General features: G+C 33.5%; 5 protein-coding genes across 20 annotated transcripts; 4 read left to right on the top strand and 1 right to left on the bottom strand.

Annotated features, from left to right (window-relative positions):
- Window positions 1–16,621: 16,621 nt before the first annotated feature.
- On the top strand, window positions 16,622–18,487 carry LOC123538677 (P2X purinoceptor 7-like). Its single transcript, XM_045322965.2, has 2 exons — window positions 16,622–17,256; window positions 18,042–18,487. Exons 1-2 carry the CDS (start codon window positions 16,811–16,813, stop codon window positions 18,205–18,207), a joined length of 612 nt encoding a protein of 203 aa, XP_045178900.1. The 5' UTR covers window positions 16,622–16,810; the 3' UTR covers window positions 18,208–18,487.
- A 2,520-nt stretch (window positions 18,488–21,007) lies between these two features.
- LOC123542510 (uncharacterized) lies at window positions 21,008–24,150 on the bottom strand. Its single transcript, XM_045328408.2, has one exon. The coding sequence runs from the start codon at window positions 23,906–23,908 to the stop codon at window positions 22,928–22,930; it is 981 nt and encodes a 326-aa protein (XP_045184343.2). The 5' UTR covers window positions 23,909–24,150; the 3' UTR covers window positions 21,008–22,927.
- Window positions 24,151–47,948: 23,798 nt separating this feature from the next.
- Window positions 47,949–231,299, top strand: LOC123554864 (acetylcholinesterase-like). Of its 13 annotated transcripts, none has more exons than XM_053547634.1 (7): window positions 96,055–96,117; window positions 146,596–146,650; window positions 167,370–167,481; window positions 209,797–209,881; window positions 211,389–212,959; window positions 219,271–219,464; window positions 222,170–225,221. In XM_053547634.1, exons 5-7 carry the CDS (start codon window positions 211,428–211,430, stop codon window positions 222,310–222,312), a joined length of 1,869 nt encoding a protein of 622 aa, XP_053403609.1. In that variant the 5' UTR covers window positions 96,055–96,117; window positions 146,596–146,650; window positions 167,370–167,481; window positions 209,797–209,881; window positions 211,389–211,427; the 3' UTR covers window positions 222,313–225,221. The 13 variants fall into 13 exon arrangements, with proteins under 13 accessions (XP_053403610.1, XP_053403612.1, XP_053403609.1 ...); XM_045345237.2 differs by lacking the exons at window positions 96,055–96,117; window positions 222,170–225,221 and adding exons at window positions 134,016–134,111; window positions 228,721–231,299; XM_053547631.1 differs by lacking the exon at window positions 96,055–96,117 and adding an exon at window positions 134,016–134,111.
- On the top strand, window positions 189,889–203,573 carry LOC128558442 (uncharacterized). Of its 2 annotated transcripts, none has more exons than XM_053547644.1 (4): window positions 189,889–194,366; window positions 194,773–194,833; window positions 197,350–197,435; window positions 199,832–203,573. In XM_053547644.1, the coding sequence occupies exon 1, from the start codon at window positions 192,719–192,721 to the stop codon at window positions 194,228–194,230; it is 1,512 nt and encodes a 503-aa protein (XP_053403619.1). In that variant the 5' UTR covers window positions 189,889–192,718; the 3' UTR covers window positions 194,231–194,366; window positions 194,773–194,833; window positions 197,350–197,435; window positions 199,832–203,573. The 2 variants fall into 2 exon arrangements, with proteins under 2 accessions (XP_053403619.1, XP_053403618.1); XM_053547643.1 differs by having other exon boundaries at window positions 189,889–194,654.
- Window positions 231,300–252,107: 20,808 nt separating the features above from the next.
- Window positions 252,108–271,262, top strand: LOC128546230 (acetylcholinesterase-like). Of its 3 annotated transcripts, none has more exons than XM_053547628.1 (5): window positions 252,108–252,309; window positions 254,165–254,249; window positions 256,482–258,052; window positions 264,508–264,701; window positions 267,462–271,262. In XM_053547628.1, exons 3-5 carry the CDS (start codon window positions 256,521–256,523, stop codon window positions 267,602–267,604), a joined length of 1,869 nt encoding a protein of 622 aa, XP_053403603.1. In that variant the 5' UTR covers window positions 252,108–252,309; window positions 254,165–254,249; window positions 256,482–256,520; the 3' UTR covers window positions 267,605–271,262. The 3 variants fall into 3 exon arrangements, with proteins under 3 accessions (XP_053403603.1, XP_053403605.1, XP_053403602.1); XM_053547630.1 differs by lacking the exon at window positions 252,108–252,309 and adding an exon at window positions 252,318–252,527; XM_053547627.1 differs by lacking the exon at window positions 252,108–252,309 and adding an exon at window positions 252,318–252,615.
- The last annotated feature ends 5,205 nt before the right edge of the window (window positions 271,263–276,467 follow it).

Here is a 276,467-nt window from a genome sequence, read left to right as displayed (position 1 = left end):
TCTTTACACAACATGCAGGTGTAGAGAAGCATAGAGGTATCGACAGAACACAATTCTGCCTGGTCCATTCAGTCCCTTACGCTTTTTTAAAATGTAAACATTATCGTGTAATAGAAATCGATACGCATATTCCTCATATCCTTAAAAATGAAATCTATAGACCTATTTATTTTTTAACTCGGACAAATTTGCTTTGCACCCGCCCAGTCACGATCATAGTTTCATTTTTTTTTTCAACATCTATATAAGCAACTCAGGTTGAATATATAAACTTAAACATGGTCAGAGTGGATATATAAACTCAAACGTGGTCGGTGAGATCTAGAAATAAATTGAAAAATATGAAATCTGCTCAACAAATCTTCAGTATTAACTATGGAAAAATAGTTTCAGCTCAGACCCTTTCAGCTTTGCCATGTTTATGCTTTACATTACACATCATTCAGTAGGCTACATAGGTGAGGAACATTTTTAAAAGTTATATTGAAAGACATAAAGTAAGCATGTCAACTTTCTTGATCCAAATTAATATAAAAACGAAATTTTATTTTACTAAATGCTGTTTTTCTATCATTTACAGAGTTTAATTCGCAACTTTGAGTCAAACACGCTTAATAATAAAATAATACGGAACAGCAATGCAGTTACGTATCAAGAGAGAAAACACTTACTGCAAGCTGGAATTAAAGTAAGGTCGAAAAATGAGGTTTAATGAAACATTTCGGCTCCGACTTAAACTAATCCAATGTCTATTTTCTACGTTAGACTCTAAAACGTTCACCAACAGCGCGTTCTTACGAGAATCTCCTTGGTCGTGCACGTTGTTTCCCTGTTTGTGCATGCTCGAAATCGGCAAAAAAACAATTGTATTATGCAAGAATGCTTATTGAATTGCAAAATAAAATAAGTTACTCATCTCCTTTAAATAAAGCTGTGTAGATTGTCGTGTATGTTTCATGTCAATACACAGCCACGTCCCACGAACAGAGCCTCGCCGAAACAAAAGCCAAAAATAGCGCATGTATGTACGTGTAAATGATTAACATTTTTTTTTAAGATACCAACTATCGTCGTACATACTTTTATTTCATTTTTTTTAGTTTCATTTATATTTATGCAAACTATTTTTGACAAACATATAAAAGTTGTTGAAACTTTTCAAAATGGAATACTATTGGTAAAATTAGAAAATGACGTTTAATAAAAATGCTTATTAATGTTGTATATATAACACCAAATAGCTACACGTTTATCTAAAGACAGAATAACTGAAGTCAAGGTAGGCGCTCGATTGAATTTTTGTCTGTCAACTTCGCTTATTCTATCTATGTTTTGGGTGGCCCCACAGAGATGCCAAGAAAATGTGTTAACAACGTGAAAGCATATGCCTATCACGGTTCAAGCGTCTTGTACACATTATTAATGGTTTCAATTGTGTGTATATCTGACTTTTTGACCTTGTAGACGTTGATCAAATCAAATTTTCTGATCATAATGGATTAAGTTTTCAAACTGTATTGAAAAGTTATAGGCATGTTAGATCATACCGAGCTGTCTAAGTTACTATACTGGTACTGATGATAAACTTGGACAGAAAATGATGTTTTTTACCTGTAACTTTTTTATTTCTGCAAATTGTTATCAGTGGTTGGTATCAAAATAAAGCTTTGCTCTTACTGAATATGTGACATGATTAAAATTTATATTTAGTAAGCAAACTCACAAGAAGTGAGACCCTGAAAGGGGTATGTAAAATGTGGACTGTACGAATGTTGACTAATGATAAATTCGACAACTTTGTCATTTTAAAAAAATGCTCCATAGTATTATATTGAAACTTTCCCAAAAATGTTGCAACAGTCATTCCCGATCAAGTAATGAAATGTGACCCAATAACGCACGCACACACACATACACATGCACGCACGTAATCAGACACACAAAAAGACAAAGCAAATCAACCAGACAAATAGGACAAAACAAACTAAAAAAGGGGAGCACATTGGGACACCGCTCAGGGATTGCCGATGGAAGATCCAGCCCCCAGAGAGGGAAATTAGAAAAGTAACACACCAACTTATAAGACAATGTATATAACATATAATACGAAACAGACGAAAACATGCTAAAATATAACCGACTTAATGTAAAAGTACACCAATGTACTAAACAATTTATTTGAAGTCAGAGCACCAAGAGCTTAACTTTTAAGTGCACGACTAAGCACGTTGCCAGACAAAATTTCACCCCCTTGGAACCTCTAAACAGGCGTAGTTGTGTGTTCTGCGGTTTTGTGTAATGAGAACTGAATTGTAAACGTTGGTCATGTTTGAATTACATAGTATATTCGAATGGCGAAAAATGAAGGAGTGATACCTTCAACAGATTTAGTTGTATATCGTCTCTTTATTGCTATTGTGATAAAACTGCAAAATGTGGCCTCGTTGTTTACAATTCAAGATTTATTTCAGTTGCGAACACTGGAAACGGTCCTGAACTTTTCCATTAGAATTACAAACTGCGGACTAGTCTTTATAGCTCGCAGTATTCGTATCGACTTTAGCTTAGTACTTTTTTACATGTCATAAAACATGCTGATATCAATCGAATTCTTATCATAAAACAACAAAAATAAAACGGAACAACAACAACACCAAAAAATAATAGTCCCTGGGCACAACAGATGATCAATTTTAAACATATAATCACTTGTACTCGTCAAATTCTCGCTGTGCTTCTACTAAAAAAATCGCATCATGTATATACATTATATTCCTTATTCTTAGTTGAATTGTAAGTTGTTGTACTTGATGAAGAAGAAGAAAAAACAACCTTTATGACCTGTCAAATTAACTTATCTATATTATACATAATATATGAGAGCATTATTAAGAAAGCATGTTATTTACAATGCCGTTGTATAATCCATTCCTGGGAGTGGAAAAGGTCGTGTGGAAAATATCGGTGACCGGAACATTTGATGCCTTAGTAAAAGAAGTTTAATAGTACATGCACTTTTATATTACAGTTAATTCTTTCCTGTTATTTTACATTGGAACTATTTCAATACTTCATGCATTGCTAAAGTCGGCATGTTAAACAAGCGGATGACCGTATATTTTTCTTGACATAAATCAACAAGCGGATGACCGTATATTTTTCTTGACATAAATCAACAAACGAAGAGTCGGCTGGTGCTTTGACCTGATCCGTATGTTTAGGTTAAAATCATGTGCAGTAGTACAGCATAAATATGTCGAAAATAGATGAAAATATTCTAATATCATAATATTGATGATATTGATATGTTATCACTTTGATATTTTGATCATACAAAGACGCCGACAGATAGAAAATGGTACTTGCGATTAACACTATGATTTATATAAACAAAGAGGCGAATTAGCTTGCTGTGGAATGATCGTGAATGATATTTGTATCAATTTTCGCATTAGAAGCAAAGAATGAAATGAGGGTGTAGAAAAAGTTTTTTTTTCACCCTTTGTTAGACCAACTTCGGTCCCCAGCACTTTATGAATTCAATTCATACACATTTTCGTTTCGCTATCGGGTCGATTTCAGTTTCGGCGTATATATGCAAACTCCCGTAGCTTTGTTGTATTCTATTATTCATTATTCTACGGTTTTGTATCGGTGTAGACTCATATATGGAACTGACATTGCTCTAAAATATTTGCAGATATGTTATTTCTATATGGTCTAAAATTCAAATTATTTCAATAAAATCATCTGTAAAGTCCCTTGTAAAAATTCAAATAAATGAAACACATTAGCATTGCTATATGTTTAGTATCAATTTAGAAAACTAAAGGAATCTCTAATTAAAGATCTTTAATTGAGCCACGCCATGAGAAAACCAACATAATGGTTTTGCGACCAGCATGGATCCAGAACAGCCTGCGCATCCGCGCAGTCTGGTCAGGATCCATGCTGGTCGCTAACAGTTTCTCTAATTGCAATAGGCTTTGAAAGCAAACAGGACGGATCCTGACCAGACTGCGCGGATGCGCAGGCTGGTGTGGATCCATGCTGGTCGCAAAGCCGCTATGTTGGTTTTCCCATGGCGGGGCTCAATTTAAAAGAGACGTATCAGTATTGTGTGACTACAGGTACGTTTCAATTCATCTCAGATTTCGTTATTCGCTAGTTTAACATAACATGGTTTGTGTAAATATATAAGGCGCTCGTATTTTGGAGATACTCGTAAAAGAAAGGGAGCTCAATAAAGGATGCAAAGTATGGATTTTTTCGAAGTTAGTTCTCTTGTTGTTAGAGTGTAACTTTGTGTTAGTAGTAACGTAAATGGCTTGCATGTGAGTAATTAAAATATTTTAAGCTACCTATACTGTGTTAGACAAATTGCATTGTGACTATAATAATTAAAAAAGAAAGAACAGAATAAAACAAGGAGGGGCCTCCGTGGCCGGGTGGTTAAGGTCACTGGCTTGAAATTACTTACACTTCAGCGGTGTTGGTTCGAGCCTCACTCGGGGCGTTGAATTCAAAATGTGTGGAAGCCGTCCAGCTTGCTTACGGAAGATCGCGCTTGGGTCTTCCTCCACCAAGAAGAGTTGGAAAGTCGCGATATGACTTATAAGAGTGTAAGTGCATCTTTAAACCCAAAATGTACCCGTACTCGAAGTGGGCGATCCGAGGCGGTTAAAAAGCAGTATGTACATGGTATGCAAAACAAACGTTATATAATAAGCACGTGTTGCCTTTCATGAAATAGTGCAGTTTCAGGTAAAGGCTCTTTCCCATTTTTTTATCTCAGCTTCCCTAACATTATATACAACATTTGAACACTTGTGCTGCACAAGAAGTCTTATTAATGTTAATTTGTCTAGACCAATGTGGCTAAAGTGATATTTTATACTGCACATAATGATATAAAGAGCCCAGAGTAAGTTTATAGATTAATCGTAGAAATTTTCTCTTCCACTAAGTACCAAATAGAAAGAATTATGGTCATAGAACGCCAATTATGTGTATAATATATGTTATTAACGCCTTCTGTCTTGCGTCTAGTGTCAGTAAGAAAATGAAGTACATTTCAGTTTAACGAAAATTTATCGGTTTGGAAGATTTCGTCTTTATGCAAAATATTCAGGTCTTCTGTGTACAAGTCTTAAGGGAAGCATGTTTTAACAAAAGTCTTATTATCTTATTCCATTAAAGTCGTTTTTCTCTGAACAGGAAAGAATGTAATGAGTTCATGGAAATAGTTTTTTTCACCTTTTGTTAGACCAAATTCTGTCCCCAGCACTTTATGAATTCAATTCATGCATATTTTTGTTTCGCTTTCGGCTAATATCAGTTTCGGCGAATATGTTCAAACTCCCGTAGTTGTATTGCATTCTATTATTCATTATTCTACGGTTTGTGTCGATGTTTACTTATATGTGGAACTGGCATTGCTCTAAAATATTTGCAGATAGGTTGTTTCTATATGGTCTAAAATTCAAATTATTTTTGCAATAAAATCATCTGCAAAGTCCCTTGTAAAAATTCAAATAAATGAAATACATTAGCATTGCTATATGTTTAGTATCAATTTAGAAAACTAAAGGAATCTCTAATCAAAATTCTATGATTGAGCAGCGCCATGAGAAAACCAACATAGTGGCTTTGCGACCAGCAAGGATCCAGACCAGCCTGCGCATCCGCGCAGTCTGGTCAGGATCCATGCTGTTCGCTAACAGTTTCTCTAATTGTAATAGGCTTTGAAAGCGAACAACATGGATCCTGACCAGACTGCGCGGATGCGCAGGCTGGTGTGGATCCATGCTGGTCGCAAAGCCACTATGTTGGTTTTCTCATGGCGCGGCTCAATTAAAAAGAGACGTATCAGTATTGTGTGACTACCGTACGTTTCAATTCATCTCAGATTTCGTTAATCGCTAGTTTAACATAAAATGATTTGTGTAAATATAATTATAAGGCGCTCGTATTTTGAGGATACTCGTAGGAGGAAGGGAGCTCAATAAAGGATGCAGAGTATTGAATTTTTTCGAAGCTAGTTCTCTTGTTGTTAGAGTGTAACTTTGTGTCAGTAGTAACGTAAATGGCTTGCATGTGAGTAATTGAAATATTTTTAAGACACCTATACTGTGTTAGACAAATTGCATTGTGACTATAATAATTAAAAAAGAAAGAACAGAATAAAACAAGGAGGGGCCTCCGTGGCCGGGTGGTTAAGGTTACTGGCTTGAGATAACTTGCCCGTCAGCGATGTTGGTTTGAGCCTCACTCGGGGCGTTGAATTCCGTGACGAAATAATGCCGCTGGGGTCTTCCTCCACCAAGAAGAGTAGGAAAGTCGCGATATGACCTATAATTGTGTAAGTGCGTCTTTAAACCCACCGAAGAAATTAAGCATTGACAAGGTCAAAGCTTCAGAAGAAAAAGTCACGTGCCAACATCTTACTAAATAGCAAAACCCTCCACAGTGTTTATGTACATAATGGATATGATGTACAAAAGACAAGGAGGATAATACTGACAATTTGAAGAGCACAGGGGACATGACCTTGGGACAATCTGTGAACAGAGTAGCTGTAAACACAGCTCTTGAGAAGTATTAACCCTTGCCTAGGGATTCATCATTAATCTCGATTTACCCACATTTAAACTTAATTCATCCATGTACTGGACCCATTTGAACGAAGTCGTATAACTGTAGAAGTGAGAACAATGCCCAACCTTAAAGTGCTACCTCACTGAAATATCGCGCCGTACATACGTGACATGATACCCCACCCAGTGACAGTATACTGACACCAGACTGTTCGGTCATAGAACAATCGTGATCCGTCTGAATGCTGGGCGCCAAGCGAGGAAGCTACTTGTACCATTTTTCACATCTTTTGTATGACGCAGCCAAGGTGTACCCGTACTCGAAGTGGGCGATCCGAGGCGGTTAAAGCGCAGTATGTATATGATATGAAAACAAACGTAATATAATAAGCACGTGTTACAAAAACATGAATAAATTATGCCTTTCATGAAATAGTACATATATTGTACAATTCCCATTCCTATAGTTTTAATGGCTTTTAAAAAATGAAATATAAAACTACAAAAGGAAAGAGGATGTAAAAGTAAGAGGGAACAAAAAGTAGGTGAAATGAAAAGTCGGACTGATATTTTCATTTTTTGTTTGCCCTGTTTAAAAAGTAGAAGCAAACAAAACCCCGCTAATTTTGAACGCATTTGTGTTATGGTAAAAGAAAACAAATCAGTTGGATTTACACCATTTCTTCGAAACGGAATTTACTATTATTTCTAAAATACAAAATATTAATGCAGTTTCAGGTGTAGGCTCTTTCCCATTTTTTTTTTATCTCGGCTCCCCTAACATTGTGCTGCACAAGAAGTCTTAGTGCAGTTAATTTGTCTAGACCAATGTGGCTAAAGTGATATTTTATACCGCAGATAATGATATAAAGAACCCAGAGTAGGTTTATAGATTAATCGTAGAAATTTTCTCTTCCACTAAGTGCCAAAAAAGAAAGAATTATGGCCATAGAACGCCAATTATGTGTATAATATATATTATTAACGCCTTCTGTCTTGCGTGTAGGGTCAGTAAGAAAATGAAGTACATTTCAGTTTAACGAAAATTATCGGTTTGGAAGATTTCGTCTTTATGCAAAATATTCAGGTCTTTGTGTACAAGTCGTAAGGGAAGCATGTTTTAACAGAAAATCTTATTATCTTATTCTATTTATATATGATCAGAGTTGAAGGTTAGTGACTAATAACTAGGAACTAATAGTAATTGCCTAAATATATATTGGAATCAAGAAGAAAGTATGAATTTATGCATTGTACATTAAAAGCCCTATGGCTCGGGGCCACGAACATCTAGTACTTTCTGATGTTAGATGTCGTATGTCTTACGAAAAACCACATTTCCTGGATGTTTTAGATATCCACATTTCTTGGATGTTTTAGATATCCACATTTCCTGGATGTTTTAGATATCCACATTTCTTGGATGTTTTAGATATCCACATTTCCTAGGAACTAATAGTAATTGCTTAAATATATATTGAAATCAAGAAGAAAGTACGAATTTATGCATTTTACATTAAAAGCCCTATGGCTCGGGGCAACGAATATATAGTACTATTAGGTTATTTAACATTGTTCTGTACAATACGGAGAATATTTGGACGAGTACCTAGCTGAGAAAACCATATTGGACGAGCCGCTAATTTTATATACATGTTTATCACTGACCATTGCCGGAGCTACACCATATTTTGATATAAATGTTTATCAACCATCGTTGTCTGAGCTACATTTGGATGTAGTATTTATCAGCGGCTTTGCCGGAGCTTATCAATATTTAAGGGGACGCATATTGCTACATTCACAGTTCATACAGCAATGCGGAAGGGGTGCATATTCAAGAAATCAATGGTGGGAAAATAAAAAAACATATTCCTAAACTGATATAATACTGATGGACACCTGTAATATTCAGTATTTTGTGGATAAGGATGTGGTACTATGAATGTAATAGGAAAACAGAGGTCTTTGGGAAAGTACATTCAACACAAAATATTACGCTTTTGTATAAGGAAAAAACAGGTTTTTCACAGTAACAGTGTTCCAAATAATGTTGAAGGGGTGAGATTTTCTTTCTAACACACCAGGTTTGCTTAAACATGTAAAAATTTAACGCCACGTCAGTTCATCTCGAGATGGACGCCATATTTCTCATTGATAAAAAATGTAAACAAAAAAGTCAGAGTGGGATTAGCATTGCAAGGGCATAACATTACATTCTACACAATGAATACCTTAGAACAGATATCTAAGATGCTACACAGGTCAGGCTGGTTAAATGCATAATGTCGATCACTTGAAATTCATCTTGAAAAGGTGGTTAATTTTAGTTTGTTTACATGGTTTTTAATTTTCCCACGACTTCTCGGCGATTCACTGCAAATGTATTACTGCGCCGGACGAAAGGTAACTCTAATAAACAACGGGAGACAACTACGGTGTCAGCACGTGTACGATTTTTAAAAAAACATGTCGATGATTATAATTTCTTATCAAATAATGAATCCTATTCAGATATTCGTCTTTAATATTAGAAAATTATTAATTTCTGTGGACATTTGTCAAAAAATATTACTTACAGTGGACTACTTTGCGCATCAAACTGGTTTCCGCTTCAGTTGTGAGGCACTTCCGTTATACTTTTTGACAACAATAACAAAACACAAAATGAATCAATAACGTCACTTATAAACCGACTGCTACTTTAAATCAGTGTAAGTAAAGTTGTTGTTACAACATTATACATGTTCGTTACGTTATGAGATAAAGTTTGTCTTGAACTGCATAATCCATTAATTACTTTTAGGTGATATTGCATTTACAACTTATTTGACCCCATTTTTTTACGTGAATGACAGCATTCTCGTGCAACTCGTGCAAACAGAGTTATGAAAAGTATGGTGGAGAATTCAAGGACAAATTATAAATGACATTAAAGTGAGGATAACTGTATATTCGTCCAGTTTTGATCATTGACATTCCTGCTGTGTATTAGTAACTTTTGTGAACAAGATTAGAATGTTGCTTTTGCACATATACACATTGATTGGACCTCTCAACCAAATGTCATACCTTTTTTTAGGGATTTTTAAGAAGATACATTTTCAAAAATTTGTTGAATGTGTTTTGATATTTAAGTGCATTGTAGTTCATGAATACCAAGTTAAAAATTAATAATGTCAACATTTCTAAGCCTTTATTGTAAGCCACTAGACTTCTGTAACGATAAATGTTTAATGTATTAAGGGGAATATACTCTTTTAGTTTTGGAATGTGGCATTCCTTGACCACCGTATCTTTTCTTATGCACTACTTTGTAAACAAACTAAATATTGTGTTTTAGCTCACATATGCCAAATGAAAAGCAAGACAGTGAACTTATTTCACATTTTTTTCTTTAAATTAGAATCTGTAGGACATTGATAAATGTTTGGACAAAGCGAAGCACTATTATTTTCGCACCAAAAAGTCTTAATTGTTGACTTTGAATGTACACAAGAAGTCTTATGTAATTCAACAATAACTTTCTTGTTTCAGTTTTTCTCATTTTTATTTTAGTGAGCAATCCTTTGTGTACTTATAACAGTTGAAACAGTATTCATTTCATTTACCAAAACCTTGAACTTTTTTGCAGGTAAATTTTATAATACCCCACCCACTTTTTTCTAATTTCAAAGTATGCGTCCCCTTAAATTAAATTCATTTTCAGAAACACGTTGCTAGAGGATATAAATCTTAAATATAGTTCAGCCCCGGTAAAGATCGCTGATCAGCTCCGGCAACGGTCTGAAAGAAATCTTGTACATTAGCTCCATTATTCGGAGAATAGGGTAGCTATTCTACTCGCCCCGGCGTCGGCGTTGGCGCCGGCGTCTGCGTGACCTTTCTTGGTTAAAGTTTTTCGGCAACCTTTGCTTTTCTGTCATATTTTTGTTACTATTGCATATATCTTACTTTATCCTGTCACTTGCAGTATTTTCGACCCGATATCAGGGTGCCGTATATCTTTCTTGATATACCGTCAGTTGATCATGTGACCAGTGATATACGGTCAGATGATCATGTGACCTTATAATCGATATTGTTGTCATAAGAAATTTTGCAACAAAACCATCATCATTGTGTTGGAAATGTCCGAACTAAGAAAATGAGTGGTCAAATAATGAGTTTTTATTCAAAAACGAAGAAGTTACTGCGATTTTGCTGGTAATCACGTCATTATATAAGTGACGTCATTATGAATATGACGTCATTAAAACGGTTGTCGCACACTTATTTTTGTAAAATAAATTGCCAAATAACGGAAAATGAAGTAATGACAAGATAAATAGAATAATAGGTTAGTGCCTAAGATGGAGAAAGTTTATCTGACTCGGCTCCGGACGTTATCAGGTTCGCCTTCGGCTCACCCGATAACCTCCTCCGCCTCGCCAGATAAACTTTCTCATCTACGGCACTAACCTATTATTCTCTATGTAACTTCACATAAACATTGTCCAGCATACAAACATAGTATATGCACAGGCTGGGTCCATTTTACATAAGGTCAAGGTCACCAAGATGTTATACTTAGGTAATTTGTAAGGTTAAGTTTTTCGGCAACCTTTGTTTTTCTGTCATATCTTTGTTACTATCGCTTATATCTTACTGCAACTTCACATATACATTGTCCAGCATACACACAAAGAATGTGCAGGGGCTGGGCCCATTATACCAAAGGTCAAGGTCACCAAGATGTTATACTTGGGTTATTTTTAAGGTTAAAGTTTTTCGGCAACCTTTGTTTTTTTCTGTCATATCTTTGTTACTATTACTTATATCTTACTGTAACTTCGCATAAACATTGTCCAGCATACACACAAAGTATGTACAGGGGCTTTGCCCATTATACCCAAGGTCAAGGTCACCATGATGTTATACTTGGGTTATTTTTAAGGTTAAAGTTTTTCGGCAACCTTTGCTTTTCTGATATTTTTGTTACTATCACTTATATCTTACTGTAAGTATATATAAACATTGTCCAGCATACAAACAAAGTATGTGCAGGGGCTGGGCCCATTATACCAAAGGTCAAGGTCACCAAGATGTTATACTTGGGTTATTTTTAAGGTTAAAGTTTTTCGGCAACCTTTGATTTTTTCTGTCATATCTTTGTTACTATTGCTTATATCTTACTGCAACTTCACATATACATTCTCCAGTATACATATAAAGAATGTGCAGGGGCTGGGCACATTATACCAAAGGTCAAGGTCACCAAGATGTTATACTTGGGTTATTTTTAAGGTTAAAGTTTTTCGGCAACCTTTGTTTTTTTCTGTCATATCTTTGTTACTATTACTTATATCTTACTGTACCTTCGCATAAACATTGTCCAGCATACACACAAAGTATGTACAGGGGCTTTGCCCATTATACCCAAGGTCAAGGTCACCATGATGTTATACTTGGGTTATTTTTAAGGTTAAAGTTTTTTCGGCAACCTTTGCTTTTCTGATATTTTGTTACTATCACTTATATCTTACTGTAGGTATATATAAACATTGTCCAGCATACAAACAAAGTATGTGCAGGGGCTGGGCCCATTATACCAAAGGTCAAGGTCACCAAGATGTTATACTTGGGTTATTTTTAAGGTTAAAGTTTTTCGGCAACCTTTGTTTTTTTCTGTCATATCTTTGTTACTATTGCTTATATCTTACTGCAACTTCACATATACATTGTCCAGCATACACACAAAGAATGTGCAGGGGCTGGGCCCATTATACCAAAGGTCAAGGTCACCAAGATGTTATACTTGGGTTATTTTTAAGGTTAAAGTTTTTCGGCAACCTTTGTTTTTTTCTGTCATATCTTTGTTACTATTACTTATATCTTACTGTAACTTCGCATAAACATTGTCCAGCATACACACAAAGTATGTACAGGGGCTTTGCCCATTATACCCAAGGTCAAGGTCACCATGATGTTATACTTGGGTTATTTTTAAGGTTAAAGTTTTTCGGCAACCTTTGCTTTTCTGATATTTTTGTTACTACCACTTATATCTTACTGTAAGTATATATAAACATTGTCCAGCATACAAACAAAGTATGTGCAGGGGCTGGGCCCATTATACCCAAGGTCAAGGTCACAAAGTTGTTATACTTGGAATTATTTTCATGTTTTTTTTTCGAAAGCTTTGTTTATTGAAGATAATGACTTGAAATTGAAATTATTTCTTTAAAAACCATCATCTGCATGTGTGGTTACAATCCCCATAACTATAATTGTACTTTTGACAGAATTATGCCCCTTTCATACCTAATGTTTTTTGTTTTTTTTTGCAATCTTCGCTTTCCGGATATAACTTTAGTACAATATAAGATAAAGACTTGAAACTTAAAATGTATCTTTATCCTCATCATCTACATGTGTTGTAACAATCCCCGCAACTCTGGTTTGTATTTTTGACCAAATTATGCTCTTTTCATACTTTGACAAACTTCGTTTTCTGGACATAACTTTGGTACTATATAAGACAATGACATGAAACTCAAAATATATCTTTACCATCATCATCTGCATGTGTGGTAACAATCCCAATAACTCTAATTTATGTTCTTGACAGAATAACGCCCCTCGGTGTATCTTCCTTTTATAAGTAGAGGTCTATTATTGAGATATATATTCATTTTACTATCAAATCGCCGAATAGTGGAGCGCGCTGTCTTATGGACAGCTCTTGTTTTTTTTTTATAATTCTTACCTTGATTTTGTATAACCAAACATTTTGAAAGTGAAAGAAGAGACAACAGGAACGGAAAAGATGTTGGGAAAAAAATAGAATTTTTGTTTAAAAAGTACAATGAAAGAAATCTAAATAAATTTTAGACGTCGTCTTGCTATGGAGCGGACGAGAAACTTGTTGTAAATTTTGAATAGTTGTACATTGTGTTAAGCTTTTTGCTCAGGTGAGTTATTGTGATCGCTCAATGTCCGTCGTCAGTCGTCTGTCTGTCTTTCCGTCAACATTTAGCTTGTGTATGCAATAGAGGCTGTATTTTTTCAATTGATCATGACATTTAGTCAAAATAATTGTCTTGTTAAAATGTAGGTCAAGTAAGAAAATGTATTATCTGGGGTCAAAAACTAGGTCACTGTGTCAAATTAAAGAAATACCTTATCTATGCAATATGAACTGCATTTACACTCTATCTTTATGAAATTTGATGAGAATGTTTGTCTGGATAAAATCTAGGTTAATTTGAATATAGGTTAACTGGAATAAAAAACTAGGTCACCTGGTTAAATCAAAGGGAAGCTTTCAATATGTGATAGAGGCTGAAGTTTTTCAACTGATTTTCATGAAATTTGGTCAGAATGATTGCCTTGATGAAATCTACATGTAGGTCAACTTTTAATATGGGTTATCTTGGATTGAAAACTAGGCCACTAGACAAAATTAAAGAAACAAACTGTGTTTGCAACCGGAACTGTATTTTATACCGGATCTTCATGCATTTTGATCAGAATGTTTGTCTGGATGAAATCTAGGTAAAATTTACATATGGATCATTTTGGATAAAAAACTAGGTCACCTGGTCATTTGAAAGAAAAACCCTGTGTACGCAGTAGGGGCTGCATGTTACACTGGATATTCATAAAATTTAGATTGATGACCTCTAGACTGACCACAAGCTTATCCTTTGATTTGGCCTACTGACCTAGTTTTTGACCCCACATAATCCAGTTATGGATCAAAATTGACCTAGAGGTCATCAAGACTAACATTCTGACCAAGTTTCATAAAGATTGGGTCACAAATGTGGCTTCTACAGTGTTCACAAGGCAATGTTTACGCACGACGCACGACAGGCAATTACCGGTCACAATAGCTCACATTGAGCACTTTGTGCTCTGGTGAGCTAATAAAAAGTAACCAATCAATATGACATTATGTAAGTCAGTTACTTACCTCCTAGAACGGTGTTCATAAATTAAAAATACTCGCGGTCGTGCGCAAACACGATTCGCACGAGCGTGGGTATTTTCAATTCATGAACACCTCCTACTCGGTTAGTAACCTACACATAACTCCTCCTTCTATTGCTGTTCTATTCATACCAAGGTAAAGTGATCACAAGCGGTATCACAAACTAAACGCACGTGTCTATTGTGTAAATTAGGTCAATCGCATTTGGCAGTCCTGATTGGACAGTCTGTTTTATGTAAACATTAATGATTGACAGTTTTGGATCTGTCCATTTGTAATTATTTGCACCTGCCATTGTTTGCTTAAGAGTGGTTGGACAAGTGACTTCAAACTATTTTATACTCTTTCACACTTCACCAAACCATAGTGTCACTTAACACCAATTATCAGTTGCACTGTCATATTTTTTCACAAAGTCACTTTTATTGACATGCGGTACATAATAGAGAAAAATGCGATGCTTGCGATTTAGGAATTAAAGCCCGCGCGAAACTGCCTTTTTACCGTTTGCGCACAATTTCATGCTAGCGAATTTAAATGATTTCACAGTACATGTTTTTTTTCTCTCCTAATTTCGCAATTTAAAGATGCTAATGCTCTTACGTCATAATATGACAAAATTCAAATTCTAAAAAAAGATAATTTTACTCAAATCTGAAATCACGACCCTTTCGACAAACACGTCTGATTGGCTCAAATAAAAGATAAATTGATAGAAATGAATTAGCCGAGAATATTAGAATTTCAATTATAAAGAAAGTTCTTAAATTTAAAGTAGTTAAGACAGTAATTGTATGTTTAACTGAGGTTGTTAATCGAAAGCGTACATTGTTAAAACACTAAATGCATTATAATTAGCCTCCACGTTAAGTTGTCCTATAAAGTTTATCTAGCTCGTAAATCAGCATGACTGTTTAAAACCTTCAGATTTTAGATTCATTAGTGCATTTGAACATGCTCGTACAATGATGAAGTCACAGCTACTCTGATGTTTGTACAAAGTGTATTTTATTCACCGGCACGTACAAACAAACTGGTCGTGTCCTCAACGAAAAGCAATTATGGTATCATTATATTCAGCCTTGTAAAATCATATCTAAATATAATATAGTGTAACAGGTAATGTAAACAAGTACCAGAGCCACTTCCACTAATTTAAAAGTTACAGGCAACCCTTGCTTTTCACAAGGTAATTTCATCACGCATCAATTTTTCTCTCACTGAATTTATCTTTTTTTGTAGAAAAAGTAGCACATGCCGATTGTAAGAAAATATAGCCCGCACGCTTAGATCAATAGTGAAATTGAAGATCTGTTGATCATGGGCTTTGAGTTTGAACCCCCAGACTATTTTACAATGTGTCTGTAGGAGGACTTGATAGTTAGTTTAAACATATTTATTCCCAAATAGTAATTATATACATTGATATATAGTCATACAGTGAATATTGTAACTTAGGAAAGGATAAGAATGGAAGACAAGTCTTATAAAATTCTTCTCCTTGAGAACAAGTTAGTACTGGTGCTGAATCCAGAAGTACTTGTTAAAACGGCGCTAAATAAAAAACAAGCAAAATAAATATAAGAAAATATTCAATATGTATTATACAAATGATGTATAAATATAAAAATGAGATAAAAGAATTGTGTCTCGTAAGTGGACATAACTACTATCCGGATACATTCAACACTGCTCAAAACTGTTAATGCAACAGTGCTATCTCCTTAGCGACATGACTATCTCCTTCACGACAGAGCTTTCTCTCACAATAAAAAGTAAATAATTTTACTCCCGAACCATTTTCTGTACATATTTTATTTCGAAATGCATAGTATATTTTACAGCTATCTCACGCCTACTCGGTTTGCTTCTTGATATTAGTTAAAATGTAAATATTTGACAATGAAAGTGCTTTCATGACGAAATGGCCAAATTTACTGCTAAATCAGCTTGTTGGTAAACATCACCACGACCATAAATAAAGAATGAATTAGCAAACTTAAAGAGTTTCCATCAACTTTGTAGTTTAAATGAAAATGAAAGTATTTGACTTATTTAATTCGAAAACAGTACACGGTTTGTTTAAGAAAAAAGCCGAATAGTGTTTAAAATCAAATTTAACTACCCCTGTTTGCCTTTCTCGTAGCGTATGTATTCGGCCATGACTGGGACGATGACGTCAGTGTGCCCGGAAGTATTAACCTGCGCGCGCACTTCCACTTTATCAAAATAACAGAACATGGCTTCCAACAACAATTTCACCGAAAATATCGACAATTCTGACTCAGATTCTTCGTTTGGGGATGAATTTCCAGAAAATAATGGCATTGGGTACGTTGGCTATCGATTTGAACCGCAAGTAGGCAGTAGCGACGAGTTAAGTGAAAGTGATGAGAGTGAATCCGACGGCGAACCAGAGATCGAAATAGGAAATCTGAGAATGGACAATTTAGATTGGTGCAGTTGTAGTAACTGCATCATTATGAGAACAGAGACTGAGAACATCTGTTGCAGAGAGATCCAGAATGTGCTCACCAAGGAAGAAGATGACAATATTGTGGAGGAATGTATATGTGAGCACCCCAAGTTCAACACCCTGTGCCTGGATAGAGATGTGTTATGTGTTGCAGCCATTACTGTGTCTTCCATGTTCCGGACTAATTTGCCAAATCCTCTGACAGATAGGTAAATACTTTGCTACTGTGTGATAGAAAATAGTTTCATTTTTTAGGTTTTGCAAGTCACAAATTCGCAGAATTTACCATTTTTTTTTTTGTAAGTGGTTACTGGTCAGGTAATAGGACCTCTACCCATACAGTAGTATATAATATACGTGTAGCAATATGTTCTGTGTTATAATTTTTATCGAAGTCTTTGACTGATCATTTTTCATCTTAGCTGTCGGATAAATGGTAGCCAACCTGTCCTATAGAATAATAGATTTTCAAATAGGTTTAGGAACAATGTATATTCAATATAATAAATTTGAGCCGCTCCATGAGAAAACCAATATACTGCTTTTGCGAGCCTGTCTGCTTAGCTCAGTAGGTAGAAAGTTGGTCTATGAATCGCAGGTCATAAATTTGATCCCCGGGCAGGGTGTATGTTCTCGGTGACTACTTGATAAACGACATTGTGCCTGAAACCATTAGTTCTTTAACTCTGGTTCGTGTGCTGAAGTTGGCATTAACTTACAGATTTGTACTGGTACAGAATTCAGGAACACTGGTTGTATTGACTGGCCGGCGTTAAATGACTGAAATACTGTTGAAAACTGGCATTAGCCCAAAACCATTTATATTGCTTGCATTAGATGACCTGTATTTACATTTACCACTACCTACAAATATGTAGTAATGTATTACAAGAGTAAACATTGTAATGCTACACCTTTATTTAGTATGGGCAAATGATTCATACTTCCATTATACATGTATTTATGAGTTGTTTTTTGTTCTTTTATTTTCTAGATTCTTTCGCTTAACTGCATACAGACAATTCACTCTATGGATACATGGAAAATTAGGCAGACATAACAGGAGAACAATTCCATCTTGTGTGGTACGTCGTATCAGGGACGTCTATCCTCATTTAGAAGAGGGTCAGGAACAGTTTACTGGATTTTTATTTCCTTAACTGGATTTCAAACCAAGAAACACTAGAATTATTGTGAAGTGATGTGAAGTGATGACTGATGGCATAACTTATAAAATGGTGTTGTAATTGAGTGTTAATAATTTTCTTACATATTTCAAGCAGTATATCTAGACCAGAAGTTACATAACTACATATTTACCACATCAGAGCTATTATTTTTGTTTACTTTGTTTGTGAAATTTTGACATTTTAACTTGAACACACTGTTTCGTGTATGTTCGTGATATTTATACTTGTAACAATAAAAAAGATTTGTATATTTATTCTTTGGTTTGCATACAATCTTGGCAAGTAAAGATCTATTACCAACCCATTTGCTTAAAGCATACAAAAATTACATGGTGATAATGCTGCAGTACCCATCCATCATCCTGATCAAAGTTGTCTTATACTTGTGAAGAACAGTTCCAGAACTGGACAAAAAAGACTTCAGATTCTTTGTCTGCACTACTTAACAGTTTTTATAAATACAGACGGCTTTTACAGTGTCTTGAAACACATTTCGCAAAATAGCCTACATTTGGCTGTATTGGTTTACTCAGTTGATTTAGGCCTCAAAAAAGGATTCCACATTAGAAATGCAAATTGATCTTAGTTTTGTGTACATTGTTTGCAAATACAACACACTTAATTGTTGAGATGTGTTCTAATTAATAACTCGGGCCTGTGTTTTATTTGCCAACAAAGCATGCAAAAATGAAATCTAATGCAAAAGTTTATCACTTTTGCTGTAACAAGTCAAGTCAAGTAATATTTATTTACAAAGTCGGAGAGTAACAACAAATAACATAAGCTTTAATGAGCTTTTTACACCGACTTAACATTCCTATTACAATGCAGTGCGAATAATCTGCACCTTATAAATTAATGTGTTGATATATAATTTCCTGAAATAGCAAGTGTTATCATTTAAACAAATTAACATTAACTGAAAATTTTGAGACCCAGAGTTTCAGTCTGAAAAGCTTTGATCAGTATAATTTGGAATGGTTAACAAGAGGGTCATGATGACTCTGGAGCCCTCACCTGACTCAATATGCTAAATGTTTCAAATATCAAACTGAAGTTATAATATTAGTAGATCAGTAGGTCACCAGGCCCGGTCGAGGGGGCCCGTGCCCCTCCCCCCCCCCCCCCCCCCCCCAGTTGGCTGAGAAGTGACTTGTACTCATCAAAGATGCCCCTCAAAATTTAGACCCAGAAATGCACCAGAGGCCACCATTTCATACCAGTAGTTCAGAACTTTCCAGGGGGAGATCCCCCAATCAAGATGGGAGTATCATACTCCTCCAATACCTTAAAGTTTAGACCTAAAATGCACCAGAGGCCACCATTGTATGCATGTACTTCAAAAAATTACAGGGGGAGTCAATCTGATCCGCACCTGACCCCTGAATCCCTACCTAACATGGGCAAAGGCGCCCCCTCAAAAACCTCGCGCCTCGGCGTTGATGTCTTCGTTCAAGACTGGTGCCCCAACCCCACAGTCAGAAATTTCTGGATCTGGCCCTGGGTCACATTCATGGTCACTAAAAGATGAGTGTACAAAACTGTACCTGTTATCCAAATTTCAAAAAGCCTATGCCTTGCACTTTAAGGCAAGATTTTAGAAGTTCTTTCCTATACAAGTATATGTAAAACTAGAGTTGTCACATTCAGTGACAAATTATACCCCAAACATATGGCCTTGTCACAGAACTAAGCCAATGTCAAATGCACTTGTTTAACCTTTGACCTACAGAACTCAAAAGCAACAGAGGTCATCTGCTGGTAATGGTCAACCTCACTATGAAGTTTCATGATCATCATGAAGAGTATTCAAGTTATTGTCCGGAAAATGTTTAAATGTTTAGGGTCACTCTGAACTTTACCAATATTTTATCATGTTACATCAGTGTACAAAAATTTATGATCCTAGACCAAAGCATTCGAAAGTTATCATCTGGAAACCATGTAACTGTTACTAGTCACTGTGACCTTGACCCTTTGATCTACTGACCTCAAAGTAAAACTTGACCTGTATTTGATGTTACACCCATGTGCCAAAATATATGATCCTAGGCCCAAGCATTCTCAAGTTATCATCTGGAAACTATTTAACTGTTCAGGGTCACTGTGACCTTGACCTTTGACCCCAAATTCAAACCTGACCTGTATTTTTCTTATGTTACACCTGTGTAATAAAAATTATTTAAATCGGTCAAGCCTTTCAGGAGTTATCCTCCAGAACCCTCGAAAACCAATGGACCGACTGCCAAGCTCACTCCAATATTCTCTCCGCTCCACCCCAAAGTTTGTTTTGTGGGGGTATATAACTAGAGAACCCCGGGGCAGGGCCTCTTTTCATCTCTGGGTAACAGTTTGAACAATCTTGGAAGCGGACCACAAGGCAATGCTTCATACTACCTCCCCCTCCCGGACAGGGCCTCTTTTCACCTAAGGGGCACAATTTGATTAATTATCATGGTGGACCATAAGATGATGTCACATGCCAAATATCAAGGCTCTATGCCTTCTGGTTTTGTACAAGAACATTTTTTTAAGTTTTCTTTTGGCTGCCATGGCAACCAGAGTTCTGCATGGAATTCAACTCTTTGAACAATTCTGAAAAGGGGCCACCCAAGGATCATTCCTTTTAAGTTTGGTATAATTCTGCCTGGTGGTTTTCAAACAGACTTTATCAGAAAATGTTGACAGACACTGAGTGGTCACAAAATCAAGAAAGGAAAATCTCTGTCTCACAGAGATGTATGCACAGACAAAACAACAACAACAATAGTTCAATCTTAATTATATTTTTCTGCTTATTGATGCTGTCACAGCCAACAAACAACTTGGAAGTTATTTATATATATATACAAGTATCTACAAAATTTTATCTAATTATAGTAAAATGTATATGTATATACAAGTACAGGATATTATTTTTATTTACTGAAATACTAGTATCACAGATTAGGTACAAATGTCAGTGAAGAAGAACTGTCCATAAGACAGCCAATTATTGGTAGACTATTCAAATATCTGTCCCAGAAGCATGAATATTTATCTTTTTCTTCCTTTCAAATAGATTTGTGCTTTAAAAACTGAAAACTATGAATAAAAAATCCCACTGACTGAAAAAAAGTGGAAATTTCAAGTACATTTCCCTAGTTTTATTTCGATAAACCACTGAAAAATAGCTTCAAATAATGTAAACTGAATGATCTGTCAGACAATAGTCGGGACTATTGCCCAATGTATGAATGTCTACGGTCAAACAGTTCCATCTACAGACCGGTACACATTCAGTTATTTTCTTACATAACATTAAAAATAAAATTTCAATTTTGCTATATTTCTACTTTAGCCCACTTAAAGATGGCTATCAAATAGTCTAAACAGTGGTTTGTTGCTTCACACCAGAATACATTCTGTTTTTAACCTAAAATTTATGATAGTTCATATAACAAAGAATCTGTAAAAAATTCTCAGTAAGAAATAAAAACAACAATCTGATAATTGACACTTGAACTTATAAATGAATAAAATAAAAAGAACAGCTGGATTAAATACAACTGAACTTTTTCATGATACCAATCTAAACAAATTGATCATTTTAAAGCAACTGGTTCACAGATAAAGACTTTTTTGAATTTCAAAGTTTAATAATATATAAAAGCTAAATAATTACGACACCTTAAATATTTTGATTGCATAACATATTTATACAGATATCTTGCACTCCCATTAAATAAATGTTTTTACCCTTAGCCTGCTTAATTTCTATAATAAACTGGTCCATATCTGTCAAAAGGGGTTCATACCAAAAATATACTGACTAAATGGGGAAAAGTGCAGATCTTGATCAGACTGCACAGATGGATAGGCTGATCATCTTCTAAATTGGTCGCAAAGGCAGAACTAGTCGTGTCCAGCATTGCTAAGGTTAACACAGACACCTTTTAAGAATTACAGCATATATGCATTGCCAGTAAAACAGTTACTGTTTTAAAATATTATTTTTTTAACCAAAGTTTCTGAACATGCTGCTTTACTGTTGTAAAGATGCATCAAGTACAATTTCCAACAGATACTCATGGAATAGTATACCTTACATTCATATAGGTTACCCCACAGTGCAAAATAAAACCATAACACTTTATAGTTCATTTGTATGTACTTATAAGGCCTAAAAAAAATTAGTTTCCAGTAACATGCTTAAATAAATTAGGGAAGGTAGGAAGGAAATTTTTTTTTGGAATATTTTTTTTTATTAAGGGAGACACCTCGGAAATTATTTTTGTGTCAGAAGTATGAATACAAATAAGGGGTTATGCCTTTGGAGCATCAGGAATTTTTTTGTCAAAAAGTTGAAAAAAAGTTATTCTCAAAGGTCAAAAAACTTTCTTGGTCAGTCCAAAAATTTAGGATAGGTCAGGATACCGGAAACAAACAATTTTTCTTTTCACGCCTAATGAAACCTGTACAAATTCAGTTCCTGTACATTACGAAAAACAACTAATCATGATAACAATCTTCTTTAGAAAAAAAAACACACACACACAAGGTATCACATAAATCCAGTCCTGTCTAGGACAGTAATCTCTAATTTAATAGATTTTTTCCAATTCATAAGATAAGAAACTTTCAGCAAATCACACTGCTACACACATCAGTTGAACGTACCCATGTTTTCACCAAATAAACAGTTTTCTTTTTAAGAACTAAACCTAGATACTCGTTTTCTAATTATCTCCTCTTTGTTTGGTTTTTCTGTCCCAGAAATGTTTTTTGGAAGACTTCGTTTCACGGGACGTTCTGGTAAATGGTTATTCTGTAAACTAAATACAGCTCTGTCCATCAACTTGTGAACATGTTCATACGATTTCTCTTCATACACTTTTTTCGCTACCCACTCTTTAGACATTTTGGGACATTCAGTCCGATATCTTGCTTCCCCCTTTCGCTGTCCCTTTTTGATAGTGGCCTGTGATCTGTTTACATTAAAATTGTGATCCAGTGCTGCCAGTTGAGTCCGTGCATTCATTACTGCCATGCTGTAATGAAGTCGCTTTGGGCAGTACTTCAACATCAGTGAATGATACGACTCCAAGTTCCCTGTATGGCAAAATTTTGAACACTGTCTTATGTCTTTTAAAAGTCTAGGGTTAATCACTATCTCCTTGAGGGCGAGATGGGCTGCACTGTTGGGCTTTAACCATTTGGTTTTTCTTTGGATTTCTTCCCCTAATACGCCATGGCGGCATTCGGTGACATGATTACCTGGGAAAACATGAACGTTTGTAATGTGCTGCAAGACAGATATCCAGCATTCGATTAGAATGTCCTCATCACCATCGCATGTTGCACAGGAATACCATAAGTGGTTAACAATGGATTTACGCCAATCTTTAAGTTTTTCACAACCTTTCACTTTTGACTTTTGGCTTATTTTCTTCCCGACAGATTTACCAATGTGCCACACATCAAACTGATGTTTGATTTCTGGATACTCCTTTTTCAAGAAGGACCGTATTTGGACGTACCTGTCAGTAGTTAGAGTGTCAATTGAAACATCTGAAGCCAGTAGGTTTTCAATGCATTTTTTCAGACCATATTTTTCCATATTTACAGAGTTTCCTGCTTCAGTACACTGGGTGATATAGAAGTCTAATATCAAATTAGTGTTTAGATCCATAAGTGTGTAAGTTCCTTACTTAGCACTAAATCCAGGTGAATCACAACGACCGTCGCCTGCCACAATTACTGCCGATCCGCTGAGTTTGTGTAAATTTTCCTCCTGATGTTCTTTCCACATACTGTTAATCACACCCACAAGTACACTATCTTGGATTCTTGAAAATGATGAATCGCTAATGAAGGTCATTTTCATCAGATCAGTTAGACGTTTCACTTGGCTAAAAGCTGCCCCACTGAACAGTATCGGATGAATGTATGTTGACAGTTTCAGCACTTCCGGTAGAATGAGAAATATTCCGCGAAAGATAAAAGTTATTGCGCATGCGCGATATTTGGGCGCACTGACGTCATTCGTTCACACATGGCGGACTGCAGGTAAACAGCGGTACGAAGAAAAAATTAATTCGCATTAAGGGTACATGGACATAATAATCTCTGCATAAGCGGAAAAGTACTTCACACATGAATATAATTATGGAAAAAGCGGCTGCTCAATGTTGCTCAATCCCCTTTAAAGTTCTCTGTAAAGTTAAATCATATCTACATCGCCCACCATTCCCCGATTTCTGATATTCGATACACTACTTGTAAAAGGCAGAAAATATGATGACACTCACCTTTGTTGGTGTTCTTTTATCGCGACGTGCACTACCTCGGAAGTTGCGACAGAGCAGTTTACCGTATACCTCTTAAAGAGGTAGCTCTGTAGTTTACCAAGCGTGTGTATGGTTTAATACGTTTTTAAAATCTATTTCTGGTTGAAAGAGTCTTCAATAGGCATCACATAACATCCATCAGATATGGGCAAAATTTCAACGGACCGAAAGTGTTGCTAATGAACTACGCCGTCCTCGGGAGAGAGTAACAAAGCATCACCATGACAGGTTTATTGTATCCAACTTACATAACCGATTCACATCTGCAACCGAGTCAGCGAGGAAGACCGTAGGTACACAAATCCGTCATGTCGCCCCATAAACTATCCCTAATCGTCTCAGGACCATCGGTTTGCAATCCCGTCATCCACGGGAGGTTCCAGTTCTCATCCCTAGGCACCGACGAGTAATTTAGAATGGACAAAGCGTCACTTAAGATTTACCAGGGCTGGCTGGACAAACGTGTTGATTGTCGATGAGGTTCGGATCAAACTCCGTGGTGCCGACGACCGAACACTCTTCTTTCGCCGCCGGGGAGAGCGGGATAGCGCAAATTGTCTTATCGTTTTGGGGGAGGATCAGTTATGGTGCGGAAAGGGTTTCTTTGCACACCAATAATACCCCAATAGTCCATATTCAAGAGAAACTCAGAAGACGAAAGAACCAAGATGACATTATCTAACTCGTACTTGTTCCGCACATCCGTGCTAACCTGTGAATGGTTTAAGCTCTGCAATACTGCTCAGGGTACCCGACATATGCTCACACAAAACAACGTAAGAGTACTGCAATGGCCAGCGAAAAGCCCTGACCTTAACCCCATAGAACATGTGGACTTACCGAAAAGGGTCAGGGACTTGTCACAACGGCAAACTCTCGTCGGACTCTCGAATGACGTAAAAACTGTTTGAGCAATATTTATGCAGCGTGATATTCGTAACTACATTGTATCGTCTTACCGTGATTGCTGCAAATGGGGGGTGGGGTGGGGGTTGGAGGCACACGCAATACTGAAAACACGGACCCTTCGGTATTGCAAAGCTTGTGACTTTTTGATTTAAGAGGGAAGATGTTAACCCTAACGTTTTATTATTAAACATGTTTTATTTTGACTGAAATTTCACTGACTGGCATATTTGCAATAAAATGTACTAACTTTGTTTATAATTATCTTTGTTTTTAGTATAAACGTAGTCTTTCAATACCTGATATTATCTGGTGTCGGTTTATAAGTTTAGTTCAGTGTACATTGTTGTTGTACAATCGTATATATAAAATATCTATGATAAACCTAGATTATTGTCTTTGCAGCCCTTTTGCCAGTAGAGTCCAGAAGGTAGAACCTTCTGCCCACACATATAAATAATTTGTCACGCATAGACAATTGTCGGCACAAATAGCAGCATGTAATAAGTTCTACCGAAGTAGCCCGTGACAACGTCATGTTTTCTGAAAAACGTAGAATAAAGCCTGGACAAAGTGTAGAGATTGTATCCCGAACAAGAAACAACTTTCCCATATTTTTGATGGCACAAATCTTGTTTTATTCAGAGAAAATAAACTAAAATTTGAATTGTGTCAGATATAGACATATTACATTGCGGCTAATCCACTGACTTAGGTAAAATTTTCTGGAGTCACATCTCTCAACCTCTCCCCTCCCAACTTTTCCTTTATCTTAGCTAATGGAGAAGTCCCTAACGTCTAAGCGTAGCTTAAGACGTGGGTAAACAGTTTTCGTTTTACTAGTAACTGATTTAATTTATAGAATATGTATAACTTCACCAAACAATAAATATTGAAGACTATTGTTAATTGTTGTTTATATTTGTGATCACTGATTCACCATTTTTATATGTCAAAAGTTACAATGTTTGAATTCATAATTTCATGTTATATTGTCTTTTATTAAAAACAAATAGGTTGCTCTAAACATGTTTAAACTTTTACTGTCAAATAGACAAATAAACATCACAGAAACCATAATAGCAAGTAGTAATCATGATCTCACGTCATAAAATTAGATAATAAAATTCCATTAACAATCGATGATTGATCGTTAACCCCTTTCCGATCATTTCTGATGGTCGATTATGAAAATGGACGGATAAAGTATTCCTAGAAATTTCCCCTACTTATTGATGGCACAAAATCTGATTTTATTCAGAGAAATTAAATTAAACTTTAAAACGTCATCGGTCTGAATGAAAAGTTTGTATCAGATATAGATCTATTGCATGGTTGCTAATCCACTGACTTCGGTACCGCACCCTAGGAAAAATAATTGCTTTGGTCAGGTGGCATTTTACTTATAACTTCCTTATCAGTTGAAAAGAAAAAGAAAGGTTTTCCGCCACACAAAGTGTATGAAGGTCATTTCTAAGGCTGGCTCCAAATACTCCGCCTTAGTCTGAGATACACATTTTTTGCTGTTTGATAATAAAAACCTGTCAAGTAAGCAAATCTGTTACTTGAATCGAATGATTTTCAGCGTGAGAAGGTCACCGAAAAATCACATTGGTTGGCCACATGCATCATTACAAAACAAAGCAGTTGGCTATATAAGACACCAGAGAAAATGTATACTTTGTTAAAAAGAATGATACCGAAGACGATTTTCATTTGGTTTTGATATATATATTGTATGATATATTCCCAAATGTAACTAAATACATCTTACATTAAGGTAGTTCTGCACGTTTGTATCGAATTTTTTCTACAATGTAGAAATTAATTAAACTCTGATTTTTCAAAACTTCAAAATATACTTAGAAAAGTCAGCAAATAAAAAATATAGGGTCATGTGCTTGATTTTTTACCAGACCGATTTGAAAAATTTGACACCTTGCAATCAGTTTTCATTATGGGAGACTATGGGAAAATCATAACTTCCATAACATTTTCGCGAATAGAAAGTTTTCTACAATGTACATTTTAATGAAACTGCTAAGAGTTGTAGATAAACATATGACGTATAATATGGTGAAATAAAATATATACGTCGGTTTGCTAATTCTTGAGATATTTGACGATGTTTAAAGTGAACCGCACATTTCACGCTAATTTAACTCGGGACATTATCTTAATTCATTTAACGTGTCTTTTTTATCATATTTTAACTTTAGAAATATAGTAACAGTACCGTTGTAACACATTTACTCACAGGTTGCATTTCATAAAATAATTTTCATTTCCGTTCGCGGAATCCAGGCTTTATTCAACGTTTTCCGGATAAATGACACCATTACTTCCGGTTTATCAAACGTGCAGAACTACCTATATAACTATAGATATTTACTTCAAATGTAGAAAATTATACATAATCTTTATTCTAATATAGCTAACAATGTTTTATTTTATGCTAAGTGATGAAATACTGTGTTTTATCAGTGAGATATAATCCATATCACTCACTGATATCACGCACTGTAAATGCCGATCTACTTGTACATTGTGCATGAATTTTAAATTATTTGCTTAAATCAGGATGAAAATTGTAGTCACACTTTGTTCTTTATAGTATATTTCTCGATTCAAATTATTTTACTTAATGAGAATTTCATAACGTCATGCAGCAAAAAATAAAATAAAATGGAACTTTATGTGTTGTGCGTCTTTCTAACGTCAAAACACGACTGACGTCATGTCTGTTTACGCGCGTCTGTTTCCCGCTCCGAGATTAAAATTTATTGCTAAATGCACATCTCGACGTAATTAAGCATAAAATAAAAAGAAAATTTGTTTGTTTTTCGTGAATATGGAATATATCTCACCTCGAAGTGTGAAAATTTTCACATTTTCACTCGCGCTACGCACTCGTGAAAAGTTTTGAAATTTTCTCACTTCTCAGTGAGATATATTCCATATTAACTCAAAACAAACAAATATCCTCTATCTAATCATTACAACGATGTTATGTTGACGTCACGTCAACGTGATATTTAGCGCCATGTACGCATCAAGAAATAGCGCATTCAAATTTAATGAAATATTTTACCTAATAACATGTTTCTAACGAAATGTCACATTGCACAAATGTTTTGATTAATCTATATTTATACTGAATTAGTTATTCGCTTTGCTTAATAATTCGCAATAATTTTCGCTCGAACTGAATTCTGCCGCAAGACGTATTACCGTATCCGGTCCTGGTGTGTTTTAACAAATACGTACTATTGGCGCCATGCTTGCGCGAAGAAACAGTTCCATCATATTTGATATAAATTTTACAATAAAGAACATATTAGAATCGAAACAATTTATAGCAAAACAGTGCTTTATCACTACTTATACACTCGGGCGGTTATACGTCGTCCGAAATAATTTCACTCGGGCTGCGCCCTCGTGAAATTATTACGCCCGACGTATAACCACCCATCGTGTATAAATAGTGATAAAGCACTGTTTTGCTATAAATTGTTTCTTAAATATTGATGATTTTTTTGTAATGAAAACCGATATATTATCAAATAAGAAGTTAAGCGTGTTGTTAACTCTATATCCTTTCGACTGCTGAAACATTTCATGCAATCTCGCCAAGTATACGTATGTTTTTGAGAACAAAGAAAATGACCTCAGACGACTTTGAGCTTTTCCCGGAAGTAATTTAAAGAAAATGAAAGTGTACCGGCTAAACTTGAAAACGAAAGTTGCATTTGCAGTGGTCTATAGTCAGATTTCATGCACAGGGGTCATCCCGTCGTGGATTTCTTTTCCTTTTCTTGCTACTGGGGAGTCCATTTTCAGCACTTTCTAACGATTTATAAATACTCGGCTTTTGCACGACATGTCAGCTTTTCATCTACGAAAAAAGAAAAATGAACACAGGGGTCCGTGACGGAGCATGGGTATATTGCGATATTTGGAACCTCGTCAAATCATTTTCTTTGGAACTTCGTCAAATCGTTCAAAAGGTTCTTTTTGATGTTGCCTGAAAGTCTCATTATATATCGCAAATGTAAAGATATTTCCGTATTTGAGATCTGGAGACCTAGACATTTCAGAAATATTTTCAAAATGAATTTCATGTAATAATTAACTACATTACGGCCGCGTAAACGATATACAAATTTAGCTAGTAACTAGAATATAAATCCTCCGGCTTTGTTACGATTAAGCCCGCATGGTTAAATAGTGCCACTGTACTACGACTTGTCCCTTTTCGATGCAAATTCAAATGAAAATCAATGTTAAGTAAAAAGTATGTAAATTCATTTTTCCGGTCCTGGTTAAAAAGTAAGTATTTAAAAAGTTTCAAGCTATAGTGATCGAAAATGCTATTCATTCAGAAAAAAATGAAGACATTGACGGACGATGGGTTTTAGATTTAACTTCATTGATGCATTCTTCCGGGTTTCTCAATGATAATAAATATGCCAAAGGGCGATATAACTCTTTTTTTGTATTTTCTAATGAAACGTCTTTGCTTCTGTAAAACTCGCACATTCTACTTTCGAGGTACGGCTTTGGGTTGAAGTTTGCTTGTTTAATATCAGGTGCATCGATTTTATGAACGCAAAAGTGTACAAGAAAATCAAGCATTTTCCTGTGACGTTTAACAATCTCATCGCTTTTCTTGCAAACTAGTAGCTTCGTATTAAACACACTTTTGTAATTGCCGTACTGATACCAGTTTAAAAATATGATTAAAATTTGGTACAGACAGACGTTTAAATTGATCGAGGGTGGCAAATCGCAATAAACATAATGACATATACATGCTAATTTCAGCAAATACGAAGGTAGTTCTATTTTAGCACCTTCTCCGAATTGAGATTTGAAATTGCTTTTGAAGACATGGGTTAAATACTTGAGAAAAACATATATATTCTTATGGCCTTGTTCCATGCACTTGACATACTGAGCTTCCGTTTCTGTGAAGGTAATTCGAAATACATGTTCATGAGCAGGATCTTTGACTGATGTATCCCACGTATTATAGTTAACCAAAAGAATGGATCCTCTGTTTAATACAGCTTCAGCTAACTGTTCGTCAATACAGTCCTCGGGATCAAAACAGTCTGTAACCTTGTGATAGCGTATAGCAGGCGATATGTCTACACTTACAGTCATTTTGTCACGCTGAAAGTTTAACATCACATTTGGATTCCAAACTTCTGCATATTTGAACGTAAGAGAAACGTTTCCTGTCGGCGGAAATGAAATAGGTTTATCAGGAAGATTCATATATCCTACTTCATCCAGATCATATTCTAAAGACTGTTCTTCTGCCAGTTTTGCCAAAACAGATAAAACAACAAATCCAAATGATGACGGATTTTCATATTCTTGGAAATTGTGAAGTACACCACTTTCATGTGTATGCTTCCATCGTTGTTTTAGCGAATCATCAACTAGAAGAACTTCAGCATATCCAGGACGAATATCTTCTGTAACGACAGAAACAACACCTGGCTTAGACAACTCGTCAATTACTACAAGAAAATCAAATTCATTTGGTTCAAGAATTTTCGTTCCCTCGTAAAAGCTTCCAACTTTTATAATATCTGAACTTCGGAATCTTGGCTCCTGTTTCACAACATCACACATAATGCGCTCTACACAGGCATATACGGCCTCTGCAATTTCCTCTGCTTCGGTTGATTCTAAATTACTTCGAACAAATTCAGCCGTTTTCGAAATGAAGGCCATATTCTTGTGATCACTAGAGTTTTCCACATCTTCATCTTCAATAACATTACTTCTAATGTCATCACCTGGTTTTGAAATTTCCTTTAGTTTATCAAATCTAATTTTTGGAATTGCGCCTTTGTTCATCAGCTTACATGTTGCTTCTTGCAATTGGACTTTGTCGACAGTCTGCTTCTTTACTTCATTTTTCTTTGTAGTCACTGCGATAGCATGCTCCTCCGAGCCCGTTTTGCACTCTTCTTTACTATCCATCATTTTCAATAATGTCCTTGGTTTGTCTCGAATTTCTAAAAATGGAAAACTTTGTTTATTCCTGAAAAAAACAACCCAAAATACTTCTTTAAGGCATTAAAAATTGTTCAATGGTTTGAAAATTTAAACTAACAGGCCTGATATTTCGTTGTTCTCACGTTCAAAGTCCAACATTATCTGACATTTGTTCAGCATTCATAACCAGATAATGATAATAGGAGATATCACAAATGGTGATTTAATGTTCTAGTTTTTAACAAACTGTTTACGGAGTTATCTGTCACGACAGGTATCAATATCCCCCGATAACAGATAACAGTTCGTACTAAATTGCGTACGATAGTTTTCAAGAGAATTTTACAACGAGTAAAAATGTTCAGTACAAGTTATTTTTAGGTAATTTACATAATACAAGGGAACATTAATTTTTTTGTGATTCTTAAGTTATAAACGTGGTTAATTTTAATCAATCCAGTCACTGAGGAGTATCTGTGTGAACCTAGAGAAAATATTACTAGAGATAGGTAAAGATGCATAAAAGTCGAGGATGATAATTGTCACATCATAGAACGTCTAAAGAAAATCCAAAATGGACGCCAAATATTTAAAACTACAATTCTTAAAACTCATACGGCTATTTTCCGTGCATTTTATTACTAACCAAGCTTTTATGGTTGCTAATAAATGGAAACACATACTTTTTTGTAATAAAGTTAAGAAATTAGAAAAGTCTGCGAATTTATGGGTAAAACATGGCTAGAAAGCCAACAATTTCTCAAAATATTAAAACATACGACATCTAGAGTTTCCAAGTGAAATTTTTCAGTCCGATTAGTAAAGGAAAACTGGCATCAGTCAACAAAGTATAACTCCTACTGAGAGAAATTGGCTTTCTGTGCATATCCATCTCGTATTTTAGAACAAGCTATTAAGGCTTGTTAAATGAATGGGAAGAGAGATATATGATATATAAATTTGTAGAATTCAAATACGTCGAATCTCTCACATATATTGTTTCAGCAGATAATAGAATTCATACCTTTTCATTGTGTAATCGGATATACATTTGTTATGTGTTTATAACTCATACTGTAAAAATCGCAACCATGAACACATATTTCATTCCAGGCCAGGGTAACAGTTATTTGTTGCCGCATACGCGATAGACCCAATCTATTTACCACTTACCATAAGTTTTAATCGAAGAAAACTATTTGAAAAATGTAGATCTATGTTAAACAAGACTATTGGCAAGTAAATCCAAAGCACGTCCCTACTCTGACATCATGCAGACTAAGTGAATTATTTTGCGCATGCTTGACAGGAAGGCGACAGTACGATGGTGATGTGCAAAGATGTGATGGGGAAGCGCGACAGTACGATCGTGAAGCGCGACAGTACGATGGTAACGCTATGATGGTGAATTGCGACAATGCCACGGCGAATCGCGACACTACGATGGTGAAGCGCAAAAATGCGATGGCGAAACGTGACAGTACGATGGTGACACTTTGATGGTACAGTGCGATGGCGAATCGCGACAGTACGATGGCGAAGCGCGACACTATGATGGCGAAGCATGACAGTACGAAGGCGAAGCGCGACAGTACGACGAAATATCATCATCGTACTGTCCCGCTTCGTCATCGTACTGTCATGTTATCGTCATCATTCTGTCGCGCTTCGTACCTTCGCGCTTTGCGTTCACAAGGAGAAGGCGCTGGCCTTAACGGAACACCGTAATAAATATATTTTTTTACCGGTTTCTGTGCCAGATTGTTGTTCAGTATTGTTTTGTAGGAATTTAATACAGTTGAAACTGCTTAAGCGACGCCTGTATTAAGCAACAACTTGCTTTAAGGTAGTTCTGCACGTTTGACAAACCGGAAGTCATGGCGTCACGTCATTTATTCGGAAAACGTAGAATAATGCCTGGATTCGGCGTACGGAAACGAAAATCAGTTTTTGAATTTATGGCAACCAGTGAGTACATTTTTCAAAATTGCACTGTTACTATTTTTCTTAAGTTAAAATATGATATTAATACATCTGACACTTTAAATAATTCAAAATAATGTCTTAAAATTAGCTTGAAATAGACGGTTCACTTTAATCATAGCGATATACCTCAAAAATAAGCACACTGACCTATACATTTTATTTCACCATATTATAGGCCATATATTTATTTACGACTGTGAGAAGTTTAATTAAAATCTACATTGTAGAAAAAGTTCTATTCGTGAAAATGTTATGAGTTGCGATTTTCCCATAGACTCACATTATGAAAACTTGCGTGAGGTCGAAATTGTTTTAATCAGTCAAGCAAAAAATCAAGCACACGATCCTATCTTTTTTATTTGCTGAATTTTCTTAGTATATTCTGAAGTTTTGAAAATTTAATCAAATTCTTCATTGTAGAACAAAATTTTGATCCTAACGTGCAGAACTACCTTAAGCAGTCAGTCGCACCAAGTACACATGTATCTAAACCATCATTTTCGTTTTAATTTTACTTTTTTTAAACAACAACTCACCCTAAGCAACCTTATTATGTCGTCGTCTAGGATGACTACTTAAATACGTATTTTTGCATTTTAACAATTTTTCCATAAATAGCCATTTTCATGACTCATACTTGACAGCTTTTAATAGTATTTTAAACTACTAAGGTTGTTATTGGCCTTTACATGAATAAATGCGGGGACACTAGCAAAACCAACAACCGTTTGTTTTATCAACCATTTACTTTTTTATCCTAACCTGATAGAAATATTACTGACTCTTCAAAAACTATAGAGCGTCAGGTTATGACTGGCATTTAACCAATGATAATGCTAGAATCTTGTGTACTATTCAATTTATTTTCTAAATATAATGACAGGTTCAAGAAGTTGCATATTATTTACCTATCTGTGACTAAGCGGTGCAACATCCATTATGGTATGAGTTGGCTATTCATACAGTGAGGATCAAATGACACACATGAAGTATATCGCATTTTTGGTTGCGGGTTTATCCCGCTACCAAAGTTAAGTGTATTTCTGACAATCATGTAGCATCTTTATTTGATTCCAAATCACATCCAAAGGAATGTGTTCATGTGCTACACAAAGTAGTCCCATTCATGAACAATGCGGATGAATTATCAATGATCAAGCAGTTCTTATTCATCCTCTATCCATTCACACTGGCCATTTAGATTATATAAGATCTGTCAATGATTAGGTATTCCAGCCCATGGTTACATCACTGACTTTCAGCTGTTCATGTAAGGTCAGGCAGAGTTTATCTTAGATATGAGGCACATTAGTATTTGTTTCTTATACATGTATATTTATAGATTGACATTTAAAATGAAAATAACTCTACCAAAACCCGCAACCACCAGACATCTCAAGGCTTTGATTCTACCACGTTATACTGCCTCAGTATATTTGTTTCCTCAAGATTTAAAGACCATAAACATAAAGCGCCACATGAAAAGCGATTTTTACTCTCTTTGTCTTTTTGAACGTAACAAATTTTAGGCTCCTAACGTCTGAGCACTTCAACATAAGCGCAGCAATTCTTAATGCAGAAAATGAATTAGCAATTGAATTCTTTTTATTCCTGTAATCTTATCTGCCATTTATGTTCAGCAAAATAAAACAAGACGTCATCATGAAGCAACTGATCCAGGTGAATATGGACTTTACAATATTGAAACCAGTTCTATGGTGCGTACGTATACAGTACCGCAATCTTTTGTCTACAGGTAGAACCTTTGAGCAGACTGTATAACATCTTTAAAAATGTACAATAGACGATAAAACACACCCGCTTAGCTCAGAAGGAAGGATCACAAGATGAATGGTCACCGTGACGATTTGATAGCAGACATTACGTCTAAAGTCATTTTGTCCTCCACCTCTTTTTCATTTGGAGAATTTAGCAAAGTTTAGTACTGGTGCAGATCCAGGACCAATGGTTGAGAAATGGCGCTAAACAAACATCGATTATAAACAAATACATATAAACGGTTCTCATTGTGTTTCTTTATGTTGGTACAAAAAATATCACATTATGCATATACTTTATTTGCCTAAACTTACACTGCGGGGAATTACATGATCAAAATAATCTCTAAACAAAAATAAAAATATGAATAATATGGGATAATACTGAAAAATCTTTTGCTGTAAATTTAAAATATAGCCTGTCATATGCCAACATATATGTATCCTAAAACTATATAGATTTCAATCACAATAACATTTTGATTATTTGGAACACTTCAAGAAACTGATACTTATTATTTTCCTTCGTGTTTGTAATGACAGGATAGCTATCATTATTGTCAATTACATGATAATTTAACAATTTTCATTAGTCACATGATAGGCTATGTTTAAATTTCATATCTTATCATGACAGGAAATTTATTCATGTTCTTCAAAATATAACTTTGGTTTAGAGATTTTTTTGATCATGTGATTCCCTACAGTGACTTAGGTCAATTGTCAATTGTTGTACTTGAAAAAGAAAAAAAAGCCTTCATGGCTTGTGAAATTAACTTACATTATACATAATATATGAGAACATTATTAAAGAACTATGTCATTTACAATGCAATCTTGGGTGTGGAAAAGGTCGCTTTCTGGGAAATATCGGTGAACGAAATACTCGATTCCTTTAACAAAGTGTATTTAAATATGCATACATCTTTATATCACAATTCATTCTTTTTGGAAATATTTCAATTTGCATTGCTAAAGTTGAGCATGTTAAACAAGCCGATGATCGTATATTTTTCTGATTAACATCGTACACATAATTGTATGACCGAAGTGGAACTGAAGTTATGTACACAAACTCTCGTAGCTGTGACGCATTTTTATTTGTTTATGGATTGGTGTCGTTGTATACTAATATGTGAACTAGCTTTGCTCTCAAATATTTGCTGGCAGGTTCTTACTATAATATTGTCCAAATTTGAATTTTATTTATTTGTGTTAAAACAGCTGTAAAGGCCCTTGCAAAGTTTAAATAAATGAAACATGTCAGGTATTAATCTAGAAAATTACTACATTTCTCTTATTAAAAGAGAAGCGCAACGTATGATACTGTGCGACTATACATACTGATCTTAGAATTCATTGCTCGCATTTTTATCGTCACCTGTAACGTCTTCATCCGAGTAAACGTATTTAGCTTGGTAGTCGTGATAGAAAGGGAGCCTAATCAAGAACTCAAAGTTTTGAACTTAAAAAGAGTTAGTTCTCTTGTTGTCAGGATGAGGACTTGTTACCTAAAAAGCTTGTATGTGAGTAATTAAGATATTATTTTAAGCTACCTATGTTGTTTTAGACAATTTACATTGTGACTATAATTATTAAAAAAGAAGAAAATATATAAACGTAGACAAGGACAAGGACAAAGTTCCAGAAGAAAAAGCCGACTAAAAAGCAAAACCCTACAGCAGCGTTTATGTATATAATGGGTATGATGTACAAAAGACAACGGTAACCGGTAACGAAATGGGCATCTCAAGGAGCACAGTGGGTATGACCTTAGAACGGTCCGTGGCATTAACACTAAGGGAGCTTAAACGAACAAAACTTTACTTGAAATTCATAATACAATGTATATAAAATGTGTTGATCCATTTCTAAAAGATGATGGAGTAGGCTAGGTAAGGGCCATGTTTGAACTGATTTTTTGTCCTGGTCGTATAAATTCTGTAGCTGTAAACATAGCCTGTCTGAAGCATGAACCCTTGTCCAGGGATCTGTCACAGTAGTGTGTGTCTTTATTTTATATATAATTTCGGCTCTAGTACACACAAAAAGAATTCATTAAACTCGATCCACCAACATTTAAACACAATTCACCCATGTGTCGAATCCCTTTAAACGAAGTCGTATACTAGTAAAAGTGAGGACAATGCCCAACTTTAAAGTGCTGCCGCGCTGAAATATCGCACCGTACACATGTGACACCATACCCCGCCCAGTCGCACTATACTGACACCGGTCTGACCAGTCAAAGAACAATTGTCTGAATACTGGGCGCCAAGCGAGGAAGCTACTTGTACCATTTTTCACGTCTTTTGTATGACGCAGCTAAGGTGCACCCGCTCTCGAAGTGGGCGATCTGCCACTAAGCTATCGAGGCGGTTAAATGACAGGAATACAAACGTAATATAATAAGCACGCATTACAAAAGCATGATTAATTTATGCCTTTTATGAAATAGTGTATATATCGTACGATTCTCATTTCTATAGTTTTAACGGCTTTTAAAATATAAACCACAAAAGGATGTAAGAGGGAACAAAAAGTAGGTGAAATCAAAAGTCGGACTCATTTTGTTTGCCATGCAACAACAGTGTTTAAAAAGTAGAAGCAAACAAAGCCACTAATTTTGAACGCATTTGAATTATATTAAAAGAAAGCAGAATTACATAAATCCCCTGAAATAACGCCAGTTTTGTTTGAAATTTTGGATTTTCCCTATTTCTTCGAAATGGAATTTACTATTATTTCTAAATTGTTTAAAAAATATTAAGTGTAGTTTCATGTATAGGCTCTTTCCTATTTATTTTTTTAAAAATCTCAGCTCCCCTAAGAATATATACAACATCTGAACACTTGTGCTGCACAAGAATTCTTACTACAGTAATTTGTCTAGACCAATGTGGCTAAAGTGATATTTGATACTGCACATAATGATATAAAGAGCCCAGAGTAGGTTTATAGATTAATCGTAGAACTTTTCTCTTCCACTAAGTGCCAAATAGAAAGAATTATGGTCATAGAACGCCAATTATGTGTATAATATATATTATTAACGCCTTCTGTCTTGCGTGTAGTGTCAGTAAGAAAATGAAGTACATTTCAGTTTAACGAAAGTTATCGGTTTGGAAGATTTCGTCTTTATGCAAAATATTCAGGTCTTCTGTGTACAAGTCTTAAGGGAAGCATGTTTTAACAGAACATCTTATTGTCTTATTCCATTAAGGTCGTTTATATATGATCAGAGTTGAAGGTTAGTGACTAATAACTAGGAACTAATACTAATTGCCTAAATATATATTGGAATCAAGAAGAAAGTATGAATTTATGCATTGTACATTAAAAGCCCTATGGCTTTAGATATCCACATTTCTTGGATGTTTTAAATATCCACATTTCCTTGATGTTTTAGATATCCATATTTCCTGGATTTTTTAGATATCCACATTTCCTTGATGTTTTAGATATCCACATTTCTTTGATGTTTTAGATATCCACATTTCCTGGATTTTTTAGATATCCACATTTCCTTGATGTTTTAGATATCCACATTTCTTCGATGTTTTAGATATCCACATTTCCTGGATGTTTTAGATATCCACATTTCCTGGATGTTTTAAATATCCACATTTCCTGGATTTTTTTAGATATATTTAACCTGGAACTAAGCATGTGATATCTTTCACGCACATGCAGCTGAAATGCAACTGCTATATTCAAATTCATTAATCATAATTGCCCATGCAAAATAGACTGTGCTCAAACAGTGTAAAACTTATGCAAACAGAATTGATCATCGGTTTTAAAGAAAGAAAAATTAAAAGTGCCTGTTTGACATAAGACATATTTATGCAGTTGATAGTACATAATATCATCCATGTATACTATATAAATATCATATGGCAGCGTGTGTAACATTGATATTGTCAACCCAAGGGCAGAATGTCACCCGAGGAGAAAGCCGAGTGGTGACATTCTGTTTCGAGGGTTGAAAATATCAATGTCACACACACTTCCATATGATATTTATTTTATTATACCGAACAAAATTAAGTACATAAAAAAGTTATAAAATGTTTTTAATTCATTTAATTTAACAGTTTCATCTTTTCAACATGAACAAGTTCAACAAATACTATATAATACTATACTGTACAAGGGAGGCAATTATTTCATGATTTGGCTAAAAAATTGAAGCAGTTATTTGCCCTTATATGACATTCAAAATGTCAGTGCGATCACATGACCTGACAATCACTTTCGCTTGGTCACATGTCAAAAAAATGTTGAAAATGTTTTTCATAGTAAAAATATCTCTTTCTTGGGTAATGGGATTTGATCATTGTAGACAAAAATGAGGTATAATAAAAACGTTGTGTCATAGGAACATTATATCTGTCTTAGTTCATTATCAGAATCGGACTAGTATTGCCCGCATCAAACTCGTCAAAATGTCAGTTCTCAGTACAAATTAGACACAGCTAAGATCTGTTATTCTCTCATGATACATTGTGATCTGCTAGCTACCCAGAGACCTCGAGATCGATTAACCCTGTAATTCATCCCAAAACAAGAACCACAATTCCGATTTTGCAGTTTGAATAAAATGCAACCGGTGAAAAAGTTAATCATATAACAGTTAATAAACTAATTACAACAGAAGTTAGAGACAAGTATGTTGTCAAAAGTTAAGTCAAGTTAATTTGTCGCGGGTTTAACTTTTCTGATAGTGTTTTTATATGGTCGTATAATTATCCTAGCTAGTTGTCCAGCAGTTCTGTTTTCATTTTCGGATCCAATTGTTCAGCCACTCGTAACATTGAACGAAATGCTACGTTTCCTTCTGTATTTGCACCATAATTAGATTGATAAAATTGATGCATTGAAGTATTTCCGAAGTAAAACGTATGCACAAGAACGTTTCGTAAAAACTGACCATATGTCATTAAAGGGACCATTTCTAATTGTACCTGTCCATAGGAACGCTAATGACATTATCATTGGCATTAGAACATTTTTTTAAAAATAATCTTTACATGAAAAATAATCTTAAACATGAAGAAATAGCATAGAATGAAAAACAGAATTAATTAAAGGTTTATAAAAGGAAAGAATATGGTTGGAGTTCATGTTAAGAAAAGTTATCATAAAAATGACAGTTCTGGACTGGAATAGAAGTGGGAAAACTAATATGCTTATAAATGAGTGATCGACACCTTACACTATTGTCTAAACGACATTTTAACACTTGTTCTGTATCAAGAATGTTACGTGTAGTTCATGTTACTCTACCGGTATGTTAGACCGAAGACAAGACATAAAACAAGTGCAGGTTTATAGATTAATAGTGGAAACTTTTTCTTGCACTAAGTGCCAAATGGAGATAGTTATTGTCATAGAATGCGATTTATGTGTATCTACATGTTATTCCTTCTGTCATGCATGTTGTGTATCTCGCAATGTCAGTAAACGAAATCATCGGTCTATAAATAATATTTTTTTCAGTGTACAGTTTTTACAAGAAGCCGTTTTCTTTTGTTAAAGGCTTATTGCATTCTAATAACGGCTTTTATCTCTGAACAGAGCCGAAGAATGTAGTAACTAAAATTATATGCTTAAATGTTTATGTTGTGAGGTAAAACGTTTGACAAGTTAAATAATTTCAAAAAATGTCTTAAAATCACCTTGAAATGTGCGGATCTCTTTAATTATGGGCGAATATCTCAAAAACAACACAGGCACCTATACATTTTATTTCATCATATAATAGACCATTATGCAACGAGTGTTGGAAGTTTTATTAAACACTGCTATGTAGAAAAAATCTTTTTATGAAAATGTTATCAAAATTTTAATTTTCCCTTAGACACCCATTATGAAAGCTTGTATGTGGTCCAAATTTTTCAAATCTGTCTAGGAAAAATCGAGCTCACGATCCTATCTTTTTATTCGCCGAATTTTCTAAGAATATTCTGAAGTTCTGAAAAATCGTGATTTAATCAAATTCTAGACTGAAGAAAAAAGAATTGATCCGAACGTGCAGAACTACCTAAATGGGAAGGTTTTAACTCTGTATTATTACAAACACTAAAATCAGGACGCTTTACTTGAGCATTCTGTAATTAAAAATTTACTCGTGCCAATCACCCTTTACTTTTAATGACAATATAAAACATGACGCGATAGCACAAGCCCAACGCAGTCAAGGAAAGCAAAGAGGAATGAAAGAAAATTACCAAGCCTGCCAGATGAGACGATAATATTGACATATTTTCCTGTGAGAAACTGACTTTAATTGCAGCCATTGTAAAAGCATGATCTTTTTAAAAGCATTACTGTCACTTGGATAGAATTCTCTGCCAGTTTTCATACAGCAAAGTTTAACAAGATACTGTAATTAGTTCGAATAAAGATATAATAAGCATTATTTATGTGTACCTCTTTGATAGATAGGAACCATTTTTTGATCTGAAAAGATTGAGGAAGAAAACTAAATTTAATCATATAAATTACACCTAACATTTGCTGCAAAAGAGAGTGTTGTTGCAACTTTAAGATCTATTTTTTCCTACGTTTTGAATATTGTTTTCATCAAAAGTAGAATCCGATTTTTTTTTTCAACGAAAGCATATGTCTTAAAAAGTCCCACATGTTGTTTAAAAGTTATATTTGTACTTTATTTTATATGACCAAATTTAACTGAAAATATTTCATGTTTAGATCATGGATAGACCCTTAACGGATCGTTTCCTAACTATCGTCATTCTTGATGCATATTTGTCATTTCAGTATTTGCCCTGATATTAACCGCCTCGCTTCAGAATCCAGACAAAAGATCTCAAAATATCGTTCGTCGTGGAACTGCATGATGAACTCGACTAGGAAAACGAAAAATCATGCATACTTCCAGTTGACATTTAACACGACTTATAATATGACTCACGATTTATCTATGAGATAAACAAAAAGGAAGTTAAGCGTTGTATATTATGCCAAATTCTTTTGATCGTGACCACAGAAGCTGAAAAGTATTTAGTACAACAATAATCGCTTGATGCAATAAGAGATTAACAAAAAGATTTTATAGATCCAAAAACAAATGCAATCAAGATGAAATTCTCAGAATGGAAGTTGTTACGTAATTGTATTGTTTTTTTAGATAACCCATATTGAAAGTTTCAAATTTTCGAAGTTTTAAGCAACATTTGGTGTTCAGTGGTTTGTTAAGTAAACGTTTCGAAAAGTGGAATAATATCGCTCATATTGAAAAAGCAATTGATCTCATTTTCCAAGAAATAATTGAACAGTATCAATCGGAATACCATCATATGTAGGTTTTTAATCCTCTCTCTCAGCAAAAGGATTTTAATAAAAATAAAGGAAATAAGATTGATAATATGACCTGTTTTGATTTATTGCTTCTATCAAGTTCGTTTTTATTAATTACCTTGCCATAAAGACATCCTGTAAATGTTCTTGTAAATGTTCCCTTTTGATTGCTATATACTTAATATCCTGTTCAATAATATTCAATTAAATATGCTGCGCAATAAACTGCCAATGAGACAATACAACACGGAATGTTCCTCAGTTGCTGCTTGCATGAATATACTTTTGAAGTATATTTTGTATATATAAGTACCTGATTTTTCTAGCAAGGGGTAAGACCTCTCGTAAATACTTGTCTTTGAAATAAAGGGACACGTTCATTGCTCATACCACAGGCTCAATATATGTATTTAAATATATTTTAAAATATATCTCTTGTATGTACTCTTAGATCTAAAGTAGCATCTGAAAATTTATTGCCAAAGCAAAAAGGTCGTAAAATACAATCTTTGCTTTTTTACTTTTAAGCAAACCTCCATTTTGCACAATCACTATTGCAAAGTGTTTTCACCAGTATTCATAGAAATTACGTATAAAGAAAATAAACAAAATTTGAGTCAATTACTGGAATAGCCGAGATGGGAGGGTGTATAAAATGTTCAATAACATTATTGTACTGTCAACCTGCTTATAGGAAGTTATGTTATTGGAAGCAGCTTATTTGATATGAGTTGTAAAATATGTCTTTTTTGCAGCGAAAAAATGACTGACTAGTATCTTGCATATGTTTTCGAGTAGTACAAGGGTCGTGATCTTTACATCCCCTCTGCTAAATTTATAAATATTTATCTTTTACCCCGTAGTTATAGTTTTAAGTTTGAAAACACAGCGCACAATACAAGACAGACAGACTATTATATCTTGTATCTAGTAAATAATGGACATAGATAAGGTAACAACATAAACTTTTTGCAGGCAGCGCTTGCCGATTTGCGAAAAAAAGTAACTTAACCTGCAAACAAATCTTCAGATTTGAAAATTCAATTCTTGTCTGAATACGGCCTAAAGATTTTTTTATTTCCATTTTACAGGATTTCAACGGAAGTTTGTCCTTTCAAAGTCGCTCTTCATGCCGCCTGATTACAATTTAAAGACATCCTAGATATGTTCATACGATGGTGTACATTGTACGCTTGAGTATAATCCCATGATTAGCGGCGTACATGTGCCTAGTTTAAATATTTTGACAGACCTAAACAAAGTAGAATTTCGATATTTGTTTTAATTGAAAAACACCTAAAACAAATATATTACTTTTAAGATTTGGCGTAAATATAAAATAGATATTTTTACCATAAAGAAAAATGCTGTGAAGTATTTCAGACCCTAAGGTATGCTCAAGAGCGTCTTGTAAAACTATGAATTGTTAAAGTGACTCACGAACTCTAATTATAGACGTTCATAACGCCGTTTATAACTCTAATTAAAGCAGTTAAGCTATAGCAAAACTATAGCAAAATAATGTAATAAAAACAGAAAAGTAAAGTAAATGTAACATTTAATAATGCCGTCAAATGTATCGTTTGAGATCAAATTAAAATAAATTGTCACAAAATGGAAATCTTTACAACTTACAATGAAATAAAAGTCTTCTTACAGTATTGATTAAAAGACACTTATATCAGAATACTTGTCTACATCAATGTGACTAAAGTTGTTTTCAATACTGATGATAATAAAAAGAACCCAGAGTTGGTTTATAGACTAGTCGTAGAAATTTCCCCTGCCACTAAATGCAAGAGAGAGAGAGAGAGAGAGAGAGAGAGAGAGAGAGAGTGAGAGAGAGAGCTATGGTTACAGCACGCCAATTATGCGTATGATATATGGTATTTACTCCTTCGGTGTCCCTCACTAACACAGTAAGAAAACGACAGTAAAACGAAAATTATCGGTTTGGGAAATTTCATCTTTATGTAAAATATTTCTTGAGTTCTTGAGAAGAAGCAGTTTAAAAAAAATAACAAAAAACAAACAAAACATTTGATTCTTTTATTCCATTTAGGACGTTTTTACCCGAGCAGAGCTAAAGAGTTGTAACTAATAAGAAGTAACTTATAACCATATACCTAAATATGTCGCGAAGGGGAAATATGAATTCATTCAATGTAAATCGAAGAATCCTTTACCCACGACAACTCAAATTGCACGTTCGTATTTACATACAATGCAAAATATGTTAATGAAAATGATTACATTATATGGACCTACCATTACATTGTTTTATGTCGCATATATTCGAAAAAAAAGCTGAATCTATAATTAATAAGTAAATATCTTTTTGCATTATATCACATATTTCATTTATGTAAACACGTTCATGTTTTCATTTAGAGCGAAGGGGGTGGATTATTTTTATGTAGTACTACCTATTTGTGACTGGGTTTGATCAAATAACGATTAATCTGTATGACGTTACAACTGGCATTCAAAGAGGTATGTGACAAAGTATTTTTTCTCTCATTAACTTCTTTTTCTGTAGCACATGCATTAAAATCGTTATGCTAAGCTCGAATATTTACACCCATTACAAGATACAATTAAAAATCTTCTAACACAACACGTAATCACAACCGCAGTATTTAAGTACCTTGTTGCGGCTGGTGGCTGTGGAAAGTATCCCCATGCTTGGACGCAGTGTGGTTATATTTTTTAATCCTTTGGGATCGTGTAGTCCATTCACTTTTACCACTGAAGACATGATCACTCATGATCAGACTTCATCAAACCGAGTCTGCTATTATTTTGCTTGGTTGAATTCTATTCTTCCAAAGGATCGTCATATAGATTTTATTTATAATTCAAAAATATCATTAAAAGTAAAAACATGTTTTTAAAACTTCAAATTGTCATAAATCAAACAATGTCACCATAATACTTTTATTTATTTAACGACCTAAAACAAATTTTATAAAGTCAGACAATCTGACTAAAGTACTTGATCTTCTAAACGAAGATCTGAGAACGACTCATTCACATTCGTCTTCTGTATATTTTGGATTTCCAGTATTGCTATTTTTATTTTATCCAATCAGACGACTTGTTCGAATGTCAAAGAGTAAGAAAAATGTGCAGTCATTACAGGGCTCGAACCCGGGACCCTTCGCTTACGAAGCAAGTACATGTAGATTTGCAAGATGTTGTAAGTTAGGTTCTGATTGGCTAACGAAAGGGTCGTCAGAACGAGGCTATGAATAGGTCGTTCTCAGATCCTATGCGTAGCGTTATAGGAGATGCACTTTAGTCAGATTGAAAGTCACACAAATACACGAAAACTTCGAAAAGTCATAAACAAGCGAGTTTTATTATAAAGCAGGAAAAGCATGACAGAAGCAAAATGACTTCCTTAACCTTCCATGTCTTAGAAACAATTTGATCCTATGACAACATAAAGAATGATACGATAGCGTTAGAGTAACGTAATCAAGAGAAACTAAAGGAAACTTTAACCAGTTATTTGAGTCTACAAAAAGTTAGCATAATGCATAAAACCATCATTACCGAATTCGCTAGACAAGACAATAATATTGACGAAAGTTCTTGCGCGAAAATTACTTTAATTGCAACCATTAAAACGGGATATTTTCAAGTAGTTTAGTCACATGAACTGAATTCTCTATTTGCACTAGATGGCGTAGCTCTCTGATAACATTTTCAAATCTGGACAGAAAACTAAAAAAGACCTTATTATTGGTATATTAAGAGTGCTACAGAAAGAGTTTTCTTGTGACTTTTTGTCTGTTTTGTTGTTATGAATATCCTTTCTTCCAAAGTAAAATCACAATACATTTAACAGAAATCCATTCACCATAATATTATGATGAAAAATTTGAAGTCTAGCTTTATTAGTTTTGCAAACAGATTGAAAATTTTATTTTACATGGTCCCTTCTTACTGACAGCTTCATACCTATGTTTTAAAAAGACATTATGCAAGTCAAAATACAAACATTTGGCAAGATTTTAATGGTACAATAGTCTATATTACTTTAAATAAAATGAATGCAAGCTTATCAAGTCTTAATAACTTTCTTGATTAATAGTTTTCATATACGAATCACAAAATAGATATACGACATCATCAAATTAATTTTGTACTGTCCAAAAAAACAACATTTCATTTACAAACACGCCTATAACTGGTTGATGTGTATCTGCGTTTTAATAATGTTGTATCTATTGCAATACTGGAGCCTGAAGGATTCAGGCGAACGTATTTAACGACTGTTCGCTTTGTTTTTTGTATACTGTAAATGTCAGTAAAAAAGTCAGTTTCGAAAGTGATGTTTTCATGAAATGTGCATAAATATTAATGGGTTTTGTTGTTGTTTTCGGAGGAGATATGATGATTAAGGCATTTTTTTCAAAGAAAAACTATGGTCACTGAAGATTTAATCACTTTGTGACATCTTGGAATTTTTAATGAGTATTTGTTTTTATAAAAAAATTTGCATATATAATGTGCAATATTATTGAAGTACACGTTAATGTATTCAAATCTGATGACGAGCTAAGGAGTGCCGTACTGATGGTGCCTTTTATATACTTAACAGGTATACAACCCCTAACTATTTGTTCTTTTGTTTGGTTTGTTCACAGAAGCACATTAGGACAAAATGGCAGTAGTCCAAGGTTTAATAGTTTAGAAAAAAATATAGCTGCCACACCAAATGCAGTATTTGTTCTGGATGAAAGCATAAAAACCACAAACATTCAACAATTCATAAAAGAAATTTCAAACTACCATATGTAGGTATGATAAAACAGAGAATTTAGAAAAAAATAGACAAAGACACCTTTAAGCAAGAGTAAACCACCTATCAATTAAATCTAAATATCAATATAGGTCGAAATATAATGGTTGTGACATTTTCAAGGCATTTTCTCCAGAGTAAAATGTATATGCTGTATCGAAAGTATTTATTAGTGCAGTATGAAAACGTTTTACTGTTTATATTTCCATTCAATAAATAAATGACAATTCTCAAAAGACATATAGTATATTACGAATGAGAAAAAAGGCCTCTGACTTCTTGATCCTCGACTTAGGAAAGAATATGGCCAATCTCTTGTTTTTGGCACATTTTTAAAGAGGTATTATGGTCTTACGCTGAAATCAATTTTGGTCGTTTATTACCAATTTTCCTTGGAAGACTCCAAGCACTACTCTTTGTTCTAACCTTATGATAAATCGTCGCTTTTTCATTAGGGTAATCATAGACTAGATGAAGGCAATTAAGATACGCTTGATTCACCGTTCGATATCCGCGAGTCACTTGGAATATGTTCTCGAGATGGAAAGTTCCACGACAGTTTTACGGAAGTTAAAATATTTTTGTCTGTGGTGGAAAATAGGTGCATAAGATCTGATTTTTTGCTTTGTTGTTTTTGTAATAGATCTAGTGTTGTTACTTATATCGATTATATGCTATGACTAGTAACATGCTACATGAAATTAAAAATGCCTATGGAATTTGATTTGATTTTATTCTGACTTATTGAAATAACATATGTTTCTAATTTCAAATAAAAATGGGAAAATAAAATATTAAGAATACAGAATGAAAGAAGAAATTACAGGAGAGTATATCTAAGAGAAATCAGGGTTATTTTATATAGTTTCTAGAAAAGGGAAAATTAGAGGGAAACAATTTACCAGTGGAAACTTTTCAAGGTAAGTTTAATGTTGTGCAGGTAGTGTTAAAACAAAACACTTAATTTTCAAAACAAAGTTTCAGCTATTGCTCTTACAAATGTTTAAATAGCGACTGTTCTGAATGTTTATATTATACGTAATATTTATATGTAATGTAATATTACTTGCTCTTTTATTTTTGTTTAAATTTTTACTACTGTAATATCAATTTCGTTACAGCAAAATCCCATATCAACTATAGTTCAAAAATCCTATGGTTATATAGATTTAAATGAAACTACACCTATCTTTTCCGATGGTCATATGCAGTTCCTATCTCTATATTGATAACCAACAAAGCTGTGTAAATGAAGGCATGGCAAGCCAAGTCATTCCTAAGTGCTTGTAACTGAAATGTTTGTCATTTTGTTTCTTTGTTTTGAAAAGCAATTTTTAAGGCAATTAAGGTTACGTTCATTGCGATATGCTTAGAAAGATTTGCAAGAAGCAGAAAATTTCACCATATTTTAAGTCTTTAGATCCCCTGCCTATAAAGATATAATTAGGATGGCAAATTCAATGGGTGCGTATACATCTTAAAGTTATATTTCAGAAACGTTCCTGTTTACAGTAATGTTCGTACAACAAGCATTTAGAATGTAACTTTATGACATATTATCAGTATAAAATTTTGTTATAAAATATATTTATATTCCTTAGCAAATATGTGCTATTACATACACATTAAAGATTCAATATTATCTCTTGCTTGAACAAAAAAAAAAAAAAGAAACATAAGATGGAAACAGCACAATAAAATGGATGGCTACATTATAACTGAACAACATTAATTGGTTACGTTGCTATCTGGAAAATGTAAAACAATAATTATATTATTTTCAAATTTCAGTACACTGGTTAAATGGCATATTAGAGCTTTTTTGCAAAAATGGCATAACGTTGTCGAAATATAAAAAGCCGGAGGGCAGTTTTTCTATTAATTATTAATCGGATTTCCATTTCTTTTAATTATCATCTCTCATAAATATAATCCCATTAAAGAACTAAGGAAATAGAAAGGATGATATGACCTTTCTTGATTTATTGTTCCTATAAACTTGGCATTTTTTAATTACATTGCTATAAAGGCATCCTGTTCTTGTTATATACTTCATAACCTGTTTAATGAAATTCCTTTACAACTGAAGACCAATAAACCATAACTGTCATTACTTCTCGATTGCCGTCCACATGTATTAACAATGCAAAAATCTAGCACAAGACAGTGACCTTCTGTCCCCAGCATCAATATCATGAAAATCATTCTGATAAAAAGGTATGATAGAGATATACTACAGGTGGACAATTTAAGGCCCTTGTTGAGTTACTGTATTGTCATAGCTTTAGTTGCAAATTGTTCTTATCATGATTTTCGGTACATTTAAAAAGTTTAAATCACAACTAAATAAGCATCTTACACCGTAGAAATAAAGTGTGATCTAAACCTAATTAAATTCGTCAAGGTCTCTGCATACTGCTATAGAAAATTAGTAAAACATTGATATAGTAAGCATAAGATTCTTTGCCTTATGAAAGTCCTTCCGATAAAATTGTGCATAAGCGACCTAACGTTACTTTAAACGCAGTCTTTCTTTGTAAAAAGCATTGTATATTTTTAATCACATAGCTAAACATGATGCAATTAAAAGAATATAATATCATTCATATACCTATAAATGTACTCATATGAGACATCGAATAAGCGCCTTAGTTCATTATCGGAATCAGATGAATGTTGTCCGCAAGATACTCATTATTCAAAATGTCAATTCGTTATACAAATTAGACATAATTAATTTCTTTTGGAAAATTATATGTTATTCACTCATGATAGATCGTTATCTGCTAGCTACCTAGAGATTTTGAGATCGATTCACCCCGTAATTCAGCCCAAAATAAGACAACATCACTATAACTGTCATCCAAAGTCCTACCTAGGGATTTTCAATTGATTCATATTGTGATTTCATACATAAGAAGACAACATGCGTATAACTATCGTCCTTAATCCGATAGGTTTCTGTGGACAAGTGGTTTAGGTCGCGGACTTCAAATCTTTTGCCGCATTCCGATGCTGATTCAAACCTCGCTGGAGGCGTTGATTTCTTCATGTGAGAAAGCCATCCAACTGGCTTACGGAGGTCGGTGGTTCTTTTAACTTAAGGTGGTGCTCGCCTGTGAGGAAATAATGCCCGGAGGGGTACCTATGATCTTCCTCCTAAGAAAAGAAATGGAAAAGTCGAAATATGACCTTAACTAAAGTCGATGTTACTCTAAAGCCAACCAAAGAAAACACCCATAATCCCCAATAAATCAGTGTCGATAAAGATGGTAACCGTAATTTTAACAAATGCCAAAGGGACAAATATACCAGGTTAAACGTGTTGTAAGATTTGACTGGCAGTTTAATTACCCATTTCAAAACGGTATACATGTATAACTGAAACTTTCTAACAGTGTTTTTATCAAACACACCTTACCTTCAGAATTAGTATTATAATGATTTATTAATTGATCTTCCTCGGCATACATCATATATGTTATGAAGCATTTTTTGAAACTTAACATTTGTAAGAACTGACTTTACATGATCAAGCTAATTGTACACGTTCACAGAAATGCTGTTGACACATATCATTCACACTATAGGAACAGAAAACTAGAAAAAAGGAATGAAGTGAATTTTACATTCATCAAAGCATTAATTGGCGATGAAGTTAAAATATGTTATCATGAAAAATGACAATCCTTATAACACTGAAATAGGACGGAAACACTATTTTGCAAATAAAATGAGCGACCGACACTTAACACTATTTCTTACATTTGTGCTTTATAAAAATAATGCAGTTCATTTGTCTAGACCAATGTGGCTAAAGTGATATTTTATACTGCACATAATGATATAAAGAGCCCAGAGTAAGTTTATAGATTAATCGTAGAAATTTTCTCTTCCACTAAGTGCCAAAAAGAAAGAATTATGGTCGTAGAACGCCAATTATGTGTATAATATATGGTATTAACTCCTTCTGTCTTGCGTGTACTGTCTCTTACTAGTCAGTATAAGAAAATGAAATACATGTCAGTAAAACGAAAATTATCGGTTAAGAAGATCTGGTCGTTATACAGTTATGCAAAATTTCTCTTCAGTGTACAATTCTTGAGGAGAAACAGCTTTTAAAAGAAAACTGGTTATTTTATTCCATTAAAGACGTTTTTGTCTGAGCGGAGTTGTAGAGTAGTAACAGATGCCTTAATGTGTGACGTGAACAGGAGAGAATGGGTTCATGCAGTGACCATAGAACAATCTATGTCCTTAGCATATCAGAATAAGTCGTCATAGGCTGTCAGTGGCCATATATTTTCTTAAACGTTTTTTTATCTCATAAAAATGGAGAGTTTAAGACGCATTTAGCCTTAAAGTAAGTCTAATTCTTAAACCATAATCATTTCATGTTTATTGCAAATTGCATATGCGGTACGTGATAGGAAAAAGGTTACAATACGTTGAGTGATGTTCAGTTAAAATTTCAAAAGAATTGTCTATTTTTTGAAATAACAGTCAAATATAAATAACACTGCATTATAATATATGTTTAAGATAAGTTTAATTGCCGTAACGTCTTTTGACACCGCATATATGTGTTAATATATAAGTTATGTTGTCTATTCTAAAACATCACATATTGCACACATAGAATGAAATAATTTATAGAAACATATGGATCATTCATTAGTGTCAGGTCAATACATACGAACAATAGGTATGATCTTTATCTCATGAACTTTACTCTGCAATACGTAAATTCAAATCTGGACTATAAAATTGAACATTCCGTCATTTAACAATTAACCCTATACTTTTGATGAAAAAATAGAGCACTACACCAGTGGTGAAAAACAACATCAAATAAGTTTAGATGAAAGAAATGCATAAAGCCATTATTGCCGAGCTCGCTAGACAAGACGATAATATCGGCACACTTTCCTGTGAGAAAACTACTTTTATTGCAACCGTTGTGAAAACGGGATATTTTAATATGAACAACATTCTCTGCATGTTTTATAATGCATACACGATCAACTGCAATAAGGACATAACGCAGCTGTGTAAGGTGCCACTACGGATATTTTATTTGGCACTAATGTGGATCTGAATAAACCTCCAACCATCACAAATCAAATAGAAAAAGTGAAAACCCCACAGGTCAATCAACACGACAGAATTGAAAATGTTACAGTCCCGGTTTGATTTAGCCTGTTTTTGGACGGTAGTGGAAATGCATGCTGCCGTCCACGCCCTCTCGCCCCGATTTGAACATGGTATATGTACCAAAAACAATTTTTAGACATCCTTCTTAAACGATTGTATGGATGCAAATAATTTGAAATTAATTAATGGCTGTGAGCATTAGCAAATAAATTTGAAATATCAAATATAATGCGAATTTTGCTAATAATATTTCTTCCAGATACTCCTGTTAATAATATTTGATTGTGGATCAAATATTTCACATCGGTCTGTCAAAAATCTTTTTATTGACCGACTTTTTTTAGTATTTTCTAATGCTCTAAAAAATACGTTGCAAAAAAGATTTTCTGCACTTAACGGCAAAACTCTTAAGGAAAAGATGCTATATCAAACTTAAAAGTATTATGGTTTTATCCTGAAATCGTTTATTACCAATCTTCTATAGAAGACTCCAAGCACTACTCATTGTTCTAATCTTATGATAAATCGACGCTTTTTCATTAGGGTAATCATAGACTAGATGAGGGCAATCAAGCTATGCTTGATTCAACGTTCGATATCAAGCCAGTCACTTGGAATATGTTCTCAAACGATAATAGGGCAGATGAAAAGTTCCACGACAAGCCTACGGAAGTTAACGTAATTTTTGTCTGTGGTGGAAATCTGTACAAATGAGTTTAGTTTTGCTTGTCCGTTTTCGTGATAGTATTGGTACTTATGTTTGAAGTAAATCTCTCATCATGTACGACTTTCGGCTAATTACATGTTACATGAAATTCAAAATGCTTGCGGAATGTGTTTTATTCCGAATTTCGATGTGCAATCATAATTCATAACAGCATGTAATTAAAGTAAATTCTATTTAGAAGAAATATGGATGGAAAATAGGAAAACTACAAAAGTGAAAGAAAAAATGAAGTTTATCTGATAGAAAAAGATATCAATACCAGGGTTACTTTACATAGTTTTTAACCCGTGTGTACAAGAGTAAATCTTTTGAGGTATGTATAGTGTTGTACAGGTAGTGTCTAATTTAGTTTTATGTCCGTACCTCATAATTGGTTGTACGTATCAGTTTTACTTAGAAAAAATAGAAAGCATATATTTATTATTTTAAAACTATAAAATCCGTAAGAAATACGTATTTTCTTTGATTGAATCCATCCTTTTGTTGTGGGTTTCATTTTTTTTTGCTTATTTCATGATTCTCTTGAGTATTTATATAACTTTGAATCATGCTTTGCCAAGGGGTAACAAACTTCAAAATGTATTTTTCAAAACGTCTTTACGCACAGTTGCAAATAATTCTGCAAACTTTTTTTACCTTATTCTAAATTTAAGAGGGTTTATTTGCCAAATATAGTTCTCTACTTGGTACCGCATATTAAAGTTTTTCTGATAAAATGTGCTTTACCCTTTATTTGAATGAATAAACTTTCCCATTGCAGTTCACGCAATGAAAACAATAGTACATATTTGTGACAAAAGCTTTCGAAAATATTTCTTTTCATTCTGATTTCCTAAATTTTACATTACAATTTCATTTAAAACTGCAAAAGATACTATATATGTTTTGATGATATTGCTGCAGCATGGAAATAATTTACATTCATATTTTTGTTTCTTGGCTTCATGTCACACCAACACAATTATATGTTAAGTGGCGATTTTCTAGCTTTTGAGGGTTGAGGGAGGCAGACCCCAAATTCCCCTCCAGTTATTATTTAATCATGGGCAGGTACCTGGGAACAACCATCGACCCTTCTTAATCCAGCTGACTGGCTGCCTTATATGAATTAATTCCTCGTCGGAAGGGAGGTTTTAAACTAACAGCGGACTAAAGAATAAAACTGAATTAAAATTAAAAATATTAACAACTATCTAAGGACTAAAATGAATATGTATTTGACCTATAAAAGTTTGTAATTCATATTCCAATAATAAATCAGTGTATTATTAAGCATTTGTCACAAACACAACAAATATCACAAAGAACAGGGTATCACACTCAAAACGTATATAATATTATGTGATATTGCTTGCAGTTTTTTTTATATACTCAAATTCGTAGTAAAAGTTATTTATTTATTCCCTGTAAAATAGCAGAATTATTATAGTACGACAATCACGTTGTCTGACAGTTTCAAATATAATTACGTCATGTTTAAAGGCTTTATATTTTTCCTGTGCAAACTTTTTTCTCTCTGTCTTCGTTAACGAAACCGTGAGCAGGAAGGCATGAAATACAATTTCCAGAGTGTTTAATAATTGAAATGTTTGCCATTTAGTCTCTTCGTTTGAAAAACAATAGTTTTTTTTTTACGCCAGTAGAAGTTTCTTTACGATTGGCCTAGTAATTAACAAGAAGTACACATTGCTCCAAATCGTTTGTCGTAAATCTCTCTGTTTAAAAACAAAAGAAGACCCATTGGATAAGTGCACATATATCTGAATTTTTATTTAATGATGTGCAGATATACACTAATGTTCGAATAGTTTCATTTGGAATAAACGTTTATGTATGTAACACCGCACTAGCATGGCATTACTTTGAGACTCTCCCTACCCCTTCTCTCTCACACACTTTTGCTTTAACTTGCTGCTAATCGTATGAAAATTTCTTTTTATATAGCTTTTTAAACTTTTAAGGTTTTTTTTAACTACATATGCCGTATCAGGATATCTGTTTAAAATAACAAAAGCTTACAATATTTTCTGTTTTCGAATATACGCTCTTTTAGCACAAACCATTTGACTTGACGATTTAATAATATAATTTATTTTCGCGACAACACATATTTCTCCGATAGCGTTTCAAAAACTAAAAACAACGTCTTTCTCAGTACCAAATACATATAAGCCAGGGAGTTGTTTGTGTAAGGAATAACTGAATATCCCTGTAATTATCTATTTTCTAAAAACCGTTTTTATTTTTACTTCATTATTACCATTTACATAATATTTGGTTGCTAAAATATTATGATAGATATTTATTTTTAAAAATTGAAAACTTGCTCTTCTATTATGTCGTCAAGAGATAAAGCAATGCATTCAAGTCCATGCAAGATGTAATAAAATATGTTCATATATATTTCTTAAAGTCATCAGCAGATATATATTTTACAATGTATTTTCAGTATAATCTTTTGGTTGTAAAACATGGGGCAACAGATTAGGAAAATTATAAGTTTTATTGATACATTTGGTTGACATCTAACAATAATTATTTTAACAAATAATCAAGGCCTTCGAGTGGTTTTTCGTCTAATTTAACACGGTTCAGGGATCAGATGCGCAGGAATTGAACCACGAGGGCGTTAGCCCGAGTGGTTTAATATCTAAGCATCTGAATGATGAACCGTGATAAATTAGACGACAAACCACAAGAAGGCATTGATTATTTTTATTCTTACATGTTCAATGAAATATCTTGGTAAAATTATGCTGGACTTCATTTATTCGAGTAGTAATGAACCAGACGTCAAGCGGCAATTTGACGTCATAATTGACGTCTTAATGCTCTCTTACCGGTCCGCCCGTCAATCGTTGTTTATTGTAGAATATACAGAGGTTGGCTTTCTTCTTTGTAGACCTGGCATTCAAAACAAGACATGTTAGAATAGAAAACAAAGACATGAAATCAGTAACTTACATTCAAGGTTGAAACGTTGTATTTTTTAAAAAAAACAAGTCTTTACTTCTAGCAAGAAAATAGAACTAGGTACGTATCTGTCTGGCAAATTTGAACAATAATAATCAATGTATACAATAAGGCTTTAAGATAAACGAATACCGTATGCAAGTCTTAACATGAACATTGTTAAGATGAAATACTCAGAAAAAAAATGAATGAAAGATGTGTTTTAATACATGTACTACATTTTGTTGCATGCCATCTGATATAAATACTTTTCCCATAATTTGTGTAATTGACCTGTCTATAATTAAATAGTTAAGTTTGCTTGGCTGAAATAAAAACTTGAAGAAACAAAATATGAAAAACTGTTCCTGATGCCATCTTATAAAACACTTAGTTCCGGTCAACAGTGAAAACTATTTATCCCTATTCTTTGAATCTCGGACAACAGACTTGACAATTAACCGGTAAGCTATCAAGTGATTATATTATTTTTTTTTATCTTATATGCGATATTTTATTTAAAATGTTTACTTTCAGTTGTTTGGTAATGTAAATGGACATAATATCATTCAAAACTAGAAAATCTACAGATACAGCTGTCCGACTAAAAATAACTGAACAGCATCAGTCGGGATAGCAGTTTATGATTTTATTTATTATCTCTCTCATAAATATGATCCTGTTAAAGAACAAAGGGACTGATGATACAAGTTGTCTACATTTATTGCTCTTATCATGTTCCCTTGCATTAATACATTGCCATAAAGACTTCTTGCGGACGTTCTTTTGTTCTTTTTATATACTTAATTTCCCGTTCGGTTGAATCCATTTAAAATAACGAATATTAAGTCGTAACTAACACAAAATTCTTTAGGTGATTGTTGAGTTTTATTTTGAATATCACATGTTATTGATATTGCGGAAAGAACTTTTGCAATACTACTGATATTGCATAAACTGTTGCGATACTATCGCATAAATTGGTGGCATCTCAGAATCTGAAACTATAAATGTTCTTTTTGTATTTTGACAATCATATTTCTTACGTTTTGTTGAACATTTTATATTAAGGTAGTTCTGCACGTTTGAATCGAAATTTTTTCTGCAATGTAGAATTTGATTAAACTCTGATTTTTCAAATCCTCAGAATATACTTAGAAAATTCAGCAAATAAAAAAGATAGGGTCGTGTGCTTGATTTTTTGCTAGACTGATTTGAAAATTTTTGACCTCACGTAATTTTTCATAATGGGAGTCTATGGAAAAATCATAACTTTCATAACATTTTCGCGAATAGAATTTTTTCTACAATGTAGATTTTAATGAAACTTCTCACAGTTGTAAATAGAAATATTACCTATAATGTGGTGAAATAAAATGTATAGGTCCGTGTGCTTATTTTTGAGATATTTGACCATGATTAAAGTGAATCGCACATTTCATGCTAATTTTAAAACATTATTTTGAATTAGTTAACATGTCAGATGTTTTGATATCATATTTAACTTTCGAAAGATAGTAACAGTGCCACTGTTATAAATTTACTCACGGGTTGACATTAATTCATAAAATGATATTAATATCCGTATGCCGAATCCAGGCTTTATTCAACGTTTTGCGGATAAATGACGTTACGCCATCACTTCCGGTTTATCAAACGTGCAGAACTACCATAACTCGAACATCATTAACGGAAAGAGGTTTGCTAAGTTGCAGTTTTGTTCTTGAAGTAATTCTTAATGACAGATGGTCATGATGTCTTGAGTTGCCGCGTGTTCCTTATGAACATAAAGTCATTTGTTGTAATTTCTTATAACTAAATGTTAGTTGTAGGTGTATTTCATATATTCGTCCTATGTGTCAATATTTGACCAGCAAAGCAGAAGGTTTTACTGATGCAATTCCTTTTATAGTACCTCCCTATATGGCATTGACAGTACAAGGACATGTACAATATTGAAAATCAATCATGTAATTATGCATATTCCCTTTGCGTTATCTGTTTGCAACATAAATTTAAAATCACTATAAAACTTTAAAATACAATTGATAAAGTGAATAAAGATCTGAAAATGTTATTGAAAATCTAGTTGTTTAAGCAAAATATGCTATATTTAGACTGCGAAAACACCGATAGTTTAGTAAGTTGTTGGAAATAGCTGCTGTTTTCGATACTCAATATTGGGATTCTAAATAATCACAGTCAACAGTATGATATATCTTTAACCTCTACATGACAATTCAACATTTTTCATCCATTGCCATTTTAGGAAAACATACATACCTTGTTTCTCTTGCAAAGAATATGTCCTTTCTTAAATAAGAGGGTAACATCAGTACTCATATTACTACCTTATCCATTTGAAGGGACTTCAGTGGCCGAGTGGTCAAGGTCTCTGATTCTCAAATCACTTGCCTCTATCTGTTAGGATATAATCTTTTTCATGTAAGGAAACCATTCAGCTGGCTTACGGAAGGTCGGCGGTTTCACCCAGGTGCCCATCCCTGCCTAAAACAATACCTGGAGGGTCACCTGGGATCTTTTACCCTTAACAAAAGCTGAAAATGTCGACACAAGACCTAAACTGTGGTTTTGTGACTCTAAACACAAACATAGAACTGCACATGTCATGACTATACTACCACTTTAGATTCCCTACAGTTTGTTAACTCAGCGCCGGGTTCTTTCGTCCGTCCGACCGTAACTTTTCAAATTCTTGTCCGGGCTGTAACTCTGCCATCCGTGAAGGGATTTTAAAAAGTTTGGCATAAATATTTACCTTAATAAGACGACGTTTCATGCGTAAGACCCAGATCTTTAGCTATAAGGTCAAGGTCACACTTAGAAGTCAAACGTTAATAGGGTCTGTTTCATGTTCGGTTCTTAACTTTGCCATCCATCAAGGGATTTTGAAATTACTCAGCACAAATGTTTATCATAATAAGACGACGTGTCATGATAAGACCCAGACCCCTAGCTCATAGGTCAAGGTCACATTTAGAGTTAAATGTTAACAGGGTCAGTTTTTTTTGTGTCCGGTCCATTACAGTGCCATCCACGAAGGGATTTTGAAATATCTTCACATAAATGTTAATCATAATCAGACAATGTGTCATGCACAAGACCCAGATCCCTAGCTCAAAGATCAAGGTCATACTTAGAAGTCTAAGGTTGATAGGATCTTTTTCGTGTCCGGTGTATAACTCTGTCATCCATGAAGGGATTTTGAAACAACTTAATTAAAATATTGGCCTAAATGTTTACCACAATGAGACAATGTGTCACGAGCAAGACCCATACTCCTAGCTCAAAGATCAAGGTCACACTTAGAAGTCAAGTCAAAGGTTAATAGGGTCTGTTTCATGTCCGGTTCGTAACTCTGCCATTCATCAATGAATTTCGAAATTACTTGGCATAAATATTTCCCATGATGAGAAAACGTGCCAAGCATAATAACCAGACTCCTAACTCTAAGGTCAAGGTCACATTTAGAGGTTAAAGGTTAACGTGATCTGTTTCTTGTCCGTTCCATAACTCTTCCATCGATGAAGAAATTTTAAAATTACTGGGCATAAACGTTTCCTTTATTGAGATGACCTGTCAGACGCAAAACCAAGACCCCTAGCTTCAAGATCAAGGTCACACTTAGAAGTCAAAGGTTAACATTGTATGTTTCTTGTCCGGTCAATAACTCTGCCATTTATCAAAGGATGTTAAAATTACTTGTCACAATTCTTCCCTATAATGAGTTGGTGTGTCATGCTCAAGACCCAGACCCCTAACTCCAAGGTCAAGGTTACCTTCAGAGAACTTTTTTTTATCTGGTCACAAAATGATTTATGCCTAAACTATTCTGGCATAATTTGAGCAGACAACAGTAGGATTCTTGGGCAAACTTCGGGGGCGTTTGTCACTAATAATGACAGCCCTTGTTTTAGGTTCAATTTTAAATACTTAGTATAATTTGAGAGTTATATATACTTGTTTTTTTTCTCTATAAAATGTCAAGGTCAGTAGTGGCTGTTAGTCAAGTTAACTTAAAGACACACCACAAAATAACTGTAATCTTTTGTATTTCCGTGATGGTAATTATACATTTTTTTTGCATGGAAAAAATGAGAAATAACAAGTATCTGGTTACAAATTGACAGTGACATATATAAGGCTAAGACAATGTATTTAATGTCTAAATATATTATTATATTAATGTAGTAGAATGCACGGTACTTCATGTATTAAGGTAAGTTTAGACCACACTTTGTTTCTACAATGTAAGATAGTTATTATTCTATGTTTTTATAACTATACAGAGAAGAGAATGACTGAATATGTTTGCAGATGAAGTTGTGAGAACAGGGCCTAAATTGTCCACTTGTCATCTTGTGGAATAGCTTATTATACAAGTATTACCAGAATTATTTGCACTAAGTTCATGTGGGAGGAAAAAATAGGTCACTAGGTCGTGGTGGGTCTTTAACACTTCTAGTAATTTCTTGAATACCGATGGTTAAAAATAAATACTATAGCCTATTTATTAACGGTTAATGCGAATAAGATACTGTTACACACTGATAGCCACACGAGAACTACATGTAGATATAGACTTGTCATAGTACGCTACTGCGGGAAATATAAAGTGGTAGTATTGGACTGGGAATTGATGGCATGACAATGTCGTGAAGACATTTACGTAGAACACAGTAAGTAGCTACAAAGGAGATGATTACTTCATAACTTCGATTATATTAAAGTCTTAGTTCATTTTCGGAAACAGACGAGTTTATTCCATAACATACTCGTATATCAAAATGTCATTTCATGATACAAATTAGATATAATTAATTTCTTCTAGAAAATTATATGTTACTCGCTCTTGATACATCGTTATACGCTAGCTACCTAGAGATTTCGAGATCGATTTACGTCGTAATTCAGCCTAAAAATAAGACAAAATAACTATAACTGTCATCCTTAGTTCCAAATTAAGCGTACTTAGTGTGAAAGGTCATTATAACGTGTTATGATATTAGTAGCCATGGGCTAAAATATAAGGTAAAGTATGGCCGTGTTATACTAATTTCTTTAGGAATAAATGACCGTAATTATGTACCTGCTAGCGGCAAATGTCATATACTATCATTTCAGTAAAGACTGGACAGATTGAACATATTGATAAACAGGTAGTCTAAGAATAGACCGCTTATGATCACAGAATTAGCGGTTTTATTGATACACACTTAAAAACAGGTAGTGTAAGAGTAGACCGCTTATGATCGTAGAATTAGCGGTTTTATTGATACTTAAAAACAGGTAGTCTAATAGTAGACCGCTTATGATCGTAGAATTAGCGGTTTTATTGATACTCACTTAAAAACAGGTAGTCTAAGAATAGACCGCTTATGATCATAGAATTAGCGGTTTTATTGATACACACTTAAAAACAGGTAGTCTAAGAGTAGACCGCTTATGATCATAGAATTAGCGATTTTACTGATACACACTTAAAAACAGGTAGTCTAAGAATAGACCGCTTATGATCATAGAATTAGCGATTTTACTGATACACACTTAAAAACAGGTAGTCTAAGAATAGACCGCTTATGATCATAGAATTAGCGGTTTTACTGATACACACTTAAAAACAGGTAGTCTAAGAATAGACCGCTTATGATCATAAAATTAGCGGTTTTATTGATACACACTTAAAACAGAAACTTCATGTTATTGTTAAATGGCTATTGTTAAAAAAATGATTAGACTAAAAGAATGATGAATTCGGCAGAATGCTCCTCGCGAATACCGGTATATTAATGCTCTGCATGTTTTTGGAAGAGTTAATAAGTATAATGTAAAAGTAATCTCCCAGGAAGCACGGAACACAGTAAACACAGACATAGCCACTCATCACAAAGTAGGCAAACCACAAATAGAAACTAAAGTGGAAGGATACAGCAGATTGTCTGCTTCAGATACCTATGAACAAGTATATTAGACATGAAAGTGGGATGGCGTAGAGAAAGCGGCAAAGGGGAAAGGTGGATTGAAGGGAAGTTACATCACCAGTATGCAAATCAATACATAACACATAAAACGAAACACACTAAAAGAAAGTTGAAAAAATGAGGTATCACCTTGGAACAGTTAGTAGCCTGGTAAGGACAAATGGAGTTTAAACGAGTTTTTGGCTTGCTAAGCTCGCAAATGTTTCAAAACACATGTTGGCTTTGTTCAGGCTTTGTCCAGGAGAAAGTCGTTACATTCAGCAATTAGCAAAACAAAGAGGAGGCTTATTGATTTTATATAAACAACCTTACAAAATATCAGTGTTACGAAATCGCTTTGAATTTGGGGAATAGTTTTGTCCTCTGTACTTTTGATAATATTTAGTGCGACTCAATACATTTGATGGAAACGATTTATCTTAATATGTTTAAATAAAATGATATGGGGCTCTGTTGTGTACTATAACATCGTTTTCAAATATAAGTATTAACTTTTACAGAATATGCAGTCAAAGTGTTGTATACATGTGCAAATAGATTAAGATATACATGTGATTATTGTATCGATTGCTAGAAATATTTGTGCTTAATTGAAACCGGGGACATTGACTCAAGGAATCCATTGACACATTGGCGAGACATTTAAAGAGATCTGTAAATTAAATTGTTATAATGAAAAAAGTTATTAGTCAAACTTTGTGATCTCATCATTGGATTTCAATTCTAAGATTTGAAAGTCAGTTGTTCAAAAATATAAAAGAACCTTGGTAAAAGAAGCTCGGTCTTAATACAAACAAAAGTTGCTTACGTACAAAATTATTGAAACGTACCAGATATTCAAAACAACGTAAACTGTTCAGTGAGGTGATCATAAAAAGTAGTTTTTGTCAATATGTCATCCTCCGTCGAGTGACGGTATGACGCTGATGTATATAAACTTTATTTGCGCATTCTTTTTCGGGGACCGTGGCAGTCGCGCATTTGGTAGGGTGGCAATATGGTCAGAATTGAACATTGTTGCTAGACGCTGTTACCATGCGTATTATAGTTTGACAGCTGGTTTATACCGTTGATAAATTCCACAAAAGAAATACATATGAACAGTTTGAGGTAGAGAATAAGGTGTCATTTATCATTTTACCCATTACAAAATACACCTTCTGGATTGGAGTGTTCACTTCCAACAAAATGGAGGATTTATTGCACGTATTTTCTGATAATTGGATTTAATTATATGCGTAAAAGCCTCATTTTGATTTTTTAGAATTTTTATACCAATTTTACCATTCATTTATCATTTTTCTGAGAGCTTTTGTATAAAGTATTACGCCATGTTAATGCCAAAATTAGTACATTGCTTCATTTGGGAGCACAAATTATTTATAATATCAATTTGATATTTTACAACTGTTAAACTATACACAGTATGAGCGTACGATGTCATCTTTGTAACAGTTATAGAATTTTTAATACTTAAGTACGAATTAGGGAACGTAAATCAAATTCATAAGATGATCCTTCTAATTCGTAGAATGCAACTAAGCAGGATAATAGTAAAACCCGTCCAAAGAACCATCTTTCATGGAGGAGCCAGGTTTCATCGTGGTCTTGGTATAAGATGTTCTTGTAGTCAACATTAATATTTTCCGAAATTAATGTTGTTTACATTCATCGATAGAATGAACTATTTGTGTATTTCATTCAAGAAATCATTCGAGATGGAAAGATAAAGCATGAACACAACTTAGCTGACTTTTGTTCTGTATAAAATGAATAGATTTTCACATACAGCTGTAATTTACAAATGAACCAATGCAAAAAGATTTTTACCTTCCAGAATACTTTACAATACTAAATTAAAGTCAAAATTAAAAATTCTTATTATGTCGGATGGCAGAAACATATTCTAAAACATATAAACACCTACAAAATAAATTAAATAATATTTATATCATGATTAAAAATGCCTATGCCTGTAAAAATGTTAATGATACAATTACAGTATCATATGAATTTAGTAAAGTTAAGGCAACATACTTTTAGTGCAAACAACAGTTAACAATTAGCTTAATCTGTCATTATGCGGATTTATATGTGTCGATGCGGCATGGCACCAGAGTGTCACTTTTTACATATTTTTTATTTAACTTTTCAACTTGCTTGTTACGGAGAAAATATGAATTATCCTTCGTTTTGCTTTGATCAGTAAAGCAGTCTGGACAATGAGACACTGGAACTTGTTTTTGAGCGTAAAAACAGCCGTGTTACTGGCATTACAGGCATTCTTACTATTGTCGTCGATGTTGGGTTATGTTTATAGATCTAGGTTCCCGGTATTTTTTTTGTTACCTTACACCGACAGTGCTCCGGGCTATCATTTTACTTTGTTTCGAAATGTTAATATTTTGTCTTAGTTAAATGAAATGGTTCCATGTGAAATGAAAATATTGATAAATAGTAATGAAATCATAGACTGTTTAACTCGTTACAAGATTTTTTCGAGACGTAGAGGTATAAATCTGTCCGACAGAGTAGCATCGATAAATAATCATGGTGTGTCTAATTGGTGCATTCCCTTCTCATAAAACGTCGTTGTTTCACTCAAGTAGGCCAGTTAGTGACACGTGATTTGGCTAATAGATCGTTCCAAGTCGATAATTAAACCGCAAGACACGTAATTGAAATTTACTTGCCGGGTGCGAACAGACAATTTATAAGCACAAAACGATAATTGATTGTGTGTCGCTTATACTTCTATCAGGTATAATCATTATGTAACAAAAAGTTGCAACATTGTGCTGGTTGTTCTACCATCATTTTCACGTAAAAGCATCTTAGTACAATCAATGGTTTCATATTTTTGTAACCCCGACAACAAAGTTGTAAGGGGTGGGGGTGGGTATACTGGTTTCAGGTTGTCTGTCTGTCTGTCCGTCCGTCCGTCCGTCTGTCTGTCCATAGACACAATCTTGTGCGCACCAACTTTCCTCATCCCCTTGACACAATTTAATGAAACTTCACAAAAGTAATCAGTAACAACAGTATTTGTGCGTGATGCACGTTAGATTCTTTCAGATTTTTTTTGCAGAGTATGAAACTTTGTTTTTTGTTACTATACTCTATGCATAGACACAATCTTGTGCGCACCAACTCTCCTCGTCTCCTTGAAACAATTTAATGAAACTTCACACAAGTGATCAGTAGTAACCCTAGTTGTGCATGGTGCACGTTAGATTCTTTCAGAGAAATATTCTGCACAGTTATGGGACTTTGATTTTTGTTAATATACTATATACATACAGTCTCCATATGCAGTCTTGTGCGCACCTAATCTCCCGAAACCTCGCACACAATTCAGTGAAACTTCACACATGTGATCAGCACCAACCCTACTTGTGCATGGTGCATGTTACGTTCGTTTAGATAAATATTCTATAGAGTTATGGGACTTTGTTTTTTATACGCCCGAAGGGACGTATTATGTTATGGGCCCGGTGTCCGTCTGTCCGTCCATGCGTGCGTGCGTCCGTCCGTTAGCAATTTCGTGTCCGCTCTGTAACTCTTGAACCCCTTGAAGGATTTCAAAGAAACTTGACACAAATGTTCACCACACCGAGACGACGTGCAAAGTGCATGTTTTTGATGTCTCATTTCAAGGTCAAGGTCATACTTAGGGGTCAAACGTCATATAAGTGTTTCGTGTCCGCTCTTTAACTCTTGAACTGCTTGAAGGATTTCAAAGAAACTTGGCACAAATGTTCACCACACTAAGACGACGTGCAGAGCGCTTGTTTCGGATGACTAGCTTCAAGGTCAAGGTCACACTTAGGAGTGAAAGGTCATATATGACTTTGCTGTGTCCGTTCTGTAACTCTTGAACTTCTTGAATGATTTCTAAGAAACTTGGCACGAATGTTCACTACACTGAGGCGACGTGCAGAGCGCATGTTTTGGATGACTCGCTTCAAGGTCAAGGTCACACTTAGGGTCAAAGGTCATATATGACTTTGCTTTGTGTATATTGCTATGCATTGCAGTGCTCTTGTTTTTATTTGGCAGATCCCTTTTTGTTCTCTTACAATATTTTTTTTGAATTACTTCCCTTTTGTGTTACTATAAATAGCTTATTTTGAAACTTTTTTATTATTGGCAGTAGGGAAAAACCGAGACCACTTTTCTATGGTACAACATGGATGGTACATCCAATTTTTAGATGTATTTTGATATAACTTTATCAGGTAAGAATTTTTTGTTGACTTTGAGAATTTTTTTTTTGGAATTTCTTCTTTTTCTTGTTCCTGTTCTTTGGGCTTCAACAGTCAAGTTCTTTAAACTTTGATCCCATCCTCTGATGTAACCCTTCGGGTGTATATTGCCCCGCTTGGCGGCCCTCTTGTTGTTACTATACTATATACATAGAGTCTTTATACTTACAGTCCACATAATTATGCAGTCTTGTGTGCGTCAAATTGCAATGTACTCTGTCATTAACTTTATATGTTTTCGGTTTTCTATAAATACAGTTTAGATAGATAGATTTATTTCGATAATTGAGCAAAACATAACATAGTTACAATACATGCATATAATAAAATTTATAATCAAATATAAAAGTTGTCATATGAAGTAATGTGTTATGAACTATGTCAGTCACATCAATATCAAGGATGACACAAGAAAGAGAAAAAAAATCTCTTATTTCCATTGTGGTCCTTGGTACCAAAGGTCTGACATAGAGAGGCATGAAACATTAACATGAATATATATAAAAAAATTACCGAGTTCATTATTATAAAATAACGTATATGTTATGCATATGTAATTATAATTGCTCAATTTATGATTATTAATTAAATGAAAGACATATGAATAAATAGACACCAATATCACATCAATATCACAGTACATTGTAAAAATATAATTTCTTAAAAAAATGCATTACAACCAGGGACTAGATAACAGAAAGAACACATAAGTTCAGCAATGAAGCTTATCGTTAAGAAAGTGGTCCTTTACCGCCCTTTTAAAACTAGATATGTTGGGCAATTGTCTTATGTGGGGAGGCAACATGTTCCATAACTTGCAGCCCAAGTAGGAAAAAGACTTTAGGCCAAAACCTTTAACTTTCGGTGGCACAAATGACCCATTTTGGCTAGATCTAGTTTGGTATGTGTGAACAGAATCCTGTTTAACGATACGATGACCCATGTAATCAGGGGATTGACCATTTTTTATTTTAAAAACATGACAAAGAGTAATTTGTTCAACTCTTCTGGAAACGGGTAACCAGTCTAGGGAAATAAAATGATGTTGTTCAATATGACATCTGTGTTCCAAGTTCAATACAAATCGGATCAATTTATTTTGTGTAACCTGTAGTTTGTCCTTCCAAAATTTTGTTAAACCAGGATACCAAAATGAACAAGCATAGTCAAAATGGCATTGAATAAGGGATAAAACCAAAAGTCTTTTAGTATGTTCATTTAGATAGGCCTTCTTTCTATAAAGCAATTTTAACCTGGCATTAGCTTTCTTAATAATGGAACTAGCCATAGATTCACCAGTTAAACTCTGATCTAAGGTTGCACCCAAGTATTTGACAGCTGAGGTAGGATTAATAATTTGACCATTACACTTTATATTAAGGTCCCTATTAGTCCTAAGTTTAGGCTTGGAACCAAATATAATAGATTCAGTTTTACCCAGATGTAGAGACAATTTATTATCAATTAACCATTGACTAACCATTTCAAGATCTTTAGCTAGATCATTTTCAATAGATGACTTAGTTTTACCAGAGACCATTATAGCAGAATCATCAGCATAGAGTACAGTTTGACATACCTTTCCGATGGTCATATGGTTCATGACGAATTATCTGCTTCTATTTAAGGTTAATAGTTCAGTGAAATATAGAAGGCTAATTTGTGTCCCAAAATTACCCTAAAAAATCAAAGTATCTAATGGAGTAATTTCTGGGTTACTATATGTCAAGTACGGTGGTTTTATCGATCTGCATGCAGTGATTTTAGATTCATTTTCGATGAAAAAGTATCTGGTGTGAAGAATTACAAGAATGGGAATTCTTCGATTTTCAACCATTTTTTTTTTAAATATATCTTAATATTTTAATATGGGCACAATTGTCAAAAACATCTAAAATGACTAAAAATTCTGTAAAAGAAGCCGAACCTTTGGTCAAAATATTTTCATGGTTCTTGTTTCCCTGACTGTTTTTGCTACTAATATCATAGAAGAGGTCTATTTATTCAAACTTTGTGATTTTAGCAAAATGCAGTGTTTTGAACATAGTTATAATTCAGATAAGAAACGATAAATTAGGTATACAAGATAAACCTTTACATAGCAATGAATGGATACATTATTCAGTTATCATTAATTTGAAATAATATCTATCTTGTGTAGGATATTCATGGCTTAAGGGAACATTGTCCTTTCCGACACGACACTCTTATGTCACCCTATGCTAATTTTTAATCGCAAGAATGTTACCTCTGTTAAAGAAATCGTCTGCAACAGGGCTTGATACGTCAATTTCTTCGGGACTGTTTGACAATCGGCTGTCACTCAGTCTGCTCGTTTTAAAAGCGAATGCGATTACGGATGTTACGTTTTACGACAGCTTGATCAATCAAGTTTGTGAAAGCAGTTTTGATTTAGTCTACGTAGATTGTTTTTAAGTATCCGACTAAATAACTAAAGTTAGAGATCACAATATCCGATGTTTGCATTTACAATTTGCTCAACAAATTATACTGTGCTAATGTTCATTGTATTAAACGTATTGTTCACTGCTATTACTGTTCATTGTATTGTTCACTGCTATTACTGTTCATTGTATTGTTCACTGCTATTACTTATTTTATACGATTAGATTTTCATATTAAGGAATAGGGCCTCATTGACACGATTACTTGTATGTTTAATTTATATTGTATTTTGTTACCATAACGTCTATTAGGAATTCACCTGGCATGTCTTATTGATTTTACAATGTCATGCTCCTTTTGTAATAGTATTTGACTGGCTTAATCCCCTTGACTGTTCCTTGATGAGAACTTAAACTCGATGCCTAATGTATTTCACTCTATGTGTTTTTTTTCTCGGTGCATATTTGTTTATTTGTCTATGTATTTTTGTTCTCGGAACCTATTTATTTTACTTGTATATGTGTATTCATTTTTGGTGCCTTTTTTGTTTGTTTTTATTGTTTTGTCTTTGTGCCTATTTATGTTACTTATATATATACTTTTGTTCTCGGTGCAAAATCATGTTTTCCTTATTCATGTATTCCATATTTTCCCTCGAAAATGTGTAACATAAAAACAATTTTGATATATTTGTCTGAGCGACCAATAAAGTAAAGAAATGTTCATAATATTGAAAGGATTCTCTAACTCCACTTTAAGGTACTTCCGCCATCTTGAATTTAGAGTGACCTTCATTTGAGGTGTGAAAATATAGTGAACAAAAGCTTTCAAATGCAGCTGTTCCAGAGTACAAAAACAGCTCAGTTTGCAAGACTTGAACTAAAAGAAGGTGTATAAAAAGTAAAACTAAAATTTGGAAATAAACAAAGAAGATATTTTACCTGTATTTTTCCAAATTTTTGGTTAGATTTATAAATCCTTTCAAAATACTTTTTAAAAATTCATGAATGGCAAAAGTTAGTTCAAAGTTTCAATTAGTGCATAGGAGAATTGTCTTACTGAATAGAACTAAACTTAGTACAAAATTTGTTTTCAAATCTGACCACCTCATGTATTAAAACGAAAATAAATCTGTACTATTGCTATTTTCAGCATACATAAAAGTAGTGCAATGTGCGGGCAATGATTTTTTTACGTATGGTGTACCAGACTGCCTAAAATTGTAAGACAAGTCTCAGACTTAATGTTAACAAGATTTAGCAACGATCCAAAATTCTTTTCAAGGATTGTGCAAGTATCATAAAGGTTTAATTTATTATAGCGGAATTTATGTACTTACGCGCTGCTTATCTCACGGAAAATGTGGTGGAAATAGAATTTTCGGCACACCCTCTGTAACTACCGAAATTACTTAACGTAACTTTCTCACACATACGTGTTTGTATATCTATAAATTATAAAAAACAATCATAATATTTGCTTTATCATGATATATGCAAATATTTTAGACAATCTTGAAACATTTGGCCACAGTATTTCCGCATACTGGTCCGGGACAAGTTCGATGTGTATAGTGATTCCTTATTAGATGTTTCATGCGTCGTAAACTAACCAATTTTGATCTATCGACTTTTTATACAATAAGAGAATTTATGCAGCATGTTTTTAAAAACACAGTGAGAATAAATCGCAGAAAAAATGTACAGCCAAATATGTTAGGAGGTAATACAATTTGTATACAATTGTAGATAACTACGAAACATTTTACAAAATGCAATCAGTTGAACTTCTCACGCAAAAACCTGATGACTAAAATCAGCAGTATCTCAAAAGTAACCTTTCTGTTTCTTGGTTCTTCGTTAAACAACGATATTTTTTCACACTTTCATAGATTTAAACTGATAATAAATGTGTATTGAAATTCAGGCATAGAAATGGACACTGACTTTACATTATTGATTACTGCGGTGTTGACAGCGGAGCAGCGTCCAGTACTAAGACTGTCTACGAAACCAACGATAACGAGCTCTTTATCATTCTGAAAATTACGAACATTGGGATCAGTTTCAGTATACTAGTATTATACTTGCTATTTGCCGAGTGCACACTTGTTTTCTATCGTCGTTAATATAAAGCAGACTAGTAAATATTCGTAAAAATGCATAATCTCATAAACACTTCTTTAATGTATGTTCTCTGAAATTAAAAAATAACTGGCTCAACTGAGACACCATACTTTAAAGTTAATTCAGTGTATTCACAACGAGGTTTAAAATGCACGGGAGTCTCGTGATAGTACATGCCTTTAATTTCACATGGTTAAAGTGTAAACCAATAGTTAAATTTGCTTCGTTTTATTTATCACGGAAAAGATCAGACGGTTTTTGATATTGGAATAATTTTAGAACATCTATGTATTTAAAGTTGAAAGTTGAACGTTTTCTACAGGATGTAAAACTGAAACAAGTAAGCACTTTTACTTTTTCAGCAATGTTCCTCAGGTGAACTTTGACACTGTTTACAAACTTTAAAAAGAGAAACCAGTTTTGTGTCATCCTGAAATGCGTTGTTCGGCTGAAACTTATAGTTCCCGGAAAAGTTCTAAAATGGTTTATTTTGGGGATTTTTGTTTTATTTATGTATTCAACACAATGTGCAATATTTCCAGTTTTTGAAAATGATTGAAATTGAACTTTATTTTAGAAAAAGTTCCGATCTTTCAATAATATTTTGACAGCGGATGCTTACACATTTTAAGTGAAACGCCTTTCTTGTCCAAAGGTGGTGTGTAAAGCGAAAAACTATCATTACACATTGCGTTTATTCTTTAACTGTAAAGGATCGGTAACAGATCAAGGAGATCGGGCAGTGCTAAACTATACTAAATGGATATCTCTAACAATGAATAAGGAGGCATATATATTTCAGTAAGGAAATCTTAGGTAAAAGAACAATCATATATTTAATTCCTTGAAATAAACATGGCGGCGAAATATTTTAGAAAAACTGTGCACGTGTTTTGCGCATTAGAATGTTTAACGACATTTTCTTGAAAAAGTAACGCTCGTGTGCACTATTTTGGCATTTCTTTGATTTGAAAGTAAATATTTTATAGCAATTTAGGTTGCATACGATACCGAAATTTTGCACCAAAAATGTTCACTCATTTTCTTCCAAAGCACTGTGGAGATAGGGTTCAACGTAGCTTTCATGCTCGCAAGTTTACCTACAGATATATCTTTTCAACTTTTATCATATATTTTTTGTGTCATTGCATTTCGAAAGCTGTTTCGAGGATTCTGATTTTTCACATGAATTTCTAATTTCAATTTGCGGAAGAACCTTAAACCAGACATGCGCCCTGATGTAACGTAGTATATTGACTTTGCTTTTCGTTTAACAGATTTTGTAGTTATGTGTAACTGTATTTTATAGGTACGCTGTTTTATACAAGTTCACAATAATCGGTATAAGAAAGTGAGAGGTGTCGTACATTGCATTTCTTCTCATGAACAGACGCAGTCAAACACCGCTATAATTTTGCTCTGTTTTGTTTTATGCTTTATATATATTATATTAGATAATAATCCATAGTAGAGGAATCCATTTGTATGTCAAAGAAACACAGAAATGAAGCGAGTGAAAGTGTGATAATACAGGAAAAATCTTTGAATAACAAAATATATGTATTGTTATTATAATTTAGAATGATGACTATGTTGTTACAATAATCGTTACCAAGTGGCAAAAAAATACAAAATGTTTCAAAAGCCCAAAAGGCAACATGCAGTAGTAATTATTAAATAGTGTTCGTTGCAAATTAATTATTACCTAAGATATTGGTATACAGCCGTGTAAAATAATGGTTTCCGCATCAGATCGTTAATAAAGCCCCTCGTAAACGGACTGCAGTTGAATCAAAATAACGTTCATTTTAATATCTGCAAATTCATCTCGAGAACTTCCTAATAAATTGCTAGAGAAAGTAATCTAACACTTTTGGAAATTTTGATTGGATTTGCAGTTAATAGTCTAAATACAACAATTTAAACTTTATATTAAGTGTTTACCTCTCATGAACAGACTTAATCAAACCGAGTCTGCTACGTAATCTTATTTGCATTCTTTGCTTCCAAAGGATCTTTTTACAGATTTTATTAACTATCTCAATAGCAATCTTTAAGTGTTGTGTGGGGGCTGTAAAAAGTCTCCCCGTACTTGGATTCAGTATTGTTACATTTTCTGGTCCTTTGGGATCGTGGAGTCCATTCACCATACGTGTAATAGAGTTCCGCTTAAGCCGGTGTTAGGGGCCGTGAGAGGTGTTACACATTTAATTACCTCTCATGAACAGACTCAATCAAACCGAGTCTGCTATTATTTTTCTTGGTTGCATTCTTTGCTCCCAAAGAATCTTTTTACAGATTTTATTGATTTGTTGGTCATTTTTTGCTTAGGTATCATATAATGTCAGAAAACCTTTGTACGTCATAATTGTATTCATTCAAAATATATTTCTATGACCTAAATAAAAGGTAAAACTAAAAGATCTGAAAACTTTGAGATATAGGCAGATTTAATAAGCTTCTGTTAGCAGTTTTTGCTTCTAGTACAAAATAATTTATTTTTAACATCAGGCAAAATACAACAGTAATTTCAGATTGCACATTTTTGGATTTAAATTTTGTCTGCAAATTGATATAATTGTATGTGAAAGAGGCTCGTTTTCAAAATTTTTATATCGATTTCTCTGCAGGCTTTTTCTATAAATCTTCCTTCTAAGAGCTTTTGTATAAAATATATCACCCTTTTAATGCCATAATTGCTATTATGGTTTATTGCTATAATTGCTTTAGATTGGTATCACAAACTACTGATGTCTAGAAGATTTTATAAAACTGTATAAAGCAGGTACTGTAGAAGCGCAGAATAATTATAAAGAAACAAAGTGAACTTCTTTATTCTAAATAAAATGCGGCATCTGAACCATAAGCATCAGTATTTAAACTTCTTTGACTTGAATACCAAACAAGAAACAATCAGGACAATCATGTCTACTGAAAGAACTTTTTTCAACTGGAAATAAACTGTAAAACAAGATTCATACTTATTTTATCATGAAAATGATAATATATCATAATAATAAGCCTGCTTTGTATAATCAGCAAACGTTGAATATAATGCTGTTTAAAGAATAAGAAAAAAAAATGACACGATTTTAATCCACACTCATGTTGGTTAAAAGTTTTGTGCCAAAAAGAGGAAAATTAGTTCTGTAAATTTATCTTCAAGTGGAAAGGCTTTAATGTGTTATGTTGCAATATTTTTTCCCTAAAAAATAGCAAACTCATTTTCAGGGCATAACACTATTGCAATTGGAGGTACGTCTTAGAAAAGAAACTTTTTACCAATATTATCACATTGAATACTATGTTTAGTAAGTGAAACAGTGAAAGATGTATGAATAACCGTGTTGTTAGATTTGCTTTCGAGAAAGAAAGCCATAACAACCAGAAATGCGCATTATGTCTCTATTTTGTGAGTTCCATTCAGCATCCGCGATTTTATTGCTCGGAAATAAGCTAGTAAGTGGAACTTCATTGGGTTAATAGCTAGCTGTAAGTCAGTAATTGAAGTAATGGAGAGATATTGACTTGCTTTGGGAAAAGTGTATAGGCATAAAATGGTTATTGATAGTTTCACAAATGAAAAGCTCGAGTTGCATTATAAAATGAAACTGCAAGTGTGTGTAAGATGTTGTACAAGCGTCTTCACTAAAAGCAGCACAGCTTTAATAAATAATCTTGCTACTCTTATGTTTCGATTAGGAGTCATCAATACTAGACTGTCGAGATAACTGTCCTAGCAAAATGTGAATTTATATTTTTCCTTGAAAACACAGTTTGAAGTTTACTTCCCAGAAATAATGAAACTGTCTCACCCCTTTTCAAGTCGATTTTTCTATGCCTCAAAATGTCTAAAAGGGCAAGGACTTTCTATAACTCTCTTTTTATTGAATCAAATTGTTGGAATTTAAAGCAATTTTGTATAAACCCATTCAGTTCAATCCATATCATAATTTACCATTGAGACAAATACTTCATGCCATTCTTTACCGAATACATTTTCATTTAATTATCTGCTCAATAGTTGGGTTATTCTGATGCAAAGGAAATGGTGTGGATTATCATCTAAAAGCAAACCGTACTAATGAACTATTATAAACTAAATGATCTCTGAAATGAAAAGGTGTCTGTCTACTGTGGGATCGCTTTTAATCTGTATCATTAGCAACAAGTAATATGTTATGATAACTGGTCTTTAAATTGTATTAGGTACATGAGGATTTCTGCGACCATGATGATATTAAAACACACATTCATTTTGAAATTCACTAATAGACTGAAATGCATACGTATTTCTCGTACTTTCATTTACACCACTGCAAATCTTAATGTTTCAATACATGCATTGTATTTAAGAATCTGATACCAGGGTGAGTATTCAAAAGTTCCGATGTAAAAGGTTACATACTTTTCGAACACACATAAACAGAAAAGTATCTAGCAAATGGTGACAAACTTACCATAATGCTATGATCCTTGCATCGACTCTACCGTAAATGCTTATAAAAAAGGGTATAATCTTCAAGCAAATATTACTGTTTAATGCAGGTAAGTCCTTATATAAAATATATCAGATATTAGGAACACTAAATGTCAATTGCATATGATAGATTTAATGTGCATTTGCATACATTTAGTTCTAACTAAAGAAATTTTATTTTGGATGTGGACGATTTCCAATTTGAATTCAATGAAAACAGTATCTGATAATGCGTACAATGCTGTTCTTTTTGCTGACGTCGAAGCACCCGTTACCTTACTCAGCAGCATTATACTTTGAAGTCAGTAATCTGATATTGGAAATAAACGTGACTCTACAGCCAAACTTTCCTGATAAATAAAAATAATATTTGGCAGTCCGTAAGAGACTGAAGACTTGAAGGAGGTAGGTTACCTTGTTACCAGGATAAATTCAAATTAGTTTAACCGCAACATTTTTTTTGTATTTCGTGTAATTTAATGTTTTAACTGCTACGATCTCAATTTCATTTATCTCTGGCACTTCAAGTACAATTTTTATCCATGTTTGAAGAACATAACCCCACAAAGGTATTTTATATAGAAAGAAGAAGGAAAATACGTATATTTAACATTTTTCAGTGTATTTTGGTTTCATTGTTATCCGTAGAAGTCTGCATAATTAATAATTTTACTAGTATGCGCGTAAGCTTTTTAATATAAGCTTTAAATGGACATGTCGCGGGGCTCGTGTTTACATGGTAACTCCTTTTCTTTCATTTTTAAACAACTAAGTATGAAAACAAGTTTTTCGGCGGCTTCAGTGCCATTCTGTTAATGACCAACATGGAGTATGTGGGTAATATTATTAGCAAAATACCAAACACTTTACATGGTACCCTATTTTTCTTAAAGTTTAAAGTAACCCTGGCAATAGACATATTTAAAATAGCTTATATCTTGCTTTTTAACGTAATTTCTTACAAAAAATATTAAATAAGATTATATTTCTGGTTAAAGTAGCTAATCGTGTTGTTTGCATTTATTTAAACAAATTTCACACTGTATAAGGATAACTTCCTTTGTTTCTAATCGAAACGTATGTGTGATCTCATTTTCTTAGTTTATGATTATTTTCTATCCGATGATCATACTTTCGATCACAATTTGAGAAAAAGTTGTTCTCGAATGTTTTTTTTTTTATTTTGCAGGGAGAGCAAACCATTAAAAAGAAAATAAAACGAGAGGGTTCACACATGCATGAATACTAGAACAAAATTTAAATTTATAATATATGTATATAAGCGCCTCGTCATAATTGATCGTTGCAATCTTTTTTTCAATGCGAAAGTATGTTATCATCCAACTGGTATCACATGCGCAGAAATCTAAAATAGCACTGCTGCGCATGTGAGATGAAATTCTAGATCATAAGCCTATCACATGCGTTATTTTCTGTTCTGCTCATGTGATATGATCCTTAATTTCATAGCATGTAAGCAACAACGCTTTTTTTTTTGTTTGTCTGCACACGTGATATTATTTTTGATATCTCCTTTTAAGAGATTGATACTTTCGCATTAAAAGACTGAAACGATCACTTTTGATGAGGCGCTTACATATATTATAGTATGAAATTACTTTTCCTTGTGTTCATGCATGTGTGAACCCTGTCGATATTTCTTCTTTTAAAATAATGATTTGCCGTCCGTGCCAAATTTCGAAAACAATTACATGTACCAATTATTGAATCGAAACTAAAAAAAAAAAGATCAAACTAAGAAAATGAATGCTCACACTTATATGATTCGTTTAGAAATAAGAAAGTTATCGCCGTCTTTCTGCTTTCTGTTACTGCTGTTGGATTTGGCATTTAGCCTACACAACGTTGAAGTACGCGCATAAATATAGTGGTCAACGGTATGTAAAAGGTCTTGACCTGTCATATTGCTTGAAAAACGTCTCGGTCGGTATTCATATATCTCGCGGTAAACATTTTCCATATCACCCTCTCTTGAATGCAATATCTATGAAAAATAACCGTGATATATGGTTATCACGTTAAGTTAAATACTCGGAGCACTTTAAACGACAAAATAGTGATGGTACCTTTCAAAAGCATTCCCTTTTCCGATTAAATGCATTTTATATTTATAAAAATACCAGGTCGAGATACACATAAACACCATTGTTCAGATATTATTTCGCTCTGATCAGCATAGACAAACGGCTTGTACTATGCATTGTGGATAATTATTTAAACGCACATTCTAAAAGAAAGACTGTTTCATCTATATAACCCCGTTTTGATGCTTTTGGTGGAAATGAAAGATAATTACACGTGCTTGTCAGTGTCATTCCTATTTGAGCACAAAACCTAATGACAGCACCTTTCTCCGTGCATTTTGACGTCAGCTTGTTTTGAATAAGGTCTTGTTTTCATCTCTAATTACTTTTTTTCCTGTTCATGGCGTCAAACTTCCGGTGCATTTAACTTAAACAGAAGTTAATGGACCAGGTCATACCAAAAAAAAAAAAAAAGGAAGGTAACCACTATCAACTCATTATACTTCGTGTGCCGCTGTAATCTTATGTCTTTTGTCTAGTTTGTACCTTAAACTTGAAGTAAAAATTACATAATTGGAAGTATTTGACACTCTAAAGGTATTTCGTTCAGTTTATCGTAGATTTAGTCTTATCCGTTCGGTAGCAGATTGCGTTGCTGAGTATCTAATTATTTAGTATTTATATTAGCTTTCTAAAATGAATGCAGCTACATATGGACTACTTCATTTCACTTTTGCGGTAGCTGGCAACCGGCTATGCGTTAGTCTGATTTTCCGGCACTGCCCCGGTCTATCCTGCGTACAGTGATTTTCACCGGACTAAGCTGCAAATAATATAATACTAGTATTTTCGTGATATAAATTCGGTGGAGACTGCCATTTGGTACAAATTACGTTCTTATATACAAAATATACAATAACTAACTGTTTTTACACAGTTTGGAAAATTTATTGTTTTCCGCCCGGAAAAGAATCCAGCACGTTAATATATGGGAAAAAAGTCCGATTGGACTTTCGAAAATTCTAATCGGACGCCATTTATCCGATTGGATTTTGGAAAAATCCAGTTGGACAAATTTTTTAATCATCTTTTTCTGTACATAAGGAAATTAAAAACAATGCAAAACTATATCATTTATTGCTTCTTGGCCCCTAAACTACCATCCAAGCTAAAACAAGTTTCTAAGTCACTTATAAATGGTAGTGAAGTTTGCCAAAATCCTGGTTTTGCAAAGATATCCTGGTGGCTGTTACAGCATAAAATACTTACAGTAAGTTTTATGGAAAGTAGTTCTGCATGCTACTATTATTATTATGGACATTGTTGAAATGCAAATAAAAAGCCGAAGCTGTGTTTCTTAAATAGACCAGTGTCAACGCTTTTGAATTTTACATTTAGATGTATAGGTCGCGGGTTTCGTTTCCATGGTAACGTCAATTTAATTCAAGAAAAAACAATTTTCTAATGAAATTTGAACAATTTTAGAGCTTAGTTTTAACATGTAAGCAACAAACTATCAACGGAAACTGAAAAATTACAAATCAAACTGCCCAATTTTTATTTGAAAATGGCCGTATTAAGTAACCTTTCACCCAGCTATATTCCCAATAACATCGGTTACCATCATCCATTTTCTTACATTCCACATAACATTTCAATATAACTACATAATACTCAAGTCACAGATACAGCGCGGAAAGCTGCGTCTAGCTACGGATAGAAACATAGTTATACGTATCGATCCGTACCTGAACCGTACCTCAAAGTAGTTATCCGTATCTATCCGTACCAACACTTGGTCAAAATGTATTCAAGACTTATCCCAAACTTGCAAGTTTCTCCAATTTTTGAACATGCACAAAAGTTTGAGCGATCCGTAACCATTTGAGCGTGACTTTAATCAAACTTGGTTGAAACTTATTCATCCGTAGTTAAACGTACTAAACGTAGTTATCCGTACTGAAGCGTACCTTGCCGTAGTTTGACATGATGTTAAAGATAATCGTAATGAAAACGCTGGCTACAAGTGGCCTTTTCTTAAATAAAGCTTACCGATCCGTTACTAAACCTTAATGCAAACGTTGTCATGCGAATTGGTCCGTAGCTGAACGTAGTTATCCGAGGCTGCCCGTACTTAAGCGTAGTTGAACGTAGTTCATCGCAGACCCGTCCACCCGCTGGGCAAGTTGCCAGGCGCAGAAAAATGTAGTTAAACGTAGTTAGCCGCACATATCCGTACTAATTCGCGTCCTGTATCTTTTTTTCCCGTTTCTCACCATTTTTTCCGTTCTAAGACGTTATGCTCCGTACTTATCCGTGTCCGCACCCCCACAGACCAATCCCATCCGCACCGTACCTCAACGCACGAACATATCCTTATGTGTGACTGTAGCTTAAAAGAAGCAAAATATTGATTATTAATCAGAGCGAAAGACGCCTAAAAATATTTCAGCAAAATATGGCTAAATAAAGAAAATGCACAGAATTACGCACTTTCAAAATAAAAACTATTAATTTTGCGCGGTAACTGACACGTAACGTCATGACGTCAATGACGTCATTTTAAAGCAACAATGTTTTGAAGCGTTTCTGCTGCAATTTATTCATTATTTCTACATTATTAAATCACTAAGCATCAGGTTCATGATTTTTTCCTGAAGAATGGATATACAAACACATTTAGTTTATCGTAAATGTCGTCGTAAATCGTCACGTTAGCTTCCGGTTGGGCATGGGCACATACAAATATTAAGGTAACCTACTTCCTTAATAGAGTTTCCAAATATTATTCTATAATTATCTTCTTAACTTAATTCGAAATTATTTCAAACTGTTTCTATAAATTGTTCAAGCATATACTACCATAATATAGCTGTAATAAAAGCATAACGGGTTATTTCTGGCGAAAGAATATTATTGTCAGCCATTAGTTAGCTTGAACGACAATTTCTAGGATTTCTAATGTATGCACTTGTTTCGATATAAATTTACTTTCAGAAATTTTCATCATAGACCTGCTATGTGGATGTTAGCACAAGAAGAGACATGTTGTTCTGTCAAGCAATATACAGTTCAAATGACTGCACAAAGCCAATTGTTCAAATGTGAACAAGCTCCAAGACGTCTGATAACATTTATATCACAGTTTATGTCTTAGGAACAGTTTGAAATATTTCCGAATAAAGTTAAAAGCTCATAATGCCTTTGATTATAATGTGGTTGCCAGACTTTTTGCTGTAAACATTAAACACACTAATTTCTTTTAAAATCTTATATTCGATAATTGTTAACTCTTTCATATAACTGTCTAAGGTTTGAATATGGGTTAATCTAGTAGAAAGTTGTACTCAATTCATTGTTTTGATTTCCTCCCTTTATAGTTCTAACAGTAAGCCTTAATGTGCAACATCAAAATAAGTACTTTTCTAGCCATCTAAGTATGAATAACTCTGTTTTTTTTTAAAAAGAAGTTTTAAGCCTTATGGAAATTAAGAGTAGATGCAAAAGTATTTTTATCTATAAGTCAATACTTCAAGGATTTAGGGTAGAACATTTATTTTTTCTACACGAACTCAGTAGCAATATAGAATGGTTGAGACAAATGGTTCGTATTGAACGCCTTCTCTAACCAATCATGTTCTCAGTTTCTTTTACATTTATTATCCAAGTATCTGTAAAAAGTTTGAGGAAATGTACACATTCACTATTTTTGAAAAATTGATTACAACAATAATTGTACACATATTATTGCAATTATTCTTCAAAAATAGATAACAATAACAACAGCAACAACAACAATAATAATGATAATAATAATAACAATGATGATGAACAATAATAGTAAAACCTCCAAAAATTCGTAATAAAATGATTAACTTGTAGTTGGATATGTTTTTTCTCATGCTTCCAAATGGTAGGTTATAAATAAGAAAAGTCTTACAAATATTGTTGCATTTTTCTACACATTTTCCATTTTCTACCATAAAACTAGGTAAAGGATAGAAAGGGTGAACAAACTGAATAAACCAATATGATTTTCCAGGGCGGCGCGTTTTACACTTCCAAACAATTTTTTTTATAGAATTGCTTCATCTTCATACCAGTAATCTGCAAGTGAAGTGCCCTACTAATATTCTTATTATTTTTCTAGTTGTGCATGGAGTCCATTTGATTCTGCTGTATGATATACAGACGGTGCGGGGGTGAGGTGAGGGGTAGGTGGGGGTGGGGGAGGCGGGTCTGTGAAGGTTAGGGGATTTGATGATGGAGGTTAGGGGATTTGGTGGTGGGCAGTGGGGGTGGCTAGGTAGGGAAGTGGGGGGGGGTGCGATGTAGATAATGTTTCTATTTGTATTGCTTGCCGTATATGCCTTATATCTTTTCCTGTCTATTTCTCTGACGTTGTCCTTTTCTTTACATATGACACTTTTAAGAACAAAAGAAGCTGAATTGATGATATGACCTGACTTGATTTATGTTTCCGTCAAGTTCGCTCTTATTAATTATATTGCCAATAAAGGCGTCCTGTGAATGTTCTCTTGTTCTGTTAATGTATTAGACGTCCGTCAGATGAAACTCCGTAAATCATGCTGAAAAACAATTATACATAGTAAACCTTTACATTTTTGGTAATCTCGTTGTGTCTAAATTTACACAGTAAATATCAAAATAATATAGATTTTGTGGGTACTCACGAGTGCGGAATATCTGTGCCACAAACTGGGTATTTCCGGTGAGAACGAGAATGCTGGATATGAAAGGAACTGTTGTGATGTCCGATGTGGTTTACTATTAGACTGACAGCATGCAGGGAATTTTCACAGCTCTCGTCTTACATCGAGCCTTAAAAGAGACTATAATTCATTTTTATGGTTCTACTAAGGTGCCCTCTCGTTATGAAATAATGCACGGAGGTGCACCTGGGGTCTTCCTCCACCATTAAAGCTGGAAAGTCGCCATATGACCTATCATGTGTCAGTGCGACGTTAAATCCAAGAAAAAAAAATCAATAAAAAAAATCATTTTTATCTTGCCAATGGATTTTTACGATTTCCTATTGGAATCAAGCAATGTCAGTCTTGCTTAAGTCTTGCTTAAGGTCTCCGTCTCAATGCTTTAAGGGTTTATTTTGGCAAAATCAGACAGCAAAAACAGAAAAGACTGAAATGAGTATGAACTTTATATGATATTTTCAGTCTTAGAAACGCGATACTTAATTGAAAGATTTAAGGGGTTTTCTATGAATATGTTTCTCTGATATGTAATTGTAGATATGCGACTACATTAAAACTTTATTGAAAATAACCTAAAACATGATATACATCTATTTGATAAAGGAAAAATAGTACATTGCTTCTTTTAAATGTATCACAAAGCCGTATGTGCAAATATATACGGCTTTTTAGTAAGTATTTTCGCTCATTATTCAAATACATTTTCTAATGCATGTATTCAGTATTCCAAATAGCACGCGAACAAAACACAGTTAATCACTTCTTATTTAATTCCTTAATTGCATATAAACATGACAGATCGTTACACGCTCGCTTTGTACTGGTTTTGGTGCCGATCTACACGTGAATTTGTTCCAAAAGCCACTGTAACCTAAAATTCTAAATCAGCAGTATCAGTGTCCAAAGTGATTAAGTATTATGACAGTAATAAGAAGCTGTCTTTAATTAAGGTATAATACCATTATTGTTAATATAATTATATAGCCATTATTATTTTCTTAAATCAGCTAGTATACATGTTGCTTCCGTATTCCAGTGGTTAGAGCTCCGGAATTGAGATCTTTTACATTTATCCATCACCCAGCCAGGATTTACTTTCTTTTCACCATTTGTGTGATTTTGTTGCACAAATTTCTACTTTAAAAGATTTCCTGTTTGCAACAGATTTTCACACTATTTTCTGTAGTTCTCCGGCTAAAGGTTGCCTGTTTTTATTACTTGTTAAGGTTTCCTGGGTGCATTGGCATTCCTCGTTGTTTTCAAAGTTTCTGTCGTTGCACTGTTTTAAAGGTTCGCTGATTCTGTAAATGTTCTCAATATTTGCAATGGTTCTCTGGTTGCGTTGGATTTGCTCATAATGTTCGGGGTACTCTTGTTGCAAAAGCTTTAGCTTGCAAGCGTTCTCTTTTACATTGGATTTTGGTCATTAGTTTCAAGACTTCTTTTGTCATGTTATTTTTTCACAGTGATTATTTAAACTTTTATATTCAGTTTTCAAATACCATTAACGATGCCCATTTTATACCCATGCAGATATAAAATGCAATCAAAATCAAACGAAAATATCCATAAAACATACAGCTTGCTCAATTTGGTCAGATCATTTTGCAAGACCAGTTTGTCAATGATATTTATGGTCAAAGTATTTATTTTAATGCATTGTTCCTTTACTTAAACTCAGTATAGAATATATAAAAAAAACAGCAATTACATCTACATTTGTATGTCTAGATTCCATAATATTAACTGATATGTCCGTAGTCATTAGCTAGTTTCAAAGGTACCGTTACATGTAGCTGCATATTAAATAATATAATCGTATTTAGCAGTTCTGATGAAACTGTTTTCTACTTAATTAAAAACCGGTTTATGGAGCGAACCTAACCCTGCCCTCTAAAAGTAAACTTTAAATAAATAAATGCTCTATTGGAAACGATTTAATTTTTTTCTGAAAAACAAAAGCTGTCGGCAATTACTAATTATTCTTAAATATTATATTTATATTTCCTTCTAAAAGCAGTTTGAGTTCAGTTTTCCAGACACTTAGATGACGGTATGCCTGATATTCGCATTCGAAATTTCTAATCCGACGCACGCTATTTTTACAATGACACCACTTTGCACATACGGGATATGTTTAAAGGACTGCTATGATGAAAGCATTTCCAAATGTTTATTAGTAAACTTAAGAAACGACGAGTAAAAGGCAAAACATGGTAAAGCGAATGTTGACATGTTTTCTAAATCTTATCCAGGATGGAGTAAAGGTGTATAATGGGTTATACAAATAATACAGTGCATTAAAAACTCACTTAATTTGCAAAATAGAAAATTTCAATCATGCAATTAAAACAATAAAAAATACGAATACTATGTAAGAGACATTCACAACATTTTCTCTGTAGACGTTAATAACAAACAAGACTAGAACAGATTGTCCCTATAGGGAAGGAGGTAATTGGACTTTGATACAGTGTCGAGAATCGACTTATAACAGCAAACTTATTATACCAGACTTATAACAGCAAACTTATTATACCAGACTCATGTATAACCAAGATAACCAAAACATATCAGTAATAATTTGTTCATGGATATATATGTATACATAAAACAACATTAATGCAAGGAATTTGACACCATACCTGTGTATATGAGCATAAACTCTTTCATTTATCCCCCCCCCCCACACACACACACAACCCCCCCCCCCCCCCAAAAAAAAAAAACTGTCACAAATTGACATACGGGCCTTATTTTATCTGTAGTGTAAATGCAGGTATTGCATCATCTTTTTGTAAATTTTTGAGTTATTGAGGTAAATGTCAGATTTCACGCATAAAATACCTCTCATGTTTTTCTGTATTTCATAACTTAAATTTCCATATAAATTTCATTAAATTCTGTTCAGTAATAAGAAAGTTGATATTTTATAAACTTCAGTAATTCGTGTTTTTATCCCCAAAACCACTATAATGGGCCTAAAATTGTCAATTTCAATTCGCGCCAAAGTAGTCAGATTTCCCGGCTATATCGTGAATCCCGTGAAAATGACAATAGTCATAGCTCACGGCTTAGCCGTGAATCCCATGAAATTTAGTATTTGACGGGACATTACCCTTTAAATAGACTGGACTAGATATGCCTTGCGCACACCACCTTCCGACATTATAGACGAATCTATGTCTGAATTATTTTCTTGCTAGAAATTTATGCTTGATCGAGGTAAGAAATTTATTTGTTTAGATTTTTTTTGTATGATTTTTGCATTACGATTTTTATTTGGTAAATTTTTGTTCATTCTACAGAATTCTGTAACATTTACTTTTCGGTATTGATTTTTGCTAGTTTCGGTATATCAGGATAATTTATTAAATTTTTCAGACTTTTGTAAATTATTTAGAAAGAGGAGTCTAAACGTTTCGTTTATATAAGATGTTAAATTTGTACTGAAATTTGTAACACGATAATTGTAAAGCACTGTTTCAAAAACTTATGTCAAACATTTTGTTAATTATGGAACGCCATTACTGCATTGTATTGTTATGTTTAAATCTATATTGCAAGTCTAGTGCCATGTTTGTAATATATTATTGTAATATGAAATTGTGTGCCAGTCTATTGCATACACATACAATGTCCGTTTTAGTGTATGGCATTAGATATTATATGGATGCCAACTATCATATAACGTTTGATTTATATTGAATTTTGTTAATTTGTAGTTGTAAATAATAGCTGCAGTTTATCATGTCCGTATCTATAATGTTTCATCATATACTTTTCATATCTTTTCATACTTTAACTTTAGTCTTTTAAGTAAGTAATCTTTGTAATAATGGAAGTAATAAGTGACGTATTTTAATCATGTGACGTTTGAACTTAGTAGCACATATGTTTTGCATAAGTAGCACGTATTATTTATGGGAGCCTACGGAGGTATGGTGTACCCAAAGGAGCAGTTTTATGCCCTGACTTATTTGTTTTGCTATGGTACTTACCATATATTATATATTTTAGCTTCTTCCGCCAGACGATTTTACCTGGTGATGCCATAAGCCGGAAGTACAATGCCCGAGGTTCACTTGTCTTCACTCGCCTGGATGTGATATTCCCAGCGCAGAGCTTTCGTCCCATGGTTGTGCCATAAACCGCAAAGACGCTGATTTTTGTTATCCTCTGAAGTCAGCTCAGGGATGCAAATCACCTACCACCATAGGGAGCCAATACGGAATCAACGTATTCACGGTTTAAAGGGACTAGAAGATATGTTGTCATATATTGTTTGTGCTACTTAAAGTTCACAATTAGATTAAAGACCTGTGTCACGTCAGATTAGAATGGAACTATAAGAACTTTTGTATCCGGAGATACTGAACTTTGATTTTTTTTCTTTCTTATAATCAGTTTTTTTTTCATATCATCTATTCATTGTTAATAATCATCTTTTGTAAATAAATTTGTAAATATTGTAAAGGGTGTTGATTTGTTCTGATGGTTACTTTCGCCGGTACGGCCTTTCCTGTCACAAAAACAACAAAAGCACGTGCTGTAGTACGTTATGCTATATAAACCATTGATAAATAGTTACTTACTCGCTACCGACCACTTACGAGAAACTACAAAATATGTTGCAAATTACGTAAGATTAAGACTATTGAAATTGTGAAAATCAAACTGTAATGCGATAGTAATTGGACATTGTATTAAAGGAAATAAGAGGCAAGTGTTAAGTCGAAAATTTATATCACTAAAATGATAGGGAATAGATTGTCTATTTATTGATCGCATGGGATTTACGCGTACTAAATAAGTGCTGAAGGTTACAGGCATCACGGAAGTTACAACAAACAGACAATAGTTTGTCTGCAGACATCTCATTTTATGCAATAAACTGAACTAAAGGAATTAATTTACATCTCCTAGAAGCCTTTTACAATAGCAATGCACTTGCTTCTTCGGAGAAAATTCTCACGACAAGCGCTTTATTGTTCTTTGCTTTGCCTTTGGTAATAGGCAATTACTGGAGAATTGTGTATGCTCTTTGGTATTTATGTTTCTCGGATGATATGTTATTGCTGACACTAAGAAGTACATAAAAGTACACCGTGAAACCTTTAAGATGTATACATCGCTTGATTTTTTTGCATCCGTAAATTACCGGGTTAGAAACATTACTTTAGGGTTTTTGGATTTTGGAATGTTAATCTTGATTTGTATAAGTTATACAGAGATAGTACCTAAAACTCTAAATTATGAAAAACAATAAAAAAACTAACACGGAGTGCTTATATATAACATTAAAGATCAAATGCAATATTGAAGTCTTGATTTGATCATTTTAAGGATATTGTTTAAGCTTTTCTGAAACATCTTATCTAATTTCCATGTATCCCCTCTTGCAGATAGCCCTACCTATTGAGTTATTAATAAATATTAAATCCACAATTAAAACTTGATTATTGCTTGAAGATCTTATCTGACTGCGAAAAATGGATGTATATTGTATGACATAAGAAAATGTTTTAAGATTAAAGATCAAATAAATTCAGATCCACTATTTAAGCTGAATTTTAGACATAATGCTATTTAAACCATATCAAGCATCATATATAAAACAATAAAAAAATCCTCCTCTATGAGATGATAGCCAACTGATATGCGAATATTCGATTTTACCTTGGTCAGAGATAAATACAAATTTTGGATAGACGCAGAGTTCCAGTGGTAACTTCGAAACCAGGGTCTTATAAGATTCTTTCACTGGTTATAGGTGCAGATGGGAATTTCCGGCCTCAAGGGTAACTGTTTAGGCGGTAACGAGGCTACTAGCCGAGTTACCGCCTTAACAGTTACCCAAGAGCCGGATAATCCCATCTGCACCTATAACCAGTGACAGAATCATTTTTTTTGCATACCGATTTCAACACATAATATTAAAAATAAAATTAAGCGAATGGCTTTCTTTTAAGAACTTTTTCTTATAACAGCGTATTTAGACAAAGCGCGGGAAACCGACGTCCGTAAACAGGAAAGACGTCATGACGTTTCAAAGACAAACAACAATGTTTAGTTCCGGTTTTGTTTTATCCCCAGTTGCAGCGTAACGTTATGAGTTTTTGATAAAATAACGTTTTTTGAATTGAGAAATATACTATCAGGAACAAAGAGGACTGTCAAGGTATTGGATTTTTATTCCGTTTTTTTTTGAAATAAAATATAAATTACTACATAAATCCTCTACATTATATGTAGTTCGTAATACGTCATTTACAGCACGAGATTCATCTTACACCCCGGGGTGTAAGATGGATTTTTCCAGCCCCGGTAAAAATACCGGAAATCCCGTCTGGTATGCAAGAATGAGTTCCTGCTCCTCCGGCTGAAATTACTACTACACTTCGTATTATAGTCCCGTGTATAATGTATGTGCCTATGAAGAGTGTATTCAGCAGTATGCCTTAAGTATAATTACTAAAAATTTTCTCGTGGCACTCACCCGTGACAATACGCAAACATTTAACGCTTTTCTATACAACGGTCTATGTCATTGCAAAGGTTCATGTATAAAAGTGTTAGTCATTATTTATTTATTGTACATTAATTTTACACATAATCCAATAAAGTTCGCATACAACCCTTCCAATGACCTTTATTTACCATCACAACAGCGGTATTTAAGTGCAATGTGGCGGCTGTAAAAGGCTCCTTGTACTTGGACTCAATGTTGTTATAATTTTTTGGTTCTAGGATTGTGGTGTACATTCATTTTATCTATAATACAATTCCGCTTTAGCCCGTGCTAGGGGCAGGAAGGGTGCCTGAACATGAAAAGACTCAATCGAAACGGAATTGTTATTAATTTGCGTGGTTCCGAAGTAGCTCAGTCAAATCAAGGTGATGTCCATGATGTCTTTTCATGGCTTGACACACATTTTTTTTCATTAATAATTATTTTGTTGTCATTTGTAAATATGATTGGATATATATTCTAGTTTAACACTGTATTGGCAGAAAATTAAATGACTCAACATATCTTACGGAAGAGTTAAACTCTGTATAACGATATTTCCACATATATTTCCCACGGGCATTTCTTACGCCAGTGCCAATCTGGACAGAAAATAAGAGCCAAGCGAAAAGGGTCTGTTAAGTAATGAAAAAAGCTAGATATTCAAATGGAGTTGTAGTGATATTATTTTGTCGCGAATTTCATATTTTGAGTACGTAGATTAAATGTATGGATACAGATAATATATTGTACCAGTTGTGTCCCAGTTGCCGCGATTGTAACGCCATTATTAGTTTCCAATTGTGTCCCTGTCGTGATTGTTATGCTGTCGTTTCTTTACAACTGTGTCCAAGTTGCAATAATTGTAATGCTATCATTAGTGTACAATCACGTCCATGGTGCCATAATTGTAACGTTATAATTAGTTTACAGTTTTTTCTCAGTTGTCATTTATCATTAGTTGCCATAATTGTAAAGTTATCATTAGTTTACAATTCTGTCCAAAGTTACCGTTTACCATTAGTTGCCATAATTGACCTTACGCCAGTGTTGATTGACAGGTTCCAACTGACCAATCAGATAACAGAACTGATAAGCCTTGTTGTTAGCCGCCATTTTGTCCGTCAAACTTAGTGCCGGACTCGCCAGTCAAAGAATATAAATACCACCGAAAAATCGTCCAAAATGGTAAAAAGGTGACGTTACGACACCTTTACATCAGACACAGGGAAGAGAGTGTAATACTAGAGCGCTTCCCTTTTCCAAATCCACTCTCAGACCTCGAATATTGTCAACGATGTATCAGGCTCTGTGGATGTCCTCAAGAATAGTTGATCATAAAAATCTTATAAGAGTGTTTAAAAGCAAAGCAATTCGACTTAGCACTCATTGTGTTATAACGTTTTATTTCATTTAAATCAGTGTAAAATTCTATGAAAATTAACTTTCTTATTTAACAAAAGTGCCTAGTATTCTTTATTCAATAGTAAAAATATTCCATCAGTTACCAGAGTAACTGGTATGTACTGATAAGACACAAGTATTTGATGTTCTATATTATGGTGTCGGCCCGGTACAATTTCTCCTTCTTTGCTGTATAGTAAAACAAGCACTTTTGGACATGGATTGTGAATTTCACAACAAAATTGCAGCATTGACAGCTCTGTATTTCTGAAGAGTAATACTATCCCAGTCAATATATCACAGAAAAACACCACCATCAACGATGAACTTTTTTGCTACACATCAAAGTATCTAGTCCATGTTTAAATTTCCCACTGACATCTGTCATGGCCACCAGTCTGGTGTAGTTTTTTAATCCTTCCGCACAGAAATGTAATCCTGAAAAACACACATAAAACAACTGTTAAAGACATCAGAAATGACAAAAAATGTACACAGTATCAATAAATACATTTGGAATATAACATGTCAAAGTAGGGATAGCGTTAAATTGGGAACTTCAAAATTTCAAAGAACTACTTTCTAGGATACAACGACCCGGAAGTACTTCTATACCGGGGTGACACCTAAATCTTATCAAATTTTTAATTTAGCCAAATTTTCCCCATAAAATCTTGTAACTTAGGGTTTTGCGAGAAAAGTTACACAAGACATTGTCATCACAAAGAAAATTTTGTCCCGCAGAAACATTTCAAACATTAGACCTACATTGCTGAGAAATTGGCTCGGAAACCGGAATTTTGAAGAAAAAAGGCACATTACAAAATTTGCCTTCCTTCTGAAAATTTCAATCAGATTTTCATGAAATCAACTGTGATATCACTAGTTAATGCTTATAGTATGTTTTATGTAACTTTAAGCTTATTTATTTTGAAAAATGATGTATCAAAATGAGTATTTACTTTAAAAATATGCAATTTTTAGTAAAAAATGCATAATTTACCCACTACAATTGCAGAAAAATGAAACTGTTAATGATTGAAAGACCAAAACCCACAAGCAAAGACCAATATGTGATTATATTTATGACAATTACTGGAAGTAAAACAGATCAATACATCACAGCCTATCTTAAAATGAATTATTTCTTCGGCTAAGTCGAACAATGCCTGAAACGCCAAATGCAAAGCCGATCCGCGCCATCTTGGAAGCAGGCAAGTGCGGAAGGTCAAGAACTCCAACTGGAGCCAGACACAGCTCAGGGTACCCCTGAAACTGTCAAGCAGTTACTGACATTATAGGCTACAGTTCTGACTAAAGACATTAGGACCAGAGGGCAATGCACCGGTGGAACATGTAAATCGCTTACCGAAAACTAGCCGTCATTCTCCGGTGTTACACTGGGAATCACAGCTTCTGCCCGCTCGACTTAATAGGTTGGTCTGGTTTATGGGTAGCTGCTGACTGGTTGTACGATTCTAAATTTCCTTCTGACATATGGAATTCATCGCCTGCAAATGACAAAAGAAAGATTGTGAACCGGTGTCGGCCTTTCTTGAGAAACAGCTGAGTGTGTGTGTAAAGTTCTAAGTGTGATCAGGAACACTTATAGAAAAAAGTGACATAATATTCACAGATTGGTACCATCTATCATTTCTTTATCATTCTGATATCAACTGGTTCAGGAACTTTACAGGAAGTCTGTCATTAAAACACTGCAACTGAATAATTTTCTACATATATGTTAGCTGAAACAGTGAAAAGAATATTAAAATAACTATTACCAGACAACCTCTTTCAGCACAGACAACAAAGTATCTGAAATGCACATTTAAAAGAATTGAAACACATAAATGCTATGAAAAAACAACATACAGAAAAACATGAATAAAAGTCCCAACAGGAAAAGTCCTATCTAAAGAATGAAGTAGAATGAATCGAGCAAAACTGAAATACAAATACTGTCAAGTTGTGTTTCCAGTCGGTACCAGGACAAATACATATTAAGGAAACTGCACGAGGCCGACCAGGAAATCAGCCCGTTAAATATTTTCTAGTAACACAGACCTGCATTGTAACTGAAAAGCAAATCGAATAGAAGCATCCCATTCAAGGCAGAATGTATCTGACGACGGCCTGATGCGGGCTGAAGCTGAAAGCTCGGAATATGTTCTAAACTGATAAACAATGATAATAAATACAAAAATCCCAAACCACAACAAACATAACGTTTTTATACAGAAGCAGCTCATTGCAATTCATGTATAAAAAGTGTTGTCATGTATATTAGACATAATTTTTAACATATCAATAATGCAACAACTTCCAATGACCTGATACACCCAAGGTCTTCAAGTGCCAAATTGCCAGTAAACTTTGTATTGACCAATGTTGTAATAATTTTTTGGTTCTAGATTGTTATGGTCTTCATTTTGCTAATGAACACATTCCGCTTTGCTGTTAGGGCAGATAGGGTGCCTGACTGAAGGCTCAATCGAACATTGTTATAAATTGCGTGCGTTCAAGTATCAGTCCAACAAGCGATGTCTCTATGTCTGTTACAAGGACTATACCCATTTTTTTAAACAATTGGTCAAAATGTAATGGATTAATTCAGTTACACTGTTTCAATCCACGTATACTACGGCATAGTAAATGTTAACATATTTATATACTTTCCACGCATTTCTTACGGCAGTAACGGACGCTAGGGCAGCGAAAAGGGATTTTTAGTATATAAAATAGATATCAAAGATTTAAATTTGTATTTATTTTTGTCTAAATTAAAGTGGAAAAATATTTGTCCGTTGTGTATTGCCCTTTTAAGCTTTGTTTTCAGTGTTTGCCTTGTAGTTAGCTAGGTCTACAATTCAAGAGTGACAATATTGTAATTTCAAGTGTAAAATAAACGTATGGTGCATAATTTGAATATTAATTTTACACTTGGTTTCCAGTTGCATATTTGTATTGTTATCGCTATAGATTGTAAGTTTCATATAGTTTACATATTTGTCCTAAGTTCCTTTCAAATTAGTTGCCATAATTGGATCTTACGGCCCGTGATTACAGTTCCACTGCTATCAGATAAACAGAACTGATTGGACATGGTTGTACGATTTCCGTACAAATTAGTGCGACTTGCCAGTCAGTATTACAACGAAGTAAATCTCCAAAGTAAAAATATTCACAGAAAACACCACATCAAACAGGAAAGTTTGTACATAAGTATCTGTCCTTTTCAAATTCCCACTGCAGACTGTATGTGCAACGTATGTATAGTCTTTTAATCCTCCCAAGAAATGTGATCTAAAAACACATATAAACTGTTAAAGCAAGCAATTCGAACATTACACTCAGGTATACTATATTAAATCAGTTGGAAAATTCTATGCAAAGTTGAACGTTTTTAAAAATGGGCTAGACTTATTCAAAGTAATATTTCTGGGTACACGAGTACTGGTATGTACTATTATACAGTTTGATGTCCATTATTTGAATGGTAACGTGTAAATATTATGCCTTAATGTACCGGAAACATGATTTAAGGTTTACATCAATCTCCCACTGGTGTATGTTAAGTTATACCTGGGTGATAATACAACAAATAATAAATATGATAAAAAACTATGATTAATATAAGATTATTTTTAATGAGTCTAATCAACAATTTTCCAGGCGCTCAAAGTTTTGACTTAGCACTCGGTGTGTGCTTTCGTTCTAAATTTCATTTTAATAGACAGGGTAAACTTCGTCTAAAATTCCAGAAAAAATAGCATATTTCGTATAAAAAAGATATGTTCTTAAACAAAAAATTATACATTCATTCTGTATACTTTATAAAGAAATTTGATAGGCTCAAACATTGTTTTTAGCCGCGATGCGCCGGTATATGTCTTGAAATATGAGTATGGACTATATCATCGCCTTTGACTATATCTTATTTATTTATCATTTACACGTTTTAATTCTAATAAGAGAACATCCTTTACTTATACTTTAAACACATCATGTCTAAGTATTAGACATTAAATGCTATGTATCTGAATAATGTTGAACAATGATATGAGCATCTTAAATGAGTTCCGGTATTTCGAAATCCGACGTTTCTTAAATAACACAATTGACAATTTTTACATGTAAATTACCTTATTTAATTTATCTAATTATTTTGAAATAGGATTCAGAATCCACAGTCTGATTTCAACCTTAATTAATAAAAATCAATGTTCTAGTCTGCTTAATATAGTCATACCCTACATGATTTCCGGGAGATCGAAATTTGACGTTTCTATAATGAAAAAGAAACGGACAAATAAAAAAAATCCACAAAATCAGCTATAATAGTTTCAGAGATTTCCCTCTTTTGTACGTGTTTTCCACTCGGCCCCCTGCCTTGTTTAGTTTTCCTCATACTCGGGTGCAGTTCCCGGCTTTTAACGTTGTTTTTTTGTAGAATTTATGTTTCGCTACAGAACATCCACTTATGAACGTGTTTTGTCTTTTGTCTTTTCACTTTAGAAATACGTGTGAATTGAGGTAGCGTACCCCGAAATCAACTAGAATGTCCGGCAAAATATTTCTGCCGTCGCCATTTGATTCCTTTACTTGTCGGGCCTAGCATGAATTGTTCCCCCTGAAAACTGGTAGGCGTGGCTACAGGCTATCTGGCGTAAGGTCAATTGTAACGCTATCATTAGTTTACAATTTGTCCCAGTTGACATTTATCATTAATTGCCACAATTTTAACGCTACATTTAGTTAACAATTTTGTCCAAGTTCTCATTGGTGTACCGTTGCTTTATATTCGTAATTGTTACAGTATCTGTTGTCGTGATTTTAACGCTATTCACGCTTTACAGTTGTGTCCCAGTTGTCATAATTACCTTCAAAAATGTTCTCTTACTGTATAAGAGAATTTTTAAATGAATTGCGTTTGAAGTGAAAATGCGATATCTTGAACAGACTCTGCTATTGTATTGCTTTCTTGTGTTCTATGCTTCCAAAGGATCTTTACACAGATTTTGTATATTCAGAGACAGAAACAGTATCAAAATATACACTAGGTGAAGCTAGTTGAAAAGCTCTGCATTTAATGAAATGATTTAGCTTTGACTAATCGACTGACTCGTAATATTCCCTCCTTGCAACTTAGTGGTTTCCTGCTTCTCCTATTACACTTAACTATATTTGGGGACAAAAATAAACGAAATGTAACAAAAAAGACATAAATACGACATGATTAAAACATAAGCTCTTTACAGTAAAGCTATCGACATTTGCTAATTAGAGAAATTACATTTCGAAGTTTTGGCACAAAGAAAATGCCCCTTTTACGGTCTTTAATGCATTTGTTGTAATTTTCTTATTAGGATTATAATTAAACTTAAAGACATTTGAGTTATTGACTTTTTATTGATCATGGGTTCCATTCAATATTTATAGTATCCTCTATAATATTGCAAATGTCCTAGTTACTTCCCAAAAAGTGAAGTATAAATTTTCCTGGTTAAACTTCCTGGTAAATGCAATAAGACAATTACAAGGCTGATTGGTTTCAAATGGAATTATTCAATGTGTTTCAGGCATTTACTATTTTCCTTGCAAGCACAGTCTCTAAATCTTTAACCGCAGGAATATTTACTTCGTTAAGAAAATCGTGTGCAAGAAGGCATGATATCCCAATTTGCCAATTTGTTCGAGACTTGATTGATAATTAAATTTTACGTCACTTAGTCTGCTTGTTTGAGAGGCATTCGTTTCTAGCGTAAATAAATGTTATGTTTTACTACAATTTGTAGGAAACTGTGTGATTTAAAAAGAAAAGTTGTTCAAAAATACTAATGGTTGACCAAAACCTAAATTTGAGAGGGGATACGTCTATATAATTGTAATTAGATTGGTCGCATAGGAGAGATGTGCCAAGAACAGGTACTAATTTTTGTACAAAAGGTATTTAAATCTACTTCTTTGAACTTTGCAATAAAATGGACCACTTTCGTATCTGTTTACAATGTAAGTTTTGAATAATGTTTGATAATGTTAAAGACGTAAGGCCAGACTCAGTGTCATAATAAATCAGTGTTATCATGCAATATAATAATAAATAATAGGGATATATAAATATATGTTCTTGCATATTTAACCATGCCTCTGTGTTCGTCCGTACCAAATAACTGAAAGAGAACATTGTCTTCGCAGGAACAGCTATTTTACACTGTCCAATGTTGCCCATAAAAACAATAGTATATATCAAGAAGAGGGAGTAAACACCAGCCATAATTTTCAAAAGAGACTAGGAAGCCTTCGTTCATTATTCGAATCATGCGAGTATAATTCACTGCATAGTCTTTATCCCAAATGTTAGCTCGTAATACAAGTTTGATATGATTAATTTCTTTTAGAAAATTAGACGTTATTTATCCATGATAGATCGTTATTCGCTCGCTACCTAGGGATTTTGAGATCGATTCCCCCAGAAATTCGGTCCAAACTAAGACAATACAGCTATTATTTTGATCCAAAGTTCCGAATTAGCGCTTTGATTAAAACGTTGGCAGTGTGGAAGGTCATTACAACGTATTACGATAGTAGCTAGGGATTATATATAGGGTTAAATATGGCAAAGTTACCATAATTGTTTAGGGAATAAATGGCCGCAAATTTGTATCTGCTGAGAAAGGACAAATGTCATAAAAATTATGAAAGAAAAGTATATTACTATATTACCAAGTTTGGTCACAATATATGTGATTATTGCACAATGCCCTCTTAGCACTAGATGTCCTATATACTTGTATGTCGGTTAGTTACTTTGTTTCTAATAACTTAATCTGGTGTGAAAACTAAATAATATCTTGGTTAGATTATACAAAACATATATGACCGGAAGAGGTTAAAAGGAGTCAGTCTGTTTATCTTTACTTCTTCACTTCTGAAAACTTATTAGTATTTCAAACAATATGCAAATCAATTTGACAGTTTTGAAAACCTACAAGCTGTAATTTCCACTAAAATCGAATATTTTTAAAGGGGCTTCAAGTTCACTATTTTTAAAATTAGAATTGGTTTGCGGGGTAGAATATTTGCAATATAAGGTCATTTTGTGAAACCAATAAACCGAGCCTGCAACAAATTCGTTTTTGTTAAGCGACCTTGGAGATTTCACTTTTTCTCTTTTTCTATAGATAGTATCAATTTCGCGAGTATTTATTTTCGCGAACACAGTCACAAAGCGAATGTAGAGAAAATAAATCCCTAACGAATTTTCTTATTTTACAGTATGTATGTACTTGACAATACCAACAAAAATACAAAACCGTAAGGAGGTCATGTTCTTTTTAAGAGATTTATTAAATTATTGTTTGATGTGGTGTTTTATGTCCACAACTTGTAACCTCTTAAAAATTAATTGTTATAAAAACAAGTAGGATTACATCATATTGAGTAAGGCTTGATTAAATGTAAAAAACGCCTCTGAAATCACCTCTGAAATTATCCTAAAGTTTCGTGTAAAATCGATAATGAAACAAAAACAGTAACTGACTTACATAAATATTGAAAATGCCATTTTAACTTAAGGAAATGTTTTTTTGTAAGACATTATCTGACTAGGCTAGTATCGAAAATTCATATGTAATTTTATTTCAAGCGTTTTATCTAAATTGATTGAATTAGATAGTTTTTATTCACCTAAAACCCTCATAAAAGTTACCTTTACAATTCAGAAAGTAATCTAAAATATAACATTTTCAGACAATAGTAAATTTATTCAAATTGTTTTCAAAGATGGCAGACAACACAAAGCATATATATGCAAGAAACTGATTAACGTAAGCAACATAATCATTGCGTTACATCTGCCTTTCATGTTTTGAGACCAGTCTACTGCTGGCAAGTTTAGTTTACTGAGCTACTAATCTACGAATCAGATACAAGAGTTTGGAGAGTTTGACGATTGGTCTCAGAATTTATATTTATAACCTTCGACCCAGATATTACTTGCAGACCCCTTTATGTTGCATGCATACAACACATATTTCAAAACATACAAAAGATATGTCTGAATTGATGTCTGATAAAACTATTACACTGATGTCTTTCAAAGTGCTTTATGGTTAATCTCAGACCTCATAGAATTCAGTCCACCAATAAATGGCTAATGCTTCTCTGAAAAAAAAGCAGATGGAAGATAGATTGTGTCGTTATTTGTGAAAGATCTAGTCACGATGAATTTTGGAGCACTCATTAGAAACTGCTGCGTAATATGGGTCAGAATCTCGCTTTTTGTTTTAAAATAACTGAAGTAACTGCAACAGCATTTAATGCTCGAATATCACTACGTAATTGACACACTTACACACAAGGGAAGAAACACAAACACAAAAATACAATACAGCTAGACTTTGATATTGACAATAATCAGATAGGAATTTTTTGTCTTAGAAGCAAGAATGGATACGAACAGCTTGAAGCTAAATACTTGCTGACCCGAATACTAAAAAAACTCCAGAGAAGTAAAGCAAATAATATACGGAAAGTGCCATAATGTAACAGTCAGCAACATTTGATATATTTTTACATAAAGAAGTACCAGAAATGGCCACACTATTGTGAAAATTGTACCCATTCCATTGCGTTTTTATATTAGTGTAAATTTTCCTGTTCAGTTTGTAGAGACTTTTGACATGATATACTACGTCAAACTAGTTTTAACTATACACCTAGCACGTAATATTTTATTAACTTTCAAAATTAAAACCAAGATAGACCAATCAAAATAGAGTTTGCTACTGCAAAATTGACCGCCTCTTGCATTCCAGTCTGAGGACGCATGTCATGTTTTAACAAACAGGCCATTGACCATCACAAAGACAAAATATACATGTACAGTAAAACAACAATGAATTATTGCTTAACAAGAACAAAGAGGTTAGTCAAATTTTAACACGGAAACGCAAAATTCAACACAAAATTCAACGCAGCAGTTCTAGACTACCTTATAGAAACGCAACATGAAAACTCTAACATTCTTTGATCGAAAATTTCTTAGACTGAACTTCTCTTTTCCGTTGTCGGAACAAGACGGAATATTTATCCGAATTTTACGATGTATTGACAGTAAATTAGATGACTGGGCAGTTTTATACGCACGAGTTAAGCTCTCTATGTGAATCTTTCCACAGATATTTCCCACGAGTATTTCTTACGCTAACGCTATCAGTCTAATCTAGAAAGAAAGTAATAATGCCAAACGCAATGGGTCTGTTAAGTGAACGGGAAAGACAGATTTTCACACCACTTGCAGTGCTTGGATTTCATTGAGAGATTTGTAATTTCCTTCCGAGAGTTGTGAAACGTTTGTAAATACTTGTAGATAAAGCTTTGATATACTTCGTGAGGGTGTACCTACGTATTTGTACTTGTGCATCTGCAAAAATGACCAGTCCTTTATCTGCTTTTCAAAACGATTAGTGTTCAAATGTCTCAAGAATTAAGCAAGTGCATAATTATCACATACTCTCTGTTTTTCATTTGTATGATTTAAAACATACATTAAGGAATAACAAGGAATTTTAGATAATTTTATTCATAAAAATATATCAGAAATATACCTGCTTTAAGCCTTTTCAAAACTGAAGATAAATTGTTGACAGCACTATTACACATTATAATACAGTTATATGTGATTCGTCGTGTGTTCTGACTGCTTACAATATTTTTTTAATGCCAGCCACATGACACAATACCTCCATTCTACTTTTTTTTTCTTGCAAACCATAATCTCCTTCGTTAACGAAATCTGTGAAAGAAGGCATGATTTGCAAATTTATTCGAGACTGGTCGATGATCAAAGCATGTGTCACTTACCCTTACTCTTTTGAAAAGCAATTATTTCTACTACTAAGGAGCAGTCTTGATTTAGTCCAGACGTTTTGTCTTTAACTCAGTATCATAGAAAAAGAAAATAATTTTATAAATTGATAACTGAATGTTATAAGTTTACTGTTTGTTTGTTTTTAACTATTATAATTATTGCTTGTTTAAGCAAAAAATATATAATAAAACAACATTTTCATTGATGGTAAAAATGGAAAAACGGAAGTGTACTTCTTAATTACCCAAGTCTTGATTTTTTTAAGCATTTCATGATCAAAATAAATCACCGGTCCATTGTGCGATTGACCCGTATATACGTCAACATAGGTTTTCCAGGCTAGATAGAAGTGTGAAATTTGTTTCTGATCTCTCATGAGTGAGTGAGTTGGGTTTTACGGCGGATCGACACAAAATGGTCATATATCGCTGAGATCTCTCATGTAATAAAGCATTTATTGAATGGCATCCATGTGGACTTCAAGAAAATAGTTTTGACTATTGGCCAGCAAGCAATTAAGGGTGTGCTACTGAACTCTGTGGAAGAAAGACATAAATAAATAGATCTCGGGGAATGGTAAATTGCAACTGAAACAATGAAATGCCATGCTGAAGGAAGGCATATCAGGCCTAGGTAAAAGACATAAGAAAAAAAGAAAATCTTTAATTCTGATAATATGAAATAAGACATTAAAACTAGACATGATGTTATATCAAGTCAATTTCATATATGAATAAGTAACTACACCATATCTATTTAAACACAAAATAAACATGTTTGGGTGTATAAACATTAGTATGTGCTAGGTTTAAAACAAAACATACTTGATAAATGTACATACAATGGATTTATACAAACACTTAAAAAATAGCAGTTTCTTTTTAAACCATCTGACTTAATTGTGAATGTAGCTCTACATACACCGTTAGTTAACAAATACTTACTGTCAAACTAAATATATTTGATGAGGAATTTTAACATGGGCTTGGTATACCTTTAATACCTACATGCCACAATGTAGCAGAAGTGGAGTGCAATAAGGGTATCAAATATAGTCTCGTTCGAGACTTCATTAATATATCATTTGGTTATCAACAGTAAAGGTAATTGTTGGCGGTGTAATTATTATCTTTTATCCATTACGAGGACAAAGGAATAGAGATTATAGGATATGACAATACTTGATTATTTCTATCACGAAGTTCTCTTGTTCTAATATAGTTAATGGACCGTTCGGAAATTACAGTAGTATAAACCTTTAATATTCACATGAAAGACACAAAATAAAACGATAATGCCAGTTCAGGAAAAGGGGAATGGAAATCTTATTTGGAAAAGGAAGAGGTCTTTACACAATAATTCACTTTCTCTTAGAAAAATTTTGCGATGATTATTTAGTCTGATGAAAAGGATATTCTCCCTTGTATTCATATCCTAGCAAATTTCAATTAAACATCGAGATAAATCTTTATATTTTGTCATTAGAAAAAGTTGATAGCGGTTCTATTTTCCCAGCTGTATGGTATTGTAGTGTATTTATTTCTTCTAAACATACACACCAGAATAGGTTCATATGTCTTGTTTATATACAAAGGCAACATTCCATGATAACTACCATACAAAAATTACCAAATGTTCTGCCAGACACAATCAAAGAGGAAAGAGTAGCAACAACGACTGGGACGATACCAAAAAGAAGATGCCATTGTACATGTTAATTCTATCCTTAGGTATACTATGAGAGCCATATTACTTAAACACGTAGTTCAGCAAATGTGTACCATGCATATTGCAGAATTAGTATTATATCTTACGTAGTTTAAAGAGAATTCCTATAGTTTTTTTTCTTTCATAGAATGTTTTTAAATTCACATATATGATAGGAAAATTTGTGCTGAAAACAATGAACAAATAAAAACAATAGGTCATCAGGCTTGTTTTTGTGAAAAATTGTTTTGAACACACCCACTGTTGCTGAAACTGCTAGCGATTTTTCAACATTTTCATAATTTTCTGCTTTTTTATAAATACCAAGCAAAATATACATCAACACAGCAGAATAAAGTTTTTTTCTTTTTACAGATTTTATCATATACTCATTTGATATCATAGTCATATGTGTAATACTCTATCCTTACAATAATGGGTACAAATGAAAAAAAATACAGTTTCATATTTACTTTTGTGAACCTTTTTCAGTTAAAAATACCCACAGTGAAGAATATATTTTTAGATTTTGAAAAAATTCTTTATAGAATTTTTTCCTATTTTTCTTGTATAAAGATAATTGTATTGTGAGCATAAAATGGCTAAAATGTATGGGTCACCAGGCTAAATTTTATGTTAAGACGCTAGAATACAACACCTGTTGGACGGAAAATGGCGCGAACTGGCAAATTGATTACATTATGTCTGCTAGAAGTTAAAAAAAGTTTAAAATTCTTAATTCTTTCTATAATTGAATACTAAATAATCTGAAGGTGATATATTGTCTTATCAGTACTAAGTCAATATCTTACATTAATATGAACAACACGTCTTTGTACCAAAATGCGATTTGAAAACGACCACAAAAATTGCAAGATACCTGTCAGGCATGATACTTGTCAATACAACATAAACCAGTATCAACATTTGATTACTGATAAAACTTATCAAAAATGTTATTTCATTCAAGATTCCTCATATTTAAGACTGTCTGTAACACGTTTCAACAAATGTTGACTTCAGTTCAGTTTTCCATAGAAAGTGTCGGCTGCGCAGAAAGATGCGCATAAAAAACTATCGGAATTCCCTTTAACGGTCAATGTTCTCAATATTTTTTTTTTACACAGAGACACTCTGCGTATTTTATATATTCGTCAACATTAGTAGAAAAACTTGCATAACCTAGCCTACAGCATGTAAGCGACATGTAAACGAACAAAAAAACACAGAGTGTACAGTATTCACAGATATGCAATAAAACTCGAAATCATGAATGAAAGTGTTCTCAGAAATGATACCGAAGATGAAAGCATACAGTACGTGGTACTTGTTTACTTAATCTAAAAAAATCACATTGCACATTTATATTGTATATACACATTTTAGCGTACACGTGTAGTGGAAATGACTCTTGCCATAAATTTGCACATCAATTAATCAGAACATATCTTGTCGTCTGGACCGGAAATTGACAAGGGAAGTTTTTGCAAGTTTTTCTAATAACGTAAAGGAAAACATAAAATACACGGAGTGTCTCTGCTATAAGAAATACTGAGAAAATATTTGTAGTACTCATTTGCCAAACTGCGTGTTGTTTAAGATTAAAATGGGCTACTATATTTTCCCGTAGAATGTTTTGGTAATATATCTAGGGTAAGGTATAACATGCACAATGGCATTTTCTTTCTGGTCTTGTTCCATTGTATCCAACAGAAAAGAGCTGAACACCAGATATGCAGTGTGTTTTAACATAGTCAGGTCATAACTAACGTTTTAAAATTCATGGACTGCCACGGCATATATCTTGTCGCACAAAGGCATGTATTACTATACATGAGCTTTAATCTAAATGTATTTGTTCACCCAAGCAAATATTACAAGGACGTGGAAAATTCAAAGAGCCAATACAAAGAGAATGACTTGTTTAACGTCACGGTCCAGGTGTACCAGAAAATCACTTTCCATAGATTTCACGCAATGATTTTCACAGGAAATTATCTTCTCCCTGAAAATAACAAGTTTGTTTATAACTTATAAATTATTACGATTAGCTATAAACTGTCTATTAAAAGTACATTGTTACTACTTTTACTATTCTATTTGTTTCCCATTTATTTTCTCGTTGGATCTTTGGTCCGAATTTTGTGTAAACTAAGACTTATATACCAGACTGATAAAAGACAATTTATCGCCTATGAAGTGAGATTCTGTGGGCAAACATGTCCTTATTGCGTAGAAATAAGCCAGTTAAATGTACTTGATATGGCTAATAGCTCTCTTCACGTTGGCAATTACAATCCGATGCGAGACAAGAGAATATCGATCCCTTTATTGTTATAGATAAGAAAAATAATTTACTAAAGTAAGAGGTTTTTTACAGTTTATTCTTGAAAAGTGTAAAATCATCGTAGATTTGCTCTTGTCATTAAATATGACAACTCTTTCACACATTTTTAATCGCGATATCACAAGACTTTCTGAATAATACGCATTCGGAGATTCTTTGGAAACGTATGACACACCTAAGCGACATTATTGTAGAATCCTTTTGTTTGAGTCACTTACTGACAAACTTTTAAAAGTGCAACGTCTATCACTTCCCCAAGCACTCTCATAAGGTTGCTAAAATCTTCACTGATTTATATTTTATGATGCTAATTTTATATAAAGAAAAAAAGCCTTATTTTGAAGAAAAACAAACAAACAAAAAACTTATCTTAGGCTGTGCGACAACAAAATGATACAGGTCAATAAAGGGAAGATGATGTCTTTTCTATTGATAATTGTAATAACAACTTCATCTGAAAGTCGTACTCCATTGGTACTGTATTTCCTTCATAAAAGGACTGTGCCATATGAAATATGTGTAACCTTCTCCTTGTTCTACACATATAAGGTGTAAACAATTATTTTGAAGACGTAAATAAAAACTTTGTGACACGGTTTTCTCAAACAGAGGTCACTATATAACATACAATTAAGCGTTTTACGCCACTTTGGTAGATAATGGCTGTATTTCTTTAATTCTGTATAATATTTGTCCATCTAGAAGCAAGTACCTTTACCTTGCTTTGTATCTTAAACCCAATACACTATTTATCAAATATACATGTACATATATAAATAGTTACAAAAGGACCAGGAAGTATAACAGCAATGAGTCTAAGTGCAAGGACACTAATAGGACATCTAATAGGACATCTCATAAACACTAAATGATGAAAAGACTTGATCTGTTTAGTTTCTTGTCCGACCTGAAATCTTTTCGCCATTACATATTGACAATACAGTTGTTGCTGTGCATTTGCTTTGTAGTTATGATTTGTTTGTTTTGGGTTTAACGCCGTTTTTCGACAGTATTTCAGTCATGTAACGGCGGGCAGTTAACCTAACCAGTGTTCCTGGATTCTGTATCAGTACAAACCTGTTCTCCGCAAGTAACTGCCAACTTCCCCACAAGAATCAGAGGTGGAGGACTAATGATTTCAGACACAATGCCGTTTATCAAATAGTCACGGAGAACATACGCCCCGCCCGAGGATCGAACTCACGACCCCGCGATCCGTAGACCAACGCTCTTACCTACTGAGCTAAGCGGGCGGACTTTGTACTTAGGAATTAGTAATTTTTTATGGTTTCGCCGTTAACTGATAACATAAATCTGGTACTGGCACTCAGATCATATTTATGTATCTTCCCAGCTTAACTGAATGATTTAGATGACTTTTCGTTCCATCAAAACTTTACAATATGTAATAAGCATTCTTAAATCATACGATTTTACTTGCAGATAAGATCATTTTGACTTCGGTGTTCCAGACAATTATTAAGTAAATCATCAATTTTCTCACTTCAGTGGTGAATAAATTGATTTTACTATAACAATTCTTAATCAATTTTGAGGTCAATATCATCCAGATACAAATCTCCATTCTCAAAGACAATTTCCAACAGAAGTTATCACATCCCTTGTTATATAAATGTGTTTTAGCGAAGCAATAGATAAATTGTCAGATGAAAGGGTTGTTAACAAAGAAAAGAACACAATTATTCAGCAGAGGTTTGAAATGAAAATTCAATCAATGAAAAGAACAATGTACGATAAATTATTGGAGAAGGTCGGTGAACTGTAAGCAGAAATGCAAAGGTTAACTGATGATGAAATAGAAAAGATACATTGAGGTGAAACAGAGGAAATAGGTAGTGGTAAAAAACACTTTGAAACAATTTGCTGCTGTTAAGTTCCTACTTGATCATATGAAATAAAAATGAAATATTGAAACAATCTGTCAGTATCAAAAATAAATCGCATGTGATATGACATAGAAACATAATTTATGCGCTACTTTACAAAATTTTCCTTAATGGCATCGAAGTAAAAAAGAATTCATCATTATGCTAAATATAAATAATTCGTGGCTAATAGCATCTAAAATGGGTACGCCATATCGGAGAGGTGTCGGTAAGAAGTCGAAATGTAGGCAGAGGTTTCGGAGAAAAAGCCGCCGTCAGTCCGAGTCGTCATGATATTTGTTATTTGTTTATTACAGAGACAGAGCTGGGGGCAAATCAGTGAATACTAATAAAAGTGTTTTGTTAATTGTGCAAATAAGAAAAGAAACACCTAACTGTTTTTATGGCACTGTTAATCACCGATAATAAAAACATCCAATTTTGCCTTAACCGAGAAATTATTATGATAATAATATGTCAGTACCAGTAACGAAAACTAAGACTTAAATCGACTCACAATAATTACGAGTTCACAATCCAGTTCAGTTCCAGGTGATAATGCTTTAGCCAAGACTGGTAAATCTGTCTGATAGTAAAGCTTTGATCTATAACAAATAAATCTCTACAAAGTGAGGTCAATGTACCAAGTATGTCCTAAATCGCTCTAAAATATGCCAATTAGTGGAACTTGATTGTGAAAATAAGTTAATAACTGACTTCAACTTGTCTGTTAAACCCCTAGGTAGAACTGATAGCAATGCTGACCTGCTTGGATTAATAAGTATAGAAAAACTGGAATACCCACTCACCTTTTTCGCAAAGTTGGGTCTTTGCTACCAAAGGGTTTTAAAATGTCTTTTAGTTCTCCGATGTTTGCTCACTTTATACATTTGAAAACCAGCAAACGCTAAGTGGATCCTCGTTAGAACATGCTGTACTTTTATACACGTTTTGACAAAAAACGAGATCTGTTTGTAACACGTGTTTACTTAACTTAAATTCATTGAGCATGTTTCCTTATTAAATCCGTTGCAGATTTTTTATTTGCGGATTTCTTCTTTACTTTTAAAAAAGCCAGAAAAGGTTATAAATCAAAAAATTAAATTGCTGTCGGTATTTTTGTGTACAAAAGAAATCAAGTTACTAGAATAATTTGATTCATCTTCAAATGTTTAACATCTTTGAACATTTGTAGATTTTATCAGAGCATTTTAAGTTCTAATTTTGAGATATGTTCTAATGACCGATTCCATTTATTTAGTACTTTCACCTTTTTAAAATGGTCTCCTTAAATGAACTACTGCATTTCTGTTTAAAAAGTTACTTTAAGTTTGGGTTGATGTCTATAACCATATTTTTAAACTTCTTTAAGATTATTTATTATCTTTTTTCCTATTCAATTTTGTATATTATTTATAATTATATGCATGTTTGCCAGTACTTATGTTTTAACATATCTATCGTATAAAATGTGCTATTTTTATGACATTTTCTTATACATTGTACCAACAGCCATTTATATCCGTTTAAAATGTAAAAGTATGATGATTCAACAATGGAGAATATACAGTTAATTGTAGGTCAGTAGTTTTAAAGGATCTTTTTACAGAATTTATCAATAAATTCGAAAAACAATACCAACTTTCAAAAATATCAATGCAAAAATAATTTATATTCTTCTGGCTATTACTTAAGCATAACATGCACCTAGATTAACATTATTCGGGTAGAAAAAGTTTATCAGATATTTTCAAGTATTACACTTATTTATTGAAAGTCTTCTTAACCAGCTCATTTTCAAACTATGTATATATAAGGCGGACGTATATTGTCATTGTCTGGCACTCTAGTTTGATGATACAATCAAAACTATTCGTTATATTTCTTTAATGCTCAAATGATTATATAATATTCATGGCATTGTCTTTTTTATCAAGGACGACAGTATGACAGGATAGGTGAATAGACAGCAATTTTGTCCAGATGATGTTATCATAAAGTATAGCCACATATAGAAAACATAAATCTTTTTTATTGATATAGAATTACATTTTCAAACGAAACACAGTTTGAATCCAAGTCTCCAGACCGTTATAACGTTTATGAGAATTTGCATTTCTTCGCAGCTGGATGAATTGATTTTCACTTTTACAATGCCTAGACAATTTTAATGGCAGTATCGGTTTTAGTGTGATACAGTCGGCAAACCGACACAATCTCTTTCCACACAAACAGCTCTAGCAAAAGTACAAATAAAAAATAACGTAAAATTGTATCAACAAAATGTTTAAAGAAAATAATTCAAGATATGTACAAGGGCTAATCCAGAAATCCGTGAACTTTAATCATAACTTTAAAACTAGTAAAGACATTCTAGACGAATTACTTATAACACGACAATGATATATTCCTTAAGTATTTGCAAAATTTGAATTTCGCACTTATATTGACAGTGCTAGTAAACACAGAAATGGGTAATTATCGGCAACCTTTTCCAGTACAATTTGTTTATAAAACAGACCAGCCCGCCCGCTTAGCTCAGTAGGTAAGAGCGTTGGTCTACAGATCGCGGGGTCGCGAGTTCGATCCTCGGGCGGGGCGTATGTTCTCCGTGACTATTTGATAAACGACATTGTGTCTGAAATCATTAGTCCTCCACCTCTGATAATTCATTTGGGGAAGTTGGCAGTTACTTGCGGAGAACAGGTTTGTACTGGTACAGACTCCAGGAACACTGGTTAGGTTAACTGCCCGCCATTATATGACTGAAATACTGTTGAAAAACGGCGTTAAACCCAAAGCAAAAACAAAATTAAAATTGCGTTTATATCAAAAATATCTCTATGCGTTTGAAGACGTTTCATATTTTGTAATGCTTAATGACTAAAAGGCAAATTGCGATTTGTTAATGGAAAAAACGATACAACATTACGCTTCAGAATCAGAAGTGAGAAACATTTACTTTCTAGATAACAATAGCCTTTATCTTAGGTTTAATTAAACATATATGGATTATTTGTACATTAATTAACCGCTTTGAAGTCCTTTAATAAAATTAACAGACGTTACATTTTCAACAACGGAAGTGTTCTTAGACTTTGCCTCATTATATGTTTTGTCTATTTTACTATTCATTTTACTTTGCCAATGTAATTTTGTGTACATATACATATATACAAAGCTTAGAAGTTTTTTTAGAGAGTTGCGATCTTTCAACATAGAAAAACCTTTTGGATCTTGTTTTTTTTTATTCTATTGTAGTTCAGTAGGGTGAATCGCAAACATACTGTGCATAACATTAATGAAATATCTATGAATAGTTGCTCAAACTTTAAACCTTATTAATAGCTAGATCACTGTTTTAAACAATGATTATTCCTCGTCAAAATATACACGTGCAATGGTTCGCTGGGACAAGTACGGATATACGTGCAGATCGTAACTGAAAACACATTTTGACTCTATTCATGCGTGATTTGCATATTCACGAACATCATAGAACTAAAGGTACAGTTTATGGATCGATTTCCTCATCTTCCCCACAAATTTTCAAGATTGAAAATTAAACATATTGAAGAGCACGCCAAAGGTTTGGAACAAGAATGAATCCTATATTGTAGTAACCAAGTTACAAATTAGCTGACTGGACAGTATTTACGGAAGAGGTAAATTCTCTATATGGATCTATTGGCAGATATTTCCCACGGGGATGCAAGCAGTCTTGCCTTGCAAGATGTAATACTGTCAATAGAAGAATCAAAGAAGGGAGATTTGCACTGAGGCAATAAAATATTTATTACAAAAAAGTCTGACGGATAGAGAGCTTTATGTTATATGCAAACGACGGCGATATGTTTTATGCATATGCGTATGCGGTTGTTATGATTAATGCATATGAATTGGATATGGTCAATACATATGCAGGAGATATGTTCTATACATATGAGGGTGATATAATCAATGCAAAGACTACTTTGTTCATGTCTCTTCATGTTTATTCATAGCGTATGATGTCATTATCCTTTTTCTTTAGATGTCTCCCAACTGATGCTAGTTGCATGACGAACAGAAGTACCGGTCAGACATTAAAAATCAACAATAATAGAATACCCGAACGCCATGGTTATCAAGTTTGAAAGCCTCCTTGGTGTTAAAGATACTGAACCTTTGAATCTCTTGCTTCTCTCCGCTGTGAGTTCGTACAATCGCTTGGAGTGTATAATTCTTTCAAAGCCGTCTAGTTGCCTTACGGTCGGCGGTACGCGCAAGTACTCGCTTGCATCTGCAAAAATCTTCGGAGGTGTACCTGGGATATTCCTCAGCCATCTAAAGCTTAAAAATCGCCAGTTGATCTAATTTACACTGGTGTCAGAGCGTAACTATAAACCCATCCGAAAAGATGTCCAAAATAACCGGCTTAATAAACAAGCATAGGGGAACCACATCAATCGAATTTGTACGAAATTCCTAAAACAATTACATTGACTAGCAAGGTAATTAATATTGGACATTTTAAATTAAGTGATATTTATGAGAACATAATAATAAATGATCGTCTTGTTGTATCGTTTAGGTTGTACTCAGACCTGGTTCAGACGAACGCTTGTAAATTTATCCGACAGCGTAACATCGATAAATAACCATTAAGCGTCTATTTGGTGAGATCAGTTCACCTAACGTGTCCTTATTGCTCAGAAATAGGCCAGTTAGTGGTACTTGATTGGGCTAATAGCTTGCTTTAAGAGGACAATTATAGCGGAGACAAGAAATTGAGAGATATCAGCTCACTCTGGTAGAAATTGTAGAACCATCAAATGATTATTATCGACTAGCACTGCAGCGAACGGTATTTCTGTCCATACACTATAGCAGTGAAAAGTAATACAATCTATCAACAAAAGACAAATTTTAGTTCGACTTTCTTAATAGGTATTTCTATATAATTGAATAAAAAAAAAACATTTGATTAAATAGTACGTAGGTACAAGATGATCTTTTTAGTCGGTACTTGAAAGCAATTACAGTTCGACGTAAATAACACATTAATTCATATGCTGCCCAGATCTAAATGCTTTAAATCTTGAAGTGATAAGATATTGCTCTTTCTTTTTCACAATATGTTTAAGCTAAGTTACAAAGTATCATTTCAAAGTATTAAAAATGTTATTCTCTAACAAACTGAGAAAGGACTACTATAATGAACACCACAGCATTAATTAAGCATACATTTGGAACAAAATCTTATCAATAACTTATATTTGTATTCAAAAAAATCACTCAAATTTAGCATTTCATACCTTTCACACCCTCAACTGATTTCTAATTAGTCACAAATAAAACACAAAATGTCTTGTTTTCAGAACTACGAGTGAAAGCCATTTATAAGGATACAAAGGTCTAGATTTGGATTTCTTGTAACCTGAAAATGATAAAATATCACAAAAATATCAAATGCTATTTAAGGAAGTGTACGACAATGACGATATTTTGCTTTTGTTAACATTATATTATTTCCACCCATAACGTTTCCCTAGTATATAAAGCATATTTTACAACTTTTCAAAATAGATTGAAAAGTCGTAAAATGTATAAATTTATATGATAATGTTAACTAATTTTGTTGAACAACATTTTCTACAGAGAGTACGTTAAATTTCTATGAAATGCTTCAAGTATTTTCCAAGATATTGGCAAAAATACCAAGTTTCGTAAATATGTATTATTATCAAAGTCACATGAAACAGGACGGGTTTTGTCCTGCATTATGGCAGGTAAACATGCTCACACAGATTTCAAATTACTGTCTGCATAAAATTCAAAATAACCTAAAATAACCTAAACTGTCTGGCATTCCTTAGACCTTGTCATTGGATAGTTAAATATATATATATTTTTGATATAAATGACGTGTTCCATCATGTATGATTATAATTGTGGATTAAAACGCAAGATGTAATATAACACATTTTAGTCTGGCGCAAATAATTTAATTGTAGGTAACGATTGGAAAATGTATAATTCGATGGAATATTATAACCAAACACTGTAATTTTACAAAAAATGCTATAATGTAATAACGGGTCCACTATTATAGGGTAGGTCTGCACGAGCGTGGCGTAACGTCATTTGCCGATTAGCGTTGAGTAATGTCTGGACTCAGCGAACAGAAACAAAGATCATTTTATGAATGAATGGCAAATCGTGAGTACATTTATTATAACGGCAATGTGACTATCTTTTTAAAGATAAGATGTGATATTAAAATAGTTTCATACATTAATAATTCAAATAATGTCTTAAATCAGTTTAAAATGTGCGAGTCTCTTTATTCAAAATTGTGACTTTCCCATAAACTCCAATTATGAAAACTGGCTTGGTAGCCTAGTGATAGAGAGTCCGCTTCAAGTGCGGGAGGCCGTTGGTTCGATCCCTGGCCGCGTCATACCAAAGACATAAAAATGGTACTAGCAGCTTCCTCGATTGGCGCTCAGCGTTAAGAGAATAGTACTAGGACTGGTCAGCCCGGTGTCAGTATAATGTGACTGGGTGGGGTATCATGTCACGTGTCTTCGGCGTGATTTTCCAGTGATGCATAACTAAAAAGCCGGGTATTGTGCTCACTTCAACATGTAGACACCATCTTTTATACGACTGAAAAATTGTTGAAAACGTTAGTAAAAATAATCAGCACACGAACCTTTTTTTTTTCATTTGCCAGATTTTTTTATTATTTGTCTGAAAAAAAGTTTTGAAAATCAGGGTATCAATTTTACATTGTAGAAAATAAATTGTATTCAACTACCTTAAGTGTGATGCAATGCATCATTCTCCACTACCCGAATCATGTGAATGTTTTTTACTACAATCTCGCTGTTTTCAAACGTGAAGTCGTTATACAAATTTGATAAAATTGATATAATTCATATCGATTTCCATGAGAAAATTACATGTTATTTACCCATGATAGAACGTTTTTCTCGCGCTACCTAGGGATTTTGGGATCGATTCCCCGAGACATTTGGTCCAAAATTAGACAATATAGCTATAATTTCAATCCAAACTCTCTAATCAGCAGTTTCGTTAACACGCTAAAGATGGGAGACATCATTAAAATGTATTCCTATATATTGAGAGACGAATGTGGCGCAAATTAGCTTTAACAAAATAAATAAACTACGGTTAATTCATATTTGATATGGAAGAAATCTAACTATCATACAAAGATGTTTGATGATTGCTTAATATGATTTTTGTATTTGTTCCCGCTTATCTGGTTGAATTAAAGGTATCTTTACATGTAGAAACCCAAACTAAATGCCAATTACCCTCTTTAGAATAGACCCATTATCTTGATGTGATCTCATGGATTCAAAAGAAACTAGGGTCTGTTGATGATATTCACTTGACTCCTTGGCGGGTACCTCTGTTATGACTGTACCATATGGTTTAAGATCAACATAAATAAATATTCAGGGTATTCCAGATAAGACGAAAATTTGTGGTTTGCTTAATTTGATTCGACTTTTCTGCAGCCGGATTATACAGTAAGAATGGTGCTTATTTTAATCTTGAAAAAGAAAATCACGGTAAGTGGCGACATACTTAATGACTGGCCGACACATTTATCACTAGATTGAATATGTATTAATATGTTTATAGCTCTCTTCAAAATAAGAAAAATAAACTTACAACATCCAGATTCAGTGACAGTTATAATATTTGATTCTGATAATTCTATCTACAGAAACCATTTACATATAGACAAGTGGGAATATATATTTAATGGATCTAACAAATTTGAACATTTACTCCGATAGCGTATTGATATACACGAGTATAGGTTACCTGAATGTAGTGAGTTTAGAATATTGCTTTGAAGTGGACACGTCTACACGTACATACAAACAATATGAAAAGCGAGCATTGGCAAATTTATAGCTGATGCTCATAGAAGCCGGCATGGTTAAAAGCTAGGGATAAAAGTTTTAATACATACAATATTCCCTGAACGAGGATACGATGTCACAGAAGTCAAATGTCTTCTAATCAATTCTAGTAGTGTGCCTTTTATGCAGTACAAGGGATATGCCCTTACCAATAAAAAAAAGATAATAAATGGTAGCAAATCGGTTTTTAGAAACTGTGACACGAAGCCCTAAAGTAGGAAATACTGTATGACATGCTTTTGGGCATAGGTTGTAAATCTTGTTCAAATACTAATGGTGGCCAAGATATCTTTTCGCCTTTAGTGACCTTTATATTCAAAAACAACGTCCATATGTATTTGATACTATTAGTATATGTGTTTTTAGACTGATTCTGGAAACACATTTAACACTACTGCCTATTACTATAAAAGCGAGTCTATCAGACATTCTTGATGTATCTATTACAAAGATAGTATAACTATATCAGCGTTTAAGTTAATGACACTATTTTCTGATATTGGGAAACAAAATTTATCTTTTTGACCTAGACGCTGTTTTTCGTCGGAACGATAAATACGAAGATACTAAAATAAACACTCTATAATATTATACTCGGTTATTTTCATACAATACACAGCTTGACTTTAATTTTCTAGACAGTAATATGGTTCATGATAAATTACTTTTCCTGGCACTGTTTCAATTGATTTTACTATGACAATTCCTAGAAAATTTTTTAGATGATATTTAATGTTCAGAGAAATGATAATCTTACTGAGCGGGAAATGAAAAAGAAGCGAAAGAGGAAAAAACTAGGATAAAGATACAATTACTGTCAAAACAATGGGTGATTCACTGCATGAAAAAGTACTTACTGATATTGTTTAATAGCGATGGCTTTTACACAATGATAAATATGACTTGAGCCGCGCCATGAGAAAAAACCAACATAGTGCGTTTGCGACCAGCCTGCGCATCTGCACAGTCTGGTCAGGATCCATGCTGTTCGCTTTCAAACCCTATCACAATTAGAGAAACCGTTAGCGAACAGCCTGGATCCTGACCAGACTGAGCGGATGCGGATGGTTTTCTCATGGCGCGGCTCACTTGTATATGCATAGGCTCTAGAAGTACAACAGATGGCGGAGGATCATGGGAACAACTTGCTCAAGGGGACCCATGCATTTACGAAATTAATAATATTATAGAAGCGAAGAATTTGAGGAACATTTTGTAGATTGCAAAAATTAGTCAATGGTAATGGATAAACCACATAATATAGTCTGCTGATCTTATTAATGCAGACAGAAACAGAACATCAGGCTGTGTTGGCATCATAAGTCTTATAAGAGCGTTGACATTCTGAAACAAAGACAAAAATAAAAGCCGCTGTATTAGGCCGACATAGATTTATTTGGTAGTTACTTACGGTGTTTCGGGAGGGCCATCGTCGTTTAGAACCCTGCTCGCCGGCGTTGTATTTCGAAAGTACGGCAATGCGATGCTGATATAGCACTTTTAAATCATGTTTTCTTGTTTTCATATCGTGTTTTTGTGCTATCACCCCTTTAATCTAAGGACGATATTTCAAAAGTATAGTAGTGCGATATCAATATTGCACTTTCGCATCGAGATATCGTAATTTCATCCATACGTCAAGGGGATGCAAATGCGATGATACGATTCAAAATGCGAAAGTGTGATGTTAATATCATGTCCTCGCACTGTATCATTAGGTCGTTTCATCAGATCGTAACTTCCTTATCACACTGTCACCCTTAGCAACAGGCAATCAAACGTAATTTATCTTGAAATATTGCAGGAGACTAATATATACCTTTTGATAATAACAGTAAAATCGGTTCATGAGATGTATTGAAAAGGGACATACCCCGAAAGTTCAAGCATCGATTTTACCGGAACAAGCTCTATATAATAAATAAGCATTGAAAAAGAACTCTATGACCCAAACATTTAGACAATTTCTACCAATTACTATTTTGCTAACAGATATAATATAGCTGAACGCTATCTATGAAAATCCTTTAGACAAAGTTCCAATGTTGCAAGAACGCAGCCTCTCCGGAACAAACCCTATACTAGTGTATATTTGGATTTGTAAATGCTTGACGGTTAAGATAAATTTAATCTAATTAGCAGAAGTGTGTTGAAAATACAATATGAAAGGTTATGTTGTTGTTTTTTTTTTGCAACACATGTGTATTTTATTTACAATATGTCGAAACACGGCGAATTTTGAATAATTCCAAAAAGGTACGGCTGAATAATGTCAAATTAAATTACTGTGTAGTATTCCATACTCCCTTGCCAAACCGATTTCAGAATCACTGTCCGCAGGAGAATTTATTTCGGTAACGAAATCATGTGCAAGAGAGCATGATATCCCAATTTGTTTGAGACAGTTTGAAAATTGCATTTTGTGTCATTTAGTCCACTTGTTTGAAAGGCAATCGATTGTAACGCCAGTAGACATTTCGTTTTACTATAACTTGGTCAATTATGTTTTACAAGCAGTTTTGCTTTGTTCGAGACGGGTCAATTCCCGACAATGTACCAGTTTTGCACGAAGTAAATTCTTCACATTTGTAATGCAATTAAAGTTGGCAATGAAAATAAAAATAATGTTCTTATTTAGGTCGTGGTTGTAACAAATAGACATTGTATAATACTTGTATTAACATTTCAAAGCTGATAAGATACAAAGATAGTAGCGGGTTATTTACGTCTATTTACGCTTAAGAACGTGCAAAACTCCATGTATTTGTAACACTGCTACTTCAGGTATAAGGACTACTTATCACTTATCATGATTCCAGCTCCAAGGACGATACGTTTAATTAGTAAGTAGAGCTATATGAATTATACACTTTGGCAAATGGTCCTAGAGAACTGTCCTATTTACTTAGTAGTTAATATAAGTACATATGCCTCCTGGTTGCAGTCCTTTGTAATATTCATGTAAGAGCTGTGCTCTGAACAGTTCCTTGGCCTTGCTTGCAAAGTTAACATGTTTTCGTGATGGTGATTTGAGAAATTATGTAGTGGTTATATAGTGTAATAAAAATAATCGAATAACAGAAAATATGCCAATGAAAAAATTAAGTTTAGAACTATGAAACATACATGACTGTTTTCTCAGCTTTTATTGGTGGATGTAGTACTTGATCAAACACAAAACTCTAACCAGATTTTAAACTGAACAGAAATGAGCAAATTATAGTAACAGATGTCATATGCACATGTGCGACTAAAATACAACATTTAGTCTTTTTGCTTGGAATAGACAGTTTCGCCATCCTCGCCCTTCAGTCAATATCGACGAAAGAGTCATCCGTTGATTAATTTCAGCTGTTTAAGATAAAGTTTGACCTTTCAATAGTAGGTTCTACCTTGATATTCTTTTTTCGAACAATACAAAAATATAAATTACAAGAAATGACGATTTCCGTGATTTAACTTGCACGAAGATTACCTTTGACTTAAATTACATGTTAAATCTTTGAACCCTTCATTGGTGACAGTGTTATGATGTGTATGTTGAAATCTCTACAGATATGTGCTTTAAAGTGATAAATTTTCAAACAGATAAGGAAAATAAAAATGACATTTTGTTTTAGACTTTTATCAAAAAAATGACATTTGATTTTTAATAAGCTTTGACCTTGACTCATTTGCGATAATATTTTCTTCGATGGCGTCGTGGGGCATATATACATTAAAGCGAATACCGATCAGTTAATGGCATAAAATAGTTTTGAATGTATTTGCTTGCAATTTTCTTAAACAATTTTGATCTTTACTTTTGTAATCACGTTTTCCTTTGGCTGTTTTGGTAAACAATCTGCGTTGTTGACATACAGCATTAACATCAATGACATGGGCATGGGTACACGAGGTATTGTCTACATGGGAATAGGTTTCACAAGTTAGTATCTAGATGAAAATAGGTACAAGTTACTATCGAGGTCAGCATATGTACACCAGTTACTATCCAGATAAGCATAATTTTGTGAACTAATGTCTAGATGAGCATTGGTACAAGAGATAATGTCTGACTGCGAATAGGTGAATGAGTTACTGCCCAGATGAGCTTATGAGCGTAAGTGCACAAAATAGTGTGTAGATGAACATAGGTAAACGAGTTTCTGTCTGGAGGAAAGTACCTGTTTTATTTATAGCTGTAAAGAAAACACTTGTTGATATTGTTTATGGTCAATAAAAGGCAAATAATGTGCCAGATCATTGAACATAAATATAAATAATCTTTTTTGTTTTATCACAATGACATTTGGAAAATGAATTAACCTTGTTTTTGATTTGGTATCAAGGCTTTTATTCTATCATGCGGAAACTACTAATTAAAAAAGCAAAATAGCATCGTAAAATGAGCCACGCCATGGGAAAACCAACATAGTGGCTTTGCGACCAGCATGGATCCAGACCAGCCTGCGCATCCGCGCAGTCTGGTCAGGATCCATGCTGTTCGCTAACAGTTTCTGTAATTGCAATAGGCTTTGATAGCGAACAGCATGGATCCTGACCAGACTGCGCGGATGCGCAGGCTGGTCTGGTTCCATGCTGGTCGCAACGCCACTATGTTGGTTTTCTCATGGCGCGGCTCAAATAATAATTAGCTAAGGCAATAGAATAGTATCAATAAATCACAATCACAAACATTAGCTTAGCAGAAATATAGTATGGTAGCAATATATTTACATTTAAACGTAGTTGTAATCTCCACCCCCTACCCCTCACGCACCCCACGTCCCACAGAAATAAAACTGAATTAAATGACAATTTTCTAGATTTGATTTATTATTACAATCAAGTTCTGTTTTATTAACTACGTTTCTGTAACGTACGATGATCCACTATTGTTCTTTTTTGCCCATTTACGCTGTTGAATGGTTACCATTGAAAATTTGGTGCGATGTAATGGAATGCACACATGTGTGTAATAAACATTCTTGGGGCAAAATCTGACAAAGAGGGACTTTGATTATCAGAAATATATCTTTAATATATATCAGTTGAAATTGAATAATAACCATTCTAAGGTGAGAATTGTCAACTTAAAAGGAATGCGTGATGAGTTGCGATATACGAGTTGAAAACCTCTTAGGGAGTATTTTCTGTGCCATTGCCAAATATATCCTGGGGGATTTTGTCCTGGAGGATTTTGTCTGTCTTCTCTACTGGAATGAAACTGATATTAGACTGTCATTAATTCATGCAAAACTAAATAAATAACAAATTAACTGTTAAGATGTCAGTATATCTGACATTCAATACAGATAAAACACTTTATTTAAGCAATAACTGTCTTATTTGTTACATACTATCGCCTTATTACAAAATAAGTACATATAATTAATATTAGGAACAACAAGAACTTTGTCACGTGACTACCATCTCCAAGGAAGTTGAAGTGTTTGTATATGTTATTATATGTTTCTATGGTGTTGTGTTGTGTTGTGATCATTCTCTTTATCGTAACAGAAAACTTCTATGATACATACTTCCCTTTGATAAATGTTTAAAACTGTAATGTTTAAACTAAAAATTAAACTTTAAATTTAAATTGTTACTAAATACATGTACTTACAAATTGTTAAAATTCAAGACAAGGAAAGCTTAATATTTTTAAATGCGACTTCTTACCAACTAAGATTTGTTCTGTAAAGTGACAAAATAATCTTTTGGTTGAAAACATATATTTTTGATGCTTACGGAAAATCATAATATATCAAAATGTTTTACTGAAACAGTCGTTAATTTAGAATATTGTGTTTTCAGACAGTAAAAAGCTTTTACAACAAATTAGTTGTTCTCTGTTCAATGTTTACAGTTGCAGGACAATTTTATGTTCGATTCCTCTAAAACAACAGCTCATGTTCCGAAAAAAATTACAATTTCAACGTTTATATGAACTGCAACTGTTTTAATAACTCGATTTCCTTTACACAAGTTAAAGTGACAAGTCGATTAATAAATACTAGTTTTTAACATAACGTAAAAATAAATATCAAGAATGTTACTATAACAAGTGTTTGAAAACGGTACCAAATGAACGAACTTTCTTAAAAACGTAGACAAATATCTCTTTTGGTATCTACTGTCTAAATTTATTTGATAACAAATCATTAGTCAAATCGCAGTTTAAACACCCATATACAATCTATCAGCTTTCTAGCGTTCTTGAAATACTAAGAGTTAGTTTTACCAAAGCGTATTTCAAAATTTTTATGCAAACATTTATTGAAATAGACAAGCTGGCAATAAATTAAAATTTAAAAACAAAGCCAGAAAGTGTATTCTTTATAGACAGAAAGTACTTAACTGGCCTGCATGATAACACTACCCATAATATGCACTGAGGTCACAATAGTATTTTATACACGGTAAATTAAGATAATCAAAGCACTGAGAGTACTGATGGGGCGGTGCATTTCAGCTGTTTTTTTTTTGTAACATTCTTAGATGAAAGTCAAATATTGAGATAGGAACCTGTGGTTTGCGCAAGAGACTTCGTCTGACGGACGATGACACTCAAGCCAAATATAAGATAGATTGCATGATAAAATGTGAAACACCACATTTTATCAATTATATTCAAAGAGTTTAATAAATTCAACGTGGATAGTCACAAATGTAAGATGAATTCTTTTTATCACACGTTAGCCTTTCTTGTCGAAACACCAAATGTTCGACTTTCTTCTGCTATATACACAAGTCAATTTGACCGACGTCGCCTATACTATAAATGACGTCAATGTCAAAGCTTTATTACAATAGTGTAGTATCGTTTTTATTTAATGGCTGTATTACACTCCTGCAACGTCAAATATGTAATAAATAGAGAATATTAGGTTACTGTCATATAAATTTAAATTTATTAAGCGAGTCAGAGAAAATATAAACAAAAGGCCCATGAAGGCCCTGTATCGCTCACCTGAGCTACTGACCTAAAGATTATCAAAATTAACATTCTGACCAAGTTTCATTAAGATATGGTCATAAATGTGGTCTCGAAAGTGTAAACTAGCTTTTCCTTTGATTTGACCCGGTGACCCAGTTTTTCACCCAACATGACCAAAGTTCGAGCTTGACCTAAAGATCACCAAGATTAACATTGCGACCAAGTTTCATGAAGATACAGTCATAAATGTGGCCTCAACAAGCTCCTCCTTTGATTTGACCTATTGACCGAGTTTTTTACCCCACCTGACCCAAATCTGCACTTGACATAAAGATCATCAAAATTAATATTCTGACCAAGTTTCATTAAGATATCTTCATAAATGTGGCCTCTTTAGTGTAAATTAGCTTTTCCTTTGATTTGACCTGGTGATCTAGTTTTTTTTTTATTCTAGATGACATAAATACAAATTGGACCTTACGATCTTTAAGATCAACATTCTGATCAAGTTTCATGAAGATATAGTCATAGATGTGGCCTCTACAGTGTTAACAAGCTTTTCCTTTAATTTGAACTGGTGACCTAGTTTTGACCCAAGATAACCTGATATCAAACTCGTCAAAGACTTTATTGAGGGTAACATACTGGCCAAGTTTCATTAAGATTGGGCCCAAATTGTGACCTCTGGAGTGTAAACAAGCTTTTCCTTTAATTTGAACTGGTGACCTAGATTTTGATCCCAGATGACCCAATGTCAAACTTTTCCAAGATTTTATTGAGGGTTCCATTCTGACCAAGTTTCATTAAGATTGGGCCAAACATTTGACCTCTAGAGTGTTTACAAGCTTACCCTTTGATTTGACCTGGTGACCTAGTTTTAGAGCTAAGATGACCCAGTCAAGAACTCATCAAAAGTTTTATTAAGGGTAACATTCTGACTAAGTTTCATTGAGACTTGCTCAAAAGTGTGAAAATTTCTGCGTGATAACTGTTCAGATTGGGAAAAAATGCCATTTATGGAAAGATGTTGTTAGTGTAAAATAACTTATGGTGTTTTCCTAAAAGTTGAGGGCATCTATGGCGCTATTTAAATCATATGACATTTAAAACGGTTATTCATTTTCAAAAGATATTTGAATAACGAAACAAGAATATCGTTAGCATTTCGAAACTTTCTTGATTTTTTAATATCTAAAAATGAACGAAATTATTAAGAAATAAAAAATCTAAAATCCCATACACCAACAATGTAAAATTATTTTTTTTGTCCACCACCAGATAAACAGGTGTTGATGCGTGACGTCAGGGTGATCTATCCTATTTGATAAGGAAAAACTGTGGCTACAAACAACAGTTGATTTCTTTCTAAATTAAGATTTAATTCGACATGGAAAAGGTTGTGAAACCAAAAATCGGTCATGTGGTTTACGGAATACCTAAGTTATTATCGATTCCCAAAATGGCAAATCGACAGGATACAGTTAATTGGAGTGGTATTTGTTGCACAAACAATTTGTTTTTCAGTGTACACTAATAGAATGAGGTCCAATTGATTGGATACCAATTTGTAAAAATGTGCGTTTTTTAATATTATTAAACCGAATGCGACTGGAGCCGTACACCTGTTGACTTTCAAAGAACAACTACCTTTGACGATGTAATTTAATGCTCGTTCATGATCATCATCAAATTCATTCGACTACCCAGGGGTGGCAAATTCAATTGTCCGTATTGCCCAGGTTGTCCCAAAGCTTGTACGGACCAGTCTAATTTGATTAGAATTTACTATATAATTACTATACGGACAAGTACAAAATAGCAACTGACAAAAAGGACAAACAAGACAAAATCAGATTTTGCCACCCCTGCTACCTTGCATAGAAATCTGAAGATTAATACGTCAAACCGGCATTACCTATCTATTTATACTGCATTACCCCTCTTTACGAGTATTATGTGCAGCTGCGCGCCTGTACAAGAAATTTAAAAGTAGAATTGACAGTAGAATACTAGAATACACAAACAGCTAAATTATTGAATAGAGCCTTTGAAAAAAATCAAAAATATTATAAAATAAGAGTAGTCCAAAATATTAGATGTGTACATGCTCATTTTACCTTCAACATTCATTATTTTATATTTCATTTTTAATCTGCATTGTAACGTCTAAAAGGGCCCTAATATGTAGAATGTAGCATTTTCTCAAACGTAAAATTTACGATGTACGCAGATTTAAACAGTTTAGCCTACCGTTATTTATCATACTCTACTCCGGTTCTAGGATTACCGAAGTTCCGTATTCCTAGACAACCCTATGAGGATAGGCTAGGATTACGGAAATATTTTAAGAGGCATAGAGTCTTATGCCTGCCTTATTATTTCCTGTTTTCTACCCGCCGTTTTGGGTTAGTATAATCTTAATGGCTGCGTGCGGAATTATATTAGAAATATGAGTTTCAAAGTTAGATTTAAAAAAGAATTCTTTACTTTGAATTTTATGATTTATAACCATATCGTGTGTTATTTAAGACCATTTGTGTTGACCTGGTGAAAAAAAATGCAGGTATATACGAAACATAGATAATTTTATAATATTTCCCCGCACCGCCTTTAAGATCATACTAACCCAAAACGGCCGATCGATAGCACAAAATATAAGTGAAATTAAGTGAAATGTGTAAGTTTACAATGTCATTTATGCGTGTCTTAACATAAATTTGATGCCTCTTAAATACTTCCGTAATCCTAGCCTATTCTCATAGGGTGGTCTAGGAATACGGAACTTCTGTAATCCTAGAACGGGAGGCTAGGGTTACGGTACCGTAATCGTAGCCACTGCCTTTGTAATTATTCACATATGCAGTTGAAAAAAGGATTGTTTTCGGAGTAAGTAGTGTTCTTTCACTTCGGATTGGGTTATGTTGTTCGTAATTTGAAGAATAAAGGCGACATGATGTGTGTTCACTTCTGACTACATGTTATAAATCATGAAATGGCGATCCGATAAGACCTGACATAACCGATAGACCTCAAAATGTTAAAATATGTTATGTCCACAGGCACCAGTATCGGATCTGGGACAAAGAATATGGCCCTGTTTTTCATCCTAAATGAGTTCAAAATGAAAAATATGTAATGAAATATGACCCCCTACAAATTATACATATGTCTACTGAAGGCCAGAATCTCGAGAATCGAGCCTGTGAGCAATGGGTTCACTTCCCGGGCCGTTGTGAAAATAATTCTTTAGACAATTAAAAAAACTACCTATCACTTCTTCCTGTATACATTTAGCTACAAAATGAAACCGACCCCAAGTCTCTAGCCCTTCCCGTTTATGAAATATCTATCAGGAAACGAGTGATTTCCTGCTGAAAGTCCCTGGTAGATAAAAATGCGGCACAAAGAATCAAATACATAGTACGACGGGAACCAGACAAGTCTAAAATAGCCGCAATATAGGTCATATTCATCCGCTTTGTTTTAGGTGCTCTTCTTTATGAGAGGATGTAGAAAGTGGATGCGCTTTGCCGTTTTGCACTAAGAAGTGACGGGCTTTCATTTTCCCGTCTTAATTCCATTGGAGGCGGAGCTTACGCACCGCCCCAAAAACGATAATAACGATAGTATCTTACTAAAAATTCGATATAACAGTAGTATCCATATTCGGTAAATTGAGATCTCAAAACAACTTAACGATAGTATTTTATATACGGTAAGTTTAGATCACAAAACAATTTAGGGATAATATTAAGTATTAGATACAAGGTAAGTTGAGATCACAAAACAACGTAACGATAGTATTTTGTATGCGGTAAATTGAGATCATAAAACAATAAAACGACAGATTTAATACACGGAAAGTTTATATCACAAAACTATTTAAGGATAGTATTTTATTCACGGTTAATTGAGATCACAATCCAATTTAACGATAGTACGTATTTTATATGCGGTAAAATGAGATCACAAAACAATGTAACGATATTATCTTAAAAATTAATGTCCTCACTTACTCTTGCTCCATAAATTTTCATGACTGAAACATTCATTCTGTCATTGGTTTAAACAAGACTGAATATTTATCTAAACGTTACGTAACATTGACAAACACTTGAACGACCTGGACCTGACATCATTTATTACGTAGATGGTTCAACTTTGTATAAAGACAAATCTGCAGATATTTCCCTGGAGTATTTCAAACTCCGTTCTCGAAGGAACGAAAACTTCGTGCAAAAAGGATTAGACGTATTTTCAGATTCGTTGCAGCGACATAGTTTTATAGTGTTACGTATTATATGCATAGTTAAATAACCCTAAATATTTGCGATTACCTTGTTTTTAGAAATTTGAAAAAGCACATTTTCACACACATTGTGCCCAGTACTAAAACGTTTCGTATTTTATTTATGTTTAAATGGTCCTATATATTTACGATTACTTACATGAATAAATTTGCAATTGACGTAGAATGAATTTTGGGATAATTATAACTTATTTATGGAAATCAAATGCGATTAAAGGTCGGTGTAAAGATTTATCATTTTTGACTTAGCACAACGTTTTAATGTCGCATTTCAACGCATGCCTCATAAGGGCAAATTCGGGGAAATGCACGTGACGCCTAAGCGGATTTCAATAAATATAGCGGTCAGGCGTTCCGACATCCCAAGATCCAGTCATCAGCAATGGTATGCATCAATTGTAAATAGTTTCCGCTAAGATAACACATTAGACTGTAAATATATAGAATAAAGAAAGGTACTATCACATGGACTTACTACATTTAAAGTAATTATATATGGGCCGTTCCATGAAAAATCCTGTATAAGTGACGTGATATAATTATTGCATAATAAGTAGTTAAAAACCTGGAAATCATTGTGTTTCTTTTTTTTGTAGAAGTTAGAAATAAGTATATTGTAATTTGGTTATGTACTGCAAACCAAAGTCTACCATATTTTACGAATAAATGTTTGTTTTGTCAGGGCAACGGAAATTCTAAGGCACCTATGCATCAAGAAAATATAGAGGTGTATAGATAAAAGGCCCGTGGTGAAACCAAAGATATACGGAGAAGATCTTCAGTAAAATAATTTTAAACTGTTCCTAAATATCAAAATGTATAATGTTTATTAAGTGATAAACATATTTGTTGCATTAATCATTTGAAAAATATACGCCGTGCACGACGACGTCATACATCTTTCATGATTCATGACGTTCTTAACGTCACGTCTCAAAATGGCTTCAGTGACTTACTTAAAAAGCATTGTAACGTTTTAGATCATGAAGATAATTACTTCAAATTGTCAGGTTTTGAAAGGTAAACGAATATTCTTTATTAATCTTTTGTTATGTCAGTTTTGAATTTTTGTCACTAATACAGGTTTTCTCAAGGAACGGCCCATATTAATGATGATTAACTACAATCGTACCTACCACAGCATTACATGGTTTGTATTTTAATAAATCGAATCACTAATTGGAGATATCGCTTCAATCAATGAAGAAAATTATTTTGTAATGCTCGTTTTTTACATTTAATACGTTTATAAATCAAAGAACTATTCTACAAAGTATATGTATTTCATTTAACTTACAATATTATTGGTGATCGAAAATGAAATAGATTAGGACGCATAAGTGTTTTTCATTAAAATAATTATACTTGTTTCCAGTTTAGTGCCTGAATAAAATAATGATTATAATCATAATAACGAGGTATTTGTTTGGCGATGCATGTAACATTGGTATCCGTCGTCTACATTTGTTAACCTTTATTTTTCATAATTTTGAAAAACCTTTATTTTTCATAATTTTGAAAAACCTTTATTTTTCATAATTTTGAAAAACAGTAAGTTGAAAAGGGAAGTGTTAAGTATTGACACATTTTCAGTTCCAACAAAAAGGCTGTTGCAAAGGCTTAACAGCGGGGAAAATGTGTTCCGAGTAGGTCATAGCTACGTAAAACACATACAATAAGAACAAACACAAGCCTACTGTTAGATTTGAAAAATCTCTTTAGATCTGTAAAAAGATCAACTGGAAACATAGAATGCAACCATGAATAATAATAGCAGACTCGGTTTGATTAAGTCTTTTCATGACAGGTAATGAAATGTGCAACACCTCTCACGCCCCCTAGCACAGGCTTAAGCGGAACTCTATTACACCCCTATTGAATGGTCTCCATGATCCCAAAGGACCAGAAAATATAAAAAACATTTTTTAATGTATGACTTTGATACAAATTCTAGCTGCACGTCTCTTGTTTGATGTGTATGGAAAATGACAACAACTTTTACAGGCAAGGTTGTACGCCATCCCCTGAAAGAAAGCCATTCGTTTGCCGTAGGTAGCTGTCCGTAAGCCTGATAGAAGGGCCCTAAATTTCGAAGTGCTCATAACTCGGGAGGTGATGCAAGTTTGTTTTTATGCGTCTATCAGCCTAAAGTTTCAAGGCATGTGTGTTTATACACATATTTGGTTACTAATTTAGTGGTATCGTTTTCTGCGATCGTATTGGACGAAATTACACAAAGTCCAATGCAACATTAGTCCTTATTATCATAGTTTGCATTCATGCCACTTCATTTTACGCACATACAAATTTATTTTTTATTTCGTCGTAACATGGTTTTCAATATATATATTTCCCAGAAGTAGCAATTCAGTCCCCTCATTGCAGTTTTTGCAAAACATCTGTAGAACGAGGATATCAGTATGATAACCACTGCATGCATCAGCAGTATATCCTCTCTGTTTAAGTGTCCCCAACCGGCATAAAAAATGAGAATTCTTCTTACCGGCCATTCACATTTTACAGAGCATTTCCATGATTTCTATTATTAAATCTATCGACCACGATATAAAATAATAAGCGTCTTCTCATTTTGTGATTGGCAAAAACAGCCGAAAATATAGCTGTTAAACGAAATCTGTCCAAAAATTACATGCATGTGATCTACTCGTTGAAGCTTGGAAAGGCAGTACACGCACGCTGTTTACTTGACATGACAGCCTTCGTCAACCATCTATATAAGAGCATTGCATATCATACACTTAATTTCCACAGGAGGTCATTAGATGTCCTGGTCTTGCTTGGAATCGGAGACGGACATTGAATAACATGTCACTGCTGCTAGACACATCGAAATAAAAAGACTAGGAAACGAAATCAGTACAAAAACCATATTATTAGCATTTCGTTTCTTCCTTCATTGATAAAAGTTAGCAACCTTCATACATGATTCAACACATATATATCAAATCTCTTTCTATTATTGTTTTAAACTCGGTAACAATGAAACACTTTGCGAACACTTGTCTAAAATGCAGTCAAAATGGTCATTCGCCAGAACATGACACCTGCACTTGTAAAATGAGAAAACATGTTTTGTGACTTGTGGTGAGCAACACTGTCTGAATGTCATGGATATCTAAATGTTAAATTGTCTCAGTGCACATGATTCCCAGAAGCCAGGGAAACTGCCGATTCCAAAATTATGCCTTCAATACTCGCATCAATTTATTTATCAAGTACAAAATCTGTCTCAAGCAAATCAACACAGTGTATAGATGCTTTCTCTCAAACGCAAAAAGCGTTGACTATCATGTTTGGGTTTTTTAATATCTACAAACATTTGTGTCCCACATCTCCAACTGCAAAACAAAACGTACCTATGCAAGGCGGGCTGTGGTCTTATAGTTAAGTAAATTTCACCGACATGCAGAATTGTATACGTTTGCGTATTTTGGATTAGGTCTGCATTTAATTTCCTTTCACTTGCACCAATTCAAGAAGTATTGGTAGGCTGGAAAAGTTTTTAAATATCTTCAAAAGCCATTAGCTGAACAACACTAAAACTGAATATTTAAAAATACATTTGTAAATTTACACTCGTAATGCCAAAACATAAATTAAGCCCAGCTTCCAATAAACCATGCATTACAGAGGTGCTAGACAGACAACATAATTGAGCTTTCAAAGCATCACAGATACATAACACAAGCATATGATCATATAGTAATGGCAGTCATCATTTACAAAGACACAAATAGACACTCACACTGTGTTACATGTATTAAAAAGCAGAATAAATTTACAGTTATATATATAGCTACAGTGACAGTAAGATTCATTTAGAATTAATTTATGCATCACCTCACCGGATGTCTGTCTCTATATTAGGGCCTGTGTCACATTTCAAACAGTTTTTCAGTTATTAATAATGCCTGTTTATGTTACTTATATTACGACATAATTTTCTGTTGGGTATAAAAATGACCAAAGATAAATGAAACATATCGCACTTTTTAAACAACATTTGTCATAGAAGTGAAAAGCCATATCATTGCGTTGACGTCTTTACTTCTAAACTTTTTTACTTCCTTATATCCAATCTAAAACTTCATATCTTCTATTTTCATTGCTTCCATCTTTGTTCCCTCTTTTCTGTAATTAATTACTGTTAGCTTACACAACCCGTAAACGGTATTAACATTTATATTCCGGGTCGTGATTTGTTCCCTTCAAGTTCATGTTTAAAGTTTATTTACATATTTTTCAGGCACTAGTGGAACATATTTGTATTGTGTAACATTTTTGCATGATTTTAAACTGAATTTGTAGTAGTAAATTTCAACCTTGATTTAAATTAAGCATGAACATACGATTTAAAAGAAAAAATTAGTTGAAAGAAAGCCAGAAAGTTTGAACTTTGATGCAGTGAGTGAAAGCACAAGGAATGGAAAAAAGTTTGAAATTGTGAGTTAAAAGAATGGATAAGATGAACTTCGAAGTAAGGATGTTTGAAATCAGAAATATCGATGCAAGATGTCCCCTCATGAACAAGCAAATGAGAAGTTAAGTAAATCAGCGTTATGTAAATCAGCGATTGACACTTTAAATAAACAGTGATGTCAAACCGTGTAACACAAATTGGCGCTCTCACACAAAAGCTTTTTATTAAAACATGTATATCAAATAAAATATAAAATTGTTGTATAGATCAGAGGGAGAAATGCAATTAAATAATACTATATGAAGAATAAAAACGTGTTTAATGTTTCAAAAATGCAATATCGGTCATGGTTGTTCTCTGTGTTTATTCAATTATTTTGTACTTAAGTAAGAATTTATCATCGATACGTTGTTGCAAATATCTCGTCTTGTTACTTTAACTAAAATTCAAAATTACCACCAAACGTATTGGTGACTCCTCCAGAGGAATTTAGTACATGAAGGAAGAAAGTGCACTAGACAGTACACGTTTCATTTTCAGAAGATTGTCCGGTACGTTAACATGTATAGTGTAAAGCCCTCCTACATATCAGTCTTGCCCGAACGTTCTTAATTTTAATTGAAGCAAGGAGAGGTTCGAAATTTCGATCACTGGTTACGCAGTCCGGAGTGACCATGGTGCCTATGCCTATCTAGTCTATGACATGGGACGATTATATTAATGTTGTACCTCAAAGACAGAGAATTTCAGTCATCACAACACTCCGTGGCTCAGCACGTCCCCTATTACAACGACAACATTTGATGTATTCTTAAGTTGTTCAAGAGTTATCGAGTTAAAAACGTAAATGTGAGCGAAAACTTTAAACATAAATGTATATGTATTGACAATAATACCAACAGGATTAAAGAAAGGACAACCCTAAGCTATTATAGTTGTCTGTCTAACTCCTCAACTGTTATTTTGTAAATGTTTCATAAATTTCTGAAATAAAAGTATGTTTAAACTAACAAAACACTGATAATGGAACATGTGACTCAACTAACCTATTAAAATCAATTAATGTGAATAACAAATTTACTGATTCTTGTTAAAAATGACCAATCAGAACCAATCACATTTGTTCGCATTTCTGACTTTTAATTTGGGAGAATAAATTTAATGCTAGACATGCAAACTTAAATAATGGCTAAACGGACAATTTCATATGAAATTTATTATTTTGCTGAAGACATGAAAATCTGACACCGAATAATTTCGAATCAGTGCACTATTTGAGGTAATTAACTTCCATTTATAAGTATACAGCGTAAAGAAAGACAAATGCAATATTTGTCGATAATAGGTACTTGTCGATAAATGGTTACAGGGGACTACAATTGTAAGTGATATTTTTGAATTATTAGTTAAAACACACACATTGTATTGCTTTTAAGCATTAGGCTCCATTCTTTTCATTTTGTATGTTATATGTTTAAGATTTTCAGCAAAATGCATTAAATAGAAATAAACCTACTGACCAGCATTCAACACGACCCAAATCTTAAAAATTGCGAAATACCTGATCAAACAGTGAAAACAGTTATTCTACATTCATATAGCTTCGACATCTAACATGTGTACTTTCATACAGTATTTAGTAATTGAAGTGTTATCAAATAATGTTGGAAAAGAGGTATAAAAATGATTAAAGTGCTTTCGGTAAGTTATTACTTTCCTTGAGATTGTAAAAGTTTATTTAATTTTATCTTGAAATTTAAACTTATATCAAAACAATATACTTCTTTTTCATTTTGAAGGAGAAGAAATGACTGCTGAAAAAAACCTTTGTTTACAAAAATTTGCCTTTTTGTTTTCAGATACATTAAAGAGTAAACCGATGATAAGTCGCATGTAAATAATTGCATACGATAGTGTTAAAGCTATAAGTTACATGAACTTCACTTTACTACGTTCGTACCTTAGGTTACTGTACACCATTTTTATTCAATAAAATCGTACTTATACATTTTATATAGTTTTAACACCTCTAATTGAGGTAATCTTGCTAATCAATGATGAGGCGTTCTTCATCAAAATGTGTTTATTTTTTCAACATCCAGTACGCTTACTTGATCAAAGAAATATTCATCAATTACAAACACAAAACAAATTTTATAGTGAACTTTAAATGAACTGGTGACAACCAGAAATGAAATATATACGTAGGTGTATGCTTTTATTATTGAAATAATAGGGTTTTTAATTTCCTAGCGTTAAGAAATAATGCCTCTGATTGTACAAATGGATGATTATTGTAAATACGTGTTATATTTTAAATTACAATAAATGTTTTACTTGATGAAAGTATCGATATGTAAAACTGGAATGCTGGGTATATAAACCTGTTTAACACAATTTTATTCTCTTCGAAACTTCAGAAGTGATATGCATGGTATCTGTTAGGCTTACGTCATGATATGAACTTATTATAACTTAACAGATATATAATTTTTATCTTAATTAAAAGACAATTGAATTAATCGTTTTATTTGTTTTGAAATAATTGCCATGCGATCTCATGTTAACGTTGATGACGTCATCAATGAAGACACTAATTCCATGGAATTCCAAAATGGCCGACCAGTCAGAATGTTTTAAAAACCCTATATTTGAATGGGGAAATACCTTTCAGGGTTATTTTGATACAATTTACCTGCAAGTTAAAAGTTTACATCCCCAAAAATGAGAGCGAGTTACAATGTTATATTACAATTTTATAGACGTTTTATTGCTGATTTTGATGAAAATGTGTCCTCATGTGGAACACCTGATATGTAGACAATATTGGTGCAATATTACGGATCTTTATACATGCAAAGACTATAAAAAGATATACAATAAAAATTACGTCTATACGCTTGCATCACGCAAACATTTTTTGATATAGAGACGGTATTAAATTTTGTTATCCTGATACATATCAATAGTCAGCCTGTACAATCAGTATGTTTGTCTGCTTTCGCTGTTTCGTTAAGATGTAGCATTTATCACTTTCTGCAAGACGCAGTTCCCGTAACATTTAGATGTACAAGATATTACAGATCCCGCGATTCACAATTTCGTCAATGTCTTTTTTTTTGTAAGATTGTTTAGGTAATGTCAATAGTACTGTTCTAAATCAGTAACATATATCAAGAAGAAAACAACAGACATATTGTATTGCCCTTTAGGAAGCTCAATAAATGCAGTTGCTGCTCATCTGCATTATGAACAGCTAGTCCAATTAAAAAGATGCATATCCAATAAACTCTACCGCTATGATAAAGACGTACAGTGCCTGTGTTTCGCTGAAATATTTCATAATTAGATATTAGTTTTAATTTTGAAAGTCATCATAACATGCATTTAACTTTAACGGTTAATTTATAATAAAGTTAGTGTATACTATCAAGTAAATTTCTGTTGTTAAGAGAATTTTAAGTGTGATAATATACTCATAACGATTTTACTTATACATGTGCTAACACAAAGAACAATTCATATAAACAAGCATATTTACACATATACTGTTGTGTAATAGATCCTATCTTCAAATACACCATTTTGGCATAATATATCTTTAAAATACTCATCTAAAGCAGGCTCGATATCTGGTATTAAAGCTGAAAAAAAAAACAGTATTGCACAGGCGGATGGTTAAATAGAATGACGACTGCTTGAATACACCATAAATATGTAATGTATTTACGTTAACAATAACTCTTACATAATGTCACAAACACTTCAGTTTGTATTTACTGCTTAGATAGGGTTTCATTATGCCATAAAATGTTTGTTTCTTTATGTAATATTTATCGTTCGGTTTCAAAAGAATTTCAATTACATAACAATAGTCTGCTTTTGCCATCAAAGTAAAAAGGAATACCTAACGCTGAGAAAGTAATTTAAATACATGCGAATATAAAATGCAAAATATTCAATTTTGAGATTTGACTACAAGAACTCAATATTAAATAACCAAAATAATCTATAAAGCCTCGAATTAACCAATTTATTCTAAAAGGTCTCGATATTCCAGGGTCAAATCAATTTTATGGCCTCTACATTCACATAGAATAAACTTGAGTAAATATTCGATAATCAAACCATATCAACATTATTGCTGTAGTGGTAGTTTTGATTCCTGAAGTTTAGTTATATATAAATCCTTTTCACATACCATGCCTTTTATATTACTAAGATTTTACGACAAAAATATCATTCTTAGTTCAGCAAAGAGTATTTTCCCAATCATACAAAAATGCCACATTTTTTTTACAAAGTTCCACCGCGTGCCTGAAATAAAACAATTTCCCCGCACTATTAACCCACCTTACAGTATTTTCCCACCAGCTTGGGCTATTCAACGTACACTATTATATTGTATTCATAATGTGAAGGGTGTAATGATTAAATCATGTGAATCTATTATATAGCAAGCAGGATGAGAAATGGAAATATTTATCTAAGTAAGTTATCTTTTTTTAAAATTAATTGCATATTTTCTTTAGATTTATAAAGTGGGACGATTTTTTTATTCAAATGAAATTTTATATTTTTTTTAAACTATGTAAAAGGTCGTTTTATGCTTAAGAAATATATCTGTAGTAATACAATGACTATAAGGTGATTACACATTTTTTGTGAAAACGTTAATAATTGATGAGAAAAAAAAACATAACAGGTAACTAACGTAGTGTTATTGATTAATCTTATAGTGTAGTTATATTCAAAGATGCCCTTAGGAAAGTAAATCCGCGTGGTTTACGTAATTCTGCAATTGTTTCATAATTGTAAACGAACTAGTTACGTTATACACTCAGAAATGTAGACACACATGCAACTGTAATTTCTATATATTATGAATACCAGAAGATGAAATAAATTATATGAACGTTTTTGTAGAAAGCGGCAAGTATCGCTGTTTTTCAACAGGTTGTAATTCAGGTGGGCTTGCTAAATATCTGAAATAAAACTACTATTCACCTATCATTACAGATAAACCGAAATCAAGTAGTATGACCATAGCAGCAAGCACTTTGAGCATTTGAGAACATATGAAACATTGCTCTATATACAGTTATTGCAATGAAAGTTTCACATGGCATAATATTTGCGGGGGTACAAACCTAGTTAATTATAAGATAAAATCAGCATTTTTAAATAGTTGGAACTATTGATGACAGTTGAGAATAATTAAAATATGTAAGAATTAACCACATTTTTCACAGATGATTCTACTCTCGAATAACTAAAATGTTTATAAAGCAAGCCAATAAAACGGCCGTAAGAATTCGGTTTGGTTTTAAAAGTAACAATACATGCACATTAGATGGACATTTTGGATGGTGTTGTATATGTCGTGTGTAGGTTTTATTCATTTTCTGGGACATTTTGTTTAACTTTCTTGTGTCTGCAAAAGTAATCAGGAAGAAGTGGTTTTCGCATTATGCTTCTGAACACAAACAAACGTTTGCAATCATAAATCTTGCTTACAAGTTTGTTGGAAAATGTAACAGTTAATTTCCGATTTTTTCTGAAACTTGTTGAAGACTAAGACATATTTATGATAAGCTTGTTAAAGCTCTTACCATTAATATATAATATAAAACATTTTGCCCCTGACCCTTACCGAAAATGAAGATTGCCTTATGATTTAACAATTTGGTATTTACATAGAATATGTAATGATATAATGTGTGATACAGATAAAGTCAAAAATATATAACAGCAAAAATACATGCAAGCAGTTCCCTGAAAGAACCGATAGTTTTTTCTTCTACTGCTGCCTTTGAATTTCTTCTCTACTCGTGTGGAAGTTCCGATAAGTTCATTATAAAATGAATACTTACTGGATAGAATAGTTTTGTATATTTCTGGTTATCATCATTGTTTAAACTAATCATTCCTTTTCTTTCATGTTATATGTTAACTGTTTTATATGGTCTCTCAAGTATAAGCAATGCTTTGTAAAGACAGGTCTCTCATCGGGGATAAATGTTTGTGAAATATTCTTTTTATTAGGTTTGTTTCAGATGAATTTAGATGTACTTTTGATATTTTGTTGGCTTATTATGATAGCACAATACTTACATTTTAAATTGCATCATATATAGCATTTGACTACATTACATACATGTAATTTTTGAAAATTAGATATTCTAAAGGTCACACGGTACATACACATGCATCATGTTTAATGTTTAAACGTATGAACGTAATAAAAATCATATTCTAGCTTCTTTTTTAATTCTATAGGTATTTAAAACTTCATTTCTTGGTTCGTTGAATTGGAAATAATAAGCAAATCGAATAATTGAATAGTGGTGAATACTCTTTATACTACATAAATCTTTATTATGAATTTAAACGTAGGAAAATGTGACCCTCCCAAACATTTTGTGGTAAGCAGTCACCACATTACAACGACGTATCAATTGACTTTTTACGAGTTAACCAAGACACTGGTGCAGACCGGACACGGATGGTCTGTTTTTCAGCTTGTGCATTAGCAGTTATTACTATTGGGCAAACTGTTTTATACAGGACCCTCTGTATCGAGTAGCTAGTAAAAGGAAGCAAGTTGCTGATAGGTACAGAAGCTGTGCCATAGAAATGATATTTACCATACATGGAGGTTTACCCTTCTTTTGTTTTGGGGAAATAAATGGGAAAAAAGTAACTTGCTAATCCAATTTCGCTAAAGTATACATGGTGACTTACTACAGTTTACTGTACATTTGTCCTTCTCGTGAAGCTACTCAAGCGCTGTACACATGCAAGCGCAAAATTTGTGCATAAACAAATCTTTCTTTATATGAAGTACATACGCGTAAAACGTACATTGGATGTATTTCAAACTCCTTGTAGATTCTGCCGGAAATCACATTTTTGCGTGTTTAACAATGTGTAAGCAAAAAAACAAAAACAAAACAAAACAAAAAACAACAACAACAAAAAAAAAAAAAAACCCCAAACCTATGCCGAGTAATGAAAAACATTGAATCACTCCACCACTAATGAATGTCATATACAAAATATTGGGAGTAAATTTATTCGCACCCAGCCTGCTATAACGCCGCAGATTGTAGCACTACTGGCATTTTACAAGAACCAGAAGTAGCGGCAAAAATATGATATTTGGTTAAAACTTGGAATTGATGGCATTTTTCAAGAAGATACAAGTTAAAGTTTATGAACAAACCGTGTTCGAATAATCCCTACTATGTTGACACTTTTGAGAAACAAGACTCTGAGTATCTTATTTAACACTACGTCATTTATACAACTAAAATATGTTAGGTATATAGTTTTAATACCCTGATTTCAGAACTCGTGTTAATAAATATTTTATCAGATTTGCCAGTCGCTTACAGATCAAAGAAATATTCACTTAATTATAAACATTTTCATTTGAGCTGGTAGATATGAAATTGCGATTAACGGTTGTATGTATAATGGAAAAAAAACAGTGGTAGGTAATATACATCATAAAAGAAATATCAGTTTTGTCAGTTGCTTTATAATGGACTGAGGCTTAATTGTTTTTAAGAATTCAATAAAATCAAACGTATGCAACAATATTTACATTTAAACAATGAAAATAAAAGAAAATATAATACATGTATATGAACCGCGGCACTTACTTTATGATAATGCATAACAGCTACTTTGAAACGTACATTAAAGGCCCACGATGCCTTTGTTTAAAATGCGGCTAAGTTACCATATATTTCGTTAAGAATATAAAATATACTAAATTCTTGTTAGATTTTATTATCAATAATTGTGTTCTCATATATTTGTCAAAGGTTTGTCTATTGATAAACTTATTAGGATGTTTTATAAATCCCGCACGATAACACAAATGATAACATGTTGGATAATTATGAGTTTTCTTCATTAAAACGTTTCAATACAGAAAATATTTTTGTATAACAGTACAGTAAGCACTTTAATTCTATCATTGACAAACTTTTTGAGTTCAACGATACATGAGAATCATAACAATCAAACGATAATATAAATATGCTGTTGTTTAAACTATCATGCGGGAGTACTAATAAACTTTGATAATGTGGCAGTTGACCCCAATACAATGACACTGTTTATTTTCCAATACAGGTAAATCCAACGACTGCTTTACAATAGATCTATGAAGGATTATCTGTGAACATCCCTGGTCTTATTGGACTCAACTGCCACATTATCAAAGCTTATTAGTAGTACTGAATACTTTGTTTTGATTACTTGATTACATATCTTGTTGACTTAACTGTGCAAGGTCATGTACAATATAAAAAGAAGTATTTTTCTAACCATGTAATTGGACATTATTTCTATTTGGATAGCCGCTCGTTTTATTTTATAAAATTTAAAGCATTACTGAACTTTAAAACACTGAAAATGACAGGAGTTATACGAATTGCAGTTCAAATATTTCCTAATTTGGTACATGAATGTAATACATTACTTGTGTTTGAAGTATTTTGTTCACTGAAGAGCATGTTGTTATGTTTAATAAGTAAACATCCAAAGTTTGCGTAATATCTTAATTCATATGTCATAAATAATTTAATTCAATAAGACTAGAGGTGTCTATATTGAATTTCAATTATTCAAGGTAGGTATAAATCGATTTCAATTTAGCGTATTACAAACTGTGATGCAAATGTTTACTTAGAGCGTTAAATGCTTTATGAGTATTTGAGCCGTGCCATGAGAAAACCAACATAGTGGCTTTGCGACCAGCATGGATCCAGACCAGCCTGCGCATCCGCGCAGTCTGGTCAGGATCCATGCTGTTCGCTAACAGTTTCTCCAATTCAAATAGGCTTTAAAAGCGAACAGCATGGAGCCTGACCAGACTGCGCGGATGCGCAGGCTGGTCTGGATCCATGCTGGTCGCAAACCCACTATGTTGATTTTCTCATGGCACGGCTCATTTAATGTTTTGACAAAAAATACTACGAAAACTTTATAATACATTTTGACAATAATCTAAAAGTGAAAAATGAATAACAAATGTATACTTTGATACATATCCGACATAAAGGATAGCGCCAAAACCTTATATAGTTTATATAGGGAGACAATAGAAAATAGAGAGGCTTTAAACAAGGAATAATCGCCCAAGATTATTGTCTTTATGTGACCATATGTGCTCGTTTGATCTAATTAAAATAAGGAAGATGATAAGCAACATTTTATACAATGAAGACAGCTTTAAAAATCAAATTTCGCAAGGCTTCCTAAATTATTTAATCAAACAACATCCGTATCAATATAAATATATATATATGCATTAAATGAGTTGTATAAACTGCAGCCAATCAAAATGATAAGAAAGACGATTCGAAATGTTAAACATATTTTACACTCAGTAGAACCGGTTTAAGCAGAAGTCTGTACAGAAACGCAGCATTGAGTCTAGGTACTGGACATACAGCACGTGATGATAGTCTATAAATCTGTAAAAATAACATATGGAAGCATTTAACACAATAAATTCAGACATGTATAACATTATCCGACACATATAATTACAACTATTAATTATATATTTGAAGTAGGAAATTAAGTAAATACATATTTTAATATGCGCGTTGACTGGTGACTTACATGCCCATTGGGTCGGATGTGTTTACTTGCTATAGTGTATTAATTATGGTTATATACTCACGCGGTCTGATCTATTTTAACGTTTCAGACAAATTCATTTGATAAAAAAATAACACACGTATAAACCTATGCTACAGTATTGACTCAAAGTACATTTTATACAATTGTTGGGAAGGTGTTATTATCAAATCAAATGGAATATTTTATACTAAGGATGAAAACAGTAGCTCTTTATCTTCGTAGGTAATCATTTTGGGTTTTGTGTGATTAATTGAATACGTTTTGTTATTAAAATGAAGTGTTCGACCTAACATAATATTTAAGATAAATTGTAAATTTTAGAATATAACTGATGAGGTTAATTATGAATCTGTCTATTGCATGCGTTACAAATGGATGAGAAAAAAGATATTTAAAATGTTGCAACAGAAGGAACGTGGAAAGATCGTTATATTTAATAATTTCATCATGCCCAATAGTTTTAAAACGAGTAAAGCTAAATTGCAATTATTTGTTTTAGTTGTAATTTAGGTGAACCGAATCAAATTACCTTTAAGGAATCATATCAAAAGCAATCGACGCCAAACTAACTTAACAATATGTACACATAATTACAGACTGGTTTCAAAGTGAACTATTTTCATCAATATTTATCATAATGGTGATTGATTAAGCGCAGATATGTATTTCAGTCATTGAAAGATATTAGTTTTTACAGGTTTATTTATTGCAGAGAAATACCAACTGATAAGAAATATATTTTACAAACTATGATACAGCCTCTTTTTTGAAGCAGATACAATGTTGATATTTCAAACTTTATTTTTTGGTTCATTGGTTTGGAAAAAATGAACAAATCCTTCAATTGAATTGTGTGAAAACTATTTACACCACTTAAATAATTATTTTCATTTGAAAAAGCACGTATAGATGACCCTCCCAAATGCCCTATATGAAACAGTCATCACCTTTATCTGACCTTAGAAAAACATTTCGATGACTTTTTAAGAGTTTTAATAAAGCATCGGCCTATTTTGAATTGAAATGGTTCAGATCATAAGAATAGATTGTTAGTTTTTCATCAGTAGTTTAAAGCCGTTTAAAAAGATGTCGAATTTGTGATTATATATCACATTGCTGGATAAACCGTGACTGGTAATAAAATCAAAGTGACCAATACCTGAAATTTCGTACAATAGTAATTTCATGATTGAATTTGAAGTGTTAATAAGTGAACTTGTTTATAAAAGATAAACTACAGTCTCCAGCAGGGATAATAAACTGTTTAGGTTAAGCCGACCCTCCCAAAATTAATCGTTCTGTTCTATAGGTGACGAAAAATTGTAATAAGTTTGCTTCAAGTAGAATAGATTCAACCAATTTTTTAATTGTCTTCTATAATGTTAACACAATTTTATTTTCTAACAGATGTATCACCCAAGTTTCTGACTTTCAGTCCGTAAACAAAAGACCTGCATGTACGTGTCCCACCTTTCTTTAACCCTTAGCCTCTGGTGGCAAGTGATTCTGCCTTTGCGACCAGTGCAGACCAAGATCAGCCTGCACATCCGTGCAGTCTGATCATGGTCTGCACTGTTCGCCATTCAGTCAGTATTTTTTGGTAAGCACCCCTATTAACGGTTAATGGTACTGTCCAAATTGAAAGATGGACTAGTACATTATAGAAGTTTAGCAGGGTAGGGGTTAAACTGGGTAGGCATTTGCTTTATGCAATCTTCGTCGATGTTCGAAAATTGTATGTTTATACAAATGTATAATGAAAGTAGAGGATGCACAGCCTGTTTTACTTGTTTGTTAGAAATTATGTTTTGAACTTTAAAATGAGATTATTTCAATGGATAGTTTGCAAGAAATGCTTTCTGGAATGCTGCCAATGTTGAAAAATCCCCATGGGGAACATTATGTATAAATGGAATGCTGCCTTTGTACGCTATGTATAAATATCATGAAAAGGCACGTAGATACAGAAGACTGCACAACATTTATTAACAGCTTTTGATTATATATATATTAGAATGTGTTAAATACCTTCCTGTTCAAAATATTACATTAAACTGGCCAAGAGCAATGCACACTTCTCATTATAAAAGCCAGTCTGTTTCTGAAATATAAATTTTGTCAGCTATTTACCTACCGGTCACTTGCTACTTGGTCACTTCAGGCAGGTTATTAATGAGGGATGTCAATACCTGTATATCCCAGTTATATATGCTTCACATTAACATCTAAAGACTGGTAATATTTTTCAAATGTCATAAATGTAGGAAAACCTAATTTATGTCTGTGCTTCCTTTGTGACTGACAATTTGTCAAAAATGCCAGTGACGTAATTAAGATTATTTTCATTTTTCTTCTTTGAAGGCTGTACATTACTACTTCAAATAGAATAATATATTGTGCAAACTAAGTCGATAGAATACAGTTGTAAGTACAAAACTGATTGATTTACTGAATGTATGTATATGGAAGCCCTTCACACAAGTTTTAAGGCTTTATTGAAATTTATCATTTTACTGAAACTATGGCATTTTAGTTTAAAAACTTTTATTTTGAAACCGAAATTGTATACTTACAAATATATTTTACAAGAATGACAGAGATAAAAATGAAATAAGTATTTAAAATTATTCTAGTTCTTTAACTATAATATTTCTGAATTTGGCAGAAGGTTAATATGAATTATTATGGAATGTGTTTATAGATATAAAGGATGAAATTCTTATGATTAGAAAGGTTTGAAATACAGCTTACCCTGTATGTAAATATCACCCTTGGAAAATGAAATAAGTTACCTTTTTGACAGGTGGTCTCTGATCACAAGTAAATTAACACTACGGGATAAAAGTTAACACAAATTAGCGGCAAGGTTTATAGTAATTGTCTTTATTAGGACGTAGTTATTGTTGAAGCTTAGTGAGATTCTAAAGTTTTTACGTTTTCGAATTGGTCACTTTTACATTTCAGATGATATGTTTTCTCTTTTTTTGTCGTAGGATCTTGAGGTCAGTGCACTAAATCAGCGATAGGACATTTTACTGGAGCATTTTGAAAAACTTCATTTTAAAGTTATCTCTGTTCCATATAAGAAATACGTTTGAAACTCAGAATCTACAAGCATTTTATACTCAAAATGAACAAACTTTATAATTAACAGATAAAGTTATCATTAAGTTAAAAAATTACATATTCCAGACAATGATCTGTCGTTGAATAAAATCATGTTCTGAAGGAATTATATCATGAAGGCGCATCCCGAGTGATATAATAATACGAATCTGAAAAGAAAATAATGATATTATTCAATAGCAAATTACTGTTTGAGATACATATGTATATTATTTCGTTTTTACACGTTTTTTACACAAGGATTTTTATTTAAATCCTTGAAAATATCCGTAAAACATTTGCCTTTAGTGAGGTTTTCTTTTTCAGCGCGCCGGTACGCTATGACGTTTGACGCTATATGACATCATAATATTGTGACGTACAGACAGTGAACGTGTTGCATAATGACTTCTTTGTCTAAAAGGGAAATGGATTGGGTCGTGTTGAACCAGTAGATAGACTCGCTTGTATAATCTTTTCCGTAACTAAGCTAAGTATTTTGAAGGCTAAATAAATTCAGAAATATCTACTTTAGTTTTCAGTGTTACGATACATCAGCTAGAGTAAAATTAGCTTCATATTATGTGTTTTCAAATTTTGAGGGTAACAGTGTATCGGTATATTAATATCAACAGAAGGTCATCCAAAGTTTATGTATAATTAGCATTGTTTTTACAAGTATTCCCCATTAATCTTATCTCTAGTTTAACAATCAACAGTTCTTTGATAGATAATATACGAGGGTTGTTACATTTCTCGTAAAATGTTGTTCTAAGTCAACCACCGGTACGAACAATATAAAAAATATTAAACAATATAAAAAATATTATACATTTTGATAACATAAGTATGGTAGCGTCCTAGTGCCAACAGAGAGATTTAATTTGTCTGACGTAGGACATACTATCTCCTGTTTAGGACTGGATATCTCCGACGTAGGACATACTATCTCCTGTGTAGGACTTAATATCTCCGACGTAGGACTTAGTATCTCCTACGTAGGGCTAAGTATCTCCTACGTAGGACATACTATTTCCTACGTAGGAGATACTATGTAGTGCATAGGATAAATTTAAATCTCTCTGTTGACACCGGGACGCTACCACACGTTTGTGTACTAAGTAGGAGATACTAAGTTGTACGTAGGAGATAATAAGTACTACGTAAGATAAATTTAAATCTATCTTCTCGCTGGCACCAGGACGCTACCATACGTTTGTGTCGTACGTAGGAGATACTAAGTACTACGTAAGGCAAATTTAAATTTCTTTGCTGGCTGGCACCAGGACGCTACCATACGTTTGTGTCGTACGTAGGAGATACTAAGTACTACGTAAGATAAATTTAAATCTATCTGCTGGCTGGCACCAGGACGCTACCATACGTTTGTGTCGTACGTAGGAGATACTAAGTACTACGTAAGGCAAATTTAAATCTCTTTGCTGGCTGGCAACAGGACGCTGCCATACGTTTGCAAGCAAATATAGGATTTTCAGGAGAGTTTGATACGGGAAATTATCAAAAAGGCATTTTTTTAATATATAAATGCATTAAAAAGTTGCGTTACATGCGAACTGGAACGACTACAATGTCCAGTAAAGCGTACGAGGCAATACTTTGATGGATAATATACGAGGAATGTTGTGAACAGCCCTTGCACGTATGTTTCTTTTAGTCATAGAGTCATAGAGTGCTTCGAGTAATATCAGTCCGAGTGGAATGTTTCTGATCTGTTATTGCAATTAACCCCAGATAATTCACAAAAACTACATATTTCCCAGAGCGGAAAAGGCAGAAGAAACATAAAAGAGTTATTTTGTTAATTACAGAGTAGAATGAAATCTAAGGTCACTGACAACCTCTAATAAAGTAATAAAGTACAAACGTACCGGAATAAGACACAAAAAATAAGAATATAATATATAAAAAAAAAGTACGAAATGTGACGAAATAAAGTATCAACTAAACTGAAAATTAGATATTTATCATTCCATATTATAATACGATGTGATAAAAAATTAAGAGTTATCAAAACATAAACTCAACTAGAATTTCCTTAGTTTGTAATACCCTTTTAAAACAAACCGAGGTGGGGATTTTGTTGAATTTGATCTTTTCTTATTTTAACAAAAATCATTTGTAATAGATACACTATATCTGTTAACATACACCTACACCGAATTAAAATATATTTGAGTTTGCTAGATAGCCAGTTATACGTAACACACACACACACACACACACACACACACACACACACACACAAAATTAAAGATGAAAACATTCGCTAATATTCTATTTCTTTCTGCACACAAATTATAATAATTCGGCTTCGCCTTCATCCCCCTTAGACACTGTTTATATACGTATGTTAATAGAACCTATTCCACGTACGTAACATATTTTGCATTTGTAAGTTCGCGTATTACGAAAGGTTGCAATGTTAATATACCTTCTACACCAACATTTTGATTTAATACTGATAGACAAAAAAGTAAACTTTCAAGAATGAAAAGGAAAACATGAAATACTTTACAACAACAGAATAGCTATGGAAACTCAATTTCCAAATAAGTTTCGATCAGTTTATTAGAAGCTGAACAGTTTTGATAATGAAGACAATTCTATTGTAAAAAGATCATTATTACCACCGACATGGTATTGAATATCTATATTTTCACTGTAAAGGAAAAACGTTTAAAGAGTTTATTAACAACCTTCTATACAACACTGTGGTTGCAGAATACTCGTAGGATGTCACGACGGATCATGTATATAGCGTTCGTTCATGTCAAAGGGTAGCACGTCGGATACTATACATGTAGTTTGATTCTGCCTAAAAAGATGCATGACAGATCGCATTTATTTCGTTTGATTAAGTTTAGCGGTAAAGTGACAGACGCTTGCATTAATAAACTTTAATAAAAGAACGTCAACATGATTATGATTTTTAAACAACACCGTTTTATCATAGTTTTCAATTTTTGCTGTCTATTTGTTAAAAATATGTGAATTCAATGCAAAGATCTCGAAGAAAATATTGATTGCTTTTTACGGTCAAAAAGATGTAATTTATCGGATTGAAATTAATTCATTGTACTTATCCGATGTTACATACAAAATACTTTTCCGTGGTTACGTTTTTTTTCTGTACACTCATATTTCAACAATATTATTTTTAAATATTTAAAAACAGCTCTTTAAAGTCATTTGAATTTGCTTCGTTTGTCAACAATTCAGGCACATGCAGGTATATAAATATTTGTAAACTAATACTGTTTTATTTCATGCAATGAACACCAACTTAAGAGTATTGAGTTTAGTGTTTGTTTTAATCTCTTTTCTACACAAGTGTGTTTGATGTTTTGACTTTTGTTTTTATAGGAAAATGGCTGGTAGCAGATGTTTAATTGATATTGTTTAATCAAACTCGGTTTTTCTGAATACTTTTTTTTCAGCAGACAATGTGTGTTGAAACGCCACGTTATGTTTGAAACTTGACGCTTTAACGTTATATTATGCTAAAATCAACAGTTACTACAAATACATATCTCTATATACAGAAAGTTATCAAAGCGAAAGATTTACACCATCCATTAAAAATAACATGCCAAAATCATCAATTTTGCACTTTTTGGACAGTCTGCAATGATCCCGTTGCATGAACAATATCTATTTTCTTCTGCATTTCTGAATTTAATAGTCTCTACTGAACTACAGGATATTAATGGAATGTCGGCCTAGCTATCTCTTTTTTTTACAAAATAGCAAAAGCAAAAAATGTACCCGAGTGTCAATCAACAAGCATGGAACCCATCCATTGATTTTTTTTGATTACTTATAACATTAAAGTAAACGTCGACTTTACTATCTATAAACGAAATTAATTTTGACACATAAAATTGTTTGTGCTATCAAACTTATAAATGAGGGATGTCAAGTGTCACATGTATAAGTATATGCTCTTCGCATTAATCCCCACTATAACCTATCTAAAAGCTTTTGAAATTTTGTCTTTTTGTCAAATGACACAGAAATCTTATTAGTACATTTTTTACGTCTGGGAATTTGTTCTGGTCATTATTTATCAGCATTTACCATAATTCATATCAAATTCCCACAGCAATGCAGGAATACTTTGTGTATCGGTAGTACAGTAAACAGATACATGTATGATTTCTAATGTAATATTTTCGACGTTTGTAGGTCCAAGACTCAGATTTGTGAAAGAACATTAATTGACAAGTTACAAGGACAAATTGTAAGTTTAATATTCAATGCATTTTTCATTAAACATGTCTTATATATAATTCATATATAAAGGCGAAGTGGTATGTAAGTCAATGATAGTATTTTACTGTTAGGTTATTTATACCTGAAAATAAGATCTCTTGGAAGAGAAGAACTCAGCCAAACAAAATAAAAGCAGGTTTTGATTAACCTTGCAAAATACTTACAACTTCGATGTGATTGAGTAAATTTGTGATAAAATAAATACAGCAGAAACACACGTTTACACTCCCAGCATTTATCTTATCTCTATTTTGACATGTATCCGGCATTTCTTTGAAATATTTACTTTTTAATGTGCTTGAATGCTCGTCATCAGACAAGACTTATTGCAAAGGTAGACGTAGTGTAATATGCTCTCATAAAATCTTTGCAGACATTCTACTTGTTTTTTTGTATTGTAGTTACTTATTTAATTCTTTATCAGAAACTAACAAAAGACGTTGGTTGTTACGAAATCACGTAGCCTTTTCTGGTAAAATGTTGTTGTAAGTACACACAAGTATTGCAGTAGTTCAAATCACGACAGAGATTTGTTCTATTTAGAATTACGACTCTGCCAAGGTCATCAATGACAACTTTTTGCGCATCGCCGTTTCCTTTTGTTTCCATCGGTATCTGTGAGTTTGATCCCACTGTCTTCTAGTTAAAATTACTGGCCAATTATTTAGACTTCTCTTACATGGCACTGAAAGAATCACGGAGCTTGTGCAATAGGATCGTCTTTTGTGTTCGATCCTCCAATTTGAATTACTAAGATTACCGAAGGCGTCTATGAATGGACGCAGACATTGTTTAAAGAACGCAAAACATATTTTAGAATTATATACGGCGATGAAAAAGAATGAATTTTGGGTCATTGATTCTAAGGAACATTCCATTATTTATACTTGTACAGTAGTTATAGGAGAATGCTGTTAAAGTGTATTTATGTGAATCGAAGGCACAAGCTGTGAAACAAGCGGATATAGGAACGTATGTTTTATATACACCGGTCTATGAAAGTATTCAATGTGAATTTTTCAAGAATATAGTTTAATGACAAGTAATTTGAAGTATGCATTTATGACTCAGATTTATTAAGAGAGACCATTTGTATCCAGATCATACAGTTTTTATAATTGTTGTTTTCATCTGTACTAACTCGACATCCTTAAAAAACTTATTTCCGATGTTTGTATCTTTAAATAATCCTTTGTACACCAAGTTCATCTATTGCTTCGACCTTAAGAGCTAGCAAAAAGGCAATTATTGAGGACAAAATATCATTATCATCGTGTCTTAAATGAAGTACTGCCACAAAATTAAAAGTTCAAAATCCAATATCTGTTTTATTTCATGATCTAAGAGTCTCTCTGCTTAATCAGCAATTTAAGTATTTATTTTACCTCCTCTCGTGCAAATTTACATCGATTGTTCGTAAAAATTTAACTAGTAATTGACCAATTATCTTCATTGATGACATTCGATAGCAATTAGAGCCAATGTCCTCAGAAATTTTATCTATAAAAACCTTTCTCTGCTCTCTGCTGGGGATTGTTACAGGAAGAATAACAATTGTTTAAGATAAGACATTAAAGTGATACCAATGAGTAGTTGAATAGCGTATACGAAGAAAACAGGATGAGGATAATTGGAAATATTTCTCAAGGTAGGGTGCATCTTTCATTTTCTTCCTAAATAAGCAAATACGCTCAAGAAAATTAAGAACGGTATAGCCATTTTTTTTGACAGATACATATGCCGTTTCATGTTGAAGTCTGTCACAAACTCGCTTACTTATATTTCTTTGGAAAGCAGATTTTTCCAAATTGTTAGCATATATTTATAAAAATCGTTTTCGAATTTAATTATTGCTAAGATCATGTATATCTATTTTTGTTTTATCTGAACACAATTATCAAGCATACTAGTTATTCCGGTATGAGAGAATCAAGGATATAATATGGCAAATTGTATAGCATCATCACCTCGAATGTTTTAAATTATGCAGACGAAAGCGTTGCGAAACGTATAAATCTGCCCTCACTTCTATAAAGCAGTTTAATTTATCTTGATAATATCAGTGTGCCACGAATTTGACAGACATTAAAAATTCCGTACCAATCACCAAATGTCTGCATATTCGAATAAAACTTGTTCGAATATAAGTTTCGCATGCGGAAGTCACGCTTCATGTAGCGCCAACACGTACCATTGTTACCCGTTTCACACACTTAAAGAATTCCTTTCAGTGATTAAATAACGAAGCGTTTCAACCTTTCTTAGAGAGAGTATACATATTTCTCTTTATGTAAAACATATTCCCTTTCATATCTTTAATAAATTATTCAAACCAAAACATGGGGACCGTTTACAGTGAATTAAAGTCACTATCAAGTGACATAATTGATAAAGATAAAAGAAACAACTACAAAAACAAAAACAACAAAGATATATTAATATTGTTCTGTTAAGAGCAGAAATTATTTTATGGCGTTTTCAGTTGCCTTATGTTATAATTAAATTGAAGGTAGTTGGTGTTTTGACCGTATTTTCCAATTGCTTTATTGCACACTGCACGTGTAACTGCCATTTCAGATGGGTGCATTTAACCTATCTGTATGTTGGCGGTGCACTTAGCCTGGGCTAGAAGGCGTGAGGTATGTTGCACATTTCATTACCCCTGATAAGCAGGCAAAATCAAACCGAGTCTCTTTTTCTTTTCTTTTTTTACGTGATATGCTCTTCGTATATATTTTATCCAAAAATAAGGTTAAATATGACAATATACAGACTCTAACGGAAGAAAACAATACTGGGGACACTTACTTACCTGAAGACTTTACGGTTTTCGACCCCCTAAATATAAATATAGTGGCGAAAAACATGGAAATGATTCTAAACGTGCATCGAAGCAGATATATTTGCAAAAACAAGTTTTCCAATGTTTAAGGAAGTAATTTAGAGGCCTGTTCTGGTTCTTCCCAGGAAAGACGGCTTCGCGTGTATCGATGCTATACACCGGGCACGTTAAAGAGCCAGACTGTCTATTAGCAAAGAGCTAGGCTATGTTAGCCGGACACGTCTGTTTCTGAAAAGTTCTCTCTGTCTGTTCTTGGGGCTTTATCTCACTCTGTCCCTCTGGTCATATCGCTCTGTGTCTGAAACACTACAAGTGAAAAACGCTAGTAATTTACTGTATGAATAATTTTCTATCAGCATCATTAGTGTAAATCTACATTGTAGATATTGTATATAGATATACAACTGATATTGTCAATCATTCAGTCAAGACCTTGGGGCTAAATATCATACGAAATAATTATGTACTTACGACATACAAGTATTATTTAGTTCTACCCGTCGAAACATCACCTGTTTGAACTAAATTTTCGCAAAAATACTGCGTGTTTATAAATGCAAGTAAAATCCATAGTTTACAGAGCATTTTTGTAAATATACTGAAATGTGACTGTTGAATACTTTGTAAAGAATTACTAAATACATGCATTTTTGTTTATAGAGTACGAACGCATTTGTGTGATTCTGATTGTGAGCGTAATTTTGATGATAAGGAATAAAAAAATCCTGTGCGTGACGTTGTGATTAGAGTGCATTGCAGTTTGATAGATAAAAGATTTCCGCCAAAGTCCAGACATAGCACTCAGATGCATTAATAAAAGAACATAACATTACCGACATATAACAAAGTACTTTTCATTACAGCATTACCATACACTATACATTGTATCAAAGTCTTTCAGTTTCACTTTAAGAAACAAAATAAAACTGGAGACAGGGCAGGGCCTTGACTAAAACTTTTAAGTAGTAACATTAAACTTAAACACTAAATTAATGATATTTACTTATACTGATTTAAGGGAAGTCATATATGAATGCAATTTTCTAGTGTTAATTTGCCCACTAAAATGGGAAAAGGCCATTTTTGATATATTCAGACGACAAGAAATGTATTTCATATTTTTCTTACTTGTGCTGTACACGAACATTTTAGTTGTCTGTAATTTTAAGAGTTATTTTATACTGATATTATTTATTGAAAAAGCTGCACTTTATTTCGCATTATCTTGATTCTTTGAGATGAAAAGTGCACAATTTAAATATGTGGAAACAGCAGGAAAAAGACAACAAAAGGTGAATAACCACCTTAAATTTTCAGTTGGGAACTTCGTAGCCTTTGAGTCACTTGTTCCTTCCCTGATACGTATGTATTCGAAACTTTGCCTTTTGCGAAGATTGTTTTTTCGTTCGTGGAAGCCATCCGGCAACAGGGAGGTTGGTAGTTCTACCCAGATGCTCATTGCATAAAACAATGCCTGAATGGGCCCCTGGGGTCTGCCTCCATCATCTAAAGCTGCAAAGATCGTCCTAAAATTGTGCCGATATGACTGTAACCAAAAAAAAAGTAAATAAAAAAAAATAATAAAAATAAAAAAATAAAAAATAAAATAACCGTTTATTCATGAAAACTCAATAAGATTTCATTAAGGTAAATCAGGCAACAAGCAGTCGCGCAATGGGACATTTTTTATGCTATAAACTATGGGCGTTGAGTTAATTTAAAGCTACTTCAAAGCAAATATGTCTTTTTATACTGTTAGAATACGACACGACTGCAAAATTAATATTTTTTAACTATATACGAATACCACTCTCAAAATAATACAAAAAGATCATGATTTATGTATCAATAGGCGACTTTAGAATTAGATTGTATTATAGGTTTAAATTTGCAAGGACTATTTGTTATAGACTCATGTAGGGCAAAATAAAAACTTGACAATCTTTAACATATCTTATAATTGTTTGAAAGACAAAATCTGAAACCCAGATGTCTAGCAGTCGTAAAATTAATAAAAGCTTTACATCTTTAAATCTATATGTCAAATTTCTCTAACGATAAATATGATAGGTAAATGAAAAAATGTCATCGCTAAAAATTAAGGTCGCAGTCATAAATAGGCATGCAATACGTAATTCTTCACTGTGGTTTAATCAAATATAATTTACTACAATACAGAATGAATAAAAGTCCTTTTAAAATTTAAATTGGGAAGTCATAATACAGGGAATACAGGGAATATTGACCTAAAAATAGACAGATGTTATTCACAATATTGAACTATAGAAAAAAGGAATCTGAGTAGGATAAAAAGGTCATGAGAAAATAAACAGAATAAGCCCTTTTTTATATATAATTCTAGTAGACCGAAAAATACTGTTTTGTGAAAAGCAGAAAGAGGGCATGGGAAACATTGTACTAAGATTTACACGGATTGTTAAAATTTGTTTGAGTCTCATTATTTGACATTGAAATAACATGTATACTTATAAGGACATCCTGAGAAGCTTTATATATATATATATATATTTCTATAACAGAAAAAGAAAAATGATCTACATCCATATCAAACAGTGGGAGTAGGGTTTTATCATTGAAAAACTTAAAACCCTTTCAGAAACTGATTCACTGTGCAAGTTCTTACTGTTTTCAGTACCGGCAAGCTTGTGTAATATTGCAGCAATGCTCTGTCGTGTTTCCGGATATATATTGCAGTAAGGAATGAAAGGCTATTGCCTTAAACTTGAATGTAGATACTGAGATACTGGGCGGATTTAGGGTCCGGCGAGCATATATATTTGCCTTTAGTGTGAATCCTACAATTATTGATCTAGTTTCGTTGCAGTGTTGATTTTTACTGCAACCAGAATATTACTCTGTGTGAGCTACATAATTTCATAATTCGATTTCTTTTTTTTTTTTTGGTACGAGTGTAGTCTTTGGTTTGATCGACGTCATTTTTAGGGCTAGCATATGTGGTAATGACCTGTATCCCCGCGGCAAAATTATGTAAAAGCGACTCTTCTATATTTATATTCGATATTAAACGTAACCTTGTTTAAAGTTTTGATAGTTTCTTAAAATTTTTATGTATACCGTTCAATGCAACAGGGCATCCAAAGGCATCTAGTTCTCAGTTGTCTTGTGGGAAATGTCTTACCCATCCGACCCGACGTAATGATGGATTTGTTGTTTGTAAGATTGCTTTTGTTTTTACTTATTCATAGTCATCAATGGGTGCAATAAAATAGGCGAATCCTGAAAAGAAATATTAGTCCAGGGGTACTTTAGGGCTGTACCGAAAATGAGCTATTTTCAGAAGAAGATTTCCTTGGTTCTTAAACGGGGAAAACGGGACAAGTGTAGGTACAAACGCGTAAAATTGGTTTTAAATTACCTTTGAAACACTGTAAGCACTTTTATATGGATAGTCCAACTTTAACCTTAGACCTTATGAAGTAATTGCACATACCACTGAGCTAAAGAGACCTCTCTGAATAAATCTAATTATGTAGCTTCCGAACGGATCACACAATCGTTACATAGTTTAGGCTGCGTTTTCTTTTAGCATGGCCTCTCGTGTTCAGTATTTATCCTTATTTTTTACTGCCTCAAATAAACGCGGCATATTATGTACAAAATGAATTAACTCTTCTACCATAGATATTCTGCTGCATTCACAAACAGTTGAATTCTCTTGCTACAGCGGTAGGTTACAAAATCATCTTTTAAGATAAAAGTGATTTCATGACTAAATTGCTTTCATGTTCACTTTTTACGAAGAAAAAAGACATTTAACCGGTCTGTAATATCTTTAAAACACAAACAAAGCCAACGAAGGCTTAGTATGACTGATAAGAAAAGTGCAGCCACGGTGCATCAGTATACATCTCAGTAGTTATAATAATAATGAGGATATAAAATGCACAATATTATTACATTTAAGCTGTATCATACATATTTCACCTGTTGGCATGTCTAACATCTTTAGATTAATTCCAATACATTCGACCTCTTACGTCAATGACAGTATGAAAAAAAATAACGTTGGAAAAGATAATCGAGTAATTAAAGAAAGAGATGTAATAAAATATGCAATATTTAGAAGTTGCAACAATCACTGTAGAAATTAACCAATATGTCTATTTTCAGAAGATGTTTGATGCTTAATGTCAATTTTTACACAAGGAAATAGCTTGGAAAGAGCGTTAAAACAAAACATATCATACTTTGCCATGTCTAAAGACTGATACAAAATATTCCTTTGTTGTCTTTTGTTGTTTACCTTTGTACTAATGAAATATAAAAGAAGTTCCTTACAAAAAATGAGTTAGTATTAGGGTTAGATCTTGTGTGCTTTTGAGCTTTTGAAATTAGAAATTTGCTTGTGTGGAACTTAAAATTGATACACAAGTGAGTAGCTTTCTGTCTGAAGATGAACTTTGAATTCGGTAAGCATTACTTTGTGAAGGTTTAATTTTCGGACTGTGCAATTCAGAGCTGAATGCTGTGATACGCTGATACTTGATTCCAATACTGAACTGAAAATAAGTGCAATTATGCTACTATGAATAACATGCGGTGAGCACCGATTCAAGAGCATAATTAGTTTTTAATATAATATATTACATTATAACACTACAACAGATGTTGCTCAAATTGAATAAACACCATTCATACTGATCCGTTAATCTACAAAATAGGGTTACTTCGTAGGCAATTGCAGCATGCGTGAAGCGTGTAAGTTATTATTGGCTGCGTACCTAGATTCTACTGGAAAAGTTCTCTTACAAAGATCGGTATAAATAGTTTGTTTTTGTTGTTTGTTCTATGACATCATGTTTAACAAAATAATACTGGGATACAAAGATAAATGGTATGTAATAGTTCACGGAATTTAGATACATTTTTCTTGTTGTAACGATATGCAATTAATTCATACTAACTAACGTGTTGACAAATAGTGTATGAATAAAATACTAGTATTCAAAATGTACAGCATTTGTGATTAGGTACGGTGCTTCTTTCTTTATTGAGGTAGTCTTTAGAGTTCTATTTGCTGAGTGTTAAACAGGATAACATACATTTAATATCTTGATGAATAGTTTAAATGTGATTCGATAAAATTGCAATATTTATCAATTAAATCCATTTGATTGCTGAAGTCGAGACGTTCACACTTTGATGAAACCGTTGTTTATCTTTTTGTTTTCAAAGCCGCTTATAATAATATGTCCGAATCGGACAGCAATAAAGTTGAAAAAAGGTGTTTTGTTTTCAAACGAAACACTAAATTTCTTAGTTAGAATATTTACAATTCGATGAACATGATTTTAAGCCAAATCTGGTAAAAAATTGATTTTGAATGTTTTGGTACCGAGAGCAAAATTAACTAAAACATAAAGAATTGGAGCGGAAAAAGATTTATATGGAACTTTAAGGACTAAATTAATTTTAATGTTTTGTTAATACATGTCTAAACCCTGCCTTATAACTTAAAGCAACTTTGGAACTTTCTTCAATATGTGCGATTTTTTTTTCGGCAGGATTTATAGAAACATGAACACAGGAATAAAATCATTTACTCCTACAGCAATCATAGTAAGAAACAGTAGCAATTAAAATGGCATTAGGATTATATTAGCCTCAATATAACGCTGGAGCAATTTTTTGAATAATTCTATGGACAGCAGGAGGCCTACGTTCAAATACATGTTAACCCAAATATATGGATATGAAAAGTTGCATGCCTCTTGTTGATAAGTTGCACGCATTTTGTTGATAACACTTTTAATATTGACTAAAACAAATTTTACATAATCACTTTTTGTAAGGAACATCAGTCCAACTTGAATTTTTCAAGAGTGTAGATAATAGGGGCGGCGCGTGCTTTTGTAACGAAAGTTGTTTTAACATTAAAAGCGAGTACAAAACCGCAACTTAACTACACATTTGAAATATAAAAGAACAAAATTTACATACTAGCTTTGAAATTTTATTTGTCAAACGTGAGCTCTTACATGACAAAAAATGCTTCGTCATCAATTTATAATAAAATCAAAACTGGTTTGATATGGCCGTGTCCGTTTTAGAATATACTTCATAGGTAAATGTGTCGTATTTTTTTCAGAATAACTCTAAATTATTTACACATTAAGGACAAATTTTATCTTTAGAGAAAAATACTTTTGCTGTAGGGATCCTTTTGATTGGTCAGTGGTAGTAAATTGGATAATGGTCGATATTTGACTTGATTTATTGATCATTTATTCTTATATTAGAAAAAAAAGAGAAATTAAACAGCAGGAACCATTACGTAACTCGTATCATTTGTAGAAGATGTAGTCTTACGTGTACAGGTCAATGAATGTAATCATATGAGCCGCGCCATGAAAAAACCAACATAGTGGGTTTGCGACCAGCATGGATCAAGACCAGCCTGCGCATTAACGCAGTCTGGTCGGGATCCATGCTGTTCGCTTTCAAAGCCTATTGGAATTAGAGAAACTGTTAGCGAACAGCATGGATCCTGACCAGACTGCGCGGATGCGCAGGCTGGTCTGGATCTATGCTGATCGCAAAGCCACTATGTTGGTTTTCTCATGGCGCGGATCATATTAAAGATGTAGAGGTTGTTTTGATCGACAAGGAAAGCTTATTTTCTATAGTATTCAAATGATGACCAGAAAATTTAAATTTTTTCATAGCGTAAAACAAGGCACAGTAATATTTTACAAAACTAGTTCTTTTGACACATTAGTGTGCTTTTTAGTATATTTGTCAATAAAACAACACTGTTAAGCCACATTATTGCATTAAACCTTTTCACATTTTATTTCATATGAAAACCTCTTTTGCTTAGAAAAAATACGGGGTTTTCTGCCTAAACGGTAGTATTAAGAAAAAAAAAATGATTACATTTTGTTGACGATAAAAATATTTCATAGATACTGATCTTGATCTCAAGAACTAACCAATGTACTAGCTTTTTGTCAGGATTGTATCAGTTATAAGCAAACTTAAAATAGGCAGCCTGGTATTGAAGTTGTGTTTCTCGTATTAGAATAAGGACAGACAACTCTTGTCAAAAATCAGCCTATCTGAAAACGATTTACCATTTTCACTTATTTAATGAAACATTTAAAGGAAAAATGTTTCTTTGCAACAATATCTTTATGTTCTTGGTTGGTTGGTTACCATCTAATCATTGAAATTGAAACGAAAACAGCCGAATGTCGTTTTTTCAAAAGTGACAAATAGGAAACGATTATTCATTTATAAAATCTATATCAATATTATGGAAATGTCAATTTTATATAATGTATATCACTCATGTGTATTTAATCGATTCGAAAGAGAGTATGTTTTGATCTGTCACTACTTTCAAAATATCTCAAAAGTGCACCACTAAGGATAAAAAGCTAAATATATGTTTACATTATAGAGCAAAGTCATATCTAAATTTTATAACGTCGGGCTCAGAGCAGTAGAAACTATCTCTTTCTTTCCGTTTTTTGTTCCTTTATCCGTTTCTTTTTAAACTCCACAATCAAATTTCTTTATTCCTCACTAATCCCGTTTTTACGCATTAACTCCATTTCTTGCTGAATCAGTCTTTCGGCGTTTGTTCCTCTTTAATGTCACTGCCTTTTTGTTTCCTTAGTCTTCATGGCATTTTCCCTCCTTAATTATTTTTTTTCTGCCTTGATCCCTTGGCGTTTTTGCTGCCTTAATTCCGTTGAATTTGTGCCTTCTTAATCCCATTGTTTTTACCTCATTAATACCAGTGCAATTTTGCCTCCTTAAACCACTTGTTTTTTTTTTTTGTCGCCTTAATTCCATTACTTTGTTGCCTTCTTTATCCCGTTCACTTCATTGTCTCCTTAATCCATTTGCTGTTTGTTAATTCAATTGCTTTGTTTTTCTTCTTTATCGCATTTTTAGCTCACCAGAGCACAAAGTGCTCAAGATGAGCTATTGTGACCGGTCATTGTCTGGCGTGCGTCGTCGTGCGACGTGCGTCGTCCGTCATGCGTCAACATTTGCCTTGTGAACACTCTAGAGGCCACATTTGTGACCCAATCTTTATGAAACTTAGTCAAAATGTTAGCCTTGATGATCTCTAGGTCAAGTTTGAAAATGGGTTATGTGGAATCAAACACTAAGTCAGTAGGCCAGATCAAAGGAAAAGCTTGTGAACCCTCTAGAGGCCGCAGTTGTGACCCAATATTAATGAAACTTGGTCAGAATAATTGTCCTGATGATTTTGCAGTCAGGTTTGAATCTGGGTTATGTGAGGTCAAAAACTAGGTCACACAGTCAAATCAAAGGAAAAGCTTGTGAACACTCTAGAGGCCACAAGTTTAACTCAATATTTATGATACTTGGTCAGAATGTTTGTCTTAAAGGGAATTCCTATAGTTTTTTTTCCTTTCATAGAATTTTTTTAAATTCACATATATGATAGGAAAATGTGTGCTGAAAACAATGAACAAATAAAAACAATAGGTCACCAGGCTTGTTTTTGTGAAAAATTGTTTTGAACACACCCACTGTTGCTGAAACTGCCAGCGATTTTTTAACATTTTCATAATTTTCTGCTTTTTTATAAATACCAACGAAAATGTACATCCAGGGAGCACAATACGGTTTTTTTCTTTTTGTATATTTTGTTATATACTTATTTGATATCATAGTCATATTTGTAATAATCTATCCTTACAATAATGGGTAAAAATGGAAAAAAAATATTGTTTCATATTTACTTTTGTGAACTTTTTTTCAATGAAAAATACCCATAGTGAACAATATTTTTTTCAATTTTGAAAAAACTCTTTCATAGAATTTTTTCCTGTTTTTCTTGTGTATAGATAATGGTATTGTGAGCATAAAAATGGCTAAAAATGTATGGGTCACCAGGCTAAATTTTATGTTAAGACCGCTGGAATACAACACCTGTTCGGACGGAAATGGCGCGAACCATGTATGTCTGCTAAAAGTTAAAAAATAGTTTTAAAAATTCTTCATTCTTTCTATAATTGAATACTAAATAATCTGAAAGGTGATATTGTCTTATCAGTACTAAGTGAATTATCTTACATTATATTAACAACACTGTCTTTGTACTAAAATGCGATGTGAAAACACAACCACAAAAATAGCAAGATACCTGTCAGGCATGATACTTGTCAATACAACATAAATCAATATTAACATTTGATTTCTGATATAACTTATCAAAAATGTTATTTCATTCAAGATTCTTCATATTTAAGGTTGTCTGTAACATGTTTCAACAAATCTTGACTTCAGTCCAGTTTTCCATAGAAAGTGTCAGCTGCGCAGAAAGATGCGCATAAAAAACTATAGGAATTCCCTTTAATGATATCTAGGTCAAGTTTGAAACTGGGTTATCTGGGTTAAAAAACTAGGTCAGTAGAACTGATCAAAGGAAAAGCTTGTGAACACTATAGAGGCCACAGTTGTGACCCAGTATTTATGAAACTTGGTCAGAATATTAGCCTTGATGATCTCTACGTCAAGTTTGAAACTGGATTATGTGGAATCAAAAACTAGGTCAGTAGGCCAGATCAAAGAAAAAGCTTGTGAACCCTCTAGAGGCCGCAGCTGCGACCCAATGTAAATGAAACTTGGTCAGAATAATTATCCTGATGATTTTGCGGTCAAGTTTGAATCTGGGTTATGTGAGGTCAAAAACTAGGTCACACAGTCAAATCAAAGGAAAAGCTTGTGAACACTCTGAGGCCACAAGTTTGACTCAATATTTATGATACTATGATACTTGGTCAGAATGTTTGTCTTGATGATGTCTAGGTCAAGTTTGAAACTGGGTTATTTGGGGTCAAAAACTAGATCAGTAGAACTGATAAAAAAAAAGCTTGTGAACACTATAGAGGCCACAGATGTGACCCAATATTTATGAAACTTGGTTAGAATAATTGTCTTAAAGATTTCTAGGTCAGGTGTGAATCTGGGTTATGTGGGGTCAAAAACTAGGTCAGGAGGTCAAATCAAAGGAAAAGCTTGTGAACACTCTAGAGGCCACAGTTTTGAATCAATCTTTATGATACTTGGTCAGAATGTTTGTCTTGATGATTTCTAGGATTTGAAACTGGGTCATATGGGATTAAGAACTAGTTCACTAGGCCAGATCAAGGGAAAAGCTTGTGAACACTCTAGAGGCTACAGTTGTGACCCAATATTTATGAAACTTGGTCAGAATGATTTTCTTGATGATTTCTAGGACAAGATCAAATCTGGGTTATTTAGGGTCAAAAACTAGGTCAACCCGTCAAATCAAAGGAAAGGAAAAACTTGTAAACACTTAAAGGCCACAATTTTGGCGCAATCTTTATGAAACTTGGTCAGAATGTTCGTCTTAATGATTTTTAGATTAAGTTTGAAACTGGGTCATGTGTGGTCAGAAACTAGGTCAGTAGGCCAGATCAAAGGAAAAGCTTGTTAACACTCTAGAGGCCACAGTTGTGACCCAATATTGTTGAAATTTGGTTGGAATGATTGTCTTGGTGATTGCTAGATCAAGTTTGAATCTGATTCATGTGGGGTCAAAAACTAGGTCACCCCATCAAATTAAAGGAAACATTTGTCTTAGAGGCCACAATTTTGACTCGATATTTACAAAACTTTGTCAAAATGTTTGTCTTAATGATTTGTAGGATAAGTTCGAAACTGGGTCATGTGGGGTCAAAACTAGGCTAGTAGGCCAGCTCAAAGGAAAAGCTTGCGAACACTAGAGGCCACAGTTGTGACCCAATATTTATGAAACTTGGTTCTTCATGATTTCTAGGTCAAGTTCGAATCTGTGTCATGACTAACTGTTGAAAAACGGTGTTAACCCCAAAACAAACAAACATGATTAACTCTGGTGAGCGATATAGGGCCATTATGGCCCTCTTGTTTGTCTTCCCTCTTAATCGTGTTGCTTTTTGCCTTCTTAATTCCATTGCATGGTTTGTCTCCTTACTTCCATTGCATGGTTTGCTTCCTTTATTCCATTGCATGGTTTGCCTTCTTAGTCCCATTGCATGGTTTGCCTCCTTTATTCCATTGCATGGTTTGTCTTCTTAGTCCCATTGCATGGTTTGCCTCCTTTATTCCATTGCATGGTTTGCCTTCTTAGTCCCATTGCATGGTTTGCCTCCTTTATTCCATTGCATGGTTTGCCTTCTTAATTCCATTGCATGGTTTGCCTCCTTTATTCCATTGCATTGTTTGCCCGCTTAATTCCAGTGCATGGTTTGCCTCCCTAATTCTATTGCATGGTTTGCCTCCTTAATTCCATTGCATTGTTTGCCCGCTTAATTCCAGTGCATGGTTTGCCTCCCTAATTCTATTGCATGGTTTGCCTCCTTTATTCCATTGCATTGTTTGCCCGCTTAATTCCAGTGCATGGTTTGCCTCCCTAATTCTATTGCATGGTTTGCCTCCTTTATTCCATTGCATGGTTTGCCTTCTTAATTCCATTGCATGGTTTGCCTCCTTTATTCCATTGCATTGTTTGCCCGCTTAATTCCAGTGCATGGTTTGCCTCCCTAATTCTATTGCATGGTTTGCCTCCTTAATTCCATTGCATGGTTTGCCTCCTTAATTCCATTGCTTTTCTTTTTCCTTCTTAATCCCATAGCTTTGGACTCTCTTGCTTTCTTAATCCCACTGCTACTTTTGCCTTCTTAATTCCGTTCTATTTTTTTTGTCTCCTAAATACTCTGGCTTTTTTATCTTCTTAATCCCCTTGTGTTTTTTGCTAAAATCTCAACGGGTTCCAGGTGAGTTATCAGTATTTGATTACCATGTGTGTAATAACTGATATTAGATAGAAAATAACAAAACTGAAACATGATTGCTCAGTGTGAACGCATATTGCAAAAGCTGTAGCCCTCAGGGTCAAGTGGTGGCAATTAGCTGGCAGTCACATGGTTAACTTCGCTGGCAATCACATGGTTAACTTTGCTGGCAATCACATGCCCTTCATCGCTGTGAGGTCGAAACCTTTCATGGAGCGTAGAGATATCTCCATTCAGTTGACTTACGACAGGTGTGTGGTTCCTACACGTGAAAGCTGGGTAATGGTAACGTTGCAATACTGAGCATCTTGGAAAATTTTACATGACATTCTAGTATGGGCCTTTCCATGTGCCTAAATTTTGCCAACTCAAGACTATTTATTAATGCAATTTCTATTCGCAATTCATATTTTTTTTCCGTTTGATATGCCGCTCTAAATCGATTCTCAAACAATGTCATTGTTTGGACTAATATGGTCAGTGTTTGGATTAAAGGATTAAATTTCAGTCATTTTTTATTCAAAAGCTCTGTGATATTTATGAGAGGATAAAGGTAGTGACAGATCAAAACATATTAGATAAAATGGTACGTTATTGAATGTTACTTCATTAAATAATAAAAGATTTTTCCTTCAGTACACATGATATGATAATTACATGCTGATTATTTATAAAATAGTGTCATAAAAAGATAACATTTATTCTTGAAGTTCGTGAAAAATGTAAAAATGCATAAAACGGATAAAAATATTTAAATCAAACTGCAACAAATAAATAAACGAATGAATAGATAAACAAACAAACTAATAAATGAATGAATAAATAATTTGAAGTAAGTAAATAAATAAATAAATACAGTTCATTTTAAACACACTCGAGGATGAAAGCATTACATGTCACGTTAGATTGTCGTTACAGATGAGCTGACAAGTACGGTGCACGTACTGTTTTATTTTATTTCAAGACTGAAACAGATATATTGTATCTGCAACGTACTGTTTATAGGTTTACATTTCGATGACAATTCATTTCTCCATTGTCGGGTTAAGGATTATTAAGGGATATAGGGGCTTTACGATAACAATCTACAAACACTTTATGTGTTCTATGTTGTTAACTTACTATTCATTCTGCTTCAGTATTTAAACGGACATTATCCCTAAAAGCAATACCGGATTTGATGGTGACGGGTTATAAAAATATTTAACAAAATAAGGTAGAAGGGCACGAATTTATGTTATTTTCTTCTTTCATTATATAATCTATAGTGCGATCTTTAAATCTTTAATTAATATTTCCCGTTGTAAACGTAGAATGAAAAGGTGGTTTTGATAAATATGTCAAAGAGACAGCCTCTTTGAAATAACAATAGTCGTATTTCCCATTGAAATATTAGAGTATGTATTGAGTCAATATTTACGCAACAATTTATTTTTTCTCGTCTATAAGACGGCAGGAGACTAAGCAAAAGGTTTCAAAAGTTTCTTTACAATACCAATTGATTCTTTATGAATATTTAAATGGTCTATCACTTAGTTCTGTTCGGGAGCTCATTATCCTGTAAAAAAGCGTATAAAAAGTATGTATTCAGATAAGTAGGCATTGAAGTTTCGAGCAAGTTTCAATATACCTTGGGCTCATTATCAGACATATAACATACGTTACTGGCTCAGCAAGGGCTTTTTCTCAAGTATTTTTTCCCTAATTTTAAGGTCTTAAACATTTTTCTCAATCAATATCACCTGCAAGTAGCTGTCTTGTTTATTTCTCAGACAGCAAAATTAACTTTAATTGCTGTTAGAACGAAGCACAAAACCAAACTCCAATAAAGGTTGTTAAAAGCTGTTATTATAATCAGTTATAGAAGTGGCAGTATGGAAGAGATAACGTCCATTTCTCAAAGTAGATCGCGTGCTAAGTGATGAATAAGGGCATATTCCTCTGCCACTTAGAATTAACAATGATTGATTATAAGGTAAAATATTTTGTTTTGGTGGTATTTTGACCTTCCGCCATTTTCAACTAATTTACGATGCCATATAAAACTAGAATGAGTACGTCAGCTTACAAAATGTTTAAAATGCCTTTCAATTATTGGATGTGCGATGAATATGTAAGATACTCAGCATAAGCTAAAGTGCAAATTATTTTGAATTCAAGCAAGAAAAGATCTCTATGTTTTAGACTCTGGCCGGAATATAATCAGTGCGTGACTGACGTCAATACCGTATTAATCCATCAGACATTTATTAGATATAAATTACGAAGCAATCTAAAAATAAAAAGTAAATTAAATTGAGGGTCCATGAATGCACTGAGCACAATAAACGCAACTACAGTCACACCGTGTAAACAGAATCACCTGCAAACCACCTCGAAGTAAAGATAAAGGAAATATATATGAGACATTTTAGCAGAAATGCGTTATTACAATATAAGCTGTATAAACTACACACTTTAGAAATATGATTATTTTTCTTGCTATAGCCGGTAATATATCTATATGTCGTCTGCTAAGTACCTACGTATCGTCCTACAGATAACCGATATCATTTTAAGCAAATGCCCTCTCCTTTATCGATTTCCAATGTCCACGTGCATTACGTGCTTTTCATGTTTAAATATCTACCAGTCGCTCTACACGGTCCAAAATGTGTATATGAAATTTGTGTGATCAGTACACAGTGAAAAACATAAAAATATCCTGTTTCCACAAGTACACACTGTATGACGCTAGACGAGAGAGGGTGTGCCATCGGAATGGCCCAGAGTGGCATATCAAACCATGAGGTACATGCTTAAACATGTTTTATATGAAATAATATTCGAAAACTAGTTGAAACGAAAACAACATTCGTGTGCTACCGTGCTACCGTGGTGTTCAAAGTCTCATGACTCGAATCCCATTGAACACCTGTAGGATGAACTTGGGCGAAGAGTCAGGAGTTTTGAGACCCGTTCCTCGCAATCTCTATGAACTACAAAATGCTGCTGTAAGAACACTCTTCCACAGGGGCCTATCCAACCGTTCATTCGATTCATACGTTCCAGGTGTACAGCCGGTGTTAATGCTGTCGGAGTGCAGACGAGATACTAAGAACTCGGATTGTGTGACTTCATTTGTGGTGGGGGGGGGGGGGGGGGGTGTACTGTTCAAATTGTTCACGCTTCAATAAATTTGCCATTTTACGTAAATGTTTCATGAATTACTTTTATTAAATATTTGATCTATATAGTGTCCACATTTTGTTGCAAAATGTCCAAAGGTTAGCGAGATGTATCCATAATTGTAGGTGTGGAGTTAGACCTTTTGCTGAGTATATGAAGGGTATTTAAGAAGTTCCTATCGAATAAGTAAGCCAGTGTAGCATAACACGAAAAGTGAGATATGTAGAGCTTTTTTTCTGTTGTGTAAAGTGCTGTTATTTTCATATATTGCTGATATAGAATTATGACTTATTTCATATCTTAATCTTTAAAAAAATAGTTTACTCTTACATATTATCATAATTAAATTCAGAAAAGGTGAACTTTTGAATAAGCCAGAATTGCCACGTGTTTCAGTTATAATACTTGCATTTTATGTCAAATATTATTTTGTAAGGCAAAACATATATCTTCTATACATATTGCAACACATTTGTGTCGTTAATGCCCCCCCCCCCCCCCCCACTTGAAATTCAGCGAAACTGGCCATTTTCTAAAATTTTGCATGAAAAAAGGATGTTTTATATTGATCAAAGCTTGTACAGTAATAAATCTCATGACTTTATCGGTGATTATAATGGACCATTCTATACAGTAAAATAATAATAGAAGGAGTTTTCTTTACACCCTTTATATCTTTTCTAAAACAATGTATTTTCGGACACTTACTCAATAGTACTAATTACTAACTATTTTATAATACCACATGATCTCTTTTTTTTCTATGTCGTATACCGGGTACAAATGGTATTGTACAGGACAACTTCTGTTTCATTCAATATAATTCAACTTGGGTGTTTTTATTCATCAACAGATGTCACTAATAAGCAGTTTACGCTTGTTGATCCTAAATCCACAACAAACAGCTGTAAAAAGAACTCATTATTCTTTAAGGTTAATTCGGAAATATGTTTGTGTTTCCGCTATGGACGCAGTAGATTTTAGAATAATTTGGGTTTAGAGGGCGTGGAGGGTGGCATGCATTTCCGCTACCGCCCACGAACAGGCTTAGTCAAACCGAGCCTGCAACATTTTCGTTTTTGTCGTGTTGAGCGACCTGTGGAGTTTCCACTTTTTCTATTTTATAATGAATGCCCGAAGAAGTCTGGAAACCTCAATGTACAAAAATGAGGCAGCAGGGTTTTATAACAGAATTTTGATATGGTGTGTTGTGTTCAGGTCGAAAGAATTTTGTGGCATGTGGCAATGAAACGCCGAATGATATTTTGTCTTGTAAAGTCCACGAGAGTCGAATCATCCCAGATCAAGGTACAGTTATGATAACAATTTTATCATAAACCTCTACCCACTTCTTGAACATACTCTATGAAATTATTTATTATCATAAACATCGATGAGGGGCAAGTGATTAGAAGTTAGCGACCTTAACAACTCGGCAACGGAGACCCTCTCAGAAATGATGATTCAGTGACTGTAACTATTACAAACTTAAAAAGGCATAAATGGATATAATTTTTCTGACTACACGTAATGAAAGAATCATGTAAAACGCTTGGAAATTCCTCTCCAATTGTTTTTTAGGAACGTATATAACTTCGAAACAACTATCGTCAAATTGACCCTTTACAATAACACCTAAAATGAAATTGTTCCATCAAATAGCCGCCGTTGTTGGGATTGTTTTCTCACGCATAAATAATGAAACAAAAATATGTAAAAACTTCGTTAACCTTTCTCTGGAGTGAAAAATTGAATATAAAATGATTTCAAAAGCATTATTATCTAATGTTACTCTCTAAAATCAGTAAAAATGGTATTGATCCCTCAAAAGACATGTCTACCATATGGTGTGCATCAAAACTGATCAGGACAATTATACAGACGTTGCACTAATGACAACATGTCGCAATGGGTAGGACATAATTTTCTAAATAATTATACGTTCTGTTCTACGAAACCGTAGAAAAGTCTGAAATCAGAATTCAAAAATGATAATTATAGAAATAATCATGTAGTAACCATATACAAATATAGATCAACCAATATGTATCCATCTAAACACAAGGCTGCCATACGTTGAACTTTTAGTTTCTATAAATTTAGACTGAAGCTTAAGACACTTCTTTCTTGTTGTATTTGTTTGATTTATAAATAACTGTGTTTTTGCTGCTCTGTGCTTCCGAGAAATCTACCCTTACCTATTATCTTCTATAGAAACCCTCAACAAAATAGTCCTAGCTACGGCCTCCTCAAACTCCTACCAAGCCAAAGGTAATACAAATAAAAAAAAAGCAACTGTGACCTGTTTGGGATGAACATGGCCGTAATGTTATTTCTTGGCGGGAAAGGTTTTGTATTATTATTTTGACTTAACCGAAGCCGTACCGACGTTGATGTGCATTATAAGTTACTGCAAATATTTCCAAATTTTATCTATAGAATTGATACTACACTGTAAATAAATATAAAGAGAACGCCCTCCAGACTAGTTTACTGTTTCGTTCTTGCATGTTTGAATTCGGAGGTAAATAATAATAATAACAACAAATAGCGTTTTGTTATGCTTAACTATAAGGATTTTTATGACATCCAGTTTATGTTAGTTTATTTTTCATAACTACAATACGGATACAACAAATTGGCTCCATTCTCTTTGTTTCTAAGTCAAACCGGAATAACAAGAGAATATTAATGAGAAGACCTCATAAGATGATGTCAATGGTATTCTTTTCCAAAACAGATGTTACAAATGTTGAATTAAACGCTCGTTGATATTGATCCTTAATCCGCAAAAACAACTCTTCTAATCCTAGAGGTTAATTGTAACATACGCTCTCTCGTTTCTATTACAGACCAAGTTGTGTGTAGAATGTATTGTGGGATACTATACGCTTGACGCGAGAGAGAGTGCTGATGAATGAATGCGGCTAAAAGCCAATAACTTTATATGTGATACAAGGAGATGTAAGTACAGCAACTTATTTACAATGTTGGCAGGAAGTTTGGTGGATTTCTGCTAGTAATAAAACTCTATTTTTATTTTGTTATCTAGATAAAATAGCTATTGTAATGGAAAAATGCATGTGTATGTATTGACGATACTTATGCATGTTTTCTGTCTATGTTCTACAAACGTGGAAACTTAAGTAAAACTGTGTATTAAGATAATAAAAAAAAAGGAAAGGAAAACCACAACATCGAGTTTTAAGACGTAAATGTACGCAGAAAAGTGAATCTGTTATAAAGCATAACAAGACAGTTAGCAGGCTTGATGAAATTTGCTATTTAGCCTGAGAAATCTTTTGAAACTTTCTCATTTACTAACCCTGTGTCTCAGACTACATGTAATTAGGGAGGATATTGATTACTTCAAACACGTTTATTTTGATTGTTTGTGATAAAACAGTTGTACTACCAACTTTATGTAACATGGTTTGATTTACCTTCTAATTACGCAAAGTGGCGCCATTTTTCTGTTATTTGTGAGCCTAATTTATCTTTATTTTCTAATGTTGTTTTTTATGTGTATGCCTCTACATCATTTATATTATATACATCATACAACATAGAATATAATATGCAGTGCTCTTCATATATAAATTATAAGATACTGCATGTATTATGGCGTAGAGCACGTGTTAAAGAGACTTAATACACGTGGACGATTACTACTTTAGCACCATTTTAGTAGAATCATAGCTCTAAAATGTATTTTTTGAAAACTGTATTTTTGCATTTTAGTTTTTACCGAAACTCTTAAAAGTTACTTTATAAGAGAACTTAGACTGAAATTCAAAAGTTTAAAGCTATTGCATTTGAGTAAAATATGTAACCTTTACAGAATATCGTCATTATCATAGCGGAACTCAATAAGATACTAACTCACAAAGCACTACTTTTATAATATATACAGAAGTACGTTTAATGCCAGTGTAAATGCTACATCCAGATATTTCAATAATTACTGTTGTCTGCTCGAACCTTTTTAATAATTACAAAAATCACACACATTTTAAAGGTATATAAATTGCAAAAGTGGGAAATCACAATTAATTCTAACAATATAACAGTTTTGTTAAAAGATTATTATGATGGGATTAATTGTTTCCTTACTTTTCTTACACAAAAATCACACACACACAAAAAATGCTAAATGATAGTTGGCAGAATTTTTTTTCAAGTTTCTTTTCAATAAAAATTTTGTACATGAACATTGTAAATTTTTTTTTAAATTAGGCGTTTTCCCATTTCACGTATTGTATTATATTATTAAACTTGCTTGAGATTTTAGAATATTTTTTTACAGAAATCGGCGACTTGATTTATGTATATATTCTAAGATGAAATGAGCCGTGCCATGAGAAAACCAACATAGTGGGTTTGCGACCAGCATGGATCCAGACCAGCCTGCACATCCGCGCAGTCTGGTCAGGATCCATGCTGTTCGCTTTCAAAGCCTATTGGAATTAGAGAAACTGTTAGCGAACAGCATGGATCCTGACCAGACTGCGCGGATGCGCAGCTGGTCTGGATCCATGCTGGTCGCAAAGCCACTATGTTGGTTTTCTCATGGCGCGGCTCAAATATAGATAATCTTTTACGTTATCATTACTTGTTGAAATAATCAGCAGCTTCAGAAATACGATATCAGCTTGATATTCTGAAGTCTTGATATTAAGACATCTTATACATTAAAATATCAATTCGAGGTATACATTTTATTGATTTATTTCAAAGTGTTTTATGTGAATTCCTATATTTTTAGACGTTTTGCCAAACAATTAAAATAAGTGTGTTTTGATGTTACCTGTAGTATAGAAGTATATCAAATTTGTATACAATTCCAATATTCTTTCATTAACACGGAAGTTGCAACTTTTGAATGTTGAGTTGTAATCTTATTTGATATTGATCATTAAGCCACTGAAAACATCATAAACAAATAAGGCATATAAAGAAAAAGGAAAGCAGAAAATGAAGAAATATAAAGCAATAGGGAAAGAAAAAGAATGTAATAACGAAAATCAAAGCAAATGAAAACCAAATTCCTTGGTCATAGAGATGTATGTCCCTGTTTCCCTCGTGTGATACTGCACAATAATATTGTTATGCTAAGCCTAGTATAAGGCAGACAAGGCACTTGGCTGGAAAATGGTTAGTGTTGTTATATTTTCTGGTTCTTTGGGATAACGGAGTCCATTCAATACCGATATAACAGAGCGCCACTTAAGGCGCTGGCAGGGGGACGTGAGAGGTATTGCACTTTCCATTACCTCTCACGAACAGACTCTGCTATTATTCTGCTTGGTTACATTCTTTGCTTCCAAAGGATCTTCTTGTAGGTTTTATGATTTTATTGTATTTTCATCAGTCAATGAACTTTCATTCATATTGATATCTGTAGGAAATTCAACAAGAAGAGTGGTAGATTGAATGACTGTCACCAGCGTTGGTATAAACAAAAACCAATAGTTCAATATATGACACAATATGTGATATGCATTATAAACTCTAACATTGGATAAGATTTTGAAAGTATTTTAGTAATTTAAGATCTTCATTATTTGTTCGTTAAAGACAAATGCTAATTTATCATTGTGAAAATAAACAATAACATAAGCTACACCTAAAATACTTTAGACATACCTTGATAACATTACACAAAACTCTCTAGAGCAGTATTGTAATAAGTATGAAACGCTCGCTATAGATGTAGCAAGTAAGTCAACTAAAAGCTGTGTCGTTTTATTGTGCTTTCTCATTAGAATTAACCGAGATTAGGATGTTTATTATCGCAATGATAGTTTTCATGTTTTTGTTATGACGTCAAGAACCATGAGAAAACCAACATAATGGCTTTTCGACCAGCATGGAACAAGACCAGCCTGCGCATCTGCGCAGTCTGTTCAGGATCAATGCTGTTCGCTTTCAAAGCCTATTACAGTTAGAGAAACCGTTAGCGAACAGCATGGATCCTGACCAGACTGCGCGGATGCGCAGGCAGGTCTGGATCCATGCTGGTCGCACAGCCACTATGTTGGTTTTCTCATGGCACGGCTCAAATCAAGAAATCTGTTCTTGATGCTACCTCAATAAATCAAGTTTACGTATTCAACTAAAACGTCTTTGCTGTTTACTTGATTTGTGTTATTAAACGTATTTATGGCCAAATGCATATACTTTGCTGACTTAAAATTTGAAGAATTAATATAATACTGCATAATTTATTCCGTTATATTTCTACCATGTTATTCATTAAAACGCTATATTTGTATTTACATTATGTAACTATACGCATTGCGTATTCAAAGATAAAGAGAGAAATCCCTTTAGTATCAATTTGAAAGTTGATTATTATTGTTTAAAATTTTAGGGGAAATAGCTTTTGGCATTCATTATCTTTTGTAAGGGGTTTCCTTGGAACAAAGGGTACTTTTATTTTTAAATTTTAAAAACGATATAAATTATAACTTTATAAATACTAAGTGTATACTAGGTTACTGTATTTAAAATAATTTACATTAAGTGTGATATCTTTAAGAATGTTGTAAATCATATAAGATTTATATGACATAGCAGAACGAATGTATTTGACACCGTGATTCTCATAAATAATTTTGACAATTATGAATAGTTAAAATTCGTTCTACATTTATTGCATACAAACTTTCAACCCGCTTTTAAAAAAATATTTAAACACATAATGAGAACTTAAGAGGGAAAAAAGTTCAATATCAAACGCCATATCGTGGGCGAACACGTTTTATGCATTTGGGCATATATATTTTGTTGCAAATATCTATTCTATGTTGTTGAAACATATTGATCTCAGTGCCATGACAATCCATTTTTCTACAATCAATATATGATTTTTTGTCCGCAGTGAATATGGTGAATGTCAATGTTAAGAATTAAACTGAGACATATGTAAATCTTGCAATAATAATATTTTATCATGGTATTGCTACCTATAATTTCACATAGCATCAACAGATTTTGACTGAGTGTTCTTCTTCAAATAATACCAGATTATGTCGACCCTCAGTGAGTTGTGCTTCCAACGTCTGAAACTTTGTATTTCGAGCTGAATAATATATTGTTGCAAGAAAACAAACTTTTAACATCAATCAGTAGCTACTTTGTCTAAAAACACCAGTTTATATAATATGCTTTTAAAACAACTTTGAGGGCTAACAAAATCGATGTTGCTCACTAGAGACCTGGAGCGGTCTTCTGCGCATATCAGGAAGTGATTATCAGTCAGAGCGCAGCGTAAAAGTACGCAAATTATTGCATGTCCGCATGCATTTAGTGTATAATATGTATAATATACTTAGGGTAAGAATTACCATGGTTACAAAATATATACCAGTACATTAAAGATACTTATCATTAAAATCGCTTGAATCGGGTATATACCGGAGTCTGTAACTTATCACAATGTCTGTTTTAGTCAAAGTCGCAAAAATTATCCTCCTTACTGACCTGTTTTAACAGGAATAAAACTGTAGCATGATTGTTTTACGGCGTTTTCATTATTGGACACGGATAGAAGATTATAGAAGGAGTGTTTTACTAAAATCTTTGCGCAATATGGGTAGTTTTAACCTCAGCTACTGACTGTTCCTATACTTGTATTATTGCCATTTCAGTTATTATATATGTGAAATTTTACTGTCGAGACAAGTAGACTTGGCATTAAAGACATTATAAAACTAGTATACATGTATTATCTTTAAATGAAAATCCATTTATGTTACATTATCTTAATAAAACCTTTATATACAGTTTGTTGTTTCAATTCTAAAATACTTTTGACTTTGTTTTGACTTTTCCAAAGTATTGAATATAATGTCAGCAAAATGCTGCACATTTACTTAGTTTTATTGAGATTTATCACGGCGTGATATTTTTTATCTTTCTGTTTTCGTTTCGGTACTTTTGGCTGTCCTGTATTAAAGTGTTCGTCCTTACACTATTTACGCGCACGGATATCTGTCGTAACTCATTTTAAGTAAAGAAGGAGTTACTACAAAATTTTCTGTTAGTGCTTTAAATACTTCTGGCGGTTAGAATGAGATAAGTTGTCCGTTAAACAGATTTAAATTCCATGTATCCTTCCGCTGCAGACCAGCGGTACGTGTTAATTGCTGTAGTGAAGCTGTTGTATGCTCTCTGGTGTATTACCAGGTGTGTTTATAGTCTTAGTTTCCACAATACCAGCACCTGCAGGTGAAGTGAATATGTAACGTTCGAACGATTGCTTAAGTGCAGGTGTATGTAATATATAATACTATTCCAAATGCTGTTTGTGACACATTTTATATCGGTGTGATTGATTATGAAAATAGCAGGTGTAGTTCAAAACTAATAGAGTATGGAGCCTTAACAATACTTAAAAATCGTTGTTCAAGAATTATACTTTACAGGAAGTTCATTGTATACGTAGACATAAATAGTGGCTTATTGCGAAACTAGTTTTTGTCCAGTAATTAGCACGTATAGCCGTTTCCTAAGTGTAAAGGAAATGCCGAAGTTTATTTTTAGCGAGAGGGTCGACATAATCTGGTATTACGAACACTTTAGTCAATGTCTGTTGATGCTATGTCAACTTATAGGTAGCAACTCAGGGCAGGGCATAGTTTCTTATCTATTTATCTATATATTAGTGTAGACTATAAAAAATCTTCTTGTCAGAAACTTTTGAACAAGTTTTAAGAGAGTTCTTGGGCAATCGTTTTAGCCAATTAAATAAGCAATTTCAAATTATTCCGATTTGTCAAAGAATATTGCTGCCGAAGAAATGTACAGAAAAATGGTTAAACAAGGTCTCTTCGTCATAAATATTGAGAGTAAAGTTAGTTAAAAGATGCGCGCTTTTTATTGCTTTCTCATTAGGCTTAACAGAGACTTTATGTTTATTCTAGGATTTTTATTGCAAACAATGGTTTCTACTGACGTCAGGAAATTAGGAAATAGACACTTAATGTAAGCTCGCGAAATTAAGTGTATTCAAGTTTCTGGTTTTGCTTGATTCGTACGAGTTAAAATCATGCGGATTGTCTTGTGTCTTTTATCTGTAATACGTTATATTTCCTATATAGATAACCCATATAGAATGCTAAAAAAAGGTAGATGTCTTTGAAGCTAAGATAATTATATTTAGTTTTAGTAAAAAGGGACATGTCTTAAGCTCAAAAGTGTCATACAACGTTTCTCGAATAAAAATGATTTTACACTCGAGAAAAATGACTACGGAAAATGTTACTTTTATGATCTTTTTATGTTGTTTTAAAATTGATATTAGGATATGCCATGCAAGCACAACGCTTGAAACATTCACTCAGATATATCAACGTTACTCAAAGTTTAGTATCAGATAGAAATATTTGTTTAACATATTCTATCCAAAGGTTTTATGTTCAAAATGATGTAGGCAGTAGCAACAGATCCCCTGCTTATTCCAAGCTGATTTTCTTTTCAGAAACAAAAATGCCGCATGTACTTTACAAGGTAGTTTTCTGGGCATTGAGGCGAATCTTGATAAATAATTCAAAATATTGTAGGAGGAGGACATTAATTAATGTCATTGCTATCAAACTGCCACTCAAGTCGAAAAAGAAAATTACACAAGGTTATGTCGTATATCGCTTCACATCCCACGGCCAATCATAGAATATATCTTTGTTTAGAAGTATATAGATTGTTTTATATTGAAGTGATTTGCTAAACGTAAAAATCTTCTTGTATCTGTAGTAGTTTATGTTGAAAAAGTACAACAATTATTGACTAGTTTCATAAGTAGAATTTGGCTTCACACACTATGATCCATTTTCATGATAGTATCAAATTAAAGTTGTTCAGAGTTTTGAAATATTAGATAGTTTTAAAATGTTGTTGTCGATCAAGCAGTTATATTGTTGTGTGCTCCGGGTACAAATTGCAATACTTTTCATTTAAATATGCTTACCAAAATTTCCTTATTCAACAAATAATATGATGAAATATGCATATGATATAATTAAAATGGTTATTTTCATAATTTAAACTTTCATTATATTAAATTTTACAAAATATAAACATGTAGCTTACAAAACGCTTCAATAGTTCGTTGTGTTCACATTAAAAACACATATTCTTAATAGACGTTTTTCTTGAGAAATTTGTTATTGCGTAAAGTTGTCAAATATCATAACTTGATTAATATATCAAAACAAAGTATGCAATCACTGATAAATTTGAAAACGTGTTAAAAGATATTTTTCATTATTTTTATTATGATAATGATTAAAAAAAGTAGTTTATTGAAACTGTTGTGTACCTTTTATGTGCTCTAGAACTAGAACTAGAATTGTTTAGCACGAATTCCTATGTTGATGACCATTTGAAGCTGTTTTAAGAATTTAACGTTTTTAGATCATCTGATTTTTTTGAAAGAAAGAGATGAGTTATTGTCATCACTTGATCGGCGTCGGCGTTGCCTGGTTAAGTTTTATGTTTAGGTCAGCTTTTTTCCTTACCTATCAAAGCTATTGCTTTAAAACTTGCAACACTTGTTCACCATCATTAGCTGACTCTGTGCAGCAAGAAACATAACTACATCCTGCTTCTTGCAAGAATTATGGTCCCTTTTGGACTTAGAAAATATCAGATTTTTTGGTTAAGTTTTATGTTTAGGTAAACTTTTCTCCTAAACTATTAAAGCTATTGCTTTGATTCTTGCAACATTTGTTTACCAACAAAAGCTGACTCTGTACAGCAAGAAACATAACTTCATCCTGCTTTTTGCAAAGAATTATGGCCCCTTTAGGACTTAGAAAATCAGATTTATTGGTTAAGTTTTTTGTTTAGGTCAGCTTTTCTCCTAAACTATCAAAGCTATTGCTTTAAAACTTGCAACACTTATTCACCATCAAAAGCTGACTCTGTACAGCAAGAAACATAACTTCATCCTGCTTTTTGCAAGAATTATGGCCCCTTTTGGACTTAGAAAATATTACAAGTTTTGTGTTTAGGTCAGCTTTTCTCCTAAACTATTAAAGCTATTGCTTTGAAACTTGCAACACTTGTTCACCATCAAAAACTGACTCTGTACAGCAAGAAACGTAACTTCATCCTGCTTTTTGCAAGAATTATGGCCCCTTTTGGACTTAGAAAATATCAGATTTCTTGGTTAAGTTTTGTGTTTAGGTTAGCTTTTCTCCTTTACGGTCTAAGCTATTGCTTTAAAACTTGCAACACTTATTCTCCATCAAAAGCTTACTCTGCACAGCAAGTATCATAACTCTGCATTGCTTTTTGCAAGAATTATGGCCCCTTTTGGACTTAGAAAGTCATGGGTAGGTCAATATTTCTATTACACAGAGACAAAAAATCAGATGAGGGTCTGCACCCGCAAGGCGGTGCTCTTGTTTATATTTCTCTTAAATATCATCTGTAATGTTAAATTGTTCTTATTTGTGTAAACCTAGGTATGATTTACACTTCCCTTTTAAAGACAAGCTAGCACACCTGCGGGTCAGGAGAATATGTTATCAATTCGTGTGACTCCAACATAATTTAAAAAAAATAAAAAATGACCTTTTTTCATAAACCAAGCTGTAAGTGTAAGTTATTGGTGTTTTATACACATACGTGTATTTCTAAAAGTAAAGAAGCATTTCATTACTATAAATCCAGACATTACACTTGACTGATTTATTGTAACAAAAGTGTTGGAACACCTAAAAAGTACTTTGACATGAAAATAACTAGATCATATCCACTACAACAATAATAGATGTTGCACTTACAAATGTTTGAAATTTAAGGCTTTATCTGCAAGATACCAGCGTTGAATGTTTGTAATTGTCAATCAGCATTCTACATTTTTCAGTCGCATTAAGATAGATATATTCCTTATCATCATTATTACATATTATTTATGCTAAAAGTAGTCTTCTTTACATCATGCTATCCAAAAGCAAAGTGCGCAAGCAATGACGTAATACGTCTTCAGTATGTAATAAAAATCTAACCTTTTGAACTTCTAGTATTAATGTAAGTATAAGTATAGTCATTATTCATCGTTAGTATGATAATGCTTATCGCATTTTGTTCATTCTGTTAACATAACTGCTAGTAGCAGTGCATTCTTAAGATTGTTAGCAATAATGGGTACATTACATAACAATATCTGTTCATTATTACATATTAACTTGATTATGTTATAATTAGTTAATTTGGATTTCAGCGCACATGTGAATATATTGACATGAAAGCATCCGTGAGTTATGTATGTTTTTTTCTTTGGCGAGAAATGCCCAAAATTTGACACTAACTGATGATGTTTTTATAGTCCTTATTCTATCAAAATACCACCGTCTCCGATGACGTTACAATTTTACTTCACCTCTAAATACAAAGAAATCTCTGTTAATATGTAGTTCTTTAGTGGACATTTGTAATATACTGTTTAAATGTTGTTTTACTGTGATTCACAAAGATTGAAAACTCACTTTACGGCCCCTACTGATATGCGATAATTCTTCAGTTGTGGCGGTGACTTCCAAAAGGTAAGATTGGATGCAATCTTGATCATTTCTCTTGCATGTTCGTTGTGTCATTACTGACGTTAGCATGTGGTTTCGACAACAAAGATTTTAAAAAGTGACGAATGTGGACGCAGATAACGGCGCTGTTCTTATTTCTTTGAGGTCCAGTATTTTTAAAATCTAATGAGTATCTTATTGTCACAGTAGTAGTAAAATCGAATAAATTGGAAATTGCCATTTCGTTGGATATTAGCTTTACTGCAAATACAATTGGAAGAGAAGTAAACGATATGTGTATTAGTTTTTCAATTATCTTCAGGGACACCTATTTAAAGATGTTTAATGTATAGAAAATGTGATATTAGTTGAACTACAAAAAAGTGTTTATTTTAATGAATCGCTGTCTAAGTTTTCTTTCTTAGTGTGCTCATTTGCTGTTATTTCTGTAACTTTACAGCGATATAATCTGATTAGTCAGTTTCAACATATACATACACATTGCCCTTACAAAACGTCAGATGTTTCTTAGACAATTGGTGTTACAAACCACAGTTACTAGTTTTGTTATCATAATCATAGATGGCATGCACACAGTTGTTTACTTTGGTGTAGGAGGAACTCAATCATTATTTGTGAAATCGTTCAGTCATACTCTGAAGCATAACGTGTGTTCTGAGCAAACAAATACTGCATCATTTAAGCAATAACCTTTATGATAAAATGTATGATAAAATATAATCAGATCTATCGTTGGCAAATTATTCTAAGTAGCATAAAAGTGTACAGTGCTACATTTGATTTTCAGTGTTTTTAGGTATTATATATATTAATTATATTATAATTAAGGTATTGTTCTGGTGAATATAGATCTGGGAAAAAGTAAAAACATAAAGAAATCTGGTTGTGTTATGTTGCCGAATATATTGTACTTACATGGTATTAGAATATAACCTTTGTTATGATTGCCGTTGAACACCGTAGAGGGTGATATGACCTTTGCCGAAATGAAGCGGTTCATTGATTGCGGGTCTCTTATTGTAGGAATGAAAAAAAACAAAACAACACAGAGTTTGTATGACTGTATAAGTGTCTAGTGATTGTTTTGGTAAAAAATTATATGTTACCTTTTTGCCACTCTACGTAAGTTTGTAATATATTTGTAATACTTCTGGTTGTGAGAGATATTACTATGGTGTGAATGAAATAGAGCTTCCGAGTTGAAACATGCGGAAAAATCAAGTCAAGCATACATGTAGATACCATGACAATAATGGCGGCAATAATATCCACCCTTAGGCTAGCTGAAATCAGGTGAATTTTGAAAAGGAACACTTCCCATTAATTTCGATGAAATGATATAATATGACACGCATTATATACCATCTTTTGCAATGCTATAGCAAACTGTAATAAAAATCATAAAATTTTGATATATTTTCAATGGGTTGAGTTTATGTGCATTTCATAGTATTTCTGTTACAACGCAGGGTAATAAAAATGCTGGCTCGGTTTAAATATAGAAAGTAAAGTGCCGTTTTATTTGGTTTCTCATTAAAATTAACCGAGGCTCGCTGTTAAGTATGTATTTTTGAAGTTCACGTAGATTGTTATGACGTCAAAAAATCAAATGAACCTCACAAAATTATGTTTAAATAACATGAGAACATTTTTGTTGATTACTAGATTTATAAAAGTTTTCAAATAAAAAGGAATGCTTTCTTTTAAAATGTCAAAAATTAAATGATAACATTTATTTAGGTTGGTTAATTTTTCTTGGCATTAAAGATACTTTTGCCTTTGTGTCTCTAAAATGAATATACAGTATGAGTTTCTCAATCTTAATTGTTACGAATACTAGATGTATTTACTATATTGACGATAGGTAAAAAAGGGATATAAAATAAGCAATGGCATTGCAGAACTACAGCATCAGACGACAATTTTCATACCTCAGTGATCTTCATGAAATATTGACTTACATTCTTAATTTGAAATGTTACCATATGATTTCGTCATTTTATGTTGTATACATCCAATGCGTGTAACAAATAGACGAATATTACTCAGCCTGTAGACTCGAATGATGGTTTGTTTGCCCCAAGGATTCAGTTTGCTTCTTTTCATGATTTTAAAACAAAGCTTGTGGGCTGACAGCAATTCCCCTGCGTTCTCAAAACTCACGTCTTTTACAGAAAAGCAAATAATATGGTGGTTCTCCGAAATCTGAGACAAATCATGATAAATAATTCAGGGTGTTGTAGGAGGGTAACGTTAATTAGTGTCATTCATATAGAATTGTCGTTCTAGTCTAAGACAAATACGTATTTCTAACTCAGCAACAAATTGTTCATATATTAGTTTATGAATTATTTACATTTCTTTAAATGCCGCAAGGCTATGTAGAAAATAATTTTGCAAAAGAAAAATATAAATAACGAGTAAAGAAAAAAGTTAAAGATGACTGTATTGGGTTTTTTTAGCACAAGATATATTCTCATAACTTGCCGTAAAGCCACCAGACCCAAGTTGAATTCACTTCGCGGCTTTCCTTATTGCATTGTCACAGCTCAAAGAATTTACTTACAAAAATTCCTACTCTTAAATATTACAGAAATTGCTCAAACGTATCTTGATTCAATATGAATTGCAGTGCTCCTTTGTATCATATGAGTAAGAGAAGATTCGTTACTTTCCAGTTAGTTCCGACAGGTACCTACCTGTACTAACAAACAATAATAGGTGTGGTAGTAAATGCTAGAATAAATCTACTGATTGGAAAGATCACATTTCCGGTTACTAGATAGATAGATTTATTTCAACATAAAATGTACAATTTACATGGCGACTTATAATTAAAACATACAATCAAACAATAAACAAACATGTATGAATTAATATAGCCATGTCAATCAACATTATATGTTAAGGATTACACAAAAAAGAGTTAAAATAAACTCTTATTTCCATTGTGGTCCTTAAGATATAGTATTGTATGACATAGGAAGAATAATTTATCACAGTAAAAAAATAATCACAGAAAAATGCCCGAAGATAAGTTTGTATAAAAATCCTATGCTTAAAAATGATTGACTAGTATAAAAAATGATTGACTAGTAAAAAAAACACAATGCAAAAATCTATCTATAATGAAATCTAACTAAAAGTCATATTAAGCTTAAAAAATGTTCCTTAACCTTACGTTTAAATGAGTCAATGCTTCATTCACGTAAAATCTCGTATCTGGGAACTGATACAAATATTCTCATGATCTGTGAACCATTGTGAAAACATTAGATATAATAATAGATCATAGAACAAGGACTGGCACATAATGAAAATCAGTTATACACAAAACAAAAAGAGGAATATTACAATATTTGTTTGAAGCAAAAAAGCAAAATATGCAAAAACCCTCGCTAGTACTGACTGAAGTGAAACTCAAAGAATATTTACATAATTTGCCATTAAAATGAATATGTGAAATCTGAGACACCTATGGATTCTATATGGGCAGAAGTTCGCTGCTTTTCTATGATATTATACAACATCATTCTCTTAATACACATCAACCAGATTTTCATGTTTTTCCTTTGACAGTGATATTTTCAACTCATTTCAGAATCCTACTATGTGAAAAAAATGTTTCTACAGTTTTATAACAATATTCAGGTTTTATATCTTACTTTTCTTATCAATGCTCTGACAGCTACATGATCGGGAAAACATTAAGACTGGTTCCATCCTCTTTACAAGAGGTAATCCCAATATATTTCATAACTCTAGCTTTTCTTTAGTAAACATTGGGGAAGGGTGGAGCGGGGTTTGAGAGTGTATGTAACTTGGCCTAAGACCACAGTTATTTTTACTATTTGTTCTATATAGGCACTGGACACTATTGCAATTTTGCATGCATTCCAATCCCCTAAAAATACCTGAACACAACAGAACTATTCAAGAGAAAAAAATCCAGATACAAAAAAAATTTGGTTGACCGGCTCTTTTTTCCACCATTTTGAACCAAGTCACATGGGTATGAAGAATACTCTCTAGACGGCCGCAAACAGGCCCTATCAAAAAGTCACGTTATGCATATTCTGACATTTTCATTCTGTCAAATTGTGCCTGTACCTCCTATTTCATATCTCCTCTGTTACATTATGCCATTTGTTGCAGGTCTTTCACTAAAAAATTCACCAATATTCGCCATCAAACAGAGGAACTATTTTCCGCGTAACCACTTCCTTATTGAGGTCAAACAAGGGCAAATAACTGTGGTCTTGTGACGTGCAGCTGACTGCTCGAGTGCAGTTGTGTAGTTTATCCGAAATGATGTTTCCGTTGCGAGTTGCCTGTGTTTTGATTTTTCATACCTATAATCATTTTAAACAATGAAATCCGAAATTATAGTTAACATCGATTTGTTTTACAGAAAGTGGAAGCAAACATAAATAGCAGCTTAACATGAAAATCATAGTAACCTATCATTTATATTAATTTATTTTAGGCCGATTGTGAAACAAGTTATATTAATCACTCTCGACATCTCATTCCTGATGAAATCCATCGCCACGTACGTAAATGTGGTTCATCAGATTTTGATCAAGTGATGATTAGAAATTGTTTGAAACTTTTTACAGTGAAAGTGTACTCATATTCGAGATTTCATGAACATTTGAGTATACTAGATATCTACAAGAATTTTATTTCTTTTTCTTTTTCGGTCTAGCCTATTTAGTCAATCAAGATGTTTTCAGACACGATGGTAATAATATCGAACGTATTATGACTGCTTATTTCTTGGCATGCTGAAATGGTTTCAGCATTGTTATAATACATATTACATAAATTTGTGTTTACTAAATAATACTTTTTTATAAAATCAAAAAAAAGAACAAAAACAAGAAACAAAACGCAATATGAATACTTGATACAACTAAAAAGATGGAAGTACCCTTTGACATGGCTGTAACTAGATATGGCATTTAGTTGTGAATGCAGCTCTACATTCACATTTAGCTTTTATATTTTGCAAATTAAATATATCATATATTTTGATAAATTGAATAAATTATAAGATGAAGATATTTCCAGATTAAAATCGGCATCAGACAATTAACTGTTTTAGTACACGATAAGCGAAGTACATCTTTGAAAATGACTTGAATGAAAGTAAAATGCGGGAAAACTTTATATAAAAAACATGATGCAATGTCGGAAATAAGACTGCACCATGACTGAAATTGGGGGCAATAAACAATTTAATAGGTGTATTTATAAAGGAAATAATTTGTTTCAAATTTCCATGATTAATGCTTAAAGCATTATATTAAGATGGATAGTAGATACTAAAGAATATAACACCCAAGTAGTTTGTCTGAAATATCCCGAATGATTTATATTGAGTTGCACTGCAGTTTAATAGGAAATTTAAAATCTAACACATGAATAGCGTTTTTAATGATTAATGCATGGGGCTATTGTAACCATGTTGAGATTCCCTTACTATAAACACCAGCAATTTTATGGTATATATCTAACTGAGCGATCGAGAGAACTATTCGACATAAATCTAAAGCTAACGTACGCCCGAGTGTTTCTGTAGTTAAATACACTGATATACTTACTTACTTCAATTAGTGCCCCTAAACCCGTCCGGAGCGTAAGGCCTAAGATCGTAGACATTTATTTGGCTTGGTTGTAAGTTTCATAGCGTTCTTTCCATCTTCCTCCTAAAACAAAACGTGGTTTGAATAGTAGCTAAATTCCTCTGTCTGACAGCCCCACTACATCGTTTAATGATTATATCGTCCGCGATTTATTCCTTAAAAACAGATTCTTCGTCACAGATATATAGTATATTGTCCTGACGACTACTGCCGATGCATTGATTCAAAATGCGACATAGACAGATTTCTGTTATTTTCTATATTGTTTGTTATGATTTTGGGGAATATATAGATTATCCTGCCGTTAAGTAAATGGTTCCGTCTTTATGGCTGTAGGACATAGTGTTCGGTAAGACGAAAAATAATCTATAATCATGTTGCGCTATCACTTGAAGTGACAAGTAGTCAAGATTGGACCTTTCAATCCCCAAAGCAATGGAACTTGAAGTTGTCAAGTTTAACCTATTTACTGCACGTGTTTTGAAATTTGGAGTATTGTGGTTGATTTTGTGCTTAAAATAAACATGCCAAACAGGTAAAATAAAGATGGAATGGCAAAACGGCCTCTCTTTGACAGTGTAGTTTAGAAGAAGTACTGATCACCATTCTCATATCTGTGTTATGACTTCATCATCTAACTATATTGAAAAAGAAGATTACAAACAAATATGGGTCACATGAGATCTTTGTTCTTTGTAAATTTCACTATCAAAGCTACTAATCCAGAGCTTTGAATCTCATTTTCTCACCATAGTGATACATTAATGAATCAAGAAACTAAATATGCTACCTACAATTCCAGGTATCTGACAAAGTACATTACTTACTTTCTGTGACCTTTCCTGCAAACGAAGTTTATATCAACATAAGTACAGTCAAATTTAAACCACCCCGTGCTGAGTTTTATTTTGATATTTCTCTACACGTAACATTCTTTCTTTGATTTTATGTTTACATTAAAGATATCAATTCTTGGTATTGTGCGCAAAATATTAAGAGATAATAATGTGGTGCATGGCATATTAATACTGGCAATTAACACTGGAACAATATACGTTATCGCTAGAGGAGCGTATAAAACACAGGGTAAGTAATTATTGAAGATTCCTTGTATACATGTGAACTTATAAAAATTGAACTGATTTAATTTTAGTAAGGTGAAAGGTAGCCCTTTGAGAAAGTATGGCAAAACCATGAGATATGAAATTATTATTTCTACCAATATCTGTTTTGTCTCGAAATGGAAAATCATTGATTACTACCACCTACCAGACAGATGGGAACAAGTCATCAGCTTTAGGCTTCGCACAGGACAGAACAGGTTAAATGCCCACATGTGCACAAAGCTTAAATTGTCTCTTTCTCCGCTGTGACCCCGTGGAACAAGAAACTGCTAAGCACATTCTGCAGAGATGTCCATGTCTGGAGAACCAAAGGAAATGTGTGTGGCCAAACAGCACCCAAATGCGAATCAAAGTACACGGCAAGACGGAAGATCTGAAGAAGACGGCATCCTTCGTCGCTGGATCAGGGGTGACAGTGTAGCGGTGAACGAAAAAGAAGAAGTCTCGAAATGATATACCTATAAGTTTGCTTGAAATTATTTATGAACGTTATTGATGCTACATCATTGTGTCAGAAATAAAGTAAAACACATGACATAACTTGTCTTAGTGATTAATAAAACATAATATTGTAGGCGGATATCGTTCATTTGTGTCGTTAAGTTTAAAGACATGAAATTTATCTAAGCTAAATATTGTTCATATTTCAGCATATTACAATACTTATAGACGTTTCATTCAGTTGCATTATGTAAAACGAACTGCAGAAAGTAAAATATGCATTGCTGTATAATGTGTTCCTGTAGAAATATAAATATATTTTTGATAACGTTACCTTGTAATACAAAATATTGTTATACCTTTACTTTGCTTACATATAGAAACTTCCAGCTTACATTCATCTTTAAAACTGTATTGTTGTATATGTTTACTGTTTATTTTTTGCTATATTCTTGGAATGGCACTCGAAACATAGCATATAGTACATTTTATTGTCTTGAATGTCAGGGAAATTGCTCAAATATATCTTGATTCGGGTAAAATTACAACTCGTCTTTATTTTTCTATTTTATAGAAGTAATAGTTCTTTTACTATTAGTTCTGAAGGTAACTAACTATCTGAACAAAATGATGGAAATAAATATTACAATAAACCTGTCGTTTGCAATGAAAAAAAAAATCTTCACGAAAAGTGTAGAATCTGAATGCTGATTCGTAATACAAGTATTTATTACTGAAGTAAATCTAACGTTCTATTCAAAACTGGTATCTATGATCGTTTGTACCGTTGAAAACTAGCAGCTGTATATTGCAGTGTGTGTTATCAAAATATTTAGATACTTGCCTTGATTCAAAGTATGTTCATGAGAGGAAATGTTACATTCTCTGCCCTTTGCACCAGCATAAAAGTCTATGTTATACAAATAACAAGATCAAAAGGGCCGCGGAAGAAGACAGAAAGTTTATTCTACACAAACATTACAGTTCATATTTAAGGTAGTTAAAGGTAAAAATTAAATATATTTTGATTATAGATGAAAGTAAAAGATAATCGGTAAGGGTAGATTTCTTGGAAGCACGGAGCACCACAAACACAGCCACAGAGCCACGCATTTGCAAAGTACCCACCACCAAAAGAAGTTGTAACGGAAAAATAGTATTGACGGGTTGCCTCAAAAAATCCAACAAGTACATTTTAATTTTATGCAAAATATAGAAAAATGGTGAGGAAGGGATAGGGTTAGAAGAGTAGAAAACGGGGCAGGGGTTGGAGGGGAAAGTGAAACAATGATGAATATTCAAAAGGGAATGCTACGTTTCTTAATCACAGTTACCGTACAATGTAAACCACAGCAGCGCAGACACTCACGTACAAAAGACAAACACGCGTGCACACACACGCAAACACAAACGCACGCACGCACGTACACACGCACACACATAACTAGCTTACATAGATAAACAAACAGACAAGTAAGATATAACAACATGTAGGACACCGCCCAAGACACGCAGACGCACAAGCACACACACGCACACACATAAGCAGGAAAACACAACAATTGGGTACCACTAAAGTTTACCAGGTATTTCAAAGCTGTTTCTTAAAGGTACTTATGTAAAATGCTATATGACTTTTGCGCACGCTAAATTTGGTCAATAATATCATCTGTATGGTTGCAGATTTGTATAACTTCATAGGTATTCAAACAGTCAAAGCTTTTTGCCGTTCCTCATTATATCACTTTATTTTTAAGCTGTCGAATAGTCACACGAAATTGTTCTACAATATCCTGCACCCCTGTTTTAGTGTGTTCTTCATTGTATCACTTATATTGTTAAACTGTCTTATAGTCACTCGGAATGGTTCTACAATATCAGGCACCCCTGTCTCAGTGTGTTTCTCATTATATCACTTATATTTTAAGTAGTGGAATAGTCACTCGAAATGGTTCTACAATATCAGGCACACCTGTCTTAGTGTCGCTTATATTTTAAGCTGTCGAATAGTCACTCGAAATGGTTCTACAATATCAGGCACACCTGTCTTAGTGTCGCTTATATTTTAAGCTGTCGAATAGTCACTCGAAATGGTTCTACAATATCAGGCACACCTGTCTTAGTGTCGCTTATATTTTAAGCTGTCGAATAGTCACTCGAAATGGTTCTACAATATCAGGCACACCTGTCTTAGTGTCACTTTATTTTTAAGCTGTCGAATAGTCACTCGAAATGGTTCTACAATATCAGGCACACCTGTCTTAGTGTGTATATAGCGTACAGTTGATTGCTCGGATGCAGGTGTGCACAGTGTATCAAACCATTCGAAATGCTGTTTCTGTATGCGAGTTGTTTTGCTTTGATGTGAATATACAGTGTTCCCGTAAATCTAACATAAGACGTAATTTTAATTGATTCAATTTAAAAAAGTGTACACAGACATAAACATTAGATTGTTTACAATAGCTTATCTCTTAATTCTTAAGGGTGGTAAATCTGGTTTTGATCAGTTAATAGGTCTGTTGATACGTGTTTCCAGTACAACTGTATAATTATTAGAAGGAAGTGTTTTTAAAGTATGTCCTTTTTATCTAATCTGGTTGTCCAGTCTCAAATATTAGAGTAAATTAATGAATGTATTTTGATTCAGAAGATTTAGGCACCCGCAGAAAAGTTCTTTTTTTATTTTTATATACCTGGAAGTTTTGTAATTTTCTTTTTTATTTTTGGCTTAGCAGTTTTTTATACATACTTCTTGTCTGTCAAGACTTAATTCGGAAGTCTTAAACAGTTATAAAACAATTCTGTCGGTTTTGATTATTTGAGTAGTCTAATCACAGTCAAATGGAAAACATACGATTTACTGAAATCATAAGAACGATTTGCTGAAGTCACAAGATATAAATGTTGACTTACAAATATAATGCTGAAAGTAAGATGATATAACAAAATCGAATAAAGTCAATACATTGCCGATCTAATATATACTTTACACTATGCAAGAACTAATCTGTTGATAAAAAATATCTAAAATGATGTATTTAAAACACAAATTATGCGAAAGTATTGCTTCTGTGACAATGACAACCTTTAACATAAAAAACAGTATATGTTGGGAAATATACACGAACTTATAAGTAACTTTGTGTGGGTATGGTAGAAATGCGTCATTTTCTAACTTTTGTCGTTAGACCTGTTTATAGAATTTACAAGGCATACGATTCGAATCCTTGTGATCTTTATCAGTATGCATTTCACTTATAGAATTGATTTGTAAAGGGAATTGTTGTTTTTTCTTTGCCTAATTTCTCGTATTCGCAGACAAAATAACAGACGCAAGAAAAAAGAAAGAAAGTACATAACATATGAAATACCGAAAGTCTTATTTGTTTTTGTCTTTCCAAAGCAAAGTGCACAAGTCATGACGTAAGAGTTTATCCTTTTGAACCTATTGCATTTAATTACACTATATCCTTATTTATCATTTTATATCAAATCTGTCGCTTTGCATTCATTCTGTATCGATGTAAGAGTAAAAACAGTCATTATTTACCATTATTACCTTATAATTATCCTTAGCACTGTGTTCATTCTGTATTAATGTAAGAGCAAACAGAGATATTATTTACCATTTTTAAAATTATACCTATCTCACTTTGTTCATTCTGTTTCATTGTAAGAGCAAACAGAGATATTATTTGCCATTTTTACATTATATCTATCGCACTGTGTTCATTCTGTATCAATGTAAGAGAAAACAGAGATATTATTTACCATTTTTACATTATATCTATCGCACTGTGTTCATTTTGTATCAATGTAAAAGTAAATTGCAAATATAAGTTACGATGTTGCAGTGGCTTTAATATATGATTATTAGATGATTTTATGTAATGGCATGGGTTGATTACTAAAACGGTGAAAATGTGTATGAACATCCGGTTAACTCAATTAATATAGCACTCGCCCTGTAAGCGAGGGGTCCCGGGTTCTATTCCCGGACTGACAGTAAATTTTTGACTTAATTACTAAATGGGGAGAAAATGTGCAGCCAATATGAGGACCGAGCCTACATAGTAAGTGCTTTATCGACAGAGCTAACCGACTACACGTGCAAGTTCTCTCCTTTTCAATAATTAAGTTCTATGGCGTGAGATTAAAAGTAAATTGCAGGTGGACGGATAGGTCAATGGTTTGCACACTGGCCTTCCAATCCTGTGGTCGGGGGTTCGATCCCCGGCAGCTACTCGGGAATTTTCAGAAACGCTTTTCAGTGTTTCCCACCCAACTAGAGGTGTACTGATCAGGAACCCAGGCAATCTTTGCGTGTATCAGTGCTATACACTGGGCACGTTAAAGAACCATGCTGTCTATTCGCAACGACCTGGGCTAAGTTAGCCGGAAAAGCCTGTATCTGATTTCTGATCTCTCTGTCGTGGGGGCTTTGTCTCACTCTGTCCCTCAGGTCAGATCGCTCTGTGTCTGTACTAGTAGAGGATGGATTATGCGCCCTGTGTGGTTGCATTTGAACTATGTAAAGCGCCTTTGAACGTGAAATTGATCATGAAAAGGGCGCTATATAAATCTGGTATAATAATAATAATAATAATAATAATAATAATAACAAATTATTACATACTCGTTTCTATTCCCCGTTAAGTTACACTGGTACCGAAAATGTCAATATTTTTCCATACACTGACGCCTGAATTTCATATCGGGTACGTGACGTAATTCAGTGCGTGCTGTTGCACTATTTTTCCTATTTATTTCAGTATTGTCAATCCTATTCAGGCTATTGAACAAATTATGATATTTACATTACATGTATATTTATACATGAAGATGAGTATGTAATAAAAAGGTTATTATCTTTGCATCAGGAAATATGCACTCGTTCTTCAGCGTAAGAATATTACGCTCCTAAAGTCGCGCAATATTTTCGCTGAAGAACTCGTGCATATTTCCCGATACAAAGGTAATAACCTATAATTACCAAATTATTTTGTTTTCATGTAGGATTTATATGCAGCTGAATTGTAATTTAATGTGACGATGAAAAAAAATCTAACAAATTGTGATATTCACCTGAACAGCATGTTTTGAGACAAAATAAGTATGCTATTATTCCACCTTTAACGTCACAGCGCACAGTTCAGTTCGATAAGAGGAACAATCAGCTATGTGTTACGATATCACTTGTAGTGACAGGTTGTAAAGACTGGAGCTTTTCATCCCAAAGTAATTGATTTTAAGGCTTATTTTTTTGATTTGTAGCCATTGCTGTTTCAGCAATATTAACAACATTTTATTATACGAGAAAATAAGAAAAACCCGATAAATCCTAACAAAAGAATTAGGTCAATTTATCTTTCGGTCAATAAATGAAGAATATAAATTGGACAGTGTAATAACAAAGTTTAAGTGTAAACTTTGCCCTTTTTCCTTTGAGTTCAGTATTTTGTAACATTTGAGCCGCACCATGAGAAAACCAACATAGTGCGTTTGCGACCAGCATGGATCCAGACCAGCATACGCATCCGCGCAGACTGGTCAGGATCTATGCTGTTCGCTAAAGGTTTCTATTGCGACAGGCTTTGAAAGCGAACAGCATGGATTCTGCGCAGACTGGCCTGGATCCATGCTGGTTGCAAAGCCACTATGTTGATTTTCACATGGTGCGGCTCGTTTGTGAATTAAACATAAAATAAGACACTCGACTCTTAGTCGCAATCTTAATAGGTTAAATCGGACATCTGCAAGCGATACGAAAACAAATATACAGTTTTCGGATGACATCTTAAAGCTGAAGAGTAACATACACGTGTAAAGTTTGACCATAATTACTACATGCAATTTATGTTTACTGATTTATGTTGAAAGTAAACATGTTACAAAGGACAAAAGTTAAAAAATAGAATAAAAAAGTTATAAGAAATAAAAAGATCTCCACATATCTATTATTTTACCTATCTGTTGCTCTATTTACGGTATGAAAACTACGAAATAAAGGTATCCATTTCTTGTTATTCAGTTCTAAACCAAAGGTTAATTGAGCTCATTGTTTTGTCAGGTGTTTTCAGCAATGTTTTATGTAATAAGATTCTTTCTTATTCTGTGCAATACCAGACAGATATGTTTTCTGAAGAAGCAACAAAACAGGATCATAAACACATGGTTCGACTTACCTTACTCACCGCTGCACATCTGTCCATTTTGAAATGTGGTTGTTGTTATAATAACATAAAACTGAATGCCAGAACACTTAAAACACAGAAATAGAACTTAATGACACAAATACGCAAAGTGGATCAATCGACTGTTAAATTTTATGAGTATCAACATTTTTTTAACATTTCTAAAATATTATTCTATTTTCGAAGGTCGTACATATAATTTATCTTGAATATACACGATTGCGAAGAAAACATGAGACTTGCTATGTGTTATTATTATATTTTCTCGTCCTTTGGGATTATAGAGTGCACTCAATTATACTGTAATAGAATTCCGCTTAAGCCGGTGCTAGTAGGCGTGAGGGATGTTGTATATTTCACTACCTCTCATGAACAGACTCAATCAAACCGTGTCCGCTATTATTTTGCTTGGTTGCATTCTGTGCTCCCAAAGGATCTTCTAACATATTTTATTATATGCATCACTCAAGCGAGCGTATCTTATAGATAAATTTATGTGTGCGTGTGGTGTTTCCGTGTATACTGTTAATATATCACTTTTCAAATTACACGTTGTGAATGGAAATTTCCAAGAGACCCCTCTGCTTTACATTTGCAAAGGGAAAATATCCCGGATAAGTTTGGTATTTCTCACTGTGTATGTCTTATCTGAGATGCCTGTTTTTCATTCTTTGAGACTTTGTTCATTTCAGCTTCTTTATATTTACAGTGCCATTCAGCTGTTTTTGTAACATTGTCGTCCTTTAATTATACAAAACTGCAACAAATTCTAAACTGATAATGATTAAATCGCGACCATAACTAAATGTTTGTTCTTCTTTGTGAATAAAATTGTGCATTTGCGACCAGCATGCATCCGCGCAGTCTGGTCAGGGTCCATGCTGTTCGCTAACGGTTTCTGTAATTGCAATAGGCTTTGAAAGCGAACAGCATGGATCTTGACCAGACTAGTTAATACAATTTTTGAAGCATAGACTGAGTCTGTTCGTGAGAGGAAGGAAATGTACAACACCCTTTGCGGTCCTAACACCGGTCCAAAAAGACAATGAGTCAAAGAACAGGCAGAATACTTTAAACAGCCTCCAGATGGCATGTAAAAACTGTTACTGTCATAGTTTACAAAATATCTCAGAAGATTAAACTGTGCATACAGGACAGCAAAAGTCTGTTACTGCAATAGTTAATACAATCTATATGAAGATCGTGTATATAAGGCTGCAGTTTGCGACAGAATTTGTCTAGTCAGTAAAAAGAACTTAAGTATTTTAGTGGCTTTACACATTCATACTCATTTAATTATCTGAAGTATTTTAAAAACTGTTTATACAATGTATACTATGTTTACATATATACTGTATTGTAATTGTTTATATCTTTTTTAATACGAAATTTGGACATAATGTATCTTTAATAATTATTTTCAGAAACATAAATGAATGCATACTACTGAATTCATGCAGTGTCACGATAGAGGAGTGGGAGAAAAAATAATCATTACCAAACCGTCAGTCAAAAAGTTCAAAATTAATTATTTACGAAACTTTCGATCAAAAAGATGCATTTTTCATTCGTTTTGAACATAATTTCACAAAAAATAGCGCCACCTTTCTGTAATTTTCCCATCTGAAATGATATATTAATTAGTTCGAGTGATCACGTCTGGACAGGAATAGATTTGACTGCATATGTAACTGGTTTTACCGCAAAAAAACAAAAAAAAAAAAAAAAAAAAAAAACAAAAAAAAGAAAAACGTAGCAAAATTAATTTTGCTGAAAAATGCAGCTATGAGAACACAAGATGTACTGAAAGGGAATTAATTTGTTTATGATTGTCACAATTTATTAAAAATATTCAAACTATTTCATTAGGATGGTTTAGAGACACCAAGCTTACTACCTCCCAAGTAGATTGCATAAAAAGAAACTATTAAATTATAATTTGTTTGTCGACGCTGCATTTATATGCAATGCGACGCGTAAATACACTTTTGCAAACGGATATTTTCATTGTGACAAAGAGCGTGTACTCGTGTTTAGTATGACTGCAGCAAATTCTAATATAAATAAATAAAACTTTAAACTCTTTTTATTGCAAGCGCTAGTGTGAACATGTTCTGAAAGACGAAAGAGTGTCTCCTTAACTTATTTTCCATAATACATTTTTAAATGTATATGACAACTACTTTTGTAAAACTTATTTGAAAATGTTCTAAATCTGAATCAATTTAAGGACCTTTCCTATGTTTTTTTCAACTATAATGTTCGAACTAGAAACACGCGGTATACCTGAAAGAAACGCAAAAGAAATAGAGCAAATAATTTTCAATTTTCTTTGGGATAATAAAAAGCCTCATGTTGCAAAAAATACACTTAAGCGTGAAAAATATTCCAGTGGTCTCAATCGTTTTAGTATATCAGACCTGAGCATGGCTTTAAATATAAGAATGTTATACAAGATTTTGCATGCAGATGTTCAAAACTGGAATGTAATAGGAAAGTCTGTGTTGTCTGCACGAGATAAAGAATATTACCAAAGATATTTTATATGTACATGCTCATTTTTTGATAAATCACTTTTGAAAACCCCGGTTCATGTTTTTTACATGCAAGCAATAAAAAACTGGTGTGATTTTCTCAAATGTTTTGAACCGTTAAAATCGGACGACCTCTTACACTGTAAATTATTTGGAAACCATAAAATTTTATCACGCAGTAAGCCGCTGTATTTTAAGTCCTTTTTGGAAAGTAATATTGTTACAATTAAAGACGTCTGGGATTATTCAAATAGAAATTTCATTTCAGAAAGAGAGCTTCTACGAAAATTAAAGAAGTCCACTAACTGGATTGCAGAGTGGATGAAACTTAAATCCAGTATACCAAAAGAATTTACGGATATCTTAAAGCTAGGTTCCCAAATACAGGTTAATGATCAAAATAACCAAAATATCATTTTGTCCCAAAGAAATTTAACTGTCTGTACGCGAAATGGAAACATAATTCAGCCTAGTAAATTGCAAACACGCGACATTTTAAATTTATTTGTACGACATAATCAACCAAAAAAACTTCATACAGAACAAAAATGGGAAGAAAAGTTTAAAACTAGATCTACAAGCGTTTTGATAAATTGGAATTGTACTTGGTCAAATTTGTACCGCTGTTACTCCACAAAAAAAGCTAAGCAGTTCCAATGGAAATTTTTACATAATTGTATTTTCACAGAAAACAAACTAAGTTTGATGCGTCTCTCAAACGGTATTTGTAACATGTGTAAATCTCACAGGGAAACATTAATACATTTATTCTGGGAGTGCGAAAAAGTAAAACCAATCTGGAAATATATTCAAACAATATTAGAAGAACCATTTAAAATACTGAATATTAAAAATATTTTTTCGTTTGAAGACATTGCTTTTGGACTTTCTTCAAATAATGTTAATTTAATCAACACGTTTATATTCGAGACTAAATGGCACATTTGGAAATTTCGGAATTTTCATAAATTCAGAGCTGAATTAGAAACCCATTCACTTAAGAATTTAAAAATTTCAATAACCAACACCGTAAGACAACAAATACAGTATCAAAACACGACTAATGAAAACCGACAAGTGGTTTATTATAGGGAATCGATCTTACCGATTTTCGTCGCGAAGCGACGAAAATCAGGATCGAATCCCACTACGGTAACATACGAGGGTATCCAAACAACACATACTATCCAAATAAAAAAATATGGAGTTCCGGTTTAGACCATGGGCGTGCGACGACCCCGATGAAATTCGGGATATCACGGTCTTCGTTAATGTTAATAAGCGTCCGTCAGATCAGTAGGCGAAACGCAATATCCGCACAATAAGATGTCTGCGACCCGAAAGAATATTCAAAGTAAGCTGTTAATTTTGTTGCGTCAGAAGCTAATCAGCCGGTAACGTGACTACACTGATATAATTTGTGATACAAACATGCTTTATTCAATACTGAGTAGCATTTTTAAACGGCGACATTTTGAACATTTTTATATTTAGAGTGAGAGTGGATACACGTTACACTGGCGCCGACATTTTGAAAATTTGAGGAAACAAAAAAATTCTCTAACGAGTTCTTCAGCTCGGGGAATGAGAGAATAGATTCACCTTTGTGTCGCTTTTCAGATCGTATTTTAATTCCTTTCCGGTACTTTAGTTTCTTTGACCTTCTCTGTTACTGCCTATATTGAATTTTTAAAATTAAGAAATGCGTGATTTTACTTGCAGGCATGACTGATTAATGGAATTATTTTACTTTTATATAGAATATGGACGGCACTCCAGTACAGCATGTGCATGGTTGGACCTGTTGACATTTTTAGAAACGTGAGTAACTAACTTTCCATTGTATAATAATGTAAACAAACACCCCACCCATAAAAATCATAGAAATTTCTTATTTTTTACATTTTTATTTATTCATCAATTTGAAATGGGCCTTTTAGATTATTATTTCTTAAGGCTCACTGCATGTATACACAGTAATTAAGTTGAGCTTATGATTCTGCCAATAAGCTATTCTCGGCCTAAATATAGGGAATCGGATCAGCTTATAGAAAAAAAAAAGATTTTAAACAGGCTAGTAACATTGCCCGATCGGGCTTTCGACATAAAAACTAACATTTTTTGAAAAATAGTAAAGATATTTCTTTCAAACTTGGTTCATCTGTTCATATGACACAAATTAAAATAAAAATAACTTGGTTGCCTTCAGTTTTGGTAGAATTATTTCCCCTTTTCAGAATTTTATGACGCATAATTTTTGAAGTCCAAAAAAATTATGTGTTAATGCATTACATTATGCTATTGGCATTTGTTTCGTATATTCCACACTCACTTGACACCATGCAAATTGTCAACAGTCCGGATATAGCGTTGATAAGCGCAACTTGGCGCAGACGTGCAATTCAGCTCGATCTTTCTTTGGAATATATGTAATACTGTTTACATGTCGTACTGATACAACCACATTTTAAAATAAATTTGTATTGATACGTCCACATTTTAAAATAAAGTCATATCTGATCCCTAAAAAGTTCGTAATTACAAAAATACAGCCCTTATCTGGAGTTCTGAAGCATGCTCGATTAGTTGGTCAGAGTTATGAAGGAATTGAATTCAAACTGTTCCATAAATGCAAGAGTTTAAGAGTTAGTCAGAACCATAATCATACAGAAGATGTAATTACTTTCACAAATCACAGGGCTCAAATTTTGGACTCGCTAAATGCAAGTCAATTTCATGGAATGCAAGTTAAGATAAAAATTTCACACAATTTATTTTGCAAATACAAATAATAGTCAAAATTGTTGCGGTTTTTGTTAATGTTTGTAGATTCGCTTTCATTTGAGGATAACAGAAAACACAACATCTTTTTTGGTCAGCCATTTTTTGTTGAATGGATTACTGATTATAAAGAAATGTAGAGGTCTATCTTATAGTTAAATCTAGAATGCAGGCTATCTTACTAATTCGTACATGTATACAGTTGAATCGCCCCAGTTGAATCGCTATTTATAATATTAGGTACGAAAATTTGCCTTGCCGTAGTTTCAGCCAGTAGTTAAGTTACGCCATCAATGATGCGTTCTGAATTACTTTGAAGGTCAGTTATAACGCACAAAATTGTACGCCAAGGAAAACCGTGCAAACAATATTGATGTTCTAGCATGATTTTTTGGGATATTCTAACATTCTTAATTGAAAGTCTAAATTTGCAAGTAGATTTCAGATTTAGCAACAAGAAAAAAAAGCTACATGCTAAAATTTGCAGTACGTTGGTCAAAAAAGTTAAATTTGAGCTCTGCAAATGCAAACTGAAGCCACTCACATTACTTTTTGGTCAGATGCATTCAGTTTCTGTTCTCCTAGGAATCCCCAGTCAGGCCTTTTTTTATGCTGATTTTAGGGCCGAAATCCAGCGCCATTCCCCAATCTAAAAAGTATACTTTTTTCCCCACCTTGGCCAAAAATTCCCCATGCAAAAAAAATGAAATTAGTTTTGATTTTCAGTCCTGATTTTAACAACTTTTCAGCAAAAATATTCCTCCAAACAATGATTTCGCGACGTAAATTTCCCCTCCAAAAGGGACCTGGTACCCTTCCCCAAATTTACAAAAAAAGGGCTGCCAGTCGAGCATGTCCCAAACAATATGATGAAGTATTTTGAGGGTATGAGCTAGTCTAAGACTAGTTGTTTTATGGTTCAAAATTCAGCTTTAAGTTCAGGCTTGGAAAATTTTCTATCTGGTTGCCAGCATGGGTTAGTTGAAATCTGAATTTTGTACACTGCACACATACTCAAATACGTTTAAAGTTATACGTTTATGAATCATGACCGTCAGATACCAATAAACAATTGTAGCATTTTGTCGGCTCCTGTGTTCATACTAAACTGAGGAAGGCAGAACAGATTCTTCCAGCTGCTTTACCAGTCTGTTTTTGCCTTTTAATGATACTGAGCAAAGTGAAGGTCATAGACCACCAAGTCAAAAAGGTACCTGGAATTCACTGGGTTAAAGTAATGTTTGGCTGTTCTGGCTGGTCAGTCGTGTAAACAAACCTACTCATACAGTGACTTTTCTTTTTTCAAAACTGAAATTTTTAACCGCATTTACTTCGTTTCATTATACATTTTGACAGAATTTGCTACTGTTTTATTTTCATTAAAAAAAGTTTTATTTAACAAATTTCTCCCGCCATGCCAATGATATAATTGGGGTCATCTTATTGGCATGAAAATTGAAAAACTGCGAAAAGGATGTTAGCCCTTAGACCTTTGAAATTTCAAAACAGCTTGTTGTCCATGTTTTCTTAATTTGCTCACTTTTCACTATTTTCAGGCGTCTTGGTCTATTATACAGAGTATTGTTGTACTGCTCCAAAGTGCTTGTTGACAGACTGAAACCACTTGCTTGCGGCTCATAAGGTATTTCTATCTTTCTGTTTCTTTATTATCCCCCGCCGATGAAATCGGGAGGGGGGTATTGAAATGGCGTTGTCCGTCAGTCCGTCCGTCCGCAGCCATTTCTCAGTAACTACTAAGTAGAATTTCATGAAACTTGAAATAAACATGAACCAACATACTGCGATGATGCCCGTCAAGTTTTTTTTTTGATTGGTCAATTTCCCTCAGAGTTATTGCCCTTGATTTAATGAAAAATGTCCGTCTGCAGCCATTTCTCAGTAACTAGCAGGTAGAATTTCATCAAACTTGAAATAGACACGAACCAAGATACTGCGATGATGCCCTTCAAGTTTTTTTTCGATTGGTCAATTTCCCTCAGAGTTATTGCCCTTGATTTAATGAAAAATGTCCGTCTGCAGCCATTTCTCAGTAACTAGCCGGTAGAATTTCATCAAACTTGAAATAGACATGAACCAAGATACTGCGATGATGCCCTTCAAGTTTTTTTTCGATTGGTCAATTTCCCTCAGAGTTATTGCCCTTGATTTAATGAAAAATGCCCGTCTGCAGCCATTTCTCAGTAACTAGCAGGTAGAATTTCATCAAACTTGAAACAGACATGAACCAAGATACTGCGATGATGCCCTTCAAGTTTTTTTTTTTTGATTGGTCAATTTCCCTCAGAGTTATTGCCCTTGATTTAATGAAAAATGTACAAAAATATCCATCCGCAGCCATTTCTCAGTTACTAGCAGGTAGAATTTCATCAAACTTGAAATACTATGAACCAACATACTTTGATGATGCCCGTCATTTCCTTTTTTTATTGGTCAATTTTCCATATAGTTATTGCCCTTTAATTGTTTAAGAATCCACAGATCTGTACGTAACAAACCAACCAATTGGAAGAATTTCATTAAACTTCTTTCATTCTTTTCCATGAACATTTATTATAAAGACCTGATGTTGTGTACCTACACCTGGTCGCCACCTTACCTTGGTCACACCCCCCTCCCCCTCCCCCCCAATTTTTTTTTTTTTAGTTTTCTATCAATATTTATAATCAACATGTAAACTGTTGTATCCTCACCCCTCCCACCCAAAAAAAAAAACATTCATTTTCTGTTAATTTGATTTTGACTAATGAAATTATTTGCTTCTTGGTAACATTCTTAACTTTTTGCTGGATATATTTTTTTGCTGTTCCTCACCACTGACCCTTTCGGCGGGGGATACCAATTCATCGAATTTGCCTGTTATATAATTGCAGCTGTGGGAAGCAGTTTTAATCATTCAAAAAGCATGATATACTGTATACAAATTAGTATTTGTGTGAACAGATTTTTGCGATTGAGTCAGTGCATAGAATCAAATACAAAGGAACATTAGGCATAAAAAAAAATTGTCTGTTTCCTGTATCCTGACCTACCATAAATGTTTGGCCCGACCCTAAATGTACGGTCCTTGTCTTTGAGAACATTTTTTTCAACTTTTTGACAAAAAGTTGCAAAACTGTACTTTTTATGCTTTAAACATGGACAGTGATGTTATAAATCAATTTACTGATGCTCTAGAGGCATAACCCCCCTATTTGTATTCATTTTTTGACACAAAAATAATTTCCAAAAAGTCTCCCTAAAAATAATTTTTAAAAAATCCAAAGAAAATTTTTAAAGTTTTTCCGACCTACCCACCCTAATTTTTTCTAGCATGTTACCGGAAACAAAATTTTTCTTTAATAGACCTTAGTGAAGACTCCATTTCATTTTCTTGATGATAAAGCATTTCTGGACAAAACCATAAAATTTAATACATGTATGCAAATTTAAACAATTATTAGCTTGATCACCTGTCACAGGGTGACAACATGAGTTGATGTCCGTCATTTGCCAACAATTTGTAAAAAATCTTCTTCAGAACCACTGGGCAGATTTAGACCAAACTTCACAGAATGATCATGGGGTGGTCCTCTTTCAAAATTACCCAAAGAATTTAATTCCATATAGAACTCACTGAAAAGAAAAACTTTGAAAATGATTTCTTGTCAGAAATTGTTAGCCGGCAGGGCTTTTCATCCAGAGAGGCCTATATTCGGCCACTTCCCAATCCAAAAATATTGCATTTTTTTCCCAACATCCCAAAATGCAAGGTAACATTTCAAAAAAAAATTAATGGTTTAATTTTATTTACATTTTAGTGTTACCGGAGGAAGCGGTTCTCAGATATTGATTTTTTAGCTCACCTGTCACAAAGTGACAAGGTGAGCTTTTGTGATAGTGCGGCGTCCGTCGTCCGTCCGTGCGTCAGTAAACTTTTACTTGTGACCACTCTATAGGTAACATTTTTCATGGGATCTTTATGAAAGTTGGTTGGGGTCTCTTTTTATCAATTTACAATATTTGATTTCTGTTTTACAGGTTCACTTCTTGTGAGCAGGCAGCTACAAAATGGAAGGTCAACAAATCCAGTATACTTGAAAAGCAAGAAAGAAACACCAGAAAATATAAAAAGACAGAAGAACAAGGGAACTTTAATAAAAAGAAAAAAAAAACTTTTAAGGATAGGAATTCAGGATTTACTTAGAAACTAAACTTATTTTGAGAACAGCAGTGTTTGACTAAGCTGTGTTACCTTAAGAGATAATGTATTATCACATTGGTATTGTTATTGTCGAGCCCGCTTGCGGAAGCAAAGACATAGTTGTCCAAATGTCTATTCGGTGTATGTGCGTGCGTGCGTCCGTCCGGATTTGTTTGTCCGGACCATAATTTGGACATGCATGGAGCAATCTTGTTTATATATGGTATGAATGTTAACCTCAGTGAGACGGAGTGTCATGCGCAAGCCCAAGGTTCCTATCTCAAAGGTCAAGATCACACTTACACGCCAAAGGTCAAATTCAAAAATGACTTTATCCGGAGCATTTCTTCTTCATGCATGGAGGGATTTTGATGTAACTTGGCACAATTGTTCACCATCATGAGATGGAGTGTCATGCGCAAGAACCAGGTCCCTTTGTCTAAGGTCAAGGTCACACTTAGAGGTCAAAGGATACAAGAATGACAACTTTGTCTGGAGCATTTCTTCTTCATGCATGGAGGGACTTTGATGTAACTTGGCACAAATGTTCACCACCATGAGACAGAGTGTCATGCGGAAGAACCAGGTCCCTAGGTCTAAGGTCAAGGTCACACTTAAGGTCAAAAGTCAGATACAAGAATGACTTTGTCTGGAGCATTTCTTTTTGATGCATAGAGGGATTTTGATGTAACTTGGCACAATTGTTCATCATCATGCGACGGAGTGTCATGCTTAAGATCCTAGAATTACTTCCCTTTGTTGTTACTATAAATAGCTTACATTTGTAACTTTTTTATTACTGGTCGTAGGGAAAAATCAAGACCACCTTTCTGTAGTACAACATGCATGTTACATCCAATTTTCAGGTGTATTTTGACCTATCTCTGCTGGTGCGGATTTTTTTTTAAATTTGTTTTTTTTAATTTTACGTTCCTTTGTTGTTACTGTAAATAACTTATATTGTAACTTTTTGCAATCTCTTTTATTTGGCATAAATGTTTGCCTCAATGAGACAAGGAGTGTCATGCACAACTCCTAGTCTTTTTGACAGCTGATGGGCTTGACATATTTCCCGTGGGCATCTAGTTCTCATATTTTTCATGAGATTTTAAAGAGAATGTTCTGTTATAGGGCCCCTATGTAGTAAGCAGATGATAACTCATGAAATGCTTGACCGATTTAAATATTTTTTGGTACATAGTTACAGGTCAAGTTCGACTTTGGGGTCAGTAGGTCAAAGGTCAAGATAACTTGCAAACACTTTGGCCTGGGATCATAGCTTTTGTAACACAGGTGTAACATGATAAAATACAGGTTGTTTGAATTTGAGGTCAATAGATCAAAGGTCAAGGTCACAGTGACCTTGAACAGTTGAACGGTTTCCGAATGATAACTTGAGACCTTGAGCCTAGGATGATAAAGTTTGGTACACAGGTGTCACATCATGAAATACAGGTCAAGTTTTACTTTGAGATCAGTAGGTCAAGGTCACAATAAGGCAAAACAGTGAAATGTTTTTCAGATTATAACTTGAGAATGCTTGAGCCTAGGATCATGAAAATTGTTAGGGAGGTTGATTATGACCAGCAGGTAATCCCTAATGATGTTGAGGTAAGTAAGTCACAGGTCAAGGTCGCACTGACCCGGTTCTTTAAAATGATGCACGGAGGGGCACCTGGGGTCTTCCTCCACCATTAAAACTGTAAAGTCGCCATATGACCTATCCTGTATCGGTGTGATGTTAAGTTCAACAAAATAACGGTTCTTTAAAATGGTTTTTGGACAATAACTTCAGGATGCTTGGGATGAGAAACACAAAATTTAGTACAAGGTTGGTCTTGACCAGCAGATTACCTGTATTGATTTAGAGTTCCAAAGGTCAGGATGACCCGGAACATTTAAACCTTTTCCATACAACAACTTATGAACACTTGGGCGGAGGATCATGAAACTATGGAGATTGAATCTGAGGTCATTAGGTCATAGCTCAAGAAAATGCTGCTTTGATATTGGCTTAGTTCAGTGATAAGGCCATATTGTAGGGGTATAATTAATCACTCCTGTGACAACTCTAGCGTTTAGCTCACCTGAGCACAAAGTGCTCAAGGTGAGCTTTTGTGATCGCCCTGTGTCCGTCCGTCGTCAACAATTTGACTGTTAACACTCTAGAGGTCACAATTTTTACCTAATCTTTATGAAACTTGGTCAGAATGTTACCCTCAATAAAACCTTGGATACATTTGATGTTGGGTTATCTTGGATCAAAAACTAGGTCACCAAGTCAAATCAAAGGAAAAGCTTGTTAACGCCGTAGAGGTCACATTTAAGACTATATCTTCATGAAACTTGGTCAGAATGTTAATCTTGATGATCTCAAGGTCCAGTCTGAATCTGGGTTATGTAGGGTCAAAAACTAGGTCACTAGGTCAAATCAAAGGAAAAGCTAGTTTACGCTCTAGAAACCAAATTTATGACCATATCTTAATGAAACTTGGTCAAAATGTTAATCTTAATGATCCATAGATCAGATTCAAATCTGGGTCAATCGGGGTCAAAAATTAGGTCACCAGGTTAAATCAAAGGAAAAGCTTGTTAACACTTCTAGAGGTCACAATTTTGACCCAATCTTAATGAAACTTTGTCAAAATGTTATCCTCAATAAAATATTGGACAAGTTTGATATTGGGTCGTCTAGGGTCAAAAACTAGGTCACCAGGTCAAATCAAAGGAAAAGCTTGTTAACACTGTAGTGGCTACATTTATGACCATATCTTAATGAAACTTTGTCAGAATTTTAATCTTGATGATCTATAGGCCAAGTTAAATCTAGTTCAGGTGGGATTAAAAATTAGGTCACTAGGTCAAATCAAAGGAACGGCTTGTTAACACTCCAGAGGCCACATTTATGACTGCATCTTCGTGAAACTTAATCAGAATGTTAATCTTGATGATCTTTCAGTCAAGTTTGAATCTGGGTCATGTGGGGTCAAAAACTAGGTCACCAAGTCAAATCAAAGGAAAAGCTAGTTAACTCTTTAGAGGCTACATTTATGATCATATCTTAATGTAACTTGGTCAGAATGTTGATCTTGATGATCTTTATGTTAATATGTCAGGCGAGCGATACAGGGCCATCATGGCCCCTCTTGTTTATTTGTTCTTGTTGTAAGAGAAATTGTACATTTTAGAATACAGATTACAGCAAGTCACATTTTCTTTATTTTGACAATACTTATTTCAAAGCCTGACAAAAGCATCCAGTACTGTTATTAAAAGTTGTTATTCACAGTTCAGCTATATTTCATGTATGGATAAAACAAGTTATGTGATCTGTGATCATTATAAATGTGTAAACAGATAAAACTTAAACATGTGAACAGTTTATTCAATAAATAAAGTGTAATGCAAGTCTTTGTGATGTGTATATAAAAGCAAAATTAATTTAGGATTTGATTTACGAGAAATTTCAGATTTACAATTAACACAAATAGAAAAAACCAAGCCTGCACAAGAAGGCTAATATGTCTCCCTAGACTGATCTCTTAACCTGCCGTGGTGCAAATAGATTGTTAATGTGTGTCTGTCTGTTAAGTCTTGTTAACAGTGAGTTGCAATCTAGTAACTTTTCAGTTTGTATGATTTTTAGCTCACCTGAGCACAGTGTGAGCTGTTGTGATCACCTTAAGTCTGTCATTGTGCTTCTCAACAATTTGCCTGTTATTAAACACCAGAGTAGACAGTTTTTTTAAATGTTAAAGGGATGAGTTGAGGTCTGATCGATTCCCGATTGAGGCAGTGCCTTATTTCATATTATAGTAAATACAAAATGTTCTGTTGAAAAAGAATAATAAAAAAGAAATTAATGTAAGATAATCTGAATTTTTGATTGATAATCAGCACTAACATGTTCAAAGTGAAAATAATGTTGAATGTTAATGTTTCTAATATTTCAACTTTTCTTTTAATTCACAAGATTATAAGAAACAAGTCAACATTCATATACCATATGTGTGGTATACAAATACCATTATAAAAACTTTTTTGTATATATGTCAGAGTGCATCATCATTGAAAAATAACGATTTTCAAGTACAACGAAGATCTTGGATTGCATGCCACAAATCTTGATTTTTAATGTATTTTCTTTCCTTTCGTTTTGTATTTATTGAAACTTATATTAATGACATGTTTATGTTGTTACTTTAGAGTCATTAAACTGTGATTTTTTTCTCTGAAATATCAGCTAGTTAATTGTTGAAATGAAACTTAATTCTGAATCATGTACGATAAGATATTTGTAAGCCTGAAAACATTTAGTCAAAAGAAACTTCGTCAAATTTTACTTGTCATTTCGTTTCGAACAAGTTCTATTTCACTGGCGAATTTAAGTAACTATTATCTTTAATTACTGAATTTATTATTCAAATGTTTGTATTAATTGGTAATTTAATGTCTTCTTCTATGTTATTGTCTTGTAAATGTTCTTACCTTATAAAATAAATGGGGTTATCCTAATAGGGAGCCCGAAAAAAAAAAAAAAAAAAAAAGGACCTTTCCTAGAACTGTTTTAAATGGACATATTTTCATGGATCTATTTCAGTAATGCTGTTATGTTTAATTTTCAGCAACCATATATGGCTATGTCACCATGCCCGTGTTTATGTTATGGACAGGGTGCATGACCAACATAAAATTGATATTCTCATATGAGTACCAAGAACTAGTGCAAGCTATGTTTAAATTCTATGGCCTAGTTTATTAACATATATTTTCACTACAAGATATCATGTAACTGACACAGATAATTAAAATTCCAAATTTTACATGAAAAAAAAGGTTTCCTTTTTTTTTGTTTTGGAGAAAATTTCTCAGACATTCTAAAAAAAGTAACAAAAACTACACATCTTTTATCATATGTTTTGTTTCAGTGTATTAGCAGCTAAAAGCATATACATCAGAAGCAACCCCTACAATTATGGGTATCGATGCTTTATTCTGCGATATTTAGATATTTCTGGAATTCTATTTCATTTTTGCCAGGGGTCATAACTCAACTATCCTTCTGCATTATTTCACGTGTTTTGTACAGAAAAACTCGTCCTTTACACATATTCCGTATGGAACATTTAGGCATGCTTAAACATGAATACGAATTCAACTGTATTGATACATATTTATTAGTGGATACACTGCACAAAGCTACATTTCCTTAACTTTCCGTTGTCTTATTTGAAAACAGACATCACTTTTTCATTGCATTTGCCTTAAGCAATCAGTTTGCTATTTTACCGGCTAAAACATGGTCACAACCAGTTTGTTTCTTGTTCGATATCTAACTTGACAAAAACACATTATATAAGTAACCGAATGGCCGCTGCGCAATAGGTTGTGCAGAAACAGAAACAACTGCAGGAAATGCACTTAAGTGACACAATTTCAAGTACGATGTCTTTTAAAGTAGACTATTATATATATTTTTCTGAAATTAAATCTGAATCTATTTCAAGTACGGTTCCGTGGAAATAAGTCTTTTAAAGTAGACTATTATATATATTTTTCTGAAATTAAATCTGAATCTATTTCAAGTACGGTTTCGTGGAAATAAGTCTTTTAAAGTAGACTATTCTACTTTTCTAAAGCCAAACATTGTGGTCATATATCGCAAAATGTATTTTTTTAAATTTCAAAATAGGCCAAATTATTGTCTTTCGTGTACAAACGTTATAAATTAACACCCGAATTCGATAGGCATTCACTCTTTACATCTGGGAAATGACAAAAGAAGGAAAACATAATGGAAAAAAATTGGTGAACGGGAGTAAAATATCGGTATCGTACTGTCAATTATTATACATTGACTGTATGAGTTTCAAAAATATATAATACATGCAATAGAGATTTTATAATACATGCAATAGAGATTTTTTCTTCGGCATGTAAGTAAAATTCGTGTTACGTTTATATATTCCACATTGTTATAGGTATATGTTGTAGATGAAAACTGGCATTAGGATGTAACATGCGGCAAAGGAGAATTACTGAGAACAAGGCCATATCTTTGATAGAATTTCATTATCCAATTATGTTTTAAAGAGCATTACAAACAAAAAACAGGTCACCTGAGTTCTTTGTTTATCTATTTCACCATTAAAGCCACTAATCCAGAGCTGGGAATCGCATTTTCTCACCATAGTGATGATATTAATGAATCAAGAAACTAAAAATGCTACCTACAATTCTAGGTATCTGGCAAATTACATTACTTCGTTTTTGTGACCTTTACGCGAAACAGATCGCTTGCCAAGTATCAGGCAGAATAGTAAACAAAGTTTCTTTCAACATATGTGCAGAAATAGACAGCTATAATTAAATCACGTGTGTTAAGATTTATTTGGATTCTTTCTGTGTTGTTCAGGTATTAAACTTAAATTTCTTTCATTGCTTTTATGTTCTAAGAAAACTATGTGTATGTTGGTAACATTCGCAAAAGATTAAGTGATATTACCAGAGATTTATGGGATTATGTTGGTAAAAAGTAGATCAACAGAATATGTTTTTCTAGTAGTTCATACAAAACAGAGCGAATGTAGTTAATGAAGTTTTCTTTTACACTAAGTCTTGTCTGTGTATGTTTCACGAAAGCTGATTATGAGTACAAGTATGATACAATAAAGTTACAGTCTGTCGGAGTATATGATGAACTATGTAATATGAGAGTAAATGGTAGGCTTTTAGTGGTATTTTAGTGTAAATTTGATGTCGGTATAATGTACATTTTCGATGTAAATTCATCATTCCTTTTAGAAAAGTAATTAAACAAGATTTGTCAATATATCTATACAGATAAAAAGTATTTAGGAACTGTAATGAATTACGCATTTCCGTCCGTCCAACCATCCATCGAGTCCGCATCATTTTTTTTCACCGCATGAAACTAGCATTAATTGTTAAGGTGATCAAGACAACCTGTTGACGGCGCAGGTTCCAAGGTCAAACTTAGAGGCCAACGCTCAGCAAGCTTAACTTCGTGTCCACTCCATATTGTCTGAATCGCTTGAATGTTTTCATTAAATTAAATCAGTTGTTTACCTTATTGTCCAACGCAGGTCACTATGACCAAAGTCAGTGTCACGCTAGGAGGAAAAATCCCTTCCAAGTCTTCTGAACCACTGGGAGGACTTTCATAAAACCAGCATCTGTATCTAATCAAAACGGCATGCAGAGTGCATAACCAACGACAATACGTAAAAGATCTAGGTCATACTTTGAAGTCAACTGTCAGAGCTTAAATACGTGTCCACTGGATATCTTCTGATCCTTTTAGAAGCTTTCATAAAACAAGCACTTAATATCAACCTCATCAAGGCGATGTGCAGAGTTCACAACCCGAGTTACTAGGTCTAAGTTCAAGATCACTCCCGGAAGTCAGTAGTCAAATAGCTTATCTTTGTGTTATCTTCGTGTCCGCTTCATGTCGTCTAAACCGCAAGAAGGATTTCCTTAAAACTAGCATCAATTGTTTACCTGATAAAGATGGCATAGAGCACATCGTACGGGTCACGAGAAGGTCACACTTAGAGGTCAAGGATAAAGCTGATATTGCCCATTCCAAATCTTTTATGCTAGAAGGATTTTCATAAAATTGGCATTAGTTGTTAACCTCATTAAAGCAACATGCAAATCCCATGTTACTTCGCCTAATGTCAAGGTCACAGTTGAAAGTCAAATGTCAACTGCCATGTTCTCAACATTTAAGGGGACGCATATTGCTACATTCACAGTTCATACAGCAATGCGGAAGGGGTGCATATTCAAGAAATCGATGGTGGGAAAATAAAAAACATATTCCTAAACTGATATAATACTGATGGACACCTGTAATGTTCAGTATTTTGTGGATAAGGATGTGGTACTATGAATGTAATAGGAAAACAGAGGTGTTTGTGAAAGTACATTCAACACAAAATATTAAGCTTTTGTATAAGGAAAAAACAGGTTTTTTACAATAACAGTGTTCCAAATAATGTTGAAGGGATGAGATTTTCTTTCTAACACACCAGGTGTGCTTAAACGTGTAAAAAATTAACGCCACGTCAGTTCATCTCGGGATGGACGCCATATTTCTCATTGATAAAAAATGTAAACAAAAAAATCAGAGTGGGATTAGCATTGCAAGGGCATAACACGACATTCTACACAATGAATACCTTAGAACAGATATCTAAGATGCTACACAGGTCAGGCGGGTTAAATGCATAATGTCGATCACTTGAAATTTATCTTGAAAAGGTGGTTAATTTTTGTTTGTTTACATGGTTTTTAATTTTCCCACGACTTCTCGGCGATTCACTGCAAATGTATTACTGCGCCGGACGAAAGGTAACTCTAATAAACAACGGGAGACAACTTAGGTGTCAGCACGTGTATGATTTTTAAAAAAAACATGTCGATGATTATAATTTCTTATCAAATAATGAATCCTATTCAGATATTCGTCTTTAATATTAGAAAATTCTTAATTTCTGTGGACATTTGTCAAAAAATATTACTTACAGTGGACTACTTTGCGCATCAAACTGGTTTCCGCTTCAGTTGTGAGGCACTTCCGTTATACTTTTGACAACAATAACAAAACACAAAATGAATCAATAAAGTCACTTATAAACCGACTGCTACTTAAATCAGTGTAAGTAAAGTTGTTGTTACAACATTATACATGTTCGTTACGTTATGAGATAAAGTTTATCTTGAACTGCATAATCCATTAACTACGTTTACATGATATTGCATTTACAACTTCTTTGACCCCATTTTTTTACGTGAATGACAGCATTCTCGTGCAACTCGTGCAAACAGAGTTATGAAAAGTATGGTGGAGAATTCAAGGACAAATTATAAATGACATTAAAGTGAGGATAACTGTATATTCGTCCAGTTTTGATCATTGACATTCCTGCTGTGTATTAGTAACTTTTGTGAACAAGATTAGAATGTTGCTTTTGCACAAATACACATTGATTGGACCTCTCAACCAAATGTCATAACTTATTTTAGGGATTTTTAAGACAGTACATTTTCAGAAGTTTGTTGAATGTGTTTTGATATTTAAGTGCATTGCAGTTCATGAATACCAAGTAAAAAATTAATAATGGCAACATTTCTAGGCCTTTATTGTAAGCCACTAGACTTCTGTAATGATAAATGTTTAATGTATTAAGGGGAATATACTCTTTTAGTTTTGTAATGTGGCATTCCTTGACCACCGTATCTTTTCTTATGCACTACTTTGTAAACAAACTAAATAATGTGTTTTAGCTCACATATGCCAAATGAAAAGCAAGACAGTGAACTTATTTCACATTCTTTCTTTAAATTAGAATCTGTAGGACATTGATAAATGTTTGGACAAAGTGAAGCACTATTATTTTCGCACCAAAAAGTCTTAATTGTTGACTTTGAATGTACACAAGAAGTCTTATGTAATTCAACAATAACTTTCTTGTTTCAGTTTTTCTCATTTTTATTTTAGTGAGCAATCCTTTGTGTACTTATAACAGTTGAAACAGTATTCATTTCATTTACCAAAACTTTGTACTTTTTTGCAGGTAAATTTTATAATACCCCACCCACTTTTTTCTAATTTCAAAGTATGCGTCCCCTTAACTTTCCCTTGCCGTTGATATTAATCGCCATTCAGTGACAGCGCTAGTTCCTTATGGACAGACAATAATCTCACTGCCCCTTTTAGATGTAAAACGATAATTTCTTATCAAAGTATAATAATAATTCTTTCTTTTTCCAGAATGACAATGGGCATTAATTTTAAGAGTGTGCTAAGCGACGGTGGATAATATTGTTGCAAACGTCTCCAGAAGGAGGCGAAAAAGGTGAGATAACTTTCTAGTATTATTTTGCTTGGATGCATTATATGCATGCTTAGCTTCAATAACTTCTTCATAAAAACTCGATTTACAGCCGCAATATTATCATCTGAGTGCCGTTAACTTGCCGTTAAATGCAGCCCCGTGTACTCTCTGTTGAATATATTTCTAGTCCTTTTGATACAAGAGAATCTAAAAGAGTTCTTGTTAAGCCATAATTAGTGGGCGCAAGACTGTTGCACGTCTAATTTATCTCTCATGGACAATCCTTGAAATTCTACGCGTCCAAAACATTTTCTGATAGAAAGACATCAACCTTTATTGGCCGTGCGGCGGCCAAAGAAATCGCCACCGGACCGTACTTAGATTCATGTTGTTGTATAACTAATTGTTCGAAATTGTATGCTAAAGCCGGGGCTGGGTGTTGTACTTATTAGGTGTTTTACAATTCATTTCATCCCATGAATCATTCAAACCTATTATGATATCATTATGGTTGCTTCATAGACTTCAGAGGATTGTTGTAGATTTGATTCCAGTGTTGTCATGATAATGGTGAATACTATGACTGTGGGTGTAATATGGTTATATAAAGGAAATTGATCATGATCCGAACTTATTGTCATATCATATTTCTTCTTTCTCCCTTTTCGTACCATTGAAAATAATAATGTTTATTTTGTTTAAGGTATACAGACACTATATAGGAAAATGGCCCGAAAAAATGTTAGTCGCATAATTGCGGATTGAAACAGTTGTCAGTTTATTTTTACTGTAAAACTATTTTTCTTACTTTCAATGCGATTTTTGGTTGACATCACATGATAAATTTATACTTGACATTTAGGTAGCATTTTCATATTGAAATAATAGCGTTATTGAATCTGTCATGAAAACTTAGTTGATGCACCTCCACTACAATTTTAGGTCTCATTTTTTCAGCTTGTTTGGCTGAAAATATTTTTCTTGCATCAAACATGACCCATTCTTTCTTTTGATTTTCATTCGGCACTGAAAATATTCTCCAAAAGACAATTTAAAATTGGTTATTTAATCTTAGTGTGTGTAGCAGCCAAGTTTTTCAATTTTATACAGAAGACAATCTTTTTTGTATATTTTAGCCATGAACTGCAAAACGAAAGGTACTAAATTTGCAATTACGCCGCTTACCAGCATGTTGTTAGGGAGAACGTTCCTTACATGACATCGCGGTGATCTGTCTGGTGGAAGTTTACACTGATGTTAAATACAACAAAATATGTGCTGTGTTTAAAATACGGATATCACGCGAAATGAACGACAAAATTTGATTAGTAAATTAACTATGAATCGGAGTTCATGTATTTGCTGGTCATATTCTAACTCCGAAAGAAAAAGTCCATTCGTTAAATAAATACGATCTTCCTTTTGTTTTCGTACAAGCATGATATCATTGCTACATTTTACATTCTGAATCCAGTTCATTTGTGTTATTTCTGTTGATCGGTAACTGATGATTGTTACTTTATTTCAGAGCTAAACATCGACATAAGGAACGCAGGGATCACTAATCATGCAACTCAAGGACGTCATTCAGCAGTTAATTTCTCTAGGCACTATACTAATATCGATTGTGCCGAGCATTAAAGGAGTGGGATATGGGCCCGTTGCACAGACAACTAAAGGCAAAGTTCAAGGATTAAAGGTGAGGGTTCACGGAAAGGAAGTTGATATATACTGGGGAATACCGTACGCGAAACCTCCTGTAGGTGATTTACGGTTCAAACACCCTGTTCCAAGTGATCCGTGGAGAGGTATTCGTAATGCAACGGAGAAACCAGCTGCCTGTTGGCAAGGGGAAGACAACACTAACCCAGGCCACAAAGGAGCTGCTGTATGGAACCCAAACACAAACTGCAGTGAGGATTGTTTATATTTGAATGTCTGGGTGCCAACTGATTCCTCTGTAATAAGCAAACCAGTTATGATATGGATTTTTGGTGGGGGGTTTTATTCGGGATCATCGGCGCTGGATATATATGACGGGAGATATTTAGCTGCCGAAAATAACGTTATTGTTGTGTCTATGCAGTATCGGGTAGGGGCTCTTGGGTATTTAGCACTCTTTCATCGTGAAGCCCCTGGCAATGCTGGGATGTTTGATCAGGTAATGGCACTTGATTGGGTCCAACAAAACATTCATTATTTTGGAGGCAATCCTCATTCGGTGACACTATTTGGAGAAAGTGCAGGAGCCGTAAGTGTTGGAATGCATATGATGTCTCCATTAAGTCGCAGCAAATTTCATAGAGTCATTTTACAAAGTGGTGCCCCACAAGCAGCATGGGCGACAATTTCTGACAAGGAAGCTAAAAATAGATCGCTAATACTTGCAAAGAATTTTAAGTGTGATTACCCGGAAACTCCGGATATAATTGAGTGTTTACGGAGAGTACCTGCCAATGAATTTCACGAGCCTGAATGGGGTACAATAGATTATGGGGTTGTAAGATTTCCATTTGTGCCTATTATAGATGGGACATTTTTACAAGAGGATCCCGAGAAATCGTTACGAAATGGCAACTTTAAGAAATGTCCAGTATTATTAGGCCATAATACAAACGAAGCCAATTTCTGGCTTATATATTATCATGAATTATTTTCTTTAGATTCTGAACCTATGGTTAGTCAAAGTTATTTTGACACCCTTATTGATGATATATTTCACTATCATCCTTATTATCCGAAATCATTAAACTCTTTCGGAAAGGAGGCGATAAAATTTCAATACCGGAACTGGTTAAATCCATATGATCAGAAAATGAATGCATGGCAAATTGATATGGCAGTGGGAGATTTTAGTTTTATATGTCCCTGTGTAGACTTTGCTTTACACGCGGCTTCAGCGGGTAGTAGTGTATATTATTATGTTTTCGAACATCGGTCAACTAAACATCATTGGCCAAAATGGTCTGGTGTTTTACACGCTGATGAGATCAATTTTATGTTTGGAGAACCAACGAATAAATCATTTGGATATACTGAAGAAGAGAAAATATTTTCCAAGAAAATGATGAGATACTGGACCAACTTTGCAAAAACCGGGTAGGTACATTGAAATTTTATCATGTTTATATTGTGGTAGCAGGCGCATTTTCATAGTTCACATCTATTTCTTCGTAGTCTCCATTTAGGCTTTTGTTTCGTTATATTTTCGTATTCATCTTTTATAAAACTCTGATTAGAATAGTTACCACCGAATTATTTTGCACTTCCCACTCCTAAGTTGCTTTTTAAACAAATATCTTCGCTATTGCATGTGGAACACTATACTGTCCTTAAGCTCTCCAAATTGCTTATCCGTAGTTGAACGTAACCAGTTTGAAACTTAAAGGCACTGACCTCCAGATTTGGCTAAAATAATCTTTCTTTCAAATTGAATATTGGTCATATTATGAACCTTAGAATATGATTTTTTGTTTGCAAAATATTTTAAAAAATCAAAATAAAAAAATGTTGACTGCGTCGGGAATCGAACACCGGACCGCCATAGCAATAAGGACGTTTTCCCTCGTCGTACCCAATAGCGCTCTAACGGAAGTAGTGAATTATGACGTCATATTTATAGTCGGGACAGTTTTCCTGGAGTAAAAGCGTTACATAGATCTACGTTTTTTGATTTTTATCGTTATAAGTCGTAAAAGCAGCAAATTCGCATGTGTTTCCGTAACATATAGTTTGTCAGTAATTAAGTTTTAAAGCGTTCTTAAGAAATATAGCATTTATTTCCAGATATCTAAAAAAATCTTTTTTGTCGAACGATCTGGAGGCCAGTACCATTAAATTGATGATGATTAGTATTTCATTATGTACATACATATATTATTGGTACTGACATTATTTTATTTGAACGCTTTATTTTCATGAATGTTTTGTAAAATGTTTTTTGATACCAGATTTTCCAACTTATTATAAATTCTAGACAAGGTCATTATTTTTCTCGTTGTTTTTTTTTCATTGTCTGATATGCATAAAAGTAATTTTATAGTTTTAGATGTAAATAGAACTTACTGACTTTCAGGAAAAATAAAAAGATCATACACATTACAATCTAAAAGTGATTTAACCAGGTTTTTCAAATCTATTAGAATGGTGATGTCATTGGGCGGATCAAGTTTTTGATTTTGGATGAAACTTTACCTATAGGTAGCTTATACCAGTTAAAAACTGTGGGAAGATCTTTTGGCAGCATACATGACAAAGCTTATTAGTAGCCGTCTCTTCTAGCACCGCCTTAAGCAATTAAGCATATTGGATCAATGGGATTAAAGTTGACGGTCAAGCATAACTTAACTTATCGCAACCGTGGCGCAGTGGACTAAGCGTTAGTCTATTGTACTTTCTCAATGTAGACATTTGGAAGGCATCGGATGAGTTGTGGATCTTAACCCGACCCCGGATTTAAAATTCTTATTAATAAAAAGGACTAACCTAGATGCAATAGGGAAATGATCAATGTCACAGTTGCTAACAATAAATTTCTTGCTAGGATCATCAAAAAGTTTGATTCCGGTTTATAACATTAGTAGTATTGACATACTGTCACCAAACTTGCTGCATAGCAGTCTTATATAAATAACTTTGAATTGTATCGCTGTTACTAAAAATAGGGAGAAAAATTTCTGTTCAGCAATTCTAATGGAACTTTGTGTGTAGGTAGCTTAACAAGACAGCAAGTTTGTGTATTGTTTTTGTAACTAGTAGGGTCAAGATCACTGTAAAGCCAATTTCAGTGTTACTTGAAACAGAAAATGTCCGAAAAAGAAAAACAAAAACATGGTTTTCCGGAAATTTCCACGCCTCTTGTTGAAGAATTTTATCTCCATCTGATAAAATGGTTTGGCATGGAGGAAATAGAATTTCAGCAAAAATGGTTATCTTTTTTTTTGGACAAAAATTCAACTAGGGTGACATAATATCTTTAAAAATTGTTTCGTGCATTTGTATTTTAGGCGTATTATAAATAGATCGTAGTGCAAAAAAATCACTCTAGTTTTTCGGCGATCAAACAGAGTTAACATAAGACGGTGTCATTGTGATATGGTGTTAAATCAACTGATTTTCAAAATCATATTATGTTTTTGCATTTAGACAGTTGTAGCTTACATTCCAGTTTCAAAATCTTTAGGGTTACTGTTTAATTATCCTCTTTCTAATAGAGAAATTATTCTCAATTATTTTGTTGATGGGATTTTTTTATATTCTTTCACACTCATCATTTCCACATTGCGCAGTGAGACCTCAAACACATTATTTACGAAGACGTACGTATTTCTCATTGACCGGATTATTCTCAATAACAGTTCGCTGTCGGCAATAGTTGTAAATCCAAAATGTCGTTAACATCGCATTTTATCGCTTGGAAAAGAGATTATTTCTTTAATTTATTGAGTCAGTGAACTTTAATAAGCAGCGTGTGAAAGAAAAACCTAATATCTGTACTTTTGCTATTTCCGTTTTGTCGTTGTGTTTCTACTATATTTCTTATAATTTGCTGGTTATATATCAAAGACAAGTTCTGATATACAAGACGTCATAACAAATATGTATAAAACCGCTCTTGTAGTGTAGAATACTTCCATTTTAAAATTTCACCAAATTGACTTGCGGGAGGTCGGTGGTTCTACCTAGGTGCCCGCCCGTGCCTTAGATATTGCTCAGAGAGCACCTGAGGTTTCCTTTAACTGAAAAAAGCTGGAAAGTCGCTTTATGAACTATAACTATATCGATCGAACAAGATAAAAACTTCTACAAACGTCGTAACTTTCCAAGCAGACGGACGCTACAAGTATTTCTTTGTTAAATATTTAGAACATTTGTAATTTCAAAAATAGCAGTTACTTGATATTTTAAGGTAGTTCTGTACCTAAGTAAGGATAGTTTTTTCTACAATGTAGAATTTGATTAATATACTTATAAAATCTGGCAAACCGCAAGTAAAAAAATAAACAAAGTCCTTGCTATCTTGATTTGAACAAATTGGACCTCACGCAAGTTTTCATAATGGGATCAAACTTTTGCTGACTTTTTTGCAAAGCAAAAAGAATTGTTTCTACAATGTAGTTTTAAGTATGTAACCTGTCCAATATTTTAATATGATGCTTTTTCTTGGTAAGTAAATTTGCTTACGGGTTGAGATTTATTCATAACATGAATTTCGTTCCAGGCTTTACACTACGTTATCAGGCTAAATGACGTTTTACAATCCAGTCTATCAAACGTGCAGAACTACCTGAAAAAAAAAAAGAAAAAGAAAAGTAACTCACTGAAAACCCATTTGCTAATGTTGCATCAACTATAAAACAATTACATAGTGTATCTAGTAAATCTGTTCTTACTGAAAATTCAACATGACTGTTGGAAAAATTAATTACAATCACGCAAGAAATAATGTTTTTACGGACCTAAATACAGCTGTCATTTATAAAATTAATGATGGTGCATTGATACCTAAAGTGATAAACACTACTGTTCTATTTATGGTTAATTTCAGCTTAAGTAAGCTATCTTGTTTTTTAAATTATCTTGAAACAAATATTACAGGAATCTACGAAAAAATCTATTGATACAATTATGTAAAATTTAACTTGCTTTAATGCTTGTGGAATGAGCATATCATTTATTGACAGCTAAGTGTTCGCTAGCGCTGTCATTAATTAACGTGGACACTTTATGTACATTTATTCTCTGTATCATTGTACTGTATGCCGGCCGAAAAACAGAAGTTCAGTTAAATTTGTAATAAGATCCTTGGAGAATGCAGACAAATAAAACACAAGAATCTATCGTCCTATTTTAAAGCATAAACTATTTTAGAATTACATATTGCTGCTTGAATCATAACTTGTGATGGCAGACAGAGAGACCCATGCCATTACATCGAACGTTTTTTTCTGTTTGTTTGTTTTTATCGTGAAACAGTGTTTTTTTATTACTTAATTTTCTCTTGTAAATACTTGTATATCCGTCATCTATAGTTTATCATCGAGTTTATATGATGTTATTTTTGTGTTCGTTTTTTTTTCTATCTACAGCTTAAGGGAAGGAGAGTCTCTAATTAAATTTTGTCAGAACTTCTTGTCCGACCCTTTTGCCCTTTGATTATGTATGTTGAAATTTGTTATTGTAATTGTTAATATCAAAGAGTAATGAAATATGATTAAGTCAATCAAATAACTTTGTGTCTATATCTAATCTTTTTGTAAATGTTTTTTTCACATCATAGTGGTTTGTAATACAATGAACCCGTGTAACGGTCAGGTCAGAGGATAGTTAAATGTGTCATATGGTATTGCTCTTTTTGTACGGGTAATTTTTCGTTTATAATACTTCTCACGAATATATTTTAACTTGATATAATTATCTATCACAACATTGCAGAATCTCTTCTTTATCAAGTCAACGAGGGTAAAGAATTTGGATATTTATTTTTTGGCCATGGTATCCTTAACTCAAAGAACTACTGAATTATTTTCATTATTGCGATGTGCGATGTTGAGAATCATTTGTCTTTATTTAAGTTGCAAAGATTTGTTTAGTACTCATTTTCTTATTTTACTTTTGATTAAGTATTTATCACAGTTACTGGATTCCATCAGCAATGTCAAGGTCATTGGGACAAGTTTTGTTTTTTGGAATGAACTTTCTTTAAGGCCATACCAAATTGATATGTCGTTCGTCGGAACTACCGCATCAATAATTTCATTCCCGAGAAAAAAAAATAAAAATCACCCGCCCGCACGTACATAAAAATCTCCGAAAAAAAATTTTTTTTCCCGATTACGCGGTCCGGAATAATAACGGCAAAGCAGGTTTTATCGCTTTTTTAATGCGTCAAAGTGATATTGATCGGATTTCATGCATCCGTAATACATGTTACTGATGACCAAAACTCAAAAAGTCAGGAATTATGGTGTTGTTCATCATTTGTTTTAAATCTGGAGTGTCTGTGCTAGTGCCACACATGGCCTTCGATGTGTCGGTAGGTAATGAAGTAGGCACGTTCTACTTTTGTTCAATACAGTGAAAGGAACGAATCACGACTTGTAAGACGTGCACGGGGATGCAGTTAAAAATATTTGGAAATATTGTTCAGATATAGTTTTCAAACCATTTGTTATCAGTTGTTTAATTCAGTATGTTATATCTAGAGCCCAAAGCTGAGGCCGACTACTATCTTAAAAAAATGTTTGTTCACAGATCCTGACCGACCTATCACATTGTCTAGGCCAAATCTTTTTGAACTTAACTTCTTTAGTACAGCAGTCAGATATTCTATCGAAACGCATTTAGTCAATTTAAAAACTGTTTAGCTTTTCAAATAAGTAGTGTAGATATAAAATATGTCCTTTTGTAACCCCAATTTTGCCTGTTTGTCTATTACTTGGCTGTGAATTGATAGAACGAAAAAAAAACTGGAAAAAAACAGACCTCCCCAACTCTAAATTTCTAGTTCAGTCAAAGCAAAACAAACAACACTTTAAGGGTGGCCATATAACACTTTAAGGGTGACCATATTGGGATCATTCTTTGTCAGTCTTGTTATCATTTTTGCCTGAAATGAATCTCCACCACAAAAACATAAGCTAGCCGGATCTGTTAAGAAATTATTCCAAAGGGATTCGAGCAATGTCGAAGCATCTGTATGACCAACTCTGTTTGGTCTCACTGGTCAATTGGTTTGTTACTTCCCTTCACCTCTATGGGTTGGAGTTCCACTAGGGGCACAAAGTTGTTCATGTGCCTAAGCCATCTAACTGTGCTTCAGAAGAAATGTTATTCCACACATGTGCCTGTTTTGTCTTAAATAGGCAGGCCTTCAGATTAATGTAGAAAAATCAAAATTAAAGATAAGACACTCATCCCTTAAGAATTATAACTAAAAAAAAAGTGATTCAGTGAGGTTTGGCAAGAATTTATTTGCAAAATCATTCATGTAGTCTTTAAAACATAATAGAAAAGCTATATACTGTGTTACCCACACTGTAAATGTTTGATTTCTGTGTTATTTCTAAAGAAATGTTAACTTCATGTATAATCATAACCGCCTCCTCAAGGGTCCAAGCTGGGAAAAAAAAAGCCCGCTCGCTCCATGTAAAATCTACCCGCCTCTGAAAAAATCAAAATTGAGAAAAAAAAATAGAATAAAAATTTCGCTCGCCCGCTCCAATTTTTTTTGAAAATTTTCCGAAGAACTATTAATCAGTTTGGTATGGCCTAACGGGCGATATTTTGTCTCTTTTTTTCTTCAGCTGCAGATATCACTTGGATATTGAACTGTTTTGATACGGCTGGTAACTTAGAGTTTTGAAGAGCTCATTAATACTGTTCATAATTATACTTTAATATTTTTTCAGAGACCCCAACAGGTCACCAGGGTCCTTGTTTTTAGATGAGTGGCCATTATTCAATAACGTCACTCGCAAACATTTAATCCTGCGACCGGAGCTTATAAATCGGCTGGATAAATCTTTAGCAGTTGGTCATGGGTCGAGAGCAAAGGAATGCTCATTCTGGAAGGACTATCTACCAAACCTTGTCGTCAGAACAGGTATTGTGCATGAATTTAATAAAATTGTGAACTGCATTTTACATCAGTTTTCCTACATATAACTATTTAAACATTTAACAGTGTGTTTTGAACAAAGCTAATTATTTGTTAGACCAGGTATTAGGCATGGTTTTGCAAATGTAGAACTGTATTTTGCATCAAGTACCTTTTACAGTTCCTCCAGAAACATTTTACAGTATGCTTGAACCATGCTAATCAGTTATTTATGCACTTGCTATGTTGTGTCAGTGCCACCTGTCTTCTGGAAAAATCGAAAAACATTTGTTATTGCTTGTAATTTCACTTTTCTGCTAATATATTTAGCATGAAGTTGCTCCATATATACAGAACTAATAAGTGTTTAGAGACTTCTCATAAATCTTATTTATGTGCATCAGCTAATCAGTTCAAAATATATTTTTCAGTATTGGCATTGATGCAATACTATCTGTTTCATGTCCACTGAAAGTAACATTTTCAGTATTCAAATGTTGACGCATGGTACTGTTAGAAATGCTAGGTGTCGTATTAAGAAAAATGGTGAAGTCTGAACTATGAATGCAACCATGGATAAAGCCTGTTTTGTCGAGACGTACTCTTAATCCGGATGACATTAAATGTAAGATGTTGAAGCTTGAAGTATCATGACATACAATTAATGTCACAATTATAGCGGGAAAGTCTGGCATAGATTGATAGAATGGCGCTGGTTCTGTGCATTGCACGTGACCCACTTTTCTTTTAATGAATCAATAATGGAAGCGTGGTGTATCAACGGAAACTGCGACGAATAGCAGATATTTATTTCAGTCACATTTGCTTAGTCCAAGTCTTAAAGAATCATTTTTTCTTGGCCACTTAATTCGATCGAAATATGTAAATTCTTTTCGATAATTTTTACAATGAACTTAATCAGCTTTGGGACAGGCTTATCAAACGCAGATTAGTTGCAGTACTCTTAAAGAATTGTGACTGACTTTGTGTTTAAAACAGGCATGTTACAAAATTTTGAATTAAAAAAAAAGAAAAGAAAAAAAGGGAAACGGGCAAACATTTAACATTTTCGAGATAAAAATGTGAATGAAATCTATTAACATTTAGGTAAAAAGATCCATAATTCGCCATACATTCTTATTGACAGCATTGGCAATTGCAATTTCACTAAAAGGAAAATCAAACAAAAGTCATAAAAAGAACACTTAATAGCCCCTCTAATGTAATTTAGACTATAATTTCCTGTTAGTTCTATTTACAGAATTTTTAAAAATGTAATCAATGGAAAAGAGTCCAAGAAATAAATGTTATACTTTAAGATGAAATAGGATTTACGAAGTACATCTACATATAGAATTGAAGGAAACGGTCATTGCAGAATGCCAAATAAAATGGTGACAGGACATTCGTACAAACAGCCGAGACTTTTACTTTGTGTTGCTTATCAATACTATTGTTTCTTGTTTCTATCTAATGTGACCATTGTATCATGTAAATTTGATACGCATTGTTCCACTTCTTTTCGCGCTGTCCGGTAAAGAGCAGTAACCTGTTCATATTTGCATGTATCTCAACTCAACGTATCACAAGTGTCTCTGATCAACGGAAACAACCTACGATATTTGAGCCGCGGCATGAGAAAACCAACGTAGTGGGTTTTCGACCAGCATGGATCCAGACCAGCCTGCGCATCCGCGCAGCCTGGTCAGGATCCATGCTGTTCGCTAACAGTTTCTCTAATTGCAAGGGGCTTTGAAAGCGAACAGCATGGATCCTGACCAGACTGTTCTCATGGCGCGGCTTATTTGTGTTTTCTTGCCTACTAACAGCATCTTAGAATGTGTTTGCAGTGTTATAAATTGAAGATAACTTGATGAAGTATTTTTCTAACAGATTGCATCTTGGCGTGATTTAATTCTGTAGCTGTAGAAAGCGGTAAGTTTATGTTAATACTCCTCTCGTTCATGTAATTTGTTCAAGGTTGCATCAATAATTGATATTTCACTTTAACTATATAATAAACAGTTGATTTGCTACCCAGGTAAAGAAATCAAGTAATCACTTTCTTCTATTCTCCCTAAAGAATTATTTTTTATTAAGAACTTAAAACTAGAAAGCAGCATCATGAACATTTTCTGATAATCCTACCAGAGTTGTTTGAAAGATATTTTGATATATAGCTGTTTTTGCAGATAGTTATTTTTAATCAGATGCATTCATGTTCATGCGAGAGTGCTATGAAAAAAAATATATATATTAACATATATGAAAATTTAATAAAGCCATATAACTTTTATATGACTTATCGGATAAGTGTATACAGCACAAAGATAAACACTTACAAAATGATATCATTTTAAAGGTTTAAGACATACCTTTTTTTATTGATGCACTATTCTGAACAGCTTTAATAAAGATATGAGGTTTGTATAAAGAAAAAACAACCTTCGTATCCAAATATTTCTGGACATATTGAAAATGTGATTTTTATTTTTTGAATTAAGAAAGTGATAATATAGGATTTTAGTTACATGATTAAAAAAATACGGATACATGGGTACGTTTTTCTTATGGAATTATGTTGTAGACATACTGTGTGAAAAGCATCACTTACTATAATTCAAACCAGTTGTACGTTATTGCATAATTTGCTTCTTATTTATGAACCTATGATTCTAATTTCATAAAACATGTTTTTATTCCTCTTTCAGCTGATATGTCAGAAATGGAAGTGGAATGGAAACTTCAATTCAATGAGTGGAGCACAAAATACATAGTGGAATGGAAGCAACAGTTTGACAGCTTTTTGTTGGACCATGGTTTATCAAAAAATCGAAACTGTCCGACACCCTAAAAAAATAACAAAAATACCTCGGATTTACCACATAGCTCGTTCTTTTGCGGAATAATAATGCGCCCCATAAGTCACGCAATAATTCCGCTGGAGAACTATTTTTCATGATATGAATCATATATCCTAAATTATGTCATAGAGGTCTTTATGTACAATGGAAGGAGATCTACATTTTAAAACAATCGCTAAAAACCATGAATTAAACATGTATACTACTGCTGCGTTTCAATAAACATGACATGTCAAATCTTCTACAATTTTCATAGATCTTTGTCAAGTTCAGTATAAACTACCGTTAACTCAGAAGTTGATATTTGATGATTTTGATGATTTTACGTAGGTCATATATTTGTAGACACTGATTCTCAAATACAGGTCAGAATGTGTGGTTTGTAGACACTGATTCTCAAAAACAGGTCAAATTGTGTGGTTCGCGAAACAATGCTAGAAAAGATGATAAAGCTTCAAGTATTTTTTGTATAAAATGTGCATCTTTTATTTGATATTATCAGAAGAGAAGTGATGATTGTTGCTGCAAGTAATGTATTTTGTAAGGATATCTCTGCCGTTTGATAACAAAGGTGATATGAGTTTTGAATTTTTGGATTTTTATGAAAATTTGTTTGTCACAATTACATTTTATCATTTAAACTTTGTGTTCTTCATCACTGAATACAATTTTCATGACTTTTGTTTAACATGTTTATTGTATTCTCGCGAAATTAGGTTTATTTGGGTACAAAGGGTGGCAAAAACTTTTGCAATAGATAAAAATAAATAGCAATAAATACATATGTACAAAACATATTTGAAATGCACATGAATATGTAATTATTTCTATATTACTTTCAGTCACAGTGTCTGACATTAGTTTGTAAAGAACTGCATTTTGAGCGCTGCTAATCAGGTCATTGCTCCACCGAATGCATGATTTAGAAATGTCTACGAACTTCCGGTTTTAGAATATATAATATTGGTTCTTATATTGTACAACTCCTTTTAATTGGTGAACCGTGTTGTTGTACTTATAAAATAGACTGGCCTGGTTTATAGGTTGGCCAGGGCTACGATATGTATTGTATTTTGCCATCGAAATATTTCTATAAAATGCTTCTTCCCCTTCTGTTTGGATCCGTCTATGTTTACAGACACGTTTGTTTATTCTATGGACTGTAGTTTTGTAATTATGTGATGAGGAATATGTTTATATGTCTATCAAAGAAAAAAATGTGATAAAACTACTTGTTAGTTGTGTTGAAATAAGTCGAAAGAATGGCATGTATACATAAATTTTGAATATGCATTCTTTGCTTCGATCATGTGCTGTCTCTATACACGTAAGCGTTGGCGTAAAATCTGGATTCTAATAGCTAAAATACCGGTATTTAATTTGAGAAAATTCGGTTTTCTTCTGAAATAAAACGATTTGTTATGTTTGAAAATGTTGCTGTTTCGAAACGTAGATCACTGACTCGACATTTGAACGAGGAAAATTTTGAACGATAAACAATCAGAAATTATTTATAATTAAGTAAAAATAGAAATGTACATAATTATATATCATATACCATTTAAGTCTTTCTAGCATAAACACAGTTATGCGTTACTTGCCTCATGTGTATGACACTGAGGGGGTAAAATCTGGTTCAAACTGTTGACAAGAAATGAAAAAGACATTATTTGTTCGTTCTGTTTATACCATTTTAACAGTATAATGCATAAGGTGCATATACATTATATTCTAGTCGTAAAATATGTAGGTTGAAATGTACCGAGGATTGCTTCTTATGCCAAACAATAGTGTTTATGTACTGATACGATAAACTTGGTGGCAGGATAGCGTTTACTATGATGAAAGAGATCTAACTATGACAATAATGAACAGAGAGAGAGCGATTTCACTAAGACAGAGGTTACTACGCAAACAGTGAGTGCACTATAACAACGAGATAACTATAAAAACGAGGTTATAAAAATAGCGATTTTACTATGACAACAGCGACCGGAGACCTTACTATGATATCAGTGATATACGTGATTTCACCACGACAGAGGCGACAACGAGTATCACAACTGTGCGAGTAACGACTGACAGCTATGAAAAACAGCGAGATTAATATATAACAGCAACGATTTTACCGTCAACAACGAGTTAGCTGTGAAAAAATATCAGCGATTTTACTGTGTGTTGGTGTGTGACCAGCGAGTTTACTAAAATTAGATATAAAAGCCACCAAATATAGTGAACGAAGTTTGAAAGTTTTAATATAACAACAGTCAATTTTCTTCTTGCGTTGTATTTTTCCAAGCGTACATCGCTTATGAGTAGACAAAAGTAGGTAAAATCCAATACCTCATATATTACTTGCTTCGTCCATATATGTACCGATGTTTTGTCTACTCAGTTATAACGAGAGAGCATTAGTTCATTTATCATACATGTCATGTCAGCATATATTTTCGTCAATACACCGTGCGTTTCTGATGTCTCCAAAAATTCCCATTCAGACATGATGTAATTTGTTGTTCAGTATAGCAACACAAAGTCGGTGAAAATCAAATTTAAGTAGTTTGTTCAAACTCACAATAGATACCGTTGTTAGAATTTCCGCTAATTTCAATTTTGCGAACCAAATCTATTGATTCTTTTTGTTTAGATATACATGTATTTACAGTAAAATATCTTATAACGGAATGAAATTGTTTCTTATTGAAGTTTCTATATACAATTTATATCACTGCAACACACTCGACCAAACAAACCTTAAATAAAAGTGTTAACTTAACGGTAATGTTCATGTTGTAGTAGATGGAGTTCCGTATTCTCATGTTGTATGTTTTACATGTAATTTAATTGTAAAATTATGTAAAACGTATAATGAAAATATGAAAATAAATATTTAAACAAACTGGTGTTTACGTTTAACTTTATGTTACAAATTGTATGACACACAAGATACTGTACCAGTTCTTATTTCAAAATTGATCTTATACCTTCAAACAAAGAGCAGCCGGTATAAATACTCATTTTACGAATCATTGTCGGATAACCAAGATTGCATTATTCCGCTACAACTTTATTTTTGTCCCACATAATGCATGTTTACACATATAATATAAAATGTTTCAAAAACGTAATGCAAGAAATATTTAGATCATAAACAATCTAAAGGTAAAACTGCTTATTCACAAGTTATTATGAATAATAATTGCTAAACCAAATGTTTTACATCTCAGTCAGGGGTAAATGCAGTACAAGGAAAAACATAACAGGCGGAATAGAATATTTTTGGTTCATAGGGGAATATAGGACGCAGATGAATTGAGTAGACATATCACAGTGGATCTTATTGCTTTTTGGGGGGGTATAGATAAACTAAAGATTCAACAGAAGAAGCCGCGTTTTCTAAGTACGCAATCATACTGACACCCCTTTAGCTCTCTTGATGACTTCCTAACTTAAATCGTACATGATAATCTCAGAAGCCATCTTGGCTTTTTCATATATATAATTATATACATTCATTTATAATTGTAAACATTTTAATATTCATTTATTTTTGCTATACTATATTTTAGTGGAATAGCAGATATGTATAAAGATATAGTAAAATTAAATTAAATATCCCAGTGTGAAATGGTATGAAAGGATACGAGATACAATTACATCTTTAAAATACTAGAAATAGAATTATGCTTTAACTATTGAAAGAGGTCGCAACAAAAGATATGTTAAGATAAATGCAGTTGCCCGCTTCTTTCATCGCCAAAAGCCTCCCTACCTGACTTAGACGAAACATAATGTGTTTCGTACATAGCAAAATGACATATTATCTTAAAATGACATATTATCGCCATTCTTTGACACATATTCATTTCAGACGTGGTAGTAGACTTTGATAAGCAACCTGCTTTGACCCGAACAAATTTGCACGCTATCTCTCGGAATCACCGCTAATCACAACATGTGTTCAAACAAATTATTCCATCAGGCAGGCTGGCAGGCTAATAAAATCGTAATTTTGTAATAATGTGCTATCACTATGGCAGATTAAGCAATAAAAATCAGAACAAAAACATGTTACAAAAATTTTCTATCACACATTGGTACTTTAGTCAACTGTTTAATCACGACGGTTCTGTTTGTGGTTCACAGTTCCGCTGCCAGGAAGAACCTGATATTAACATGACGTTTTGTCTATTTTGGCAGTATGAAAATGTAGGGGACTCGCATACAGATACCATAACAAGAATAGTAAGATGCTTTCCACGTCATGGAAAAAGTCATATGACTTAAATACGAATATGGTTAAAGAAACATATGAACAATTTAATTATCACGTTCCAAGGATTTAATCACACTAGTCATTTTCAAATTCAATATAATTATGCTTTTGGCATTGTTATATATGACATTGAGATGTTTTTAAAAACGGCAGGTAGGCTGCTCAAAACTATATTTCATTACAGAATAGTTTCCTGGTCTGAAAATGTATCAAACTGCATTAAAGCTCGTATAGGGTATATTTCGCCGAATCTGAAAGGCAGGAGCATTTCTTCTACAAATGTCATTCTCGCTAAAAAGAGGTCATCATTTGATTCCGGGATACCCTGGTGGATAAGAATCATAAAATCCGACATATGCACTGTTTACATGATATCGATCGCATTAAGATAAAAGTGACCCCAAAATAGATCTACCTTTTCTGTTTTCCTTTTTGCTATTAAATCAATCAAGAACAGGCAGTTAGTTTTGTACTGAGATAAGCTTGGCATACTTTCGTTCAATCTTTTAATGTTTTGATCACGCTTGCTTGTCGGTTGTTTTTCTGGAATATATTCAAGGAAAAATACGTTTGATGAATTTGTTATAGCCGCTTTGAACAGAAAATTAACTTTGGTAAACAGACCGCTTAGGTCAATGTCAGTAATATATATAAAGTATCTAAACCTTAAAACTAGTTAGCTAGAAAGGAAAGCTGGGATTACATTTTATCAAAATTGTAACATCGACGTTTCCTGTGTTTTGTGTTTCTCTTTCAGTTTCAAAAATGTTTTCTAGTTTTTTTTGTTCGACTTTGACTACGATAATTGGTATGATTGGTTTTTTTGTGTTTTTTTTTTGTTTTAAATAATTGGTATGATTGTTTTGTTTTTGGTTTAAAACAAAAGAAAAAGATGCCAGTAGTCTGAGACGTCCTTTCTAGATTTGCGAAACATGTACCACGTTAATTTCAGGTCTTCTACGCAAAAATAAGTTTGCTTGAATTTACATCTGCTATCCAGACACATAAAAGTGAGTTTGATATCAGAGCGAGTGTGGTAAATCCCAAAGGAAGGGAGAATCTGAAACCTAAATTGAAGTTTAAAGTCAAATAAATTTGAAATAAGGTGATCAGCAAAGTATGCTTACTACCTAAATATGTTTATTAAGCTTTAGTTCAGGAGAACAAATCAACATTCTCTTAGGGTACTGAGGCTTAATTAAGTTGGCAAAATATCAGTAAAACGAAAGGATAACTATGCCATCGTTGATTGGACAGAAAACAAGATAAAAGAAGACATATGCCACTATGACAGCCTGTCTGATGTAACTGGGTGTGGCATTTTCAGACTTTGGTACGATGTACTCTGGACCTGGGATGAATAAAAGACTGAGTAAAATCCTAGGAATACATTAACCTTTACCCTGCTATATTTCTAAAATGGACTGGTCTGTCATTATTCAGTTTGGGCAATACCATTTATTATTCGAAGTAATGTTTACTGAAAATGTACTGTCTGAATAGCGAACTATGCAGACCATGATCAGCCTGGTCTACACTTGTCGCAAAGATATCACTTGCCGCCAGCAGGTTAAAGGTTAAGTATGGCTTACACAAGGTCGCCTGCACCACTTTCTTGGCACTGGACTCGCTTTTTTCAAAATAAAGTCATTGATTTAGCCGGTAAAGTTAAAATCATTTCAAATTTAAAAATATGCGTTTCAGTGATTAATCTACAGCTACGTCTAGCTATCTTTCACGGGCTTAATGATAAACACAGCTACAAGAAAGCAAGGTGTAAATGTTAATTACACATTTCCAAAGGTAAAAAAAACAACAACAATTAATAAGATGTACAGAACAACTTCTAAATTGTTATGAACAGTTCATAAACTGTAAGCGTAGGTCTGCTGCAGACAAATTACAAATCTGTACAGTGCTAAGAGGAAATCCATTACATGCTTCAGTCACTTTACAGCATGCAGAGATAGGTAAAACTCACACAAACACAGTGAACAACCAACTGTCCTATGGGAAAACTTATACTAAAAGATTGTACAATTACGCTATATACACACATTCAAGTGTATTGTTTAAGCATTTTACATGTGTGCTTTATAATTTTGTTTCTTTACTTTTTCAGAGGAATACGACCACGAGTGCGACGAAATTATCGATGAGCCCATTTCCGGGACCCAAGCAGCAAAACCACTGCCACATGTAACAAGTCTGGTGACACTGCTTGCCTTCGCTTTGTCTTAGCAATAAACATGTACAGAGCTTGTTGTATAATCTTCAGCAAAATGATTATAGAAAACCAAAGCGAGATACAATACAGGAGACGCGTAGTTAATGAATGAATATACATGTATTTATATCGTCATGGAACAACTTGCGTAAAATACTCTTTTTCTTAACGTCATTTGAATGCAACGTTGCCACAGTCACTTCGTACTTTTGTGGGAATATACTGTTTTACATCGAAATAAATTCAAAACAAGAAATACATTTTCATAAACAGAAAGATGCAACATATTTCTATCTATCTCTATCTATGATTACTGCCTCACGCCTCTTGCGAGTATTATGGGCAGGGTGCACGCCGGGTGTTAGTGAAGATAAAAGTAAAACTGGAAGAAGACTTCCAGGCATAGTAAGAATATAAGACATAAAACATTTGAATGATCATACTAATTGGTATTTTCAAGTATATATTAAGATTTGAAGCCCTGTTGTGATGGGAGTTTTTGTTTTAATAGATTTGAAATAATGTTTAAAGAGTAAATGGTAAATTACTACACCTAAATGCCAAGACAATAATTAATTTGCAGATGAATTATATGAAAATTTGTGCGGTATAGCAATAACCTTTCTTTTGTAATCGTTATTCAACTCCTCCATTGCTTCATACATTATTTTATCATCTATTCCACATATCACTGAAAAGAAACCTGACTTGATGTGGTAGATAATTTGGATAAAAAATATTTCTTCGAACAGCACTGATGTAAAAGGAGGGGCAACTCTAAAGAGTGTGTTGTCATTGTTGAAAATGGGTACTACATGTTGGCAAAAAACTCATTTTGTATATTCTTCCAAATTGCCTTTCTCAACATTTGGTGAAAGATGCGTTTTTGGTTGTCTGTGTTTTGGTCATCTCAACATTTTTATCTGCATCACTAGTGTATTAAGCAATACACAGTGTAGTCTTATTGTTGAATTAATGTGTTTAAAATTATTCATCACTGAACAATTTCTTGTTGTGTGACGAATCCTCAACTAATATTATGTGCATATGTGCATATTTATATGATACACAACTTAAACTTACTGATTGTATGGTATAAATTCTTGTCTTTTGACTGTGAGCGTGTTGCACATAGTTATACATTGACTTGTTTAAAGTAAAACAAGAGGATTGCCAGGTATCAGAAATTAAGTGTTTGAAGGTAAGCTATTTCATTACACATCAATTCATTGCGCTCATACTTTCTTTCCATATTTTTCTGAAAAACGCTCTTCATGTTTTTGAAAATGTTAACAGTTTTAATTCCTTCCATACATTGTCAGAATGTGATCTTTTTTGACTTTTGCAAAATTTTATTCAATAAATAATGTTTTAGATGACAGCGTGTACATAATGCAAGAAGTCCATTTTTACACTAGCTTTCTATGCGATCAGTTCTTTGGTTATGTTATGTACTGAAAGTGTACACACTTTGATATCGTACACATTTTGGCAACACATCGCATTTTACACAATATGTGTTATATGTACCACGCATGTTTGACATCATTCATAATTTTTTTAGTTTGTTTTCATTGGATTTTAAGTCTCACTGACACATTTTTTAGTCGAATGGAGACTTCCTAGCTTTCAGTGGTGGCAGAAGTCCCGATGTGTCCTGCAAGGCAATATTTCGGAACGGACACGTACCTAGTTAGAACCCCGACCTAACTGATCCAACTACCGCGTTGCACTTTATAATCCATTAACTAAACAAGATGTTATCCGCTTTGTTTTTATTTTTGCAAGCAATATGTTATTTAAACAATGCAGTTGTTTTTGTTATGTTTTATGTATATAACCACGTGATCTTGATTCAATATTTTGATATTCAGGAAATATTAAAATCTTTTTTTACTATTACATGTGGGAGAACATATTGCAAATTTAAGTCCCTGCTATCTCATTAGGTTCATAGTTATTTGCTAGGGTAGCAGATTGGTAGATAGGCCTATTTTGGATCTGCTGTTTTTAATGTAACAGTCGTTGTGCAAACCGTCTGTATCCTTGTACAATGGACAAACCCACATTGGGTGCACTGTATTGTATGTCATATTTGAAAACAAATTACATTGAAATTTAGACAGCTGTAACTGTATGAATGGAATTATTGTAAACTAACATTAAACAAGTGTCTGATTTAGATTGGTGCATTTGTCTTCGTAGACAAACACGTACTTGATAATAATACCATTTTGCAAGCATTTTTGTCTGCTCTAACCAGATTTATTATGTAGGGGCACCTTAGGGACAATGGTAATGTGTTTATTAGTATATAATCATAAATGTTAGTAGTATTTCATATCGTTCTGATTGCTGTAATTTGATTTAAACTTGGATGTTTTATTATTGTTACTCTTTGTTAATTATTATACTGCATATACTATTATCCATTTGTAATAGGTAAATAGAAATAAACATTTCTTAAAATTGTTTTAATGACTTTTGACTACCGATTTTGTAAATAGTTAGATCATACCCTGCAATCATAGTCACCCAGCAGCCTATCAACGTGGACTTACATATAATTCCTGACCTGACATTTTACCTGCGGGCCGGTTGCTGCATTTGTATTGGGCTGGGGGTTTTGCACCAAATGGCTGTTACAAGGACATGCACATTTATCACCTACTCGAGTTACTGGTTGATAAAGGACTTTGTAGCTTTATTTTGCCGGACATTAATTACACACCATTCTTATATATTGAGGGATGAGAATAATGAAAAAGGGATTTTTGAATTTGAAGATTTCTTTTATACTATGAATTCTTTCGCCAAAAATAGTTTCCTAAATGCTGTAAGGTAGTCAAAATACATTTATTTTATGCCAGTTTAATCAAATTTAGTACCTATTATACGAGTATGCATATAGATCTACTTTGGATTTTGCATTTTCGGATGAAAAAATGTTTTAAATAAACATAGTTCAAATGTATAAAATAACTGTAATGACAAAATGCAGTTTAGAATAGTTACTTGATATAATTTTCGATCTGATCCGTTTGTCACGTATTTCCGCGACCCCGATCTTCTGATAATTGTAGTCATTTTAATAAATTATTTCTTGGAAGAAATCTTTTAAAGTGAATAAAGCGTTTCAGAAAGCAAATAAATATGACAAATTATTCAACAGTAGTTGCATTTGTAATAATTTCTCGAATATATACTTAGCAGACTCTATAATTAGACCGTTTTACCATAAGTAACTAGTTTTCCCTGATTTTCGGATTTACTTTGCAACCACTATATATAAATCATTTATACTTCATTCTAAGGTCACCAGATATGGTACTATTAGCTTTTTTTATTTCAAAATCATCTTTAATAAAGTCAATATCATGACGAAAATGATTTTTCCTTACTATATGCATGAAAAAATGTACAATGTATTTTTTTCCAAACTGTTTTTTTTTTTTCACTGACAAATGTTGCTTAATGATAACTATGATGATTTATTGAATGAAATAATAAGTAAATGACTGTAACGATTGCCTTTTTTGTTCTAATGGGACGCTGAAAAGTGTTTCTTTTTTTTCAACAGCACCATGCCGCTTTTAGGTCCTGAACAAAACAATATCTATTACAATATGAATTTAAAAAAGTTCATATTACCACGTTAAGCGTTCGTTAGGATGGTATGTAACATGAACGAGTAAGTCTTTTCACAGATTTTATTATTCTTGAAGAAAAATTAAGGCAACTCCTTTTTGTGAAAAAGTGGAACAAACAATAATGCAAATTATTTCATGTTACGTAAATAGCGATGAGACGCAAAGTATTGATATCGATGCAACTAAACTTCTTGGAATAAACCACGAACTAGTGACCTACTCTTTTCGCCCACCAATACGTCATGAAAATCATTCTTAAATACAAGTAAAATACAGCTATACTACAAGTTTTCAGGTGGACAATTTAGGCCCTTCCTGAATAAATGTGTTTTCACAACTTTATCTGCAAACTTATTCAGTCAGTCTCTTTTCAGCATAGCTTTAAGATTGTACTTAGTAGATCAATAACTGTCTTACACTGTAAAACAAAATGTGATTGAAATCTAACTAAATACACTGATTTATTGTACATATTACTACATTAATTCATTAAAATGTTAAGACATTAAGCACATTTACTTGGCCTATTAAAATATCACTTTCAATTTGAGACTAAATTCTTATATATATCTCATCCTTTTCATGCAAATCATGTATAATTACCATGATGGAAATTTGAAAAATACAGCCTCTTTCCCATACACAAGGTTTTCCTTTGACTTGGCCTAGTGACCTATTTTTTTACCCAAGAAGATCCATTGGCGAACTGGGCCTAGATTTCATCAATGTTATCAATCTGACTAAAATTCATGAAGATCAATTGAAAAATACAGCCTCTATTGAATACACAAGGATTTTCTTTGATTTGACCTAGTGACCTAGTGTTTGATCCCACATGACCCATTTTCAAACTCAGCATAGATTTCATCAAGATAATCATTCTGACCAAATTTCATGAAGATCACTTGAACAAGAGGCTCATGATGACCGTGATCGCTCACCTGAGTAATATGAGCTACATGTTTCAAATGTCAAACTGATGTTAAAATATTAAGAAAGTCAGTAGGTCACATTCATGGTCAATGAAATTCAGTTTAACGATCGGTGTGCAAAACTACATGTCATCCAAATTTCAAGGCTGTATCTTAAAAAACAAGAAAGTAGGTCAGCAGGTCAAGGTCACAGTCAATTGATATCATATTACTTAGGGTCATCAGGTAATTATTATTAAACAGTCTTGGAAATAGGATCAGATATTTTTTAAAGTATTTTTTTTCCTATATAACTCATATAATAATAAAGTGACCCCGGGGCGGGGTCTCTTTTATCCCCAAGGGCATAATTTGAACAATTTTTGTAGAGGACTATTAGGCAATGCATCATACCAAATATCAAAAGCCTAGGTTGTGTGGTTCTTAAGACATGAAGATTTTTAAAGTTTTTTCCCATATAAGTCTAAATAAAACATTGGACCCACAGGGCAGGGCCTTTGTTCACCCCAGGGGTACAATTTGAACAATTTTGGTTGAGGACTATAAGACAAAATATCAAAGGTCTAAGACTTGTGGTTTCAGATAAGAAAATTTTAAACTTTTTTTCCTTTAAAAGTCTATGTAAAACTTGGGACCCCGGTGCGAGGCCATATTAGACCCTAGGGGGATAATTTGAACAATCTTGGTAGAGGACCACTAGATAATGGTTCATACCAAATATCAAAGCCCTAGGCCATGTGGTATTGTACAAGAAGATTTTCAAAGTTTTCCCTATATAAGTCTATACAAACTATGTGATCCCCGGGGCGGGGCCAAATATGACCCTAGGGGGATAATTTGAACAATTTTGATAGAGGACCACTAGATGATGCTACACACCAGATATCAAAGCCCTAGGCCCTGTGGTTTTGGTCAAGAAGATTTTTAAAGGTTTTCCTTTCGGTTGCCATGGCAACCAGAGTTCTGCATGGAATTCAATTGTTTGAAAGGGGGCCACCCAAGGATTATTCCTGTGAAGTTTGGTGTAATTATGCACAGTGGTGTTGACGGACACACGACATACGATGTACGACTCACCATGAGCCTTTGGCCCAGGTGAGCTAAAAATGCAGCCTCTATCGAATACACAAGGTTTTTCTTTGATTTGACCTAGTGACTTAGTTTTTGACCCCAGATGACCCATTTTCGAACTCGGCCTAGGTTTCATCAAGGTATTCTGGCCAAATTTCATGAAAATCAGTTGAAAAATACAGCCTCTACCGCATACACAAGCTAAATGTTGACAGACAGACGACAGACGCCGGCCATCGAGTGATCACAAAAGCTCAGGTGAGCTAAAAAGATTTCCAATGAAAAAACTAATCTGAACAAACAATATTTCACTGTTTCCATGGCCACTGGTTTTGTTTTGAACTGACAACCATACAGATGATAATCCGTCATGTTATGGTCAGTTTTGTTGATATAACAAGAAAAGTGGTATCAAAATAGAATTAAGTCACTGGCCTTTTGCATATTCATGTATATCAATTAAGAACGTTACAAAATGACAACATTTTGTTAAGAGCCTTTTTTCCCTAGATTTTAAGGTCACAAAAGCAGTCTCTTTATGTTAAAAAAGTCCTGAACGATTCAGTAATTGAGGCAGCACAGAAAAACTCTTACGATTTATCAGCATTTAAGCATTATCATATATTCATTATATAGCGAGAAATAATACTCTTGCAGTTTATGAAGAAATACACACGTTATACAGTCACATGACTATTATAGCAAATTTGAATATGTCATGAAAAATCAAGTGACTGGTACTCAGAAACTAATCGCGACGGCGACGATGCCATAGATAGCTGTGAATCATCATGCAGTAAATCCTGTGAGTCAGTTACGTCACATGTTTTAGCACTTATATCAACATAATAATTTTGACTTGATAAATCAAGACTTGCATCATACTTTCTATCAAACTTTGACAGTCCGTTGACAACGATAAATCAACATTTTTAGTATCAGCGTCTACAAGGTTGCCGCAGAATCGGTATCTTCAGTCTGGCTGGAAAATGTTAAACTGTCTCCCTTCAAACTTCTTAGTGCGCTTAAACTTTCTTTGTTCAATCCAAGGCTTAAACTGTCGCTTTGTGTGTCAAAGTTTAGAGTGTTTACAGATTCGAATTCTTACCCATGACTTTTTAGAGAAACAAGGTGTCAATATTATTACATAGCAGTGGCTAGGTAGCCGTCTCTATATTGACAAATTATTTTAAGTAGCATAAAAGTGTACAGTGCTACATTTGATTTTCAGTTTTTTTTATGTATTATATATATTAATTATATAAGGTATTGTTCTGGTGAATATATATCTGGGAAAAAGTAGAAACATAGAGAAGTCTGGTTGTGTTATATTGCCGAATATATTGTATTTGCTTGATATTAGAATATAATTTTGTTATGATTGCCGTTGAACACCGTAGAGGGTGATATGACCTTTGCCGAAATGAAGCGGTTCATTGATTGCGGAAGGTTCTGTCTGTTATTGTAGGAATTAAGTAAAAACAGAGTTTGTACGACTGTATAAAAGTGTCTAGTGATTGTTTTGTAAAAAATGATATGTTACCTTTTTGCCACTCTACGTAAGTTTGTAATATATTTGTAATACTTTTGGTTTTGAGAGATATTACTATGGTGTGAATGAATAAGAACATCCGAGTTGAAACATACCATGACAATAATGGCGGCAGTAATATCCACCATGGCTGAAATCAGGTGAATTTTGAAAAGGAACACTCTCCATTAATTTCGATGAAATGATATAACATGACATGCATTATATACCATCTTATGCATCACTATAGCAAACTGTAATAAAAAATCATAAAATTCTGTTATATTTTCAATGAGTTGAGTTTATGTGCATTTCATAGTCTTTCTGTTACAGCGTAGGGTGATAAAAATGCAGGATCGGTTTAAATATAGAAAGTAAAATGCCGTTTTATTTGGTTTCTCATTAAAATTAACCGTGGCTCGCTGTTAAGTATGTATTTTGGAAGTTCACGTACATTGTTATGACGTCAAAATAAAATAAAAAAACCTCATCAAATTAGGGTTAGATAACTTGAGAATTTTTTTTTTATTACTATATTTATATAAGTTTTCAAATAACAGGGAAAGCTTTCTTTTAAAATGTCAAAAATTCAATGATAACAATTTTGCTAATTTGTTAATTTTCTTCGCATCAAAGGTACTTTTGCTTTTGTGTTTCTAAAATGAATATACAGTAAGAGTTTCTCCATCTAAATTGTTACGAATATTAGATGTATTTACTATATTGACGATAGGTAGAAAAAAGGGATATACAATAAGCAATGGCGTTACAGAACCACTGCATCAGACGTCAATTTTTATACCTCATTGACGTTTATGAAATATTGACTTATATACTTTATTTAAAATGATACTATATGATTTCGTCCTTTTATGTTGTATACATCCAATGCGTGTAACAATAGACGAATATTACTAAACCTGTAGACTCGAATGATGGTTTGTTTGCCCCAAGGATTCAGTTTGCTCCTCTTCATGATTTTAATACAAAGCTTGTGGACTGACAGCAATTCCCCTGCGTTCTCTAAGCTCACCTCTTTTACAGAAAAGCAAATAATATGGTGGTTCTCCGAAATCTGAGACAATTCATGATAAATAATTCAGAATGTTGTAGGAGGGTAACGTTAATTAGTGCCATTCATATAAAATTGTCGTTCAAGTCTAAGACAAATACGTATTTCTAACTCGGCAACAAATTGTTCATATATCAGTTTATGAATTATTTACATTTCTTTAAATGTCACAAGGCTACGTAGAAAATAATTTTGCAAAAGAGCAATATAGAGTTAAGAAAATATGTTAAAGATAACTGTATTAGTTTTTTTTTAACACAGCATATATTCAATTGATAACCTAAACCTTAAAATATGTACTCAACACTTTTTCTAACTTCATAACCTTATAATATGTATTCTACAATTTTTTCTAACTTCGTACTTGACTTTTTGTTTTAATTTCTGCCAAATTTTGAGAGATCTGAATGAAATTTGGTCACAGTGGTAAATGATTATTTGATCATTATGAAACATAACAACGATAATAGTCGGAAGTAAATTCATTAAGTACTAACGGTTACAATAAGGTAACCAATAAATCTAGCGATTTTTTTGAAATTCAAGATATTATAGATGGATTTTTCAACTCCGTTTAGTTTAAGTGGAAAATCCGTCAATATCAACATATACATTCATATCAGGTTTATGGTTTCATTAATTATGTGTAACGTCAAAAAGTGCATTTCAAATTAAATCAGCCAAATGAAGAAAATGTTATCATTTTTATAAGTAACGAAGAACATGCAACATGTTGCATCGAGAAACATGCACTCGTTCTTTAGCGGATTAACGCTGTGTCGCTAAAGTCGCAGAAAATATTCACTGCAGAACTCATGTATATTTCATGATACAAATATGTTAATTTATAATGCATAACAGTATCAGATGTCAGGATGGTTAAGAGCATATTCCATCCCTTGACGAGTGTAATGATGACCGCAAATGCATTTATTCCCGCAGACGTCACTCTTTGCCGTAAAGCCACCAGTCCGAAGTTGAACTCATTTCATGACTTTTCTTATTGCATTATCACAGCTTAAAGAATTTACGTACAGAAACGTTATTTTTGTTATATTTAAAAGAAATGTTACCAGTGACATTCTTCTGTATTTCTACTCTTAAATATTACAGAAATTGCTCAAACGTATCTTGATTCTATATTAATTGCAGTACTCCTTTGTAACATATGAGTAAGAGAAGATTCGTTACTTTCCAATTAGCTCTGACAGGTACCTACCTGTACTAACAAACAACACTAGGTGTGGTAGTAAATGCTAGAATAAATCTACTGATTGGAAAGGTCACATTTCCGGTTACTGCCAGTCAATGCTTCATTCACGTAAAATCTCGTATCTGGGAACTGACACAAATATTCTCATGATCTGTGAACCATTGTGAAAGCATTAGATATAATGATAGATCATAGAACAAAGACTGGCATATAATGAAAATCTGTAATACACAAAACAAAAAAGAGGAATATTACAATATTTGTTTGAAACAAAATACCAACATATGCAAGACCCCTCGCTAGTATCGGCTAAAGTGAAACTCTAAGAATATTTTACATATTTTGCCATTAAAAGGAATATGTCAAACCTGAGACAGCTATGGATCGCTTATGGACAGAAGTTCGCTGCTTTTCTTTTCTGTGATATTATACAACATCTCCCTTTCTTAATACATAGTAACCAGATTTTCATGTTTTTACTGTGACAGCGATAGTTTCAACTCATTTCAGAAACATGTAGGAGCCTGCTTATTTGAAAAAATGTTTCTACAATTTCATAGCAATATTCAGGTTTTATATCTTACTTTCCTTATCAATGCTCTGACAGCTACATGATCGGGAGAACATTAAGACGGGTTCCATCCTCTATACAAGAGGTTATCCCTACAGATGTCACATAAGATAAATCCAACGAACAGTTCATAACTCTAGCTTTTCTCTAGTAAACATTGGGGAAGGGTGGAGCGGGGTTTGAGAGTGTATGAACCGTGCAGCTGACTGCTCGAGTGCAGTTGTATAGTTTATCCTAAATGATATTTCTGTTTGCGAGTTGCCTGTGTTTAGATTGTTCATACCTATAGTCGTTTTAAACCATGAAATCCCAAATAATAGTTAACATCGATTTATTTTACAGAAAATGGAAACAAACATAAGTAGCAGCTTAACATGAAAATTACAGTAACCCATCTCGTACGTCTTAAATCATACTAATTTATTTTAAACCGATTGTAAAACAAGTTATCCAACTTATATTAATCACTCTCGACACCTCATTCCTGATTTAATCCATCGCCACGTACGTAAATGTGGTTCATCAGATTTTGATCAAGTGATGATTAGAAATTGTTTGAAATTTTTTACAGTGAAAGTGTACTCTTATTGGGATTTCAGTACTAGATATCTACAAGAATTTTATTTCTTTTTCTTTTTCGGTCTAACCTATTTAGTCAACCAAAATGTTTTCAGTCACGATGGTAATAATAACGATCGTATTATGACTGCTTATTTCTTGGCATGCTGAAATGGTTTCAGCGTTGTTATAATACATATTACACAAATATGCGTTTACTAAGTACTTAATGATAAAATAAGTAAATAAAAAACGTAATATGAATACTTAGTACAACTAAAAAGCTGGAGGTACTCTTTGACATGGCTGTAACTAGATATGGTATTTAGTTGTGAATGCAGCTCTACATTCACATTTAGCTTATATTTTTTTGACAAATTGAATATATTATATATTTTGACAAATTGAATAAATTATAAAATGAAGATATTTTCCAGATTGAAATCAGCATCAAACGCTTAACTGTTTTAGTACACGATGAGCAAAGTACATCTTTGAAATGACTTGAATGAAATTAAAAAGGCGAGAAAACTTTATATTATGACTGCAATGTCGGAAATAAGACTGCTCCATGAGTGAAACTGGGGGCAATAAACAATTTAATAGGTGTAATTATAAAGGAAATAATTTGTTTCAAATTTCCATGATTAATGCTTAAAGCATTATATTAAGACGGATAGTAGATAATAAAGAATATAACACCCAAGTAGTTTGTCTGAAATATCACGAACGATTTATTTTGCGTTGCACTGCAGTTTAATATGAAATTTAAAATCTAACACTTGAATAGTATTTTTAATGATTAATGCATGGGGCTTTTGTAACCATGTTGAGATTCCCTTATTATAAACACCAGCAATTTTGTTGTATATATCTAGCTGAGCGGTCGAGAGAACTATTCAACATAAATCTAAACCTAACGTACGCCCGTGTGTTTCTGTAGTTAAATACACTGATATACTTACTTACTCCAATTATATTGCCCCCTAAACCCGTCCGGAGCGTAAGGCCTAAGATCGTAGACATTTATTTGGCTTGGTATTAAGTTTCATAGTGTTCTTTCGATCTTCCTCCTAAAACAAACGTGGTTTGAATAGTAGCTGAATTCCTCTGTCTGACAGCCCCACTACATCGTTTGACGATTATATCATCCGCGCTTTATTCCACAGATTCTTCGTCACAGATATATTGTATATTGTCCTGAAGAGGGTCTGTCTCGGCTACTGCCGATGCCTTGATTCAAAAAGCGACGGAGACAGATTTCTGTTTCATTCTATATTGTGTGTTATGATATTGGGGAATATATAGATTATCCTGCCGTTAAGTAAATTGTTCCGTCTTTATGGCCGTAGGACTTAGTGATATTCGATAGGAAGAAAAAATAACCTACCTGTTGCGTTATCACCAGAAGTAAAAAGTGGAATTTTTCAACTTGAAGTTGTCAAGTTTAACGTATTTACTACACTTGTTTTTATATGTGGAGTATTGTGATTGATATTGTGCTTAAAGTAAAAATGCCAAGCAGATAAAATATAGATGAAAACTCTCCTTATAAGACATAAATGACAGAGTAGCGAAGAAGAAGTACTGATCAGCATTCTCATATCTGTGTTATGACTTCACCATCCAGCTATATTTAAAAAGTAGATTACAAAAGAGTTCTTTTTTCTTTGTTTGTCAATTTCACTATCAAAACTACTAGTCCAGAGCTTGGAATCTCATTTTCTCACCATAGTGATGACATTAATGAATCAAGAAACTAAACATGCTACCTACAATTCCAGGTATCTGACAAATTACATCGATCAAAGTAAATTACTCACTTTCTGTGACCTTTTTTGCAAAAAAAAAAAAGACCGCTTGTGGAAAATCAGGTGGTTGTAAAGGAGGTTTCTATCAACATACGTACAGTCAAATTTAAACCACCTGTGCTGAGTTTTATTTTGATATTTACCTCTCTCTCCACACGTAACATTCTTTCTTTGATTTTATGTTTACATTAAAGATATTAATTCTTGTTATTGTGCGTAAAATATTAAGAGATAATAAAGTGGTGCATGGCATATCAATGCTGGCAAATAATAGTGGAACAATATACGTTATCCCTAGTGGAGCGTATGAAACACGGGGAAAATAATTATTGAGGATTCCTTGTATACATGTGAACTCATAAAAATTGAACTGATTTACTTTAAGTAAGGTAAAAGAAATCCCTTTGAGCAAATATGGCAAAACCATGTGATTTAAAATTATTATTTTTACCAATATCTGTTTTTTCTTGAAATGGAAAATCGCTGATGACTACCACCTACTAGACAGATTGGAACAAGTCATCATCTTTAGGCTTCACACAGGAGATAACAGGTTAAATGCCCACATTGTGCACAAAGCTTAAATTGTCTCCTCCTCTGTGACCCAGTGGAACAACAAACTGCTAAGCACATTCTGCAGAGATGTCCACGTCTGGAGAACCAAAGTTCACGGCAAGATGGAGGATCTGAAGAAGACGGCATCCTTCGTTGCTGGATCAGGGGTGACGGTGTAGTCTGTGAACGAAAAGAAGGAGAAGAAGTCTCGAAATGATACAACTAAAAGTTTGCTTGGAGATATTTATGAACATTATTGATGTTACAACATCGTGTCACAAATAAAGTAAAACACATGACATAATTTGACTTAGTGATTAATAAATCAGCGGAGATCGTTGATTTGTGTCGTTACTCAAGTTTAAAGACATGAAATTTATCTAAGCTACATATTGTTCATATTTCGGCATATAAAAATACTTATTGACGTTTCATTCAGTTGCATTATGTAAAACGAATTGCAGAAAGTAAAATATGGAATGCTGTATAATGTGTTCCTGTAGAAATATAAATATATTTTTGATAACGTAACCTTGTAATACAAAATATTGTTACACCTTTACTTTGCTTACATATAGATACTTCCAGCATATATTCATGTTTAAAATTGTATTGTTGTATATGTTTACTGTTTATATTTTGCAATATTCTTGGAATGGGCTCAAAACATAACATACTGTACATTTTATTGTCTTGAATGTCAAGGAATGTCAGGGAAATTGCTCAAATCTGTTTTATTTCGGGTATAACTACAACTCGTCAATATTTTTCTATTTTATAGAAGTAAGATCAGTTCTTTTACTATTAGTTGTGAAGGTAACTAACTATCTTAACAAAGTACTGGATAAATATTACAGTAAACATCTCGTTTGCAATGAAAAAAAAATCTTCACGAAAAGTGTAGAAACTGAATGCTGATTCGTAATACAAGTATTTATTACTGAAGTAAATCTAACATTTTATTCAAAACTGGTATCTGTGAACATTTGTACCGTTAAAAAACGAGTAGCGGTATATTGCAGTGTGTGTTATCAAAATATTTAGATACTTGGCTTGTTTTAAAGTATGTTTATGAGAGGTAATGTTACATGCTCTACCCTCATGCTTCCTTTGCATTAGCATAAATAGAACTATGTTATACAAATAACCAGATCAAAAGGGCCCCGGCAGAAGACAGAAAGTTTATTCTACACAAACATTACAGTTCATAGTTAAGGTAGTTACAGGTAAACAATCAACATATTTTGATTATAGATGAAAGTAAAAGATAAAAGGTCAATGTAGATTTCTCGGAAGCACACAGCACCACAAGCACAGCCACAGAGCCACGCATTTCCAAAGTACCCACAACAAAAAGAAGTTGTAACTGAAATATATAATAGATGGGTTGCTTCAAAAATCCAACAAGTACATTTTAATTTTATGCAAAATATAGAGGGGGAGGAAGGGGTAGGGGACGAAGAGTAGAAATGGGGCGGGGGTTAGAGGGGAAAGTGAAACAAAGATGAATATTTTAAAGGGTATGCTCCGTTCCTTAATCACAGTTACCATACAACGTAAACCACAGCAGCGCAGACACTCACGTACAGAAGACAAACGCGAGCGCGCGCGCACACACACACACACACACGCACACGCGCGCGCACACACACACGCACACACATAGCTAACTTACATAGATAAATAAACAGACAAGTAAGATAAAACAACATTTAGGACACCGCCCAAGACACACAAGCACACACACGCACACACATAAGCAGGAAAAAATAACAGTCGGGTACCGCTTAAGTTTACCAGGTATTTCAAACTGTTTCTTAAAGATACTTATATAAAATGCTATATGCCTTTTGTGCACGCTAAATTTGGCCAATTATATCATCTGTATGGTTGCAAATTGGCATAACTTCATAGGTATCCAAAAATTCAAAGCTTTTTTACCGTTCCTCATTATATCATTTATATTTTTAATCAGTCGAATAGTCACTCGGAATGTTCTACAATAACAGGCACCCATGTCTTAGTGTGTTTTTCATTAAATCACTTTTATTTCTAAGCTGTCGAATAGTCACTCGAAATGGTTCTACAATACCAGGCACCCTGTCTTAGTATGTTCCTCATTATATCACTTATATTTTAAGCTGTCGAATAGTCACTCGAAATGGTTCTACAATATCAGGCACCCCTGTCTTAGTATGTTCCTCATTATATCACTTTCTTTTTAAGCTGTCGAATAGTCACTCGAAATGGTTCTACAATATCAGGCACCCCTGTCTTAGTATGTTCCTCATTATATCACTTTATTTTTAAGCTGCCGAATAGTCACTCGAAATGGTTCTACAGTATCAGGCACCCCTGTCTTAGTGTATTCCTCATTATGTCACTTTATTTTTAAGCTGTCGAATAGCCACTCGAAATGGTTCTACAGTATCAGGCACCCCTGTCTTAGTATGTTCCTCATTATATCACTTACATTTTAAGCTGTCGAATAGCCACTCGAAATGGTTCTACAATATCAGTCACCCCTGTCTTAGTGTGTTTCTCATTATATCACTTATATTTTAAGCTGTCGAATAGTCACTCGAAATGGTTCTGCAATATCATGCACCCCTGTCTTAGTGTGTATATAGCGTACAGATGATTGCACGGATACATTGTATCAAACCATTCGAAATGCTGTTTCTGTATGCGAGTTGTTTTGCTTTGATGCGAATATACAGTGTTCCCATAAATCTAACATAAGACGTAATTTTAATTGATTCAATTTAAAGAAAGTGTACACAGACATAAACATCCGATTGTTTACATTTATCTTATCTCGTAATTCTTAAGGGTGGTGAATCTGGTTTTGATCAATTAATAGGTCCAGTCTGTTGATACGTGTTTCCAGTAAAACTGTACAATTATTAGAAGGAAGTGTTTTTAAATTATGTCTTTTTTATCTAATATGCATGTCCAGTCTCAAATATAAGAGTAAACTGATAAATGTATTTTGATTCAAAAGATTTAGGCCTGCAGAAAAGTTCTCTCTCTCTCTCTCTCTCTCTCTCTCTCTCTCTCTCTCTCTCTCTCTCTATATATATATATATATATATATATATATATATATATATATATATATATATTGAAGTTTTATTGTAATCTTTTTTTTTTCGGCTAAGCAGTTTTTATACATACTTCTTGTCTGTCACGACTTAATTCGGAAGTCTTAAACATGTCATAAAACAATTCTGTCGGTTTTGATTATTTGAGTAGTCTAATCACAGTCAAATGGAAAACATACGATTTACTGAAATCATAAGAACGATTTGCTGAAGTCATAAGATGTAAATGTTGACTTACAAATATAATGCTGAAAGCAAGATAATATTACAAAATCGAAAGAAGTCAATACATTACCGATTTAATATATACTTTACACTGTACAAGAACTTATCTGTTGATAAAAAAATCCCTAAAAAGTTGGGTTTAAAACACAAAATATGCGAAAGTGTTGCTTCTGTGACAATGACAACCTTTAACATAAAGTCCTTTTTACGGTATATTTTGGGAAATATTCACGAAATAATAAGTATCTTTGTGTGGGTATGGTATAAATGCGTAATTTTCCAACTTATTGTCGTTTGACCTGTTTATAGAACTTACAAGGCATATGATTCGAATCCTTGTGATATTTATCAGAATCTTATAGAAGTGATTTATAAAGAGAATTGGGATTTTTTTTCTTTGCCTCATTACGCGTATTCGTAGATAAAATAACAGACGCATAAAAAAGAAAGAAAAGTACACAACATATAAAATGCTGAGAATTTTATTTGTTTTTGGCATTCCAAAGCAAGTGCACAAGTCATGACGTAATACGTTTTCATAAAGTAATAAGAGTTTAAACTTTTGAACCTATTGCATTTGATTAAACTATATCCTTATTTACCATTTTACATTATATCTGTCGCTTTGCAACCATTCTGTATCAATGTAAGAGTAAAAGAAGTCATTTTTTACCATTATTACTTTATATCTTTAGCACTGTGTTCATTCTGTATTAATATAAGAGCAAACACATATATTATTTACCATTTTTACATTATAGCTATCGCACTGTGTTCATTCTGTATCAATGTAGGAGTAAAATGAGTCATTATTTACCAATGTATGTTAATCATAATAGTGAAAGAGGAGCATTGTATATTTCAATTAGATTTAAGAACGTCAATACAAATTGCAAATATAAGTTACAAGGTTGCAGTGGCTTCCACATAACACACCGTAGCAAAAATTGGAGACAATCGAAGCAATTATTAGATGATTTTATGTAACGGCATAGGTTGATTACTAAAACGGTGAAAATGTGTATGAAATCCGGTTAACTCAGTTAATATAGCACTCGCCCTGTAAGCGAGGGGTCCCGGGTTCTATTCCCGGACTAAGAGCAATTTTTTGACTTAATTACTAAAAGGGGAGAAAATGTGCAGCCAATATGAGGATCGAGCCCGAGACCCCTCGCCTATATGGTAAGTATTTTATCGACAGAGCTAACCGACTACCCGTGCAAATTCTCACCTTTTTAATAATTAAGTCCTACGGCGTGACATTAAAAGTAAAGTGCAATATCATAACAAATTACCAATTTATTTCGTTTTCATATAGGATTTACTTGCAGCTGAATTGTAGTTTAATGTGACGATAAAACAAATCTAACAAATACTGATATTCACCTGAACAGCATGTTTTGAGACAAAATAAGTATGTTATTATTCCACCTTAAACGTCACAGCGCACTGTGCAGTTTGATAAGAGGAACAATAAGATATGTGTTACGGTATCACTTGTAGTGACAGGTTATAAAGACTGGAGCTTTTCATCCCAAAGTAATTGATTTTAAGGCTTATTTTTTGTATTTGTAGCCGTTGCTGTTTCAGCTATATTAACAACTTTTTATTATACAAGAAAATAAGAAAAACCCGATAAATCCTAACAAAAGAATTAGATCAATTTATCTTCCGGTAAATAAATGAAGAATATAAATTAGACAGTATTATAACATAGTTTAAGTGTAAACTTTGCCTTTTTTTCTTTTTAGTTCAGGATGTTGTAACATTTGAGCCGCACCATGAGAAAAGCGTTTGTGACCAGCATGGATCCAAACCAGCCTGCGCATCTGCGCAGTCTGGTCAGGATCCATGCTGTTCGCTAAATGTTTCTCTAATTGCGACAGGCTTTGAAAGCGAACAGCATGGATCCTGACCAGAATGCGCGGATACGCAGACTGGTCTGGATCCATGCTGGTCGCAAAGCCACTGTGTTTATTTTCTCATGGTGCGGCTCATTTGTGAATTAAACATAAAATCAGGCATTCGACTCTTTGTCAAAATCTACACGTGCAGTTAATAGGTTAAATCGGACATCTGCAAGCGATAAGAAATCAAATATTCAATTTTCGGATGATATATTAAAGCTGAAGAGTGCAAAGTGTGACCATAATTACTACATGCAATTTATAAACTACTGATTTACCGATTCATGTTGAAAGTAAACATGTTACAAAGGACAAAAATAAGAAAAGAACAAAAAAGCTCTAAGAAACAAAAAGATCTTCACATATCTATTATTTTACCTATCTGTTGCTCGACTCCGAAGTAAAAGTACCCATTTCTTGTTATTCAGTTCTAAACCAAAGGTTAATTGAGCCCATTGTTTAATCAGGTGTTTTCAGCAATGTTTTATGTAATAAGATTCTCTCTTATTCTGTGCAATACCAGATAGATATGTTTCCTGAAGAAGCAACAAAACAGGATCATAAACACATGGTTCGATTTACCTCACCCACCGCTGCACATGTGTTCATTTTGAAATGTGGTTGTTGGTATAATAACATAAAACTGAATGCCAGAACACTTAAAACACAGAAATAGAACTCAATGACACAAATACGCAAAGTGGAACAATCGACTGTTAAATCTTATGAGTATAAACATTTTTTTAACATTTCTAAAATATGATTCTATTTCCGAAGGTCGTATATATTATTTATTTTGAATATACACGATTGCGGAGAAAACACGAGACTTGTCATATGTGTTATTATATTTTCTGGTCCTTTGGGATCATGGAGTGCACTTAGTTATAATAATATTGTAATAGAATTCCGCCTAAGCCGGTACTAGGAGGCGTGAGGGTTGTTGTATATTTCACTACCTCTCATGAACAGACTCAATCAAACCGAGTTCGCTATTAATTTTTGCTTGGTTGCATTCTGTGCGTCTTCTAACATATTTTATTATTATATGCACCACTCAAGCGAGCGCATCTTATAGATAAATTTATGTGTGCGTGTGGTGTTTCCGTTTATACTGTTTTCTATTAATATATCCCTTTTAAAATAACACGTTGTGAATGGAAATTTCCCAGAGACCCCTCTGCTTTACATTTACAAAGGGAAAATATCCCGGATAAGTTTGGTATTTCTCATTGTGTATTATGTCTTATTTGAGATGCATGTTTTTCATTCTTTGAGACTTTGTCCATTACAGCTTCTTTTTATTTATAGTGCCATTCTACTGTTTCGTCCTTTAATTAATACAAAACTGTAACAAATTCTAAACTAATAATGATTAAATTGCCATCAGAACTAAATGTTTGCTCTTCTTTATTAATAATATGTTATTATAAAATAACAATGTTTTAAGATATGCTTAGCTCATTTTTTGCTAAAATATGTCATCATTAGGTATTGATTTAAATCTGTAGAAAGTCCCCATTAAATGTATCTTATTTTGCATAACATAATAGAACCGCATCATTTGCATTTGCGACCAGCATGGATCCAGACCAGCCTGCGCATCCGCGCAGTCTGGTCAGGATCCATGCTGTTCACTAACGGTTTGTCTAATTGCAAGAGGCTTTGAAAGCGAACAGCATTGATCCTGACCAGACTGCGCGGATGCGCAGCCTGGTCTGGATCCATGCTGGTCGCAAATGCACTATGCTGGTTTTCTCATGGTGCGGCTCAATTAATACAATTTGGGAAGCATAGAACACGGCTAAGCTGAATAAAAAACTTGGTTTGACTGACTCTGTTCGTGAGAGTAATGGAAATGTGCAACACCCTTCACGGTCCTAACATCGATCCAAAAAGACTATGAGTCAAAAGACAGGTAGAAGACTTCTTACAGCCTCTAGATGGCACGTAAAAACTGTTACTGTTATTGGTAACAAAATCTCTCAGAAGATTAAACCGTACATACATGACAGCAAAAGTCTGTTACTGCGATAGTTAAATCTAATCAGTAACAAGAACTTAAGTATTTTAGTGGCATTACATATTCATTATTACTGTGTTTATTTTAATTATCTGAAGTATTTTAAAACGTGTTTATACAATGTATATTATGTTTACATATATACTGTATAGTAATTGTTTATGGCTTTTTAATACGAAATTTGGACATAATGTATCTTTATAATTATTTTCAGAAACATTAATGACATGCTTAATACTGAAGTTTCATGCAATGTCACGATAGAGGAGTGGGAGAAAAAATAATCATTTACCAAACCGTCAGTCAAAAAGTTCAGAATTAATTATTTATACTAAACTTTCCGCAATCAGAAAGATGCATGTTTTGTTCGTTATAACATAATTGCACAAAATAGCGTCACCTTTCTGTAATTTTCCAAGCGATTATTCATATCTGAAATGATATATTAATTATTTCGAGTTATTACGTTTGCACTGGAATAACTTTGACTGCATTTGTAACAGGTTTTGCCACAAAAACGTAACAGAATTATATTTGCTGAAAAATGCAGCAATTGGAATTCACAAGATGTATCGAAAGGGAATTAATTTGTTTATGATTGTAACAAATTATTAAAAATATTCAAACTATTTCATTAGGGCGGATTACAGACACCAAGCATTCTACCACCCAAGTAGATTGCATAAAAAGAAACTATTAAATTATAATTTGTTTATCGACGCCGCATTTATATGCAATGCGACGTGTAAATACACCTTTGCAAAGTGATATTTTCGTTGTTACATATAGCGTGAAATCTTGTTTTGTATAGCCGCTGCACATACGTTTAACACGTTTTTGATATAAAGTAATAAAAATTAATGGAATATCTTTACATTGCTCTTATATTTATGAGAAAGGCTAGTGTGAATATGTTCTGGAAGACTGAAAGAGTGTCTCGTTAACTTATTTTTCATAATGCTTTTTTAAATGTTTTATATTTACAAGCGAAGTCATAACTACTTTGGTAAAACATTTTTTGAGAATGTCTTAAATCTGAATCAATTTAAGGACATTTCTTAGAATTGTTTTCCATGGACAGAACTATTTTCTTCTCATGGATCTACTTCAGTAATCGCTGTATCATTTTCAGGAACCATATGGGTATGTCACCATGCCCGTGTTAATATTATGGGCAAGGTGCATGACCAACATGAAAGTGATATTCTCATATGAGAACCAAGAACTGATGCAAGCAATATATAAATTCCATGACCTGGTTTATTATCATATATTTCCACTTCAAGATATTACGTAGCTGACACAGATAATTAAAATATCTTATAAATTCCAAATTTTACATGAAAAAAATGTTGCCTTATATCATATGTTTTGTTTTAATGGACAAGTGTATTAGCAGCTAAAAGCATATACATCAGAAGCAACCCCTACAATTATGGGTATCGGTGCTTTATTCTGCGATATTTAGATATTTCTGGAATTCTATTTCATTTTTGCCAGGGGTCATAACTCAACTATCCTTCTGCATTATTTCACGTGTTTTGTTCAGAAAAAATCGTCCCTTACACATACAATGTATTCCGTATGGAACATTTAGGTATGCTTAAATATGAATACGAAATTAGCTGTTTGTTTGTTTGTTTTGGGTTTTACGCCGTTTTCAACAGTATTTCAGTTATGTAACGGCGGGCAGTTAACCTAACCAGTGTTCCTGGATTCTGTACCAGTACAAACCTGTTCTCCGCAAGTAACTGCCAACTTCCCCACATAAATTATCAGAGGCGGAGGACGAATGATTTCAGACACAATGTCTTTTATCAAATCGTCACGGAGAACAAACGCCCCGCCCGGAGATCGAACTCGCGACCCCGCGATCCATAGACCAACGCTCTCCCTACTGAGCTAAGCGGGCTAGCTAACTTTATTTGTACATATTTATTAGTGGATACACTACACAAAGCTACATTTCCTTTACTTTCCGTTGTCTTATTTGAAAACAGACATCACTTTTTCATTGCATTTGTCTTAAGAAACCAGTTTGCTATTTTACCGACTAAAACATGGTCACAACCAGTTTGTTTTGTGTTCGATAGTTAACTTGACAAAAACACATTGATATAAGTAACGGACTGGGCGCTGCGCAACAGGTTGTGCAGTAATAACTGCATGAAATGCTTTAACGTGACACAATTTTAAGTACGGTTTCGTGGAAATAAGTCTTTTAAAGTAGACTATTATATATTTTTTTGTGAAATTAAATCTGAATCTATTTCAAGTAATGTTCCGTGGAAATAAGTCTTTTAAAGTAGACTATTATATATTTTTTTGTGAAATTAAATCTGAATCTATTTCAAGTAATGTTCCGTGGAAATAAGTCTTTTAAAGTAGACTATTATATATATTTTTGTGAAATTAAATCTGAATCTATTTCAAGTACGGTTCCTTGGAAGTAAGTGTTTTAAAGTAGACTATTCTACTTTTCTAAAGCCAAACATTGTGGTCATATATCGCAAAATGTATTTTTTTAATTTCAACATAGGCCAAATTATTGTTTTTCTTTCGTGTACAAACGTTACTAATTAGCACCTGAATTCGATAGGCATTCACTCTCTACATCTGAGAAATGACAAAAGAAGGAAAACATAATGGAAAAAAATATGGTAAACGGGAGTAAAATATTGGTATCGTACTGTCAATTAATATACATTGACTGTATGAGTTTCGAAAATATATAATACACTGTACATGCAATAGAGATTTTTTCTTCGGCATGTAAGTAAAATTCCTGTTTGAATTACGTTCATATATTCCACTTTGTTATAGGTATATGCTGTAGATGAAAACTGACGTTAGGATATAACATGTGGCAAAGGAGAATTACTGAGAACCAGTCCGTATCTTTGATAGAATTTCATTATCCAATTATTATGTTTTTAAAGCATTACAAACAAAAAAACCAGGTCATCTGAGTTCTTTGTTTACCTATTTCACCATTAAAGCCACTAATCCGGAGCTGGGAATCGCATTTTCTCACCATAGTGATGACATTAATGAATCAAGAAACTAAAAATGCTACCTACAATTCTAGGTATCTGGCAAATTACATTGCTTCGTTTTTGTGACCTTTACGCGAAACAGATCGCTTGCCAAGAATCAGGCAGAATAGTAAACGAAGTTTCTTTCAACGTATGTGCAGAAATAGACAGCTATAATTAAATCACTTGTGTTAAGATTTATTTGGATTTTTTCTTTGTTGTTCAGGTATTAAACTAAAATTTGTTTCATTGCTTTTATGTTCTAAGGAAATATGTGTTTGTTGGAGATTAAGTGATATTACCGGAGTTTTATTGGATTATTTGGTAAAAAGTAGAACAACAGAATATGTTTTTTTCTAGTAGTTCATACAAAACTGAGCGAATGTATTTAGTGAAGATTTCTTTTACGCTTATCTGTGAATAATTCACGAGAGCTGATTTTGGGTAAGATTCAATAAAGTTACAGTCTGTCGGAATATATGATGAGCTACGTAATATGAAGTTATTGTTTCTTCTACTCCAAGAGTAAATGGTATGCTATTTTCGTGGTATCTTCATGTAATTTTGAAGTCAGTATAATGTACATTTTCAATGTAAATTCATCATTCCTTATAGGAAAAATAATTAAGCAAGATATAGATTTATCAATACATCTCCAGATAAAAAGTATTCAGGGACTTTAATGAATTACGAATGTCCGTCCGTCCAACCACCCATTGAGTCCGCATCAATTTCTTTTTCACCGCTTGGATGAGTTTCATGAAACAAGCATTAATTGCTAAGGTCATCAAGAAAACCTGCACACAACGCAACTAGTTCTAAGGTCAAAGTTCAGTTAACATTGTGTCCACTCTGAGTTGTCTAAACAGTTTGAAGATTTTCATGAAACTAAATCAATTGTTTACCTTATCAAGACGACCTGCAGAGCGTCCAACGCAGGTCAGTATGTCCAAGGTCAGTGTCACACCAGGAGGAACAATCCCCTGTAAAAAAAAAAGTGTTCTAAAAGATCTAGGCCATACTTGAAAGTTAAATGAAAGAGCTTAAATGCGTGCCCACTGAATACCTTTTGATCATTTTGGGAGCTTTCATAAAACTATCACTTATTATCAAACTCATCAAGAGTTCACAACCCGGCTTACTAGGTCTAACCTCACTATCACTTGGAAGTCAATAGTCAAATAGCTTATCTTGTCAAACTTTGAGGCCAAACATCAAAAAGCTGAAATTGTCCATTCCATTTCTTGTTGGCTAGAAGGATTTTCATAAAACTTGCATCAGTTGTTAACCTCATTTAAGCAACATGCAAATTCCAGGTCACGAGGCTCAGGGTCAATGTTACAGTTGAAAGTCAGATTTCAAATGTCAAGATCTCTGCATTTAACGTTCCCTATATCAAAGCCGTGTATTAATCGCCGTCAGTGATAGCTTTAGTTCCAAACCTAACTGTTTCTTTCAGACGTAAAATGATCATTCCTTATTGACAGACGATTCAGTCCAAGTGTAATTGTTGTCATAAATAAATGAAAACAAAATTAAACAATAATACTGGGTATTGTTCCGAGTGTCTTGAAATTCTGGCCCCAATTTCACGAAAAAACTTAAGTAATTGCTCAGCTAAGTCTGTTATTTCAAGTGCTTGTTTTTGCCCTTTATGCATCTTCAATGTTGACTTTTTCATCTATATCAGGACCATATATGACTATTTCATAGATCAATACACATCAATTCTGAATTTAAATGTAAATAAATGAAGAATCGAAATATGAAATATACTTAAGCAAATACTTAAGTTTGTTATATCGTGCTTAAATAGAAATACTAGTATTATATTTGCGTGACTAAAATAAGTACTGCAGTACAATTTAGCTATAGATACATTTTTTGGTAGAAAAAATCAACATTAAATTATTTAATAAGCAATAGCACAATTTGAAAATAACAGACTTAACTAAGTAATTACTTAAGTTATTTTTCGTGCAATTGGGACCTGTTTCTTAAATATTCACAGCTGAAATATAGCCATTGTGGGCGTCTTGGTTTAACCTCAGTATTGCTGTAATAATTCTTTCTTTTTCCAGAATGACAATGGGCATTAATTTTAAGAGTGTGCTAAGCGACGGTGGATAAAATTGTTGTAAACGTCTCCAAAAGGAGGCGAATAGGGTGAGCTAATTTTATTTTACTTGGGTGGATTATATACATCTTTGCCTCCATAATATTTTCATAAAAATTCCATTTTCAGTCCCAACACTTTTCTCTTAGTGCGTTAAAAGCAGCATATAAAAGCAACCATATGCTTTTACTCTCTGTAACATATATTTCTGGTCCTTTTGATACCACAGAGTATATTTCTTTTTTTTACAAAAGCGTTCTTGTTAAGCCGTAGTTAGTGGGTGTGAGGCAGGTGCATGTCTGATATACTTCTGATGGATAATCCTTTTAATTCAATACATTCTATGCTCCCAAGCCTACGGAATCCTGTTTCCGCCATCGACTTTTCGACTAGACAGATACGCGAAAACTTGAAATTAAGCATCTAATTTCAACTTTTCGCGCTAAATTTTTTTCCGCGAAAAGTCGAAAACTTGAAGTTTTTAACACGACAATTGTCGTGCAAACGTCAACTTCTCGATCTAGAATCAAGCGCGAAAAGTAGAAATTTAAAAGCCTAAACTTCAACTTCTCGCGCAAAGATGTCCCGCGAAATGTAGAAATTTTGAAGTTTTTGATCCGAGAATTGTCGGGCAAACATCAATTTGCCGACCCATAATCTAGCGCGAAATGTTGAAATTAAGTGGCCTATCTTCTACTTTTCGTGCCAGTTCTTAAGGCCGATATTTTCGCGATGTTATCGCTTAAATTTCGACTTTTCGTTCTAGGACTAACTAACTAACCCTAACCCTAAACTAAGTAACCCTAACCCTAGAACGAAAAGTCGAAAATTAAGCGATAATATCGCGAAATTATCGGCCAAAGAACTGGCACGAAAAGTAGAAGTTAAGACTTAAATTTATACTTTTCGCCCTACAAATTCAGTCGATAAGTTGACATTTGCACGACAATTGTCGCGTTGCAAACTTCGACATTTCAACTTTTCGAGGAAATATCTTAGCACGAGAAGTTGAAATTAACTCTCTTAATTTCTACTTTTCGCGCTTGATTATAGGTCGAAAAGTTGACGTTTGCACGACAATTGTCGGGTCAAAAACTTCAAGATTTCGACTTTTCGCGGTAAATTTAGAGCACGAAAAGTTGAAATTAGATGCTTAATTTCACGTTTCGCGTATCTGTCTTGTCGAAAAGTCGATGGCGGAAACAGGATTCCGTACAAACCATCTTCTGACAGAAAGACAGCAACGGTTTTACCTTTATGGTCTTTTGGCGGCCGTAGAAGTCGCCAACTGGCCGTGTACGGACTACTGTTGTTACTATAAGTAGATCAATTTGTTCGAAATTGTAGAAATCGTTCTACATGATACATAACAGAGTTTTGCTTAAGCCGGAGCTAGGTGTTGTACTTATCAGGTGTTACATCCAATGAATCAATCAAACCGACTCTGTTATCATTATGTCAGCTTTCATGATTTTCCAGTGTCAACACACGGTAATAATGACTACTGTGATTGTGGGTGTATTATGGACGAACCACGCTTCAAATGCAACTAATTGTCATACATGATTAATATATACTCTCTTCTCTCTTTTTTTGCCATTGAAAATTATAACGTTAATATACTGACACAAAATAGAAATATGGCCCAGAAATGAGAGTCGCCGAGTGTGATCCGACCTTGTAAAATCTACTGGAGCCGAATACAAAATCCCAGATCTAACTACTTTTATAATGACGCTTTTATAATATCTCCAGTTTGTTTGCTTGTTGTTTTGTTATTGAAAGAACTCATCAATGTTTATCGTTGTTAACATGGAACTTAGTGCAGTTCTTATTTATTGAACTGTGTCAGGTCATGCATATTAATGAAAGTAGTCCGGCAACATACAATACATAAGGAACAATACGCATTTTATTCTACCTGTTCATATTTACTTGTCAGATACAAGCCGATATTTTTACAGAATTTATATAGGTATACAATAAAACAAAATATGCGCTGTCTACAAAAACACGTTTTTTATAAATGGAAAAGAAGTCTAATGTAAATTGAAGAATTAAAACTATCTTTCACGGATATCATGCGAAATGAACGACAGAATTTGATCAGTAGATTAACTATGAATCGCATTGTATTTGCTGATTATATTCTAACTCCGAAAGAAATAGTTCATTTTTGATTTTGTACGAACATGATATCATTGCTACATTTTACATTCTGAACCCAGTTCATTTGTGTTATTTCTGTTGATCGGTAACTGATGACTATTACTTTATTTCAGAGCTAAACATCGAAATAAGAAACGCAGGGATCACTAATCATGCAACTCAAGGACGTCATTCAGCAGTTAATTTCTCTAGGCACTATTTTAATATCGATTGTGGCGAGCATTAAAGGAGTGGGATATGGGCCCGTTGCACAGACAACTAAAGGCAAGGTTCAAGGATTACGGGTGAAGGTTCATGGAAAGGAAGTTGATATATACTGGGGAATACCGTACGCGAAACCTCCTGTAGGTGATCTACGGTTCAAACACCCCGTTCCAAGTGATCCTTGGAGAGGTATTCGTAATGCAACGGAAAAACCAGCTGCCTGTTGGCAAGGGGAGGATGACACTAATCCAGGCCACAAAGGCGCTGCTGTATGGAACCCAAACACAAACTGCAGTGAGGATTGCTTGTACTTGAATGTCTGGGTGCCAACTGACTCCTCTGTAATAAGCAAACCAGTTATGATATGGATTTTTGGTGGGGGATTTTATTCGGGATCATCGGTGCTGGATATATATGACGGGAGATATTTAGCTGCCGAAAATAACGTTATTGTTGTGTCTATGCAGTATCGGGTAGGGGCTCTTGGGTATTTAGCACTCTTTCATCGTGAAGCCCCTGGCAATGCTGGGATGTTTGATCAGGTAATGGCGCTTGATTGGGTCCAACATAACATTCATTTTTTTGGAGGCAATCCTCATTCGGTGACACTATTTGGAGAAAGTGCAGGCGCAGTAAGTGTTGGGATGCATATGATGTCTCCATTAAGTCGCAGCAAATTTCATAGAGTCATTTTACAAAGTGGTGCCCCACAAGCAGCGTGGGCGACAGTTTCTGACAAGGAAGCTAAAAATAGAGCGCTAATACTTGCAAAGAATTTTCAGTGTAATTACCCGGAAACTCCGGATATAATTGACTGTTTACGGAGAGTACCTGCCAATGAATTTCACCATCCAGAATGGGATACAATAGATTATGGGGTTGTAAGATTTCCATTTGTGCCTATTATAGATGGGACATTTTTACAAGAGGATCCCGAGAAATCGTTACGAAATGGCAACTTTAAGAAATGTCCGGTATTATTAGGCCATAATACAAACGAAGCCAATTTCTGGCTTATATATTATCATGAATTATTTTCTTTAGATTCTGAACCTATGGTTAGTCAAAGTTATTTTGACACCCTTATTGATGATATATTTCATTATCATCCTTATTATCCGAAATTATTAAACTCTTTCGGGAAGGAGGCGATAAAATTTCAATACCGGAACTGGTTAAATCCATATGATCAGAAAATGAATGCATGGCAAATTGATATGGCAGTGGGAGATTTTAGTTTTATATGTCCTTGTGTAGACTTTGCTTTACACGCGGCTTCAGCGGGAAGTAGTGTATATTATTATGTTTTCGAACATCGGTCAACTAAACATCATTGGCCAGAATGGTCTGGTGTTTTACACGCTGATGAGATTAATTTTATGTTTGGAGAACCAACGAATAAATCATTTGGATATACTGAAGAAGAGAAAATATTTTCCAAGAAAATGATGAGATACTGGACCAACTTTGCAAAAACCGGGTAAGTACATTGAAATTTTATCATGTTTATATTGGGGTAGCAGGCGCATTTTCAAGTTCACATATATTTCATCGTGGTTGTCATTTAGGTTTTTGTTTCGTTATATTTTCGTTTTTATCTTTTATAAAAGTCTGATTAGAATAGTTACCAATGAATCATTTTGCACTTCACAATCCTTAGTTGCTTTTTAAACAAATTTCTCCGCTATTGATGTGGAACACTACTCTGTCCTTCAGTCCTCCAAATTGCTTATCCGTAGTTAAACCTGACCAGTTTGAAACTTAAAGGTTCTGACATCCCGATTTGGCTAAAAAATAATCTTTCTTTCAAACTGTAGTTTGGTCATATTATGAACATTAGAATATGAATTTTTGTTTCCAGAATATTTTAAAAATTCCAAATTAAGAAAAAAAAGATGACCGCGTCGGGAATCGAACCCCGGACCGCCGTGGCAATAAAGACATTTTCCCTCGTCGGAAGTAGTGAATTATGATGTCAAAATATAGATATTTATAATCGGGACAGTTTACCAGGGGATTAAAAGTGTTACAAACGCTTTTCGATTTTCATCGTAAAAAGTCGTAAAAACAGCAAATTCCAATGTGTTTCTGTAACATATAGTTTGTCAGTAATTAATTTTAAAGCCTTCTTAAGAATAAAAGCAATTATTTCCAGATGTCTAAAAAATAAAATAAAAACATTTTGTTGTCGAACATGGGCGTAGGTTCAAGTCCCACTGGGACCAAATTTTTCTCTCTCCATTTTTTGCTTTTTTTCTAGTAAGTATTTTTTCTTCTTTTAAGGTAGTTCTGCACGTTTGGATCAAATTTTTTTCTACAATGTAGAATTTGATTAAACTGTGATTTTTCAAAACTGCATAATATATCAAGAGAATTGAGCAAATTAAAAAGATAGGGTCGTGTGCTTGATTTTTTGCTAGACTGATTTGAAAAATTTGGACCTCACGCTATTTTTCATAATGGGAGTTATGGCAAAATCATAGCTTTCATAACATTTTCGTGAATAGAATTTTTTCTACAATGTAGATTTTAATGAAACTTCTCACAGTTGTAAATAAACATGTTGCCTATAATGTGGTGAAATAAAGTGTATAGGCCCATGTGCTTGTTTTTGAAATATTTGATCAGAATGAAAGTGACCCAAACATTTCACGCTAATTTTAAGACATTATTTTGAATTATTTAACGTGTCAGTTGTTTTTATATCTTATTTTAACTTTAGAAAGTTAGTAACAGAGCCAGTGTAAAAAATTAAGTCACAGGTTGCCATTAATTCATAAAATGATTTTCATTTCCGTTCACCGAATCCAGGCTTTATTCAACGTTTTCCGGATAAATGACGTTACGCCATCACTTCCGGTTTATCAAACGTGCAGAACTACCTTAAGAAGTATTATTGATTTTTTGTATAAAAGTGGAAAATTTCATTTGATAAGCGATTTCTTGCTGATCAAAATGAAAGTTTACCTCTGAAACAGAAGAGGTAGAGTTAGACATCTTTAAAAATACCAAGTCACATGCTGTAAAAATTCTCTATTTTGCCTTTACTCTTTAGATAGCATATTGTGGAAGAAAAATAGGTAGGTTTTACCTCTGCCCCAAGGTTATTTTTTAATGAAGTGAGCAAATTTCTAAACAGACCCGCAGGACATCGAGTTCAACTTTTCAATGTTTGCGTTAGAACTCTGTCTCATTAAATCCATTTATTTGTGGCACCGTAGGAAAAATGACATTGACAGTTTCATTTTGTTTTTTTATAATTGTTTGCCAATACTTTGATGTTTCTTTTATCAAAATTAATGGTATAATGAATTCTCTGCAAACGTTTTGGATGGTGGCCATCACTTTGAAATTTGTTCTCTACTTGAGTTTGAGGAAATACGATAAATTATACAAAATTTATAAAAAAAAAATGCAACACAGCGCAAAACATGGCCAACTTTAAGAATATACAAAACAAAAGCCATTTTTTAAACATTACTATTAGGGGTCCAATACCTTAATTGATGATGTTTATAATTTCATTAATGTACATAGATATATCATTGGTACTGACATTATTATATTTGAACGCTTTATTTTCATGATTTTTTTTTCTAACATGTATTTTAATACCAGATTTTCCAACTTATTAGATAAGTTCTAGACAAGGTCATTATTTTTCTCTTTTTTTCATTGTCTGATATGCATAAATGTAATTTTATAGTTTCAGTTGTAAATAGCACTTATTGACTTATTGAAAATTATAAAGATCATACACATTACAATCTAAATGTGTTTTAACCAGGTTTTTCAAATCTATTAGAATGAAGATGCCATTGGGCGGATCAAGTTTTTGATTTTGGGTAAAACTTTACCTAAAGGCAGCTTATACCTGTTAAAATATGTGAAAAGATCCTTTGGAAGCATACATAACCAAACTTATTAGTAGCCTTCTCCTCTAGCACCGCATTAAGCATATTTAATCAAATCAATGGGGTTAAAGTTTACGGTCAACATAACTTTATTTATCGAAAACGGTGGCGCAGTGGACTTAGGCGTTCGTGTATTGTTCTTTCTCAATGTAGACCTTTGGAAGGCATCTGATGAGTTGTGGTTCTTAACCCGACCCCGGATTAAAAATTTTTATTAATAAAAAAGACTAACCTAGATGCAATAGGGAAATGATCAATGTCACAGTTGCTAACAATAAATTTATTGCTAGGATCATAAAAAAGTTTGATTCCGGTTTATAACATTAGTAGTATTGACATACTGTCACCAAACTTGCTGCATGGCAATCATATATAAATAACTTTGAATTGTATCGCTGTTACTAAAAAAAGGGAGTAAAAATTCTGTTCAGCAATTCTAATGGAACTTTGTGTGTAGGAGTTTAATAAGACAGCAAGTTTGTGTATTGTTTTTGTAAATAGTAGGGTCAAGATCACTGTAAAGCCAATTTCAGTGTTACTTGAAACAGAAAATGTTCGAAAAAGAAAAACAAAAACATGATCTTCCGGGAATTTCCACACCTTTTGTTGAAGAATTTTATCTCCATCTGATAAAATGGTTTTGCATGAAGGAAAGTAGAATTCCAGCAAAAATTGTTATCTTTTTCTTGGACAAAATTTCAAAGAGAGTGACATTATATCTATAGAAATTGTTTCGTGCATTTGTATTCTAGGCGTATTATAAATAGACCGTGGTGCAAAAAATCACTCTAGTTTTTCGGCGATCAAACAGAGTTAACATAAGACGGTTTAATTGTGATATGGTGTTAAATCAACGGGTTTTCAAAATCAGTTTATGATTTTTTGCATTTAGACAGTTGTAGCTTACATTTCAGTTTCAAAATCTTTAGGGTTACTGTTTATTATCCTTTTTTTAATAGAGCAATTATTCTCAATTACTTTGGTGATGGGATTTTTTTTTATTCTTTCACACTCATCATTTCCACATTGCGCAGTGAGACCTCAAACACATTATTTACGATGCCGTACGTATTTCTCATTGACCGGATTATTCTCAATAACAGTTCGCTGTCGGCAATAGTTGTAAATCCAAAAAGCCGTGAACATCGCATTTTATCGCTTGGAAAAGAGATTATTTCTTTAATTTATTGAGTCAGTGAACTTTAATAAGCAGCGTGTGAAAGAAAATCCTAATAGCTGTACTTTTGCTATTTCCGTGTTGTCGTTGTGTTTCTATAATATTTCTTACAATTTGCTGGTTATATGTCGAAGACTAGCTCTGATATACACGGCGTCATAACAAATATGAGCCGCGCCATGAGAAAACCAACATAGTGGCTTTGCGACCAGCATGGATCCAGACCAGCCTGCGCATCCGCGCAGTCTGGTCAGGATCTATGCTGTTCGCTTTAAAAGCATATTGCTATTAGAGAAACTGTTAGTGAACAGCAAGGATCCTGACCAGACTGCGCGGATGCGCAGGCTGGTCTGCAGCCATGCTGGTCGCAAAGCCACTATGTTGGTTTTCTCATGGCGCGGCTCATATGTATAAAACCCCGCTTGTAGTGTAGACTACTTCAGTTTTAAAATTTCACAAAACTGGCTTGCGAAGGTCGGTGGTTCTACCTAGGTGTCCGCCCCCTGCCTTAAATATTGTTCAGAGGGCACCTGGGGTTTCCTTTCACGGGAAAAAGCTGGAAAGTCGCTTTATGACCTATAGTTATATCGATCGAACAAGATCAAAACATCCTCAAACGTCGTAACTTTCCAAGCAGACCGACGCTACAAGTATTTCTTTGTTAAATATTTACAACATTGAAATAGCAGTTACATGGTATTTTAAGGCAGTTCAGTACCTAAGGAAGGATAGTTTTTTCTACAATGTAGAATTTGATTTAAAGCTGATTTTTTTCAAAACCTCCAAATATATTATAAAATGTGGCAAGTAAAAAATTAAAAAAGTCCTTGCTATCTTGATTTGAACATCCCTCACACCAGTTTTCATAATTGGATCAAACTTTTATTGACCTTTTTGTCGCAAAAAGAATTGTTTCTACAATGTAGCTTTAAGTATTTAACCTGTCAAATATTTTAATATGATGCTTTTTCTTGGTAAGTAAATTTGCTAACGGGTTGCATATGAGATTTATTCATAAGATGAATTTCGTTCCAGGCTTTACACTACGTGATCAGGCTAAATGACGTTTTACAATCCAGTCTATCAAACGTGCAGAACTACCTGAAAACAACAACAACAAAATAACTCACTGAAAACCCATTTGCTAATGTTGCATCAGCTATAAATCAGTTACAAAGTGTATCTAGTTTTTTTAGTTTAATCATATTTTTATACTGTAATTATCACAGAAGACATTATGGTAACTGTACATCAAGACAATAATATACAGTGTATATATATAAATAATATACAGTGTAAATATATTCTTACTGAAAATTCAACTTAACTATTAGGAAAAAATAATTACAAACACGCTAGAAATAATGTTTATTGCTGACCTAAATAAAGCTTTCATTTATAACATTAATGATGGTGCCTGCATTGATACCTAAAGTGAAAAACACTACTGTTCTATTTATGGTTGATTTCAACTTAAGTGAGCTATCCTGTTTTAAAATTATCTTGAAAAGTACACTTAAAAATAAATATTACAAAGATCTACAAAAATTCTGTTGATACAATTATGTAAAGTTTAACTTGCTTTAATGATTGTGGAATAGGCATATCATCTGTTGACAACCAAGTTTTCGCTAGCACTGTCATAATATTTAAGCATTAATTAACGTGGACACTTTATGTACATTCATGCTCTGTATCTCTGTACTGTAGGCCGGCCGAAAACAGAAGTTCAGTTAAATCTGTAATCAGATCCTTGGAAAATGCAGACTAATAAAATACCAGAATCTATCGTCCTATTTTAAAGGATAAACTATTGTAGAATTACACATTATTGTCTGAATCATAACTTGTGATGATGGCAGACAGACAGAGAGACCCATGACATCACATCGAACGTTTTTGTTTTTGTTTGTTTGTTTGTTTTCATCGTGAAACAGTGTTTTATATTACTTTATTTTCTCTTGTAAATACTTCTATATCAGTCATATGTAGTTTATTATTGCTCGAGTTTATATGAAGTTATTTCTGTGCTCGTTTTTCTCTATCTGCACCTTAATGGTAATAGAATCTCTAATTAAATGTTGTCAGAAGTTGTTGTCCGACCCTTTTGCCCTTTGGTGATGTATGTTGAAATTGTTATTGTAATTGTTAATATCAAAGAGTAATAAAATATGATTAAGTCAATCAAATAACTTTGTGTCCCGGAATCTGTCTATATCTAATCTTTTTGTTAATGTATTTCACAGCATAATGGTATGTAATACAATAAATCCGTGTAACGGTCAGGTCAGAGGATAGTTAAATGTGTCATATGGTATTGCTCTTTTTGTACGGGTAATTTTTCGTTTATAATACTTATCACGAATATATTTTAACTTGGTATAATTATCTATCACAGCACTGCAGAATGTTTTAGCAGATTCCCTCTCTTCTTTATCAAGTCAACGAGGGTAAAGAATTTGGATATTTATTTTTTGGCCATAACTATGGTATCCTAAACACGAAGAACTACTGAACTATTTTCATTATTGCGGTGTGCGATGCTGAGAATCATTTGTCTCTCTTTAAGTTGCAAAGATTTGTTTTGTACTCCTTCTCTGATTTTAATTTTGGTGAAGAATTTATCACAGTTACTGGATTCCATCAGCAATGTCAAGGTCATTGGGACAAATTTTGTTTTTAGGAATAGACTTTCTTTAACGGGCGATATTTTGTCACATTTTTTCTTCAGTTGTAGTTATCACTTGGATATTGAACTGTTTTGATAGGGCTGGTAACTTAAGTTTTGAAGAGTTCATTAAGATACTATTCATCTTTAGAGATTATACTTTAATATTTTTACAGGGATCCCAACAGGTCGCCAGGGTCCTTGTTTTTAGATGAGTGGCCATTATTTGATACCGTCACCCGCAAACATTTAATCCTGAGGCCGGAGCTTATAAATCGGCTGAATAAATCTTTAGCAATTGGTCATGGGTCAAGGGCCAAGGAATGCTCATTCTGGAAGGACTATCTACCAAACCTTGTCGTCAGAACAGGTATTGTGCATGAATTTAATAAAATTTTGAATTGCATTTTACATCAGTTTTCCTACATATAATTATTTTTATTTAACAGTGTGTTTTGAACAAACCTAATTATATGTTAAACCAGGTATTAGGCATGGTTTTGCTAATGTAGAACTGCATTTTGCATCAAGTACCTTTTACAGTTCCTGCAGAAACATTTAACAGTATGTATGTTTTGAACCATGCTAATCAGTTATTTATGCCCTTGCTATGTTGTGTTAGTGCCACCTGTCTTCTGGAAAAATCGAAAAACATTTGTTATTGCTGGTAATTTCACTGTTCTGCTAATATATTCAGCATGAAGTTGCTCCATATATATATATATATATATATATATATATATATATATATATATATATATATTTATATATATATATATATATATATATATATAGAACTAATAACAAGCGTTTAGAGATTTCTCATAAATCTTATTTATGTGCATCAGCTAATCAGATCAAAATATATTTTCAGTATTGGCAGTGATGCAATACTATCTATAACATGTCCACTGAAAGTAACATTTTCAGTATTCAAATGTTGACGCATAGTACTACTATTAGCAATGCACGTGTCGTATTAAGAACAAATGGTGAGGTCTAACTATGAACGCAATCATGGATAAAGCCTGTTTTCTCGAGACGTACTCTTAATCCGGATGACATTAAATGTAAGATGTCGAAGCTTTTATTATCATGACATACAATTAATGTCACAATTATAGCGGGAAAGTCTGGCATAGATTGATAGACTGGCGCTGGTTTTGTGCATTGCACGTGACCCACTTTTCTTTTAATGAATCAATAATGGAAGCATGGTGAATCAGCGGAAACTGCGATGCATAGCAGATATTTATTTTAGACATATTTGCTTAGTCCAAGTCTTAACGAATCAATTTTTCTTGGACATTTAATTCGATCGAAATATGTAAAAAAAAAAATTCGTTAAATTTTATCTGATAACACATGAACTTAAAACAATGAACTAAATCAGCTTTGGGACAGGCTTATCAAACGCAAGTTAGTTGCAGTACTCTAAAGCATTGTAACTGACTTTTAGTTTAAAACAGACATGTTACAAAATCTTGAATTAAAAAAAAAAAGAAAAGGAAACGGGCAAACATTCAACATTTACGAAACAAAAATGTGAATGAAATTTATTAACATTTAGGTAAAAAGATCCATAATTCGCCATACATTGTATCTTCTTATTGACAGCATTGGAAATTGCAATTTCACTAAAAGGAGAATAAAACAAGTCGAAAAAAGAACACATAACAGCCCCTCTAATAAAATTTAGACTATAATTTCCTGTTAGTTCTATTTACAGAATGCTTAAAAATGTAATCAATGGAAAAGAGTCCAAGAAATAAATGTTAATAAGATGAGATGGGATTTACGAAGTATATCTACATATAGAATTGATGGCAACTATCATTGCAGAGTGCCAAATAAAATGGTGACAGGACATTCGTACAAACTGCTGAGATTTTTACTTTGTGTTGCTTATCAATACTATTGTTCTATTTAATTTGACCATTGTACTTGTAAATTTGATACGCACTGTTCCTCTTCTTTTCGCGCTGTCCGGTAAAGACAGAACAGTAACCTGTTCATATTTGCATGAATCTCAACTCTACTTAACACAAGTGTCTCTTATCAACTGAAACAACCTACGATATTTGAGCCGTGCCATGGGAAAACCAATCCGCGCTGTCTGGTCAGGATCCATGCTGTTCGCCAACAGTTTCCCTAATTGCAAGGGGCTTTGAAAGCGAACAGCATGGATCCTGACCAGACTGCGCGGATGCGCAGGCTGGTCTGGATCCATGCTGGTCGCAAAACCACTATGTTGGTTTTCTCATGGTGCGGCTCATTTGTGTTTTCTTGCCTACTAACAGCATCTTAGAATGTGTGTGCAGTGTTATAGATTGAAGATAACTTCATGGAGTATTTTTCTAACAGATTGCATCTTTGGCGTGATTTAATTCTGTAGCTGTAGAAAGCGGTAAGTTTATGTTAATATTCATCTCGTTCATGTAATTTGTTCAATGTTGCATCAATAATTAATATTTCACTTTAACTATATAATAAATAGTTGATTTGCTACCCAGGTAAAGAAAACAAGTTATCATTCCCTGAAGAATTTGTTTTTATTTGGAACTTAAAACAAAAAAGCAACATTTTCTGATAATCCTACCAGAGTTGTTTCTGCAATATCGTTTTAAAGATATTTCACAGTTAGTTATTTTTAATCAGATGTGTTCATGCGAGGGTGCTATAAAAATATATATATAAACATATATGAAAATTTAATAAATACCCCATATTTATATAACTTATCGGATAAGTGTGTATAGCACAGAGATAAATACCTGTAAATGATATCATTTTAAAAGTTTAAGACATACCTTTTTTATTGATGCACTATTCTGAACAGCTTTAACAAAGATATGAGGTTTGTATAAAGAAAAAAAACTTCGTATCCAAATATGTCTGGACATATTGAAAATGTGCTTTTTATTTTCAATTAAGAAAGTGATAATATAGGATTTTAGTTACATAATTCAAAAATGTATGGATACATGGGTACGTTTGTTCTATGGAATTGTGTTTTAAACATACTGTGTGAAAAGCACCACTCACTATAATTCCAACCAGTCGTACGTTATTGCATAATTATGAACCTATGATTCTAATTTCATAAAACATGTTTTTATTCCTCTTTCAGCTGATATGTCAGAAATGGAAGTGGAATGGAAACTTCAGTTCAATGAGTGGAGCACAAAATACATAGTGGAATGGAAGCAACAGTTTGACAGCTTTTTGTTGGACCATGGTTTATCAAAAAATCGAAACTGTCCGACACCCTAAAAAATAACAGAAATACCTCGGATTTACCATATAGCTCGTCAGTCATAGCGTCATGCTTATTTATGTTGATCGGAGCAAGAACGAAAGATTATTAAGTGTACTCACCGCATTTGACTGACTTTATTACGTACTAAGTTATAAACTGCATTAAGTTAAATGGAACCTGGAATTCCTATATTTTGACGTTCATATCGGGTGCGTGACGTCATTTGTGACGTTAGTTTCATGTGTATCGTTGCGTTTAAACGTTTTTAAACGACGACATTTCCAATTTTACTCACTCTAACTATATTACAAATTTCTATCATTTATATAATAATAATAATAGTAATAAGTGTAGATGCGTATGTAATAAAAAAGATTAGATTTGTATCGAGAAATATGCACTTGTTCTTTGGCGGAATAATAATGCGCCTCATAAGTCACGCAATAATTCCGCTGCAGAACTATTTTTCATGATATGAATCGTATATCCTAAATTATGTCATAGAGGTCTTTATAATGGAAGGAGCTCTTCATTTTAAAACAATCGCCGAAAACCATGAATTAAACATGTATACTACTGGTGCGTTTCAATAAATTTGTTATTATATATATATTACAGAAGTCTTTACAACCCTTCATAGTATTTAGACAAGAATATCTATTAAACGTCTGTTCCAAAATAAATTTAATGTCTGAAAAATATCTTCTATGAAATAGCTCTAGCGTCTTCTTTCTACCTTTATCTACAGCAGCCAAGGAGGAACAGCTTTAAACTCTAAGTTGTTTTAGAGTACGGTTTTAATGCCCCAATAAAAGTGAATAGCTGAAATGCTTCCGCTTTCTTGAAAATTAACAAATTAGTTTGAACTTACAAACACATAAACAATTACCCAAATCAATCATCTATCGAAGATCAAAACACATTTTTCTCTAAAGTGTTATTCTTTATGAAATGCTAGAAATACAGATAATCGAAAGAATATTTGACCCGCGCCATGAGAAAACCGACACAATGCGTTTGCGATCATCATGCATCCGCGCAGTCTGGTCAGGAGATCCATGCTGTTCGCTTTAAAGCCTATTGCAACTAGAGAAAACGTTAGCGAATAGCATGGATCCTGACCAGACTGCGGATGCGCAGGCTGGTCTGGATCCATGCTGGTCGCAAAGCCACTATGTTGGTTTTCTCATGGCGCGGCTCATTTCTACTCAGTTCGCATCTTACATGACATGTCAAATCTTCTACAGATTTCATAGATATTTGTCTAGTTCAGTATAAAGTACCGTCAATTCAGTAGTTGATGTTTGATGATTTTACGTAGGTCATATATTTGTAGACACTGATTCTCAAATACAGGTCAAATGTGTGATTTGTAGACACTGATTCTCAAATACAGGTCAAATTGTGTGGTTCGGGAAACAATGCTGGAAAAGAGGATAAAGCTTGAAGTATTTTTTCTACGAAATGTACATCTTTTATTTATTTATGTATTTTGTAAGGATATCTCTGTCGTTTGATGACAAAAGATGATATTAGTTTTGAATTTTTGGATTTTTATGAAAATTTGTTTGTCACAATTCATTAGATACATTTTATCATATAACCTTTGTGTTCTTCATCATTGAATACAATTTTCATGACTTTGTTTAACATGTTTGTTGTATTCTCACGAAATTAGGTTTATTTGGATACAAAGGGTGGCAAAAACTTTTGCAATAGATAGAAATAAATAGCAATAAATAATTATGCACAGGTCATTTTTGAAATGCACATGTATTTGTAATTGTCTATATTATTTTCAGTCACAGTGTCTGACATTAGTTTGTAAAGAATCGCATTTTTGAGAGCTGTAATCGGGTCATTGCTCCACTGAATGCATGGTTTAGAAACGTCTACGAACTTCCGGTTTCAGAACATATAACAATGGTTCTTATATTGTAGTTTTGTAGTTCTGTGATAAGGAATATGTTTATATGTCTGTCAAAGAAAAAAAGGTGATAAAACTACTTGTTAGTTGTGTTGAAAATAAGTCGAAAGAATGGCATGTATACATAAATTTTGAACATGTATTCTTTGTTTTGATCATGTGCTTTCCCTTATACATGTAAGTGCTGGCGTAAAATCCGGATTCTAATAGCTAACATACCAGTATTTAATTTGAGAAATTCAATTTTCTTCTGAAATAAAACGGTTTGTTCGTTTGAAAATGTTGCTGTTTCAAACCGTATATCACTGGCTCGATACATAAACGAGGACAAGTTTGAACGATAAATAATCAGAAATTATTGTTTAGTTTATAATTCAGTACAAATAGAGATGTACATAATTATATATCATATACCATTTAAGTCCTTCTAGCATAAACACAGTTATGCATTACTTACCTCCTGTTTATGACGCTGAGCGGGTAAAATTTGGTTCAAACTTTTGACAAGAAATGAAAAAGACATTACTTGTTTGTTCTGTTTATACAATTTAACAGTATTATGCATAAGGTGCATAAACATTATATTCTTGTAGGTTGAAATGGACCGAGGTTTGCTTCTTATGCCAAACAATAGTGTTTATATACTGATACGATAAACTTAGTGACAAGATAGGGTTTACTATGATGAAAGTGATCTAACTATGACAATAATGAACAGTGAGAGAGCGATTTCACTAAGACAGAGAAAGTGACAACGAGGCTACTATGAAAACAGCGAGTAAACTATAACAACGAGATTACTATAAAAACGAGGATATAAAAATAGCAGCGATTTTACTATGACAACAGCGAACGGAGAGCTTACTATGATATCAGCGATTTCACCACGACAGAGGCAACAACGAGTATTACAACTGTGCGGGTAACGACCAACAATTATAAAAACAGCTAAATTATCATATAACAGCAACGATTTTACTGTCAACAACGAGTTAACTGTGAAAAAATATCAGCGATTTTACTGTGTGTGAACAGCGAGTTTACTAAAATTAGATATAAAAACCACCGAATATAGTGAACAAAGTTTGAAAGTTTTAATATCACAACAGTCAATTTTCTTCTTGCGTTGTATTTTTCCATGCGTACATCGCTTATGAGTAGACAAAAATAAGTAAAATACAATAACTTATATATTACTTGCTTCGTCCATATTTTTACCGATGTTTTGTCCACTCAGTTATAACGAGAGAGCATTAGTTCATTAATCAAACATGTCATTTCAGCATATATTTTCGTCAATACACCATGCGTTTCTGATGTCTCCAAAAAGTCCCACCCAGACATGATGTAGTTTGTTGCTCAGCATAGCAACATAAAGTCGGTGAAAATCAAATTTAAATAGTTTGTTCAAACTCACAAAAGATACCGTTGTTAGCATTTCCGCTAATTTCAATTTTGCGAAGCAAATCTTTTGATTCTTTTTGTTTAGATATACATGTATTTACAGTAAAATATCTTATAACGGAATGAAATTGTTTCTTATTGAAGATTCTATATACAGTTTATATTACTGCAAAACACTCGACTAAACAAACCTTGAATAGAAATGCTAACTTAACGGTAATGTTCATGTTGTAATAGATGGAGTTCCGTGTTCTCATGTTGTATGTTATACATGTAATTTAATTGTAAATGTATGTAAAGTATATAATGAAAATATGAAAATAAATATTTAAACAAACTGGCGTTTACGTTTAACTTTTATGTTACAAGATAAATGATGTACAAGTTATCATACAGGTTCTTATTTCAAAATTACTATTATACCTTCAAACAAAGAGCAGCCGGTATAAATACTCATTTGACGAATCATTGTCGGATAACCAAGATTGCATTATTCCGCTACAACTTTATTTTTGTCCCATAGAATGCATGTTTACACATATAACATAAAATGCTTCAAAAACGTAATGCAAGAAATATGTAGGACAAAAACAACCTAAAGGTAAAACTGCTTATTCACAAGTTAATTATGAATAATAATTGCGAAACCAAATGTTTTACATCTCAGTCAGGGGTAAATGCAGTACAAGAAAAAACATGACAGGCGGAATAGAATATTGTTGGTACATAGGAGAATATAGGACGCAGATGAATTGAGTAGACATATCACAGCGGATCTTATTGTTTTTGGTTGGGTATAGATACAACTAGAACAAAGATTCAACAGAAGAAGCCGTGTCCTCACAACGCAATGATGCTAAATGGTACATGATAATCTCAGAAGCCATCTCGGCTTTTTCATATATATAAATAAATATATATACATTCATTTATAATTGTAAACATTTTCATATTCATTTACTTTTGTAGTACTCTATTCTAGTGGAAGATCAGATATTAATATAAATATAGTAAAACTGAATTAAATATCACAGTGTGAAATGATATGAAAGAATACGAGATATATTTGCATCTTTAAAATACTAGAAATAGAATTATGCTTTAACTATTGAAAGAGGTCGCAACAAAAGATATGTTAAGATAAATGCAGTTGCCCGCTTCTTTCATCGACAAAAGCCTTCCTACCTATATTTAGACGAAACATAATGTGTTTCGTACATAGCAAAAATGACATATTATCTTAAAATGACATATCATCGTCATTCTTTGACACATATTCATTTCAGACGTGGTTTATAGTAGACTTTGAGAAGCAACCTGCTTTGACCTGAACAAATTTGCACGCTATCTCTCGGAATCACCGCTAATCACAACATGTGTTCAAACAAATTATTCCATCAGGCAGGCTAATAAAGTCGCAATTTTGTAATAATGTGCTATCGCTATGGCAAATTAAGCAATAAAAATCAGAACAAAAACATGTTACAAAAATTTTCTATCACACATTGGTAATCTAGTCAACTGTTTAATCACGAGGGTTCTGTTTGTGGTTCACAGTTCCGCGGCCAGGAAGAACCTGATATTAGCATGACGTTTTGTCTGTTTTGGCAGTATGAAAATGAAGAGGACTCGCATACAGAAACCATAACAAGATTAGTAAGATGCTTTCCAAGTCATGGAAAAAGTCATATGACTTAAATACGAATATGGTTCAAGAAACATATGAACAATTTAATCACGATCCAAGGATTTAATCACACTAGACATTTACAAGATCAATGTATGCTTTTATCATTGTTATATATGACACTGAGATGTTTTCAAAAACGGCAGGTAGGCTGCTCTAAACTATATTTCGTTGCAGAATAGTTTTCCTGGACTGAAAATGTATCAAACTGCATTAAAGCTCGTATAGGGTATATTTCGCCGAATCTGAAAGGCAGGAGCATTATCTCTACAAAGGTCATTCTCGCAAAAAAGAGGTCACCATTTGATTCTGGGAACCCCTGGTGGATAAGAATCATAAAATCCGACAGATGCATTGTTTACATGATGTCGATCGCATTAAGATAAAAGTGACCCAAAAATAGAAATACCTTTTCTGTTTTCCTTTTTGCTGTTAAATCAATCATGAACAGACAGGTAGTTTTGTACTGAGATAAGCTTGGCATACTTTCGTTCAATCTTTTAATGTTTTTATCACGCTGGCTTGTCGGTTGTTTTTCTGGAATATATTCAAGGAAAAATACGTTTGATGAATTTGTTAAAGCCGCTTTGAACAGGAAATTAACTTTGGTAAACAGACCGCTTAGGTCAATGTCAGTAATATACATAAAGTATCTAAACCTTAAAACTAGTTAGCTAGAAAGGAAAGCTGGGATTACATTTTATCAAAATTGTAACTTCGACGTTTCCTGTTAATATCCAGGTTGTCCATAGGAAAATTAATGTGTTTCTCTTTCAGTTTCAAAAATGTTTTCTAGTTTTTATGTTCGACTTTGACTACGATAATTGGTATGATTGTCTTTTGTGTGTTTTTGTTTTGTTTTGTTTTAAATAATTGGTATGATTGTTTTGTTTTTGGTTTAAAAAAGAAGAAAAAGATGCCAGTAGTCTGAGACGTCCTTTCTAGAATTGCGAAACATGTACCACGTTCATTTCAGGTCTTCTACGCAAAAATAAGTTTACTTGAATCTACAGCTACTATCCAGACACATAATAATGAATTTGATATCAGAGCGAGAGCGGTAAAACCCAAAAGAAGGGATAATCTGAAACCTAAATTGTAGTTTCAAGTCAAATAGATTTTAAATAAGGTCATCAGCAAACAAAGTATGTTTACTACCTAAGTATGTTTATTAAGCTTTAGTTCAGGAGAACAAATCAACATTCTCTTAAAGTACTGAGGCTTAATTAAATTGGCAAAATATCAGTAAAACGAAAGGATAACTATGCCATCGCTGATTGGACAGAAAACAAGATAAAACAAGACATATGCCACTATGACAGCCTGTCTGATGTAACTGGGTATGGCATTTTCAGACTTTGGTACGATGTACTCTGGACTTGGGATGAATAAAAGAGACTGAGTGAAATCCTAGGAATCCATTAACCTTTACCCTGCTATATTTCTAAAATGGACTGGTATGTCATTATTCAGTTTGGGCAATACCATTTATTATTCGAAGTAATGTTTATTGAAAATGTACTGTCTGAATAGCGAACTATGCAGACCATAATCAGCCTGGTCTGCACTGGTCGCAAAGACAAAATCACTTGCCGCCAGCAGGTTAAAGGTTAAGTTAAGTATAGCTTACACAAGGTCGCCTGTACTACTTTCTTGGCACTGGACTCCCTTTTTTCAAAATAAAGTCATTGAATTTAGTTTTGATAATCCTGTGAACAATTGATTTAGCGGGTAAAGTTAAAATCATTTCAAATTTAAAAACATGCGTTTCAGTGATTTCGGAATCTACAACAACGTCTAGCTATCTTTTACGGGCTTAATGATAAACACACATCAGCCACAAGATAGCAAGTTGTAAATGTTAATTACACCTTTCGAAAGGTAAAAAAAAACAATAATTAATAAGATGTACAGAACAACGTCTAAATTGTTATGAACAGTTCGTAAACTGTAAACAGTCTGCTGCAGACAAATTACAAATCTGTACAGTGCTAAGAGGAAATCTACTATATGCTTCAGACACTTTACAGCATGCAGAGATAGGTAAAACTCACACAAACACAGTGTACAACTGTCCTATGGGAAAACATATACTAAAAGATTGTAAAATTACGCTATATACACACATTCAAGTGTATTGTTAAAGCATTTTACGTGTGTGCTTTATAATTTTGTTTCTTTACTTTTTCAGAGGAATACGACCACGAGTGCGACGACATTATCGATGAGCCCATTTCCGGGACCCAATCAGCAAAATCACTGCCATATGTAACAAGTCTGGTGACACTGCTTGCCTTCGCTTTGTCTTAGCAATAAACATGTACAAAGCTTGTTGTATAATCTTCAGCAAAGTGATTGTAGAAAACCAAAGCGAGATACAATACAGGAGACGCTTAGTTAATGAATGAATATACATGTATTTATATCGTCATGAAACAACTTGCGTAAAATACTCTTTTTCTTAACGGCATTTGAATGCAACGTTGCCACAGTCACTTCGTGCTTTTGTGGGGATATACTGTTTTAAATCGAAATAAATTCAAAACAACTTAAGAAATACATTTTCATAAACAGAAAGATGCAACATATTTCACATTTGAATGATAATACTAATTGGTGTTTTCAAATATATATTAAGATTTGAAGCTCTGTTGTGATGGGAGTTTTGGTTTTAATAGATTTGCAAAATGTTTAATCAGTAAATGGTAAATTACTATACCTAAATGCCAAGGCAAAAATTAATGTGCAAATGAATTATATGAACATTTGAGCGGTATAGCAATAACATTTCTTTTGTAATCGTTATTTAACTCCTCCATTGCTTCATATATTATTTTATCATCCATTCCACATATCACTCAAGTATATGTAAATCAACTGAAGTGATGTAACAGTTCTCGGGCTAACGTGGAACAAATATTTTGCACTACACGTTTCTAAAAACTATCACGTCGTTTACATCGAATTTTAAGCTAATTTCAAAATGATATTTCTGCGAAAGAATTTGCATGTTACAAATTGTAAAGATTTCCCAGGTAAAATGAAACTGCTTTGCCATGTCTGAGATTATCTGGATAATGTGCAATGTATTGGGTGCCAAAATAATTGCACCAGTGATTTTCTTTTCCTGTCTTATTTCAAGTGTTGTTAAGACGTTGTTACTAGAGTAAAAAAGAACTTGATGTGGTAGATAATTTGGATAAAAAATATTTCTTCGAACAGCACTGATGTGAAAGGAGAGGCAACTTTAAATAGCGTGTTGTCATTGTTGAGAATGGGTACTATATGTTGGCAAAAAACTCATTTTGTATATTCTTCCATATTGCTTTTCTCAACATTTGGTGAAAGATGTGTTTTTGGTTGTCTGAGTTTTGGTCATCTCAACATTTTTATCTGCATCACTAGTGTAATAAGCAATACAAAGTGTACTAGTCTTATTGTTGAATTAATGTGTTTAAAACTATTCATCATTGAACAATTTCTTGTGTGACGAATCCTCAACTAATATTATGTACATATGTGCATGTATATATGATACACAACTTACTAATTGTATGGTCCAAATTCTTGTCTTTTGACTGGAAGCGTGTTGCACATTGACATGTATAAAGTAAAACTAGAGGATTGCCAGGTATCAGAAATAAAGAGTGTTTGAATGTAAGCTGTTTCATTACACGTCAATTCATTGCGCTTATACTTTCTTTCCATATTTTTCTGAAAAACGCTCTTCATGTTTTTGAAAATGTTAACAGTTTTAATTCCTTCCATACATTGTCAGAATGTGATCATTTTTGACTTTTACAAAATTTTATTCAATAAATAATGTTTTAGATGACAGCGTGTACATAATGTAAGTAGT

Source organism: Mercenaria mercenaria, chromosome 7 (assembly GCF_021730395.1).
Source record: "Mercenaria mercenaria strain notata chromosome 7, MADL_Memer_1, whole genome shotgun sequence".
Taxonomy (NCBI): Eukaryota; Metazoa; Mollusca; class Bivalvia; order Venerida; family Veneridae; genus Mercenaria; species Mercenaria mercenaria.
Note: the sequence above shows the minus strand (reverse complement) of the source record. Positions and strands in the feature narration are given on the sequence as shown.

Excerpts from the sequence above, each read along its gene's own strand:
- LOC123538677 (XM_045322965.2), top strand. The coding sequence starts at position 16,811 with ATGGCTTCCAACAACAATTTCACCGAAAATATCGACAATTCTGACTCA. Across the intron at positions 17,257-18,041 it reads CCAAATCCTCTGACAGATAG|ATTCTTTCGCTTAACTGCAT; the intron begins GTAAATACTTTG and ends TTTATTTTCTAG.
- LOC123542510 (XM_045328408.2), bottom strand. The coding sequence starts at position 23,908 with ATGGATCTAAACACTAATTTGATATTAGACTTCTATATCACCCAGTGT.
- LOC128558442 (XM_053547644.1), top strand. The coding sequence starts at position 192,719 with ATGTTTTTTTCAACTATAATGTTCGAACTAGAAACACGCGGTATACCT.
- LOC123554864 (XM_053547635.1), top strand. The coding sequence starts at position 211,428 with ATGCAACTCAAGGACGTCATTCAGCAGTTAATTTCTCTAGGCACTATA. Across the intron at positions 212,960-219,270 it reads ACCAACTTTGCAAAAACCGG|AGACCCCAACAGGTCACCAG; the intron begins GTAGGTACATTG and ends ATATTTTTTCAG. Across the intron at positions 219,465-222,169 it reads AAACCTTGTCGTCAGAACAG|CTGATATGTCAGAAATGGAA; the intron begins GTATTGTGCATG and ends TTCCTCTTTCAG.
- LOC128546230 (XM_053547628.1), top strand. The coding sequence starts at position 256,521 with ATGCAACTCAAGGACGTCATTCAGCAGTTAATTTCTCTAGGCACTATT. Across the intron at positions 258,053-264,507 it reads ACCAACTTTGCAAAAACCGG|GGATCCCAACAGGTCGCCAG; the intron begins GTAAGTACATTG and ends ATATTTTTACAG. Across the intron at positions 264,702-267,461 it reads AAACCTTGTCGTCAGAACAG|CTGATATGTCAGAAATGGAA; the intron begins GTATTGTGCATG and ends TTCCTCTTTCAG.